This window comes from Carassius auratus, chromosome 41 (assembly GCF_003368295.1).
Source record: "Carassius auratus strain Wakin chromosome 41, ASM336829v1, whole genome shotgun sequence".
In the NCBI taxonomy this organism is placed as follows: domain Eukaryota; kingdom Metazoa; phylum Chordata; class Actinopteri; order Cypriniformes; family Cyprinidae; genus Carassius; species Carassius auratus.
Window position 1 is genome coordinate 9617289 of NC_039283.1, and position 288358 is coordinate 9905646.

General features: G+C 37.9%; 2 protein-coding genes across 2 annotated transcripts; one reads left to right on the forward strand and one right to left on the reverse strand.

Annotated features, from left to right (window-relative positions):
* Window positions 1-60397: 60397 nt before the first annotated feature.
* Window positions 60398-62977, forward strand: LOC113059499 (uncharacterized). The gene is made up of 4 exons (XM_026228023.1): window positions 60398-61198; window positions 61795-61933; window positions 62036-62709; window positions 62798-62977. Exons 1-4 carry the CDS (start codon window positions 60398-60400, stop codon window positions 62918-62920), a joined length of 1737 nt encoding a protein of 578 aa, XP_026083808.1. The 3' UTR covers window positions 62921-62977.
* A 47607-nt stretch (window positions 62978-110584) lies between these two features.
* Window positions 110585-230497, reverse strand: LOC113060046 (glutamate receptor ionotropic, kainate 3-like). Its single transcript, XM_026228838.1, has 16 exons — window positions 230398-230497; window positions 171773-171946; window positions 170566-170823; window positions 169142-169323; window positions 166172-166225; window positions 158856-159026; window positions 155220-155363; window positions 152725-152832; window positions 149988-150101; window positions 143449-143652; window positions 131336-131559; window positions 127156-127274; window positions 122820-123037; window positions 119281-119506; window positions 116400-116650; window positions 110585-115126 (listed from the first exon to the last, which is right to left on the reverse strand). Exons 1-16 carry the CDS (start codon window positions 230495-230497, stop codon window positions 114698-114700), a joined length of 2976 nt encoding a protein of 991 aa, XP_026084623.1. The 3' UTR covers window positions 110585-114697.
* Window positions 230498-288358: the final 57861 nt, after the last annotated feature.

A 288358-nucleotide genomic window follows, 5' to 3' on the forward strand; every position in this document is an offset into this window, starting at 1 on the left:
ACTATACCAGATATCAGTAAATATGAATGTAGATACTGTAAAACATCTGACTTGCAAAATATTCTCTCAACAAATGTAAGTAGCATAAATGTAGTGTGAACTGAACACTAGTAACCTAAACATGTTGCTAATAAAAAAATTATTTAGTTTGCCTTATGTGACCTCTCTTAGCAGGTGAACCTTATTCTGTGTGATCTATTAGCTTGTTTCCTCATGGGGACCAAAAAATAAATAAAAATAACAATAATAATCATAAATCACAATATTGCAGAAAAAAAAAAAAATATATATAGCCTATATATATATATATATATATATATATATATATATATATATATATATATATATATACACACACACACACACACACATACATATATACACACACTTTTATATACAGCATATAATATATATAAATGATGATGCCGATGTTAACACTCTGTAGTATTTACATCATAACATAAAAACAACTTGACAATAGTCAAGCTTATCCTTAAAAATAAATAAGTAAATACAATGAGCGAAAAAGCAAGTTAAAATCAAGAGGTTTTGCCCTTCTTGATAAAAAATTAAGCTTCTAAACAAAGTTAATTCAGCAACATCTGTAAACTATGCAAAACATGTCACGACGCCAATCAATATAAACACAAAATGAGTTCTCCAACAATACAACTCATAAACAAGGCTACCTTACACCCATACACCCTGGGTATCGATTCAGATGTTCCAGATCGATTCGATTTCGATTCTCGATTCGATTTTCTATTACAGCTGTAATCGGGCCTTAAAGGTTAAGCCCGGCAGATTTCATTCCGAGCCCAACAGAAAGTACATTTTGATTGACAGCTTTTTAAAAGACTGAACCCGTTTACGGCCCGACATTCAGATGTGCGCATACATACACAGCTCTTTTGCCTTTTGTCAAGAATGAGTGATTTATACATGTTTTAACATAATTTATACATGACTAACGTAATAGGCCACTTGGAAGTTTGAACAAAGAAATAAAGTTAGTCCTCTGTAACATTGTAACATCTCAGGACTCTATAAATAGCCATATAGGCTCATTTAGCATATAAATAGGCCAACGCTTTCTTAAAAAAAATAATTAAGATAAAATCTAAATTAAGATGGGTATTTGGCAATAGCGAAATTAACTAAAACAAAGGCTCTGCCGGATTTGCTTCGCTATAGCAGCTGACATAATTAAAGAATAACGCCAACATTAGCTTATATACCCTACTCTGTCTACATTATGCATTTAAGACTCAATTCATATATTATTATTATTTGAAAAACATTTACTCAACAAGATTAGACTACGTGTTTTTGTGGAGGGAAATGATTGAAGTACAAGTCTCGCGGGGCCGCACGCACATTACGTCACCAATACAAACCAACCTGATTTATAATATTATAGCCTAAATATTATGATATCTAATCGATTAGATTCATTGAAATAAATAAATTATTCTACTACACCTGATTCTGTCGGGAGCTGAACAATTTTGTGAAATTCGGCTCGATGTAGTAACAGCACAAGTTGCGATTGTAACGCCTGTGTTATACTTTCCGCATAAACGATCCGGACGCAGACTTCTTCCATTTATACTTCCGAAAGCGCACGCTGATGATCCGCTCTGCAACAAACATGTGAACAAACAATTGCCCAGAATCACTCAGAGCCACATCACTGTCTTTATATTATTTATTGACGGATTGCACAAGTTCGATTGGCAATAGGCTTCTTCACACTACCTGCACATGTGCAATTGTGCTGTTGAAGACTACTGACCATACGCACCTGTCCGCGCGGTCGTCTCCGATGGCGATTTTTACGTCACGCCTACCTAGCGGTCTATAGCGGACTCGCGGACGCAGAAAGTATAAGAGGCTTTAAGATGCAGTCCGCAAGACGCGCGGCATTGCAGAAAATGTGCGTTCACAAATGTAGCCTGTGTTGATCCAAATATGGAAAGCACTTTTGAATTTAATAATATGAGGTTCTCTCCAGAGATGTTTTGCCACATTTCTTCAATTAAGGATGATTGATGCGTAGTATATGGTGTTTCCATTTGCTTCTCTTCTTCAAGTGAGTTGCAAAAGTTTTGTGTTTGTGTGTGTGTGTGTGTGTGTGTTCAGCATATGGTGAGCCGCATTTGAATTCGTGACGGGCCGCGGGTTGAGAACCACTGCTTTAAACTGAATGAATGAATGACAGGTTCGTTGGTAACATCGCACAAGGCACAAGAGGGTGACATCTAGTGGAGAAGATTTGTAATTAGATTAACGCTTATCTTGCGTTCAATGTCTTCGGAAATAAATATGGGAAAAAAAACGATTCATGGCCTTTGAGAATCGATTTTGAATCGACCACATTTAAAAAAACGATTAATCGAAAATCAATTTTTTTTGACCCAGCCCTAAGTAGCACACACCTGCTTCGTACCAAATTAATGAGTGTGTGTTTGTGTGTGTGCCACAACACTGTGCATCCATTTATAATACACCCATACCCTAAGGGAAATGTATTGTCATACCACCCCTTATTTACTGTCATTCTTAAATTCAGAATTATTTTCATTATTTTTTCCCCACAGCTAATTAGCATTTGTTGATCATCACAGTTTTTGTGATATGTTTGTTTTGGGTATAAGTAATATTATGTTGATTCTTTACCACCAATGGCATTTTTGAAGTGAAATGTCCAGTAAGTGGCGCTAAAAGTTTTAATTTTTTCCGGAAATTGAGGAATGTGAATGTAACAATTATTGATTGTTGTACATATTCTGGTACCTTGGCAATGAAAAATGAAAGTGGTTCTGAAAAGTATAATGCTCATCAAATATCACAATAAACCCTACACAAAACCTTACCAATACTCTTATCAAATCAAACTTGAGAAAGATAGAAAGACAGAATAAAAGGCATTTTCTGAAGCAAACATGTTGTCACGATTGTCAGCTGGAGTGCCCATGAACTTCATTAGAAGGCACTCCACTCTAGACTCACACAGGTACAGACTCCATTTCCCATAATCCCGTGCTTAGGGCTAATCACCACCTGGTGTTCCCCATTACCACTACCCTATATATACTGTGTTTGGACTCTCAGTCTGGGGTGAAGTCTTGTTTAGTTCTGTCTAGCATTTCCGAGCAGTGTCCCTGTTTTTGTTCCTTCTGTGTCTGATGTTGGATTGTTTATACCGACTCTGATTCTCTGCTGCCTGCCCCGACCTCTGCTTGTTACTGTTACTGATTTCTGATATCCCTGACATACCTGATGCCTTTCCTGATCACTGCCTGTTAGGGCTGCACGATTATGACAAAAATCATAATTGTCGATTATTCCCTTGAAATTGTAATTGCGATTATATATTACGATTAGCACAATTTAGATTGAATAATTTTTTTAATAGCTTTATGCCATTGTTTGAAGCCACTGCATGCCATATTGTTATATCAAAATAAACCAGCGGAAAACACTCTTCCTGAAAAACTTTTTTTTAGCCTCAAATATCATATATATATATATATATATATATATATATATATATATATATATATATATATATATATATAATTATACTTATTTTATTTTTTTATTTTTTCTGAGAAACCAAACCAAAGTAAATATATGCATGGTATTATGTTATATTAAAACAAAGAAATTCAAACAATTGGGAAAAAAACCCTTAAGATAATCTGTAGAGAGAACAACAACATATCTTATGCACACAGAATGATGTAAGTGAACTTTTTTTTTTTGTGTAATTGTGCCTTTAAACGATTACATAATTGTGTCATCTGTAATTGTAATTGCGATTACAAATTCGATTAATTGTGCAGCCCTACTGCCTGTCCGAACATTCTTATAAAAAAGGTCTGCATATGGATCCGAACGTGTCTGACTCCTCGTAACACATGCCATCTTAACTTGCTTGTAGTTATTGAACTATTTTAACATGACTGGTGTTTCATTGTTCTCACATCCAAACATGCCAGATCACAAAGCTGAACAAGTGAGCTACCAAGCAAGATTACTACATTAAAAAGTCATACACACGGAGCTAGTTATGTGATGCAAATGTGAAAGTGTATTTGTTTACAAATAATGCATTTTAAAACTATTTTGAAGTCATAACACTCATGCGAAAACAAGCACCTGTAATCATAATTTGAGTGTAAAGAAATAAAAGTTGTCAATTTAACCTGGAAACTGCAGTTAATTGTTTGTACAAGTGTGTTTCTTGAAAAGACGTTGTGAATTTGTAAGAAAGTTAGGACTTTTTTATATAATACATATTAACAATATAGACTGAAGAGAATAGAAGGGAATTAAGGGAAATGAGGATAGAAGAGCTTAAGTGAACTAAGCAATTTAGTAAATAAAATAAAAAAATAAGAAGAATTGAAAACTAGCAACAATTAATAATAATAATAATAATAATAATAATAATAATAATAATAATAAATCTATCCACAGTCTGGTTATTGGTATCTGCAACCAACATGTGGTCCTTGCGTTTAACTTGAATAATGCATCGTCTCTCTTCTCAGATTTAGTCAAGAGGATTTCATAACTTTAACTGAGGTTGTGTTTTTAAATCACTGCTGTTTACTATATGGCAACATGCATATTTTCTTATAAATGGATGCAGATGATGTTCAAGAGACCACTGAATGACTGCATTCAGAAGGAGGGAAAAAGATTATTAAATAAAGAGCAATCAGTTCTGCATATTGTTGAGTTAGAGCGAGCTGGACCTTTGTGGGATTAATTGCCAGGCCTCCTGCCTTCTGGGCCATTTGTCTGGAGGATAATTGCCCTCTAACTTTCCCATCGTTCACCTTGCAGCTGCACAACTCCCTGTGCAGAATGAGAAACTACTGCAAAGTGTATGTGTGCATCCACCTGCACAGTGCAGGAGTTAGTCCATTCATCACACCACATTAAAGCTGCTCCTCTGGTGGTCGTTGCTGTGGGGTCTTCTGAAAGCCATACATTGCCTGTCATGTGTACTTTTTGTTAGCTGGAACATAATTTGTTAATTACCCAGCGCAGCCTGTCAATGTAGGCCATATATCACTGGCCTCAGGTGTAAACACCATACGGTCTGATATAGTGAAAGATAACCTTTCACCTGTCTCCTCTTCAAGGGTAAACCAGCCACCCTCTAACTAGTATTTATGCATAATAATAATAATAATAATAAATACTACTGAATACTATAATAATAATAATTTTTACAATATTTTGTAGAGATACATTTGTAGATAAATCTTGATGCCTTGGTTCTGTCCAAAAGGCTGCATATGTACTTAAAGGATCTATTTGAAGCTTGAAAATGAACTTCATTTCCAAACCTACTTCTCAACTCACTTGTCTGACAGATTGCCTTCGTTTATGCAACAATGTTCTCATTAGGGCAACTGTTCTTCATTTGTGTAAACTTGGACCTTCTACACGCACGTGGTGTTTAATTTATAATACTATAATACAACTAATTTAGAATATTCATTCAGAAAGACATATATTTTGTGTTATTAGTCTTTCAAAACAGACTCATCTATTCATAAATTATTATATGTCTCCACCTGCAATTAAATGGTTCAGTGACAAAACAATGTTATACCCTATATTGATTATATAAATATATTTATCATATTTTGTTTAGACTATCTAAATGAAATGCATTATAAAGGTAAAGTAACATAAACCAGTGATCATTTATTGATTGGTTTCACTGGCTTGAGTTTAATCTAATCTAAATAAATGCTTTGATGTTCTCATGGTTGATATGTAAGTTAAAAATGGAAAACTCTGACCCTTGAGCTTCATTTCCCTAGTTTAGCTCTAGCCCTTGCCAAACACAACAGAAAAGTCTAACCAAAGTCTTAAAAATGTACTTGAAAATTGTTTGATTATTGTTGAAGGTAATCTTTACAGGAAGATCAATCTCGATGGCCAGAGTTGCCTAATCTTTGATGTATAATGGCACCTTGATTCTTCCAGAACTATCTTCATTGCACATCATGAAAAAAATGGTGATCTATGCAATGCAATTGCAAGTCCATCTACATAGTCCATCTACGACACAATATGTTCTTATGGGGCGGTCACACTGCACTTTTCTCTCCATTGACTTCCATTCATACGCATGCGAATGCGTCAGACCGGAAACGCAAGCTTATGCGAAAAATTTTGCATTTCGCTGCATTCCAAAGTTCAAGTTTGGTGAATTCTGACCTGTGAATTCGCATCACGTGAAGATGTGGGACCAGTAGAAGATCGATACATCACTGCGTGACCTCTCTGTACAGAAATTCAAAAATGAAGGAAGCGCTATATAACTTTAGCTGTAGAGCAGCGTCCTATTTTATATAATACATTTTTATAAGATTATACATTGTACGCTGCATTTAAAATCTCATCATTGGAGAATGCTATAAATCAGTCAGATAATGGTTGGATAAATCAATGCAGCCTTGTAAAACTGTATTCATAACCTGTTTCCAATAGCTTTACACGCTTGTATGGCCACCCTTGACACTTAAGCATTACAATCTGCTATTTGCATCCATAGAAGAATGGTATCTCCTTGATAATAATGTGTGTGCAAGCACTTGCAGCACCTGACTGAGTAGCATTATCTTTCTAAAACTGAAGAAATAAAAAGTATGTAGTTCCAGGACATCATTATATAGTCCAAGATGTTTTTTTTTTTTTTTTTTGTTAACTGAAACTCTTGCCTTTTTGCTGAATCAGGTCTTTGACCCTAACTTGGTCGGGAGCAGGTTTTCTCAGATTAATTAATTAATGCTGCAAAAAAAAAAAAAAAGCATTTATTAGTGAGTGTTTTGGAATCTGAATTAAGTGCATTTACCTAGAAGAATAATATTAAAGCAAATGGAAAAATTATTATTTGTCTTACCCCACTGGCAGATAATTGGCAAAATAAGAAAAATACACGTAAAAGACCAAAATACCTCATGTCATTCTTCTTATGCAGAAAATGCATATTGATTCAAGAATCATTAGATATTTTGACTGGAAACAAGAATACAAAAATACTAAGTTAGTGCAGGTATTTTCATTCATTGCACATATTTTGATCATGCAGACACTTTCTTAAACTGATATAGTATAAGATATAGACTTATACTATATCTTACACACCTCTTATACTGAATCATGTAGATGAGGATACTTCATTAATTTGTAGGGAGTTACATTTAGAGGTGCATCTCAGTAAATTAGAATGTTGTGGAAAAGTTCATTTATTTTAATTCAACTCAAATTGGGAAACTCGTGTATTAAATAATTATAGTGCACACAGACTTAAGTCGTTTAAGTCTTTGGTTCTTTAAATTGTGATGATTTTGGCTCTCATTTAACAAAAATCCCACCAATTTACTATCTCAACAAATTTGAATATGGCGACATGCCAATCAGCTAATCAACTAAAAACACCTGCAAAGGTTTCCTGAGCCTTCAAAATGGTCTCTCAGTTTGGTTCACTAGGATCCACAATCATGGTTAAGACTGCTGATCTGACAGGTGTCCAGAAGACAATCATTGACACCCTTCACAAGGAGGGTAAAGCCACAAGCATTCATTGCCAAAGAAGCTGACTGTTCACAGAGTGCTGTATCCAAGCATGTTAACAGAAAGTTGAGTGTAAGGAAAAAGTGTAGAGGAAAAAGAGAACTGCAGCCTTATGAGGATTGTCAAGCAAAATCGACTGAGGCTGGGGTCAAGGCATATAAACGTGTGAAGGAATTTGGCTACAGTTGTCATATTCCTCTTGTTAATCCACTCCTGAACCACAGACAACGTCAGAGTCGTCTTACCTGGATTAAGCAGAAGAAGAATTGGACTGTTGACCAGTTTTGTATTTCATTTGGAAACCAAGGTCCTAGAGTCTGGAGGAAGGGTGGAGAAGCTCATAGCCCAAGTTATTTGAAGTCCAGTGTTAAGTTTCCAGAGTCTGTGCTGATTTGAGGTGAAATGTCATCTGCTGGTGTTGGTCCAATCTTTTTTTTTTCAAAACCAAAGTCACTGCCACAAACTGATCACCTGTTTTGAACTATAACTACTTCAGTTTGTGTGCACTGAATTTATTTAATACACGAGTTTCACAATTTGAGTTGAATTACTGAAATTAATGTTTCCACAACATTGTAATTTATTGAGGTGCACCTGTACACCAGTAGATTATTATTTAGAATTATTATTATTATTTAGTTATTTATTAGTAAGTAAGTAAAGTTGCTGTATGCAGAGCAGTAAGGAAAGTGGGTCTCGCTATCACACACTTATAATATTTGTGTAGTTTACTGAGCACAAACCCACTGAAAAATGAAGCTGATTACCATATGGAATGGAAGGATGTCAGATGGAAGGGTAAATTGAAATATACGCCTTAACCACCTCCACAGCTGTTAAATGTATTTGGTCATCTTTAATCCTACAAATATAAATGCAACAGTTATTATTTTTGCTGTTGGATTTTAGTATTCTTCCAATATATGGCATTGTGGTGATTTCTTCATCTGTTCATCATTATTTTTGCAAGCCTTCTTGCTGGTGGCTGAGTAAAAGTCAGATGTTAATTTAATATACTCTAATTAATAAATGCAACAGTTTGAATTAGAACACATTTATTTATGTGAAAAGAGCATTAGACTATGTGGAAAAAAGCTTCTGCACCTTGAAATAGACTATGAATTATAGTTATGTCAAATGCTTGTAAAGTCATGAAGCCTACATTCATGAAACTTTGATACTCAAAGCTTAACTGTGATTGAATTATGTTTTTATATTTTATTTAAGCTGCTTCTTTTTATTCGTTTATTTATTTATTGCATCTAGGATACCATGAAAATTAATATTACCTAAATAATGTACCATTCTGCCACTTTTTAGCCTTTGATATCATAACAGTTGTAGCATCTGCTTAGGATCATTGATGATCGTTTGGGCTTTACCTCTTAGAGGCCTTTTTAGCCTTTTGACATTTGCATATAAATTACAGGCATGGCCCCACATTCTACATTTATATGGGTGCTACATTGCCAGTTGTTCCCCCCACTATCAAGGAGATGATATACAGATAAACTTTCTTGTCTCCCCATCAAACTTCAAACACATTCCAATGTCCTGAGAGATAGTCACCCTCAGTACCTGGCACCAAATGTCTGATGGCCAGCGAACTACCTCCATGCTCACAATACACATAATACACACACATAAACACATATTCTTAATTTAGACTGTAATTAATCAGTTACAAATGTATCTGGTATATGCATGTGTTGTTTTTTTTATGTTTCCCTATTATATAAGTCTAGTTACCACTCGTTATTTGTATTAGTTAAGATATTAATGCTTATGTTCAGGTGTATGCTTGTATCTCTGGTTTAATATGTTTTACATGTTTCTTTCTTAGTATCAAAATGATCTCTTTATTCCTCAAACAATGTAATTGTAAACTGCACCATACTATTTGTACTATATTCTGGGTAAAACTGCAATAATTCTCTAGTAATGACCAAACGTCCAGCAGCAGACAGTGAGATGATCATAGCCTACATTTGATCAGTTTAGCCTTCTCAACTCATCATGACTTGCCTAAAATAAAATAAAATGTAGATATAAAACAGTTCAATATCACAATGCTAGTTAAAACAGAGGTGTTAATTATAGGACCTAAAAACTCTGCATGTAATTACCTAGAACACTGTCTAAGACTTGATGGTTGCTCTGTCAATTCTTCATCATCAGTTAGGAACCTAGGTGTGCTATTTGATAGCAATTTTTCCTTAGAAAGCCACGTGTCACATTTTTCCTTCTCAAAAAATATCTAAATTACGGCCTATTCTGCAATGTCAAATGCAGAAATGTTAATCCATGCATTTATGACCTCAAGGTTAGATTATTGAAATGCTTTATTGGGTGGTTGTTCTGCATGCTTAGTAAACAAACCACAGCTAGTCCAAAATGCAGCAGCAAGAGTTCTTACTAGAACCAGGAAGTATGACCATATTAGCCCGGTCCTGTCAAAACTGCACTGACTCCCTATCAAACATCGTATAGATTTTAAAATATTGCTTATTACTTATAAAGCCCTGAATGGTTTAGCACCTCAGTATTTGAATGAGCTCCTGTTACATTATAATCCTCAAAACTCAGGCAATTCGATAATATGTAGAATATCAAAATCAACTCTGGACGGCAGATATTTTTCCTGTTTGGCACCTAAAGTCTGGAATAACCTACCTAACATTGTTCCGGAGGCAGACACACTCTTGCAGTTTAAATCTAGATTAAAGACCCATCTCTTTAACCTGGCTTACACTTAACATACTAATATGCTTTTAATATCCAAATCCGTTAAAGGATTTTTAGGCTGCATTAATTAGGTAAACTGGAACCAGGAACACTTCCCATAATACCCGATGTACTTGCTGCATCATTAGAAGAATGGCATCTACGCTAATATTAGTCTGTTTTCTTTGCCGCTGTCACCTCTGGCTTGCTTAGTTGGGGTCACTTCATTTACAGCGATATCATTGACTTGATTGCAAATAAATGCACAGACACTATATAAACTGAAGAGATGACATCACCTAATTCAATGATGAACTGCCTTTAACTGTCATTTTGCATTATTGACACACTGTTTTCCTTATGGATGTTGTTCAGTTGCTTTGACGCATTGTATTTTGTTTAAAGCGCTATATAAATAAAGGTGACTTGACTTGACTTGACTTAAACATTTAACCTAGATTAATGTGCGCTGTTAGGCGCATATATCCAAATACTTTTGCAAAGAGTGGAAGCTAAGTGCTCTGCATAACATGGAGGTGCCAGCGTGGTCAATTGCATTTTTTAACATTAGAAGCAATTTAAAATAGCCTACGCAGTAATTTTTGCTCATAAAGGTAAGAGTAATACATCATCTTTCAGAACTTTAAAAGATGTACTTGCATGTGTAGGCTACACTCACAATATCAACCAAATGTTGTGCTTTTATAAAATAAAGAAAGCAAACATGTTGCGCTTTGTTCCTCACGGACATGACAAATATATCTATAGAAAGCTTTAATTTACTAGGCTACTTGAAAATGAAATAATTCTAATTGAAAACAAAAACTCTTTCATAATGTAATCCGCAAAGATGCATTTCTATCTAAAGGTGCGTCCAATGAGTAGATGGCGAGTCAGGATCGGCAACTTCATCTTTGCGACACTAACTAGTTTATCAGTAAATAATTTAAATATGTCCTTACTATTTCCCCAGACACATTAATGGTAATTATTTTTGCAAGTTTTTACACTTGAAATTAATACCAAGTTAAGTGAACATAATAGTTTAAGTACATTAAATAAGCACTAAGTTTGGTGAACTGAGTCGTTTTTTGGTGAAAACCGTCGAGTTAAATAAACTTAAATATGTAGTTTTGGGAGACTCCATTACTCAATTAAATTGAGGCAACGAGTTTACTCAATGAATTTAGTTCAGTCAACTTATTAGGGTTTTCAGTGTTTAATATTAGTCAACTTTTAATAATAAGATTTAAGATAGAAATGTTAAATGACATACAGCTATATCCAGTGATGAAAAAAAATCAAATATGGTCATTTTGAGATAGAGAGAAAGAGAGAGAGAGACAGAGATAGAGATGTGTAAATTATCTGTGTCTTGTCTCTCTCTACAAATAATGAAGTGATTTTGCCCCCTTGTTGTTGAAAAATATAATGTAGCGATTCAGTATCGATTAATAAAAGTCGCGTGGCAGCACTGACAAGTTTATGAGCTTCTGAATGTTTCTTTTTGCACAGCGCGATCTCAGGTCTGTGTGTGTGTGTGTGTGTGTGTGTGAGTGCGTGCGTGCACACATGCATCAATTAAAGCAGTGCATTAACTGTGGTTAAACTGAACTGTTTTATTGCATTGGCCTTGTCACACAAACACACACACACATAAACACAAATGCCACACTTTTTGCATCTCTTTCCTCTACAGCCCTGAATGTCAGAGACAGATCCCCTGCGAAGACCTCATCACCTCGAAAACCATCGGCACAAGACCACGGGAATCAGACAAGTCCTCTGCACCTGTATTTCATCCTGGAATTAAACCATGCTAGTTTTGTCTGGCAAGAGGATAACAGACCTCCAACTCAGCCTGGTTTCTCCCAAGGTTGTTTCTCCATTTCTGTCACCCATGGGGTTTTGGTTCCTTGCCACGGTCGCCTTTGGATTGCTTAATTGGAAACACTTGACTGATTACACAGATGCTATTGGAAGAGAGCTGAACTGAATGATGATATCACTGAATCATCAATGAACTGACTTTAGCTGGAAAAAATACTGTCATTGTGTTCTCACATTATTGACAAACTAGTTTCCTAGCAGACACTGTAAAGCTGCTTTGACACAATCAGTATTGTATAAAGCAATATATAAATAAAGGTGACTTGACTTCATAATTTATTCAGTTTGTATTTGTATGTGTCATATATCATAAAACAAGTGGAGCAGTGTGATTGAGGGTTAACCTTATTTTATTGTGGAAAATGTCTACATTAACCGTCATATTTGTTTGCTGTGGATTAATTTATTACTTGCTGTTGTGGATTAATTGTATTGTGTGCTGTGGACGGAGGAATGAGCCGTGTGCTGAAGCGGATGGGTTGTCGCTGATCTTCTTGCCCCTCTGTGTTGTTGCTGACTGGATTTCCTGCACTCTGGTACAGCTGAATCTCGGACTCTGCCGTGTCAATGCTCACGAACCCCCGATTGAAGGGAAGTGATTCTTTTTTTCCCCCACACTGATGCAAAGGTGTCAGATCTGGGGGAGCCGACGGCAGAGTAGCAGACACGATAGTATTGCTGATGTGTCCACTTGAAGCATAAGAAAGGAAAGTTGTTATTCCAGTCACCAGTTTTGTCAATTGTCGGCTACGTGCAAACTACCCATTGATTTTTACGATTTTCCACTGACAGATGCAGGGCGGCGCTGTGGAAATCTTGGTTGAGCACCTGCCCCTTTGCCCTTTGCCCTTTGGTGCCCAAAGTGCCCTTTTGTCAAAGCAAAATTTCCTCAAATTTTTTTTTTTTTTTTTTTTTTTTGTCATAACGTTTGCTTTTGTGAATGCCTGCTCATGCCCAACCTAAATATTAGTAAAAATTTGAATAATAATTTAGCCGTCAATAAGATGACCAACATGATGACCTTTGACCTGACGACGACGACCTCCTCATTCGTCACACCGCACGCGCATTTTTTAATTGTCAGAGGATATTTTCAACACCGCGGAAGCTGGTAAGTGGTGTTTCATTCTCAGCGAAGTGATTTTGATATTTATTTACTTATTATTATTTTACAAGAACGACGTGATGTGAGAAAATGCAGATATGTTGTTTATATTGCGGTGTGTAGCCTGTAGTGTAGAGTAACGTTAGCGTGCTGTTTGAGGGAGAAACGTTTCACAGGCATTGAGGGGCAGAGGCGTCATGCCCCTTCAAAGATTTCTGAGCCAAGTTGATTTTAAATGTAGCTTCCAAACGACCAAAAAAAAAAAAAAAGCAGAATAATATTTTTTTATATATTTGATATAATCACACTGTTGTGATTAGATCGTTCAGTGCACAGCATCAGCTGCTAAATTCAAATCTGTGTTCGCTGGCTGGCGCTGAGCCAGAGACGTTCGTACAACGCTTCATGATAACCAATCAACGGTTCTGTTGCGCGAATACAATGGCCAATCGGAGACGTGCAGAATAGTCATCATGAAACGCAGTGTTTTTGTTCACTTGCTCGCTGACTGAATTATTTAGCGAATTCTTTCTTCAGAGAGAGAGAGAGAGAGAGCAAAAACAAAAAAAAATCCTGATGTGCATAATGTAATATAAAGTGCTTCAGTGATTTTAATGGGAGTTTTTGAGAGTGCCTGAACTCTGGCTAGACTGAATGAAAATGTTATTTGATATTGTAAATGTTCTTAACTCTCTGTAAAATGAAAGTGTTAAAATAAGTAACTTACAATATTGTTATTAAAATTTACATTAAATACAAATTCAGTCGTATTAAAAATATTTTATGGCATGATATGGCACTTTAGTAAAAAAGTCGGGGTTTTATGTGTAGTTAATAGATTACACTACCTTTCCATTTATTGATCAAATAACAATCTATAAAGGTGCAAAACGCGTTTACTTACATGTTTGAGAATCGAGATATTTCCTGATATATTAAGCATGTTTGGAATTCTGGAATTCCTTGTTCATCACTTCAGCTACATTGACTTCACGGACTCCACTCACCACGGACACCATCGCCCATCAAAGTCCCTGTGTTGCCATCTCTCCTGCTGCTTATTTGTCTTGTCATTTCATGTACATCTGACTTTATCTGGCGGGCAGCTCTATTAAAAGAGATATTAACTTGCAATTGCATCCAGTCTTCTTTTCCGTGACAAAAACACAATTTGAGATGTATAGTGTCTTTCTCTCTGTTTTGGTGTGGCTGGGAATCTAAATTATTTCAAATGTATAGATTTTTTTATTTTACATATGTATTGTACAAGGTTTTTTTTGTTTTTTTTGGTTTAAACCTTTATGTTTTATGAGTCAGTATCCCCTTATTTGAGGTTGTGGTTGTCCCGACATTACTCAGTACACAGAGTTAAATGTAATCATCTTATTGTATTAACATTTATTATTACTGTTTTAATAAGAATTTTCTAATCACGAAATGTCCCTGAGCTGGGATACATAAGAACTGTCTATTAAAAGCTAGTGGCTCCGAAATATATAATATACAGTATTTAAATAAATGTTGTAATCATAATAAAAGTATAATTTTACCAGTTGTAAAATGCATATTCACTCACCTAAAGGATTATTTGGAACACCATACTAATACTGTGTTTGACCCCCTTTCGCCTTCAGAACTGCCTTAATTCTACGTGGCATTGATTCAACAAGGTGCTGAAAGCATTGTTTAGAAATGTTGGTCCATAATGATAGGATAGCATCTTGCAGTTGATGGAGATTTGTGGGATGGACATCCAGGGCTCGAAGCTCCCGTTCCACCAAATCCCAAAGATGCTCTATTGGGCTGAGATCTGGTGACTGTGAGGGCCATTTTAGTACAGTGAACTCATTGTCATGTTTAAGAAACCAATTTGAAATGATTCGAGCTTTGTGACAGGGTGCATTATCCTGATGGAAGTAGCCATTAGAGGATGGGTACATGTGGTCATAAAAGGATAGACATGGTCAGAAACAATGCTCAGGTAGGCCATGGCATTTAAACATTTAAAACATCCTCCACACCATTACATCACCACCACCAGCCTGTACACTGGTAACAAGGCATGATGGATCCATGTTCTCATTCGGTTAACACCAAATTCTGACTCTACCATCTCAACAGAAATCAAGACTCATCAGACCAGGCAACATTTTTCCAGTCTTCAACTGTCCAATTTTGGTGAGCTCGTGCAAATTGTAGCCTCTTTTTCCTATTTGTAGTGTAGATGAGTGGTACCCGGTGGGGTCTTCTGCTGTTGTAGCCTATCTGCCTCAAGGTTGTGCGTGTTGTGGCTTCACAAATGCTTTGCTGCATACCTTGGTTGTAACGAGTGGTTATTTCAGTCAAAGTTGCTCTTCTATCAGCTTGAATCAGTCGGCCCATTCTCCTCAGACTTCTAGCATCAACAAGGCATTTTCACCCACAGGACTGCCACATACTGGATGTTTTTCCCTTTTCACACCATTCTTTGTAAACCCTAGAAATGGTTGTGTGTGAAAATCCCAGTAACTGAGCAGATTGTGAAGTACTCAGAGTGGCCCATCTGGCACCAACAACCATGCCACGCTCAAAATTGCTTAAATCACCTTTCTTTCCCATTCTGACATTCAGTTTGGAGTTCAGGAGGTTGTCTTGACCAGGACCACACACCTAAATGCACTGAAGCAACTGCCATGTGATTGGTTGATTAGATAATTGCATTAATGAGAAATTGAACAGGTGTTCCTAATAATCCTTTAGGTGAGTGTATGTTCAGTGACAACTATAGCCCTATTCGGACGGGACTAGTTTTACAGGGGGTCATTAGAGAAATCTGCGTTTCACAGACGTACTTGGTGATTTTAATCCCGTCCGAATCTGCCACGTCTGTGTTTTTTAATTAAGCAAATTACCTTCCGTTTTTCAGCAAACTCAGTGATCCTCTGAGAAAACTAATCCCGTCCGAATGCGAATGTCTCTGATTGCCATACCTGCCAAGTTTTGGATTTGAAAATAAGGGAAATTTTCCAGCGCCCATTGCGAGCAGTCCCACCACCCCAACAAAGCTCCAGTATCCCTTACATTTTAAGACAGGTGTTATAGCCCAAAATAAAACACTAAAGGGTATATATGAAGAGCATTTATTTAAAGGCTTATTTGCATATTTTCTGTTAATTTAACATTGCTTGTCTTTACATTTACATTTTATTTTAATTCCACACATTCTTTTCATTTCATATTGCTTTTCTTTAACAGTTTTTCTTTTCATTTCACATAACTTTTCTTTTACTCTTTTAGTGAGTTGTTGTACCAATTTGTTGCAGACTTTGCATTCTTTAAAAAAGTAAATTCGCTGTCCCATTTATCACGGTATTTACACATGGGTTTTGGTTTTTTGGCAGGTGTGCCTTCACTCTCTATTGTAGCATCCATCATCCGTCTGTTTTTTCTTTTGTTGTTGTTGTTTTTCCCACGTTATAACTCATGTCATCTGACCTCACACACCCCTCGTGACAGGCTACTACAGGTGGGAGTTATCGCGAGACTAGTGACAGAGCTCAGATTGGGAATGTTTTTATTATTATTATTTTATTAATAACGCAGGTAAAATAAATAAATAAATAAAAATACGGGAGATTTACGGGAAAATACTAATACGGGAGGACGGCGGGAAAGAAGGGTAAAATACGTGACTTTCCCGGCCAAAACGGGATACTTGACAGGTATGGTGATTGCCGGTGATATTTTATTTCCCAACGCGTTTCCTTTTGTGTTTTGGCCAACGTGAATTACCGTAGATGTTCTTACCGCACAGATGTTTGATAGATTTGCTTAGCGGCAAATAAATAATAATAAAAAAAATAATACAAATAATAAAATCAAGAGCAAGATCGCGTAAACTGTTAATACCGGCTATTGTAATATCAGCATCAGGTAAGATTACTCACGATCATTTATGTACTCAGTTACAAAATGTTTGAATTACATTTAATAAAAAAAAAAAAAGGAAAACAAGTTAAACTAAAGGAACCACACATTAACATGATTTTGTTATACTAGCCATTTAGTATTTATTGTGTAATAATACTAAGGCGATCATTCTGAATGAATGCAATGCACGCATACAGAGCGCGTGATCTCTGTGACGCCCAAATGCACAAATCAGACCCTCCCACCTCTGTAATAAACACGGCGATACTAGTCCCGTCCGAATTGGTACATGAAAATCACAGACGTCAGGTGGTAAGAATCGAAACTCAAACGTAGTTTAGAAAACTAGTCCCGTCCGAATAGTGCTTAAGAAAAAAAAAAGATGTAAAACCATAGACATAGCAGTTTTAAGTGTTCTCAAGTAATTGTACTAACTTCTGAGTAAAGCCAAGCCCTCTTCCGGTTTTATCCGAATGCACATACGTATACAAATAATTTGGAGATTATTACAGATATTGGCTCCACTGCACACCCCTAGAAAACGACAGTTTAAACTGGTCTTTTTTTGCCACCTTCTTTGTGATTTGAAGTCCTCAGATGCCCCCGGGTCTTTGGACCCATTGTTTAGCTTTTTGTGAAAAGCACTTCATCCCCGTTGTGAGGTTTAGCATCTTTTGCTGACAATGCTGTCAAAGAAACCTGCCCTCTCATTCACACTCTCCATCTCTGAAGACACTCCAGGCACCAATTTAAACAGCAGCCTTTAAGTGCCTATACCTACAGTAGCTGCAGATGACAGCCTTAGAGAGGACTGGGGCTTACAAACACTGAATGCCCATTCGTGGTCTGCTTCCTGCTTCCTGATTATTGAACTAACCACAAATCAGTCTTTTGTCTGTATGTACATCTGAATGCAAGTATTTGTATACTATAGGTGCCGGCTATTATTTCTTACCATGCACCATTTCAGTTGAATCTCAGAAATGGGCCTGAGCTTTCAGCCATGTGATGTTCGGTCTTATTCTGCAGCTATATTTGTGTCTTGAGAAATCACTGGACTCTTTGACAGCTTTGTAAACAGAGTTGGGAGATTGGTTTGTACCTTTTTTTATCCAATCAGAAAACACACTGTCTGTGAATCACTTTGCACATTTGGCTTTGCCGACATCAGGTTGTCTGACTGGTCTTGAAAAAAAAAGTGCCCTATATATTCAAAGGTCCACTTTCTTTGACATGGAAATTTACTCTGGCTAATTTCTTGTGTTCAGCTGCATGTAAAAACATGAAGAGACTGGAAAGCTGTTTTTCATTTACATTATTACAATACCTTTCTCCCCATCCTGGCACAAACGGCTCAATTAGTTCCAGGTTTGATGTTTAATGAAGGCTGCTTTCCGAAAAACGAAATGTTATGTGATTGGTTAGCTGTCCTAGTGCGTTGTGTTAACACAGCGTTTCAGTACTACCCAACCCTTTGCCAAACAGCATGTTCCTCTGTCTGCTCCGGTTTAGTTAAAGATGGTGTCAATATGACATATCAGTGTGAGCCGGATTAAGACCCAGAGAATATTGAACAAGAGGGTCATGCGGAACCTTTGCAAGCATGGTTATTGCAAGATATATACAGTATTACAGTGGTAACGTTATAGTGGGGTGTTTTTGCAAAAGATCCTTCAAACTGAGACAGGTTTGATGTTACTTGATGACGTGACAGCCAAGATGTAGCCTTACTTAGTTTATTTTGTTTGTTTTTAATTCACTTTGCTTCCCTTACTAACTTATTTACTTCTAATTGATTTGTAACTCAATGCTTACTTTGCTTGAGTGGCCACTACTGGCAGGATACTTGCAGTGGGGTTAACTGGAATATCCTAAACCCATGATCACTTGGAATCTGCAATGGAGCTGATTTATTTTTTATTTTTTTGTTGTTGTTGAATTTGTTTGATTTCCCATTATATACAGGTGCATCTCTATACATTAGAATGTCATGGAAAAGTTAATTTGTTTCAATATGCAGAAAAATGCAGAATAAATAACTAAACTACAGTGTTACCTCAAATAACTGTATAACTGTAAAATAAAGAAAAAGTATAATGTGGATAAATATCAAAATATGTGCCATAGGGTTGGGTGATATGGACAAAAAAAAAAAAAAAAAAAATCTGATTTACGATTGAAATCATTTTTTTTTTCCACCTACTTAAACTCAATATTCAGATGGCAAAGAAATTGTTCAAAAAAATGTTTAATTTAATTTTGTTTTGATTTTCCTTTCTGGGATTTGATCTGGTTTTCCCCCTTGGGGTTAAAGGGCAATCAGAAACAAGAAGCCAAAAAGACAAGGTGGCAGGCCCTGCCATTGTAAACAGTCAAAACGTTACATAACATAAAATCCAACATAACATTCTTATCATACTGGATACAGTTTGTAAATGTTTATAAGACTGCCAGATGTCTTCACTATTTTTTTTTTTTTTTGTTTGTTTGTTTTAATTTTTCTTGGGAGCCCCACTGGTAGGGCAGAGTCAATCAGAGAGCCACTATTACCACAACGTATCAAAAGTATCATCTAGCCACAAATAGCATGTCTTTTTATTAATCTGTCATCCCAGATATGCAATGCAATACAAAAGGGGCTATCACTCTTTATCATTTACCAGTCAAATTTATAACTGAGACAAGATGATAAAAAAAAAAAAACAGAAAGCTCTCGGACTAAATCTAATATATATATATATATATATATATATATATATATATATATACCTTCATAATTGTGATTTAATATGATTCTTATTAGTTAAACTGACCTCTTGCTGCATTTTCCTTTGAGTCATTCATACCAAAATGTATGTGTCACGGAGTGACTGTGACGGGGGGCGGAACCAAAAATGAGGAAGATTAGTTCCGAGAGAGAGAGAGAGAGAGAGAGAGAGAGAGAGAGAGAGAGAGAGAGAGAGAGAGAGAGAGTTTATGGTGTACTGTGGAGCTTGGGCAAAGAGAGATACACACACAGGGCTGAGTATACGAATATCTTTATTGGAGCATTGTGTTCAGATGCATTGTGTGATGAGAAGTTAACACACATCGAAGATGTGCTAGGATTGCAGGAAAGAGATCGTGCTGCCAGTTGTGTCGAATTTCGGTTCTCTGGAAGAGAAGTGGAAAGATCCAGTGTTAATGAAAGTGTGAGTACACTGAAATATTCATCAAGTCAACAGTTATTTTGCAAGTGTGGAATATCCATATACCTCTTGTGAGTTGTGACCAGTGTGAGCAGCCCCACCGTAATAGGATTGGTGGGTGAGCCGGGACCAGCAAAAAAAGGAGTCTGGTGCCTTGTCGTGGCTGTGACGTTTCCTCTGGCCGTCTGCTGCATCGGTGCCCCCAACGTCCAGGAACTAATCCCCGGTCCTATGTGGTTTTGACCCTAATTCACTGTCAGTGTGTGGAATGCAGTGGGTGAGTCCTTTTCTTTGCTGTGTGTACACTTGAAGTCTCTAGTGTTGTGCTGTGTCATGTCGTCAGTAATCACCCTCTAGGCTGGGAGAGAAAACCCTGTGGAGAAGAACGTGCACCGGTGTTGCGAGACGACCGTCTTTTATATACATGCCCGCTCGTGGCTTTGAACCCCTACTCCACCGAGTGGTGACGTGTCAACAATAGCAAGTAAGGAACAGCGTGCATATTGTGGGGGACGACGACTGAGAGAAGTGTTGGCTGCTATACGAACATCCAGCTGTGTAGCCCTTGTGTATGAATACCTGTTTGTGAAGTGCTTTCAGAGGTTCGCCCCTGTCTAGATCTCTGGTCCGTTGTCTGGAAGAGAGGAGAGGGAAGCATTAGAGTCATTCCTGAGGTACATACCCGATGGCACAAACCTACCTGAAGTCACCCAGCATGGTGGCACCAGCTGAGGCCGTGGAAGGCCCAACGTGCAGCAACTTCAATCTGTACTCTTGTCTACTCTTGGTCAAATTCGAGAGGTGGTGTGTCCTTCTCCATATATTCAATGAAGCAAAGTAAATTTGTGAAGGAACTCTGTCTGTTACCAGTCCTACAGATCTGAGCTTGAGGCTCTGAGTCGTCGTGGGAGAGTTTCCACGGTTGGAGGTGACAGTGTTGAGTGTTGGTCTGGAAGTCTGCCCCGGTGAGGAAGACCACAGTCGTCGTGACATATACACCCTCTCTAGACCCCCGAGCTGAAAAGGGCTAAAGCCTGACGTCCACCTCTTCGAGGGTCTGTGAGTTGTATCCATTCAGTATTGTCATTGTATACCCACCTGTATGCCCAAAGTCAAACTCCAGTTGCCCTTTGTATACTCTACTGTGCGCCCACAGCTAAGAGCCAGCATATTGTCCTTGTATACTTACTTTTATGCCCAGAGTCAAGCTTTAGTTGCCCTTGTATACTCACCTGTACGTCCAAAGTAAAGACCCAGTTGTCCTTCTGCATACTTACTTGTACGCCCCGAGTGAAATACCAGTGCATCGCCCTTGCAAACTCCATCCGTAGGGTTTACCTGGACGAAAATCGAAGCTAAGGATTGTGTATCTTTCCTTCATACTTACCTATACACCAAAGGCCAAGACTCCAATATATTCACCTACATACTTACCTGTGGACCTTTTAGGCGGTTCCAACCGCAGACCCAGAATCTCGTGGTGAACGGCGTTAGGTACGCACTCTACTCAATTCATTAGAATTACTTGCCTTCTTTACTTTGCGTGCAGGGACTGGAAGGGCCCCAATGACGGTTCTCCTGAAGGAGAATCACAAGGGCACTACTGCGAAAAACCCTGTTGAGTCACGTGAGGGAAAGGACACAAATTGCCTACAGGCTTACCTGAGAGTCCCCGTGACAGAGTCAGAAGCGACTCGGACCTATACTCTTTGGCCCCGAGAGTGGATTTTAGATTTCCTTTTCCCTTCCCTTCACACCTTTTTAGATAATTTAAATAAAGTTTGTTTTAATCATACTCACTCTCTCTCGTGTTTCTGGTCAGTGGGGTGTTCTTGGGACCTCCTCGAGGTGGAAACTAGGGAGGGGCGAGACTCACGACATCTGTGGTCCGCTCCGACCTGTGACATATGCTTACATTGGACCACTCTACCATATCAGATCAGATGTACCACTTGCACTGGCTGACATGAATTCATCAGGTTTCTTTTGTTTTATTATGTCAAATTATGACTTTTCTATCTTACTCCATGGGTGATGACATTAAGCTGATCAGAATTTAGTCATTGGATGGCCACTAAGATGCTTTTCAGGTGTCTCACACAAAGCAGTGCGTATCCAGTGAGAGCCCTTCACCTGTTGGAGCCTGCCCAGAAATCTGCACAATTGGAAGTGACAAGATTCATCAAAAGAGGCAAGAAAGACCGATAGAAGTTGTCACTAAAGACAGAAGATTATCCATGATGGAAAGACAAGTCAAGCTAAAAAGGCCTGGACCGATTCAATGAACTATGCACATGGGTTGTTCCCAACTAGACAGGTGAATCTCTTAAACCTGTTCATCCACCTGCTGAATTCGAGCTACATGCACCTGTTGAGAATGGTGTACACAAAGGCCTTTCTCAAGGCCACTACAAATACTACATCACAAGGACTACAAGTGCCTGACAAGTGACCCCTATGAGAATCATCTGTATTCATGTCATGTGGTCAAAGGGCGGACTGTAAGAATTACAGAAACCTCAGACACTTTGATCTTCTGAGACATACTAAGGACACACAGTGCATTAACATACAGACATCTGTTCCCACATCTCACTGAGAGAAAATGCAGGAAACGCCTTTTTCACATATGCAACAGTTCCTTCTCATCCCATTCCTTCCCTTCACATAGCTCACTCAGAATGGTCAATAGTAGATTATAATGGTCTATATTAATGCAAGTGATATTTACAGTCATGTTTGGTCTCATTTGAATTGTCTCAGTGCAACGGGTACAATAGTCTCAGTCTTACAAAAGTAGATTAAAAGATAATTCATTTCCTAAGAATTAAGAGATATTTTGCCTACAGTAATGGGAGGGAGTGCCCCTTCCCAGGATCCTCCATGTAAATTCTGTTCCCATTGAGGTGTAAACTACCCTGGTCTGGGACCTGACTTAATGCAAATTCCAATTGTTAGTTTCTGTCTTCATCTCGGGGGATGTTTGTCTTGGTCTGAGGTATTTAAACGATTGCAGCAAAAGGATCAGGGCCTTCTGTAGCTGGAATGAGCCCATAGCATGAAGTGTGTCGACACACTTCATACTATGTATTTTTCTAAGAGTCAGGTATGCATCTTTTACTATTAGATTCATCTTTGAGAATTTGATGTCTTGTATTGATTTGATATCTATAAATTGGCTATGTAATTGGCATAATCCTTACCTGACTGATAATAAATTGTTACATTTGATTTACTCTGACTTACTCTGAAATTATTTTCTCAAGTAGATTAAGTGAAGGCTATGTTTTCGCAAATCTGCGTCCAGGGTTAAGTGCATACTAAAACTCAAGACTAGATGGAGCATAGGGCACACAAGGTGAGGTTTTAGATTTCTGGCTAAACCGCTTGACTTTAGTTAAGTTGTACTCAGTTGCGTTAACTATGGGGGTCTAGTAAAAGTACTGGTCATAACCGCTGGTTATTGTCTCAGCTTTAATTAAGTTGTACGGAGTTATATAATTGTCGGGGGCTAGACAGATAGTGCTAGCAGAACCGCTGATTATTGTTTTGAGCTTTAACTAAGTTGTACATGGGTAGCTTAGGGGGACTTAACGGATTAGTCATAACCTCTGACTACTGTTGAGACTGGCGAGTTTGTGATCGTGGAGCACCCTGAGCGACATAGATTCATAATGAACGAGTAAAATTAAGTAAAGAGTCAAATTAGAATAATCAAATGTCAGAAGAATAACAATTATAATTACAGACCAACAAAGGACCAATTTGCCTTTCAATCTAAATTCGAGGTCATACCAAAATGGAGTCAGATTAGATAATAAAATGGAGTCAGATTAGATAATAAAATGGAGTCAGATTTGAGTTTAACCTAAATTGAATAACTCTACGCGCTGAAAGACCGAACACGCAGGAAACCTTCATCCAGCACCGGATACCTTCCTTGGGCCGAGTGCCTGGACCTTACGGCCATAGCTCAGCAGCTCCATCTAGTCATGACATTGGAGGAAACAACAAAAACCTGACAGGGATCTAACAGTGTTCTGTTTTTGTTTTTCTATTTTCTCCTCCCTTGGTTCCTAGGTCAGGCACCTGCATCCCGCAGAGGTTTTCTTGGCCCACTCAGATGCCAGCTCACTTGCTTCTTCTCATCTCCGTTCGATGAATTCCAAGTGGCTGCGCTGTTGAGCGCCTTTTGCCAGGTGTTTATTGCAAGCACAATTTAGTGGCCCATTGTTTCTGTTGGACAATTTCTCCTAATTCCCCAGCTGTTATTTTATTCGCTTTGAGGGAGTTCCTTTTTCGGACTTGTTAAAAATAAAAAGTAAATGGGTCTCTTGCTGAAGCCTTTATCTGTGTCTGTGTTGTGTAGCTGACAAGATGATGCCAACCCCTCAATTCATCATCAGTTCATCATCTCTTTGATTATGTCTTTAATTGATTTTTCCATACATTTCTGCCATATGCACATTAACCGAGTCACCACTGATAAGCTACTACTAAATATTGTAGAAAGTATATTTTCTGTAAAATTCTGTAAAGATTTAGCTGCCTCTCCCCTACTCATCATCGGCCCCTCGCTGCCCTTCACCAGGCTCCCGACAGGAGTGGGTGTGTGAGAGAGGAGGGGCGTTGGATGAGCCAGGGCTGGCGGCGTGTGATGGGGCACACCTGATGTAAATGGAGCCTCATCATCGCCTCTGTTAAAAAGCCCAATGCGCCTCTCCTCGAGAGACAGGTCTCTTCCCTGTGCATACACACTGGTGTCCTCGTGGGTCCAGGAAGGCTGTGTTGAGGGACTCCCACACCACCAGAGATGTGAGCTGCTGGACCCGCGGTCCGGACAAGAACCGCACCCATCTAAATGACCATCAAGCCAGGATGCGAGGCTGTCAATCCCCATCAAGCGCCTCGGCCAGTGAGGAGGATGAAGTTGCCTGAAGAAGCCGCGACCCTTCGTGCCCCTGACCCACAGAGGGGAGCACGTGCAGCCACTGGACTCCGCCCCTTACCTGGACCCTTCCTCCATGAACACTGCCTGACCCACATGAACCCCACAGCACGACGAGGACACCAAAGTCCCTGTTATTGTGGACACTCTCCTCATTTGGCGACTTTTATTTCCCTGTTTATTTTTTATTTTTTCTGTTAATAAAGGCCTCTCCGAGGCCTGACACCATGTCCACTGTGTCTGTTGTTTGCTCCTTCCTGTATATATATATATATATATATATATATATATATATATATATATATATATATATATATATATATTGTCACTGGGTGAAATGTCGTGGTGAAGTTCCCTCTCCTTGGGTGCCGTCGGATCCTGTGAACAAGGAAACCAAGCATTAACTTTGCATGGAGATTCCTTTCAACTCCTCTAGATTGCTTCTTCTCCTTGCTTTTATGGCCTGCGGGAACGATCTACAGGTTTGCCAATCATCACGCACAGTTGTTGTGATTGCTTAATCAGTGTGGAAGTGGCGTTTCCAGGGTGAAACTGATCTGGAACCGGGATACTTGCCAAATTTGCACCCCCCAGGCTTCGTCCTGGTCCTGTGGGGAAACACACAACTTGCTGTGGAGGTATTATAGGAGGGGAATTTGATGTTACCTGCCAGACCTGTCCAACCGGACCAGTCCCGGGAGAGTCCATCCTCATTCCCGTGATCTGCCCCGGCCCGATGTTGTACCTGGAAGCAAAAGTCCTCGATTGGCGAGGAACCACTGAGTCAACCGGGCATTCTTGTCTTTCGCCTTGGAATTCCATTGTAGTGGCGCATGGTCTGTGACAAAGGTGAACCAGTGGCCCAGGACTACCCATTTTATAGCCATACCTGATATCTGCGTCTTGTTGACGGGATGTGGTAACTTCTTCACTGCCTCGACCTTCTTGTCCTGGGGCATGAGGCTGCTTCCAATTTTGTAACCCAGGTACTTTGCTTTGGTGAGGCCAAGGTGGTACAGTAACGCCAGCCCACCGGAGCTCCGTCAACACCCACCATAGACGTTTTAGGTGAGTCTCCCAGCACCTTGAGTGTAGGATGTCATTATCCAGGTAAGCCACGGCGTAGGCTTGAAAGGGCCGGAGCAAGATGTCCATCAACTGCTGGAATGTGGCTGGTGCCCCGTATAGGCCAAAGGGTAGGACCCAGTAATGCCAGTGACCAGGGACTCAAGTTCCGTCTTCTGGGTTGCTGACAGCTGTGGATCTATGTCCACTACTGGAGGGACAGTGTGGGCAAGTGCGACGAGTTGCTCGGGCCAGGGGAACCCACTTCTTGAACAAGTTAACATGCTTAATTTGCTCTGTTTGTTGGCGACTGGGTTGCTGCACACGGTACGTAACCGGTCAACAAACAAATTGAGGTAGACAGAAAATGAAAAACCTCTCGCTGTCTGTTGCTAAGTAGGCTGTTCTTGGGCTGAGTGGTTCTCGACATTTTTGCCATGGCCCATTCCAGTCCTGGGGGTGAGGAGAAGCTTCTCAAACCCCTGCCAGTCCCATCCTCGATGGCCCAGGTCCCGGGCTCTGCTGAAATCCAAACCGTTTGGGCCAGCACATAGCGGGTGTCTCCATGCACACACATAAGTGGCAGCTGTGACTTCTTTTCGGGCCATGGTTTTACCAGGGTAGGTTGCACCAGGGTGACTGAACTGCCAGAATTCAACAAGGCTTGCTTTACCATCTGGCTGGGACCTGGGGAAGGTCCTTCTTGATGCAGGATGCACCCAGCCATCCATGCTCAGGCTGTCAGTCCTGGGGATTCATATATTTACACACTCACTGGTCACTTTATTAAGTTCAATTGCTTGGTAACACAAATTGCTAATCAGCTTATCACATGGCAGCAACTCTGGGATTTAGGGTTTAGGATCATCTTTAGGGTTTACAGAGAATGGTCCAAGAAAGAGAAAATATCCAGTAAGCGGCAGTTGTGTGGATGAAAATGCCTTTTTGATGTCAGAGGAGAATGGGCAGACTGGTTAGAGAAGATTGAAAGGCAACAACAAATTAATTTATTGCCACTTTTATTAGGTTTAGATATGAGGAGGTTATTGGGGAAAGAGAGAGAGAATTAAACTAAACCATTAAACCTGAATCATCCACAAGGGCACGACAGTGCCGCCACTCAGTACCATGGGTCCAACCACAATTTAAATTTTCAGTTATTGCTTGGGCAAAAAAAAAAAAAAGTATCTTGTCGGTATGCTACATAAGCCCTGAAGAGATGTGTGTGTGTGTGTTTTGGGGGGAGTATTTTTGAATCTTCTCCCTAAGCAATGTATCCATAATTTTCAGCATAGCAACACATTTGCATTTTTTTTGTTCCTGTAATATTTATTGATCATTTATTTATTTACTTATTTGTCTTTAAATTTTTTATCATTTAAAACCACAAATGTATATATTTAATTATGATTGTTATGATGTCTTCTTAGATCTTGTTGCATAATAAATTGTGATTTGTCTTCCTTGTACATAAGGAACATAATTTAACATTTAATTTACGCAACAACTTACCTCATAATATTGATTTACTTTCTTGCAAGTACAGCATTTTCTTTCAGGAATAATGGAAAACTAAGTTAGGTGATACAGCTTGTTGAGATCCAGTTAATAATTGAACAATTAAAGATCTTTTTCTCAATGGACACATACATTCCTTATGTACCAGGTTAAAAATAAAAAAGAAACCCACACGCGCACACAGCTGAAACAAATATTGCTTCATTATTACAAGTTAATTACAGAAATTAGCATCAGTAGAAAAAAAAAGTAATCTTCAGCCCAGCTGCTTCCGTCTTGATTGAATTTACTGCTTCCTTCCATCTCAAGTATCTTTAGTCTAATTAGCCATTTGTAACTGAGTTTTAAGCTCCCATGCTAAACCAAACCACCATCACCAGTTACCATGGCAACTATACATTTGTAAACCCCTAAGAATCTCTCTTCCCTTTTCAGAAAGTCAATCAAGCATGATCCTTCAAGTCAACACCCTACAAGCTTTTCGATCAGGCATCAATGTTTAATCACATACAGTATGCTCCATCTCTGAATGGTCTGAGTCCTTCCTGCCATCTGAATTAGCAGCCCTCCTGTGTTAATACATATTCAGTCTCACCACAGCTTGAATGCACTTGGAAGTTTTGAGAAACTGCAAGAGCAGGGTTGTTTGTGCTGGAGAAACGATATATATATATATTAGTCCTCAAATCTGATTGGCTGAGAGGAGTGTCATATTCAAACTGTATCAGAACTCCAACCGTTTCTACGTTTGTATCACTCCACTTGCAGTGTTTATCACAGGTCGTGTAATGGCTGTTTTTGAGTCACAGATAGGGATGTAATGATTCATTCATCTCATGATGCGATACAATTCACAATTTTTAAAACAAAAACGGAATTCCCTAACTTTAGTTTAGTGAAACTAAATCTGTACATGAAACATCTGCTCGAAACAAACACCACAGACGGACTGAATGAGATGCAGATTCACTCTCTGACAGTAGGTGGAGCTTATGAAATGGCAACGATTCAGCATTTCCTTAGCTACCACTGTAAATAAAACATCTGTGCTTATAGACACTACATCAAATATGCGTTACACAGAGATGAGATGAACAGAAAATACCATCCAAACTTATCTGAAGACAATCAGTTGTCCTCGAAGATACATTCATATAAACTCCCACCCCCAAATGTTTCACGATTTATTTAACATCACAGCCGATATGAATCATCACATCGCTACATCCGTATTGAAAATATGTTATATATAGATATGCAAGATATATAGTAATATTTAAACAGGAATGGATCACATAGGAGTGTCAAATAAATACCAAAATCAAATGACACTTTAAACTTTTTATTATTATTATTATTATTATTATTATTTTTATTTATTTTTTGCAGATTGATCATCAGCAACCCACATATCATTGATAACTATTTATGTCTTCTCAAACTTTATGTAACTGCAATGTCCATTATACGGGCTGCACAACAAACTCTTCTGCAAACTGAAATAACTGGCATCATATTAGTACTGAAAGCAACAGTATTTTTTGTAAAATAACATTTGATTCCTTCATGGATGAATGCCCTTTGTATATTATTGAAAGCGTGCTTTTTTTGACATCCTCATTAGCCATGTTTGGCCAGTTTGATAGGGTTTTTCAATGTCCAAAACTGACAGTCAGAATCACATACCCACTGGTGCCAGGAAACTAAAATAATTGGCAAATAAAAGCTTTGCATATCTGTTACATACTGTTTTGGTTGTTGTTGAGACAGCAAATCATGAAGTGATTTGAGGAAAAGCCTCCTGCTGGTATCTTTTTATATGGTAAAACAAAGTACAAAAGCTTGTGTTCTAATGTTGCAATCTAATGTTTTCAAGCACATTAAAACTTATTTATGAAGCTGTTCATTCCATTTCTTGTGTGCAATGTAAAACATTCACACAACCAGATAGGAATGTTTCCAATTAAAGATGCTATCAGAACAGAGCGGGCGAAAGTTGAGTACAGCTGGTCACATAGACAGCTCCTTCTTGATCATCAAAGACGACAAAATGTATGCATACCTCATCCTCATCGCTTATCAAACACAAAGGAGGATCACTGTCTTTTATGAGCTAACCAAGCGTTTAAAACTGTTAGTGAGTGAGGTTTCATTTTCAGACAAGGTGCACACACCAAAGAGACAAAAGGAGAGAGTAGTCTTTCATGTTCTAACTGATGTTGAAATTGGGCATTTTATACACACCATGTGAATTCATTACCATCCCACAACACTATCCTAATACAGAAGGCATGTACATATAATAAGAGGGGGTGTGATGGGTATGAATGGTATATTTTCTTTTATATTTTTATAAACAAGGCTTTGTTTAGTAGTAGTTCAATTTCTGAAGATGTACAAAAAGTGCACTTTGGCACTGTAAGGTGTGGTGAAACATCTAATATCTAACCATTAAAAAAAAAAAAAAAAACTTTGGAATACCACCAGGTTTTGTTGTCTACATTATCTTCCATTGTCAAATCAAACATACGAGGTGAGCAGATGGTTGAGTAATTTATAGCATTATAACATATGCAAATAAGCACTGGAAAAAATCTGGTAAAAGGTCTGTTTTCTGTCCAGTATCTTCTCTTTTGCCATCTGCTATATTTGAGCTCAGGTTGCCCTCGTTCTGAGTAATAAATGTAAATGTAGCCTTCTTATTTAGTTCTTTATTTAGAATTCCTTATTCAATACTCAGGCACTGCTTGAGCGGCAGTAAAAAAATATATATATTTTTTTTTTTCTGGTGCGCCCAATAACAAAGATAACACATCAGCAGCGTCAATGCAGCGTCATGAACATTCTCATAACAGATCCGGATAGAAGACAATGCTGAATAAAGTCGTAATTTTTGGACCAAAATGTATTTTGGATGCTTCAACAAATTCTAACTGACCCTCTGATGTCACATGATATTTTTATTACCTTTCTGGACATGGACAGTATACCGTACATACATTTTCAAAGGAAGGACAGAAAGCTCTCGGACTCAATCTAAAATATCTAAAACTGTGTTCTGAAGATGAATGGAGGTCTTAAGGGTCATTAATGGCATCATTTTAATATTTGGGTGAACTAACCCTTGAACAACTTTTTAAGCATAGACCTGAAGATTAAATTTAACTTCATTAAACTTAACTGAAATCTTGAATGCTTTGGAGCACAGACTTGGGTTTGGTGTTGTTTTAAAAACAAGACACTTACCAAAAAAAAAAAAGCATGAAAAAATTTACATTTTTTGTAAAATGTATACTTTCCAAAACATGTTTTACTATAAAACTATAAAATCAAAGCTGCAAATCTAATGTTGTGTTCCAAATTTGAGGTTGGTATCACAAAAAAAGATTTTTTTTTTTTTTTTTTTTAAATAAATAAATACAAATTCCGTGAGATTTTGTTTAGGTGCAGTACCAAACTTGAAATTACCGTACTATTCATTTCCAATGTGGTCATTTTTGATTGTGAACAGGCTGTTTGACTATTTTATTTATTTATTTTCCAGCTCACATAGCTCACAAAACATTAGCATAAAGGACATTTCTGTGGGAATAGGTTGTTACTGAAAGCTTGCTAAATGGCGAGAAACTTTATATGTATTATTACAAACTGACTGTAAAAGGCAGGGTTTAGTCGAACACAACAGTCTGGTGTAGTTTAATTTCTTAACACTCTAATGACTGGTGAATTAAATCAGAGTCCTGGTTTCAGAAGAGTTCAGAAGGTACACTGCTAGCCTCCAGAAAACCATATCGATAAGCTGTTGTCCAGACATTGGAGTCTGGATTAGTTCAGGCTTAAATGCAAGCATTAGCAGTCAATTGACAAATAAAGCGCTAACAAGATTGCAATCATAGAGTCTCAGACTGACAGCCTTGATAATCTGCCAGTCCATTTCCACACTGCTTCCTGTAATCTGACTTCACACAATACTTCTGAGAGTTTCTTTTTTTATTGCTCCCCACATCCCTGATCAAGTAAAAGCTTAATTATGACTAATGAATTATCTCCAAAGCTCCACAGTAAACACTATCAACAACAATCACACCAATTTTGAGAAGGAAAGAGCCATCAGATGAGAAACACAAGCAGCAGAGAGGAGATAAATTAATATTTAAGGATGATTTCCAGCCATGTCATGCCTTTGATAAGCCCTGTACAGTCTGCTGAGCCTAAAGGAGTGAGGCCAAGATGGTTTGTGGCTTTTTTGCTCCATGAAACAGCACTGAGAAAAGACGCATATTTTTTTTTTCAGGGCTACTAAACAGTTCAAAGCAGCATTTATGAACAGTCCAACTGGGTGATGCTTAAGCAAACATTTGCAACACAGAACGCTTTGAAAAGTGCGTTTTTTATATATATATATATATATATATATATATATATATATATATATATATATATATATATATATATAATTGTTTATTCCTGGCTAGATTAAAATGTTCTGTATGTTTTACTAAAATGTGTGTTGCTCACCAACAGCAATAACTTTTCATTCCCATTCCATCTGGTTTTGTGAAGCCATTTTGAGACTCTTTCAAAACCTTTTTATTTGTTTTTCATTTACATAACAACTGCATTTTGAAAGCATGAAAATGCAAACTTTTGAAAGAGCACAGGCACCTGGTGTTTCTTTACAAAGTGGGATCACCAACTACTGGCCTGGCATTCATAATAAAGCATTTCTAGTAATTTTCTTAGATCGTTTTGACAGTGTTATAGAAAAGCAAAGGAAAAACATTAGTCTTTAGCACATTGTTGCATTTGCATAATGCCCACCTATATTCTGTGTTGGCCGGCAGCGAATAACATGACCCCAGCCTTAAACATTCTAGCTTGTAGTGATCTTTTTTTTATTTTATTTTTTTTATTGTTTTTTTTTAACACATTCAGTGTTAACCATCATGACAAATATATATATATATATATATATATATATATATATATATATATATATATATAATATTTGGATGACCGGAGGGGGGGGGGGGGGTGGGGTAGAGTGCAGTCTCGAGGGTACCCCCGGCCTGCGAGGGGCGATGGGGGTATGTGACGAGTGGGGCGGGGCCGAGAGACGTGGGAACGAGGAGTGAAGCCAGGTGTAGTGATTGGAGATGAGCTACACCTGTGACCCACCACTGGTCTCGAGTCCCACGTAGGAGATGGAAGGATATAAAACTGGAGCGACGACCATGAAGGACGAGAGAGGACCAGGCCTGGGCCATTATTTTATGTTTTGCTTTTTATTTGCGCGCATCAGTCGTCCGTGAGGGGCTGATGCACTGTTTTGTGTTAATTTGGAATTATTAAAATGATTTTGATTGTGCGCTGGTTCCCACCTCCTTCTTCCCGATGAATATGGAGATTTTATTATTACACCAATATTGCTGTCACACCGTGGCAAAAGAATGAGCAACTCAGACTCGGGAAATGACTACTGATATCTACTAGTCGATTTTTTTATTTAAAAAAAAAATACTACTTGTGGTTCATGCTACTGTAAATGAAAAGACATTACATTTTTTTTTTTTTTTTATCAATAAACACTTATTAATTCATAGCCGAATGCAACAATTACATATGTAAATTGTCAAAACTTTATAATTATGACATTACATATTTACATTTTCATGTAACAGCCAGTATTTGTGTCTGTAACAATCACAACATTTTTAGTATCTATATTCGGATACAACGTTGATAAGACCGTTATGGCTATGGTTATGTTATGGTTATGTGCTTAATCCATTCATTCGAATCATATCGTAGCCTAAGGTTTAAATCATTTCCTTTTAAACATAAACAAATAATAGAATGTTTATGATGTATTATTATAGGTGATATTATTCTTGCAAAGCTATGATTTCTGAGAAATGCACGGAGAGACAACAGCAATGCTGTGTTTGATTTGCGCTCTTTTAATCCATAAGGTTTACATTCATTCACTTCACACTCGTGACTTTAGAGGTCTATGTATAATATTGCACTGATCCCCTGGCTCAACTGTTATCTGGCAAACACCGGACTGTCCCAGCTTCAGCCGAGTATTCAGGCACAATTATTCCTTGTCCGTTATTAATTTTTGAAGCCATTATCCGTGCCATTCTGAATAAGGAATTCGGCTTCAGGCACACCCCTAATTATTACATTACATATTTTAATTTTACATTCAACATAGATAAGGTCATAGAAAGTAACAGCTACACGCAATTTTGTAATCCTAAAATTTACGTCGTACTTGCAAACTCTTTATGCATTATGGTTAATGCATGCTCGACTAGAGAATTGTTTCCGACAGTGCCGACTAGTGGTTCACTCGACTACTTGACTAGTCTATGCAAGCCCTACTGCATAGGCTCGTCTGTGGGGCAGTCATGGAATGAACAAACAACTCAAACCCGAAGACTCGAGAGGTGAACTTATAATTTCTGTTTCATTTAAAGAACCAATAGGATGTTGCTTATGCTTTGATCAATGCAAAATGAACAAATTCTTTTCTTGAGACAAATCCATGTTCCTGAGTCATATTAAAGATTTGTTCATGAACGACAGATCACTAGTAGCTTGTTCGTGTAGTTAGTATCATGTCGAGAAGATGGTGTGTCCTACACTGTGAAAGTATATTTGTTTTATTTTTACTACTGAAAGATGAGGCTGAAAATAATGTTTAAATGTTTCCCATTGTACCACAGCAGTACAACTCTATTCTTTTTGTCTGTGTGTGTGTGTGTGTGTGTGTGTGTGTGTGTTCCCGTCATTTTACTAATGACTTCTCTAATATCGGGAAGTGCAATACATGATTCACAAAACACGTGTTCTTGAAAGATGGCTCAGTAAGTTTATTTGGACCAGCTGGTTCCACTAAATCACAACCTGTAAGTATGATAAATAATAGATGTTTATATTTTTTATTGAGCATTTAAAATGCAGAACTGTGGGGGGTTTTTCTTCTATACACGCTGTACACGACAGACCAACAATGCCAGACTGGGCTATCTGACCAATCAGATCAGAGCAAGCTCACAGAAAGGAGGGGTTTAGTAAGGCTGAATCTTAGAACTGCTTTAAATAATTGTTTGAGAATCATTTGAAAAATGAAGTGATATTAAAAGCATATTTTGAGAAAACGACACGGTTTTATGACCTTGCATGCATGTAAACCTAATATGAGAGAATCCCAAAACCTTAAAAAATAAGTAATAATATGGAAACTTTAAAGCACAACAAAATATTATTCAAATATAATTATTATTTATTATCATAACTGTTATGATTAACAGTTATTATTCTCCATATATATATATATATAGCAGTTATTATTCTACATGGACACATTGCAACTAGGTGTTTAGTTGAGTAATAACATTATTTTTTACTTTTATCATATATTTTTAAAAGTTTATAACTTAAAATTTAAAACTTTAATTTTCTTAAAGTTAAATAAGATCCACCCAAAGGTAGAAATAAGCACAAGTAACTTCACACATACCACATATTTTTACACTATTATCCCACAATGCACAATGCAACGTGACTCTTGTGTATTTTACAGTAATGCCACAGTAACAATGAGATAAAATTACTTATCCTATGATGACTTCACAGTAATAATCTGAATACAGTATTTTAATGTTAGAAAATACTGTTAAATCTTGTAAAATCCTGACAACATGAACTTGGTCCTGAAGATTGTCTCAAGAAATATTGCATAGAGAGAAGTTAAAGTTTATTTTTGGCATGTCTGTCAAAACGTATCAATATTAGCTTGATGTATGAATAGGCCACCTATGTGTGTGTGTGTGTGTGTGTGTGTGTGTGTGTTGTGAATCAAATTATTAACCAACTGAAACCACATCATATAAAAATCACACATATGATGACCTTCAGAAATGTGAAGAAACTCCTTAAGTTATGGAATGTATTATGGTAATTATTACCTGCAGGCACAGGCTCCCTGAGAATACTTTTATCAGCATTAGAAAGATGTAAGAAAAAATGTATGTGCATCCACACATGAAAATGTGCATGTGCTATTACCAGTGACTGATATGAATACACATACAAACACATACTTTGTGTGTGTTTTATTTTTAATTTTTAATTTATTTATTTTTATAATAATTGTCATATTTGGTACATGCTTCTGCTTCTACTTGAAATGCTGAGAACATCAGTATTATTACAGGACTGAAGGAGAGTGTAAAAAGAGTACACTTGTCACCTGAGGCGTGAACAATAGGAAAACTCTTTTCCATGCAAGTGAGGGGGCTGAATCCTTTCCATGAATAATCTTCTCACTTCACTAGTATCTAGAAATGTTCCATCACATACCACCTTGAGGATGTATAGCTAACAAAACCATTTATAAGCGAGAAGCAGTGCTTTTTCCTTAATGTTGCTCATTATTATATAAAAACCCAACTGTAATTCAATATTATTAATACTTACTAATATTCAGTGATGTGGCAATGCATAAAGTGGGTTGAAAATGTCCTTAAAAAGGGTTAATTAATGTTATTTATTATAAATGCAGTAACATTAACCTTTGTTTCAATATTTCAACCTATAATTCAATATTCTATAAAGCTGATTTGTAAATGTCTTTACATAAAAGTGCTTACATTTTGGAGCTGTTAATATGCATATTGTATGCAAAACAAATAACATTTTATGCTGAAAAAAAACAAAAAACAAACAAACAAAATACATTGATATTCACTTAAAAATAAAAAATCACTCAGAAACAGCTAGTCAGTTTTTCAAATAATTACAAAGAAATAGTAATGCCTTAAGTTAAACATGAAAATAAGATGTAAAACGTCTGAAATAGTATTTTCTTGTAAAACTTACTTTGTACAATTAGATACTATATATATATATATATATATACACACAATCACACACACACACACACACACACACCATCTTGTACTATAAATGTTCTGGTACTTTGATTTTTGATTTCTTGATTTTTAATAAAACACCTATTGTCACGTACCGTGATGCAAGGAACGACGAGAGAGAACCAAGTGCAGGTATGTAAGTTTAATAGGGGTAAACCAATCGGGGTAAACAGTCCAGACAGGGGTCGAAACCAAAACATCAATCCACATAAACAAGACACGAACACAAGGCAAGACAAAGGCAAGACAAGGACAAGAGTTGACGGACCTGTAAGACGCAAAGACATTAGACAAGGACTCCGTAACACAGACTAAGACAGACTGGGTATTTATACACAGAAGGATAATGAGGAAACAGGAGACAGTTGGGGAAACAATCAATTACACAACAAGGAGGAAGGTGACCAAATAAGGGAACAGGAAGTGATCTGGTGACAGACACCGTGAGAAAGGAGGACATCTAGTGGAACCCCAGGGAACACAACCCAGACACTGTGACAGTACACTCCCTCTACGGAGCGGCTCCCAGACGCTCCAAGACAAGACACAACACAGAGACCAGGAGGGAGGCGGACAGGTGGAGGCTCAGGGGGAGGGACGGAGGGTCGGAAAAGAAAAACATGGGGAATAAACACCAGAAATGTAACATAAAACAGGGAGAACCAGGAGGGAGGCGGAACGGAGGAGGTTCAGGGGGAGGGATGGAGGGCCAGACAAACTAAGGGGAACATCACAGAACTCAAAAACACAAAACAGAAGTCCATAAAGGGCATGTTGAGGGTGGAGCAGAGGACCACCACAGCCATGTGGTCAAGGCCAGAGCCCTCCAGGGCGGAGCGGAAGACCACCACAGCCTAGTGGTCAAAGTCAGAGCCCTCCAGGGCGGAGCGGAAGACCACCACGGCCTTGTGGTCAAAGTCAGAGCCCTCCAGGGCGGAGCGGAAGACCACCACAGCTTTGTGGTCAAAGTCAGAGCCCTCCAGGGCGGAGCGGAAGACCACCACAGTCTTGTGGTCAAGGCCAGAGCCCTCCAGGGCGGAGCGGAAGACCACCACGGCCTTGTGGTCAAAGCCAGAACCCTCCAGGGCGGAGCGGATGACCACCACGTCCTCGTGGTCGTCAGAGTCTCCCAGGGTGGAGCAGATAACCAACACGCCCCTGTGGTTGAGACAGGAGTCCCCCAGAACGGAGCAGCAGACCACCCAGTGACTTGACTTGGCTCTAGAGGGTCATCGGTGACTGGTCCTGGCTCTGGAAGTTCCACGGTGACTGGTCCTGGCTCTGGAAGGTCCACAAACGCCTGACTCGACTCTGGAGGGTCCACCGGAACCTGACCCGACTCCGGAGAGTCCACCGGTACCTGACCCGACTCCGGAGAGTCCACCGGTACCTGACCCGACTCCGGAGAGTCCACCGGTACCTGACCTGACTCCGGAGAGTCCACCTGTACCTGACCCGACTCTGGACTGTCTGTGAAGACCTGAGACACCTTGGGTTCGGGCACTGTCTCTGGAACGGTCTCGGGCACCGCCTCGGTCAAGGCATCGGGAACGGCCTCGGACACTGCATCGGGAATGGCCTCGGACACCGCCTCGGTAACGGCCTCCGGAACCGCCTCGGGCACCGCCTCGACATCGGGCACCGCCTCAGCCTCCGGAACAGCCTCGGTCACCGCCTCGGCGTCGGGCACCACCTCGGTCTCCGGAACAGCATCGGGCACGGCCTCGGCCTCCGGTACAGCATCGGGCACCGCTTCGGTCTCCGGTACAGCATCGGGCACCGCCTTGGTCTCCGGAACAGCATCGGGCACTGCCTCGGGCACCACCTCGGGCACCGCCTCGGGCACCGCCTCGGGGATGGCAGCGATCCGCTCAGGAATGTCCTCCTGGACGACAGCGTCCCGCTTGGGAACGTCCTCCTGGACGGCAGCGGCCCGCTCGGGAATGTCCTCCTGGACGGCAGCGGCCCACTCGGGAACATTCTCCAGGTTTTGAGGAACGGTAGACACCCGTCTCCTCGTCCTCCGTCCTCTATGATGGCGAGTCGGTGGCACCTGGACTGGCAACTCAGGCGTTGAGTCGGCCATCTTGTGCTGTGGCACTGGGCTGGCGACCATCTTGTGCTGTGGCTCTAAGCTGGCAGCCATCTTGTGCTGTGGTGCTAGGCTGGCGGCCATCTTGTGTTGTGGCGTTAGGCTGGCGGCCATCTTGGGCTGTGGCGCTAGGCTGGTGGCCATCTTGTGCTGTGGTGCTAGGCTGGCGGCCATCTTGTGTTGTGGCGTTAGGCTGGCGGCCATCTTGGGCTGTGGCGCTAGGCTGGTGGCCATCTTGTGCTGTGGTGCTAGGCTGGCGGCCATCTTGTGCTGTGGTGCTAGGCTGGCGGCCATCTTGTGTTGTGGTGCTGGGCTGACGACCACCCCGCCGGAAGAGACAGGAGTGGCTGGGGCATCCCACCGACACCGATACTGCAGGTAGCGCACGAATTCCCAGAATTCCAGTGTCTCTAATTGCGCCATCTCATCCAGAGACACTGGATCATCCAGCCCATCATTAAAATAGTCCTTAAGGGCCGCATCGTTATAGCCCATGCCCTCGGCCAGGGACCAGAACACCTGAGCCAGGGCACCCACTTCATTGCCCTCTTGGCGGAGGGCGGTCAACCTCAGATACTTGACTCGCCTCTCCGCCATCTTGGCTGGAGGACGGAAAAACGACATATCGCTGGTTCTCGTGTTGACGGAGTCCTTCTGTCACGTACCGTGATGCAAGGAACGACGAGAGAGAACCAAGTGCAGGTATGTAAGTTTAATAGGGGTAATCCAATCGGGGTAAACAGTCCAGGCAGGGGTCGAAACCAAAACATCAATCCACATAAACAAGACACGAACACAAGGCAAGGCAAGTCAAGGCAAGGCAAGGCAAGGCAAGACAAGACCAAGACCAAGACCAAGACCAAGACCAAGACAAGAGCAAGACAAGAGCAAGACAAGAGCAAGACAAGAGCAAGACAAGAGCAAGACAAGAGCAAGACAAGAGCAAGACAAGAGCAAGAGTTGACGGACCTGTAAGACGCAAAGACATTAGACAAGGACTCCGTAACACAGACTAAGACAGACTGGGTATTTATACACAGAAGGATAATGAGGAAACAGGAGACAGGTGGGGAAACAATCAATTACACAACAAGGAGGAAGGTGACCAAATAAGGGAACAGGAAGTGATCTGGTGACAGACACCGTGAGAAAGGAGGACATCTAGTGGAACCCCAGGGAACACAACCCAGACACTGTGACACCTATTCCCTGTTTGCACAGCACCAAAGGTTTTTCTTTTTTTTGGTTTTTTTGTTTGTTTGTTTGTTTTTTTTTTGGTCAAAAGTGATTTAAAGGCAACAAAAGAATGTATCAGATTAACACACGGCTTTTGTGTCACATAAAAACATTCTTAGGAGATATGGTGCTCCAGGTCATGGATGTGGGTTAAGTTCCTACAAAAAAAAACTCATACAAATCCCCTGAAATACAGAGAGCAATAACAGCAGCACTGGTTTGACCTTAAAACCTTGTACGATTCTAATGACCAGAGCCAGGCGCCCTCAGATGGAATGGCCTATGAACTTCAGTAACCAGAATATTTCAGATGGTATTTTCTATTGAGCTGTTCAGGCAGGTAACTAGGGAATAGGTTTGGGTTCAAAATAGGGTCAGGAAATGGAAGTAAAGAAGAGATTAAAAATGTGAAAAGATTCAATTTTATACAAACGATACACGATACAAAAAGTGAAGGAATGACAGTATCTTTCAAGGGGTCATATTATGCCCTTTTTACAATATGATAAGTCTCAGGTGTAGGCTACACAGAATGTGTCTGTGAAATCTGAACTCGAAATACATTTATGTCCAAACAAATACATTTATGTCTCCAAAATCCTTTCAATTTCAGTTATCAGTAAAACATAATAATAATAATAATCAGTGGGATACCCCTGAACTAGAAATTATATCTAGAAAATGCTAGAGCCCTACACTACTTGTCTCTCACGGTATTAAAGTCATCAGCTCAGCACCAGATTCAGTCACAATGCAGAGCTTCCACTTGAGGTGTGCATGTCAGAGGTCATCAACTGCACTGATGCTTAGTGTTTTCAGTATCGCAACTGAGAGCCTTCTTCAGATGTCCGTCAGGCTCAGAGATTTCATGATGTCTGTTGCTGACAAAGATGAAAAATGTGCTTAATAGTAGCTGACAAGCTCCATACTGTATGTACTATCAGTCTTCAGTCAAGGTCTTCCAATACAATAGTCACATTTGCAATTATGGTGTTAATTGATAGGAGAGATAAAAAAAAAAAGAAAAAAAAAAAAAACTAAATTCTCTGTGGATTATTAAAAAAAAAACAAGAAAAAAAAAACAAAAACAAAAAAACTTTGACTTACATTAAAACATAGACAGTAGCAATGTTGTGTCCAAGACTCTGGGATTTTAGATTGTACATTTGGTTTATCGTCTAAAACAGTACGAGGTAAGCTGTTTTAATTAACAATGTTGTTCTACAAACTCTGTGAAAATTGTTCATTTAAGTTTATTTGACACCGCTGCTTTCAATGTGAATTGTGTTTTGTAAAATAATTACATAGGTTTATTATTTTTGCTCAAGACCTAAATCAAAAAGATTGCCTATATTTCTCTGGATGGCATTCCAGGTTAATCCAGGTCATGGTCTGACATTCATATTACAATTTTATAATATCTGCACATAAGACAAGCAGAACTCTGTTAAGCTTAATTATTGTGGTGCATCTGCAATGCATATTTTCTATATACAGATGTGAATTTTTCATCTCAAATTATCATAAAACAACACTTTTCAGGGATGATAGCTCATAGTTATTAGTTGTCTATTTCTTTCCTAAAAAAGAAAAGAAAAAACAAACAAACAAACAAAAAATTCATAATTTAGTTAAAGTGATGTGATGTGTAACCAAGTATGGCTAATATGCCTAATGCATATTCAGTGTTAATGAAAATAACGTATATTTTAATTGACCTCCACTGTTGATAAATATACATTAATTAAATAGTGGTGTTGCATTAATTCAGTAATAGTGGTGCACAATTAAGTGTATCTGTAGAAATATGTCAGTCCCCATGAGAACTGAATGAACTCAGGACCTTTACATTTCCCCATCATGTTGACCTTCAGTCCTTGAGTTTCAGTGCTTTAGTCTGGCCCTCTGCTTGCTCAATTAAATATATTACTTGGGTTAATTTGAAAATATTTGTCTTTTCTGAGATACATTATGAGCTCATTATACAGCAGAACAATGTCGATAGTCCAGAATCCATAGTTACTAGACCCAGGAAGAAATGTGGCGGAATCTGAAGCCCAATGCAATATCTCACTTCATAACAACATGAAGATCTAAGAGTATCTATATATCCTTAATACAACTTTAGAATATGAGAACACATAGATCAATTTCAACATCTGTCTATTCACAGAACATACTCAAGACTGAAAGAAAAATTTAAACAAAAAATAAATCTATGGGCCAAGAGCCAAGACATTGCACCTGGATAAACTTTACAATATACACTGCTTTAAACAAGTGTTTTTTCTTTTCTTTTTCTTTTTACATTTTATAGATAAAAGTTACTATAAAGTATATCCAATATTATGACTCCTGTCCATGGAAATTCTGTTTTTGAGTGACCATGGAAAGCCATTTCTGCAATTAATAAATCAATAAATCAATCCAAACTTTTTTGAACAAAAAGGCCTGCAGGTCCCCGACCCTCTTAACAGTGGATTGCAATGCAGTGAGGAGCACTGTATTTAGTGAAAGAAATTTAAGCTCTTAAGGCTGTCAGGACCAAGGGGAGATCCCAAGAGAGTACCAAGTGAGGGCGCAGAGGGTTCAGCCTCTTTGCCCCCCTAAGGAACCTGATGACCAGGTCTTGCTTCCCAACAGACTTGCCGTCTACTGCATCGTGATGTGAGGCAATAGCGGCAGCATACATTTTGAGGGTACGGGGTCTTCCTGGTGGAAAGAACATCAATCCATGAATAGGTTCCACTTCAGCGTGTTGGCATGACTCATAGAGGGCACTCTAGCTGAAGTGAGGGCATTTACTACTGCTGGAGGTAAACGACCTAGAACCTCTGCATCCCATCCGGAGATCATACGTGGAGATTCCAAAGGTCTGAACGTGAAGCCTACGCTGAAGCAGTCCCATATGAAGCAATCCGAGTGGCATGACAGCAGCAGCAGATGCCATATGCCCCAGAAGTTGATTGAGTCCAACTCGACACCGAGAAAATCTTCTGCACTGGGGAGAGTTAGCTTTTTTTTCCAGTTGACCCGAAGCCCCAACTGGCTGAGGTGGCTGAGTACCACGTCCCTGTTTTCCCTATGTGTTAACATCCTGAACAGGAGCTTGTGAAAAGCCGGTTCAGAACGTGCAGGTCCAGAAATGGCTTTAACCCACTGCCTTTCTTGGGTACAATGAAGTATGGGCTATAAAACCCGACTTCATATTGGCTGGAGGGACTGGCTCTATTGCGTCCTTCAGCAGTAGGACCGCAATTTCTGCTCACAAGACAGGAGCATCTTTGTCCAGTACAGAGGTGAACCAGATGCCCCTGAACTTGGGAGGACGGTGGGTGAACTGAATCGCATAGCCGAGTCTGACGGGTCTCGTGAGCCAGCAAGACAGTGTGAGGAGCTCTAGCCAGGACCCCAAAGCCTGAACAAGTGGAACTAGGGGAACCATCAAAGTACCGTTTCTCGACCCGGCCCTACTCTGGGGGGAGGAGCAGTGCCCTCACCATCTCCTGAAGAGCAGGTTCCTGAGACTCTGGGTCGGCCAATTGCCCTGGTGCTTTATGGGCTGAGTCGGGGCAGAGACTGGCTGCACCACTTTCCTGGTGCCAGCTCTGTGCCCCAGCCCGTGTGAAGGCTGGTGCTGAGGCCGGGCTGGAGTGGAGGCAGCAGGAGGGCACCCTCGATGATGAGCAGGCAGAGGGGCTGCAGCCTGGGTGACGGCAGCAGCGGGCCGCTGGGGCAGGATGTGTTCGATCACCTCCAACTGCTTCTGCATGGCGGAGAACTGTTGGACGAAGATCTCCACCGCATTGCCAAAGAGGCCAGCCTGGGAGATCGGAGAGTCCAAAAAGCGGTGCTTGTCAGACTCCCTCACATCTGCCAGGGTAAGCCAAAGGTGGCGCTCCTAGACCATTAGCATGGACATCGTCTGACCCAGGTACCGCACCATGACTTTCATAACCTGTAGGGCAAGGTCTGTCGAAGTGTGCTGCTCCTGCATAACACCTGAATTCACTTCGAGATGGTTAGACCTTGGTTCATTTGTTTATACACTTCAAGCATTGCTTCCCTCAACGTGAAGGGATATCTGGGCGGTTCTCGCAGTAGTTTAACAGTGGTCCCCTTTCCAGGAAGAGTCACGTTTGTGTAAGCTACTCTGAATTCGGAGTTCTCCTCTCATATTAGACTGCGTTCTCTGTTTTTCCCCAGAGCGCTCCACCATTAGTTCCACAAATCGAGTTGATATTCTTAAAACATATTTTTGAGATACATCATTCCATCTGTGAGCTGCTCGTTCAGAGTGCCACGAGAACCCCTCCCTAGAACACTTTTTGCAAAAATCCATATTATGGTAAGTGTGCACGTGAAGTATTTGCACACTTTCTGAAATCCACACAGTGGTAAGTTCGCACGCTAGTGCTCTGTGTTCTTTCTAAAAATCCTTTATGGTAAGGGCTTTGCGCGGTTGCTACGTGCCCTTTCTTGAGTTGGTGAAAAGCCCTGTTCATCTTGGGCACCACTCCATTTATGTATCTTTGAATACCTATCTAAGCAGGGTATTGCTACCAGGGATCTGTTGAGACAGCTCCTTCAGCAAACTTGTGCGAGAGCAAGCGGTAGCCCCTGTGTGACAGGCAAGACCTTGTATAAATTTCTTTATACAAGAAATTTATACAAGTTTCTTAGCAGTATCCCTTTAAAGGAATCCTTACTGATTCCAAGCCTTTAAGCTCTACCCTGGGCAGAGGCCCTAACAAATAAACTGGCTATGCAGCTTAGGCCTTTGGCCGTAAGGGATAATGTCACAGACAGCAGTCTAAACGTCCCAGGGGCAACTCCCATGGAAATGGTAGAGTTGGTACTTAGTGTTTGCCATGATTCTGGCCTGCACTCCCCTCAGTTCGAAGTTCCCTCGAAAGGGAACTGTCTCAGGTTACGTATGTAACCATACTGTCTCAGGTTATGTATGTAACCATAGTTCCCTGAGTTGGGAACGAGACACTGTGTCCTCTAGCTGCCTGCCATGCTTCGGACGCAAGCTTCAGACGAAGAAGATAAATGATGTGCTCTCCGGTCACTCATTTATAGTCGCGCCGGTAGTGACATCAGAGGCTGTCGCCGCGTTGGTGTTTTTTCAAAGTATGCTTCAGACACGGGTTACGACGAGGTGTTCCCCAAAGTGACAAAGAGGACACAGTGTTCCCCAAAGTGACTAAGAGGACGCATTGTCTCGTTCCCTACTCAGGGAACTATGATTACATACGTAACCTGAGACAGTTTCAGAAGCTTCTAAAGCATCATCAAATAATGTCCTGAAGAATCTGGAAGACAGGCTCCATTGACTGATACTGTATAAACACAAACCAGCAGGAGATACTTGACCAAAATCACCTTCTTTGTTCAGACAAAGGCTTGAACAGAATGGAGGCAAGTCATTAATGACTGAATTTATATGTTTAGATGACTTGACCCTTTAAAACCCCAAATAGAAAATGTATGCAGGCATTAATATTATAGTAGCACCTTGAAGAAAAAAGCTTTAAGAAATAAGCAGCTTTATTGAGCATTGACTACAAAGATTGATCCAGAAACCTTCTGCTGACCAATCCAGTTCACTACACCACAGAAATAATGAAGCTATATCAAATTAACATGCAATTGTAAAAATGTGAAATTAAATTCAGCAATAAATAGAATGCTGACAACATGATATAAATCGTTTTTTACTCTGTGTAAATGTTTTCCAGGTAGTCATGCTCATGGTAAGCAGCACACAGATGTTTGGAGCAGACACAGCAGCAGTCATATTGTCCCGCACATGTTCTCCTTCTCTTGTTCAGGGTTGTATGGTTCAGGGTCTTCATCATGGTCTTCCTCATCCTCTCTATGCACTCAGACAAGGACTCGATGTCCCTCTCTCATCATGATCAGATTCAGCCTGACTGCAGCAGTGAGGGACCTGATGGAAGGATGTTGGTTCACAGTCTGTAAACATTCAAAAACAGAATAGTGTTTGAAAACAGTTTTGTTTCATCTGTTGTTGACTTGTATTTATTTATTGTGATGGTTACTTTTATTATTTTACTTGTTTATTCAGTAAATAAAATATAGCCTAATTGTTTCATTAACACATGCATTATTTCATTACTTGACTGAATATTTAGATGTCTTAATCTTGGCTGCATTTGTCTAGTGTGAAGTCATTCATAGATATGAAAAAAAATTACAATTTGTTTGTTTTACAAAATATATATATATATAATTCTTAGTCACCATTTATGATTATTATTGTTTATAAGTGTTGAGGTGGGCTAGATATGCTTCCTGTGATAATCTTAATTTTTAAGTAGTGATACTTACATTTTTCAAGTGTAAAATCTACAGTCTTCTCCAAAGGCGAGATCTTCAAACAGCTGATCGACGTCTCCTTTGTTCAGATATTACAAATACTGCAAACGCTGAGGAAAGCCGTACTAGGTAGGGTTGTGAAGTTACTGATGCAATGATGTGTTTAACCTTTAAGGATTAAACTGAGGGTCATTTCAATAGAGTTAAAATATAAAAACTACGCAAAATGTATTGGTTAAACTACAATAACAATAAAAGGGCATCTGTGTATTCAACAATACCACAAAATGAGCAAATTGCATCAACATCAAAATATTTAGATGGTATATATTCAACTTGTCGCAGTCAGTCATAGAGACTCTTTCACCTAGATATCACACTATAGAGACTGTGTCTGTTCCCCGAACTAGAAAATACAAAAAACGTCCAAACCAAGTTAAGGCTAACAATTTAATTGAGGTTCAACAAATAAAAAACAAATGCAATATGGATAAACAAATGATAAAGCTTGGCTTATTGAATATCAGATCCATTTCTAGGAAAACACTTTTTGTAAATAATATGATAACTGATCATAATATAGATGTGCTCTGTTTGACAGAAACTTGGCTAAAACCTGATGATTACATTATTTTAAATGAGTCCACCCCCCAAGATTACTGTTATAAACATGAGCCGCATCTAAAAGGCAGAGGGGGAGGAGTTGCTTCAATTTATAACAACGTTTTCAGGATTTCTCAGAGGGCAGGCTTCAAGTATAACTCGTTTGAAGTAATGGTGCTTCATATAACATTATCCAGAGAAACCAATGTTAATTATAAATCCCGTTATGTTTGTACTGGCTACTGTATACAGGCCACCAGGGCATCATACAGACTTTATTAAAGAGTTTGGTGATTTTACATCCGAGTTAGTTCTGGCTGCAGATAAAGTTTTAATAGTTGGTGATTTCAATATCCATGTCGATAATGAAAAAGATGCATTGGGATCAGCATTTATAGATATTTTGAACTCTATTGGTGTTAGACAACATGTTTCAGGACCTACTCATTGTCGAAATCATACTCTAGATTTAATACTGTCACATGGAATTGATGTTGATAGTGTTGAAATTATTCAGCCAAGTCATGATATCTCAGATCATTATTTAGTTCTGTGCAAACTTCATATAGCCAAAATTGTAAATTCTACTTCTTGTTACAAGTATTGAAGAACCATCACTTCTACCACAAAAGACTGCTTTTTAAGTTATCTTCCTGATGTATCCAAATTCCTTAGCATATCCAAAACCTCAGAACAACTTGATGATGTAACAGAAACTATGGACTCTCTCTTTTCTAGCACTTTAAATACAGTTGCTCCTTTACGCTTAAGGAAGGTTAAGGAAAACAGTTTGACACCATGGTATAATGAGCATACTCGCACCCTAAAGAGAGCAGCCTGAAAAATGGAGCGCAGCTGGAGGAAAACAAAACTAAAGGTATTTCGTATTGCTTGGCGGGAAAGTAGCATATCCTACAGAAAAGCATTAAAACTGCTAGATCTGATTATTTTTCTTCTCTTTTAGAAGAAAACAAACATAACCCCAGGTATTTATTCAATACAGTGGCTAAATTAACGAAAAATAAAGCCTCAACAAGTGTTGACATTTCCCAACACCACAACAGTAATGACTTTATGAACTACTTTACTTCTAAAATCGATACTATTAGAGATAAAATTGCAACCATTCTGCCGTCAGCTACAGTATCACATCAGACAGTGCACTATAGACCCCCTGAGGAACAGTTCCACTCATTCTCTACTATAGGAGAGGAAGAATTCTATAAACTTGTTAAATAATCTAAACCAACATGTATGTTAGACCCTATACCATCTAAGCTCCTAAAAGAGGTGCTTCCAGAAGTCATAGGTCCTCTTCTGACTATTATTAATTCCTCATTGTCATTAGGATATGTCCACAAAACTTTCAAACTGGCTGTTATTAAGCCTCTCACTTCATCTACAGCGATATCTTTGACTTGATTGCAAATAAATGCACAGACACTATTTAAACTGAACAGAGATGACATAACTGAATTCAATGATGAACTGCCTTTAACTATCATTTTGCATTACTGAGACACTGTTTTCCAAATGAATTGTTGTTCAGTGCTTTGACGGAATGTATTTTGTTTAAAGCACTATATAAATAAAGGTGATTGATTGATTGATGTGTTACATTTGACAGCTACAGTCAAGGAAAATGAAAGAAAAACTCTGTAGTTAAAATATTTAATATTCACAAATTTAGTAAGCCAACTCAAGAAGTTATGTGGGTTTCTTAGAATAAATTCAAGCAGGATAAATGTCAAGCCAAATGAGCCTGTGATTATATTTTCTGATTAAGAAACCGTTGCGTTTCATGAATTATTTTCTTTATTTTAGTAAAACATGAGGCACTGTATAATTTTACTCCCACTATTTATGTTTTATAACTAATACAAGAAAAAAACCTGCCCACAATTTAGCTAAATCATTGAAAATGAAAAGAATGGGTGGATTAACCCTCTAGGCGCCATGGTCGAGTTTACTCGACAAGATGTAGCACTGAATAAAACGGCCGATTTTGTCAAATAGGGTGTAAAATTTAGTTCGAGCTCCCCTCCACTAGATGGCAGACATGTCATATTTCATCTCCGCCTCAAAAAAACGTCCTGCTTCTATACAAAATCTTCGAGCTAGAGCGCATTGAATGAGTGTGAACAAAAGCGGAGCGAGTGTGAGAGTGAGCCATTTTATCAGACCAATATTGTCAACGTCAGCGAGTATTTGCATTAGATTATTATTATTACTATTATTATTATTATTATTATTAACATTATTATTATTATCTAATGGCATCAATAATGCTTACCCAATTCAATAATGAAATGTTGGGACTTCTGTTCGCGGACCCTGATTCTGAAGGAGAATATCTGCCTTCAGAAGATGACTGTGATTCTGACAGTGAAAGTGTAGCCCTACACCAAGCACAAATGGTGAATCCTTTGCCCAATGTAGATGGTCCTTTGCCCAATGTCAGTGGTGGGAACAACTTTTCCCGGGGTCGGAGTGTTCAAAGCGAAGTTTCGGGGAACGAGGCGGGAGATTTTTACTGCGCTAGACATGTCTAACACCACTTGGTATGTTATACGATTTCGAAGTATTCACAGGACAGTTAGGGGGCAATGTGGAGGCAGGGTGGGGAGTCGCAATGACAAAGACAGTAGTCAGAGCTGTGCACACTCGGAGCGCGTGTGAGGCAGATCTGGCCACGCTGCTTGTAGAAGGAGCAGAGGTGGTGTGACACGGGGCAGAGGGGCTATTATGCATAGTCTATCGCAAGCTGATGGTTATGCAGGCTTTGAGTACTTGGACAGTGAGGATGAGTACCAAAGTTGGATCACGCCCTTTGATCAGCCAATTTGATATCTGGGGGAACGAGAACTCTCCAATGTCAATTTGCCCCTAGATTTTCTATCACTTTCTCTCTGATGATTTCTGGAATGTACTTGTAAATGAGACAAATCACTATGCCCATCAGTTTTTAGCCTCCCATCAACTCCATCCACACTCCAGATTTCATCAATGGCCTGACATAACTGTCAGTGAAATTAAAGCCTTCTTTTCTCTCCATTTGAGTATGGGTTTGGTAGAGAAGTCAGAGTTGGAGGATTATTGGGCTGAATATTGGCCAACAGCAACACCTGGATTTGGCAAGGTGATGTCCAGGAATAGATTTTAGATGATTTTGTCTTTCCTTCACTTCAACAATAATGAAGAGTTTGTTGACAGGGGTCAGCCAGTCATCAATTTGGTTATCCCCCGGTTTTCAGCAATGTATGGTCCATCTAAGCAGCTGTCATGGATGAAATGATCATTGCGTTCAAAGGGAAATCAACCCTAAAAATGTAAAAAAAAAAATAAAAATAAAAAATAAAAAAAATAATATATATATATATATATATATATATATATATATATATATATATATATATATATATATATATATATATATATATACATATATATATATATATATATATATATATATATATATATATGGCTACAAAGTATTTGTTCTGAGTGAAGCCAAGTCAGGCTATGTGCTACAGTGGTCCATGTACACTGGACAAAGTAGGCCTAATTCAAGTGATTTTGGTGCACCTTATTGTCCGTGAGCTGATGGCCCTGTACACAGGGAAAGGGCATGAGGTGTACATGGACAGCTATTACACCTCGCCAGCCATAGTAGATGAGCTGGCAAGCAATGATTCGGGTTTGTGTAGGACTGTCAGCAGTAAGAGGAAAGGGATGCCAAAGGGCCTCAGGTGTGAACAGTTACCGTTGAGCAAAGGAGATTACAGTCTTCATGAGGAAGGGGAAAATTCTAGCTTGTGTGTGGCATGATACAAAGCGCTTCACAATGCTCTCTACACTGCTTTCCAACACATAATAAATAATAAAATAAAGAATAAAACAATCACTTTAGTTGTGCAGAGATTAATTTCCTTTTTTTAAATTAAGAGACTTTTTTTTCCTTCGGTTCCATTTTACAATTGTTATATAAAATAATAATATCCCTCAAAATGTAAGTGTGTAAAGATCTTAATTCATTTACAGTCCTGTAAAACCAATAATGCCTACTTTGTAATTAAATCACAAATGTTAGTAACACTTCAGCTGATGTTGGATTAGGGTACACTTTATGATAAGGTTCACAAATTCCCTCAATAAATACTTTGTTAGTAGATAAATCATGCTAATAAAATGTCTACAAACATGAATAACATATCAGTTGATGATGATATGGTTTTATCAGCAGTGTTGGGGAGTAACTAGTTAAATTGTAACGGCGTTATGAAATTTTATTACAAAATAAATGTAACTATAATCAGTTACAGTTATTAAGAAAAAATGTGTAATTAAATTACCGTTACTTATGAAAATGCTAACTATTACAAAGGGGATTACATTTGAATATTTACACACATCCACAACTTGCACTGACTACTGAGATATAATAATAATAATAATAATAATAATAATTCCTTACATTTATATAGCGCTTTTCTAGGCACTCAAAGCACTTAACATTGTCAGGGGGTATCTCCTCATCCACCACCAGTGTGCAGCATCCACCTGGATGATGCGACGGCAGCCATAGTGCGCCAGAACGCCCACCACACACCAGCTTACTGATGGAGAGGAGACAGAGTGATAAGGCCAATCAGCAGATATGGGGATTGTTAGGAGGCCATGATGGTCAGAGGCCAATGGGCAAATTGAGCCAGGATACAGAGGTCACACCTCTACTCTTTTCAAAAGACATCCTGGGATTTTTAATGACCACAGAGAGTCAGGACAGCAGTTTAACATCTCATCCGAAGGACAGGGCTTGTTAACAGTATAGTGTCCCCATCACTATGGGCTAGGACCCACACAGACCACAGGGTGAGCACCCCCTGCTGGCTTCACTATCACCTCTTCCAGCAGCAACCTAGTTTTCCCAGAAGGTCTCCCATCCAGGTACTGACCAGGCTCAGCCCTGCTTAGCTTCAGTGGGAAATATACCATAATTCTTGCGATGCGGAAAACATTGGTTCGAAACATTTATTTGCCACATTTTGGACGAATAAATCAAAAGTAGGTCAGTACACCTGAATCAAAAAGTGAAACTGAGACTTTGACAATTCAAAAATTCATAAAGAGATCATAAAACAAATCCATATGAATTGAGCAGTTTGGTCAATTTTTTCTAAAGCGACTCAATCGCTTTGTATTATGAACAGATTTAATTTAGGTTTTTATTCACATATAAACATTCATCAACTTGCACATTAGTTGTGGTAAATAGAAGCTCAAGCATGTTTGTTTGACATGTGAGAATCAATGAGATTCATTCTCCTGTTATGCAGCACGTTTGAGCTTGTTTTTGGGCATCAAGCAGGTTCAGTTGACCTTCCGTTTATGTTCGCTGATCAATGTTTATATGCTTAAATCTGTTCATCATACTTTCGAACATCAAACTTATTAAAGCAAAGTCCCAGTTGCGTTGCTGTTTATGAAAGGACAGAAATCTTTCAGAATTTATCAAAAAGATCTTCATTTGTGTTCCAAAGATGAACGAAAGTCTTACAGGTGTGGAACAACATGAGGGTAAGTAATTAATGACAGAATATACATTTTTGATTTAAGAACTCTTTAAGAACATTACTTAATACAACTTACAACATAAAAAAGTAGACTAAACCCAAGCATGAGATGCTGTTTATTGCTCTTGTAAAACCTGTAAAAAAATCATTTTTACGTAAATTTGCAGTGTTCTCAGTCGACTGAATGAAATGGCTAATTTTATAACAAAAAATCTAGTAAAATAACTATCAATTGTATGAAATCAGAAAATTATATTATCCATTTCTATGTTGGTTATCAAAACATTAGGTATTCCCAAGCACACACTAAATAAAACACTTTAACCTTTCCTTTATTCTATTACAGTAATAAAGAGCTAAATTTCTACACCTATTTAAGAACATTACTTAATACAACTTACCACGTGAAAAAACCAAGCTAAAGCCCAAGCATTGGATATGGTTTAATGAGCTCTTGTAAAAACCTGTAAAATAAAAAAATATATATTTACATATATTTGCAGTGTTCTTGAATTTACTTGTAAAGATGTTTCGTGTCGTGCGCATGGTTTTATACATCTGAAAATGTATGGCGTATGCAAAATCTAGCTTTTGTGCCTGCATAAAATTTTAGGATTAAATCTACAGAGAGTTTTTATAAATGAGACCCCAGCACTTTTAGAGTTTCATCTCCCTATCTGATGTGAGCAGAAGTATTGAAACTCACAGGTCTTTTTTAACTATTCAGCTGTGTCCTGTTGTATTAATTCTTCAGATATTAAAAGCAGGGAATGTGTCTTATCAGTTATATCCAGTACTTCTGCATTCTAAGTCTTGCATTTGACGATAACACACACAAACCAGGATGAAGACGAGGAAGCCGACTCTGAAAGAAGAGCAAGCAATTTAGATGCTAAAAGAAAAGAGAAAGTCAATTAGAACTATACGAAAATCAAAAAGCATGGAGAAATCAAGAGCTTGGAAACTACAGGCAACATCAGCAACCAATGATGACCTGATCAGCTGAGAAAAAAAAAAAAACAGTTAGTTGAGGACAGACAAATAATAAAAGCTGTGAAAATGAACCCTAAAATACATGTCTGTGTCACAGTGTCTGGTCTGTGTTTCCCTGGGTGTCCACTAGTGGTCTCACCCCCCCATAGTGCCCCCACTGCAGGCACTACATTTCCCACATAGCCTTTGTCCCATTCAACACTGTTAATTGTACACCTGTTAATTGCACTCAGCTGTCCCCACTTTCATCGATATCACCTGTCCATAGCTGTGTCCAAATTCAGGGTCTACATCCTTCGGAGGACTCATTTGAAGGATGTTACGTCACAGCGCCGCGACGAAGGCTGTCCAAATTCATAGGATCCTTCAAATGCGGCCCACAAATGCGTCCTCCTTTTCCCCGAATTGGAAGGATGGGTGTGGTGGATCCTTTCGCGTCCTACCTATCCCATAATTCTTTTCGGCAGGACGAAGCGAGCGGTAGCGGAGTGGGGGAGGAGTATTATTTTCAATGTTTTTTAAAAACTGGCTTTTCATATATATTCATATATAAATATATATTTTCAGTGGTTTTCTAGTTAGGCATTTTGTTTTAACGTTAAGCATTTTTTTTTTTTTACATTTGTAGGTGTATGTAAAAAAAAAAAAAAAGTTTACTTTCGTAAACTAGCTTCTTCCTTACTGCTTGTGTGAATATCCCTTACACACAGCTTATTTGTTAGTGATTGAAGCTGTTTTTAACGCTTCAAGGACGAAAGAGCAGACAGAAGTGTTTATAAAGCTCCGGGGAGAGAACGATGAGCTCTTCACCCGCGTCTTGCTTAGCGCTGTCACGGTTGCTAGGCGACAGGATATGAGCAACGGTTAAGGGAGGGAACTGAAAGAAGGGTAGGCTGTCCAAATTCACAAACACCGACTTCCGGTTTTTGCGGTCGTCGGAGGACCCATCCTCCTTCAACCGGGTAGGAAGGATCCTAAGGAGGATGCAGACCCTGAATTTGAACACAGCTCAAATAAAAAACGGTCTGTTTCTTTCAGTTTCACGGAGTCCTTGTTTTCTGTCACCCGGCTTTCTTGTGTTCCCTTGTGGTTTTCATGTTTCTTGTTTTTTTTTTCAGTATTCAAGAAAACTAACAAATTAGAAAGCACTTCATATTGGATCAGGACAATAACCCAAAACACCCTGCCAGTTCAGTCAAGGACTTTATCAGGGCAAAGAAATGTAAAGTCTTAGATTGTCCAAATCAATCAGATTTAAATCTGACACCAGCTGAAGAGGAGACTAAAGACAGAAACTCTCCAAAACAAGCAACAGTTGGAATTGGCTGCATTAAAGGCTGGGAAAAATCATTTCAAAGCATAAGATCAAGAGTCTGGTGATATCTATGGTTTGCAGACTCACTGCTCTGATTGCATGCAAGGGATCTGCAACTAAATGTTAGCTTTTAATTTGTTTACATCTGCCCTAAATTCAACTTTTCCAATACTTATGCTCACATCATATAGTGGGATGAACTCTAAAAGTGCTTTCCTTTTTATTTTGTAAAACATGTATGTGTCTAAAGACCTAATAATAAAATGTGACATTCTGTAGTTTTGCCGCATTTTAACCTTTTAATCATATTTGTAAATGTCTTGACTCCACGGCAGAGAACTGTTCCAATTCTTAAGGAGGGTACTGTATACTGTGATGCCGTGTGTCCTAGAGCGCCAAGACAAAAACATTAAAATACATTATAAACAAGGCATTTGTCACATCCAGTGGTGACATAATTGTAATGACAATATGTCAATAGCAGTTCTCAATTCCAGTCCTCGTGCCCCCCTGCTCTGCATATTTTGCATGTCTCTCTTTGCTTATTCAGATAATCAGCTCGTTAGAGCTCCATAAATAAATGGTTGTATTTGCGCTGGGCAATGCCTTCACACATGGACAAGTGTGACATCATATACCTCTGTAAATAAAAACGATTAAGATTCACGTCTCGCACACCTCAATGCACTTTGAATGGAACATAGGATATGCCATGATTCCAGTTTGAAGTGAACTACTGGGATGTCCACTTAGCAGGGCACTTACATTTGAATAAAACAAACATCTGAAGCGGTAAGAGAAACATACAAAATGTGTTGAGCAGGGGTGCGTGAGGACTGGAATTGAGAACCACTGACTTATACTGTCTTTTTAAGCATTTCGTTGCATAGCACCACGTCAGTGGCAAACCCTTTAAATATGTAAACATACTTACAGTCTGTGAGTCAGAACAGCCAACACTGTAGTCTACTCTCCCAGGATCAGGAAACAGTCCTCCATAAAATGAACTGCACATTTGATTTGAACTGTTCTGAAACAGTGTTTTAAATACAACTCAACCACTGATTTGTAGTTGTGTCCTCTTTTGGAAGACCAAACAAAGTAGTTTTTCTTTCACAAGGATACACACTGGTCTCCCCAATATGGCGGTGGCAACAGCAAGAATATAAGTTACGACTTCTTTCTTTGCGTGAAAATTTGGGCGACGTTATACAGATCTTCTCACATTGTGACATAGACGTGGGGGGTGGGGTGGGAGGGGGTGTTAGAATGAGCTGTTTTAGGAGGGCGTGGTTGACTCTTAAATTTCATAAAGAATATGTCTTTGCATTTGATGCTTTAGTCTTTGCAACTTTACTGATCGTCTTAATGCACCAAGAGCTTGTAACACTCCAAAGAGAAAGGAAAGATTTAAATCCCATCAGGAGACCCCTTTAATGCATTATTTACAATACTTACAATTATCTACAATGCTTTACAACCATTTATTATTCAGGATTACTCTTTTTTTTGTAATAGTATATGTGTTTGTTTACTAAGATTAGGTAATGCTGAACAAATGCGTTGTTAATTGTTAGTTCATTTTAACTAATGCATTAACTAACGTTAACTAATACAACTTTAGTATAATGTGTTACCAACAAACCATTAATCATTACTTTTGCCTCAAACTCCTAATTTGCTACTTATTAATAGTTAGTAAGGCAGTTGTTAAGTTTAGGTATTGGCTAGGACTAAGGGTGTAGAATACGTGCTTTATAAGTACTAATAAACAGTCAATATGTAAACAAGCATGCTAATAAGAATCTAGTTAATAGTGGGAATTGGTCCCTATAATAAAGTGTTAACTTATAATAATAAAGAATAATAAATGCACAGAGAATATTCACAAGTGTTCATGTGCATACACATGCATAACACACTCAAACTGCCATATGGACATTCTATATGCATTCCATCTTATGTACCAACTTGGAGTGTGGGCATCCACTGGCAAAAACATTAACTGGCCCACTGAATATTAATCAGTATTTACATAGTGTAACAATAATACATTCTGTTTTTCCACATTTCCCGCATTGTCACGTAAAATCACATTTACTGTCCTGCAACAGATCTATAACAAGGTGGTTATCCTAGCGTAGAATAATAAAATAATAATTACTAAATTAAATCAGCTAAATTTAACGAAAACAATACATTACAAATGATTGCATTAAAAAAAAAAAAAAACATAAAAAAACATTAAGTTCAAAACAGCACTATTTTGCCAATGTACATATGTACATATGTCAATAAAAAAACAAACAAAACAAAAAACAAAACAAAAATCAGATAGCTATTTGGCTTAAAAGCAGGAGTGTTTTTCAGTAAACAATACTCAGTGCTGGATGAAGTTGTTTTAGTTTACACAGTATTCAGTGGTTCAGTAAATCTGTATCAGTCAGGTCAAGGTACCTCGTTTAGTGGTCTTTTAGCACCCCCGTGTTCCTGTTTGGTATCACCTTGTGCATTTTTTTATTTATTTTATTGGTTAAAAATGATCTGAAATCAATATTTGAGCAAGTACATAACCAGCCAGTGTTCAAAACTGTTGCCTTAAAGCTAAGTAGTAACTGAAATGCTGTTAGTTAAAAAAAAGCAAGGGTTGATCTATGAATTTCCACCAGTGTGTCCTTGATCAAGATACTTAACCTCAGGTTACTCAAGGAGGACTGAGCCTGTTATACTGTAAGTGGACCAGAAATCCACTTCAACAATTACTACTTCATCTACGACACTTGAGCCTCAACCACTATGACTTTACTGCACCACCAAGCCGCCTGAGCACCATGCAATCCCTTACACTTCACTTACATTTACAGTTACAGTAGGTGCCACATACAGTCCTCTTTTGAGTGCTTAAATCCTTATTTGTACACACATAGTTTGGTTATTTGCTGAAGTGACAACCACATTCTACAACTCAATTCACTCCCGAAAAACAAGGCAGTGACAACCGCATAGCATTATATTCTTGCAGTGCACAGAACTGAACTCAAAAAATAGTATATTTTTGTCTGTCGGTAGTAGTACCATAAGTCTCACCTGAGGTCTAGTGCTTAAAGCAGCAGCTTAACAAGCATAAACAAGCTTGCATCTGTTGAAAACAGATTACTAACAATTGCAAGACAATAATACAGCCGTCAGTAGGCTCGGTCTCAGATGGCAAGCTCACAGACCACCCACAGTCCATGCACTGACCATCTGATTTACACTGCAAACAAAAATGCCAGTTTTTCAAGCTGTTGCAATGATCATTTGTGATAAAGAGCTACAATTAAACAAATAAAAAATGGTAACATTTAAATGAACTAGTTTTATTCAAGTATAACTAGTTTTATTCAAATAAAACTTGTAAAAAATGTATCAACTTAAATACATTCATATTTACCAGTGTGGGTTAAAATAGTTGTTTAATGGAACAATTCCAGGTTACAAAATTTACAGTCGAGTATATTCATTGGGTATGGCAGTTTGGCAGTTTAGTCCAAGTTTTGTAAGATATTAAAGGTTTTGTTTGTATGCAGATAGTAGAAAACAATGTATAGCCAAAAGCAGAATTGTAATTTTTTCTTCCTTTAGTTAGATCTCTGTGTGAAATAGTCTGTACCTAATTGCATTTGGACCGACAATAATTTGGATTTAATTAATTAATTCATTAATTCATATTAATCTGTAACAAGCAAATGTATTTTCCCCACTGGACTTTTTTTTTTTTTCAGAAAAGTCATAAATATGGAGCTAGTTTTGGGACTCAAACATCAGAATGTAGTAGTTTGCAAATCATATGCTGCTAAACATGTTTGCAGGTCATAACATGCACAGGTCATCCTTGCCCTAAGGTTATATCATAGTCAGCTGGATCCGGTCCATATCCAGACCAGATGTTGGACCTGCACCCTGAAACGACCACAGCCCTTAATGACCACGACAATTGAACATCACGACTTGACAGTCATTGGCACAGATTCTGAGCAAAAGCCATGAGAACAGACAAGTCCTCTGCATAGATCCCTATGGCCAGCAATGAACGTTACAACCCAGGAGCTGCTAGGACCACAATGCAGTTTTATCATGCTTACAGTAACTGTTACGCCTGGCTAAATGGCAGCCCTGCTGGACAGAATACAACTTCTCTTCCAACCAAATACCAGCATGACATATCTTGATCTTCAAGCAGGAGAAGCTGGATGAATTTTTTTCAGTCCAGAATCTGACTAGTGATGCAGCCTGAATTCATAACCACACCATTGTTGTTCATTTAACCAGAGGAGAGCTGAGCCAACTACACTTGGTTTCTCCCAAGGTTTTTTTTTTTTTTTTTTTTTTTTTTAGATAGATTTCAGGGCTGTTTTTATCATGCAATGCAAATGTGTTTTGTGTGATATATTGTTTTTATGTAAATGTATAGTATAATAAAGTGATAGATAATGACAGTTCTTGTCATGTTTGGTCAAGGCACTGCCCCATACTGATTGCAACAAAATGCACAAGCAGCTTACTGTTGCCATGGTTACCTCCTCAGAAAAATAAGACCTCTGTTCGTTAGCATCTAGGCTATTTGGCATCAGGTGAAATGATGAGCTCTGACCAACTTGTAATTTAACTTTTATGGTTACTAAAATGATTGGAATGTCATGTCCACTGTCTGATCACCCCGTTCTTGTGTGTGTGTGTGTGTGTTTCTGTATATGTCTGCATTTCGTGCGCACATGGTGTTTTGTTTTGGTTTTGATCGCTCGTCTTGCACCTATCTTTGGCGTTCCTCCCTCCCCCTCATTATCACAGTTTCCGTTTCTCATGGTTTGCCCTCGCTCACCTGAATTCAATGTCTGTTCATCTCTTGCTCTATTTATTCCCGTCTGTCGCGCCTATCGGTGCCAGATCGTTGTTCGGCAACAATCCCCGTGTATCCACTTTGTCTGATCCTGTCAAGCCGTGTTCTGTCGTGCCTCTGTTTGCTGCTATTGGTTTGTTTTGTTTTTCTTTTTCCCCCCTCCCTCATTTCCTAGACCGGGCACCGGCATTTCCCAGAAGAGTTTTTGCACGGTCGCTGGCTCGCTCGTGGCTTCCTCCCCTCTCCGCTATCATCGCGGCCGCGCCGTTGAGCGCCCCCTGCCGGGTGTTTTTGCAAGGACATTTGAAGTCTCTTTTTCTGTTGGACATTTTTCCTAATTTCCCGGCCTGTTTTTGTTCATTGGAGGAAGTTTTTTCTTTTGAAGTTTTTGAATAAATTGGTCCTGCACCGTAACCTGCATCTGTGTCCAGTTGTGTTCCTGACAGAACGATCTGGCCAAGATGGACACAGCAGGTACAGACTCTGTCAGAACCGCAGTCACCCAGCAGGGTGTTCTTTTGGGCCAACACGAAGCCAGACTCACGAATACCACAAGGGAGATGGAGTTCTTAGCCAACCAAGTGGCTGAGTTGACCAACCGGATCCAAGAGCTGCAACGAGAGGCTCCTCAGGGTGGTGCAGTTCACCATCTTTCTCACCATGAGCCTGAGCCCCGATGCAATAACCCACCACCCTATGATGGGGACCCCAATTCCTGCCGGGCCTTCTTGTCCCAGTGTTCTGTGGTGTTTGCCTTGCAGCCACGCACATACGCACTTGAGATGTCCAAAGTGGCTTTTGTTTTGACTCTTCTGACCGGCAAGGCCAGAGACTGGGGAACCTCCGTCTGGGAGACCAAAGCTCCCTGTTGTGCTTCTTTTAAAGATTTCCGCCAGGAGATGGAGAGACTGTTCGACCACTCTGCAAGAGGTCAGGAAGCGGCTGACCAGCTAGCACGGCTCCGTCAGGCGGGTCGCTCAGTGACGGACTATGCCATTCATTTTAAGACTCTTGCAGCGACCTGCGACTGGAATGAGGGGGCCTGTCGAGCTATGTTCCGTGCTGGGCTAGAGGATGACATCCAGGATGAGCTGGCCACTCAGGACCTGCCACGTGACTTTGACGATCTGGTTAACATGGCGTTGCGCATCGAGGGTCGCCTTCACCGCCGTCGTCAGCGCCTGGCAGTTCGTGCACCCTGGAGGACTGAGGAGTCGTCATCTGTCTCCCCCACAGAAACCACTGAGCCTGAGCCTATGCAGGTGGGGCGCCTTCGGCTCACTCCTCAACAAAAGCAGCAACGCCTCGCCCTAGGACTATGTCTGTATTGCGGCAAATCAGGTCACTTCGCAGTGGGCTGTCCACTAAAAGTCAAGGCTCACCAGTAAAGAGGGGGATCCTGGTGAGCGCTACCCCTTTATTACATCCCCCCTCCTCTCGCACTCTCCTTCCTGTCTCTATTCAGTTTGGTGGTGTCCTTAACTCCTGTACAGCACTGGTTGACTCGGGAGCTGAGGGCAACTTTATGGACCTCTCTCTAGCCACCCGTTGGGGAATTCCTTCCATTCCTCTTCCCAAACCTATTCCTGCCCGTTCATTGAATGGCACTTTAATAACCACTGTCTCATATGCCACTCCCCCTGTTAATCTTATAGTCTCGGGCAATCACCGGGAGGTGACCACGCTGTACCTTCTTGAATCCCCGAGTGCTCCCATAGTTCTGGGGCACCCGTGGTTGGTGCAACATGGCCCTCACGTGGATTGGTCCAACAACTCTGTCCTGTCTTGGAGTAAGTTTTGTCTTGCGTCTTGTCTGGGTGCTGCCTCTTTTCCTGTGTCTGTGTGTCCTGTCTTGCAGGTGGAGGCTGCTGATTTGAAGGGGTTCCCGGTGGAGTACCTGTGCCAGGTGTTTAGTAAGTCCCGGGCCACCTCCTTACCTCCACATCGCCCTTATGACTGTGCCATCGAGCTCCTCCCAGGCACTTCTCCGCCCAAGGGTCACTTGTTTTCCCTTTCAGGCCCTGAAAGAGAGGCCATGGACAAATATATTAATGAATCCCTCAAAGCCGGTCTCATCCGACCCTCTTCATCTCCTGCAGGTGCTGGGTTCTTCTTTGTCAAGAAGAAGGACGGCTCCTTGCGTCCTTGTATAGATTATCGAGGCCTGAATGACATCACTATTAAAAACAGGTACCCCTTGCCTCTAATGTCATCTGCCTTTGAGTTATTGCAGGGAGCCAAGGTCTTCACCAAGCTAGACCTTCGGAATGCCTATCACCTTATTCGCATACGTGAGGGGGATGAGTGGAAGACAGCTTTCAACACACCTACGGGACACTTTGAGTACCGGGTCCTACCATTCGGTCTGACCAATGCCCCAGCTGTCTTCCAGGCCCTGGTTAATGACGTGTTGAGAGACATGGTGAATCGCTTTGTCTTCGTGTATCTTGATGATATCTTGATATTCTCCCCATCTCTGCAGGTACACACTCAGCATGTTCGCCAGGTGTTACAACGGCTGCTGGAGAACCAGCTCTATGTTAAGGCGGAGAAGTGCGTCTTCCATGCCCAGTCGGTTCCGTTCCTGGGGTTCGTTGTTTCTGCGGGGGAGATCAAAGCCGACCCCTGTAAGGTAAGGGCCGTTGCCGAGTGGCCAGCTCCTGACTCTCGTAAAGCTCTGCAGCGGTTCCTGGGGTTTGCCAACTTCTATCGGCGGTTCATCCGGAACTTTGGTCAGATTGCTGCACCTTTAACGGCACTCACCTCTCCCAAGGTACCGTTCAAGTGGAATACTGGGGCACAGGAGGCCTTTGATAGATTAAAGTCCCGTTTTATCTCTGCTCCTGTCTTGTCTATTGCAGACCCTGAACGGCAATTCATTGTTGAGGTGGATGCCTCCGATGTCGGAGTGGGCGCGGTCCTATCTCAGCGGTCGCACGAGGATGGAAAGGTGCACCCCTGCGCCTTCTTCTCCCACCGCCTGAGTCCCCCAGAACGGAATTACGACATAGGTAATCGGGAGTTGTTGGCGGTCAGGCTGGCTTTGGGGGAGTGGCGTCACTGGTTGGAGGGCGCGGCTCAGCCCTTCCTGGTCTGGACGGATCACAAGAACCTCGAGTATGTCCATTCGGCCAGGAGGCTGACCTCTCGACAGGCTCGCTGGGCCCTCTTCTTTGGCCGGTTCAATTTCTCACTGTCTTACAGGCCCGGGTCAAAGAATGTTAAGCCCGATGCTCTTTCTCGTCTCTTCGAGGCTCCTGGGGGAGGGGAGTCAGCAGACACTATCTTGCCCAAAGGGGTGGTGGTGGCATCCCTCTCTTGGGACATCGAGAGACGAGTAGAGGAGGCCCTACTTAAGGGGCCTGTGCCGAAGGGGTGCCCAGCGGGTAATCTGTTTGTTCCCACCAAGTTGCGCTCTGAAGTCATCCAGTGGGGTCACTCATCCAGGCTAGTCTGTCATCCAGGAGTCCGGAGGTCGCTGGCTGCCATCCGTCAGCGATTCTGGTGGCCATCCATGGCCAAGGATGTCAGGCAGTTCGTGGCTGCCTGCTCGGTGTGCGCTCAGAACAAGACTTCCAACGCGCCTCCCGTTGGTCTGCTCCACCCATTGCCCATCCCTTCCCGCCCCTGGTCACATTTGGCCCTTGATTTTGTCACTGGCCTTCCGGAATCCAAGGGTAACACCGTCATTCTTACGGTGGTGGACCGTTTCTCTAAGGCGGCCCATTTCATTCCCCTTCCCAAGCTCCCCTCAGCCAAAGAGACTGCTCAGGTGATGGTTGATCATGTATTCCGGATTCATGGTCTTCCGGTCAACGTGGTCTCTGATAGGGGTCCCCAGTTTGTCTCTCGGTTTTGGAAGGAATTCTGTCGGCAGATCGGGGCCTCTACGAGTCTGTCTTCAGGATTCCATCCCCAGACCAACGGGCAGTCCGAGCGGGCAAACCAGGATTTGGAACGTTCTCTTCGCTGCCTGGCATCCCACAATCCCGGCTCCTGGTGTCAACAGCTGTCCTGGGTAGAATACGCCCATAACTCCCTTCCTGTTTCTGCCACAGGTATGTCCCCATTCCAGTGTTCTGTCGGTTATCAACCTCCCTTGTTTCCCACACAGGAACCCGAGGCTGCGGTCCCGTCTGCTTTGGCCTTTGTCCGACGGTGTCGCCGCACCTGGAAGAGGGCCAAGGCGGCCTTGGCCCAGGCTAATAGGCGGACTAAAGCAGCGGCCGACCGTCACCGAACTCCTGCTCCCCGCTATGTGTGTGGTCAAAGGGTATGGCTCTCTACCAAGGACCTGCCTCTCAGGGTAGCCTCACGCAAGTTGGCACCCAGGTTCATTGGCCCATACCGGATCACGAAGGTCCTGAGTCCGGCGGCGGTGCAGCTCAAGCTCCCTAACACGCTTGGTCGGGTGCACCCTGTTTTCAATGTTTCCAGGGTTAAACCTGTGTTCTATTCCCCTCTTGTTCCATCTGCCCCAACCCCCCCTCCCCCCCGTCTAGTGGATGGCTCCCCGGTCTATACGGTGCGGAGGTTGCTAGATGTCCGACGTAGGGGTCGGGGCTTTCAATATCTTGTGGACTGGGAGGGCTATGGCCCAGAGGAGAGGAGCTGGGTTCCGGCCCGGGACATCTTGGATCGGACACTTGTCGAGGACTTCTACCGGCGACGAGGTGAGCCCCTTCCTGCGGCGCCTGGTGGCGTCCGTCGGAGGGGGGGTACTGTCATGTCCACTGTCTGATCACCCCGTTCTTGTGTGTGTGTGTGTGTGTTTCTGTATATGTCTGCATTTCGTGCGCACATGGTGTTTTGTTTTGGTTTTGATCGCTCGTCTTGCACCTATCTTTGGCGTTCCTCCCTCCCCCTCATTATCACAGTTTCCGTTTCTCATGGTTTGCCCTCGCTCACCTGAATTCAATGTCTGTTCATCTCTTGCTCTATTTATTCCCGTCTGTCGCGCCTATCGGTGCCAGATCGTTGTTCGGCAACAATCCCCGTGTATCCACTTTGTCTGATCCTGTCAAGCCGTGTTCTGTCGTGCCTCTGTTTGCTGCTATTGGTTTGTTTTGTTTTTCTTTTTCCCCCCTCCCTCATTTCCTAGACCGGGCACCGGCATTTCCCAGAAGAGTTTTTGCACGGTCGCTGGCTCGCTCGTGGCTTCCTCCCCTCTCCGCTATCATCGCGGCCGCGCCGTTGAGCGCCCCCTGCCGGGTGTTTTTGCAAGGACATTTGAAGTCTCTTTTTCTGTTGGACATTTTTCCTAATTTCCCGGCCTGTTTTTGTTCATTGGAGGAAGTTTTTTCTTTTGAAGTTTTTGAATAAATTGGTCCTGCACCGTAACCTGCATCTGTGTCCAGTTGTGTTCCTGACATGGAAAGATACTGTAAATTTAGTTTTTAGGCAAAACTAATATAATCAAGGCTTATCTGTCATATAATTAGAAGCTTAAAGACCATTGCCAGAATCAGATTATCATTAGAAAAAAGCAATTTTGAATGAATCTGTCTTATATTGTAGCTGGGATACCATCAACAAACGCCCTCACAAACTAACAATGCTGTAGTTTTTCTCTGCATTTTAAACAGTTATTTTCTGGAGTGGGCAGGCGATGGAATTAGTTCTACAGAGACTGGAACTTTACCTGTACTTTATACCCAGAGAAGAAGTATAGGAAGGAAGCATGGTGATAGATAAACATATGTTCCATTAAATGCAGAAGAGAGGAATAAGAAGGTTTATGGAAATACTGCAGACGGGAGAAAACATTACAGACTTTCAAGTTTTAATTTCTTCTGATAATTACAGCTAGATTCCTTCAACAACTCTTTGGTCCTATCAGATAACTTCACAAAAGACTAAAAGACCACATTTAAATATTTTCAGAAATATTTTTTTATGCTCTTTTTTTTTTTGACAAGTACTGTATATGATCACAGTTTGAAAGACAATCAAGTTTTGCAGAATTATTCAGTTGTTTTCACATACTTTAGTCTGTTTACTTGGCTTCTTAAGAAACATCTTGGTTACGTACGTAACCCTCGTTCCCTGATGGAGGGAATATAGACATTATGTCGAAAGACATATGGGGTTTCACTTGGGAGGCCAATTGGGAGTTTAAAGGGTTAGTTCACCCAATAATCAAAATTATGTAATTAATAACTCACCCTCATGTGGTTCCAAATCCGTGAGACCTTCGTTTATCTTCGTTTATCTTCCATTGAAGCTGTGTGTACGGTCTACTGTCCATGTCCAGAATGGTAAGAAAAACATCTTTAAAGTAGTCCATGAGACATCAGAGCGTCAGAACTTTTTGAAGCATCGAAAATACATTTTGTTCCAAAAATAGCAAAAACTATGACTTTATTCAGCATTGTCCTTCTCTTCCGTGTCTGTTGTGAGAAAGTTCAAAACACAGCAGTTTGTGATATCTCTGATGTACTCTGAGCTTCTAGCCCGGTGCCCTGAAGTGAAGGACCAGCAGGAAATGACTGCACTAACTGCACTTGAGGATAGAGTAGAGACGGACACCGTGTAAAGCAGTGCACCCCGCTCTTCCCCAGTAGGGTCCACCCTCAGCAGTCCTGGATGTTGATTGTCAGGACCGCTTTGTCGAAGGCTTCCTGGACTGAAGCATGACCCTCAGATCAGGCCTTGTCTTGGTTGCCTCCGGATTATAGCACCACTGACCAAGGCCCTTTTGAGGGGAAGCATGAGAGGCAATGCTCACTTTTTGCACCTCTTTGTATGAGGAGCTGGTACATGGCAAGGGCTGCTCCTGTCTTGCAGCCCCAAGAGCTAGAGAACGGCAAAGGAATGCTGCCGCCTGTTTATGAGCCTCCTGGTATCTGTCGACGACAGAATTTGATGGTGTTTCCGAACGGACCAGAAAGCGCGAGCAGCACAAACATAAATATCTCTTCGCTGTTTCCAAAGCTGCAATGGACCACCCAATCTCATTGGTGGCATGGAGGGCTAAATCAGTGGTTCTCCTGAGTTCTGATACATTTTCCTCTTTAACTGCCTCGCCTTCATCTAGCTCTTTGAGCAAGTCAGCCTGGTATGCCTGACCTGATACCGCGTACCCTATGCCCACCAGGGTTGAAGTGGTTTGCAGCAGTGGGGAGACCGATAGCTTGTACAGACCTGTTCTACCTGGGGCATCAATCTGTAACCACATTCATCTAACCCCGCCACATTGCCATAATAATCAGAGGCGGGGATGAATAAGCGGGCTGAAAATGGTTTAGCCCACAATCTTGACACCTCGGTTTGGAGATCGGGGGAAAAAAGGCAGGCACCAGCGTGGAGATGTTGGCCAAGATCATAAAAACCTGCCGTCTGCTTCCCAGGGTGAAGTAGCGCTGAAGCATGCTTCCAATCCCAGAGAGGGCGCTGGATCTGGCAGGTGATGAAGAAGGTAGGGACTTGTCCATCTCCATTCCCTCTACCAGATCCTGGATAATATATATATATATATAATGCTCAAATTAACAATTAACAGAGTTTATTTGAAGGTATCTTAAATAAAATCAACCAATTTAAACATTTATAGCAAGAAGAAATGTTTATTGAATGCAAAATGAGCGTATTAGAATGATTACTGAAGGATCAGACACCGAATTTGTTATTATTATTATTTTACTAATGTTTTATTTTTACTATTGAGCACATGGATGAGATCAAGAGGATTTTTTTAGTGCTCCAGATGGTCATTCCAGTTATGCCTTGGTATATTAATAGGCATATCATTAAATCACAGGTTGACTCAACAGAGATATCTAATCTAAGAACAGAAGCATGCAAAGCTTTGTTAGGCAATAATAGAGATACTGTTGTTTACAACAAAGAGAGCTGCATGTGCAAGTCACTCATAACAAGCACTAGCCATCTGGCATGTCTAACTCCATAAAAAACAAAGATCCCTCCTTCTCCCTAAAAGATGCTGGGACTATAAATGTTTGTTCCCCTTCAATAATGATCTAAGTGAGTAAGTCACTTCTATTCTTTATAAGCAACCTGGAGTTGAGATATATACAATAGTTGTCAAATATGTGTCTTAAATATGTAATGAGGTTAGAGGCGAACCTACAACCGGTGGCATTCTCCCAACGGGAAGAGAGACATATGGCATGAAGATGGAGTAACGTGTTTACCCGTGTAAGTAATCCCACAGGATCAGTAATGGCACTAACAAATTAATCGGTGATGTCACAGCCCTACAGGTACTGAAAAAACATGCATGCACAGAAAAAAATGGGGTGTTAATATCTCAGAGTAAAGTTATTTTAACCCAGAAAGAGTATTTTCAAAATTATGGGGAGTAAATTTGCTCTATCGGTGGAGTTAAAAGTGAATGTAAAAATATGAAGAAACGCAGTGACAATTTCAACTCTATAGCAGTGATGAATACCCGCCACTCTTCTGTGCTTCTCATTCGGTTGGCACACATTTCGGTGGAGGAAGATTGAGAAGGAGCAACTCTATTGCTAGGTGAGTATCCTGTGCTGTCCACACCAAAACGCTATTTTTTTTTTTACTTTACATAATTTTAAAAGTGTGCTGATATTAGTTGAGGTCATATTAGAAGTTATAGCAATCCGTATCGGTAACGTAACTGTGTTTCTTTATGTGTTGCAATATTTTGACGAATGAAGTTTGTCGTAATGATTTATGCTTAAAATAACGTTAACTCGGTCAATATAACAACAAAAGATTTAATACAGTTAATAGCTATTCTTAGCCAACGTATTTTTTAGCTTCCCAGGCAACGTATCTAGGTTTATATATAAAGTTACTGGTAATGTTAGCATGCTTCTGATAGTTAATGTTAGTCTCATTAAACGATAACTTAGATCACTGATTGCGTGACGTGTTTGTTTAACATGGCTTAACAATTTTAAACTGGTTACGGTTTGAACTAAAATAGCTAATGAGCTACCTAACTTTGGCCTTTGGCATAGTTATTTGGTAGCTAATGGGACACTAGCCTAATTTGCTGCAGAAAATATATATTACGTTATATTTAACCAGCACAACCTTGTCTTCTTCAGTCGCCATTTGTAACTGCAGTGTAACATCTAAATAATGCATAGTGCATGAGAGAAATTAATAGGTAACTCTTAGTTGAACCAGCCCTAAATTATGATTTTGAATACATATTTTCTTTGTTAACAGGGGCAAAATGCTGTTGCGTGTTCAATTTGGGGAAGAGCAGAAATACGTGAAGGTGTCTGAGCTGACATTCGATGCTTTCTTGAAAGAAGGTGGGTACATTAGGTTAAAGCTATAGCCTATATATCACGCAAGGACAAAATAATACAGCTTTATCCAACTATGTCATAATATATAGTTAGGTCATTATTCAATTGTGTTGTGCTTTATATTTTCATTTGCATATAATTGGCTGCAGATACTTGTCTTGCTCCATTTAGGGAATACATGAGGCAAACTTAAATATGAACTTGGTTTCTTGTGAGAAGGGAATGCATGGTTTTTTATTATTATTCTTTTTTTTAAACAGCGTGTGTAAAATTCAACATACCAGAAAGCAGGCAGCCAGACATTAAGGTGTATGACCAGTCAGACACAGAAGTTGACACAGAGGTTTTTGAAGAAATAGTGAAGGAGTCTAGCCTGACTACGTCAGACTTCCTACTTCCGCTCAATTTCAAAGTGAAGTAGCAGAGTCTGGTATTACCAGGCTAGAAGGAGTCACCTGGAACTCTGAGAATCATGCTGGGCAATGGAGGACTTGGTATTCATCCAGACAATTCGCAAATAAGTTTATTTAGTTTAAAGGCCAAAATGAGAACATTTATTGTCTTAAAACACCTATGACATTTTCTTGTAATATGTTTCTATATTTTGTACCAATTTCATAATGAACAGGTGCCTCTCAATCATCATCAGGCTCGGGTACATCTGATGACACCTTCATCCTGAAATTCACAATGTGTGACCCTGTTGAAGAAGAAGCCAAAAGCGGTAAGTGGTGGAAATTGCTAAGTCCAAGTTGCTTATATTGTTAAGTCCAATCTGAATGTTGTTTCACCATGGGAAGTGTTCTTTAGATAACAATTTTTTCCATCATTATTACATATGGATTTATAATAATGGAAAGCACATTTTATTCCATCTATAGTTGATTGAAAAAATCTTAACATCAAAGCCTGGTGGTGAACACATTATGCATGAGTATGTAATTTGAGTGTAATGTTAACTTTGAATTCATATGCTAGGACATCCCCCCCAAAAGTGTTTTCACAAAGGTAAGTTACAATTACTCTCCGTAAATTTTAACTAGCATGACATGGCAAGATAATGAGCTTAAGTTACCAATGTAATAAAGCATAACGTTAATCAGTTTTAAATGTTGTACATCTAGGCTACATTGCAATTTATTTGGTGAATGTGTTTGCAGGCAAACCTTCCTATGAATTGTTGGAGTGTGATCCTGCTTTGATTACAGGAATAAAGTAGTTTAAAATATATTAAAATAGAAAAGTCATTTTAAATTATATTTAACAATATTACTGTTTTCATTAGTATTTTTTTATCAAAGAAATGCAGTCTTGGTGAGCAGAAGATGCATCTTTTTAAAAAAAACATTTAAAAATCTCGCTGACCCCAAACTTTTGAACGGTAGTGTATGTTGCCCCCTGTGTATAGCTAATCTGGATTCCTTAGGAATAGAGGTTGTGATATGACATGATTTCTTTATATTGTTACTGTCAGACACTACACCTGCATCTGAGATGGAAGGTCCTGTGAATCCACCTCCATCACCGGACACTATCCACACCCCTCATGAGACTGAGCTGAAGACTTTGCTGGATAATAATTGTGGTTGTGTGCTGTGCTTTGACCAATGTGTCCAAGTATTGTTGTGAAGGCGTCATGTTAGAATCATACACCATGCTCACATCTAATATGTAAAATGTTTTTTTTTGTTTTCTAAAAAAAGATTTTGTAATGTCTCTTCTCACATGTAATGTTTTTTTAGCCATGTCTGTAAATAAAATACACAAAGATTGAATTAAATTATGCCTCCTTTATCTGTATTAAGGAAGAATTTTGGTTGCAAACACAACCTTACCTTGACCAGTCGCTCTGCTCGTAAGGATCGAGTCCTTTGATTCTCTTTATTTTCTCGTCATATCTCATCTTTGCATTAGGATTTAGTTTTAGGCAGTATGGTCCGACAATGTTTTCTTTAACCCGCTGCATTTTGTAGGATTATATTCTGTTTTTCACGCTAATTTTTCATTATTTTCATGCCAGAACACTAGCCTCCTATGCCAGACCATGTTAACTGGACAAACATACCCATAATTCTTTGCGTTCTGATGACGTTGCCGCCCAGTTGGCGCTCACATGTGTTAGCGATCTCTATAGGACCAGTACACTGATCAAGTGTTCACTCATCAGTATTGACCAGTATGTCAGCAAAACAGCTTACCACAATTATCTCTTCATTATACACTTACAAACAGCAAATCTAATAACAACAACTAACATACTGTCATGTTTAAAAAGTATTAGGATAGTTGATGGCTGGATAATTGTGCTTAGGGCTCCAAAAGACTATTTGAGAAGTTGTACAAAGATGAACCTAACAGACTGTGCTCTAATTATTACTGACAGAAAGTCCTTTAAAATGTCAGCCCCCCTTAAAGCCATTGTATTATTTTCACATCGGAATCGATGATACTATGATAATAGGCTTCCGTTGAAACAAACTTATTAAAATAATGGCACAAGTTTTTTTTGGTTGTTTTTTTTTTGGGGGGGGGGTGCATCTACACTCATATGCAATCACGCAATGGCTCAGTAAGGTGAACTATATAATGAATACAATAATTTGATTAATTATTTACATTAATTTTTTTGTCTTATAGTATTGTGTTCAGTTTTGTGTGTGTGTGTGTGTGTGCGTGAAAGAGAGAGAGAGGGTGTTATAGAAGGCAAATGTGAAACATTTATGATATATGAATATCATATGAAACTGATCGATTGATTCCTTTCTTCTTAGCACTAGAAAGTACAATGATATGAAGTTTCTGCACATAATAATAATAACATAATTTCCATAATGTTATCCTGATCACATCACCCATGGCCAAAGCACATATTCAATGTGAACCTAGTAAACCATGTTTGTTCACTGTTAAATCTGTGAAGGAAACAAAGACACCATCTTTGAATTCACAGCGTTTGAAAGAAAATATTAATATTTGCTGGATCTTGCACCTCCAAGTCAAGTCAACTTTAATTATATAGCGCTCTAAACAAAACAGATTGTGTCAAAGCAACTGAACTACATTAATTAGGAAAACAATGTGTCAATAATGCAAAATGAGAGCTAAAGGTTGTTCATCATTGAATTCAGTGATGTCATCATTCAGCTCAGCTCAGTTTAAATAGTATCTGTGCAATAATTTGCAAATTTGTCAACGATATCACTGTGAATCAAGTGTCCCCAACTAAGCAGACCAGAAGCAACAGTGGCAAGGAACCAAAACTCCATCGGTGAAAGAATGGAGAAAATACAGATGTCATGTCTTATTGCCCTGATTAATTGTTCATTGTCGTGTGACAGTTTTGTTTTTTGTTTTTCTGGATTTATGGTAATAACCACCTAAAATGATAGCTGTTGCCATTCACATGTCAAAACCATGATGCCAAAGGCCAAATCACACTTCTAGACAGATGAACAATAAAACAGCTAAAACTGTATTTTCAGTAAACTCTCACAAGCAAATGTGAACTGTCATACACATAAAAGACTGATTAAAAAAACATAAAAAAATCTTTCTCACCCCAAACTTTTGAACAGTATAGAGCAGCTGTTGTCTGAGCTCCTTGAAATATGTTGTTATTCCCTGAAAACTATCCCCTCTGCTATGCATCCATAACTATTACACTGCAATATAAAAATAAGAAGCCACTTAGTTTTGTGTCATTCAAACACATGATCAACGAGCAAACTGAAGACCAACGCAGCTTTAGGCAGGATGTTTTTTTTTCCGCTTTTGAGCCACTTCATCAGATCATATTACACTTCTGGATAGATGGACAATAAAACAGCTGAAGCAATATTTTATATAATTTCAGCCGTATAGTATCTTCCATCAAGGGCAGGGTCACACAATTCTGCAGAAACATTATCCGCCTAAAACTGCCATGATTAACATTGATATTAACCATTCAAAATCCTGACTTTAGAATAAAAGAATGATAAAAAAAGATAGGGAATAAATCTCTTGAGAATGGAGGCATTGCGTTGGGCAGCAATGAAGCACGTCTGAGTGTGCAAGTTATCAGCAACCAACATCAGGCAGTTCCCTGCAGATATCAGCACATTATCACAGCTTCCACACACATTCTTCATCACAACAGACGCAGAAATCCATTACTTGATGTCAGTCTTCTTGCAACACACACACACACACATACCCTTCCCTTATCATCCATTTGAATTTTGTGCTCCCTCTCATTTCTCTTTTTCCTTTTTTTTATACAGTTATAACCTTTTTAGAGATACAGCTAAGACCATTATATCTCATGTAAACCATTCACTGCTTATACTCATTTCAGCTGTGTGGGTGTAAAAATAAATGAAAGAAAAATCCCCACATATCACATCACATGCTTATCAAAAGCTTTAAATATGTGTTGGGCTTCGTTTTAGTAACTGCTCTGACAAGTGCAGTATTTCAGTTTGACGGCTGATATTTACTCAAGCAGCATTTCCAGCAATGTTGAATTGTGCTTGCATATTATATGTAGAGGAAATTATAGTGTGGTGCTGGCATGTCATTGAGTGTAGCATCTTCAGGTTTTGTATAACCTACAACTAAAATGTAAAAACCTGTGACGAAAATACCTTTTTTTCACTTTAAAAAGGTAATGTCTACAGTCACTTCCTCTCCAAAGACTAGTGTCTGCAAGAAATACTTCTGTGATAAATTATTATTCCAGTTTGTAGTTTGTAGTTACTTCTGTTTAGTCAGTTCCATTATCATGGACTATTAGTTTTTTGTTCATTTTTTACACCGCTATTTAGTTGCCATGGTAATTAATTTACTCTGCACAGGTGTTTGTCATTTTATCCTCATTTGTACAGTATTTATGCTACTGTTACCACCATTAGTTATATTGTTTGTGTATACAGTCTATTTTGAGATACTTGTTTCATTATACCTTGTTTTATTTTTATTATCATCATTGTCTTCTTTGGAGTTTGAGACAGTTCTTTTTTTTTTTTTTTTGGTGTGAGAGAAATAAAAAAGATATTGTATTTCTATTTTAACATTAATACCAAACACCAATGTGGTTTCTTAATCATGTCAATGGAACTCAGTCAACAATTATTATTGTTTATTTTTAAAGATTCCAAATAAATCAATTATATATAAAAGATTATATATAGAAGATTATTCCTCAATAACAAAATATAATTTGGCAACAGTATTCATTGATAAAGTCCGGATATGCTAATACTAGTTTTGTAGAGTGTGAGAGTTAAAAATGTGAAATGTATGAGGAAAATAAATAAATAAATAAATAAATAAAATAAAAACCTTTGGGAGGTTGTCACCACAACTGCTGTCTATTCATACTCTGAGACAGACTATTTTTGTTTATAGAGAAATCAATAGCACTTGAGTTATCAAGTCCAGTGTGCTTGGAGAAGAGGTTGAGGGTGAACAGTTGTAAAAATCGATCTGAAGTTATTGCCTTATTGAGTAGATGCTGTAAATAGCAGCATTATGATGTTGAGTACTGCTGAAGCTATCAGGAGGACAAAAGGAGGGCAGACAGCACCCGTTCTCTCAAACACAGACACATTTTTACATGACCGTCTCTATCCTTTCCTCCAATTTGCACCTTTGCTCAAAGTCAAAAACATATGTTTAGTACAAATGCACAGTGAGCTAGGAAGAAAATGTAAAATGACTAATCACAGTACATTTATCTGTATTACATTCGGACAGTGCTCTAATCTGACTTCTAATGCTAAAAGGCAAGATTGGATAAACCTGCTCCAACACACCTGTCTTTAATTACTGAGTGTTGCTGAAGATCTTAGTGAGCTGCTTCAGTTGTGTTTGATTGAGCTTGGAGCTGAACTTAGCAAGAAAATAAGCCCTGCTTAAGGCAAAAATCAATCTTAAATAATAAAAAAAAATATTATAAAAGCCTGTAATTGCTAGTACACATACTGTCCAAGACTGAGTCATCTGAGGCTGAGACTATGAAGTGGTTTATGATTTATAAAATGTCAACCCATGCTCATTGTAAAAACATGTCTATGGTGATGTTTCTGCAATCTTGTGGAACAATTTTATCAAAACAGTTAAACATGAATGTGGCAAACTTTTATTATGTTGGTTGTTCTATGTATCATGGTAGTTGAGAAATGAAATGTCCAGTAAGTGGACATTTGCTGAAGGAACTGTTATTTTAGTTTTTGTGTATATTTTAGTGTTTCATAATACTCATAACTGAGTGCTTCACTTTGCAATGCTGTACCAGTTGTGATACCGAGCTAAGTTACTTTGTTAAATGTTTCGGTTATGTATGTAACCTTCATTCCCTGAAGGAGGGAATGTAGACGTTACGTCATAAAAAGGCTGACGAATGGGATCTCACCCAAGAGCCCAATCACTTTCGAGTGGTTACAAAATGCAGAGTACCTTGATCTGCGTAATTTGCATCGCAAGCTCCGCCCCCAGAGAGCAGGTATATAAAGGCAGCGCGAGCAACTCGCACTCAAGTCTATGATGAGGAGCCGAGTCCAGAGTCCGATGTGGCAAGGGGATGTAACGTTCTGTAACGTAAATGAACAAGTTCACCACCTGATCCCTAAAAGGAGTGGTGTGAACTTTGGGCACGGACCCAGGCCGGGGTAAAGTGAGAGTTGGCCGGCCTGAATTCCAGGCATGCTTCGCCAACTGAAAATGCCTGCAGGTCCCCGACCCTCTTCACCGAAGCCAAAGCCAAAGCCGTCAGGAGCGCAGTTTTCAATGATAGAAACTTTAGCTCTACTGAGAGCAAGGGTTTGAAGGGAGCCCTCTGGAGTGCCGCTAGAACCACTGCGAGGTCCCAAGAGGGGACTTGCTGATGGGCACAGCGGATTGAGCCTCCTGGCCCCACTCAGGAACCTGATGATCAGATCATGCTTCCCAAGATACTTACCTTCAACAGGGTCATGGTGAGCCAAAATGGCAGCCACATAGACTTCAGGATGGAAGGAGACAACCTACGTTCCAACCCTTCCCGAAGAAAGGAAAGCATTGACCCGATCAGGCATTTCCAGGGGTCCTCACAACGTGAGGAACTCCAAGTGATGAAAAGGTTCCACTTCAAAGCATAGGCGTGTCTAGTATCTGAGGTGGCAAGGTACCCAAATCTTCCATGACCCGTCCAGAACCCACACATGTAGGTTCCAAAGATCAGGACGTGGGTGCCAGAGGGTGCCCCGTCTCTGAGAAAGAAGGTCTTTCCCTAAGAGGACTTGGCCAGGGAGGGTCTGTTGCGAGGAGTACAAGTTCAGGGAATCAGGTCCTAATGTGGACCTGCTCCTCGTTCTCCTTGATCTTGCACAACGTCTGTGCAGTGAAGGCGGAAGAAGCACCAGAACGGTTTCAGGCAGTTAAAGGTGCCTTCCATAAACTGGTCACTTCGTGGTGCACTTCCGGAAAGAAAGGAACCACCGGGGGGTGCTGGTGATCAGCAGGAGCAGCCCCCAGGAACCAATCATCCAGCCTCCAGCGCTCGGAACAGGGTGGAGGATTCCACTCAAGCCCGATGCTCTAGCTGCCCGGGAAATCATGGGTGTCAGCTCAGGATCAGACTCTGGTAATGCTGGCACTCCCTAGGGAGGCAACGCAGCCGAATCCTCATCTGCCTTAGGACTCAAGCCCGCGTTGTGATGCGGCTATCGACATAAGATCTTCCTCCTGAGCCCTGAATGAGATGTCAGGAGCCTGAGAGGGTCCAGCAAACTCATCCTGAAACTCAATTGGCTGCAGCGTTTGTTAGGGGGGTGTGGCCCGAGGAGCCTGGCTCATCTGGGAAGCCCACACGGTAAGCCTCAGATCACCCTGGCCACTAGCCGAAGTAGCCCTCTTACAAGAAGTGGAGCTAGAACGGGGTGTGGCAGAGGGGACTCTATACCTTTTAAGATAATCGAGTCTCGATCTTAACGCCGAGATGGTCATGTCCCCGCAATGAGAACATGAGTCATCCACAAACGTCATCTCTTTCTGACATAACGTAGAACTTGACCGACTGAAAGGGATCAATCCATACATATGGAGCTGGTTATATGATGTAAACATGTATTACAATGTATTAAAGTGTCATGAAATCCCAGACTACTTTTTCTGAGATTTTAGCAGAGATGTTTGTGTTGCACATCACAGAAGACAAAAAAACGGGTTAATTTTGAGCTTTTTTGAGCTATTTTCATCTTGCACAATTTTCAGCCTACAATGAAACTGTCTGAACACGTAGTTGTCTTTGTTGTCTGTCTCCCCTCTTCCCCCTCCACTCTTCGGCACACCACTTCCAATTTTTTAGCAATTTTTAAAACTGCGGTGAGAACTACCCAGTCCTGAAATGGGGTTTCATGACCATTTAATTTACAAAACATGCAGTACATCAGAAGTGTTTAAGATCAAAACATAATACTGTGCAAGGAACCATGCAAAAATATGGCTGTAACAATTGTCAATATGCCCCTTTAATCAAAATCTGAGTAAAAAGGAATAGAAGTTATTGGTGTTTATCTGTCTATAGTGTTCATTTCAGCTGGAAACTGAAGTGAATTGTGTGTGTGTATATACATATATATGTAGGTTTTTCGAGTTTTGCAGAAATGTAAGTAGAGGCATATTTTTCCAAAGAGCATATTGTAGGTTTAAAAATAGTGATACTATTTTTGCCCGGGAAATCACGGGTGTCAGCTCAGGATCAGACTCTGGTAATGCAGACGTCACTTCCTGTTTGTTGTTGACGGCTGTACTGCGTTTGAGCTCCGTCACTATATTCTTTTCACTGACTATTTTTTACTTAAAAATCAATTTTATACATCATCGTTTCCGTTTATATAACGCGTGAATATAACCTCTATTGTATTCTACAACAAAAACAATCAGAGCGCCTCGCTATCACTAGTTTTATTTTGATCTCCCGGGTCCGCTATTAGCTTTTAGCCAGTTAGCATCAGCAAGCGTGGTTGCTGCTGACTGCGCTTACATTGCTAATACTCTATTCACACACATTACCACTGCTGTACTCACTGTTACTTGCTTTAATGGCGGATGAATGTCTCCACTCTGTGCAGCTCGAGCTCGAGGCCGTGGGGAAGCAGATTCGCGACCTGGAGGTGAGGCAGGCCGAGATGAGAGAGCGGAGAGCCGCGCTGGAATCATCCCGGGCTGACGCTCACAAGTCCGGGGTAAGTATACAGCGTGCTGTTAACAGTCCCACCACGTCTACTCCGTGTGTTTCTCTGCGCAGGCCCGGTGTACCCAGGACGCGATCTTCCCAGATGTCCTTCACTGCGACGCCGGGACACCACGGACCCTGGGTGCATCCACAGCGGAGGACGCGAGCTGGGTCCCGGGCGACGACTTCTCCCCCTCCTGCCTTCGAGATCTCCATCCAGAACCGCTTCGATCCCCTCCGCGAGACAGGACACGACGCTGTGATCATCGGAGACTCCATCGTCCGACACGTAAGTGCTACGTTAGCCGAAGGTAAAGTGCACACTCATTGTTTGCCTGGTGCTCGTGTTCTCGATGTTTCTGCACAGATACCCGCGATCCTGAAGGACCGCGAGAGCCCCAGAGCGGTCGTGCTTCACGCCGGGGTTAACGACACCACGCTGCGGCAGACGGAGACGCTGAAGAGGGACTTCAGGAGCCTGATCGAGACGGTTCACAGCACGACGCCCGCAGCGACGATCATCGTGTCAGGACCACTGCCCACGTATCGACGAGGACACGAAAGGTTCAGTAGACTTTTTGCTTTAAATGAATGGTTGTTGTCATGGTGTAAAGAACAGAAACTGCTATTTGTTAATAACTGGAATCTTTTCTGGGAGCGTCCTAGACTGTTTCGCGCTGATGGATTACACCCCAGCAGATTTGGAGCGGAGCTTCTCTCCGACAACATCTCCAGGACACTTCGCTCCATGTGACTAGTAAGACAATTCTCAAATAACCATTATGATGAGTTTTGTTCCAACCGCTTAAATGCTAAAAGTACTTGCGCTGTAAAACCTATTAAGACTGTGTCTGTTCCCCGAATAGTAAGGTCAAAATATAAATATAAATATAATGTAGGATCTAGAAAAAATCTTATTGTAATTAAACCAGAAAAATGTAAAGTAAATGAACAAAAACTATTTTAAAAGTTTGGGCTCATAAATATTAGATCACTCACACCAAAAGCAGTTATTGTAAATGAAATAATCACAGATAATAGTTTTGATTTACTCTGCTTGACTGAAACCTGGCTAAAACCAAATTATTATTTTGGTCTAAATGAGTCTACTCCACCAAACTACTGTTATAAGCATGAGCCCCGTCAGACTGGTCGTGGCGGGGGTGTTGCAACAATATATAGTGATATTCTCAATGTTACCCAGAAAACAGGATGCAGGTTTAACTCTTTTGAAATACTTCTGCTAAATGTTACTCTGTCAGACATGCAAAAGAAATCTAATGTATCTCTTGCTCTGGCTACTGTGTATAGACCACCAGGGCCGTATACAGAATTCCTAAAATAATTTGCAGATTTCCTCTCAGACCTTCTAGTTACAGTTGATAAGGCGCTAATCATGGGAGATTTTAATATTCACGTTGATAATGCAAATGATACATTAGGACTTGCGTTTACTGACCTAATAAACTTCTTTGGAGTCAAGCAAAATGTCACCGGGCCCACTCATCGTTTTAATCATACACTAGATTTAATTATATCGCATGGAATCGATCTTACTGCTATAGATATTGTACCTCAAAGTGATGATATTACAGACCATTTCCTTGTATCGTGCATGCTGCGTATAACTGATATTAACTATATGTCTCAGCGTTACCATCTGGGCAGAACTATTGTTCCAGCCACCAAAGAAAGATTCGCAAATAACCTGCCTGATCTATCTCAACTGCTATTTGTACCCAAAAATACACATGAATTAGACGAAATTACTGACAACATGGGCACTATTTTCTCTAATACATTAGAAACTGTTGCCCCAATCAAATTGAAAAAAGTTAGAGAAAAACGTACTGTACCATGGTATAACAGTAATACTCACTCTCTCAAGAAAGTACCTCGTAGTCTTGAACGCAAATGGAGAAAAACTAACTTAGAAGTTTGTAGAATTGCATGGAAAAACAGTATGTCCAGCTATAGACAGGCTCTAAAAACTGCTAGGGCAGAGCATATACACAAACTCATTGAAAATAACCAAAACAATCCAAGGTTTTTATTTAGCACAGTGGCTAAGTTAACAAATTACCAGACGCCACCTGATTCAAATATTCCACCAACGTTAAATAGTAATGACTTTATGAATTTCTTCACTGATAAAATAGATAACATTAGAAATACAATAGCGAATGTAGATTCTACAACATCTAACACTTCAGTTTCATCCATCGCACCCAAAGATAAACTGCAATGCTTTACAACCATAGGACAGGAAGAGCTAAATAAACTTATCACTGTATCTAAACCAACAACATGTTTATTAGATCCTGTACCCACTAAATTACTGAAAGAGCTGTTACCTGTAGCCGAAGAACCGCTTCTCAATATCATAAACTCGTCGTTATCTTTAGGACACGTCCCAAAACCATTAAAGCTGGCGGTTATCAAGCCTCTTATTAAGAAACCAAAACTAGATCCTAGTGTACTGGCAAATTATAGGCCTATTTCAAATCTTCCATTTATGTCAAAAATTTTAGAAAAAGTTGTGTCTGCTCAATTGAGCACCTTCCTGCATAAAAATGATCTGTATGAAGAATTTCAGTCAGGTTTTAGGCCCCACCATAGCACAGAAACTGCACTTGTTAAAATTACAAATGACCTGCTCCTTGCGTCAGACCAAGGCTGCATCTCATTTCTAGTCTTACTTGATCTTAGTGCTGCGTTCGACACCATAGATCATGACATACTCATAGATCGATTACAAAACTATACAGGTATTCAAGGGCAGGCTCAAAGATGGTTTAGATCCTACCTGTCCGATTGCTACCATTTTGTTTACTTAAATGGGGAGTCATCTCATTTATCATCAGTAAAATATGGAGTGCCACAAGGATCCGTCCTAGGTCCCCTTCTATTTTCAATATATATGTTGCCCCTTGGTAATATTATTAGAAAATACGGAATTAGCTTCCACTGTTATGCTGATGATACTCAGCTATATATTTCAACGAGACCAGATGAAACTTCCCAATTATCTAAGCTAACAGAGTGTGTTAAAAATGTAAAAGATTGGATGACACACAATTTTCTCCAATTAAATTCGGATAAGACAGAGATACTAATTATTGGACCAAAAAACCCTACACAGAATCTTGTAGATTACAATCTGCAACTAGACGGATGTACTGTAACTTCCTCTACAGTCAGAAATCTGGGTGTTATATTAGACAGCAATTTGTCTTTTGAAAATCATATTTCCAATGTTACAAAAACTGCATTCTTTCATCTTAGAAACATTGCCAAGCTACAAAACATGTTATCTGTTTCTGATGCAGAAAAGCTAGTTCATGCATTCATGACCTCTAGACTGGACTATTGTAATGCACTTCTAGGTGGTTGTCCTGCTTCGTCAATAAACAAGCTACAGGTAGTCCAAAATGCAGCAGCTAGAGTCCTTACGAGGTCAAGGAAATATGATCATATTACCCCAATTTTACAGTCTCTGCACTGGCTACCTATTAAGTTCCGTATCAGTTACAAATTATCATTACTTACCTATAAGGCCCTAAATGGTTTAGCTCCAGCGTACCTAACTAGCCTTCTACCACGTTACAACCCATCACGCACCCTAAGGTCACAAAAAGCTGGACTTTTGGTAGTTCCTAGGATAGCAAAGTCCACTAAAGGAGGTAGAGCTTTCTCACATTTGGCTCCCAAACTCTGGAATAGCCTTCCTGATAATGTTCGGGGTTCAGACAGACTCTCTCTGTTTAAATCTAGATTAAAAACACATCTCTTTCGCCAAGCATTCGAATAATGTATCTTTTTAATTGTGAGTGTAGTTGCATCTGATCAAAGGTGCATTTTTATTCATTAGCTTGGGTTAAACTAATTTTACTTTGTTGGATCAGCAGCTATGCTAATGATGTCTGTATTTTGTTTCTATGTTTCGCCACGGGATTTACATCCCGTGGTAACTAGGATTTACACAAGCTCCAGTCTGGATCCAGAACACCTGAGAAGAGATGATGCTGACCCTCAGAGGACCTCAGATGATGCTAACCCTGAATCAACAAACAGAACTAACAATTATTGCTAAATGTGTGACTGAATCATATAATAACTTAATTATTAATATTGATAGTTCATCGTCTAGCTGACTACGTCTTTTATTATTATTATTGTCACAGTGTGACAAATGGCATGTGGAACTTATTCCCGCTGAAGCAGTGTTCCCGGGGGAACGCTTTGAGTGTAACCCTGTTCCCAGGCCTGTGTGTGCGTTTGTTGCTGTGACAACCCCAAATGATGGATTGGCAACAGGTGTGGGGGATTTACTCAGAGTTTGCGTGAGGCCTCATCAACAGTGGAGAGGATAAAAAGCAAGAGAGAGAGGTGGTGCGTGTGGTTTTTCTCCCTTGTGAAAAGTCGTTTTATTGGGTGGTAATAGTTACTGGAGGACGGGTGAATGAAGAGGACAGTGTTGCTTGATGAGGGATTCGAGAACAACAGCAGGAGCGTGGATTACCCTGTTTGCATTGGAGAGGAGCTGAGTAACTGAGAACTGAGTCTTGTAATTGCACACGTTTGACACTGAATTGGATGTGGTTTGGAGTGTTTGGATCACGATCATAAATATCACTGAGTGGATTGTATTGATTCATTACCGATCTCTTACCTCTCCCTCCTCTATAAATGGTGATGTGAACTCTGCCTGTGACTGTGAAGAAAAACATCTCAGAACATCCTCAGTGGCAGTGAGGATTGCGCCCTCCCCCTTCCCTTCGGACAGAAACCCGAATGTGAGTGCTGGCTTTAAATTGCACGTCGTGAAGTGAGTTTGCAGTGGCTAAAATTGATGTTTTCCCCCACAATATATGTTTGAAGTGGAATTGTCGTGTGTGTGTGTAAGCTACATTCCTGTTTGCCATGCACTCTCTATGTGTCATGAGGGCTGACTGTCAATAGTAAGAGTCCTGCGACACTGATTTGTTCCAACTGTTTGGATGTTGAGGATTTATCATCTGGGATGTGAATTAACCCCTCTGTTGTGCTAATAGGAGAAGAGATGCCCTGTTGAAATATTTACTATCTGCCTCAGAAAAGCTCTGTGCAACCTGTTGACTTCGAGTCTGCTGTATCCCTGCCATTCAACTGTATGGTGAGAGGTGTTCGCTCCTTCCAATACATGTGAATTGTATACTTGCCTGAAACATCCATTCTGTCTGTCTCAGAAGAAGCCCCATTCAGCCTGTTGACTTCGAGTCTGCTGTATCCCTGCCATTCAACTGTATGGTGAGAAGTGTTCGCTCCTTCCAATGCATGTGAACTGTATACTTGCCTGAAACATCCATTCTGTCTGTCTCAGAAGAAGCCCATATTCAGCCTGTTGACTTCGAGTCTGCTGTATCCCTGCCATTCAACTGTATGGAGAGAAGTGTTCGTTCCTTCCACTGCCTGTGAACTGTATACTTGCCTGAAACATCCATTCTGTCCGTCTCAGAAGGAGCCCCATTCGGCCTGTTGACTTCGAGTCTGCTGTATCCCTGCTATTCGTCTGTATTGTGAGAAGTGTTCGTTCCTTCCAATGCATGTGAACTGTATACTTGCCTGAAACATCCATTCTGTCTGTCTCAGAAGAAGCCCCATTCAGCCTGTTGACTTCGAGTCTGCTGTATCCCTGCTATTCGTCTGTATTGTGAGAAGTGTTCGTTCCTTCCAATGCATGTGAACTGTATACTTGCCTGAAACATCCATTCTGTCTGTCTCAGAAGAAGCCCCATTCAGCCTGTTGACTTCGAGTCTGCTGTATCCCTGCCATTCAACTGTATGGTGAGAAGTGTTCGCTCCTTCCAATGCATGTGAACTGTATACTTGCCTGAAACATCCATTCTGTCTGTCTCAGAAGAAGCCCATATTCAGCCTGTTGACTTCGAGTCTGCTGTATCCCTGCTATTCGTCTGTATTGTGAGAAGTGTTCGTTCCTTCCAATGCATGTGAACTGTATACTTGCCTGAAACATCCATTCTGTCTGTCTCAGAAGAAGCCCCATTCAGCCTGTTGACTTCGAGTCTGCTGTATCCCTGCCATTCAACTGTATGGTGAGAAGTGTTCGCTCCTTCCAATGCATGTGAACTGTATACTTGCCTGAAACATCCATTCTGTCTGTCTCAGAAGAAGCCCCATTCAGCCTGTTGACTTCGAGTCTGCTGTATCCCTGCTATTCATCCGTATTGTGAGAAGTGTTCGTTCCTTCCAACGCATGTGAACTGTATACTTTGTCTGAAGCATCCATTCTGTCTGTTTCAGTAGAAACCCTGCACAGCCTGTTGACTTAGAGTTTGTTGCATCCTTGTGGCCCACCTGTGCTGAGAGAGGTGACTGTCCTTTGTCACGAACGTGAGATGGGCACGCTTTGTCTGGAATATCCACTCTGACGGTGTCAGGAGAAGCCACCTTACTGTAAGACCGTGCACCTGCCGTATACGTACTTGACTGATATCATTCACCTCAAATTCCGTACCTGTGGAAGAAGGAAGGAAGGCTGGAATTACATACTTACCGGAGGAGACTTACCGGACTCCTCACTTGCCAAACACATCCCCACCTCAAGGCTGTGTATCTGCCGTGTACGGACCTGACCGATATCCATCCGTCCCAAATTCTGCATCTGTGAAGAAGGGAAGGGAGTTTGGAAGTATTTAATTACCAGAGGAGACTTACCAGACTGCGGGCTTGCCGATTGTATTCCCACCTGTGAAATACCTACTTGACCACCCATCTGTCCATCTATTGCGGGGCCCGCACAGAGGAAGAGGGCGGGAGAGTCCCCGGTCGCTGCATTGTTTACCTTCAAGCCCTGAGGGTAACAAAGAAGATTTTAGGTTAGGATTCCCAATTTGCTTTTACTTCAAAATAAAACTTGTTAAATTTATTCTCTGTCTCCGACTCTTCCCTCTGATACGCTCCTCGAGGTGGTCCTGGTTTAGGGGTGGGCGCAGTCCAGCTTGGCCCTCCTGACCTGTGACATTATTTTATTTTTTTCTAAAATCCTGTCAAATGTGCACAAACTACTAGCTACTACTTAATATTGTAGAAACATAATTTTCTGTAAAGTTGCTTTGTAACGATTTGTTTTGTAAAAAGCGCTAAACAAATAAACTTGAATTGAATACTACAACTCTGATGTACACCGGTAAATAGCTTGGATGGCTTACTACATTATGTGTATGTTTGTGTGGAATTCTCAGGTGACAGATTTTGAAGTGCAGTACGAGGATCTGAAACCTCATTTGAAATACTGTTTTATGAATTTCCTCCATCTGTTGTACAGCTTTGAATAATGAGTCCAAGAAACATCTGTCTAAGTTGGGAGTGTCACAGATGGTTCTCAGTCAGAGGGTCACTCTCACAATAGGAACAGGACACAATGTCCCTGGGGCCTGTGTGGAGGGAAGCTATTTGGCAATAGAATTAATCTAAAGTCACAGTCAGGCATTGATTAGCTCTTATAGGTAGATATAACACTATATGTCTCTAGATCATACTGACTCTTATCAAAAGACACTGATAGTGACAATAGACAATGAACAATAGGCAGTTCTTAAAGTGTTCTACTCAAATGACGAATGGAAAGAGTGAGAGAAGTTGGCAGGGGCATAAACGGGTAATGACAAGCACTCTGGGGTTATTTTCTATCTCAACTTATTCACAAGTAAAGCGACCATTGGGACCTGGCAAGAGCAGCTGCACCTGTGTCACATAGTCGTCATTTCCAACTAGAAACTGGACATGGACCCAAAGAGTTAAGGATGAAAGAACAGCAAGAGAGAGAGAGAGAGAGAGAGAGAGAGAGAGAGAGAGAAAGTCTGAGAGATAGAATGACATGCTGGGGTCAAAATGGTCCAGAATGTCCCCAGTTGGTGTTCTGGGACTTTATTGTATAGTTCTCTCTAATGAATGGCAGATCTAAGAAGACAACAAATTTGCCACCCATTTCAAACAATGCATGACATTAAAATAACGCAATAAAAAATAACTAAATAACAGAAATTTTAAAATACAAATATCTGTTGTACAGTTAACAAAAAGGGTCCCACTTTATATTAGGTGGCCTTAACTACTATGTCCTTACATAAAAAAAGAAATGCAATGTACTCACTGTGTTCATATTGTATTGTAAAACACTTTTGCTGCTATTGAGGTGGGATAGGGTAAGGTTAGGGAGAGGGTTGGAGGTATGGGTAAGTTTAGGGGTGGGTTAAGGTGTAAAATATGGGTCAGCAGTGTAATTATAAATGTAATTAAAGAAATTAAATACAGATGTAATTACATGTAGTTTTATATATATATAAGTACAATGTAAAAACATGTATGTACACAATAAGTACATTGTACTAAATGATTAATTAAAATGTAAGTACATAGTAGTTAAGGCCACTTAACATAAAGTGGGTCCACAAAAAGACACATAATAAAATAAAATAAAATAAGATAATCAAATAGAATGTATCACATGCTTTTCTGGGAATGTCCTGTTACTTTGTTTCACTATAAATTATATGGTAATTCATTATTTATACATGCAAAATAATAATAATAATAATAATAATAATACAAAGGAAAGACAGTATTTTACAACAAAATTACATGTGATGTTAAACTATTTAGTTTTTTTAATGTATAGGTTAAGACATGTTACCAATCAGAAGGCTTTACCCTGTTGCATTTTTTTTTTCTTTTGAAAAAAAATAAAATAAAAAATAAAAATAATTACTACTGACCAGCACATACAAGTTATTTATTGATTGTTGTTTTATTTAGCATATATTTCATTTAATTTTTATTTAGCATATATTAAATTTTTTCATTAGAATCACCACCATGTTTTGAGGTTTGTCCATTTGACAAGTTTGTCCAAATTGTGAATTTCATCCCTAAAAATTACAGGACAACCAGAAATACAAGCTACACTCAAGACTGCGGAAGAACAACAACTTGAGTTAAAAGTCATACATCTAAAGGAAAGGAAACCCTTTTATCGATGAGCCCGACTGTGTCCATAGGAACACCATATGGCAACGGCTGATAAAAACTGAAATAGCAGGTGAACTATCAAAACTCTTTCATGATGCATCAAACGCCCCCATACATGGATGGCTGCAGCACTGTAACGATGACTACATACTGGAGTGTTTGACTGCATATCTCACTTATCAATGACGAGTGTTCATGCGATAACTTTCTCAACTTTTGGCTGCCTTTGAACTTGTAAGACAGTATAACATGACATGTAAGTAGTGTGTGTGTTGTTATGACCCACTCAATATTATAGTGTGTGTGTGTGTGTGTGTGTGTATATATCTATATCTATATATATATATATATATATATTGTCACGGGAGGAGCACAAGACAGACACAGTGGGCGTGGCATCAGGCCTCGGAGAGGCTTTTATTAACAGAAATCATAAAACAAAGGGAATAAAAGTGGCCAAAAGGGGAAAAGTGTCCAAAATAACAGGGAATCTGGTGTCCTCGTCGTGCTGCGGGATTTGTGTAGGTCGGGCAGTGTTCATCAAGGAAGGGTCCAGGCAAGGGGCGGAGTCCGGCGGCCGCACGCGCTCCCCTCCTTGGTCCGGGGCGCGAGGGGCGGCGGCTTCTCCTAGCGGCCGCGTCTCCTAGCGGCCGCGTCTCTCTCATTGGCCGCGGCGCTGGTAGGGGATGGACGGCCCGGCATCCTGGCCCGTCGGCCGTGTATACGGGTGCGGTTCCCATCCGGATCGCGGGTCCGGCAGCTCACGTCTTGGTGGCGCGGGAGTCCCTCAACGCACCCTTCCTGGACCCACGAGGACACCAGTGTGCATGCACGGGGAAGAGACCGGTCTCCTGAGGAGAGGCGCGTTGGGCTTTTAAACAGCGGCGGTAATGAGGCTCCACTTCCTTCAGGTGTGCCCCATCACACGCCGCCAGCCCTGACTCGTCCAGCGCCCCTCCTCTCACACACCCACTCCAGTCGGGAGCCTGGTGAAGGGCGGCGATTTAGGACGGGGTGCCGGTGATAATCAGGGAGGAGGCAGCTGACTCGTCACATTCCCCCTCCCAAGCGACATCCCCGTCATCAGGGCGCCGCCCACACGGGAGTGCTACCATCCTCAACCAGGCTCCAAACGGTCGGAGTGGGCGGGGCTTCCTCTCCGGGCGGTCCTCCCTCTCGCAGCGCACCAGAACAGGGACAGAGAAACCGGGTTTTAGTGACAGTCTCAACCAACCACAGGGTAAAATGACAATGGAAAAGTCACTTACCCCTTGTGTGGCTGGGAGGCTGTCCCCAGTTTTCCTCCGTCCCAGTCTGGGTTCTCACGAACGTTTGCAAGCGAGAGGGAGTGACGTCACCAGACGTTTCCCAACTGCGCTGTCTAGGCTCCGCCTTGCCCGCATTCTCCACCAGTGTCACGAGAGGAGCACAAGACAGACACAGTGGGCGTGGCGTCAGGCCTCGGAGAGGCTTTTATTAACAGAAATCATAAAACAAAGGGAATAAAAGTGGCCAAAAGGGGGAAAGTGTCCAAAATAACAGGGAATCTGGTGTCCTCGTCGTGCTGCGGGATTTGTGTAGGTCGGGCAGTGTTCATCAAGGAAGGGTCCAGGCAAGGGGCGGAGTCCGGCGGCCGCACGCGCTCCCCTCCTTGGTCCGGGGCGCGAGGGGCGGCGGCTTCTCCTAGCGGCCGCGTCTCTCTCGTTGGCCGCGGCGCTGGTAGGGGATGGACGGCCCGGCATCCTGGCCCGTCGGCCGTGTATACGGGTGCGGTTCCCATCCGGATCGCGGGTCCGGCAGCTCACGTCTTGGTGGCGCGGGAGTCCCTCAACGCACCCTTCCTGGACCCACGAGGACACCAGTGTGCATGCACGGGGAAGAGACCGGTCTCCTGAGGAGAGGCGCGTTGGGCTTTTAAACAGCGGCGGTAATGAGGCTCCACTTCCTTCAGGTGTGCTCCATCACACGCCGCCAGCCCTGACTCGTCCAGCGCCCCTCCTCTCACACACCCACTCCAGTCGGGAGCCTGGTGAAGGGCGGCGATTTAGGACGGGGTGCCGGTGATAATCAGGGAGGAGGCAGCTGACTCGTCACAATATATATATATATTATAAATATAAAACACATATAATCAATTTGTAATGAATACTAGAGGCCATAAAACATCATCAACTATTTATTTTCACACAAATCATGATAACAGTGGTAGGCTATCAATTAAAAAAGACTTGCAGAATCAATTTAAATCAATTATATTTTAATACTCCTTAGGACTAAATTTACCAATTTTTAGTGTATAAAAGTATACTTTTAAGTATAAAAGTAATAAACTTTGAGTACACAACTAAAATGTAAGTATAGTTGTACTGCAACTATAGTTTTTAGCATTTTTAGTAGACTTAAAAGTATAGTCTCAGTAAACTATTAGTTCAGTAGATTTAAAGTGCAAGTATACTTGTATGTCCCTATTTAGGTTTTTTTTTTTTTGTTTATATTTTGTTATATGAATTGGCTATCTGAACATACAAACTAACAATAAAAAGAAAGAACAGGGAATCTGCTTGTAAACAAAAACATCTTATTCTAGTTTCATGCATTACATTTACATTTATCTGACGTTTTTATCCAAAGCAACTTACAATTGCTATATATGTCAGAGGTCGCATGCCTCTGGAACAACTAGGGGTTAAGTGTCTTGCTAAGGAAAACACATTGGTGTCACACAGTGGATCTCTCACACCAAAGACATGCGTCTTATCCACTAAAAATAAAGAAATCAATAAACAATATTTTAAACAAAAAAAGACTGATTTCAATTTCAGAATGATAATCAAAATATACATGGAGTTGATCAACACCCCAAAGCTTGACAGTCATCACCTCTTCATGGGTCGACATTTTATTCCATAAGGTTTTACACAGTTTTGATGCTGTTTTATGTCTGATCCTGTAATCATCTTTTGTTTTGGTCATGTAACCCAGATTCATGAAACCGCGGGCGCAGTTTTGTAACTTCTTAGAGAAAATTAAGTCGTTATAACAAGAAAACGTCTTTGGTTATGTCGAGAAAACGAGAAAATTAAGTCATCGACTTTCGTTATATTGAGATAATAAGAAAGTTAAGTTGTTATAATGAGAAAACAGGAAGGAAAAAAATTATAATGCATCGCCACTTAGAACTTCCGTAGAATATAAAGAAAGACACAGAGAAAATAAAATTGAAAGAAAATATAATTCTTTAATAATCATATTACTAATATTAAAATTGCTGTGGCAAAATTCATCCAATTATAGTTGGAATACGCACTGCAGGTGTACATTGTCCATTTGAGTGAGTTCAGCCGTGACGCTGACTCTGCCCACTGGAGGCAAAAAAAAGAGATTGACAGAGAAGAAATAGAGAAATTGGTGTAGGAATACAATTTAATAATTTCATTAAAAAATATATTTTTTTTCCTTTTTTTTTGTGAAAAAATTAAATTAAATTTCCACAAGTACTGAATAAAGTAGATGAGTTATTTGGAGCTAAAATACTGATCAGTTGTCAAGTTGTAAAGAAGCTTACCTGCTGTGTTCATCCAAAGCGTCAAGCTGAAGTTAATGTAGTCATCACTGTAAAAGTTTGTGGTGTAAAAGATTTTCAAACTACTGTTAATTCAGAGGAATCAGTGAGTTACAGATTTATTTTTGTACATATGATGAATCAAAATTTTGTTGTAAATCCATGCATGTAAAATGAAGTTATGGTCTATTCTGTAAATTAATTAACATTAATCTCTCTGTAAGAAAGTGCATACTGTTGACAGAGTTATATAAGGTTTGTGCAGGCTAGTTTTGTTGTATGAATTGAAATTTGGATTTTCTGCTGTGAGTTATGTGCCTGGTGTGGATGCATCAAGCCGCATGGAAGAAAGAGATGATGAGCCACCCATAGACTCAGTCTTGAACCTTCAACCTTTCATCTTCTCATCCATTCGTATTTTCTTTTGATGGATTCTTTCCTTTTAAACTCTGAACTCTTTTTTCAAATTCCCTTGAAAGGAATTCCTTGACAAGAAGGTTTATCTGGTGTATCTAATGTTTGCACTTTTCAAGGTAACTTGTGAATGATTAATCAATTTTGTGTATTGACTTTTGGTTGAAATCTTAATCTGAATTTGTGTTTTTAAAACCAAATGGTTTAAAATGCAGTAAAGCAGAAAATAGGGTCTTAAAATGGAAACCAATTTTATTAGTCTACAATAAATAGCCATACTTAAATTAGAGAAGATAAGAGTTACAAACCAAAATAAAAAATTTCACAAAGAATTGTGAGGGATCAACTATCAAAGTGGTTTTATTGTCACTTTCCATTTTCAAACAGAACTTATGGTTGACTGTATTTTACTTAATTTTTCCTGTAATAGTTGACATTTCATGTGATTCATCTTATCAACATTCATTTATTGTTTATTGTTTAATGTTCATTACCTCAATTCTTTAATCATTTGCAAAAAAGCTAAATTATCGTTTCACACATTTGACATCATAGGCGGGTGACTGCTTGGGAACGAAGCACAAAGTCAACTCTCGATGGAGCTGACTGCCCGCATAGCGAGTGTTTTGTTACTGCCTTGCTTCACTCTTAGAGGGCTGTCTTTGAGGAGGGAGCCTTCAGTAACATTTCTCGCCGTGCCAGTCCTTGAGTAAGAGCATGTGTTTACCTCTCTTCCTCTGAGGAGGTTCAGGCATTCAGCAGGGGCTGCTGGGCGGGAACAGTCCCAACCTACCGTGTTCAAACTCATCATTCTGGGAGCGTCACTTCTCATACTCTGCAGAGTCTAGAGTCAGAGTGGCGCTCCCAGGCCGAAGTCTTCTAGAAGAAGCGGTTTTCAGACCATCATTCTCGCTGGATATTCTTTGTTGTAAACATCCTGATGTCAAAGGCCTAGGACTCTCAAAGGCCAGCTCCCTCTTGGGAAGAGCAGTGTACACCGCATTACACAGTGCCCGTCTCTCCTCAGTGCCTTCAGGAGATCAACTTGCCAGTGTTCCAGGGCGCAGCAGTCTCTGGTGAGCGCTTCTCTCAGTTACCTCCCAGAAACGTAGCGGTACTAATAGGATCGCTACCTCTACGGAGGTCTATAGAGCAGATAGTACAGCCATCCCCTGCCAGTCCACCACTTCAGGGCACCGAGGTAGCTGCTCTAGGCACATAAGAGGCCAGTCTCATGAGACTGGTTCCCTTAGGAGGTTATATGGCAGTGCGGGAGCCCCTGTCAAGTGTGCTTCATTGGGACCTGCCCTGAGCATGCTCTGGTCTAGTCTTCCTAGTAAACGACGTGGGTCTGAGGGCCATCATTGTCAAGGTCCCATTTTATGCTTTTTTTTGAAGCTTTGATTGTGTTTACAGTGTGCAATATAACATGTGTTCATGTTTCGCGTGTAAAAAAAACACAGTATTTTTCACACAATTAACCTATCTGTATACCGCTGTTTTCACTGTCATAAAAATGGGCTGATGACTTCCTCGTCTATAAAGTCCCTCCTTCAGAAATACGTAACGAGTTCTGATTGGGCCAGCGGTTCCTGTGTTGTGATTCGACAGCAGCTTACAGCACACTGCCCTCCTGCAAACACTAGTTTTGGAGTAGTTTTGAGAAGCAAGTGGGCAGGAGCGTGTGCTGGAGATGTATTTATAGTCACAGGAGCGTTTTTACTGTGAGATGCTGTAAGGGAAACAGGTCAATTTAGCTCAAAGGGAATCATTTAAGATTTTAAAGGGAATTTGAACAGAATCACTGTTTCACGGCTGTTCACGGAGACGCGCCTGCGGTTCAGTGAATGAGCCGTTTAACATCAAATCTGCGCTGGATACTACTATCCAAACTATAGTGAAAACACTATCAATTAGCACAGTAACAAGATCGGCAGTTTAAGACATTAACTTGTAAGCACAAAACACAAGATACTTCTCTTTTCAATATGAATAAGGCTTTATTAGATAAATCTAAGACATATAAACTAATCTAACACATAAACGCACGCACACACACATTCACACAAGTTGCAGGAAGGTCGAAAGTTAGGGAAAGATGAGTTTAAGAGAATGGAAATATGGAATCCCAAGTTAAAGCAATACGTTAAATTGCATAGACATGAACAACCATCAATCACTTAATTAGCCCTTGCATTGAGTTCCTCAATGTGACTAAAATTATATTAGATACACCAGCACAACAAATATCTGGGGATACGTTGCCTTAGTTTCCTGTAAAAGGGACTCCCGTTGAAAGGGGTATCCCGGTGTCGCTGATTGGCTGGAAGTTCAGTAGTGGCTGAAGTGACGTCTTGGGAAGCCCGTGGTTGTTGGGCGTTGGCTGAAAGTGCAGAGTCGTGTGCGCTGGTCGAAGTTGAATGGGCATCCGAGGTCAGGCGTCAGAGACTCGACGTTACAAAACTTAACTCAGAACACGAAACTCTCAAACGGAAAAGAAAAGAAATAAAGTTTGACGAGACTAGGTTTTGTTCCTTCTCATTGTGGCATAGTAGCAGCAGGCAGGCACGCTGGAACCGCACTCAAAGAACAATGATGACTAACCGCATGGCTAGATGCTACAAGCTAAAGCTAGGTAGCAAAGCTACAAGCTAAAAGCTAAGAGCAGGCATGACTAATAGCATGACTGATAGCACGAGCAAGGCTGGAACTAAAAGCAGACTAAAAACAAGGCATTACTGATAGCACAAGCAATGCTAGAACTAAAAGCAGAATAAAAGCAAAATTTCATGGGGTCCAAAGTATTTAAAACTTCCTTGTTGGCCACCCCTCAAATGTTGCCTTGACCAATCAGATATGGTCTTGAGTCTGGGGTATCATAAATCATTTGTTTATCTTACCAAGCATGTGGTTCTTGCCTCACAGGGTCTAATTTTGGACATGATTCCTATAACATGATTATGATATATTTTACAAATAAATGATTGTCAGGACAATATCAAGCAAGAAAATTTGATTATGTCAATACTAGACATGACTATGTATCCTATAGTTATCAAAAGACATACACAATAAGTGATTATACATGATAGTCAAATGTGTGGGTTACACATAAATGAATATGGAGTTAAGCAATGGAACGATTCATTTACAAGTCTTTTTGAGTTCATTCTGGTCCATATATAATGTATAAAAAGTAGTTTCTTTGCCATTCTCTGGCAAAGGGACTTTTCTGTGAAGACAAAGGTTTAAAGCCCTTCCCCCTTAGGAATTTCAGTCTGGTTTCACTTGATGGGGGAAGTCAGTGCAAGTATTTAACATGATCTCCTGGGTTTACATGTGATGTCCAGCGTTGCATTTCAATCACGAACAATAAATTTGACAATCTCTTCTTCGAATTAAAATTGTTAATAATTGTTCTATTGGTGTTAATGTTGAAAGCTGTTGTGTGAACAAGTTGGTTGGTTGGTTATCTTGCTTGGTTCTTGTGGCACTAGAACTGATTTATGACTTCCTGAGGAGTTCGACTCTCATTTCAATGCACACAGCTCTGATAGACTCTTTGATTTGTCTGGTTCGACTCATTTCTGCTACAATGCGCATGAAAATCGCATTCGTTTTTTTTTTGCACTGCCCTAACACCTAGTTAAAAGCTAAACAGCGTTGGCCTTTGTGTAATAAGTTACAGAAACTGTTAAACGCACCAACTTAAATAATAAAATACACTTACCGGTTGTGGTCCATAAACAATGCCTTCTCCAGACAAAGAGGGAACTGCTCCATCTTTCAAGAATAATATTTGTGCGAATCCGGCATTAAACTGATTGAGATTGAGGAAGCTGTCCTCAGCAAAATGTGCTGCACATAGTTTTACATGTGGATTATAATTTTCTGGAACCAAAAAGTTAAACATAAATTGTAACCATTAATCTCCAAGTATAGCATCCCTGTGAAGCCCAAACAAAGATGATTGGACTCAGAGATGAAAATAACAGTGTTTCAAACGACATGGCGACAAACAGAAACGCAGCTCTTCCTTCTTCTCCATTGGATTGCAACAAGGCCACGCCCCCTTTTTGTGCATTCATGTGGGCGGAGGTTAATCAAAAAACTGTTTTAGTGACGTCATTACTGCAGGAACTAGAGGGATGTAGTCCAAACAGGTCGATTTTTTGTAGGCGAATTCTGTTACATCAAATATCTCGCTTGGCATTGAACTTTGAGCTTTAGAATTTTACAGATATTATTTATACTCTAACAACAACATTACACACTAACTAAAGTTTAAAACATGGAATCACAAAGAAGGGGACCTTTAATACGAAACTTCAGCTATGAGAGTCCTGATGCTGTGGCTCAGGACCTCAGAGGGTAGGCCCCTCTGGAGAAGAGTGGTATCCACCACATTACACGGTACCCATCTCTCCCTTAGTGCCCTCAGGACATCAGTCTGCCAGCCCTGCCTGTGTTCCAGGGTGCAGCGGTCTCCGGCGAGCGCTTCTCTCAGTTACTGCCTGGAAATGTGGCGTTACTAAGGGGCTCACAACCTCCATGGAGGTCTCTAGAGCTGCTAATATGGCTGTACCCTGCCGGTCCACCACACTGTAAAAAAAAAAAAATTGCTGCAAAAACGTAAAAAAGTGAGTCAACCTTATGCAATAAGACTTTTGCATTGTCTCAATGTATTTTAAATAATTACACATATTAATGATACAATGTTCAGCCAACTTACACTTGCTTGTTTTTGCAATTCTGATTTTCATATTTTCCCAATTAAGATTTTTGTTTTACACCAACTACTGTTGTTCAGTTAATTAGCTTTTTTTATGTTCTGTGGATGAAGAATTTTCAATTGGCAAAATTATTAAGCATGTTAGCCAACTAACACTTGCTTGTTTACACAACTGATTTTTAAATTTTCCTAATAATGATATTTATGTCACCGCAATTGCTGTTGTTCAGTTAATTAGCTTTTTTATGTTTTGTGGATGAGAAAGGTTCAATTGGCAAAATAAAGACAGGTCATAAAACATTTACTTTATCGTTTATTTCAATTAGAAATAAGATGCTGCACAAGCACAAACTCGGTTCACAATATTTAACTTTTTTTTTAAATTCTGAATGGTGTCAAAAGTGTACTTAAGAGCTTGAGGATAGGACATGTTTAATGCAAACAGAAGGCCAAAAAGGTATGCAAGAGCAGTAGAAATATCTGGGAGATCTTTCAAAACGATGACCTGCTCCAACACAACAGCGATGTTTACAACCTTGGGTGATGTCGCCTGGGTGTCATCTTCCAAAACACACAGAATGGCAATAGACACTCCTTTTGCCCCATCTTCGGTGTCCTGTCATGACGTCAAAGTACAGCGAGAGCACAAAGCAGACGGTTCTAGAATCAGTATTAATGTACAGCGTACATCTATGACTCGACTACCACTAACGGTCACTGGCCACAGACTGGATAACATTATTATAAAAATCTGGTTTAACATTATGAAAAATATCTTTACATTAGTTAATACTGAGTGCAACCACCTTAAATATCACAATAGCGCCACATTGATACTTAACCTGGATTAACAATAGCCTAACACAAAGCCTTCAATTAACTTTGGACATTTTTTGCTGAAACCCTATTTTAATTACCTATGCTAATATAACAGTGTAAGTTAACGTTAATATATAATTTGCTTCGAGGTCCTGATTGGATTGCTTTATTGATTCCGAATCACTGGTTCATATTAAATTGCAACATATTTAACGTTACATCTCATTTTAAATTTCAAAGATAAATAATAGTATAAATATTAGTATATGCCAACATTATAACTTAGCCTATCATTTTAAGATGAAAATGATTAATACCTGCCACAATAAGTCTTTATGAAAGCTATGCATCCACTGCGCAAACATATTTGCATCACTGACAGACTTTGTTTGTAAAAAAAAAGAAGAAAAACAACTCATGTCCACTTTTCATTTCAAGTGCCTAAAATTAATTAACGTTAATTACTCACCTGAAACCTGTTTCTCCCCGATCCAAGTCCAAAATGGCAGCAAGAAAACGTGACGATGCTGATAATGAGAAGTGAAACCCCGTAGATGCATGCGCGTGCAATTCAATTTAAAAATGTTTGTTCATTCAACTTGGTTAATGATGTTGCTATAAATAACATTTTGCAAAATATTGTTGGACTAACATGCATTTTTACATAGACTCACAATATTGACAATTCATATTATCTGTAACAAAAAAAAAAAACTGTTTGCTGAACAAAGGGTCGTTTTATTTTTTACAGTGCACTTCTATATATATATATATATATATATATATATACATGTATCATCTCAGCTGTATGGCAACACTATCCTATAAACTGCATGGTTTATGCATAAATAGAAAATAACATTGAATTTGCACATTGCATTTTAATTAATTCATAAACATTGTCCTGCAAACTATTTAAAATTAATAGACTGACACAGCATAACATGTAGCATAAAAGTGGTTTAAACAAATCTAATAAAACTGTTGAATTCATAAATTTAGCCATTTTATTTTATTTTTTTATTTTTAATTTTTTTCAGGAAGCACTTCATAATGACATTCACTCACATGAGTGTTTCTTTCTGAGCAGCTGTTTGGGGTTATTGATGAACTCATTAGAATTCTGCCTGCAGCACATGCTGTGCAACAGCAAAACTTACAGCACTAACCGTCACCCCAACCCAGTCAACCACCTCACTTGTGAGCTAGATTTTCAGGTTCAAATCAATTCTACAAGGAGAGAATCTACAGGGTCAGCTGATCCACGGTCCCAAAACAGAGGCTTCTGTGCACACAATGTTTAATTACCTTTCCCTGCCTCTCATCTGACATTTTTACATTGCAGTCTTAGCCTCATGCTGACAAGTATCTTGTAAATGAATTCTCTCGTTTAAGGACCTCCTGACACAGAATGATTTTAACTGAGTATGTTTATTGGACCTGATATTTTCATTTGTATTACATAAAAAAGTAGATTAACTGTAGAAACATATTTACTTATTTGGTTAACATTTCAAGGGCACAGAATTCAAAGTCAGCAAGAAATACAAATGTATCCTATTTACAGTACTTTGTTATGTTCCTGGTATTATTTTGAATTGTAAATATTTTTTTTCCTTATAATTTTTCAGCAATGAAAAGACCTGTTCTACCTCTAATACAACACTATACGTGTTTGGTTTATTTGATGAAAAATACAGTAAACAGTAATATTTTGAAAATATTACTACCATTTAAACAACTATTATATTTTTTATATATATAAAATGTGTGTGTGTATATATATATATATATATATATATATATATATATATATATATATATATATATATATATATATTGTGATACTATAAATCTGTGATAAAACAACAATTATTTATGTTTTAATTAATGTGTCATCTAACACTAATCATAAGAGAAGAACAAGCTTAACAAAACTACTGTTGGTAAGTCCTCAAGTGAACATAATATTTGTTTGCAAGCAAATATAAAAAAAAAAGAAAAAGCAAAAAGAATACGAATGTGTATAGTTTGTGTATGCATTAAAAGCCATGTTTCTGTTTGTTGTACTGTGTAATTGCTTTGAATCATTTAAAATATTCTAAGAAACATGTTCAACGTTCTGTTTTCTAGCAAAAATAAATACAGGAAGAAATGAAGACATATAAGAAACTAGCTACAGACATGCCAGATTCCGTTGTCTCATTGTTATATGAGCCTTATAGTTGCGCATGTATAATGAAGTCAAGTAAATGAGGTGTCTATCGTGTTTATGGTGTCGTCTGTTTTTTGATGGATTCCCACGTTAGGATGCCATATGGAGAGTATAAATTATACAGCTAGCTATTTCTTAGAGAAGACAAGGTATATGGGTTGATCATTACATTTTAATTGGAAACAGTAAAACAGCTCGGCAGTGATCATGACAGCAGTGCACTTTTCATTGGACATTTATAGGCCTTGACATAAAAGACTGAAATCTGAATACCAATGACACATTCATAACATTAGTTGATGTCTATGGTACCCGAATCACAAACAGTATTATAATCAATACAGCAGTCTTAACAGTATAACTGCATCTTTTTACTTCACTATGAATGTGTTAGCACATTGAGCCTGATAAAACTTGATAAACAATTCAATTTTGCAAGCAGTCATTTAGTGGATGCTTTTATCCAAAGTGACTTCCAGCACACTTGTTATAGGGTCAGTCCCCTTGGAATGAAATGGGGTTAAGTGTCTTTCTCAGATTAAAGGGCACATGCATAATATCCTATGACTCACTTCTTGCTAGGAACAAACCTGCTAGCTTCTGGGATTTTCATCCTGAGCTTTATGCTTGGCTCCACAACAGTATTTGCTTTTTCTTTCTTTTTGTTTTCTGTTTTTAATCCTGAAACATATATAATAGATAAACTGTAGGCAACAAAAATGTACACATAATTGTATGACACATTATTTTGACAGTCTTTAAGGCAACACTGATTTTATCCCAAATCCAATCTTAAAATACAATGCACTCACCAAGGTCACATATTTAATACAGACTTATCACACATAACAACAACAACAAATCTGTGTGATATGTACATTGTGTGATATGTTTTTTTAAGTTTATTTTAGTAGTATTGAGATGGCAATGTCAAACTCTTTTTGAATTAACTGTGCATTGAGTCTCTCATGCACGTCTCACCAGACATAGTATCTTTGTGGTGCACAGAGTTTCTGTCTATCAAACATGTTTCAAATCACTTACTAATGAGGTTCTGTTAAGGACAAGGTTGCTATCTTAGAAGGTGGCTTTTTATGACGGTAGACAGAAAGACAGCTCACTGGCTCACTGACATGTTGTGATTATTCTGAGCTACAGTATAATACTAGGGATCTCACAGACCTGTGAATAGAATAAAACCAAAGCTTTTCATGAGGATAACTTACATACAGTATGGACATGAATCACCTTGGGAATGTAGAAATCATGTACCTTTTTACTTATATGTTAGTTTATAATAAGTCTCTCAAAAGAAAGACTGTCAATAATATTGCTCTGACAACATGAAACCACCTGGAACTTGATTTAATTCTAGTTCCTTTTAAAGTGAAATTTTCGGTTTTTGGGACATTGGAGTGAAATGTTATTATAACATCCAGCAACAAGCACAGGGAGAGAACATCGCTGCCAAACAGCATTTTGGAGGCAGAATTAATTGATCTGAACTACTACAGTCTCCGTGAGATAGCAGCCATCGCTGCCAGCACCACCAAACTGTCACTTCCTTATTGAATATTTATGAGGGCTTCACACGACAAACGTTTGCCTTGTTGTATTTCCCATTTCAGGATGCTCTGCACTGTGTCACACTCTTTTCAGTTTGTAAGAATGACATTTTTGATATTCAAGGAGCTTGTAGGAAGTGACAGAAAACTTGAGTCAGCAGAGAAGAGCTTTGTCATTTTACAGCTAAAATTGTCCTTCACACCTCATAAAGTTACTCTTTACACTGCAGGTCCTTCTGAAAATGAGAAAGGACTGTAGCATCCCTGTCTTTTGAAAGAGACACAGCTATTTGTGATGTTCTGGTGACGTTTGGTGAAACAAGGCCTTAATGCTGGAGCTGGTGGACCAAGGACACGGGTGTCCAATCCTGCTACTGGAGGGCCATCATCCTGCAGAATGTAGGTCCGACCCTAATTAAACACACCTGCACCAGCTAATTATGGGCTTCCAAATTAATTACTAAAAGACTATGTTGGTGACTATATTAGATCCAACAGTAATGTTACACCACACAATTGCAAGTTTTTATTATTTGGTCAGTATATCCTATTGTGAAGGTTACGATTTGATTAAAAAAAAATACCTATGTGCTGCAGTTCAGAGTATGAATTTAATGTATTAAGAAACATTAGATGCCATTTTCCTTTATCTTGCCTCTGTATAATGAATTTAGTGTTTACACTGGTAATCAAGGAAAGAATGAATAACTGCTGTTCCTTAAGCGCCACCTGCTTACAGAGAGTGAATTACATTTACATTTATTCATTTAGCAGACACTTTTTTCCAAAGCGACCTACAGATGAGGACAGTGGAAACAATCAAAAACAACAAAAAGAGCAATGATATATAAGTGCTATAACAAGTCTCAGTTAACTTAACATAGTACACGTAGCAAGGGCTTTTAAATAATATAATAAATAAAAAGAAAACAGAGAGAATAAAAAAAAGAATAGAACAAGCTAGTGTTAGAGGTCTTTACACACACACACACACACACACACACACACACATACAATTGCATAATAAATGAAAAGAAAATAGAATACAAAGGCTCTCCGGATTGAGTTGGGGAGGTCATTCCACCAGGAGGGAACATTTAATTTAAAAGTCCGTTAAAGTGACTTTGTGAATTAGCATTTCCATTCGGCCCATCTGCTGTTTGGTATATTTTATGTACTGTAGCCTAATTTAACAAAGATAAAGACAGACCACTCTGTTTTTGCTTCATGTTTTGAAAACATACAGTCTATTTTTTTTTTATTTTTTTTTTATTTTTTATCAAAATATAGGCTATTAAAGCAACTTACCATACTTTTCCTATACTTAATTTTATTATTATTATTATTATTATTATTTTTATTCAGTCTTTTGCTAAATGAAAAACATAAAAAATCAGTACTTGATTCGTCCATAAAAAAGTAAAGATCAGATCGCTAAATTTATGAATGTCTGAAATAAAGAAATTCTGATTTAAATGTTAGTATTGTAGCTGCCTTTGGACAATACCATTCTCTAATTTAAATGGCTAGCTGAATTAATGTCAGTTTGTTTATTCATTTATTGTGCAACTGTCTTATTCATTTCATATGTAATTTGCTTTATTTCATAAAGCTAAGCATTCGCTGTGTGAATGATTGGTGGTGGAATTGGCTGCGGTGCAAGGGTCACCAGCTAAAATCTTGCCTAGGACGCCAAACTGGTCAGGGCTGGCCCTGTTCATCCAGTAAGTAGAAGAAAGAGATCAGTTGAATATATCATCTGAACTGAGGCACTGCAGCAATCTGTCACAACACATCAAAGAGCCACACAAAATGTATTTTCTGGTTGAATTTCTTAAAAAAAAAAAAAAAAAAAAAAAAAATGTTTCATACCAAAAGTAACCTGGTCTGTCTTTTCTGTCGGTGCATTGTCAGTATCCTCTTTGGCAGGTCTTTGCGAAAGGTCAGTTGCACATTTTGAAGTGTGACTTAAGTATCCCAACACATGCCCAAGTGTCTAATCTAAATATTTAAGTCTGTCTTACAGTGGATTATCAAAGAAAAATTGGTCTTCTCACCTAAAATGACTTCAGGTCCATAGCTATAGCTACATTACCTTGATAAAGTTCCTTTCCCAAACTTGAAAATCAATTGCTGGTCTTCCAGGTTTCTTGGAAATCTAAAGAATAGCTGTAGGCATTCAGCAACCTTGGAAGAGACATACAAGTATTTTTTTTCCTCCTCAGGAAAGAAGGAAGGAAGGGAGATTTTGGAAGTTTGCATTTGATGAAGAGCCTCTTCATAATCCTGCAGCACTGTCATAGGAAACACACTGAACACAAGGCTGACAATAACCTCTGTAAATCAAGACTGAATCTGATTTGTTGTTTAAACTTAAATTGCCATCGAATCCACAACAGTTACAGTGAATATAAGTCTCACTTGTACACAAACTCTGATAAAGCAAAACTTTTAACTGATAAAATGACATCCAGAATTCTTGGAAAAAATCTGTTTTAATTCTCAGCATAACAAACAAAATGTCTCAGAGGTGATGTTCTTTGGGTTCATTCAAACTTGATATGATTGCCAATGATGGCCATCACACATCAGACTGATTTGAAGATGGTTGAAGCTCATGGTTGACTATGTTATCTTGGAAGTGTATACATAAATTCCACAACCAATTAACATCATTCCCAGCTTTCTATGATGCATAATGTTCCTAATGGTCTCAAAAAATTAATTAATAAATGGATGTTCTCAGTTAGGAGGCTATTGAATAAATTTTGTAAAAGTTGATGGTATGAGATGTCATCATTTCAGTTTTAGTGTCATTTATCCAAACATTTTACAAACATCAGTTCAAAGATTTAACAGTTAAAAAATATTTTGAAGTGAATGTCCAAAAACAACCAGATATAACGAAACAAAACCTGTTTCCTCATTTCATTTCATAATGAAAGTAAATGGGATCTGGTGTCTTTTGGACCCTGTTGATTTTCACTGTATGGACAGAAAAAGAAAAGAAAAGAAAACGCATTCTTCAAAATATATTCTTTTGTGTTCTGCAGACAATAAATCAAGCAATCAATTAAAGAAAAAAGCCTGCCATGACTGGTTGTGTAATTGCATCTATGTATTTTTTTTTACCATATACAGTATATATATATATATATATATATATATATATATATATATATATATATATATATATATATATATATATTAGGGCCGAGACTCGATTAAAAAAATTAATCTAATTAATTAGAGGCTTTGTAATTAATTAATCGAAATTAATCGCATTTTAATCGCATATAAATATTTGACCTGAGAACAGTGAGAAGTAATTTTTTTTCACATGGATTTATAGAATACCATTGAATAATGACTGAATACATAAGCTTAAGCAACAAAATATTGTTTATTTTTGTTCAACCAAGTCTAGCAGACCAGTGCAATTTTTGACATGAAGTGTATCAATAACATATTTAGAAACAATTTAGAAATATTACATTTCAGAAATTCAGGTAGCTTATAGGTGCTGGAACCTTCTGTAAAGTGTTTTTTCTTTTTTTTTTTTAAGTAAAACACAATACTGTCAATTACATTCAGAACATTGGAAACCCTGACTATTAGAAAACATCTCTCTGTTGTTTCAGAGGCCATAACATACTAAGTCCAACTCTCAATAACCTTGGCCAAAACAATAAAGAGTTCAACATAAACTGTTGCACCAACAAAATAATACATAGTTCAACATAAGTGTAAAGTCCACGCTAGCTGCTATATGTTTTGCGTTTAGGTGATACTTGAGGCTCGATGTGCTGCGGTGATATGCGAACGCTAGTTGGTGCTTCAGTATAATCGGTCCAGCCGAAACTCATCCAGTGAGAAACGTTCCGCGGTGCAAAAATAAGGTATTAAAAATGCGGGAATTTTTTTTCTGTAATTAATTAATCTTAGTTAACGCGTTATTTTTTATGTAATTAATTAATCTCAATTAACGCGTTAAAGTCCCGGCCCTAATATATATATATATATATATATATATATATATATATATATATATATAAATATATATACATATATATATATATATATATATATATATATATATATATATATATATATATATATATATATATACACACTGTATATGGTATAAGACATCTGAGAATTGACTGAAAATTGCAATGACAGTCTCTGTATATAGCTCAAGCTATATTCAAACTCAAAAAGTTTTGAAGTCAACACTAACACTAACAAACATATTTTATTAAGAAAAACTGCTGCTCTACACTATATTGGGACAAAAGAGTTATTGTTGCTGGCTCTGAGGATTCTTGTAGTGAGGGTAGCATAGGCAGCCCTGCTGGGAACAATATCCCCGTTTCAGTCACCTTCTGCGCCAAGGTGAAGACCTCTATCAGAGCAAACCTCCTGCTCTGCTTCAGTGCAACTGCACCTTTCACCCAGGATTCCACAGAGATGTAGAGAGCAGTGGCTTAACTCATAACAGGTCAGTGATGCATGGCTGCTCAGCTGCAGCAGTACTCTGCAGAGACATGGACCAGACCAAGGTCACACGCAAGTTAAGGTCATGCAGAGAATCTGATGGTCTTTCTTGAATATGATAGGCATCCCAGAAAAAAAAAATCTATCTATCTCTTTTTCTGCTCTTCTTGTGGCCTTTTCTTTCCCCGAGGGATTAATTGATAGTGAAGAGTTCATAAATTTTGCCATTATGAGGGAGTTTCTCTTAACTCATTATTCACTCACAGACCCTGCACTGCATGTCCCAGAGCTCCCTGAAATGTTTGGTGAGACGTCTGAAATCTCCTCACAGTCAAGGTTAAATTCACTCCAGCTGTCTTTCAGCTGCCCCGTTTTATTACTGGCAACTTGAAGGTAAATTAACAAGAGTAAATCTTCATTCATGCTCATGTGAGACAGAAAAGCCTACATGTCTGGGTTACTGATGCATGCAGAACAACAAACAGCATGGGCTTTGTAAGAAGATCAAAGGCTGGTTTAACCAAAAATCCGTCTGTCTGTCTGTCCGACAAATTTAGGTCATAAAAACTTTATGGGTACATTGTTTTGAAATGTTCCTTAAATGTTGACATTCAGTTTTCATGTTATTTTATTGTTATTTAAAGGTTTCAAAAATATTTCTTACAGAGTTCTACTACCTTTATTGTCACCCAAAATAAAACATTATTTGAGCGTTTATTTTTAAAAATCTAAAATGTTGACATGTCTGGTTTACTTTTGTGATTATAACATTATTTAAAGGTTCCTAAAACGTCTTACAATGTTTACAAAGTAAAATGTTATTTGAACATTAGTTTATCATTTATCTACCAGGATATGTTACCAATTCTATACTAAAGTTAATATCAGAATTTAGAGTTTGTTTCAGTGTTGTTTAGTCAATCAGCACAGTGATTGACAAAATAACTAATGAAATCTTTAGAAACTGCTATGGTGTGGAGCTAGCTCTCAACTGAATTGTGGGGATATCATTTGATTACATGTATATTTACTTGTATTCCTTATTTGTAAGTTGTTTTGGATAAAAACATTTTCTAAATTAATAAATGCAAATAAATCAGACACTTTCACTCAGCAATCCCAGTAAAATACCACAAAATGACATTTGACCATATTAAATGTACATTTTAAATTTGTAATTAGACTATATAATCCATTTGATATGTCCCGCCCTAACTTCCTGTTTCAGTGGAAATGACATCAACACATTAAAATATGTTGTGCTTTTTAGAGGTACTTTAAAGGTAATTTGCCAGTAAAAGTTGTGTGTGTGAAAGCGGTTATTTAAAAAAAAAAAAAAAAAAAAAAAAGCAAAAAATTTCCATTGAGCTTCACAACAAAATTTTCATACAGGTTTGAGTAAATGAAGAAAACATTTATGAAGCATACCTTTAAATGTTCTCGTGGTCATAAATATATGCTTTAGATCTTCCTTTTCCACTACGATGCATCAGAACATTCCAAGAACATTGAGTCTTTCCTCGAACACTACACAAACGTGGGCTTTAGCGATTCACACTAGCTTTGGTGTTTTTTGAAGTGAGAGTGAGAGTGAAATGCTCTCGTAGTATGAGTCTCTTTATCTGAGAGCTGCTGACGCTCACTTCAAAGAGCGCTCCTGCTACAGGAAAATTAAAACACGCCGCACATGCCAAAGTTCTCCAAAACACTCCTGTCTATGTTCAACGCGGCCGACGATAAGACACAAACTGACCTTCTTTCACTATTCCACTGCAGACGAAGCAGAACATAGACAAAAAGTGGACAAATATGAATAAACACCAACAAACAAAACATAGGATTTGTAAAAGTTGATTTCATTTTATGTTATTTTTGTTTCATATAATTTTGTAAAACAGCAATGTTCACATTGTTTCTTCATTCTTTTTTTTTTATATATATAAAATAGATGTTTATGCTCCGTAAATAGGATTGATTGATGTAATATCCAAGGTAAATGTTCAATGTAATGCAATTCTTACAGATAGAAATTAATACTTAATGGTATTTCATCAGCTAGATATGAAGGCATGTGTGATAAATATGGTCTTCACTCTGTGTTGCTGCAAACAATACTAAGTCATTAACTACAATGAATGTGTCACTGTGTAAATATGTGATTTAATCTAATTTAATAATAATTTTGTAATCTACCACCATGTATTTTCCAACATCCTTAAAGTGCTACACACAAGGTTACAACTCGAGGAAAGGAACAGTTCACACAAAAATTTATTTTCTGGCATTATTTAATAACCTTTTGCAAGAAAAGCTAAACAATGACATTGTCAGTTAAAAAAATAAAAAAAATAAATAAATAAAAAAATCAAATGAAACACCGAGTCAGTTTGTTTCACTTCTCATGAGAGAGTTGGTGGAATTCATGTTTGTGTGGAAGATTGAGAGATAATTTTGAAAATGATCAAAATTTAAACATCTACAAAGCAGAATGAAATACTTCTCCTGCTGCAAAAGCTCGAGAAAGCAGCTGGAAGACTATATACGGTAAATGCTGTATGATTATATCAAAGCTGAATTTATTTAGTTAATAATTGATATAAGTTCACAACAAATTTAATGAGCCAGTAAGATGAAAATTCTAAGCTTCCTATCACTGTTTATAAGTCCTGTACAATAGTTTTAAATCCATCCAAGGTTAAAAAACATTGTCATTTTGTCAAAATATCATTTTAAAATTACCTAAATTCTCAGAGATCCCCAAACGGTTCGCGCGAAGCTGTTCAAAAGATTCAGTTTCCTTAAACCCCACCTTTCGGTAGCATACTGTGTTCTGATTGGTCAACTGACATAGTCAGGTTTGATTGGTTGTTCCGCACACACCTCCACGGTAAACAATGCGTTAGCATCTTTTTGGGGTGAATTATGTCTTACTCCTTTCATCGCGAAGCAAACAGTAAAATAAAAAACTTGAAGAGTCTCGCTGCTTTTTCTTCTGTGTGGGTGTATTCAAGCCGCGCGCTTCAGTTTGAATCTGAATAGCGCGTTCAGCGCGGGGGCGTGGTCACCATAGATATAATGAAGGGAGACGTGAAAAACGGACATCGCGTTGTTTTCATATGGATTACTTTATCACATAATATCTGTTCGGCAGCACTTGTTTAGTTTTAAAGAAGACATGACAAGCTTTCTATAGATATCTCTCTCATGTCTCTTCGTTGAGTATTCACGGAGTTACACTTCATTTTAATGATGTGTTTGTAAATGAAGATCAGCACAGAGAAAGGCTGCAGACAGCACACATACTGATAAGACGCTAGGGAGAAAACAAACACATAACTTGATAATCATACTTCGCGTTGTCATTCGGAGATGCTCGTTGGTCTAAATAAAGTTGGTAATGAACCCTCTTTTATGGCCAAACGCTTTGAAAATCCCACCTTGTACTCACCGAGATTAGAAAAGCAGTCATCAGTGAAATGTTGTGAACACAACAAAAGGGATTTGTTGTACTGCTCTGGTATTGTGGTAAAAATTAATTTTAGCCATTGGTTCTTTTGATCTTCATTCTTTGGCAGTGAAAATAAAACACACTTGCCTTTAAAATTAAAAACACACTGTCTCCTCGACATGATGCTATCACACCAACCAGAGCGTCTGTGTGGGGGGGTGGGGCAGTTCAAAGTTCCGTTTCTCCCAAGACGGTAGGCGGAGATTATTATACAAAGTGTTCCTAGGGACGTACATAGAGATGGGTAAAAGATTTGAGCGATTCAGAGTCGACTCCTTACTTTAGAAGCCAATAACTTTATAAATCGTGTACTTTTTGGTTTAATTACTTTGCACATTGTTTAAACTGATGGACAGCTACATCATACACTGTAATACAGGTAATTTTTGATTTCCCATCTGTGTGGCTCTTTAATTAAAAGAAAACATGTAAGCATAGTCATTTTAAATTCTAAAGATTTTATTTATATTACAAATATTTAAAATGCATAAATTATTTCAAATAAAAGTTTCATATTAATTCAAATTTCAAATTTGATCATGTGCAATGCATTAAGAGTAAAACAAAATAATATATAATTCTTAATAAAAGAAATAAACATAATGAACAATTAGCAGCAAAAACAAGTACAATAGGCCTCAAATTATGCATAACTATTTGTCAAAGTTAAAGGGGTCATATGATGCAATTTTAAGTTTTCATTTCTCTTTGGAGTGTTATAAATGGTTCATGAATAGATGAGATCCCTAAAGTTGCAAAGATTAGAAGTCTCAAACACAAAGAGATGATTGATCCAGTATCCAATAACCAATATCCAATAACATTTTACCACGTACATGTTCAATGTGATGCATGTGAGATATTCTACAAAAAATGTGAGATATTCTTTATACAAGTTAAGAATCGTTCTCAACCCTCCTAAAAATGCCTCGTTTAAACACGCCCCCACATGTCTACATCACGATGTTGGAATATTTGCATAACACCACCCAAAAGTCCACACAAAGAAAGAGGGCATTAAAATTACAGTAGTAATTTTGATTCTCGTGTTCCCTCCGGCACCATGTTGTGGAGACGCTGTTTCATTGTGAAAGAGAAACTACTTTGTTTGGCCTTCCAAAAGAGGACGCAACTAGAAATTAGTGGTTAAGTTGTATTTACAACACTGTTCCAGAAAAGTTCATCCCAAATATTCAGATATGTGCTGCACATTTTGTGGAGGACTGTTTCCTGATCCTGGGAGAGAAGACTACAAGCCGGCTGGTCTGACTCATAGTCTGTAAGTACATTTACACATGTAAAGGATTTGCCACTGATGATTCAAATGTGAGTTTTGAGCAGTGTACAGTAACTGTTAGAGCTTGTTGTTTGTCATTTCTCCGATCACAAATGCAGACATGGTTTTATGTTTATGAGACACGATGCAATGCAACGAGTAAAAACACAGTAGGCCTTTAAGTCATTATAAACCATAATTGTGTCCCCACTGGATGCAACAAATGACTCGTTTGTAATGGGTTTTATTGTTTTTGTCTTTTTCGTGCCAGTGTTCTGACCGGGATACACATTACAGTATGGCAAGGGGTGTAACATTTCTGTCACACACATGAGGCATTCGGCCAATCACAATGCATTGGATAGCTGGCCAATCAAAGCACACCTCACTTTTCCGAACGATGAGCTTTGTAAAAAAAAAAAAGAAAAAAAAAAAAAAAAAACACATTTCAAAAAGGCAGGGCATAGAAAAGAAACAATAATGTACAGTGCAATGTGTTTTTTTTTTTTTTTTTACCCTTAACCTCATAAACACATTTCATTAGACCAAAATAATAAAATAAAATTGGCAACATCATATGACCCCTTTAACATAAGTTACAAAATAAAAACTCTGAAGTTACATGATAACTCAGAATTAAATTTGAGTGATTATTGATTCATACAGTAATTAGTTCATAGATTATGGTAAATTAATATGCAGAATGGAGAGTGAGATTTTAAAGCCGAAAAAATTGCATTTCAGTCTGTTCCTCACAAAATGAGATTATGTTATGTTGTGTGGTGGAAAACTCTGTATAAACATTCTCTATTTGTGTTCCACTGAAAACACATTTTGAACAACATGAAGTAAATAATAACAAGTTTTTGGTTAACTATTCCTTTTTTGTCTTTCTTTATTATTTTATGATATAACTTCCTTTAAGGGGTTTGTTTTGTAATTTTATTTAGACAATCTGTTAAAGAAACAATTTAGTGACAAAGAATCGTACTATGACACGTATATTCTTGGAATAATAGCTTTTTTGAGAAAAGACTGAGTGAACCAATAATTAAATAAGCCAAATATCCATGATGAGTGTTCATGGAAAATGCTAAAAATGACACGGAACTGGTCATCATATTCTTTGAATATGCTGTTATATGTCTTATTTATATACATCTGATATGAGTACATTATGTTGCAGAAAACCTGGAGGCCTCACATACATGACTCAGATTCCCTATCAACTCCTTCTATGAATGGAACTGAATGTGCTGGAATTAGGGCCCGTTTTAGAAGTTTCTCAAGAGTAGATCCTATATTACAATATGCATGTACCACACTCGATACAGCATTGCACAAATTGTCAAGAAGAGAAAAACTGAGGGGGAAAAAAAATACAGGTAGAAATCATTGATATTCAGCAAAATACAGTAATTTTCTGGTCATCTAATATGTACCCTAACTTTGCAAGAGAGTGTTAAAATTACACAGAATTTGAATAACATATACAATGAGCTCTCACCAAAGAAACATTGAGTCACATGAAGTTATTCTAATTGATACATAATTCACCATAAAAACACAAAATGTTTTTTAGTTTTTTTCCTTTGTTTTTCGACACTGTCCGTTAGATTGACCTCACGGAGGTCTTTCATTGGTCAAGCTGCCGTGGGCAGGTGGGTAGCAGGGTAGCAGTAGGTGCAAGACTCTTAGCACCTACACCTCATCATGAGAACGTTTAGTAGCTTAATAGGGTTTCCACTACCTATGAGAACTGTCACTAAATGCTTTTCTGAAAATTTGCCATGTTCAGAGAAGAGAGGGTCTAGTGCGGTACATCTGTATTGCAGTTTTGATGTTCAACACGCTTGTGTTGCATTTTAGTGTAGCCGTCTCTGCATTTGTTCACTCTCTTTATTCTGTGAAGACTCAAATATGCAAATGTGAAAGCAACTACCTTCTTACACCGGACGTTCGACCATCTGAAATCTTAACATCAAGTTCAGACACATGAGGAGAACAGTCCTGCAGAATTTGAGAATAGTGAGAATGCTTCGAAATGAAATACACCTAAATGATGGCGTTAAAATGTAACCCATTTCAACATGGATCAACCCAAAGCTTCTGATGATTTTTGAATAATATTATGGATAAAAAGTGTACAAAACAAATATATTCAGTTAGAATAAGAAATCAGTGCATTTACTTCAAATTAACTTTCCTTTAGGCCGATTCACCTGTATTCTGTCATTGCTTATTGACCCTTATGTCATTCAACGGTATTATTTTCCTTTTTCTGTGAAACCCAAAATGAGGTTTTAGCGAGAGTTACTCTTTTCGATGCAACAAAAGTGGGATATTATTCATACTGCTAGACTCCATATATAACAATAAATGCACCATTAAAACTATCACTAAAGATGTAATAATCATTCGAAATGTTCGAAACAATAGGGAAGAAGATATCATTGGAATCATTTTTACACATTTTTTTTTTCCTAGTTGATGAATTCTAAAAACATTGACAGCCAGTCAGATCCACTCGACTAAGGAAGCTTTCACACTGGCACTTTTAGTGCACACCTGGGCTCATTATACGTCAGAGTTTTGTTTGTGTGGAAATTGTGAATGCTGATTTCTGAACTCAGGTGCGCACGTGTGAACCATACTTGAGTCTGCCTAAAAAGGGTGATCTGGGGTATTTTAGATGTGAACTCACTTCTAATGTGAACGCAATCATACTAAATCATGGAAGTGAGTTGCTACGCATAAATTGGTCATTCAAATAACTGTATTTATGGGTTTACTCGCTTTCATGAGACAATTCATTTCGCATTTATATAATCTTTTTTTTTTGTATTACAGCCATGAAGAATAAATGTATGTTTCATTCTGTGTTGGTGCTTTGGAAACAAATCAAAATTTTCAAATTCTGAAGTACAAAAATTATTTTTTCATTTTGCTGTCTTCTGCATAGTTGTTACCTACCATCAGAGGTAAACAGCTATCACTCTGATGATGCAAACGTACTGTGTTTCAGAGCCAAAAACTACCATGTGAACACAATCCAGCAGAAGCAGGGGGAGGGAGATCAACTGGAGTCTCGACCAAGCAATCAAATCAAGTGTGAAAGCACCCTAAAGGGATTGAGCATTTAAAGTGACAGACGACGAAACTGCTAAACCGTTGGGATGAACACTAATATAGTTATTGTCGTAGTTGTCATTATTGGTGTAAACAGGCCTTAAAATTTGTCTTTACTTGAACATGTTATACAACTACATTTATCCTGCTATTACATAATAGCTATAGAAATATGCCAAAATGTGAAATTCATTATTCTAGATAATCTTCTCCGTCAGGGCAGAGACAAGGTTTGACGTCTCTTCTTGAACTAATTGATAATTAAAAGATGCTTTTTATCCCTTTTTAAACTTGGCAGTATAAATCACCACCAGCTTTTATTGTATGAAAAAAAAAAATACAGGTTTTGGATCTACGTGTTGGTGATTTTCATTTTTTCATTTTCAAGCAAATTTATTGAGTTTGTTTTTAGTAATTTTGTTATAAACCTCATACAACAAGAATGAAAGCCGGAATAATAACATACAATAATATCAAACATCCAGATGTTTTCTGATTTAATGTTTTGACAAAAAGGCCAGACCCTTTAGAAATGTTTTACTTCAAACTAGTTGACACTGAAAGTTCTCAATGCAGATGCAAACGGAAAAAGCCGCTGTAATCATAGCTGACTTGTCGAACAGATACACACGAGAGACATTCTGCCTCATGTACATCCTAAAACGGTTTTGTTTCCTTTGTATTAGCTCTCCATCATACAGCATGCTCTGTGTTTGTGTCGAATCCTCTGTATGTACTGTGTGAAGTGTGTATTCTTGTTTCGAGGGCTGTGATTCTCAGGAATAACTCATTTAACAAACAGAGCCAAGGCAACGTGTCACTCGCTCTCTTGTCTGTATGGGAAGCTGCATTTCAAGTGTCTAAATCCATTTGGACGACAGATCTTTAGCAACTGTTGTGTTTATCCGTAATTACCATTAGATCTCACTGTGTAAAAAAAAAGAAGAAAAAACATCTGCTGGCAATGTATGAAGCACGAATAAATCAAAATGGCTGGGAGTCTTGCTCAAAACTGCCGTACAGAATTGTTGTTAATTTTACAATTTGTTTAGGTGGCTCGAATGAAATCAACCCTGTTTGTTTGTGCATTTCCGTGAGCGAAGGATGCCGCTCCACCTTCCAGCCTTCGGAAACTTGCATTCTATGGGATTTTTCACTATTCTAGCTAGTCACACGGGCTGCTGCAGTACATCATTTTAAATTAAACTGTTCCTACGGTCCGCCGCATCGCATCCAGAGAGATGTCGCTTCTTTGTTGCATCCCCACCAAAATGCCGCAGCATTTTAATGAAATCAAAAGATAAATTGTCAGAACTCTTCGAAATCAACTATAAATGATACTCTAAGAAAACTACTTCCATTTATTTCTGTCCGTAGTTTAATTTATTGCCGTGCTCAAAAAAAGCCTCTTTTCAACATTTTTACTTTGTTCCGATGAGAAACATATATTTTCGTTTGATCGGGGGGCTCCTTCGAGTCAGATCGTTAGCTTAGCTTTTGAGTGTCGTTTGTAAACATCAGATTCGGGTGCGGATAGTTTCGCAGATGTGGCTCGCTCTCACAGGAACGATACTGATCGGCCTCCTTCTCGCAATGGCATGGTGGGATACATTGGTTTGAGGATGTGGTCACTTCCTGGTTTGCTGCTACCACCACCGTTCTGACTGGCCATTTGGTGTCGGATGTCTCTGCGGTTGATGGTGAATGCCGTAATCATCTCGGAGCCGTAGTTCCTGTTCTCCGGCACGGCGCCGGGGACGTGCCTCAGATGGCCGTCGCCCAGGCAAGTCATGGAAACACGGGCGTCATCGCGGTTTTGCAGCTCATGTTGTCCTTTCCTGGCAGGTGATGGTCGTTGAAAGAGTGCATGTTGATCACTGCGTCTGTCTTCATCAAGGCTGGCGGCTGGTGGTGTAGCTTGTGTTTCACTCGTCTCTCGCATGTGAACGACAGTTTGATCTCTTCTATCACCGCACTGCAGAAAGACCTCTTGATGGAAAAAAAGAGACAGGGTGGGGGGAGGACAAAGAGGGAAGAGGAAGTAAGTACGTTCACGTCCATTAGCTAAAAGAGCCATTTTGGAGAATGCTAACCATAGGGACGAATGCTAGAAGTAACTGAGTGTGTCAGTATATTACATTTCAGTTTTTTTTTTTTTTTTTTAAGCCATGATTTTTAAAGACGTGTTTTATGCTTGCCAAGGCTGCATTTAATTGATTAAAAATATAGAATAAAATAGTGAAATATTATTAGAATTTTAAATAGCTGTTTTCTATTCTAATGTATTTTAACATGTAATTTATTCTGGTGATGCAAAACTACATGTTCAGACTTCAGTATAACAAGATACCTCAGAAATCATTGTAATATGCTGGTTTAGTGGTCAAGAAGCTATTATAATTTTTGAATGTTGAAGACAGTGTTAATTAATATTTTTGTTCATTTTTAGGATACTTTGATGAAAAAAAGAGAAAAAAAAACTGACACAAGTTTTCTATTGTATTCTATGTGTTGTTCTTTTATACAATTTAAACATTTTAGTTTATTTTGACCAGAAAAATCTTTTGATATTTTTGTGTTACCTTTTACATAATTCAGTCTTCAGTGTTTTGTTTTGTTTTTTTACAAAAAAACAAAAATGCTATAGCTGCTTCTAAATCAGTGAGACCAAAAACAATCCTTAAAATAACTTCCGACATGTGGGGAAAAGAAACACAATGTCCCAGTTCAATAGAGAATATAATTCATTTTGAGGTGAGATGTGTGCTTTTACACTCAAATACATGATCAAAGTGGTTTAAATGTCAACCTCCAACACTGGCATCTTATCTGTGAAATGTGTCTACATAAAAAGGAAGTGATTTGCGATTTGCTTGCTATGCTTTTTGATGTGTGATCGTTTCTTCATCTCTTTTCTCAAATACCATATCCATTCTGTGATGTTATCAGGTGTGAGCGAACACTCAGCTTTAGTGAGCATGCAGAACGTCTTCATTTCAGAATGTCTCAAAACTGTGACTCTGCACGTGTAATGGTACATGTAATGCTAGGCATGCACTAGGGTCTTGTGAGTAGTTGCTAGGATGTTTTAAGGAGTTGCTAGGGTATTGCAGGAGGATACTGGGAGGTTTGATGTGTAGTTCTACATAGCTGGAAGAGCATTACAGTTGCTGGGATGAAAGTCTAAATGGCACTAATAATTGCTCTTTTCTTTCTTAGCCGTGCATCACATTATAAAGTCGACTTCCAATTAATCTCACCTGTTCACGCTCTGCATTTTTTCGCAGTTTATAGATGAACTCTCCTATCGCCACAAACACTGACAGCACCAGACCAGACGCCAACACAATGAAGATGCCGCCAAGATTCTGGATGCCCATGGGACCCGTTTCATACCGCTCGTCTTCCAGACAGCTGCTGCCGCTCCACCACTTCTCTTTGAGCATATGAAGACGTCCATCTTCCAGTATACCGAGGATGGCGATTGTAATTTTATCCCTGTATGGCGAGCCTGAAAGAAATTCATTAATAGATGAGAATCTTTCTTGGAAACTTGAATACAAAGAAGAGTAAGAAATGTTTCTTCTTCTTCTTAGTTTTACTAAAAACAGACATTTAATTATTAATCTAACTATCTAATAAGACTGACAAATCTGCAAGGAAAAACAACAACAATATATATATATATATATACAATTTGTATTTTTTTTTTTTTTTCGATACAAGCATTGCACTTGTATAATGGACTGTGAAATTCTATATACAACATGAGGAAGAAAAAATCTTAATAGATTTTACATTCTGACAGCGACTCCACACTTGAAAGGAGCTGCATTTCAACATAGCATTATATACACTCAAACACACAAAGTGTAACCCACTCCATTTCACACTTTTTTTTTTTTTTTTATAAGTACTGTGTAAATTTGCAGACAGAGAAGGCTTTAAGGATGTAAAATTATTTCAGAGCCCTCAACACTGCAAATTATGCAGTGTTCAAGTTTTATGAATCCAGCAAAGGGGTCAGTATGTAATGTTTACATCTGCTATTGGTCTCTTCGCTATATTTACAGGCCAGATTAATAAAGCTTGAATTTTGATTGACATGCATATGAATGGATGTGAATAGAGCAAAAGTCTCCTGTGACCACAGTCACCGTGATTTTGCCAAGTAAGACATGTTCCTGGATCAACATCTTTTGATGATCCTGGATCAATATTATTATGCAAAAATATAGATTTAACCCAATCCCTACCCCTAAACCTAACCCTACCCATAATGTATTCCTAAAATCAAAGAAATTATAGCTGATTAACAAGGATGTAGACATAACTAACCCTGAATGTAAGCCTAAAACAGATATTTCATGAAAAGTTATATCTCAATTATGATTGGTTGATTGGAATGTTGTTCCAGGATCAACAACATGTTGTTCTTGGTGAAATCACGCTCGCCCTGTGAGCACAGCTTCAACTACGTAATGTGTAAAGCATGGAAACAATCCACTTGTTTACAACAAACGTGAATTTATGTATTAATTATATTTTTAATTATTTAAATCAGTCTGGATATTACATCTCAATTCGTGTAAAAAAAAAAAAAAAAAACATAAAAATGCCTTCCAAATAATAAGCATAATTATCCAAACGAAGGGTGATTTTGCTATAATGCTAGTTTCAGATTTTATATCTGACTGAATATTTAAAGGGGTCATGAAATGAGAAACCAAATTTGCCTCTTTTGGAATATAAGAGGTCTTTGTACCATTAAAACGTCCTGCAAGTTTCATAGCTTGAGACATCCTCCCCATTATAAGCGAGCCATTTATTTAATCAAGCTCTAAATACAGCTCGTTCTGGATCCATGGTAAGAAGTGACGTCACGGGGCGAAGTGACGTTCCAACCATTTGCATATGACCGCCTCCAGCACAAGACAACTACGCTCATTTCGGATCGTTGTCGAGCCGCGCGCCTCACAAGTGTTCAGTTGAAGGACAGCGAGTGGGTCTGTGTACAGGAAAATTACAATGCCATGCAGATGTGCTGTTCCTGGCTGTGGACAAACAACATCTTTGAATACGCTGCCGAAAGATCCTGACGTCAGGGAAAATGTAGAATTGTCATTTAAGGGTATTTACAATATTACTTTTAATCACTGGCTAATATAAACACATTTGTATAAGAGAATCTTGAAAATATGTGGCCTTTCTAGTAGGCCTACATGTAATAGAAGATTAAAAATGTTGCCTTATCAATGCTGCATCTTCATATATGGCCTGTGCATGCATTTTTGTCCGTGGTACACCCCATCATTGCATTGAAATTAGGTAAATAATGTTAAATTGTTAGCATATTAAGCTATAGAATAATTATGCAACAATAATCCGTTTTCAAGTGTCTCGGGTTACAATTTTTTTATTAATTCAAAATTGTTTCACTTTCCATGTGGACACGGGCTGATCCAGTCTTCGTTGTTGTGGTGATGGTTCATTTTCCTCTGATTCCTCATATGATTCCGGCTCAAACATATAAGGTTTTATCATTGCAAGAGCCATCGCTTCGAATGCATCACTCGCTACTAAACAGTTACGCTCAATCTGCAAATGTTCCGTCAAATGTCGTTAGCCAATTATAACAGTGGGCGTTAACACTGAACTCTTAAAGGGGAAACAACCCAAAAACAGACTGTTTGAATCAAAGGATGAGAAACAGGGTGGGAAAATGTCATAATTCACTGCATTTTAAAAGTTTTTTTTTTTTTACTATAGTAATACTATAATTGCACCTAGGGGACCATAATAATAAAATAAAAAAAACCATGTCATGACCCCTTTAAGAGAAATTAGGTTCAACACACACACGTTTGTATATGTGGATTACGGGAAATCTCCATAGGTGTAACTGTATTTTCCACCTCTCATAAACCATGTTCACTTTGTAATACTTATGTTACTATACACATTTGTGTTCTCATAAACCATATAAACCTGTAAAGACACACACACCCATGCAATATTTCCTAATTGTGTAATGTAGAAAGTAGAAAGTGCAGTCAAAGGTTTCAATAAAACCATTTTACAACAGCTTATAGTGTGCATCATCCAGTCAGAGTAAGAACTGTGTTATAATGGTGGTTTTACCTTTCGGGGTGCCGATGCCGTAACCTTTGCTGTCGATGATGCTGCCAACTTGCGTGAGATTGCAGTTTATGCGTGTCACATACTCAATGGTCGTTGACTCCATTAGAAGAGCGTAGTCTGACTTTAGCACTCTCTGAATCCCATCTTCAATGGACTTGACGAACGATGTGCTCTGCCGGCTACTCATGAAAGCCCACATCTTCTCAAATGTAGACACTCTTGATTTCTGAAGAAGAGAAGTATTTATTTATTTATTTTTGTACGTTTTTAATCTAAAGCAGCAACTTTTCTTATTATTTGGAAATCACCCTGTATGGTGGTCAGTAAAATATATATCTACCTGGTCTCATGGCATAAATGTACCTGGGGGCACTTTATCGCGAGACGCAAAACATGTACCAATAAGAACATAACACTGCAGTTTCCAAAATAAATGAACACTAGAGGCAGTAAAACTCGGACGCCTTTTAATAAAACGTCATTTCCGTACTTGAAGAATATTATGTTATGACTTCAAAACTATTTTAATATGCTGGGAGATTTGAAAACTGATGCTTTTGAATGTTGGCATCCCACATACCCAGCTTCATATCATATCTATAGGTTTTCATATGGGGTAGGTTCGTTCGGTAGCTCACGGAGTACGGAGACGTACTTGAGAGGTGAGAAACTCCGGTTAGAATCCCGTGTAACTAGGGTTTGACAAACAGTTCAAATCTGCATAAAAGGAAGTTTAAATGTCATGTTTGCATCAACAAATGCATTTTTATATGAGTTTTGCATTTGTGAACATTATCGGGTAGGTTTAGGGTAGGGTTTGTGTATGGGGGTTTGGTGTATGAGGTATATTTCCAACATGATAGACCATTGATGTTTAGCGACAGTCCCCGGATATTTGAATTCTGAACCACCACAATAAGTACCTGAAACATGATAAAAACACAGCAATACCTACCTATATCAAGCAAATTGAAGCTGTGTTTTAACCAACTGGATTGAAACTTTAATAAATGGGATAATGGAATAAATAATGGAATAAATGTGCTGCTTTGGATAAAAGTGTCTATTAAATGTTGGCTGATCAAGCAGAAACAAATTTATTTGTCCTTTTTTTATATGTGCAAATAACCAGCATTTGCCAAACTAAAGCTGCATGCTAATTTTTTATCCATGTATACAATTGCATACTGTTATGTCATTTCAGAAGAATCTATGAATACATGTTTATCTGGTAATGATTTAAACAGAAATGCCAGCCTCACTGCATAACATGCATCTTTTCACAGTATGGTGACCGGGTTTTGCCATTTTCCAAAAAAGATAATCACACAGTTACAAGCATAACATATGGTAGAAAAGCATACTGTACATGCACGAGATCCTCAAACACCTCAAAATTCAGCATTTTCCCTGTCCCAAGTCTTGGCTCCATTACAGTGACATTCTCCAGATTCACACTACAGTGTGCTGGTGTTAGTGTTATTCTCTTAACCTTGAGCACCTGTTATTGTTCCTTCCCCTTCAAATGCTATTTTCCCTGGTGTCTCTCAATATAATTGAAAGTGGCTGGGAATTGGCTTCAATGTTGGACTGCACAAGAATGAATAAGCAACCGGAGTGATACAGCTGACACTTCCTAGATTAAACAGTCACTGTGTATGCTGGATTATGGCCATTATAATGCTGCCTTCACCACAGCTCTGATTGTTTTGCTGTACATAGCGTGGCTGACTCAAAATGAACATAATGCATACCTACTGATTGCTTTGCAGTATATACTGCCAATTATATTTTTTAATTTATTATGTGAAGCAGTGCGGGTGGGTTGTTATACGCATCATGGCATTTGGTAAATTTCATAATTGGTCAATTTGATTATTGGTAATATCATTAATAATAAAAAGCATTTGCTGAAGCAATCATGCAATTTTAGCTTGCTTCTATGAGTTGTTGAGCTGTTAAACCATTACTCTGTTTAACAGACTTATAAATGAACGCGCTACATCACAAATGCAACATAGTAACGGATGGGCTAACGACAAAGTTTCTGACATCAGACAATCCATACATATGGAGCTGGTTATGTAATGCAAACATCAAAATGCATATGTTTACAAATTAAGTACTATGGTATTTCTTTATCAATAATATCCCCCTGTATTAATAATTTGTGTGAAAAGTCATTCTGTCCTGCAAAATAATATCATATACTATGAACAATACACTATCTGCAGAAATTGTAGTATGCTTTTCTGAACATTGAGTCTCCTTATAAAGAAATATATTTTGATTAAGAGGTGGAACCAGTTGTGGGTGTGTGTAGTTTTCTATCTCAGGATAATGAAACTTTAACGGCACTCCGTTTAAATGGAATTTCATGATTTTTTTTTTTTCTTTTTTCTTTTTTTTTTTAAAGGAAGTCATGTTAGAAACCATAGCTAATCATGGATAATTGCTCAATTCCATGAAACATTTAAAATGACCCAAGAAAATGAAAATGAAGTGTGAGTGCTCCTTGATTACGCTGATAAAATGTTAAATTAACATTTGAGATTCCAGGTCTGCTCGCTGTAATACCACATCTGAATTTTCAGAAAACCAGCTAAATTAACTGAAGGTATTCAGAAAATGTGGCCTTATATTTTAATTGCAATCATCTCTTTTTGTAATCTTCATTTCTAATGCTGCAATCATATACTTCAGGAGAGAAAAAGTATGCATGATCAAAGTAACTGCACACTAAATGTCAAAGCCATATGCAATCACATTCATTATATACATACACTGTTTCTTTATAATAATAATAATAATAATAATAATAAAGAATTGATAGAATGATTAAAGAATGATTGAATTTTGATCTGAAGCATAATAACTATGCTAATGTATGTTTTGGGACATGGTTATTTATGGAAAATGTATATGGAAATACTACAACATCAGCAAAAGCAGCCTATATTTTGAAAGAATGTATGAATATGCAATCACAGGTTTAAAAACACCTCGATTTTCTGTCACTCAGAAACCTGGTATACTTTTTTTTCTCTGCTCGGCACTACACCATCTGAGAGCGAAAACTCAAAGCCCTGAAAAAGTAAAACCCTGCAGGCAAAAGTTGAAACTTTGGAATAAAAAAAAATATAAAATAAAAATCATTATGAAGGAAAACTTCTAACATGGACGAGAAGTGAGAGCATGGGAGAATCTGCTTTTACAGTGGGAATTAAGATCTAACTTGAAAATCTTTAAAAAATATTTTGTGGGATTGTATTGATTCTCTCTCTCTCTCTCTCTCTCTGCACAGTTCAAGAACAGGAAAGTTGCTCCTTTTTTGAAAAGTTAACTGAAGCTGTCTTTCAAAAATCTTCTGTTAACATTCTGCAGTTGTTCTCAACACCGGTGACAAAAAGCCATGTGTCAAGCTTCAAGAATTAAATAACACATCAAATATATCACACAGTGATCATGACTTTAGTGAACTGCCATTGTGATTTGTCAAAGTTAAACACATCCATCATTCTCATTTCAAAGGGTTGTACCTTAAAGAAGGACATGGTTGCTCCATCTTTGACTACGCCGTACTCTATTTTGGTCTGTTTGGCCAGGTCATCGGCTGAGTCCACGGTCGAATCCATCCTCTCCACAGTGAGGAAAGCGGCCAGATTCGCTGTGTAGGAGGAGATGATGATGAGGGTGAAGAACCACCAGATTCCTCCGATGATTCGGGTAGAGAGAGCTTTAGGCATCAGTTCTGAACCTAAACAGGAATTAAATGCATCAGCAACTTATGACATAAGAATAAATAATTTTTGTTTAAAAAAAAACATATTAATAAAATAAAAATAAAGTGTATAAGATTGTTGCTTGTCAGTGGTCCTGTGACATATATATTTTTAATTACATATATTCCATACACACACACACACACCCAATGATTGTTAATATATTACATATGATGTTTCTATTATAAAAAACTTTTACATTGCTTCACAGCATTTATATTTCAAAAATAAATATTCATTTGAAATATTTATTGAGTAACAAATCAGCATATTATTCTGATTTCTGAAGATCATGTGACACTCAAGAATGGAGGAATGATGATGAAAATACAGCTTTATATCACAAATGCATTACATTGTCAAAAAAATAATATATATATATATATATTTTTTTTTTTTTTGACAATGTATTGTATTTGTGATGTAAAGCTGTATTTTATAGTAATGTTTTATATATATATATATATATATATATATATATATATATATATATATATATATATATATATATATATATATATATAACATTACTGTATTTTGATCAAATAAATGCAGCCTTGTAGAGCATAAGAAACTTCTTTCAAAAACATTAAAATATCATAGAGATTCAATTTCTAAATGGCAGAGTGCATAAAAAAATGAATGAATAAATGAATGAATACATAAATAAACTCACTATAGAAATGTGTGTGGGGGGGTATTATAAGAATTTTTTTTTGTACTTTTGATCGATTCTAAGTCCTCATGCAGCTCATCTCATATACACAAAGAGTCAAACCAAACAAACAGATGATGGACAAACAGAAGAGTTCCTTCAGGATCGGAGTCAGTGAACAGTGCAATGAAAGGTTAGGAAACTGCAAACCCCTGAGTGTCTTTCACACAAACACACACACTAACTAGCACACACACACGTTCACACATACATGAACACACACCCCTTTACCTTCACCTTCATTCAATTCTGGATTGGCTAAAACACAGTTGACAAGCTATTTTTTATTATTATTTTTACTTTTTAAAATACAGTCTTTATACCACATCATACCGGCTATTGTGAGAGAGGGTCTTTGGTTTGTGGTCTTGCTGTTTTGGATGTTCCATTATCACGTTTCAGTGTGCAAGCTATTAAGAAAACGCTGATGTCATGACAAACAACCAGCTAACAGATTTTACAGCATAACGCTGAAGCTAAACATCTGCTTATCGCTGTGTAAAAGTAGGGAAGGCAAAGTTGCTAAACTGTGGCCGTCTGTGGCTTATTCTCTATGGGTTTGCTTCACAGCGATATTAATTATGATGACCTGCTTTTCCCTGCCCTGCTATTTCTTTCACAAGCTCTGAAACGCATCAGCCTAGTTCGAAGTTAGAGCATTTCCCAATGAGAATAATTATCTGCACTTAACATTCCCACCTTCTTCTTGTAAAGAAGAAAGACACAGTGCAGCTCGGCGCCGGAGGCTAGTATTCAATATTCAGCCTGCTACCCTTTTCACAGTCAGTGTGCTCCAAAGCAATAATGTTTTAAACAATAGCATTAAAGAATTAAAGATGTTTAAAATTAGGGAAACTGAGCAAACTGATAAAGCCCAGCAGTCATCTAATTAACATTTTTGCAATAAGTCAATGGTAAACAGAGATGCTCCTGCTGAAAGAAACCAGCCTTAAAGGGTTAGTGGTTTAAGCTTGTTTAGTTGATCAGCCATAAACCTCTCTAAAACTAGCCAACCACTTTTGTTTGTGTTTTTTTTTTTTTTTTTTTCAGAAGCTACTTGGAAATCCGGACCATTTGTCATGTAATAATCTGCAGTTTGCAGAATGAAACATCCGTTTTTGTTGAGTAGGCCATGTCTAACCTGAATAATTTTTGGACAGAGATGAAAAATGAGCTTTTATGCTTTTATCAGTTCAGCTGCACTGCTGTGTGCTAGCATGAAGGAGCTTTCTGTCTGACAGGACATGTTTGAAAAATGGCATTGCATAAAAGAATTAAGACAACAACTTCCTGGTATTTTCTGACAAGTGAAAACATTTATTTTGTATTCGTGCCATTTTTTTTAGTGTCTGGTTTTATCCGTTCTCATTTTCTATTTTATGTTTTCTTGCTCTAGATGAAACAATACTGGATTTACTTCTTGGATTATCCTTTTCAGACAATAATTGTATTATTCATTAAGCTATCAACTTTGTCTCAAATGTTTCTCCTAAAATTTCTTAGGAAATTTACAATTACAAAATAGACAATTGGCAGACCAGACAGATTTTAAAATAAAATAAAATAAAATAATACACAGTCTGACAGGTGAAATAACTTATATCAATTGCTTGCAGAATAAGCCTCAGCACAGAGCCAAAGAAAATAGTTAAAATAGTATTAGAAGAAATAATATTTGCGATAGAGTGTCATTTATTTTGGTGTTGTGTTGAGATAGGGAAAAAAATGGATTAAGGTTGGAAATTGATTGTTATTGAAACCAGTTCCATTAAAAGACTAAAATAGTAGAACCAAATGATTTTGATTCTGTCAGTGATTGCTAAAAGCTTGCATTTTCAATGCATATCGAACAGCATCCTGAAATAATTCATTCAAGTGTTCCTTGTCAATATTTAGCGGTGGTGTCGCTTCTGAATCTATAGAGCCGCTGCAATGAGTTGTGAGCCTGTAATCTTAAAGATGCAGCAAGCGTTTTCTGAGAAATGCTGTTGAAAGTAGATCAGACCGAGCACCAATCACACTTCTAGCCAATCACCTGTAAGGAGCATGTCCACTCATGATGGGGCAGATGCCTGTGTTACATATCATGTTCATGAATTTAGGGGAGGAGCTATTTAAAAAAAAAAGGTGTGATCCTTTTGGGTGGGGGCGTGTTTATTTTGGTGATTTTAAATGTCAACAGAAAAAAAATCTAACTCCACCATAATGAGAGAGAAAAACTGAACACCAAAGAAATTTTGTTGGATTATTACAGTTTTAACTTTTAGACCTGAGGTAATGTATCCATTATTGTTCATTATTATTTCAGTAATGCAAAAATGATATTCAAACTCACATTTGACCCTTTCAACATTAAATAAAGCCCATAATCGATACCTGAGTTCATCATCATCATCATGGATTTTATATTGTTAGAGACATAACGTCGCATAAATAGAAAAGTTTCTAAAATAGAATCTGCTTGTCGCTTGTCACCTATCTCTATATCATCTGGTTAGGACAAAAACTCTGAATAACATAGAAAAGCTAACTTTTATCACGCCATGGCACAGCATTGCGAGATTCACTCACTCAGTGAGGTGTTACTATTTTATATATTAACATCAGGACTGTTTGAAATGATCAGATTCTACACAGAACATAACCAGCAGGTTTTAATCTGGTTAAAAATTCTGTGACTTGATGTAGGTCATGCTAACATGTGTTGCAACAGCAAGGCAGCTGTAGTTTTCAGAGTCTGCTTTTGCTGGAGTAGACTGCTGGTCAAACGTCTACGAGAAGTGGATCTTTCAGAGTTTAACTGCTCGTTTCTGTCTCCTCCCCTGACAGTAACTGCTTACTCTCATCTATATTCGAAGCAAAGTCACTGGCATCTCAAACGAGCCTATTAATTTCCTCGTGATCTCCTTGTGTCGCTCTGAAGCTGCACGCCAGCTATGGTGCATGAATGAAACACTGCATTGAGACAAGCAATAAAGAAAAACAATGTATAGATTTTGGATCAACTGGCCAGACGGAGATGGGATGAACCACAGAGACACCCCATTGTGCATTTGCTATGATAGAGACAGTCTTCTGTCGACTTTCATCCTAACCTCAAACTCACAATCGTGAAGGTCTCTGATGGCAGCTGAGTGTCAGGAAACAAACGCTGCTGTTATTTCTCTAACCTGACAGTGTGTATGACAGATGTTTGACACCCCTCATCTTCGCCTCACTGACAAGCAAGATGACTACTTCCTCCTCCTGTCAGAAAAGTCTGAACTCAACATGGTTTTGACAGGTAAAGGGTGGAAGAAGCTGTTGTCAGTTTTTTTTTTTTTTGGCTTGTTTGCCGTCTTTGGAAAGTGCGTTGTGTTTGCAGTAGAAGCACTGTACCTTGCTGCATGAGGGAGCCCACGCCGAACCAGAAGCTGTTGAGAAGGGTGAAGTTGTTTTCTACCACATCGGAGCCTGGGTTACACGGATGGGCATCATACCACTCGTACGGGCTGAACCTGCAGCAAAAACAAGAGAGAGTTCTCAAACTCGACCTCTATATTTAAAGATGAAGTGTTTTTCTCTACCAACGACGACAAACAGAACTGCAAAAATAATGCTTCACCAAATGTGGAAAGTTCCACATCTAGGGACCAAAATCATAGAGGGCTCTTCTGACTCATACAGAACTACTCAGGACATGTAAAAAGTCACTTAGTGGCGCTGTAGTAACTGCACAGTACTGTGCTAATAGCAGCTCAGAACACTTTAGCAACCATACACATCAACCAAACATTGTGCAAAAACTATTTACTGGTACATTTTCTATATAACAAAAAACAACAACAACAAAAAACTTGAAATAGTCCCTTGTGCAAAAGAGTGAATATTGCACAAAAAAAATAAAAATAAATAAATATTGTGCCACTTAAATGCATGCTATTTGCATTTAAATGTAAATTATAATTTAACTTTACATTACATTTTTATGACTCACTTAAGTAGGACTTAAGTAAATATATCTATGTAATATCAGAATTCCTTCTACTGTCTTTGAAATGTTGTTGAAGTGAAACTAAATATATATTTACTAGGGGTGTAACGGTTCACAAAATTCACGGTTCGGTTCGATACGATACACTGATGTCACGGTTCGGTTCGGTTCGGTTCGATACGTTTTAGATACAGCAAAATGTAAAAACATCTCAACTTTTCAGAATGCCGCAAGCGCACCGCGGGTCATGTGACAAGAACTAACCAATCAGCTTCATCCTTTCCCGTAACAACGTTGAGAGCTCAGCCAAGATGAAGGATCAGCTGATCATAGTTGTATATGGATTGCAATTTTGAAATAAATTTAGTAGCAGCGCTACTGCAAGCGATTTTTAGAGCTGCAAATCCATTTATCCTTCGCTGAAATTTCCGCGTCTCATGGAGAGAGCACGTCATTGTTGCTTAGCAAAGACAGACGCCTCATGAGCGCTTCTGCCGAGCGCTTTGGAAAGGAGGAGAAAGACGCGCTTAGCGTTTTCCATGCGTTTTTAGGAGCGATATGTGAACGGCCCCTAAAGCGCTCGCTCACTCAGCACGCGCTGAAGGCTCGTTGCAAAATGTCGAATGCCTTTAACAGACCAGAAATATAAGATCCTAAAATAACCAACAGGTCTGGTGTTTGGGTTGGATTCCCTGTAAGCTATAGTGTCTAAATGCTGCAGGGATAGTTTGCTGCGTGCATGTTTCTCCTTTTTTTCGTCTTTTCCCAGATAGTACTGACGCATATATCCCAGATATTACCGCTGGTGTTTTTTTTTTTTTTTTTTTTTATTCCCGCTGGTGTATTCTGTCATGTTGCAGATGCGACATACCGTTGTTTTTTTATCCACCACTCTCTTGCCATCACCATTATAGCTTAAAGGGAATCCAAAGTGCACCCAAACACCAGACCTGTTGGTTATTGGAGGATCTTCTCATTTCTAGTCTGTTAAACGCATTGGCTATTTTGCAACGAGCCTTCAGCGCGTACTTAGTGAGCGAGCGCCTGCTGAGTAGCCTAACATAAACATATAAGATGGTGTTTTTTTCTTCTTCGGGAGTGTCAGGGGCGTTGCCTGTTACGTTGTTTGGGTTATTGGGCTACCTTGTTGAACGCATATCATTATATTTCTCTCTCTCTCTTTTTTTTTTTTTTTCAAATATAATTAATTACTCCAACGAACCGTTCGGTATACATAATGCGTACCGCGTACCGAACCGAAAGCGTCGTACCGAACGGTTCAATACGAATACGCGTATCGTTACACCCCTAATATTTACCAGTAAAATGTACTTAATGCAGTTTTTATTGAAGCTTGCATGCCATTTATTTACATATATCTGTAATTAATCATTTGTAATGAGTTGCAATTTAGTACAATTCAAATATAAATAGCACACTGCAGTTAAAATTATTATCCAGTACTTCACATGTGCTTTAGTCGTTTAGTCAAAATAAATGTACTTATATACAGCTTGACAATAGATTATTAAAACATGATAAAAAAAAAGTAGTAAGTATATATAAGGAATATCTTTTAATTTGACATTGCAAAGTGCACTTTTTAAAAGTATGTAAATAAACAATCATAAACTTGCACTTTCTTTTAGTAAATAAAGTGTTCTGTTTAGGTAATATTATTAGCAAGTAATCCCCCCCCCCCCTTTTTTATAAACTTGTTAAAGTACACTACAAGGGTACTGTCAGTACAATTAAGAGCACTGCTTTTTCATAATGGTAGTCATTAGTGCATGTTGTAAAAGTTTCATATTGTGAGATTTGCTAATACACACTCATACGTTACTAGCACAAAAAGACTTCTAACTTCTAATCATGAACTCTCCGTATTAGAAAAACACTTTACTTTAGACTAGACTTAACAATCATGCCAAAGACGTTCATAACCCCGGGGAAACGGATTACAGATTGGCCACTTCAGGGTATTTTGTTGAAATCAAAGCAAGTAAGTGTGATGAGAGTGCACATCTTGGCTCTTTTCAACAGCTTGTTAAACTGTAATGTAATTAACTCTGGACACTCCCAGCAACTGCAGATGTCTGTCATTTCCCTTATAACACCTGTCCTTTAACATCTACAGTACTAGGAATGTCTAAAAACAGATGCTTCAAGAGATGAGAGACACAGGTATTGCCAAGGGACTTATTAGCAGAGCATAAGCACCGTAGCTGGAAACTCGCAGAAGACACGATGTAGGATTACATTTATCTATGTGCATGTTTTTACTCACTTCCTGTTTCAAAAATAAATAAATAAATAATAATAATAATAATAAGTTAAAAGCATTTATGTCAACATTAGATGTTAAATCCTGTATTGTTTTACATATAATTGTTCTATACAATGTTCAGTGTAATTACTTCAGAAAATTACAGAAATATTAAGTGTAGTTCCTTGCTTTACTTTTAAAGTGAATATTTATTAAATTCATTATTATTATAAATAAAGCTACACTGTTTTTCATGCCATCTGATGTTCTTTCACTTTTTATATATTGCTATGAATTGAAATAAAGAGGAAAAACATTTATAATTTGTATTTTGTGATAAAATTGACAGAATTAGAAAGCTGAGCTGTGTTATTTTAAAAGCATCAAGATTACTGGGTGGTTGGCAAGCTACAAATAATGAGTGGAAGACGTTAAGTTTTATGTCCAATCATTGGAATTTTCACAAAGAAAAGAGTATAATTTAATGAATTGGTTCACATAAATACAGCGATCTAATCATTAAAATCTTGAATAAAAAACAATATTGTAAGAAACATTAACGTAATATTTAGACTTTATTCAAAAAATATTTTGACTTCATTCTCGTAATTTCAACTGTATTTTTTTTATATTAACTTTAATCTTTTAATCTTAGATTTTTATTTATTTATTATTACTAATATATATATATATATATATATATATATATATATATATATATATATATATATATATATACATTTCATATATGTATTTTGTATATATATATATGTGGCACTAAAATGCCGTTGTTGCAAACAATTGATGTTACAGTTTTTTTTTCTTTTTTTTTAGGTTCAAATAAATTTTTCTGAGTCATTTTTGGCAATGACTTTAAATGCATTAATATGACCACTCCATGTCATCTGAAATTGGACTCAGATTTTTGCATTTTCTAGTTTGTGATTGATTCTTACCTGTGAAAATGTTGCTGCCATTATGTAAGGATCCTGTTTTGGGTTTAATGTGTATTGTGCACCTGAAGTGCATGTGTGCTATTCAGTTGTCACATCTTTCAGGTTGGTTTTTAAGATTATTATTATCAGTATATTTTTTTTTTTTTTTTTTTTTAATGACAACAAAAAAATACCAGCAAGTCTCTTTGATATTCTAGTCCCTATGTATGGTTCGGTCCCTTGCCTTAGCAAACACTACTAATAAGACAATACTGTTTGCCCTTTGATGCTTTACTGAGTGAATTCAAGGCAAACATCGAAAGGTACCGTGAAGGTTAATAGTCCCAGGTGCACAAGACACAGGAACAATTGGTTGTTGCTCACCTGGCAATGACGAAGAGCACACAGCTGACTCCCAGGTAGGCCAACAGGATGTAGACCCAAATATCAGGTGTCATTGGGTTCAGGAAGGAGAAGAAGCCAGAGTTGGTGCTGTTGGGTCTACGGTACAGGATGCTGATCCCAGTATTCAAGAAAGGTTTCGAAAAGTCAATCGCTTTCTCCCGCATAAAGGTGATTGTGAGAGGAGCCACAGCAAGATCAGCCCTCTAGTGGACAGGAAACAAAAATTTTGTGTTCAGAAACATTAAAGGGACAGTATAATCCGTAATATTCTTTGAAAAGCAACATGAAACTAAACTGACAACCCAATTTACTTCTCTAATGCAATGTATTTTTTAATTAAACAAGATATTTAACAATAAAGATATGTTATGTATGATTATCCATCAGAAATGTAATGCATCATCAACCCATATATTGAGCATTTCACCACAGGCTTTGGTCCCTGCATGTTTCACAACACCTTCAAAGTGAAAAGTCCAGTCAGTGCCACCAAAATTAAGTTCAGTTTTATCAAAAACACATCAACATGAATCTGGCGATGTTGTATTTTTTTTGCTTGTTGTATACATCACGTCAGTTTGTAAATGACCTGATCAGTGGCCACAATGGAGATTATTGCTTTATCGCATTTAAAAATAACATACCATCAGTGCTGTGTAGATTACAAACTTCAGTACATTACTGATTACAAATTACAAATTACATGACAATAACATTGTCAGGATCCCAGTCTATGTTCCCCTGTCTTGGTTTTGTGGACTGTTATTTTGAAATGTTCTTGTTCCCCTTTGTTTCTGTGTTCCCTTGTTCCTTTGCCCATCTTGTTAGTTTCAAATATAATTGATTAGCTCCTCTTTCCTTGTTACCTCATTATCCTGTCAGTATATAACTCAGTCTCACACCACCATTCACTGCCGAGTATTGTTTAGCCCATGATGTCTTGTTGCCTGCCTTGTCTTGCCTTCGTGTTTTGTTTCGGATTGTTTATCTGGTTTTGATTCTTGCTTTTGTATTTCTAGATTTACCCTTTGGATTACCCTGTCTGGATACTGTTCACTACTCGAAGTACCACACTTGCCCTAAGATTATTCTTGTGTCTTGCCCTCTATATACCTGTTTGCCATTGTTTCGACCCTGCCTGTTATGTCCACGTCTCTCACCAATAAAAGCTTGCACATGGATCCGCACGTCTCACATCTCTTCAGATCAAACTTTACAATAATAGCTAGTTACATAATCTGGATTACTAATCTGGATTACAGATTTTAGGTAATGAAGTCTAACTACTTTTTAATTACTTTTTGATCACACTCACATAGACTCCAATGGGATTATTGTGCACAAAAGAGAGTGTGTGTGTGTGTGAGAGAGAGAGAGAGAGAGAGAACACTACACTCAAAATTATTAATCCAACACTTTTTTTTACCCCCACTTTTCATGAGGTGAGCTCAAAGATCTAAGATTTTTTCTATCTACACAAAAGGCTTATTTCTCTCAAATATTGTTCACAAATATGTCTAAATCTGTGTTTGTGAGCACTTGTCCTTTGCGGATATAATCCATCTGTAATATCTTGAGGTTAGGGCAAGACACGGTAGACGGTGGCTTGAATAACTCAAACAGGTTTACTGGGAACAGCCGCAAAACAACAGCAGATACACACACACAGCTCTGCAGCTCACTTCCAAGCTTTCTGATTATCGACCTGACTGCAGTTCATCATCGTAACCAACTTGAGTGAGCAAATGCTCGCATTCGATGGTGCCTGGCACTTTGGAGAGGTGTTCTTTTCATGGATGAATCCCAGTTTTCACTGTACAGGGCAGATGGCAGACAGCGTGTATAGCGTTGTGTGGGTAAGCACTTTGCTGATGTCAATGTTGTGGATCGAGTGGCTCATGGTGGCAGTGGGATTATGGTATGGGCATTAGTATGTTATGGACATTGAACATGGTGCATTTTACTGATGGCATTTTGAATGCACAGCAATACCATGACGAGATCCTGAGGCTCATTGTGCCATTCACCCACGACCATCACCCCATGTTGCAGCATAATAGTGCACGGTCCCTTGTTGCAAGGATCTGTACATAATTGCTGGAACCTGAAAACATCTAAAATGAAATTCAAAACTTGCTCTCATCTGAAAAGAGGACTTTGAACCAATGGCAACAGTCCATTTCTTCTCCTTAGCCCACGTAAGACACCTCTGATGTTGTCTGTGGTTCAGGAGTGGCGGCTTAACAAGATGAATACGACAACTGTAGCCAAATTTCTTGACACGTCTGTGTGTGGAGGCTCTTGATGCCTTGACCCCAGCCTCAGTGCATTCCTTGTGAAGTTCTCTTAAATTCTTGAATACAGTTTGCTTGGCAATCCTCATAAGGCTGCGGTTCTCTCGGTTGTGCATCTTTTTCTTCCACACTTTTTCCTTCCACTCAACTTTCTGTTAACATGCTTTGATACAGCACTCTGCGAACAGCCAGCTTATTGGCAATTAATTTTTGTGACTTATAATCCTTGTGAAGGGTATCAATGATTGTCAGAGACCATTTTGAAGGCTCAAGAAACCTTTGCAGGTGTTTTAAGATGATTAGCTGATTGGCATGTCATCATATTCTAATTTCTTGAGATCGTAAATTAGTGGGTTTTTGTTAAATGTGAGCCAAAATCAAGAACAAAAGACTTAAGCTACTTCGGTCTGTGCGCGTTGCTTTTATTTAATACAAGTGTTTCCCAATTTGAGTTGAATTACTGAAATAAATGAACTTCCTCCCTGAACTTTTTAATTTTCCTCGTCATTCTAATTTATTGAGAAGCGCCTGTATATTCAACTAGCATATTTCATTCGTTGTTTTTAAACATCATGAAATGCATAAACGGCACTTAAATTACTGCATGAATAATTTGCTGCCATTGTGTGAATGATAGGTAATCATGGAATACATAAAAAAGTAACCAATTTAAATATGTAATAAAATCTAATTGCACACACTTAATTTGTGGAATCTGATTACGTAATCCAGATTACACGTAACCAATTACTAGCCAAAACTGCGTACCATCTACACTAAACCCTATCCTTAACCGAATTGATAGTGTTAACAAAAGAAAACCTTAAAAATACATACATATATATATATATATATATATATATATATATATATTTGCCAAAGCAACCGTAGCATTTGAGCTTTCTTTAACAGGTCATTGAGCTGTTTTATGATGTCTTGTGTTTCACAGGAGTCATACCAAAGTGCTCCACAACATATGTACAATGCCGTACCAGATGGGCTACCGAGCAAGCTTTCTATGTCAAAAAAGCCTTAAATTTGGAGCTGGTTACATAATGCAGACATGAAAATTTATTCGTTTTCTAATCATGCCGATGGCAAAAGTGTTTTGAGGTCAACTCAAAAAGCCCTAATTGATTCATAAATTATGTGAAAATAATAAAATATGACCTTTTGGTGACATTAGTTTTTATTTTAAATGGAAACTGCAGGAAATAACATTTTGGATTTTTTTTTTTTTTTTTTTTTTTGCCAAACAACAATACTAACAATAGTAATAATAATAATACTTTAAAAGCACATACACAAGTTTGTAGTCATTGTAGTCGTGGAAGTCTAATTTTGTTCCGAAACGCAACAAATACACCTTTGGTTTTCCTCAATAATGTGAATTTCCAATAACGTATGAAATAAAATCAGACTTAAGAATGTGTATTAAGAACGTAAATAGAGACCATTTCAGTTTCAGATTGGCACAGTTGGCATGCTTCAAAAGGCACAGCACATAATCACTGAATTTACCAACTACTACAAATTGAACATGATGATTGTTCAATTTGAAGAAAAACTATTAAAATAGATTAAGTTCATTAATTGAAAATAAATTGTTTGTTATTATTAAAGAAGATATCAAAGATCTGTGCCGATGTTGAGGCAATCGAAGGTTGAAACAGAGCAATTGCTACACATATATCATTGTAACATAATTGTTACCTGAAATATAAATATATAAATATAAAAAATGTCTCTCTTGAAAGATGTATAGATATGACAGCGTACAAACCATCCTATCACACTCTATGACACAGGCAACTTCACACCCCAGAGGCTCAAAGTCAGAATTGCCAAGGTGACTCAACTGTTGAAACAAGTGGCCTAGTTTCTTCGCTGTCTGCTATGTCTGCTATTACATTCCCTCCCTCTCTTTGAATCGCAAGAGCAGGGAGGTGTTCACTCGCTGATATCTGGCTGCATATTTAGAAGGTCACCATTTACATCGCCTTACCCTGCTTCCTTCTCTCCAGGGTTGGACAGGAGGTTAATGAAACCAGCTGCTTGGTGCACGCTTCACTGCATCCTTCCCCCTAACATGATGAAACTTGTGAAGGGGTTCAGACTCAGTTTTACAAAATACTGCAGTCCAACCATTATGGACTGAAGCATTTCCATTAGATGTCCTTTCCTCCTTTCACAAGAAGACTGCCGTTACATTTCCTTGGCTTTCTGTGACATTTCATTGCTTTGTCATGTCCTGTACTGCCTGCCTTTTTATTGTTCTGTGTGTTTTTTTTTTTTTTTTAAAGGCTCTTTCTTTTGGACAATGGTTATGAAAAGAGCCACAGTTCTGACTGACATACCTGAGTGCCTGTATAGTACAGCATGTGGGTAACAAGGGAAAAAGAGTATGTATGTATGTGTGTGTGTGTGTGTGTGTGTGTGTGTGTGTATGTGTGTGTAAAAGTAACACTTTTATTCAGAAACCCAAACTGAGCAAAAATACACAATTTGGTGCAGTTGTTGATATGTGTATGGCTAAAAGAAATAATAATAATAACTATTATTATTATTATTATTATTATTATTATTATTATTATTATTATTATTATATCATAAATAAATAAATAAATAAACTTTTTTGTCATAGGAATTGTTATTCTCTAATGATTAAACTGACACACAAGGGTTAAAGAAAATGCACATAAATAGCTTCCATATCTTAGAAATATGAAACTTAAATGCTTAGTTTTATGTTTAAAACTGTAGTATTTATTTATTTATTTATTTTTTGTGGTGGCAAAACATATAATGTGATGCAGTGTAATTATGATTGGGAGATTCATAAATCATTCTTATTCAACATATACCAACTGTTTTACAACAGTTTAAAACATTGTCCATCCAATCAGTTTTTTTAACTAATAAAAACAAATCAGTTTGCATTAGTGAAAGGTAATTACACCAAAGCCAGAGCCAGAATTGAGATACAATGTCAATTTTCACTCATGGACAATGGACATGTCAATATCATCTGTGATAACACTTTAAGGACTTTGCCTTTGCTTGTCAGGTTGTAATGAGAATGATAAAGCTCGGCAAAGTGCTCATGACTGAAATGCAATAAAAGGCCCTACATAGTCTAAGTCAAAGTTAGTACAGTGAGACAATGAGCCAGCCCTGGTACATAACCTTCTGGCTTATCCACCAAGCAAAGATTAATTACTATAACAGGAAGAAATGATGTGCTGTAGCAGCCATTAACACTAGCATAGCTGGATGATTAATGAGACCATCGATTATAACCAAATCAAGTATAATTAGCATAATTTAATGCCTTTACCACCGTGACCTTTAGCTTTGGAGAGGGATTTGTGGCCACTTTTGAAAAAGAGGAGTAAAATAAACTGTGATGTCCTACTTGACACAACAGCCCTTATGACTTTAATTAATATCCAGTTGAGTATATAAGAAGCACCTTTTCCCCTTTAGCATTGCAGCTACTCTCCATGAAATAAATAAATAAATAGATAAATAAATAAATAGATAAATAAGACAAAAAAAAAGAAATATTTAAAGCCCTTTTATTTATTTTGACATCATGTATTTCATGAGTCTCCTGGAAAGCATCTCCTATCTAACTCCGAAGAGTGATCCATAATCTCCCAGAAATATGTCACTGCCATTGCAGCAGTCATAACACTTTTTCAATTTGATCCTATAGTATTTATCAGCAACTTATTGTAGATAAATGTTTTTCTGATTTGCTGACATGTTTGAATTGTGAAAATTGTTTGCTCGAATCTGTAATCCAGTAAATATAAATAATATCTAAACATCTTTAAAACAACATGATTATTTTAATTATCTTGTACAATTTTGCTTATACAACATTTTGTTATGAAAGGTTGCAAAGGAACTGTCCTTACTGAATGACAAACATTGGGCACATGATCGCTTATTTAGAATCAAGGTTATTATTGTTAACTATTACTGAAATTAACAACACTGGTTTTACATTTCTTGCTGCATGTTTTGCTTTAGTCTCAATGAGAAATGTCCAGTGAGTGGTTCTAAAACACGTTCACTATGTGACTGTGGCCACATTATTATTAGATTTGTACAGGCAAGTATTACGGCAGTCTCAGAATTTAAGTGTCCGTGGATTGTCACTGAAAGGTTTATAGTCTATCGTGCTGGAAAAAACAAACCCCCTACACCAAAACCAACACTAAACCTGCCTGATAATGTTAACAAATGCAAAAGTGATACATATTTCAGGTAGCAGGGCTCTGCTTCCTCCCATTTTTATAGAGTTTTTACAGAGACGGTCCCACTTAGGTTCATTTCTATTATGCTACGCTGTATCCCCTGATTTCAGAGTTTTTTTCAAGCAGGCAGTTTCCCTATTTCTCATACTTTGGGCCATCTCCTCTGCATAAGGGTTTCAAGTAGATGGCCTTTTGGTTTTACAAATATACATGCTTGAGGACTGCTTCCAGCTTGGCTGGTTGGGATGTCCCTCCTTTTTATTAGTTTGGGTGGGTTTCCCCATTCCTACATGTACATCTACTCCTTTGTGCTCTCGCATCAGGTGGAAAAGCATGGACCATGGCATGGTGTAGTGGGTTTTTTGTTCACCAAAACGGGGATGCAGTGCAAGTTCCTTGAAGGGAACATCTCAGGTTGTGCATGTTGCCAGGGTTCCCCGAGATACACTATGACCCCTTGCCATGCCTAGGGCTCTGGGGAATATTCAGCCTTGCCCTGAGAAAATTGCTAAAATATGACAGCTGTGTTCCAGCTCAGTGACTCCTCCCCTTATTAGGGTATTTTAGAAGTAGTCTCATTGAGACCCACGCCCAGACAGTGTGTCTCCCCAGATGAAGTTTTAATTAGATAGCCCGATCTCTGTGGTCTTGGCAATCTTCAGTTAGGACCTTTGGAGCATAGCTATCTGAGGATAGCTGTTTTCTAGCCCGATGCCTACTCCCTTTACTAGGGTTTTTTAAGAAGTGGTCCCCTTGAACCCCTATCTAGACTGTTCTACCACCCTGTGTTTCCAACTAGGTAGATTCTATCTGAGGTCCTTGTATCATCAGGCTAAGGTGTTGCTCACATAACATAGCTATCTGAGGGTAGCTGTGTTCATACCTTGTTGTGGATGTCCCCATTTCATCTGAAACTGTGTTCCCCATTCCTGTGACCAACCCTTGGCATCAGTGGCCTGGCCCTTTCCAGATGAAAGGTTAGGTGTATGTCTGTCACTTTCTTGGTGCTCTTTCACCAAATGGACAGGGATGCAGTGCTGCATGGCATAGTTTGCATTTCACTCACTAAGTGTTCGCTAGAGGATCCAGAGCAAGTTCCTTAAAAGCGGAACATCTTGGGTTGCGCATGTAACCATGGTTCCCCGAGAAGGAATGAGATGTTGCGTCCTCTCACCATGGCTTCAGGCCGGCAGTTTCATGTTTCATTATCTCTCTAGGAACTATGGTTACAATCATAACCAGAGACATTTCACAGGATTCATTCCAGAGCGCTTCACCTCACAAATGCAACGATGCATCACACTTGACTACTGCACCAGAAAATCCATACATATGAAGCTGTATATGTGATGTAAGGTGGATTTATTTATTTTGTGTGTGTGTGTGTGTGCGTGTGTGTGTGTGTGTGTGTGTGAATTTCTCCTGTGCATTTAAATACAAATAATTCATGCAATTATGAGTGAATGAGACCCAGTTATTTTTGTCAGTGGGATGCCTATAACTGAAATTTAGATTTTGTTTTGTGAAAGTTGGGATTCTATTGTTATGTCTCACACATATCTGATTATACTTAACTTCAAGGGGCTTGGTGACCTACAAAGACAAATTAAGATGTCTGACTTATTTTGATAAACCTACACAAGTACATGCCATTAAATAGATGTACTAGGGCAAAGGCATTTGATAATTCAGTTATGAAACAAAGATTTATGTGAGCACGCAGGGTGACAGTAAAAATGTATCACCCTATGATTTAGTGGCACTTTATCAGCCAAAAACAACCCTGTACTAATCTGCTGTTGCTTGTTGTCTTCTTTAAATCTATGAGCCCTCGATTGATGACTCTACACGTGCATGTCACGGGCAGTAATAACACACACTCATCGTGTAAAGAACAATGCCAAAGTAATGAAAATTCTGTAAGAGCTAATAAAAAATACTGATGAAAATAAATTGAGCTGATAAATAACTTTGACAAGAGCCATTAATAACAGCCTCTCAGTTCCCCGTGAACTCACAAAAAGGGCTCGCGAGCAACTGGGTCCTTGTCTATAACTGAAAATAGCCCATGTTTCCTGCAGCTTATGTTGACGTACGAATGGCGAGGCAATTGGTAAAGCCATTCTTAATTCATGGAAATAACTTCAAAATCTCATTCCAATTTAAAAAAAAATCTTAAACTGTTTTCATGAAAGGCTCAAGCTGCCAACTTTTGGGTAGAATCGGTTGAGAAATCACAGAGTCCATAAATCCATCTTCAGAGATAAGGCTTTGAGTTTACTCACATGAAAACACTCTATCTAGCTCAGCCTCATGTGGCAGGCTGAGGTCAGGTCCCAGAGCTTGTTTCTTAGTTTGCTTTTCAGGTCTGCTGATTCCAGATCAGCTTATCTATATAGACAGCAGCAAGAGGGGCACTCAGCCGCAAAATGAGTGCTCCTAAAAATACACACCGCACCTTCGATACTGTGCAGGCCATCTGATAAATCTCAAGAATACTATACACTCAAATCCTTCGCATTGAACCCGAGGCTTAAAACATCCGATGAGAAACTAAAACTGGTCAAATTCTTCTGAGAAGTATTTATAGAAAAGCAATGATTAAAAACACCATGATATCCCAAGCAGAGAGCTAGAGTTTGGTAGTGATAACTATTATAAGAGAGCCTGTTTATTATATTTAGCATGTTCATAAATGACTGCCTAGTCCATTTGTATTCACCGTATTAGTTTATAAATCTAGTGCAAAAAAAAAAAAAAAAAAAAAAATTATGTGTATCTGGTATTAACTGCAATTGTAGAATGAGCCAGCAAATAGTTTACACATGTATTTAGTGCTGTCCACTTGTAATCAAATAATCACAAACAGATACCAGATTAACGTAGAAAACATAGAAATGGAGAAAATTGGGTCTTTATCTCTCAAACAAGCGGCTGCTCTCAAGGCGCGCACTATAAGAATTGCATTGTCTTGTTTCTCTCTTCTTCAGTTAGTCTATCCCTAAAGGGATTTTACTAAATAGTAAGCCAGCCTTCGTTCTGTTTGTTTATTCGGCAAAACAAGATGACTTCTTCAATTACAGATTCATTAATAAAACTTACAATAAGGTTTTAATAGGTGATGCATTAAACAACATTGACTAACAATGAGGAATGCATTTGCTACAGTGTTTATTCATCTTTGTTAACATTAATTAATAAAAATACAACATTAACACTTTATTTTAAGGACCAATTCTCACTTTTAACTGGCATGTACATTACTAGCATATTACCTGTTTATTAGTTCTTACAAAGCACATACACTGTATCAAGGCGATAGTTTCAAAAATGAAAATTACCCAATTGTCTACTCACCCTCAAGCCATTCTAGGCATATATGACTTTCTTCTGACAATCTGAGTTCTATAAAAAATGTACTTTGCTTTTCCAAGCTGTTTAATGGCAGTCAGCGGGTGTTGCAGTTCATCAGTCCAAAAGAAATGAAATAAAGTGAATCCATCCATAATAAAAAGTTTGTTTTTGTTAATTCTGGATGTCCATATTGTGTCTCTTCTCCACTCTACACTCATTAGGCTACTCTGTCTGACCATGTAACTGCATCAACAGGTCTTCATTATGCGAGGAAGTAAAGGGTTTGAGGCCACAGTCCTAAAAACACAGGCCCATCTACAACCCTGTTGAATGTTTACTGAATAATTACCTCATGCATACAAAACTGCCTCAATAAGATGTCAATGAGATGTGGTTTACCTTAAATGCATAGATTAATTTGATATACAAAGTTTTAGAGGAAGTTGTTAAAGTTAATAGATGTATGTGTCCATTACCATTCAAAAGTTCTGATTAATTTATTTTATTTATGTATTTACTTTTTTGAAATAATTTCACGATGCTCAACAAGGCTACACACACACAATTATTATAATTTTTAAAATATATTTTACAATTAATTTACTCCTATGATAGCAAAGCTGAATTTCCAGCATCATTACACTTTGTGTCAGTGATCTTTCTGAAATCATTATAATATGCTGATTCGGAAGTTGAAACTGGTTGTGCTGCTTAATATTTTCATTTTATTTTATTGAAATATAATAAAATGAAATCTTACTAAATAGAAATGTACTTCCACTTAGACACACACATACCCCTTCTCCATTTTTGACTCTTCCAGCCATAATCCCTTCGTTCCCATCAAGGTGACTGCAAACGGGCCAGATCTGGCCAAAGCACAAGAAAGATTAAGTGCCGCTGCAGTAAGTCACCTATGCCAACCCTTCAAGCACCTCGCCATTGACAGTGTATGACATTATTATTTCAGCATAAAAAAGTTAAAATAATTGCAATTTCATCATTATCAGTAGCTTATCCATATAACTCCAAAATTGATTTACCAAACATCGCAATGTTTCAACCAGTCAGGTTTTCATCAGGCACAAAGTGTTGCACTGTTTGGTAAATACATTTTTGGAACTGTGATTCTGGTGTAAAGAATTTTATAATAAGTATTTGTTTATTATTATTATTATTATTTTATTTATTAGTTTTTATTTATTTTTATGTCGTACACCTTTTTGGGGACAGAAAAGCAGTATTTTCTCATTCTCCCTAATTGTGTAACACTGTGGTTTTGTGTGTGTAGATATCATTTAATGCTTAACCCTGCACCCCACTTCATTTGTTGGGGTTGAAGTCTGAATTAGCCTCAAGCCTCCATAATTTTCACATTGCAGTATCTCAGATTTCAAGGAGCAATGTCAATTATTTTATGCGTTCTTACATTTCATTAAAGCTGACATGATATTATGTACTTCCACTTGGACACACACATACCCCTTCTCCATTTTTGACTCTTCCAGCCATTATCCCTTCGTTCCCATCAAGGTGACTGCAATCGGGCCAGATCTGGCCAAAGCACAAGAAAGATTAAGTGCCGCTGCAGTAAGTCACCTATCCCAACCCTTCAAGCACCTCGCCATTGACTCCCACCATATGACTTCCTCCACTAAATGCCACTTAAGCTATTACAGCTCTCCAGCCTCGGGGATCTGGTGACCTCAGAGGGTGAGGACAGCAAAAGGGCGATGGGATGGGAAGCCAGCACAGCAGCACCCTTTCCTGTGACAGGGCTTACACCCCCAGCCTGACAGCACTGAGACTTGAGAGAATGGGCTGGGGGTTCAATGAGGGGAAACAGCTTTCAGCATTGTCTAGTTCTGCTGACTCTGTAGAGGCGTTTAAACGTGTATTTGCTGTGGCAGCATTTGCTGCCGTGTCTTTGTGGTGTGTCAATGCGATCCAGGTGTGTTCTGTCACCTTTGCAGCACGTCTTTTTGTGAGAGGAAGCAGTATTGGAACGAGCAACATGTTCGGTTAACTGCATTATTGTGTCATCTTGGCATTTTGTCATCAGAAAACCAGCAGAAAGGCTTTATTAAAGTGAAAGGCATAATTAGAGTTGCAGGTACTGGTAAATCTGACTCAGCAGGTTAACTTAACCGCTATGATGCTGTGCAGTGTGAAAACTTACGTGTTCCATGAGTTCCTTTATCATCCCATTCCACTGGCCTTTATCATCTTGAAACCCATACTTTCCATCCGGCACCAGGTGGATCTCGTAGGAAAAGCCAAGAATGCTGGCCAACTCCTTAAGCAGGTCAATACAGAAGCCCTCAAAGCGGTCATTGCCGACGAGTGCCTTGTCAGACTTCTTAAGCATGACATATGGCTCCTCCTGTATAAATACAAAATATCCAATGAGAAGCATCTTCAAATGAGCTGAGGTTTCTCATTGAGTTAACTGCACACACACCTCACTGAGTACAGGTAATTCCAACTGATAACTGGCTCAGATTCAATGGCAAATGATCATTATTTTTATTACTATTATATGTATTTTTTTTTTTTTTGCATAACCATGTCACAAAATGTTTTCACATAGCTTATGTTAAAACTGTACCAAGCAATTTCGGTGCCACTAACAGCACCAAATAAAATTGCAGACTGTTTGTTTGAATGGCCTGAGATAACAATGGTTCACCAAATGATTAATGTATTGGGAAAGATTTCCTCACACCATTTTGAAGCATTTCTGTTTTGCACCCCAAGTTGCATAAAATGTAAAAGTTAAAGTACAGTGTAAATCAGTGTAACAATTACATAAAATTGCATTTTGAATAATTTCTCAGCATTAGATGTCAAGATTCGTTGGGATACTTTAGGAAGCATCGGCGAAAATTCATTATGCATTCCAATGTCTCGACTATCCCACCTTGACATTATTTTACTCCAATGGATCATGAAAATCTCTACAGGTCATTATTTTGTCTTGCCTTCTGCATTCCCTCACAGTGAAGAAAGCTGTGCTATACATGAAAGACCCCAAGATGATCCTGGGATTGGCTCATGCACGAGTGCTGGCATGAGGTACTCAAATGTTGGCTAGAAAGCGGAAGAAAGAGAGAAAGCACAGCCACATAGAGACATTGGTCCTGAGGGCCTCTCAAAACTGACCCACTGTCCTGTTGGGCCGAGCGATAAGCCTATATTACCACATTGATAAGCCTATATTACCCTGGAATGTTTTACGAATAAAACATGTCGGCACACATCTTAACATGTATATCCCAATCCACAATATAAGGCCTGATGGAAAGAAAGTTTCAGGAAAAACAGTCACATTGGCCAGGCCAGCTGTCATCACCAGCGCTAGAAACATTTCTATCATCTGTATCCATGGAATTCTTTCCTAAATCCTGGCTATAATAATCTCAATTGCAGAGGGCTTGAGAAATGGCTTCTCAGTGTAGGAACCAACCCAGGCTCACTGAAAATATGTGCTTGTGGCGACATTTCTGCAACACTGTTATTATGTACCGTATTGCATGTTTCATGGCAGTTTCAAAGTGAAATTTCCAGTGAGTGGCGCTAAAATGCACATTCAATACTTGACCATAGCCACATATTTATTACATTGGTGCAATGTTGTGGTGTTATTATTACGCTGCTTCAGGTACATATTGTGGCAGTTCAGAATTCAAATGTCCAGTGAGTGTCACTAAAAGTTTAACGCTCCACTGTGTTGGAGAATAACAATCCCCCTACACCAAACCCAACCGTAAAAATACCCAATAGTGTTAGCAAATGCAAAAGTCTTATAAAAACACATTTGCTGGTGCAACCATGATATTGTAACTTTTTTTTCTCTGTGGGTTTGAGCTTTTGTAGGTTCACAGGATTCTTACCAGAGCGCTTCACCTCTCAAGCACAATGCTGTATCGTATGAGCTACCGAGCAAACCTTAGTTAGAAGTTAGAAGACCCATACAAAAGAAGCTGTGCATGTGATGCTAATGTTCAAAAGTATTCGTTTTCAAAATGTACAGAATCCTGAAATTGTTTTGCAGTCATAGCATAAAATTGTGCAAGGAATTGTGCTTTCTTAATCAAAACTGGCCTGTACGTAATTTCTGTGAGAAGAATAATTGTTGTCATATTCACGACCTCTAGTGTTCAATTTACCTGGAAACTGCAGTGATTCATACGTATAGTTTTATTTTTATTTTTTATTTTTTTGTAGAAATGTAGATAGAGGCATTCATTTCCAATGAGCCTGTGTAGGTAGAAACTGTACTAGATCTCTCTATCTCCTTGCTGTTGAGCCTGAACCTGGTTCTGCAACATCTGAAATTGTTAAGTGTGTTCCCATACTGCAGAGGTCACTACCTAAAGTAGTCGTCTTATGCCACATACGATTGTTATTCCCTTTAAGTGTACTGAAAAGACATCTGATGGGTCCGCTGCCAAAATCGTCCAGAAAATATATTTTAAATTGCTAATTGTTCCACCTAATCTATGGATGAGCTCCCATCACAACATTGAAATACTGTTATTACAGCACCATGAAAGTATCCCAGCTTGAAATGCGCTTGTTCAAATTGCGGTACTTTAGTTTCCCATCTACGAACAGATGGTTTAGTGTTACAGTTTAATCAGACATTAAAACTCGACTGAGTGGGTGCAACTGGGATTCTTCTGTACAATAGTCTATGTACCTAGACATCTAAGAATTCCCCAAGCCAACACAGGGCTTTATATCTATTGTATTAGTCCTTGGACACCAGTCTTAAGATCTCCAATGTTAATGACCAACCAACATTGCCCTATATGTTCACTCATGCTCATCTATCAACATTTGATGGCTATTGAGCATGACTAATAACACACTTATCATCAAATTGTTCAAGTTGAGCTTGTTGGAATTGTGTGAACACACTTTATGACCTACTGGATCTACCAAGCAGACAGGGACTAAATGTGGAATAAGAAGGAAACAGCAATAATCAAAGAAAACATTCACTTGAGTGAACAACTTTCCTTACACTAGCAACAGAAAAGAAGTACAGTACATACAGTATATTTTCTGAATTATTATTATTATTAATATATTTATTTTTTTAAGCAAGTGACAGTGAGAATGACATCTGCTTAAAGTTGAGGACTTATTGAGGTGGAAATTCAATGTATAAGTCCTCGAGAAATCAGATCCCTTGACCTGTGACATCTTCCGTAATGGAGACAAATAAAGATGTTTTAATGAAGCATTATGTCAGCAGCAGTAGTTATACAGTTAGTCCAGGACTGCTCTGTTTATTGCTGGTGGTGCTTCTGATCAAACTCCCTCAAGGTGACCTTCACTACGTGTTTCATCAAACATTCTGTGACATCCTTCTAGCCCTGACAGCATTCCATTTTAGCCAGAAAAGACAACACCAAATGGCACAATTCGAGCTTGACAGAAAATACAAAGTATTCTGTTGGCAGCTGAAAACAGGACTAGCGCACCTGTCATGCATGTTCATCCTTGAACTGAATTGGAGAATCAGTTCCATTGTAATTCTACGCCCTGTCCAGACTTCTTAATAGAAGCAGATGTTTTAGAGTGTTGTGAACAATATCTGAAGTGGGATCTGTCAAGATTTGAGATCTGTGCGCTCTGAAAATGTAAACTGTTAACAAATTATTTATTTGAGAGACCAGGACTGAGGCCTTTGTCAGCACTCTCAACATTGTTAATTGTGAGTCAATTACATGAATAGTTCCATTACACAAATAGAGACCTGATTTAAATTAAGTGTCTCTACTTAAATGTATTTAAATTTAAACTAATGTTTTGATACAATGCACTTATTTTGTACAAATACATGATTTTACATTATATTTAAAAATACAATCCTGTAATTCAATTTGGAATTATTTTCTGTAGTTACATCTGCAATGATCCTACCCCTACACCTTCATCCTAAACTATAGTAAAAAGAGTTTTGCAATTCAATATGATCACACTAACAAATTTGGAATAAACGTTTTCATTTTGTCCCAAAATAAATACGATATAAGAAATATTATGCTACATGCAAGTGTCATAAATTGCTGACATGCAACAGATCTAATCCTGTGATTTATATGTTTTTCATTTAAAATATTATTAAATTTTTTAAGGCTAAAATGGATGTATTTTTTGATGTCCTGATGAAACCATGAGACATGGATTGAATGGACGTAGAATGAAACAAAACTTTATACAAGCTTGTCCAATTATCTTGATCAAAAAAGTTTGTGTGGCCGGAAAAAATAAATAATTAAATTAATAAATCATCTATAACAGTTACCATCTGTTCTAAGCCTCCAATCTGTAAAATTCCCTAAGGTTCGTTGGCAAATCAAAGTCAGTGTTTTTTCTTTCTTTTCTTTTTGCAATACCTTCTCCCTCTTTTCCTGTATGAACTGTAACAGGAAGCAGTCAGTTTGAATGAGGTATGAAACAAAATACAGTATTTAATCAAAGTAAAGATGCCTTTAAAATTTGGGCAATTATACCAGACAAAAGTTGGGATTCTTATTCGTCAGCTGATGCAATAATATGATCATATTATATTCTAAGGTCCACAAATTAGACTTTGGCAATCCCAGCACCGGTTTGCATTATTTCTGAAGGAAGTTGTTGTCCAAGAAGCTTTTGGATGTTGGTACACTGTAAATTCTATCTGCCATAATTGCTATGTGTGATGTGCTATTATTCATTTGTATTGCAAATTGTAGTAGCCCTTATTTAATATCTATGTTTAATGCCTAAAAAAATGGTTTCTATCTTCAGATAACAAAACCCATGACCACTGCTTGGTACTAAAAACAATAACTGATTATATCCTATCAAGAACTTAACACATAATAATAGCCTTTCAGTTCATTCAACATTTAATGACAGTGTTTATCCCTGTTGATAACTTCTGCCTGTCCAAAAAAAGTCCCCAGAGGCCGTTGTCAGTACCACAAAATCCTGAAACATTCCTGTGACAGTGTTTAATGATTTATTTTAAGACATGTAATTTGTGCTATTATCTGGCAAATGATATTGCATGAAGCAAAATTTCACCCAGCATGCATCTGCTTGTAACAGTAATAAGTTAAGGTTAGTCCAGTAAATCTCTAAAAATATCCTATGGAGATAAATCAATCTGGAATGGGTCAGTGGCATTATCCAGTAAGTTGATTCATTGAATTGTTTTTAAGGTACCTGTGCAACGGTTAAATATTGAAGTTCATTACTTATTTTTAAGGATGTCAGTCACAATTTTCAAAAGAATTGTATCATATGCGGACTGATTAATCAATTTAACTGCAATTAAAAGTAAAACTTAATTTACAATGCCCTTTTTAATATTGCATTACCTTATTACAATAATAACATATGCAATTATGCAGACCAAATAAATAAATAAATAAAAATAAAAAAGTGATGTAGAAATTTTCACTAAATTTAAATTAATGGAAATGGAAATTTTAATTTGATGAATTAAACATGAAATTATGAAGTAGAAAACACAATTTTCTTTTAAAATAACTTCAATAATCTTCAATCATTCTATTGAATTATATATATATATATATATATATATATATATATATATATATATATATATATATATATATATATATTATGACAGTGCATGCATACTCAATTGTGTCACTGATACCTTTTATTTTTCTTCAGCGTTTTGCACCATAAGATTACATATTTTGACATATGTGTGCTCTGTTCCATTCTGCTGCATGAATGTATCCTGTGTGATCAGTTTTTACTATGTGGCCTGCTTTTATAAGAGTAGTTATGTCAGGTCCACTATCGTCAATGTAACTTACGATTAGCATACATTTTAGGTTGGGGAATGCTTCTATTCTGGGCAAACACTCGGTAGGACTCAACCTGTGAACAGCACATGCCCTTTTTTACTTTGCACTCCTAAGAGTCATTTAAAAAAAAAAATGTATTTGATTTATGATTGCTAATACACTTAATTTTATATATATATATAGGATTGTGAGGGAAGAGCTCTGGCACAATTCAAAAAATTTTAGGGAAAGGTTAGTTAATAAGAGGCTTCAAGAGACCCAAATCCTGGTCCTCCACAGTATCAAGTTTTATCAGGTATACAGATACATGTTGGATATGCTAATTTCTTATAATTCCTATTCTGACTGGAATTGTATTATGTAGTAGCAAGTCTTGATACTTGCTCTGCCGCAATAGCAGCAGTGTAGCAGATCTGTTCCTCAAAGACCAAACACATTAACATCACCATGTATCTTACAGTGATAAACTTGTCATGGCAGAATTCCTTTAACTCTAGTTTTATTTCCAAATTCAAATGGCCAAAATGTGTTGAGAGTCGGTACTATCTCCAAATCAAAATAGTTATTCTGCTTACTAAAGCAGTCAGAATAGATGGCTCAAACTATGTTTTTAAACAGGGGAAGACATCTTGTGTTGTTGATTCAGCCTGGGCAATTTATTTTAAAGACTGACACACTGAAAGGGACAAAGCTATTTGGCATTTCTGTGAGAGGAAATGAGAATACGGAGCATGTGAATTTTGTTACTTGAAAAGCAGCCCATAAGCTGTCCTGAAACCAGGTAAAGCACACTCAAAAAGAAAGTGAAATTTGAAAAAAAAAACATAGAATGATAAAGAGCACTCTCCTTCACACACACGCATCTCAATGACCTTACCAGGATGGTGGTGACGACTAGAGAGCGATTGGAAAGCGAGTCAGTGATGTTCATGCCGTTCTGCCTGGGGACCTCTGTGATGTTCAGCCCCCCAGATGCACTCCACTTCCCCACCTAAAAAAATATCAATTTTATGTAGTCAGTGCATGTTTCACTTAACTGTGTGACCCACCCACATCGCAATAGCCCATCTGACTGCATTAGCAGCCCTGTGCTGAGCTCATCCAGAAGCATTAGTTGATTGGCTCTTCTGTTTTCATGCCAATAGGTCTGTACTTGGGCTCATGAGTAGCTAGGCCCTTGCATACTCTCTGAATACATTAACATAGAGGAAGGGCAATTTCAATTCAATTTTGCAAACACAAAATATTGAACAAAGGAAAAGGCAGAACTTATGGTATGATTTAGAATCTGCTAACATTGTGAAGGTGTTATTTATTTATTTATTGTTTGTGATTAAAAATTCCTGTTCCAGCTTAATATGTAGCATCAACTATAAACAAGACATTTGTTAGTTCATTTCTATGTTGAAAAAAATAAATGAACAAATTATAAATTACAGGGCACGTACTTGTGTTCTGGTATGAATTGCATATGGACAACTTTTACAACTATGTGTTAATTTAGTTTTGCATGGCTAATAGCTAATAACTAAATGTTTGAGGCTATGTTAGATTGCATTCTTGCAAAGTGTTTTTGGCCTTTCAAATGAACCATCCTTCGACAAGAAAAAATAATAATTTTATATATTTATTGTAACAGAGTTGTGTCCTGATATGTCACAAAAACAGGAGCACACACACACACACACACACACACACACACACACACACACACACACACACTATATGTTGTACAAACACACAGCAAACATTTACACAGTAAAATGCAGACAGCAGTTGCAATAGCTGTACTGTGAATATTGCCTCTAATATCAGCAAATCTGGGGAAATTAAGCTAGTTTGCACAAACATTCTTCTGCAGCGAGAAAAAAAGGAATTCCTGCATATTGTTCAGTCACTCCTCAACAAATCTTTAATGCAAATGGCCTCATAGCTGTCTGTATCCATCTCTGTCTGAGGTCGTGTGCCACTGCCCCCTCCTGCAACACTACAACTGTACTCAAATGCATAAAGCAACAAGAGTGGCACATCTCCTCAATCACCCGATAACACCACTCACCTGATGCAGAGCCTAACAAATGCATATGGCTTGACACATGTATTAGTTACAGATTGGCTAAATTCTAGGTGATGCACATTTCAGATGATATGCTACGCCACTTAATAGGATGAGGTTCTATAATTGCAAATTGACTGCAACTAACTAAATTCATTAAAAGTCATTATCACGACATGGCACAATTATTTATTCACATTGCTGACAGTACACTTTCTTGGCCTTCTCAAAATGAACAGATCCATCATACTTATTCCAGTCTAAAATGCAGATTAATATCCTTTGTATTTATTTTATTATTATTATTTTTTGTAGCTACTTATAGAACCATTAAATATGTGGTCTACTAAGAGAAATATGTGAATGTTACTGCGAATTGCATTATAGTTCTCTACAGGAACTATGGGTTTTATCATTTTGTGTGTGTTTGTGCTACCGAATTCGAGCCTGTGATATTTTTAAGCTGTTTTTTAGTGAAACGATCATGGTTGGGGTTGCCAGATGTCATACACCTAAATCCCCTAATCAGAGTACTTTTTTGTTTCTCTCTTAAAAAAAAAAAAAAAGAAAAAAAAAGAAATAATAATAATTATATATATATATATATATGGCATTCGCTCTCTCTACATTATGGAAAAATACGCCGATGAGCTGAAAATACAGGCAAACGTGTAAGCTGAAGTTTAGCTATATTTACTGAGATATTCTGCTCAATTAAAAATGTAATACAGAAAGTCTGTTTGCTTTCACACATTTATCCTGAATGTTTCATTGTAATTTATTAATTAAATATTAATTTGGTAATTACATTTGTCACAAACCTTTGCATGCTTTCATGGTTGCAGTTGCTAGATGTGTTTAAACCTCTCTCTCTCTCTCTCTCTCTATCTCGCTCTCTCTCTCTCTCTGGCAGATATACTAACAACATTTTATTATAATAAAATTACAGAAATCATCTTCAAATATTGTCTACATTATGACATTCAAACTTCAAAAAAAGAAAAATAATTTAGTGCATATTTACATACCTCATGACTGCACAAAAGCATGCTATGTGTAACTTCAGCCAGTCATTAATGAAGGTTTGTAATTAACAGTACTTTGTACACTAATCCAATTTGCTTTATGATCCACTAACTTATGCTTATGTTTAAACACCTCATTTGCTTCCTTGTTAGGAGGTAAATTAAACGTAAGACACAGATTGCTCTTCATTTTCACAGCAATGGGGACCAAACGAGACGACGTACAAGAGGTTTCAGAATGCTACACTGTGAAATCAGAAGGTTATTTGAGGGGAGAAACAATCCTTTGCAATGACTCATATTTGTTCTTTTGCAGCATGAATGTTTCTGCCATAATCGACTATGCAAAACAACAGTGAGTTGTTTAACATGCAAGCATTAGCGGAAGAAAACAGCTTTTGATCATTTTATCCCTCCTCCTGTGCAAAAAAGCACGGAGACATAGCAAAAGCATTATTAGCCTATATGTGTTTTGTTTGGGAGTTGTTATGTCTGATTTGAGACAGTTGTTTTGTATTTGTGTGGTGGTTTACCTTTTGGAGGCCATCTTCCTTAAGACTCACAATGTCAAGATCAAAGTCGGTGCGCAGACCTGTGGTTTTGTTGAAGCACAGCCGTCCTGTCAGGCCATCCCAGTGAGACTTGAAAGAGCAGAGAGAGATGTTCAACAATTTAAACACACCAGGGTTGTGCAATATTCAGAATTTAACTTAGAATGCTATTTCAGTCCAAATTAAATCCCAATTTAAATTTAATTTCAAACAACAAAGAAGACAGAACTGGAGTATTATATATATATATATATATATATATATATATATATATATATATATATATATATATATATATATATATATATAGATAGATAGATAGATAGATAGATAGATAGAACCATTTGTTGTGTGACTGTTGAATTTTAGTTCAGTACAGTGTTATATTATTATCACTGATACACAATTAAAATTTCAAAAATATTTGATATTTGCTCATTTTTATATATTTTCCATTTTCAAGGAAATGTTGCAATGACAACCAGTGAAAATAAGATTCTCTTTAATTCAAAATCCAATTCAACATACTGCATACTACTGTAGTATTCAACATACTACTGTTCCAATCCATTCAAATTCACATTCATGAATTGAAATGGAGTCAGTTCTTCAATTCTCGTCCATGACGGGCAAACATACTTGTGCTTACATACCTTACCCCCTAATACACTTCCTCATAAGCGCACACACACAGCTTCTATTTCCTTTTTAATTACATTTTATGTCCCAGCGCCTCAAATACATCTTCCCCCAAGACCTCTGTCCTAATTAACGACCATCTCACTTGCAACAATCTCTAGAGACACAGAAAAAATTACATTGCAACTCCTCCTCTCCATTCCTCTCTCGGCCTCTAAGCAAAAAGCTCCTCCCCTGAAAAACACACACTGATCTCAAGCTCTCTCCATAACCTCTTCCAAATGAAACACCTCCGTTCTTGTTCAGGAGACATTTCACAAAAACGTGTGTTCTCTGCTATGCCAAAGAGAGACAATGCTCTCCACGCCAACTCCACGGCCCTCATTTTGCTCTTCTCTCATACACGCCGCTCCACAGAGCTGTGTTCAACAACTCTAATCTGCCTATTATGAGTCCCAATCAAAGTCTCTCTTGTGAGCTGAAATAAGAGCTGATTATGATGAGCACATTTGCGTGCGAAGCACACGGTGATGAGAAAGTGGGACACTGTGAGTTTAGTAGTGCAGGGCCAGATGAGAACGAATGCAAACTTTCTGCAATCAGCTTATCTACTGCACTTAAATGAGGCAATTAAAATGGATGGTGAATGGTAATAGTTTATCAGGTAAGATTCACCATTAAAACCAAAGATAGCCTCTGAATAATGATGTGGAATGTATCAGTTGTAAAGGTATTTACTAATGTATAATTGGTAAAGGTATTTGGACATTTAGGTCACGATTAGAAGTATAGGCATGTCACTGATAACAAAACTATCAGAGTGAGTGTTATTTATTTCACAGAAAGATACCAAAGGTACCTCACATATATAGTGTACTATTTATCATTATTATTATTATTTTATTAAATTTATTTTAAAGAAATTTAGACAGCATGTTGAACTTTTATTTTGACATTGAAGAGAACTGAGCACACAATGCTACGTTCTCATCTGCTTTCTGCATTCGCCAATCGCCAATAATGTATTTCATTTAAACAAGTCTTATATTATATAATAAACATTTAACCTTAAAAACTGCAATTATGATATCCTCTGAAATGTGCATTTGTAGGCTGCATAAACATGAGTGTACTCGTTGTGTAATATTCGGACCATTCAAATTGACAGGAGAGTTGTGCTTTATATATATATATATATATATATATATATATATATATATATATATATATATACATATATATATATATATATATATATATATATATATATATATATATATATATATATATATATATATATATATATATATATATAAATTATTGAAAACCTTTCAACACTAATTTCAAACTATACTGGGCTATATGCAGTTTGCTTCTATGTTGCATTCATATCAAAACAAAAGCTTGATATTCTCTGTATAACTTAAGAATATAACCCTAACAAACTTAATTACATTATAAAGGGCTTACCAGTCAATTACAAACAATAGAAATGTCATGTTTTTTTTGTGTGCTTGTGCTATCTTTCTTTAAAATGGAAATTAAAATATTGAAAAGTATTGAAAATACTTAGATATTGGTACAAAATATTCACTAAAAAAATTTTGCAACCATCGCTAAAGTGTGCAGATATTTTTTGAGGGTCAACGTATACAACAATGCAGTTTAAATCACAAATAAAAAGAAAACCACTTAAAATGAGCTTCAACAGGCATCAATGACAAGTGTTCAGCAGAGAAGCTGATACTCTGTTATTTAAACAATATCTTATATATCTTATCTTTTCTCTGGAGAGCAGAAGTGTTTGTGACAGCAGTGCCACGAGCGATTGTCATTACCTCTTTAATGAAACTCATGAAGCGTCCTCCGAACCTCCAGGGTTTGTGGCGATGACACTGCAATGAGTTGACAGTCATCTGCGGCGCATGCTGGTAAGAAACCGACACAATGTGGACTGCGTCGTACGTCAGAGCAGCATCTGTCTGAAATAAATACGGGGGGCGATATGTTAGCTGAAAGGATCCGACAAGCGGGAGGAGTGTTAGAGCTGACCAGTTGACAACCTTGTCAAACAGCAAACTAGGCCACTGCTCAGCACCATTAGCACAGCTGAATCAAAATGTTAAAAGAAGAGAAGTCTTCACCATTTGATTCAAGTCTTATGCTAGGAGACAGTGTGTATGAATAAATGGTTTGTTGTTCTTCAAGGAGGAGGAGGGATGGGTTCAAGGAATTAGGAAAAGTTTTCATGTTTCATGGCAAAATTGTCATGTCATTGTTGTGTGGCAAAACTTCCATGGTTCATACTTATTGTTTTAATAAGTTGCTAACAATCAAGTGCCTCATTTAGATGTATTGCTCTTTTTTTTTTACTACTATTTTTAGTGATGCATCGTTGTTCTTTAACTGAACAATGCTACAAATATAAATGTCTAATAATAAAAAAAGAATAACTGTAGAAGAATAATTGTTTGACAACTAATTGTTTCTATCTTTGTACAGTAAATCATACAAAATTCAGTGCATTGCTTGCTTACACATGGGTTTGACATTGCATTGCTTCAAACTGTGACCATATGGTAATGCCTGTCTTTGTGCTGTTTTGATGACATTTCATTAGCTCAAAAGTTGACCCTACTCTCTTTGATTTTGCACTGCTATTTTGACGAGAAACATCAAATGACAAATGCTCCAAAAGTGGAACGAAACCGCGGTATGTTTGCAGACTGATCTCGATCACGCAATCCAGTGAGGAGCATTTGAATACAGCACAGGATTCTCTGTTACAAAACCCAGATGTCTTGGTGATTTTAAGCTAGATGAAACAGTACTGATGTTGAAAACACCAAATTCTTCAAAATGGTAGCACCAAACCCTGATTAGATTATTTGTCCTTTATTATTAATTTATGTTCCCTCCACCAGTTCTATCTAATCAGGTGTTGGTGCTACCATTTTGAAGAATTTGGCGGCAACTTTACCTCTCATATGTTTCTTTGGAGTCCTAAATTTGATGGACAAAGATAAGGGAATCTATCTGCATGGTCCATCAAGCAAGTACAGCACAAGAGAAAGAGATTTTAGTCTTCCAACCATTTCAGCATCTGTAAACACTGTGACTGGAGTTAATCTCTTTCCATAATCTTTGCATGACCAAGTCATACTTCTGTGCCAAATCCAAGCACAAGTTCCCATTGAGACACACTCAGTCTACAGCGAACAGGCTACAGCTAAACATGAGGATTGTCAGACACTGCATCCTTAAGTCTGTTCTCTCTCCATTTTCATAACACTGTTTTCCAGTCTGCTGTAAAGTCAAATACTGCCAAACATTTCTCAAAACTGAACGAAAATGCTGAACACCTTAACATGGAAGATTCAGAAAAAAAATAAAAAAGGCATAAGGATGCCCTAAATCAGAATATATTTCAAGAAGAACTATGAAAATGTACCTTCGATGCCTTAAACACACCTCCACAGTAAGAAAATAAACTCCGTTCTTAAATAAATGAATTACTCCAATTAAGATACTAAATGAGCCACTGACTATTTAATCCCTAATCAAAATTAGTTTGTAATATTTAAGTAATCCCCCCCAAAAATAGGTTTGATATATAAAGGTGTGTTTGATTGGGTATGAAGCTAAACTCGGCAGGACAGCACCCCTTTAAGACTTTTATGAACTGCACATGTTTTTATTATAGAGTTTAAACTAAATTCTGCAGGATTAGGTGATCCTCCGAGACTGGATTTATCCATCCCTGTTTCCAAGTGTCTGCAAACTAGCTGCAAAGAATATTTTAAAAAGAGTGGGCAATGTATTCCCCTACATGACAGGCTAAAAAGTTTTATTTTACAGATTGAAATATGGGCATGATATAGCTTCACGAACTCCAGGAGAAATGCTCGGAGCAGCATAAAACCCTGTACCTCACAAATCTGACCAAGGTTTTTGATCCCCCCAAGCTCAGCTCATCAAAGAACTTGAACATCTACTGTGGCTTTCAGCAAGGATGTATCTGGTCCCTCTTCAGTCAGTTTCTTTCTCAGCTCCTAAAACATTCCCTCTAACATATACCAGGGTTGTCCAATCTTTCTCTTGGAAGGTCACTGTCCTGCAGAGTTTAGCTCATACTGCAATTAAAAACACACAAGATCCAGGTAATGAAGTCCTTCAGAATTACTAAATAAAAAAATAAAAAAATAAAATAAAAATAAAAATATATAATAAAATGTACTCGTGTGGCCAACCAGGAGATGGATTGTTCACCCGAGCAAGAACCAAAGTATTCAATATAGACAAAAACATGTAATTTTCCAGCTCTGCTATTGTCACCAGCCATAGAGCAACTGGATTGATTTTGTCTGCAACGACTTCAGACAATAATTATTTCAATTAATAAAAAGTAAGAAAAAAAAAACTGGTATACAATCCACTTGCCCAAACTGTAACACATCCTACTGTAACAATCTTCTGGAGAGATGAGGGCTTGTTCAGGCAATGTGAGCTACTCTAGATCAAGCATGTCCGCAGGAAGATGTGTTCACTGAGATGTCCTTTATATCGACCTTGCCATAGGCTTCTTGTAACCAGGCAAAATGTTGTTGTGATTTGAGAGCTGTGGGTAAAAAGAGTGTTGCGAACACTAGACCAGATGGAAAAGTACATTTATTCAATAGCTGAGCTGACTAAACTGAGTGATTGAAATGAACTGTATTCAAACATTCAACACAGAGATGGATGTGGTAGAAACTATATGCCTCACATCAGTCTTGTTAGCTGTTCCAAATACAATAATGCCATCTAAGATGCATATGCTAGGGTTTTCAACGTTACACAAAAGACAAAGTACACCTTGATATTTATGAAACAAAAAGTCAATTTAAAGGAAATGGTAGCACTGAAAGCATGTGTGTGTGTGTGTGTGTGTGTGTGTGTGTGTGTGTGTGTGTGTGTGTGGTTGTATGATAACAGTACTCCTCTAAATTAAAATAATCAGAAATTCTACAGAATGGCGTAAGAGTATTTGAACTACTGGGAAACTGATTAATAGATAATCAGAAGCCATGCAGTCGAAACCAGTCTTTACATCATGGTATTCAATAAAGGCAGCGTATAAGGCATACCATTTGGAATTATTAAATCTGACCTGCTGCAGTCTAAAGGAATCTATTACCTAGCAAAAAAGTATTTGATACTGTATTTGAGTACCACCATTATTCTCTCGACTATGGTAATTATAATTATTAGAGACACCAAATCCATCTGAAACATTTCACAGTCTTGGAATATATTAAGAAATAAATAGCTCCTTTAGAGTTTATTTTTTTAAGAGTAGAGATTAACTGAATATGTATGGCTATGGTTGGGATTGGATACAAGTGGAACCTATTCAAAGCTTATGTGCCTTTGTTTAATGTGCCATTTCTTTTTTTGATTAGCTGGTGACATTCAGAGAGAAAATGGAAGCATACCGTCATGATCCCTTCCAGGAGACCGGAGTCCGGTTTTGGGGGAATCTGCCTCTCAAGGGACCACTTTTCCACAATGGAGACAACCTGAGGATTGTCCACGTTTAGGATGCGGAAGCCAGTCATATTGACACCACAAAAGCGGTACGGCTCCAGGTTTATGGCCATGAGATCCTAAAGGAAAGAGAGAGAAAAGGATCTCATTTAACCAGCCTGAATTGAGCTTCATTGTTGCTGGGTGAGAGGCTTCTTGTTTCTTTGTCCCTGATAAAAGCAGGAGAAAAAAGAAGATAGACAGAGCAAAAATAAAAGAGATAAAAGGATAATACTGTGCTTTCCAGGCCGCCTGGGTACAGCCAGATGAAGCATAGTGGGACGTACACCTCTGTGCCAGCATGTATGATATCATAGACAGTGAGCCAGGAGTCATTCGCACAATAGCTGATTGAAACAGTTATTTCCTCTGTAATCCGGTCTCCATTACTTCCATCCAGCCAATTGAACCGTAAACACTTCACACCGCTCTGAATGCCGACCTGACACTAAAAATGTATCACTATTCTTGGCATTCAATGATTTTAACAGTGTGGATTCTTCAAAAAAAAGGATTTCACACATTTCATATTCTCAATGCAGTGTTGTGGAACGAAGAATACTCTGAAAATGAAATTGCTTGGGTGGAAAATAGCATTAAGATTAAGTGTAAATTAATCAAGATCTTTTTGTCTTACGAGGTCAAAGCAAAAGGCACAGACACCTAACAAGGGGTTCTGTAAATCTGAAAATGAATGGCAAAATGAGCAAGACAGTGTTCATTGAAAGAGCTTCCTATAATGTGCTGAGGCTAATTAACACTCTAGAACAATACCAACACACTCCCACACTACGCATGCTATTGTCTGGAGTGTTATTCTGAGAACAGTCGGACGGTTTCTTGTACCATCCTACATATTGCCAAACATGTTGGGAAGGTGGGGGCGGTGAAGAAATGTGGTAGAACTTAATGGACTATTTCATTAACACCCTGTGGGGTTAGAAATGTTCAGAGAGAAACATGAAAAACACATGCACAAATGGCTGGCCCCAAGAAACAGCTCTTTTTGAACGATGGCATAAATGATTTCTTGTTAAATGTAGACGCTATGATGGAAGTCTGTTTTATGGCTTCTTTCCATTTTAATGTTTTACTGTATCAATGTGGCATAAGCGTATACATGTTGATTGATGCTCAAATGCTTAGAATGCAGTGGATTCCTAGTTGGATTATTGTAAATGCATACTAGGGGTGTAATGGTACACGTATTTGTAGCGAAAATGTTCTTTCGGTTCAGTACGCATGCGTACCAAACAAATACAGCATTGTTTTAATCACTGCATGAAATAAACTTCATTGGAAACTTCAAGTTTTATATATTGTTACTTTTGATAGGAAAAAAAGTCTCATCTTTCAAATTAGTTCCTTTTTTTCTTGGAAATTCAAACAATAAATGCTGTTTTGATGCCCTTTTATGTGGCACGACAGATCACTGTATAAATGCCACAGTTCAAACAGCAGCACGATCGCCTCTTCCTCTCGCCTTATTCCGAGAAATATACATGTATGAACATTTCATGCATCAAGTAATCAATCGCTCATTCATTGTTTCAAGCACAGAAAGATGACAATAAAACAGCTTGTAAACAAAATGCCACATTCATTTAGCTCAGTCAGGTCATTATCAGTGTCCACAGCTCATTAGTTCTCTATAAATAAAGTCTAGAGAAGCACATTTTGTAAAATATTAGACTATATACTCATTATATTTTACTTTACCTGTTAGTGATGTCTTAATCATTTAATGTTTAAATAAATCTGTTATGAAATGAATTATGAGAGGCACTGTGTAAATGAATATGTTTCAACAACAAATGTATTTTTTTTTATATATATAATTTAGAAGAAAAAGGAAAATTGAAAAAAGAAGAGCTCGCAGAGCAGAAAAAAAAAAAAAAAAACCGGTGTCATCGTCCACACAGATTTTAGGTTAGTTTGATTATTAACCGGATATACAGTATATTGTTTTTGTGTTTAAATAAACTATATTAATTCAAGGGTTGGGAGATAATCCTGTAGAAATACATAAATCATTGACTGAAGCGAGTCTTGATTTATAGGCTAAGCTTATAATGTAAACACGTTTTGTGTTCAACAGAATTAGGAATCTCATACAGGTTTTTTACTGAATCACTTGTACACTTGTATACAGTGCAGACTATTCAGGATATTTGTACATTTTATTTATACAGTATAATATTTATTATAAGTGTTTTAAGTTTTAAAAGTAGGCCAATTTTGTATGATCTTAGTTCTGTTTTAGCCTAATTTGTGACTGTTGACTTCAGTAAGTTTATTTTTACTTTGGCTAGTATTATTATTATTATTATTAAATTATGTATATCTTATTATGTGAGATTGAAATTGGGAACAAAATTAAGAAATTTAGAATCTTGATATGGGATAAAGTTCCTAATTAAAGCTCTATATATAAATCATTATTGTGGTGGGGGCCCTGTAGTCACAGCCCCAGTGCCCAGTGCGGTCTTAATGTAAAAGGGTTTATATTTTAGAGCATAAGCTCAGGGAAGTTTTTATGACCATTGTTTTTTTTTTTTTTTTCGTTATAAATGAGTTCATTTAAAGAAAGAGCAATTTGTTTAGTAAACCACTTCAATAAATAAATAAATAAATAAAATCTCCCGCTGTACCAAAACTGTACTGGCATTAAAACTGTCATTTTTGTGTACCTAATATATATATATATATATATATATATATATATATATATATATATATATATATATATATATATATACTGTCACACACCTGGACTCATTTAGTGTGTTTTTGCCCGTGACCCAGTTTCTGTCTTTCCGTGTTTGATTAGTTCCCAGGTGTGTCCATTATCTTCCTCATGTGTTCCATGTCCCTGTTAATTTAATGATTCCATCCACCTGTGTTTCCCCAATTCTCTGTTGTACTTAAGCCTTGTCCTTTCAGTTCTGTGTTGTCGGGTCTTCATTACCATTTGCTACTTACGTGTGTCTACCTCTGTGCTCCATGTTGGATATCCCCTGTGTTGGATATATTAAAAACCTTATTCCGTTTATCCTCTACTCCGTATTCCTTCAGGCAGCGTAAAACCGTGACAGAAGACCCGACCTCAAAAGAGAAAATAGAAAACTGCGTGTTTTTTCCCTCCGTTTTGTTTTTGTGTTTTCAAAGTCTTTTTGTTTCTTAGTGTCTATGGATCCCCTCTATCGTCCCGAATTCCTCATCCTCCTGCTGAAGCAGGAAGGACGTTCTCTCGAGGACCATACCAAACAGTTTTTCCTATTAGCTAATGCCACCAGCTACCCGGACGGCGCGCTCTGCACCTTCTACAACACCAGCCTGAACTCCAAATGCAGAGCGTTGTCGTCCGAAGATGGTCCTCGAGAGGATTTCGCCGCATACGTGGAGTGGACTCTGGCGAGAAATGGGTCGCCTCTCACCGTCTGCCCCATAGAGGACCTCGCCAGCCCCACTCCCGACCCAGAGACCAGCCAGCCACCATCACGCCGCACGGAGCCAGAGCCCACCGCAGCCGCAGAGCCCGAGCCATCCACTGACAGGGAGCCGGAACTCGAGAGCGCGACTGACCAGGTGTGTGAGCCGGCAACACCGTGCATCGTGGGAGTCCTCGTGGAGATCGAGGGCGTGGAGGAAAGCCCTGCCCACACTCCTGCGACTGAGGGTGAGCTGTATACAGTCTCTGAAGGTCATAAGGAGCAAGCTCTGGATCTGATGGACTGGTCTATGGAGGTAATCCCTAATTTTCCTGTTTCCCCGCTGGTTCCGTCCAGCCCTGATTCCCCTGTATACCCTCTCAGTCTCCCACTCCTACCTCCTCCAGTCATTTCCTCTGCTCCATTTCCGCTGGTTCCGCCCAGCCCTGAGTTTTGTTTCTCCGCTGGTTACGCCCAGCCCTGAGTTTTCTGTTTCTCCGCTGGTTACGCCCAGCCCTGAGTTTTCTGTTTCTCCGCTGGTTCCGCCCAGCCCTGAATTTCCTGTATCTCCGCTGGCTCCGCCCAGCTCAGAATCTTCTGTTTCTCCGCTGGCTCCGCCCAGCTCTGAATCTTCTGTGTCTCCGCTGGTTCCGCCCAGCCCTGAATCTTCTGTTTCTCCGCTGGTTCCGCCCAGCCCTGAATCTTCTGTGTCTCCGCTGGTTCCGCCCAGCTCTGAATCTTCTGTGTCTCCGCTGGTTCCGCCCAGCCCTGAATCTTCTGTGTCTCCTGTATTCCCTCCCAGCCTCCCTCTCCCGCCTCCTCCCAAACCTGCTGGTCCCTCTACTCCTCTTTCGCTGGTTCCGTCCAGTCCTGATCCTCCTGTCCTTCCTCCCATCCTTCTCCTCTCTCCTCCTCCTAGACCAGCCAGTTCCTCGTCATCCCTGCTGGTGCCAGCCAGTCCCGCAGCTCACCCTCAGTCCGCGCCATCGGGGCGCGGTGGTTCGCCGCTGGACTGCCAGTCTCCATCTCCGCCTTGGCGTGTTAAGGCCCTGTCTCCGCCTCCAGCCTCCGAGCCCTGGACTCCTCCTCGGTCCTTCGACCCAGCGGCTCCGCCTTGGCTCTTAGCTCCCTCGTCTCCACCGTGGCCTGTCATCCCACCTGCTCCACCGGGCTCCCTCGTCCCTCCGGCTCCACCTTGGTCAGTCGTCGACCATCCGCCGCCTCGGGACTTCACTCCTCTGGTTCCACCTCATCACTCCATCCCTCCGGCTCTGTCAGGCTCCTCCTTCCCTCCGGTTCCACCTCCATCCTCGGTCACTCCGGCTCCACAGCGGTCTGCCGAGACCCCGCCTCCACCTTGGTCGCCTGAGCCTTCAGCTCCACCTAGGCCCTCCGGATCCTCGTCGTCACCCTGGCTCTGCGGCTGTGCTGCTCCATCTTGGGCTCCTCACCCACCGGTGCAGTCTCCGCCTGTCGGCCCCCTGGTGTTGTCGACCCTTCCTTCACCATGGCTCCTCCCGCCGTCGACTCCACCTTGGATCTCAGTCCTGGCTGGTCTCTGGTGGACCATCTGGCTCCTCCTGCTCCTGTCTCCTCCCTGGCTCCTTCCTCCGTCTCCTCCCTGGCTCCTCCTTCTGTGGTCCCTGTCTGCTGGCCCCCTCCTGGGAGTCCGTCCTCCACCGGAACCTCCTCCCAAGTTCCCACCCACGCCTCCCCCTGTTGTTTCTACGGTGCGAGGACGCACCTACCGGGAGGGGGGAGTACTGTCACACACCTGGACTCATTTAGTGTGTTTTTGCCCGTGACCCAGTTTCTGTCTTTCCGTGTTTGATTAGTTCCCAGGTGTGTCCATTATCTTCCTCATGTGTTCCATGTCCCTGTTAATTTAATGATTCCATCCACCTGTGTTTCCCCAATTCTCTGTTGTACTTAAGCCTTGTCCTTTCAGTTCTGTGTTGTCGGGTCTTCATTACCATTTGCTACTTACGTGTGTCTACCTCTGTGCTCCATGTTGGATATCCCCTGTGTTGGATACATTAAAAACCTTATTCCGTTTATCCTCTACTCCGTATTCCTTCAGGCAGCGTAAAACCGTGACACATACATAATCATAACAGAAATAGCTACATTGCTTATTTTATTGTCTTACATGTCTGAGCATGTAAATCTGATATCAGTCACTCACACCAAAAATTACGCTTGGTTGCTTTAATTTAATTTAATTTAATTTAATTATTCGTTTATTAATAATAATAATATTTATTTTCTCTTTTTTTGCAGCTATTTACGCTAAGTATAAATAAGCAACCTGGTTGCCAAAAAGCCAGTTTCACTAACTTTGCCTACTATTGCTTAGATATTTTGCCTTCAGTAAACAGTATATTACTTATATTTACACTTTGAATGACATCTGTGACCATTTGCATTTTGTGTGAACAACATGTAATTGTTACACTTTAGTTTTGGGGCCAATTCTCACTATTAATTAATTATTAACTATGACTTTTGCCTCAATGAACTCCTTACTTTCTGGTTCTTTCTAATTAGTAAGGTAGTTGTTAATTTTAGGTATGGGGCAGGAATAAGGGATCTAAAATATGGTCATGCAGAATAAGGCATTAATATGTGCTTTATAAGTACTAATAAACAGCCAACATGCTAGTAATATGCATTCAAATAAGCATTAGTGCAAATTGGTCAATAATCTTAAGTGTTACCAATGTTATTCATACTTAATGCAAACACTCATCTGCTACTATTTTTATACTTAGTATTAATACCTAAGCTTCCTTCTTTTTTGACAAATCTACAGCTTAAAAAAAAAGAAAAAAAGAAATCCACACATAAACGTTTGCTGTTCAGTTTCTGTGCAATCGTATATACATGCACATTCTAGAACCAGATTTTATGCACAAATACCTATGTTGACAGACAATATCACATAGTGCACTCAGACAATGCGGCTCAGCAGTATGGAGTACATTAATTTACACTGTCTTCCAGTGAAATACAAGAGTTTGTCCTCGGGGTGACTGCTATGGTCGATTTATCATAATGAACAATAAATGTGTGAAAACATCATAGATCAATTTACATGGGCTAAAAAATTTAATAGTCTAATGAAAAACACACAGCTGATTAGTTTTCAGTGTGTTGGGTAGTAATCAAGCCTTTAGCAAGGATCAGTAAACCTCTCTCATAACTCAGATGCTTGACACATAAGGTGCATTTTAAAGCCACTTGAACCAAAAACCATGTAATTAAAATTGAAGCTATATACAAAACGACAACAATATTTTAATTGAAATTGAAAATTCAAAAATGAAAGCTTACTCAAAATATGAAAACTATAAATAATCCTAGAATAACCATTCTGAATACGTCTTATATGAGGCCTTCATAGTGGACAGTGAAGCAGCTCACTTGATTTAGAAACAACACCAAAATGTGTTCAAGAGAAAAAGTGTTTGCAACAGGGAGGAAATCTCCAAAAACAGTGATTTGCAATTTATACTTCTGAGCTTCAAAATCCAGAGGTAGAACACAAGTCAATCACGTTGTTGCCTTTGAAAAGGCTTTTCAAAGACGTTTTGTTGATTTGAGCTTGAGGGAAGGGCTAATGTTTTACACTGGGGTGGCGGAAACTCCATTAAGGCTGTTTTGTCAAGTGAAATTGATATTGCAGACTGGATCCAAAGCTCATCTGCAATTAAAAGCCATTCATCAAAAAATAAAGTGGGAGTAGCACAAGAACAAATGACATTCAATTTGCTGTTAGTACTGCGGTACATTACCAGAGTGGTGAAGATGTAGTGATAGTACTCTGTCATCATCCCCATCATCTGGGCCTGGAGGAAGAGGAAGGGGAGGGAGGTAGAACAAAATAATGAAAAAGGTCACTATGCCATGTCAGAGTAATTTGCAATCATTGTGGCATCCAACACAAACAATGAACAACAAATGAGATTGAATAAAATAGCGGATCTATGAAGAATTATTAAACTCTGTTGATTGATCAGTGTCTCTCTCTGATTTGCCAGTACCATACAGCAGAACAGCAAATGCAGCTAGCTTCTAATCATGATAAGGGCCCTGAATGGGATAGATGACCCAAAGAAATGAACATCCTGTCACCCTCATGCTGCTCCAAATATAACTTGTGTTCTTCTGCTGAACGCAAAAGATATCAATGTCTTTTGCAAACAATAAAAGAGAAAGGGGACGTTCAACAAAACGGTTTGTAACAACAGGAGGATGAGAATTAATTAACTATTACTGTAGGGCCCTATTTATATATTAATTGTATTTATTTATTTGTTTGTTGGATTGCATTATAATGGTTTATTTACAAACTTTTATTTTGGATGCAATTAGTTATAATTTATTTATTTTTATTGTTTATTTATTTATTTATTTATTTATGTATTTTGCCAAATTTGGCCAAATTCCATGGTATTCAGTGTTATTTGGTTCCAATTTTATGTCTGGATTACATTATTCTGTTAATATTTTCTGCACTGTGGAAATCATAAGGCCCCCTTTTCCTGAACTAAAACATAATAATTGCTTTATAAATTGGTCATGGCTACTCCCAATACATTTCCTTCAAATGTTCATACAAATGGTTACTTTTCCCTTGGTGCTCATACAGTATGTCTGCTTTAATTATGCCATCTGCCGTGAGGAAAACTCAAGGTTATGCTGAGGTCTTTCCCTCCTCTAGACCGTAATCACTCAAGTTTGTGGAAAAGTCAGAAACTGTTTCATTTCTAACAATGGGTTGCAGAAATAACCCCTTCTATGTCTGTGCCTGTACTTTCTATATCTCCCAGTCCCTCACACACACACACACACACACACACACACCCACAAGCGCAGACTGCCTTTTAAAGACTTCTGGGATTTAGTCCACAGACGCTCAGACAGACTCTGTGTCCGACTGCATTTCCTATTTCTTTTTGGCCTGAGGGGGAGTACATGCACCGACAGAAGTTCAGGAGAGGCTGACAGAGAAAAACGAGCCGCAGACAGGTTGTAGACAGGTGACCGCAGGACTAAGCTTATTAAGAGGACTCGGGCCACAGAGAATGACACAACTTTTCATAAGTTCTAATGTAAAATGAAACAGCCTACAGTTAAACCTGGGAGATACATGCAGCAGCGTCAACGCTGAATGAAATGAAGAGCAAATACTGTCTGGAGATCCTTTGAAAAACCTACAAGGTTTAAAGCAGTAGCTGCTTGGACAGTGTTTTTTGTCTTCAATATAAATAGAAAAGTATATTCAGTCTCAATTTGACCCAAGGTAGACATCCTCCATAGCAGTTGCGATGATGTCAGATGAGCTTTTGTTTTGTTGCAAGGACAAGTTTGTGAACGCATCACTTAAATCATCACTTCACATCTCTCTCTCTCTCTCTCTCTCTCTCTCTCTCTCTCTCTATATATATATATATATATATATATACATACATACATACATACATACATACATACATACATATATATATATATATATATATATATATATATATATATATATATATATATAAAGAGCGAATTCAACATTATTACGTATTTTAAATGACATAATACACTATAGGCAACATCAATGATCCTAGCTAAATATTTAATGACCTGCAAGTGGCACAGTTAGAGGCAAAGCCTTTAAATTTGTCACAGTTTAGTTTAAAGGCAGTCCTCTAAAGGCTAAAATATATATTTTGGTTTTACACACTCTAGGGTATGCATACAGTGCATCAATTTCATAATCAGTATAGTGTTTGCAGCCCGATTTTTGTAAGTACATTTGCACAACATGATAAAATACTTTGATATATCATAATTGTGACAAACTAAATAATTCTAAGATAAAGAAGCTGAAATTATGACATAAAAGTTAAAATTATGATATAAAGTCATTGTGCTAATTTATGACAAAAAATAACTGCATGTCTTAATTATGTTCACTTAATTTTCACGTCTTATTTCAAAATTATTCCTTTTTTATCTCATAATGATGACTTGAATATTCCATACTTTTAACTTATGATTTAATATTTTTAACTTTCCATAATTTCACATTTTTGCCATAATTATGACCTACTATCTCATAGTTTCAACTTTTTTTTTTTTATCTCATCATGATATAGTATCTCCCACAACTATAACTTTATAATATAAATTATACTTATAATCATACACTTAATACACTATGAAAGATCATTCTTGCGGCTGCGTACCCATGAAGTCTCCTCAAACAAATGATGCTAGAGCTACAGCAGTACAAACAACCACAAAGTGAATACATACTTTTACTGTAGTTTTCATTTTGAGCAGCTTTTTTGTCACAAAAATCAGCAACCAATCTCAAATGTTTTTTTTAACATTATGAAGCCTTTATTAGAGTGCTACATGTTTTAAACCCAATGCATATCAGCCCACACAGCCCTTCATCAGGGTGCAATTGGAAAAATTACTTAATGGATTTTTAATTTTTTATTATATTGACATATTTAAAGAAATGAAAGGAATAGTTCATCCAGATCCACACTTTTGGAGGCCACTATACATGTTCACATGTATGTGTAGCTTCATCTCCATTCTGCCTCCAGCAAAATATACAGCACATTTCATTTAAAAAGTCAGATCCAAATCTAATACAGTTTCTCTAGACCCCAACTCAAACTTCAAACAGGCTTGAATTCTGAGAGAGTGGATTGTATGATATGAGTGTGCATCACTTTCACAATGTGTGAACTCACTTGTTTGAGGATCTGGGCAGCCATTATGTGGCTGCAGTCGAAGATAATGCGAAACTCTCTGCTCCTTTTCATCTCTTTGAGCAGAGGTCTGGTGTCCGCGCTGTCCAGAGGGAGCTGTCGGATCTTCAGCCTGATGTTATACCTGGATGGAGCCATAATTAACTCCTGGAGTCTGATTAAACCTGCACAAGAAGAGTTGAGGGCCAGAGTCAATTACTTAGTATATCAGTACCAGCTCAAACCAGCCTGGGGAGATCAAACTGGTTTTTGAACATGATAGCTGATACTGATATCACTAGACACCTATATTTATATATATATATATATAATTTTTATTTTTTTTTTCTAGGAAAAGGTGCTAGTAGGTTTCTGCCAGGACATTTTATGTTAAATTCACAGATTAATTTTATATGTTTTTTTATTATAAAAAATAAATAAATAAATAATAATAATATCACAATTCTGATTTTTTTTCTTCTCATAATTGCCTGATACAAACTCGCCATTCTGAGAAATAAAGTCAGAATTGCGTGATATAAACTCGCAATTGCAAGACATAAAGTTGCAATTCTGAGATATAAAGTCAGAACTTTTTTTTCTCTTTTTTGCAATTGTGACTTTATATCTCGCAATTATGACTTTATAGCTCACAATCGTGAGTTTATATCTTGCAATTCTGTGGAAAAAAAAAAATCGCAATAACCTTTCTTTTTCTTTTTTTTCAGTGGCGAAACAGGTTTCCATACATATCAACAATATATATATATATATATATATATATATATATATATATATATGTTGGACAAAGGAGACCCCTGGAAATAAAAAAAAAGTTTGAGATCCACATCTCTAGACATTTGTACTTGCCATTGAGTTGACCAACTGATCCAGGCCAAGTTAGATCAGTCAATGACCAGAAATAACAGCTTGGACCAGTTAGAAACCATGTAAAATTTGGATGAAGAAAGATTTGGAAATTTGGGACATGACCTTCGCCAGATTCAAACACGGGTCCCTTGTGAGCAGAGCTACTAAAATTGAGCGCAAAATGCTTCCTTCTGTGCCACGGCTCTGAAAACTTGTACTATGAAGCAGACATTCAGTTTAACATGCAGTTATCTTGGTTGTATTTTTAATAATAAATATGTTTTTAATCACATATTTTGCATCCCAGATGAACTGCTTTCTATTCTTGTTCCTGTCAGAAGCAGCATTGCTCGATTACTTTGATGCAAACTGTTTCTAGTCTATTGAGTGCTGAAGACTGACAGCAACAGGAAAATTAAGAGACTTCTGCTTCTTATCACTGAAGTACAGAGTCAAAAATACACTCTTAAAGGTGACGGTCCTACTTTGGCTGCAAGGACTTCATCAAGCAGCAGAGTTTACAATGACACACTTGACATAAAGCCGTTATATCTCACCTGTGCTGTCATCGTAAACCACGGTGGCTGTCTTCCACTTGAGGAACTGCACCAGGTCTAAGATAGCGTAGCTGAGAGAAGAGTAATCCGGGTACAGGTTGGCATAAAATGTATCCCTGTTGTCCATCGGGTGGTGTTTCCATCGCACTTGAATGTGTGGCACCTCCAGGGCATTGCAGATCGACTGTACAGCATTCGATGAGGAGCTGTGAGACGGCCCAAATATGGCAACTACACCTAAAGACAGCTGGTCGCACGCTGGCGAGAGCAGACGGTGGGTCATGTGGTAAGAAATGTTACTGCATACAGAATACTCCTTTGTACGTTACACAATATCACTGTTCTTATGTTGTTTGTGTTCAGAGGTTTTGGCCTAAGAAATACATTTAGAGTTCATACGAGTCATTACTTACTGATAAAAGAGTTATAAGATACATTTGCTTAGAGGTATAGTTTATCCTTATATTTATATATATATATATATATATATATATATATATATATATATATATATTGCTGAAATTTTGCTCACCCTCAGGCTATACAAGATACAGATGACTTTGTTTTTGCATCAGAACAAATATGGAGAAATGTTTCATGTAATATTCCATCACTTGTTCACCAGTGGATCATCTGCAGTGAATGGGTGCCGTCAGAATGAGAGTACAAACAGCTGATAACACAATAGCAATAGTCCACAAGTAATCCACACCACTCCAGTCCATCAATCTTGTGGAGTGAAAAAATGCATGTTTGTCGAAACAAATCATATATATATATATATATATATATATATATACATATATAATTTTCTTTTTTTTTTTTTTTTTTTTTTTACTTCCTCTATCCATAATATTGCTTACTGCAGTGAAAGTCATATTTTATGACTTAATCGGCAGAGAAATGTGCACAGATGATTGCCTATTAAAAAACTTGCAGCATTTAATTTCATTGATGGACTGGAGTGGCGTGGATTATTGTGATGTTTTTAAGCATGTTTTTGGACACCCATTCTGACGGCACCCATTCACTGCAGAGGATCTGCTGGCGAGCAAGTGATGTAATGCTACATTTCTCTAAAGGTGTCCTGATTAACAAACTTTTCTTAAAATAATCTTGTATGATTTTCAGCACATTTTCATTTTTGGGTGAACTGTTCCATGTTGTGGTCTAAAGCCACACAGCTTCACATTCTCACGTCACTTACCTTTCCTGGAGGCCTCAAAGCTATCATAGATATTAATCCTCTGAATGTCATATGTTAACGTGGTGTTGGGCAATAATGTCCTGTTTCTGTTAATATTATTAACAGCAAATTTAAAAGCCAGTTCCTCGGAGCTGACGAGTGCCACAGGTCCATCCATTTGTTCAAAAATCCCCCCTACAAAAAAACAACAACAACAAACAAAAATAAATCAAACAAACAAGAAATCACTGATTCAAAAGAACCAAAGCTGAATCCAGAGACAAAGCCTGGCACCTCATCCAAACCTCTGGAGGTGTTTTGCATTTAGAGTTGTCGGCTAGCTCGCTTAAGCAACACGATTCGTCTGCTCAACAGAAAAAGAGTTTCAGCTCAGGCTTTTAAAGTTCAAGGCCATAATGGAGATGAGCAGAGTCAAAGAGAGAAAGAGAAAAGTAAATGGCCTCATCAAAGGTACCTTGCCTCCTTAAGGCCTGTGGGTCATCTTTCATTCCCTGATAAAAATTAAATAAAAATTGATTCATACACAGGCCTATAGCTTTTGGAAGTTTGAAAAGTTTAAAGCCACTTCGACAAATTCATTTCATAACAATCTGCTGAGATGCTCAGAAATGCATTTTACTGACAAGATTCCACCAGCAGAAGAGCTGGAGAAGTAAACTCTGTGTTTATTGACTTTACTGTGCAATAGAACCCTATAAAAACAATAAAATGATAACATCGGGAGCCCGCTGAGCAATCTTCAGCCCTTGAGGATTAATACTGTTAGACCTGCTGCGCCTTTCCAGAGTACATCAGCGATTTGACGGTCTGGAAGCCAAAGACATATGAGCAGAGAGAAATATTGGAAGGGCAAAGTTTGTTCGGTTGTACAGAATTCAATTTCACGTATTATCAGTTCATGCTGTTTGGGATTTAAAATATGATTAGCACCTTCCACAAACAGTCTACAAAATAGTCATTTAATAGTTACATCATATTTTGTGTTCAAATGATCCCCTTCCAGGCCATCTCTCTCTTATTTCACATCACTCGAATATTAATCTCACACATATAATAGTTTCACAAAGAAACAATAAATAAATGCATACAATTGGAATTAGTCCGTGTAATGCTTTAAAAAAGAACAGCAATGGGACACAAGCCCTATTCGTGGAAAGTTTTTTTAGTACATAAGCATACTAGATAAACACCATGCCAAACACAGAAGAACCCTTGGGCTTTTTTATTCTTGCATTCCTTTTCAATATTTGCAATTCTGCTTTTAGAGTTTGTAGCATCTAGATCGATGAACACTTGAATATTTAAGAATTCCTGAGTCAGACCTCAGCACAGGTCAAGAGCGGCCTGAACAGTGCTGTTATTCTCCCAGAGGAGAAGAGCTCAAGTACGAGGCTGCAGGGGAGATCACAGGCCGACAATCCAGAGAGCAACGCAGCATCCCCTGAGCCATGCACACTATTTATGACTCCAGCGCTGCTTGACTTCTGAAGGGACATGATGCATAAACTCCCTGGAAAGAGCCCCGGCGCATTAAAACAAATGAATCCTGCCATTTTGTGGGGAAATCTCATTAGAGTACATTAAGTAATTGCTGGAGTATATAGTAATTTGACTATTAAGAGGATAAAATGTGCATTGCTCGGAAGCACTAAATTAGATTTAATAAAAAGGGAGATCAGCTGCTGTGAGGAAAAAAAAAAAAAAACCTGGCTTATAGCTTTACAATGAATGCAGTTGTTTCCAGATATGCAAGCCATAAAGCAACATGCTTGTGACTCCTCCATCAGTCAACAGAGAAGAAGCTTTGTTTCCGATCAGGAGAATCTCTGTGGATAAACAGATACAAGCTAATGGCACAGGATAGTTATGCTGATGTATGGCTCTGTGCTAAATGGGCTCTTTAAAGGACTAAATGTAAACTGAGCTGTAACTTTTGATCTGAGATTTCTTGCATATCATTCTCTAACATCACTCATTTTAAGTTGATATATTAAGTCGTTTCCTGTTTTGAAACAGCTTCACAAAGGCAGCCTAATTAATCTCTTGGGTTATAGCCTGGTAGAGATAACATGTACTCATTACAGCTGCTACCTTTACTAATACAGCTGCCAATAGACAGACCTCTTTACAATCCATTAGTTTTTAAAGCATTGCAAAGTAAGGCTGTAAATAGCAACACAATTATAGAAACCTTTTGTGACAAGTCGGCTGCCTCCCCCCCAAATTATCAACGTCATCCCGTCTCTTAATCGGGCTCCCAACAGGAGTGGGTGTGTGAGAGAGGAGGGGCGCTGGAAGAGCCAGGGCTGTGACCATGTGTTGGGGAACACCTGGTGTAATTGGAGCCTCATCACTACCGCTGTTTAAATGCCGACCGTACCTCTCCTCGGGAGACTGGTCTCTTCCCCGTGCATGCACGCTGGTGTCCTCGTGGGTCCAGAATGGATGTGTAGAGGCTCCACCAGAGACGTGAGCTGCCGGACTCCTGGTCTGGGTGAGGACTGCACCTGTTACACGCCTGTCAGGTCAGGATGCCAGGCCGTTTATTCCTTTCAAGCACCGAGGGCAATGAGAAGGATGCGGACTCTGCCCCTTACCTGGAGCCTTCATTACTGAACACTACGTGCCTTTCACATACCCTGCGACGAGGACACCAGATCCCCTGTTTATTTTTAACAATTTCCCCTTTGGACAATTGTATTACCTGTTTTGGTTATTTTTCTATTAATAAAACACTCTCTGAGGCCTAATGCCACCCCACTGTGTATGTCGTTTGCTCCTCCCACTGCATTTTAGTACATGATTTGCATCATAGCTGGTGGTGAAATCGTGTTATTGAATGGATCTCGTACTCAGGGGTGCAGATACGATTTTTTTAACCTGACCAAGCTGTCCAGCAGTCCATTTTTTTTTTTTTAAGTCCATAAAAATCACAAGCTCAGTCATAGATGATAGTACAGGTGCATCTCAAAAAAATTTTAATATCATAGAAAAGGTATGTTAATTAAAAAAAGCAAACTTATTATGGATTATTCATCCATTGCATACAAACTGAAATACTTCAAGAGTTGTTATTTTTCTTTTTTATTCTGATGGTTACAACTTACAGCTTAGGAAAATTAAAAAAATTCAGTATCTCAGAAAATTAGAATATTCTATTTTGAGCTTGATGAGTTTGATTAATTTTGAAAATAAATACTGGGTACCTCTTGGGCTAGTTTAAAACATGCAACAGTTATCCAGAAGATGATTATAAAGCCACAGAAAGCCACAGAAGGTCATTGCAGAAAGGGCTGTTCACAGAGTGCTGTATCAAAATATATTCATAGAAAGTTGACTGCAAGGAAAAAGTGTGGTAGGAAAAAGGTTCACAAGCAACAGGGATGACCACAGCCTTGGGAAGACTGTCAGGAAAAGTCAATTCAAGAATTTGGGAGAGCTTCACAAGGAGTGGACTGAAGCCAGAATCAGCGCATCAAGGCCAGCCTGATTGGCCAGCCAACTCACCTGACCTGAACCTCACAGAGAATCTATGGGGTACTGTGAAGAGCAAGATAAGTAACAAACAATACAGAGGAGCTGAAGACTGCTGTCTAAGCCAGGGGTTCCCAAACTTTTTAGCCCGCGACCCCATGATAAATGCGCTGCTGCCCCGCAACCCCCCCCCCCCCCCCAAAAAAAAAACACCTCTCGTCGCGTGAAATGTACAGCAAATCGATTTTATGCCCAGTGTCAAAGCACACGAAGTTATATTTTATTGTTCTGCGTGCAAAATCAGTGTTACAATTCTGCATGAGCTGCTCGATATCCACCTGTTCTCTCTCGGAAAGTAACTGTGCAGCTATGTTGGGTTGAACTCGTTCATTATTCTGCCATCAGGAACCAGTCGAGTAAGTCTGAGCTGCTCACACGCGTGCTCACACCCGTGCACACACACACACACACACACTCATGCTAATCCGCTAGATGTGTCACTTTATGCTTTCCATGGTGACGCGTCATTGCTTGTCACGTGACATACCGCAGCAACAACAGAGCTGAATGAATGATCTGCTTTTGTCATTTTTCCTTTTTTATTCAAAATATTAACAAATTTGTTAGATATGGCATGAAATAGCTGATATTCCGATTGTCAAATATATGCAAGTGGAAGTGTTTTGTTGTTTAAACACCTTTATAACGATCGCGTTAGTTGAGCTGTATGCGCGATGGGCGCCGCCATCTTAGTTTGTGCCGCAGACGCAGTTCAGAGAATCAGATCTGTTGGATTTACAACACGTGAATTCATCCACTTCTCCCGAAATACATAAAAGTAAGTGGCTGGTGAACTGGGAGAATAATGGAGTAAACTTTAAAGTTACTTACACAATGTGTATCTGATATGAATAAAATGTGTCTAATTATAATGAAAAAGATTATTATTGCCTCTTCCTTTGACATCAGTGTGTATTTTACAAACTCTAAATGTATTGTTTTTTCTAGTACTTATATGTCTGAAACCTAAAATAAACATTATGTGGTTGAAAACACTGAAAAGTGATGACAAGTGTGATGACAGCTCTGAGCGCACTTGTCTCTGGCTCAGCGCCAGCCAACTCGCGAGAGCACATTTGAATTTCACGTCATGCACTGACCGGTGTGGTCGTACACTCCAGGTACTAGCCTAGACTGTGATCGTACGTGCGATGCGAAAGAGTTAAATTAATGATCGTACGTGCGATGCGAAAGAGTTAAATTAATTGAAACAAAAATATATAAAGCATATATCGAAATCATCTCGCGACCCCTGCGCCGGGGTCCCGCGACCCACCGTGGGGTCGCGACCCCTACTTTGGGAACCACTGGTCTAAGCAACCTGGGCTTCAATAATGCCTCAGCAGTGCCACAGACTGATCACCTCCATGCCATGCTGTATTGAAGCAGTAATTCCTGCAAAAGGAGCCCCAACCAAGTATTGAGTGCATAATTAAACCCGCTTTGGAGATCTTTGAACATTTATGTTTTGTAAAAAAAAATTTTGATTGATCTTTGAAAATATTCAATTTTTTTGAGATGCTTAATTATTATTGTTATTTTTCTAAACTGCAAGTGGTAACCATCAGAATTAAAACAAAAAACTTTCAGTTTGTGTGCAATGAATCTAGAATATAAGAAAGTTTGCTTTTTTAAATGAAGTGACCAAAATAAAGAACTTTTCCATGATATTCAATTTTTTTGAGATGCACGTGTATATGATCATTATGGTTACCGCTAAAGCCACAATTGAGGCATCTACCAGCTCCTCATAGGACCCTGGGGTCAGGAATCACAGCACATACTGTACACAAACAGAGAACATAAACATCAGTGGCAGGACCATTGTCATGTGTGATTATTAACATTGAACAGCGTGTAGTGATTGGTGGGTATAAATTAATGGTTAGATTATTATTGTGCTTCAGCCTGCGTCTGCCCTGACCCGGTTCTTTAGCACCAAAACAAACACACCCATACCCCAACAGGACCTGCTACAGTGGCCGAGAGAGCTAAACGCGCTGCAAATGAGAAAAAAACACCTGCAAATTAAGATAACATCTTCATCAGTTTGACAACACGTGCTGCAAATACTCACAATACCATCAAATAAAGAAATGTGCTGCAAAAACATAGATCACATCAGATATATTTAAGGGAACCGTAAAGTGACAAATATGGCTCGAACATAATTTATCAATGTTTGCTCTGAAAATATGTTTGTTTATTTTAACATCCTGATCACATGATTCTTTATTTGATTTGATTTTTTTGTTGTTGTTTTTTGTGTGGATATTATTGGCCAAAATAAGCTGACTAAATACACATTTGATCATTTCAGTTACACGTTGATAATTACTGTAACTGTGAACGGTTATGTAAGCTGGCTAACTTTTACAACTTACCTTACAAAAACTAACCAATGAATTAATACATTGATTATATAAAAAAGCAAACAAATGGTTACTGTAATCATGCAAAAATTAACCATGGATTTACTACTCTAACCGTAGTTTAACCATGTTATTTATACAGCTGTGGTTATACAAATGTTAATCAATACGAAAAAAAAAGGTAAATTTTCGTTTTGTTGGGGTAATTTTGTTTTTGTTGAGTATTTGCAGCTCGTTTCTGTATTTGTTTGTGTTGTGAGGTTTTGAAGCTTGTTTTTGTATTTTTGTTGTGTTTGAGTATTTGCAGCACAAAGATGCTTTCTTAATTTGTTGGTGCTTTTTATATTTGAATGTGTTTTGTGAAGTTGCAGCGCGTTGAGCTCTCTCGGCCACCGTGCTTCGCCCCTATTTTGAAATTTTCACCCCACAAGTGAAGTGAAGACACGAGCATATTCAAACAAAAGCCAACATGGATAACATGGTTGTGTGAAACAAGGAAAAATCAATGTTACTCACCTATCAAAAAGAAACAACACTACCTCGGGATCTGATTTGAGCCCTTCCCAATCCTAGAGTTTCTCTCCACCATTTGAAAGCTGCTCCGATATTTGCATGGGTCCTGCCTCTTACCTGATTATAACCCTTCTTTTTAATGTTTTTTTTTTTTTTCTCTGATATTTTCCTCTTTTTTTTATCTGCCATATCTCTCAATCTACAGTCGATCTACTAATATGCTAATTTTGAATAAAAGCATCTACTAAATGACTAAATGTAAATGTAATATGTGTCCTGTGTCTCCACTCTTCTTGCTATCAGGACAAGATACGCCCCCGTACTGCTGATTGGCTACAAGTGTGTTTTGGGATTTTGTCAGACACTGCTGTCAAAAGTGTGTTTCAAAAATCATTTAGTACATGCTTAAGGAGCGGCGGGCAGGTTCTCCACTACTTAGACTAATGTACATAGCTGAAACCCTGATTAATCCTCTGTTTACCTATAGAGCCTTTCATTGAGACAGTGAGGGGGACGGATGGGTTACTATGAATCTGGGTAAGGTCTGAAGCTGAGTCGTCACTGCTTTGACAACCATGTGTCCCTGAAGGGATATTTTATAAGGATTCCTGACAGCAACAACAACAACAAAAATAGATAAAAAATAAATAAATAGCAGTTTAATGCTTAAAAAAAGTTATCCTTTCTCTTTGGAGTTTTACAAGCTGTTCATGCATAGATAAGATCCCTAAAGTTCTCAAAACCCAAAGAGATATTATATTGAAAAGTTAAGATTCATCCACGCCCTCCTAAAACGCCTCGTTTAAACATGCCCCCACATGTCAACGTTACTGTGTTGGAAAATTTGCATAACACTGCCCAGATGTTCACGCAAAGAAAAAAGGTGTAACTTTAATTCTCTCTGAAATATTGTTGCTGCCGCCATGCCATGGAGACGCTGTGTTTCATTGCAAAAGCTAAAATTGGACACAACTAGAAATCAGTGGTTAAGTTGTATTTACAACATTGTTCCAGAACGGTTCAACCCAAATATTTATGTGTGTTCAATGCATTTTATGGAGGACTCTTTCATGGACCTACAATGAAGCTGTTCTAAGTCACAGCCTGTAAGTATGTTTTTATATTTAATAATTTGCCACTGATGATTCAAATGCAAGTTTTGAGCAGTGTAGAGTGGTGCTTGTTGTTTGTCATTTCTCTTATCACAAATGCAGACATGGTCGCGGTGTGATGCAATGCAGCACGTAAAAAGACTGGCTGCTTAAATGCCTCGTTTGAAATGGGTTTTATTGGTTATGTCTCGTAGCAGTACACAGCATCACAGTATGGTAAGGGATGTTACATTTCTATCTCATGCTTGAGGTATTCGGCCAATCACAACGGACTGGATAGGTGTCCAATCAATATTTGTAACAATACACTACTGTTCAAAAGTTTGTGTCTGTATTGTATTGTATTTTTTAAGTGATAATAAAGACTTATATTGTTAGAAAATATTTATATATTTAAACTAAATCTGTATTTTTTTACTTTATTCATCAAATAATCCTGAAAAAAAAAAAACATTACCACAGTTTCCAAAATAAATAAAAAGAAGAAGAAAAGCAGTTTCCAACATTGAAAACTAATCAACATATTGGAATGATTTCTGAAGGATCATGTTCAATTGAATTGAATTGAACTGAATTGAACTGAATTGAATTGAAGGATCATGTGACACTGAAGACAGGAGTATTGATGCTGAAAATTCAGCTGTATTTTTTCTGTATTTCAGATCAAATAATGCAGCCTTGATAAATTTATTTAAAACACATTACAAATCTTAATGATCCCAAACTTGGATTTATATTATTATTATTATTATTATTATTATTACTATTATTTATTTATGCTTTTGTACTATATATATATATATATATATATATATATATATATATATATATATATATATATATATATATATATATATTCTCTGTAGTTCAAAACAAAAGGAAAAATATCAGCATCTGCTACATCTGCTATAATAATAATAATAATATAAATTAGGAAAAATAGAAAAAAGTTTGATCTTGGTTTGCATTGCACAACATCAAAAAGATCAGGGCCTTCCTATCAGAGCATGTTACACAACTTTTTGTCCAGGCCCTTGTCATTTCAAGGCTGGAACACTACAGTGCTCTTCTGACTGGACTTCCATCTTGGGTAATCAGACCTCTTCAAATGATCATTAATTGCAGCGACAAGACTAATCATCAATGAGCCCAAAAGGACCCACATCACACCCCTCTTTATCGCCCTGCACTGGTTAGCGTTTGCGGCTTGCATCAAGATCAAGACACTGATGCTTGCATATAGAACAGTCACAGGCTCAACACCTGCCTACTTCCATTCACTCTTACAAATCTACATCCCTTTCAGAATTCTGACATCTGAGTGAGTGATGCCTTGTGATGCCATCACAGAGAGGCACAAAATCAATTTCCAGCCAGTTTCATTCACTGTTCCTGGCTGCTATATATAAATAAGTATTGCAATTACACCCATAAGCCCCATGGAAAAATTGGTTATCCAATTGTTATGACATTTCTGTTAACTTATTAACTTTAATCTGTTAAGCAGTACAGTAAATAATGTTGTAATGTTAATTTACTCAATGAAAGGTATCCTAGAGTGTAACTGAGAAAATATAGAAAAAAAAAAAGAATAACAGAACATTCATTCTGTTTTCCCCTTACCATACTGTATGGATTTGCATAACATTACAACTCCAAAAAAATCCATTGACACTCAAAGCAAGTTTACAGCCGTAGGTCAAGTGACACGACCCTGCAGTCCGGTGGCTCTATCGGTGCCTTGTACCCAAATATACTGTACCAGTCTGAACGCTTACACACTCACCACACACAGCCAAGCACAGCTCAGCCAAAAGTCCAACAATGAGACAATATCATTATGTTTTGGATGAATGTCTGCATGAAGGCTGAGCTTTTCTAGAGGGAGCTCTTTTGTAGCACAACACTCCCCTGGTCGCTTTCCCAGCATGCCTGTGAATAGCTGCGCTGCTCCCTGGAAGCTGAAGGTACTCTGCCACACAATGGCAGAGGAGAAAGCAACAGACAATAGACCGCACTAAACAATTACGGCAAACAACCAGCATTGTGCACAACACTGACCAATTAAGTAAGCTGTATTGCCCTGTTATCCCCTTCCATCTGACAATTCCCCAAAGAAAACAAGAGGAGAACTCGCCGTCTGTCTCAAATGAACTCAAATGAGTGCAGAAGTATTACAGCGGGAGAAACAGACATAATCTATTCCTTAAACTCAACGTACTGACTCTCAGATTATAGAACAAATTGACAGGTTTCTTGCATATTTTTACTTACAAATGCAATATAAAGCTCCTAAAGTAGAGAATGAGAGGAGGACTGTTTATAAGCTTTGTTCAACAGACTCTGGCTTCTGTTTCTTATTTTGTCAATGTCTTTTTGCTTCTGGACTTTGGCTGGTATATAATTGAATAATTTATTCTGTATTATTTGCAAATTAACTACATTTCATTTATTTATTTCCTAATTGCAGTTGACTTCTGTTTTATTATACCTTCTAACCCCCCCCCCCATATATATATATATATATATATATATATATATATATACATATACATATGAAGAGTTTAGTTCTAAAACGCGATGAACGCCATTTAAAAAATAAAAATTAAATTAGTTTCCACCAAAATCAGTATTGTATCTGGTTAATATTGAAAAGACGATATTTGCCGAATTATTAGGTCATGTTTTCTCCTTTTGTTTCCCAAACTAAAACAAACGCCAGTCTCCCTTCTCTGCACAATGTGATATATCGGCTCAACCAATCACAGTGCACCATTCCACACAGTCAAGATTTGAATGGGGGCGCTTGAAATACACCCACATCCTAATTTTCCTCATCTACTTGGTACTTTGTGATCAACAAACAAAGACTGTATGATAAATCACATGTGATTGTTTTGCGCATCTCATAAATAAAAAAGGTTCTGTAATTAATAGTACTATTAAATCTCCTTCACGTGCTTTCAGATGGGGCGTTATTTAATACACAGAGCCGGAGATTGATACTATGCAATATTGTGTTTATTAGATGAAACATATTTGATTATGAACGCGATATAGCGTAGTTTGTCAGTTTTATTGATTTTATTAATGACATTAATAATAAATTAATTTAACATAACAAAGATGAATGCACTTTTAGGGTGCACTTTTACAAGGTGACCCGTTGAATTAATTTTGGGAATGATGACTGATTAATGTATTTTTAGTCCATTTTAGTCCTAATCCTGTATATAAGATTAGTTTTGACCAAGTTAAGAGGCTGTCATCTGTGGATCTTGTGATTATGTTGTGTATTTTCAACAGTTTCAATATGAAAAATAACTTTCATATTGATTCAATGGATTTATTGCAGTTTGAAATTTTTTGTTGTTGTTTTTATCACTTTTTTATTTTATTATTTTTCTGATTCTAGTCTGTTTGCAGAGCATTTCAGAATACCATATAAATGACAGCAGCCAATCAAGCACAAGTTTAAGTCAACAGTGATAAAAAGGGATGAATTAAGATCTGTCCCCTCAAGCACCATCAAAGCTACCAATCTCTCATTTATTCAATATGATTAGCAGTATTAATATACGTCCCAATGTTGCAATATCTTCTCTGTCAAATAACTGTCAGGTAACAACACATTTGTAAAATGTAATTTTATGCTCAAGTGACTCGTTTTCTCGCTTCTGCAATTCATCACAGCATTTTCTCTGTTCCTCCCTCTCACACACGGCTTTTGTGTTTTTTTCCAGTCCTCTGTGGCTCGCTTGCTTTTCATATCTCTAGCATTGCAGGGAAAGTTTTTTTTTTTTTTTTTTTTACATTGCACTAATACATTAAAAAACTTGACAGGATGACAAACACAGGGTCATTAAAAAAAGTGACATATAATGTCCTCCCTCCCTTATACAAAGGAGACTGGGGCTAGTTGTAACAAGGGCTCTAACCTTTCTGTAGCAATGTGTTTGTAAAAAAAAAAAAGTGCTTTTGTATCCATCATATCACATATATCATACATAACTTATGTCATATAACAATAATAGCTGTTATAGCTGTTTGCTAAATGAGTGAACATGATAAAATCCCAATTTTACACATTAAGACAACTGTGTCCACTATATTATGAACATTTTAAGAGAAGGTTAAATGTTTGTTTCTCAGGTTGGGTCAAGTTATTACATTTATACTACATTCCTAAAAGTCATTTTATTAATTATCATATGTTTAGAAACACATAATTGTTAGTGAGACACATGGATTCAAACACATAAAAAAATAAGAAAGATATGAAGCAGCCCATTCTTTATATTTCCTTTTACAAGTAGCATTTCATACACACACACACACACACACACACACACACACACACAGATATATATATATATATATATATATATATATATATATATATATATATGTCACGCAACGCTGCTGGAAGGGACACGGAGCCGAGGAAAATCAGAAAAGTCTTTACAAACGGTAGAACAGGAGGGAGACACATGTATGGAACTGGTAGACACAACAAAACTGAACAGATATGACTAGGGTTATAAAGGCAGGATAATGAGGGCACTGAGAGGTGCGGGGAATCAATTAATGATCAAACTAAACAAGGACAGGAAACAGACCAAATAAGGAAAAACAGGAACTGACACACGTGACAACAGGTCCAGTCCTGACAACAATATATACTGTATGTATGTATGTGTGTGTGTGTGTGTGTGTGTGTGTGTTTCAAATCAGTCAAATAAACCAGAGGTTTCTACTGAAAGGTCTTACTCCATATAGAGTAACAATTCACCCTATGGGGCACATTGTCACAAAAGGTCAGCGTGTGTTCATTGTACAATATCTATTTCTCTTTTGTTTGTCTTCCTGAGTAATACCAAGTAGAAATGATCTACTGGGTTTTGTTTGTTTGTTTGTTTTTTTGTATTTTTTTTTTTTATTTGTAGCCAAGACTTTGTTAGGTGCCTTTACAAAAGACAACCTGAAGAAATGAAAAAGTCAAAAGTTTAAAAACAGAACTGCCATAATGATATTATCCTGCTACACCACAGCCCCTTCCATATCAGGAGAGCAATGCTATTGTTGAATGCAGGTGGTTCACTCTGGGTGCCAGACACCCGGTCATATTGTGACAGGTAACCTCTGCCAAACTCTGCAGAACAATGAAGGGTGCACGCCAAAAAAATAATGTACCCAAACACATACACACACACACAGAGAAAGAACCCAGAGCAGAATCTGGGCCTTGGCCTCCATATGCATTCAGAGAGAGAAAGGGAAGGTAGCACCAAGCAGGCAAAAAGCCAGACTTTTGCATTAGCAGATGCTTTAAGTACATCACCATGTTCCTGAACTCAACACTCACATCACGTAACCGTGAATACATTTTCTAGGATAAAGTCACGTTATGCTACTGATGCTGACTGGTTAATGCAGTGTTCCAGTCATGCAAAAATATACAACATACAGTCGTGGATTGACTGCTTACAAATGGTAGTCAGTCAATGATTTAAAAAAAAAAAAAAAAAATACAGTACAGACCAAAAGTTTGGAAACATTACTATTTTTCATGTTTTTGAAATAAGTTTCTTCTGCTCATCAAGCCTGCATTTATTTGATCAAAAATACAGAAAAAACAGTAATATTGTGAATATAATTACCCCAGGTGAAATGCTTATGATGTCATTTCTGGTTCAGTAGTGGCTTAGTTCTAGGAATGACAGCTGTAGCCCTTTTCCTGAAGACGTCTGAGTGTGGTGACTCCAGCTTCAGTCCACTCCTTGTGAAACTCTCCAAGTTCTTGAATCGGCTTTTCCTGACAATCTTTGTCAATGCTGTGGTCAGCCCTGTTGCTTGTGGACCTTTTCCTACCACACTGTTTCCTTCCAGTCAACTTTTAATGAATATATTTTGATACAGCACTCTGCAATGACCTTCTGAGTCTTTCCATCCTTGTGGAGGGTGTTGATGATTGTTTTCTGGACAACTGTCAAGTCATTAGTCTTTCCCATAATTGTGGTAAACTAGCCCAAGAGGTACCCAATATTTATAATCAAAATTAATCAAACTAATCAAGGTAAAAATGGAATATTCAAATTTTTTGGGATACTATTTTTTTCATATGCTGTAACTCATAACCATCAGAATTAAAAAAAAAGGAAAAAAAATATTTCAGTTTGTGTGCAGTGAATATAGAATATAACAACATTTGCTTTTTACTAAATTACAAATAAAAAAAGACCTTTTCCATGATATTCAGATTTTGTTAGGTGCACCTGTATTCACCGTTTATGTAACTCAGAGGGGACATGGATGCATAAATAGGCCTAATGTTTAGTTTTTACATTAAATGTTTAAGACTGATATTTGAAATAATTTAAAACATAAAAAAGTTGAAATGTGAAATCAAAACCGCTAGTAAGTGACTGTTAATTGAGAGTCACTGAGATTCAATCGATTCATTCAAACGACTGATACATTCAGAGACAAAGAATTTGACTGTGTTAAATGAGTGAATCACTGAATCATTTATTCAACCGATTCATTCAAAAAGCTGATTCATTCGATAAGTAAACACCTTCCATTTCTCAGAGACGCAAAACAGTGCTGTGATCTTTGTTTGAAACTATTTTTGTAAGCAAAATTAATAAAAAGTCAAACAATATTATTTCTAAAATGTACTTACTGCTTTACTGAACTATAAAATGATTATCAAATGTGTTGATGCTGATATCTGAAGAAAACAGTCACGTTACTCTTTGTGTGATATAGATTAGGTAAACTATATTAAATTATATAAATATAAAAGCATACAGAAGTATTTTTGCCATCTTAAATTTAGAATGCCTGGAATTTGGAGTTAGGGTTAGGGTTAGGGAATACATCAACGTGCGTGTACTCTGTGTGTGATTTGGTGATATAGTATACTTGATAATATCAGAACGCACATCATTACAACAACACTTACCATATTATTGCAGATGATGCTGTATCACACACCCCAGACTCGACTTGAGTGGAAAATCAAATCATTCACAGTTGTGCGCGCACTTGATTGCAAATGATCATGAGTCTAACTTGCAAACACCAGACAAGTGATTCGTCAAACCTGCTTTCCTGCAGTCTGTGTTCTTCGGACTATTTTGTAGTAAATAACGAATATACTTATGGGAAATATATCAGAGTAAAATAATTCATTTTAATTAGGAAATGTAGTGGAGTAAAGGTAAAAGTTGGCTAAAATATAAAAACTCAAGTAAAGTACAGATAGCCTACTCCTATAAAAAATGCTTAATACTGTAACAAATTATTATTACTTCATAACATTACAGCACTGATTATCAGCTACCATATAAATAAATGCATCACTCACCACAGATAGACAGATGGTAAGCAGAGCTATGAATGAAACATAGATTTCCCAGATTAATCATACAGAATTGCGCTGGGTAAGGGTCAATCAAGGTTTAATAAAGTGTATCGTAGAAAGAAAAGACCACATTAAAAACATTGTATGCAAATATTACAGCACCTCTCTCGGTGTGTCTGGTGTGAGGAGCGACAGGGGACAAATAGAATATTATTGCCAACAATGATGCAAAAATACCCCCTCACCCCCACCAAATTACATTACTACAAGATTAATGACAGTAAGATATGGAGAGACATAAATCACAAGTATGAAGTGAGAGGACACCGCGTTCTGTGTCCCTGCTATCATTTTTCTAAAGACATTTTTCTGCCAAAAAATCATTTCTGTCATCATTTACTCATCATTCCAGATCTTTTAGCCGGAACACAAAAGAACATTTTTTGAAGAGAACTCATGCTGTTCTTTTTTAATATAATTATTGTACATAAAATCCATGTCAGTCAAGTTCCAAATAGGGCAAAAACACACAATAAGCATCCAAATGAAACATAAAAAACAGCTTTTATTTATTTTTATCATGAGCTTTGTGTTAGCACTGATCGAGGAACAAACCTATAAACAGAAAGAGTATATCTCACAATTCTGAGCTATGAGAAGGAAAAAAAAAAAGGGTTAAAATAGAATTGTGAGATATAAACTCAGAATTGTGAGAAAAAAGAAAAAGACTAAATTGTGATGTCATATGAACAATATTCACTTATTCATTCATGCATCCATTCATTCACTCGTTCCTTTGCAGAATCAAACTTCGGTGTCATAGCATTATTGAGAATTTTAGCTCTCATATATGATATTCAAACTCGCATCAGGCTTCAGTCAGACCACACAAATATTATTGTCTTTGGCCATGTGCAAATAAGAACTGAGGACACAGGACAGTATGAATTGTGTGTGTGTGTGTATATATATATATATATATATATATATATATATATATATATATATATATATATATATATATATATAGCATAAGGACAACTGCTCTCTATACAATATGCTGAAAAGAGCAGCATTAATAATCTTCAAATTAAACAAACAAAGAAAATGGTGGATAAATGATGGCAGAATTTTCTCTTTGAACTTAACTGCAAGTTAATTAACTGTAAAATAAGGACAGCAACGTGAATCAGAGGTGCAAAGTGAGCAGCCGCTGCATCTCTGCGGATCAATTTTCCAAGTTGTTTTTTAAGTGTCTTACAGTTTGTCATTCTATTCAGCCGAGTATTGAAAAAAAAAAAAAACACTTGAGACACAAGCCACTGTTTAGGTTCACAGGATAGAAAAGCTTTAAAACTGAAAACAAGCCTGTGTGTGTGTGTGTGTGTGTATGGGTGTATGGGTGTCGGGGGGTGGTGGGTGGCAAGGGGAAAGACAAAGAGAGAGAAGGGGAAACTAAACATTGTGGGTGTATGTGTAAGCGTTCAGGGATTTATTGTAATAGGCCTGTAAATCGCTTAGGGGCATCATTTTCATTAAGGCAACATGAGGGGCTCTTTTAATTCCCAAGTCCTGAACCAGGAACAGCAGAAGGCCTAGACATTACCTGAGGGTCAGCCAAGATGAAAATGAATCTCCAAACCCGAGATCACTAGCCTAGGTAACCATTAAGCACTAGCAATACACAAGATAGTATAATTGTCATTGATTTTACATTTAGGGAAGCAATTAATATTTAGACAGAGTATGGCCAATGAATAACAATTCCTATTTTACAAGCAGATTTGTGACATTGTTTCCTCATTCCACTTGATTAGCAATAACCTTGCCAGTTCCTGTTTGCATTTGTAGTAAGATGCTGTAGCCATGCATCTTCTCCCAAAATGTTATAACATCCTAACCACCGGCATCATTGCTCTTCATCAATGTTAATGACATCCTTTTCACTTTTACTGTTGTGTGAAATGTGAAGGTGAAAATGTCTATAAACCTGTGCCAGCTACCGCAAAGTCCTCAGGTTCACAGTGATAAATGAAATGTTAAATGAACAGTGTGTTACTGCAGAAACTGTGCCATCATCACTTCAAGATTTGAGTTTAAAGAATAGATTCAGTATTGAAAATCAATGAACAGTCAGCACAGATATGTGAATGAACCATTGCGGTGGCACAAAGGACTTTATTATTGAGCTAACACAAATGGCCTGTCAGCTGAAGCAACTGTGGCTTGTATCTTTCGAAAAGACGAGGCGCATGCGGTCACGCAGCAGGTGATATATTGTTATTGGACAATGTAAGGCTATGTACTAGTGCACAGTATCATACTGAACACTGACTGTTATTTATTGTGAAACAAAATGAAGTATGCAGCATAAAACTTACAAACTGTATTTTTTGTAATGTTCAACACAAAACCAAATCAGAAACATAGCTGATTATGGGATCAATGAAAAGTTGCTAATTTATTTTATTTTTTTTTACCCGTTTGGATCTATTAATTTATTCAAAATAAATCACAAATGCTATTAATATCAAAGACTATAGAATACCCAAGAGGTGTCGCTCGTATAGTTTTAAATTGGGAAAAATGCAACACTCAATTTGGCCGAGCTATTGAACTAAGCCCCTCCTACTCAGTAAAAGAGCTAATCTGTAAAGCTTTGTTAATGCATACAGTGACTTCTAATCCACCAGTTCTTTAATATGTCTTTAGCTTAAGAATTAAAATCAATTTTGAATTTTGCAGGGCATAAAGTAAAAAATATTTAAAGATTTAAACTCAGAATTGCAAGAAAGCAACTTTGACTGAAATAACCACTCGTTACAACCAAGGTATGCAAGCAAAGCATTTGTGAAGCCACAACACACACAACCTTAAGGTGGATGGGCTACAACAGCAGAAGACCCGACCGGGAACCACTCATCTCCACTACAAATAGGAAAAAGAGGCTACAATTTGCACGAGATCACAGAAATTGGACATTTGAAGACTGGAAAAATGTTGCCTGGTCTGATGAGTCTCTGATGATTTCTGTTGAGACATTCAGATGGTAGAGTCAGAATTTGGCGTAAACAGAATGAGAACATGGATCCATCAAGCCTTGTTACCACTGTGCAGGCTGCTGGTGGTGGTGTAGTGGTTTGGGGGATGTTTTCTTGGCACACTTTAGGCCCTTTGGTACCAATTGGGCATCATTTAAATGCCACTGCCTACCTGAGCATTGTTTCTGACCATGTCCATCCCTTTATGACCACCATGTACTCATCTTCTGATGGCTACTACCAGCATGTCACAAAGCTCGAATCATTTCAAATTGGTTTCTTGAACATGACATCACTGTACTAAAATGGCCCCCACAGTCACCAGATCTCAACCCAATAGAGCATATTTGGGATGTGGTGGAACGAGAGCTTCATGCCCTGGATGTGCATCCCACAAATCTCCATCAACTGCAAGATGCTATCCTATCAATATGGGCCAACATTTCTAAAGAATGCTTTCAGCACCTTGTTGAATCAATGCCACGTAGAATTAAGGCAGTTCTGAAGGCGAAAGGGGGTCAAACACAGTATTAGTATGGTGTTCCTAATAATCCTTTAGGTGAGTGTGTATATATATATATATATATATATATAACATGATAGTAGTAAATCTCACTATATATATATATATATATATATATTTATATATATATATATATATATATATATATATATATATATATATATATATATATGTTTATATATATATACCCAATTAAGTGATTTTATTGCTTTTTCGTTTGTCATAGTAAATTTGTAAAATGCAGCATGTTATGGTATTCCATGTATAAATAAAAAAAAACACCATTCCACAATAAAAACTTATTCTAAGTATAAAGAATACAGCCAGACACCAAAGCAGATTTGCCTGCACACAGTACAGGGACTAATCCAACATTAACCCAGGTGAGCGAAGAGGTTACCCCGCTTTCAAGGTGCAAGAGGACAGAACTAAATTTAAAAACTGGCCTACTTATTACTAAAGAGACCATTCCCATGCAAACTTAATGCAGACAAATGGACAGAGGGTCCAGTGCATGTCATTTGGGACACCCCCGGCTAATTTCTAGGACAGGAGCTACTGAAATGGAAATTGAGCATGCCTTACTTTGATCGCTCACACAGCCCCTGGAACAAATGCAATAATGAGTGAATGACTTTGGGACCACCTTCCAGCCCGCTCTCTCTCTCCTCACAAATAGCAGAACCACTAATATATATATTACATTACATTAAATTACATTTTTTTTTTTTTTTTTTTTAAACGCTGTAATCATTTATCCTCACATTGTGTATCTTTCTTCTGTTAATCACAAAAGAAGATTCTCCGAAAAAATATGCCATCTTTAATGTAGCCATGGACTTCCATATTTGAAAAAAAAAATAGTAAAAAATAATAAGAAATAAATCAATCAATCAATCAATACTATTGAAGCAAGTGGCTACAAGAAACTCTTTCATCTACAACATTCTTCAAAATATATTATTCTATGTTTAACATGAAACAATATGGATATAACAGGGGACGCCCATACAGCCACCCTCATCATCATATGAGGGTAATACAAATAGTCCCTTGCCCTAGCTACAATATATAGTCCAACATTTAATGCTGAAATTATTTTGATATGCCTTAGTGAACGTATTTTGGACGACAACCAGAAACACCATTAGACCACTTAGAGGAGGAAAATACATTAACTTTGAATCTTATTAAAAACCTGTCCATAAAAGCATTTTATTTTACACACATGGATTAAAAAGTAGAACTAACTACTGACAATAATAGCAATAATGATAGCTGCAACAACAATAATATTGGAAGTTATAATGGGTGTTGTTCAAAGCCATCCTTGATGAATCCACTTGCAATGAAATATTACAAAACAATCCGTGATATATAATGATTGATAAAAATGGAGGAATCCAGTCCTGGCTTCGATCAATCCATCCATCTTCAAGGCTGTTCTTTTTCAAAACTTAAAGGGGTCATATGATGCGATTTCAAGTTTTCTTTTTCTTTTTGTTACAAGCTCTTGATGCATAAAGAAGATCTGTAAAATTGTAAAATAAAGTCTGAAACCCAAAGAGATATTCTTTATAAAATTTAAGACTCATCCACACCTTCCTATACGGCTCATTTAAACACGCCCCCGCATGTCTATGTCATGATGTGGTATGATTTGCATAGAAGGTGTAACCTTTTTAGCAACATCATATGATCCCTTTAAAATTCCCTTAATCTTTTGACATATAACTATAGAAGTTTTAAGTGGCCATGCATTATTATTTTCTTCTTTCTTGTTTTCTCGTTATAACGACTTAAATTTTCTCATTATCTCGACAAAGCGAAAGTTGTTTTCTTGTTATAACAACTTCATTTTCTTGTTATCTTAACAAAATGAAAGTTGTTTTCTCATTAAAACGACTTCATTTTAACGTTATCTCGACACATTGAAAGTCATTTTCTTGTTATAACGACTTAATTTTCTTGTTATCTCGACATTACGAAAGTCGTTTTCTCGTTATGACGACTTCATTTTCTCGTTATCTCGACATAACAAAAGTTGTTTTCTCATTATCACGACATGACAGTTTTTACTGATGCTATAGTAACAAACTCAACTTTGAAAAGCATCTGATGGACAACCAGCCAGGCACATCACAGATAGCCTACATTGTTAAATCCCGTCCTGCTGTATATAAACAGAACATCTCTGCTTATTAACCATCAATCATGTCCCTCAGCGAAGCACAAATAAAGATATAGGTGCAAACAGAATACAGTGATGTCAACCTTGGCTTTGATAAGCAGTTATTTTATGACACAGAATGCGTTGGTGAAACTCATGCATCTAGCAAGAACGTAATACACAAAATAATCATATTGATTCAAGCATTTAACATTTATGAATTAATTAAATGTCAGTAATGAACAATACTGCACAAATTATAGCAATCACGAGGAAAGTCCTATTCTATTCCAAATGCGTACAGTAAAGTGGATAGTATACAACACCTCATCAGTTATATCAGAGACATATTCAGTTCTATAGTGCCACCTCCTGGCACAGTTTTGTGACTTCTTAGAGAACAACTTTTGTTATGTCGAGATAACGAGAAAATTAAGTTGTTATGAGGAGAAAACAACTTTTATGTCAAGATAACGAGAAAATTAAGTCGTTATAACGAGAAAACAACTATCGTTATGTTGAGATAACGTGAAAACAAGAAGGAAAAAATTGTAATGCATGGCCGCTTAGAACTTCCATAGATAAAAAGTCATTATACTATAAAAAACATCCTGCAAGTTTTAGAACTCAAAACTATCTTGTTAGTCTAAAATTAGCCTATATTATGATTTTTTTTTTTTTTTTTTTTTTTTTTTGAAAACCTTGATAACATAAGCAAACCTCAGAGAACAGGAAAATAATTCATAAAAATAGTAATAAAAGAGTAGTTTATGACCCCTTTAAGGCTTTGTGATACAAAGGTTGTCTTGACAGTAACTGACATAATTAAAACTTACAGCTATATGTATTAAATTTCAAATCAGTTTAATTTGACTTCCCTACCCTTTTGACTGTAAATTAGGAAAAATCGATTTTGATGTTGCAATGTTGCTTGCTACCTGCCGTCGCACGATATAACGTCATATTGTCCATCCCTATTATCAACTAATCATATAAAAGGTCCGCCTGCTAAACATCAGAACCCAATTAGAGACAGGATCCGATCTATGTAAAAGTAATAATGGGAAACAAACACAATGTTTGCTATACGCTTAATGTAAGCTAAACACCGGCTCTTTTGCCATAAAATCCAATGACTTTGGAGCAGATTCTCACACATTTGTTAGAAGCAACAGTCACGCTCATTGCACATCACAAATTGTTCACTCTGTTCTTTCTGATCTCTGACATACAGCAGGCTACCAAACTGACAGCTTCAGAATCTTTGCCCTGGCCACATGCAGTGTTATATCATACTGAGGTCTAAAAAAAAAAAAACTAAATCAACATATTTTCGGTAGTTCATTTGCATATTTTCCTAAGCTTTTATTGTTTTAAGCCCAAAATGGGATTTTGCTAACTTATCTCCTTATGTATAGGGTAATAATGAAGTTAATCGCTACTCTAGCTGTAGTGAATTAAATGAAAGACACAGTTTGTAAAATAATTGAACATTTAGAGGCTTGCTGAAAACAGCTGTGCCTGAAACTATCACAGCCTGTAATCTTCATATGGCACTGAGGAACTCTGTAGGAAGTACAGGACATGAAACGTATCACAAACAACTTGCTCTTTTCTTATTATACTGTATTGTTGCAGACTGGCTAAACAATTTACAAAGCGCCCTCTCATATTTTAGCCATGCTTGTTTTGAATGAATGGAACATTGTTGAAAATATCAGTAAAAAAATACAAATAAAAAAGGCTTTAATATTGTAAATCATTTTCAAGAGCCACCCTGCAACTATAATGTTCCCTCTAACATTTATCTGGAGCTTTAACATTTGAGGTAATTCACAGCGGTGCTGCAAAAAGCAAACATTATTTGTTTTAAACAAGGGCCAATAAAATACCTGGGGTCTAGTGGGAGTAAGCAGAAAACAGGAATTGCTGGAAAACAAGAGGCCTGTTGTGGCATTTGAGAAATGGTTTGAGGGAAGGGAGGGTGAACACAACGCTGAATTGAATAATAACAGCCACATCAGCCTCAGAACTATACAGGCACACGGCTGACAAGTTCATTACTACTGGAAGTCGTCTGGCTGCAGGATTTTGATGGAACAATATTGCTGCATTTTTATCCTCTGAAATTGCTCTGTGTTCAACCACACACAAGCCACCGACACCATAGAGAAATGCAGAAAGATTTTATTTATTTTTTTCAAAATTGTAATATAGTTGAAAACAAATTCCACAACTTGGTGATGTGATGAATATGCCAGACAAATTTTTTTAGCAATTCATTTAAATTAAATTATTGACTGTAAGTGAATACATATTCAAACATTCTCAGATCATATAACCTGTTCTTATTTGTTTCTGGGAATTTCATCTTTATAAAGGGATTCAGAGCGATGCACAGCTCAGTTTTCATTTACACATGAGTATTTTATCATCTGGTGTTTTCAGTTTTCGGTTTGCAGGTTTGCAAATACTCTATCACATGACCTCCATGTCACGTATAACAGTATTTGCACCATATTCTCTTTCACATAACTGCCAAGATTTTAGATTTTTTTTTTTTTTTTTTTTTTTTACATTTTATCAGATTTGTAATGAGAGACATTTATAAGCACATTGTCAACTAAACACTTTCAGGTCTCCCTGCAGCCTGCCAAAAAAATTTGATTTTTTTTCTCTTTTTTTTTTTTGAAAAAATTTAATAATACAATTGAAGATTTATATACATATATATATATATATATATATATATATATATATATATATATATTAGATTTATTAAAAAAATAAAGATTAACTTAATACAATTATTGTAATTATCACATATTAGAATTTAAAATACAGTTTTATTATTTTAATATAAATATATTCCTTATATTATTTAAAATTTTTTTATATCTTTATATTAACTAAACTACAACAACAACAATGATAATAATTGCCGTCTTATTATTATTAAAGAGCCAGTAAGATGAAAATTCTAAGCTTCCTATCACTGTTTATAAGTCCTGTACATTAGGTTTAAATCCATCCAAGGTTAAAAAACATTGTCATTTTGTCAAAATATCATTTTAAAATTACATCAATTCTCAGAGATCCCCAAACGGTTCGCGCGAAGCTGTTCAAAAGATTCAGTTTCCTTAAACCCCACCTTTCGGTAGCATACTGTGTTCTGATTGGTCAACTAACATAGTCAGGTTTGATTGGTTGTTCCGCACACACCTCCACGGTAAACTATGTGTTAGCATCTGTTTGGGGTGAATTATGTCTTATTCCTCTCATCGCGAAGCAAACAGTAAAATAAAAAACTTGAAGAGTCTCGCTGCTTTTTCTTCTGTGTGGGTGTATTTAAGCCGCGCGCTTCAGTTTGAATCTGAATAGCGCGTTCAGCGCGGGGGCGTGGTCACATATAACGAAGGGAGACATGAAAAACAGACATAGCGTTGTTTTCATATGTATTACTTTATCACATAATATCTGTTCGGCAGCACTTGTTTAGTTTTAAAGTAGACATGTCAAGCTTTCTATAGATATCTCTCTCATGTCTCTTCGTTGAGTATTCACGGAGTTACACTTCATTTTAATGACGTGTTTTACATGACGATCAGCGCAGACAGGCTGCACACAGCACACATACTGATAAGACGCTCGGGAGAAAACAGACACATAACTTCATAATCATACTTTGCGTTGTGATTCAGAGATGCTCGTTGTTCTAAATAAATTTGGTAATGAACCCTCTTTTATGGCCAAACGCTTTGAAAATCCCGCTGTACTCACTGAGATTAGAAAAGCAGTCATCAGTGAAATGTTGTGAACACAACAGAAGGGATTTGTTGTACTGCTCTGGTATTGTAGTAAAAATGAATTTTAGCCATTGGTTCTTCTGATTTTCATTCTTTGGTAGTGAAAATAAAACAAACTTGCCTTTACAATTAAAAACACACCATCTCCTCGACAGGATGCTATCAACCGGAGCGTCTGTGTGGGGGGTGGGGGTAGGGGGGGCAGGTCAGAGTTCCGTTTCTCCCAAGACGGTAGGCGGAGATTATTATGCAAAGTGTTCCTAGTGACGTACATAGAGATGGGTAAAAGATTTGAAATCTATAACAACTCGTTTCAGCGATTCAGAGTCGACTCCTTGCTTTAGAAGCCAATAACTTTATAAATCATGTACTTGTTGGTTTAATTACTTTGCACATTGTTTACACTGATGGACAGCTACATAATACACTGTAATACAGGTAATTTTTGATTTCCCATCTGTGTGGCTCTTTAATATATAATTGACTGGGTTAAAATCAGTGTCACAGCTGAAAAGAGGTATGAGTCCAGTTTAAAATCCTACTACAAAGTCAGTACAAAAGTTTTGTTAATGATTTAAATATTAACTTAAATCATTATTAAATATTAAGGGGTTACTTCAAGAAAATATTTTATGTCAAAGGGTTCCAGCCGGCAAAAAGTCTGGGAATCCCTGCTTTAGGACATAGTCACTTATGGCGCTTTTCCACTGCATTGTACGGTTCGGTGCGGTTCACTTTTGAGGGGTTTTCCACTCGGTACACTACCTGGTACTTTTTTTTTTTTTGTATCACATCAGTTGAGGTTCCAAAACATGACGTGTAAACACAAACCAAGCCGAGCCATGCCATACTGAGCCGTACCGAGCCGAGTCATACCACGCAGTGGAAAAGTGTCATTAGTCACTCTTAGCATGAACACACATATTCTGTCCTTCTGATGACTTATATGCCAGATGAATGTTAGGCCATTTTTATTGTAGACACTGTAATATTCATCAGTAAATAAAAAAAAAAAAAAGTAAAAATTATATTCACTGCTCTTTTCAAGTGTCCAATTAAAATAACTGAATTGAAGATGAATGTAGAGATATTAAACACTGATGAGTAGCTTTAGACCAGGTTTTTATTGTATCTAAATTGGCTTTTGGTGTTAAAGTGAAAGGAAAATATTTTGGAGAACATGTTTTATGTGTGTGTGTGTGTGTGTGTGTGTGTGTGTGTGTGTATGTTTTATATATTTTTATTATTGGTTTGGTTTATATAATTGTTAGTTTCTAGTAATTAAACATTATTACTATGTTATTAATAAATTATTGCATGTAACAAGGTCAAATTAAAACTAATCAAAGGACATATCGATTCTTGCAGAAAATAATGCCAAAATGAAGTCAATTCAAAGATATTTTTATGACCGAATTGACCAATCAGCATCCAGAACAAGAACTATGTATTACTAAATGGTATCTTAAGATTCAACATATATTTTCTGTCCTCATGTCTTCCGCCATCAAAGGGCCTTATTGTTCACGCACAACAAATCAAGAGAAATGTGAAGATCTGGTCTAGGGAGCGATGAGCAGCAGGCTTGTCATTCTCCATGAACTGGCCTTGATATACCGCTGATATATAGGCTGAATGGCCACGGTATAAATTGAAGTATTCAACAAGAAAAAAAAAAAAAAACACCTCGACAAAGCCTGCTATTATGCTCAACAATCAGACCTCTTTGTTGGCTTGTGCCAGCAGAGGTTGAAATATACAGCGAATCACAAAAAAGCATCAGAAATCTATGTTTAAATCACTGATGATTAGGGTGTGCCTTGCAATTGAAATTATGAGCCATTTGGATGCCTACAATTTTCCAGCTGAATGGCAGGCGAAGTGGCACGTCGCTCGCTTTTCTCTGCGCTCTTTGTTCCAGTGCGCCGCCTGCTCTAGATTCGCTGCCTCACCTGCCTCACAACACGCGTGTCATCACTGATATTCTGCATTAGCCTTTTCAAATTGATGTTGGAGGGTATTCATGTTCTTGCGTGAGTCTCTGACGGCACCCATATTCCTACGAAGCCAATCATTTGACATGGTATATGTGTGTTTGTGTTAGTATGGGAAGTGCTGTGGGAGTGCTCAGGAGATCTCGCTTCGTCTCCACACATAAACCGGTTTGTCATGGTTTCCTTCTCAGACACTTTTCTTCAGCAGCAGTATGCATTAACAGCACAACTTGTGCTCTGGTGCAAATGTCTGACACGGTTGACACTCTTCATGTTGACGTTATGTAGTGTTTTCACAGTTATGTTCACAACCAGTTCACCGAAAACATGCCAGCATGAGATTTGGTCTGTTCAATAATTCATGTTTCAATATTTCCTTGCATACGAGTCTCTGCTGTCACAGGATATTTGTGAGGTAACGTACCTATTTTTTTTTTTTTTGGCATTACATTATTATGCTTGTTGCTGCAAACCTCAATGTCAATATTTCCGGGTGTTGCAGTGATTTGGGCGGTTATGAAATTCTAGTCTTTAAATATTTGCAAGGCACCTTTCCAAGGCAAGTGTTTTCACCTATTTTGTGTTTACTTTTTTTTCTGCCATGTATCAAAAACCTGTTTTCTTAGAAGTTTAGTAATAGCACTGCATTCTTCAATAAAGCATGCAATTTTGGTAATCATGTGTAGCATAAACTTTGTTTAATGATCTGAACAAACCCCTAAGAATGAGTAAGATTAAAAATTGATTACCTAAATAATTCACATATCCACAGTAATCCTGATCAGCTCAACATTTTTAATGCATTTTATGTACAGTACAGTATGTGGCCTAATTTGCTTTCAAAAACACGCAAATATCACAATCTTGGCCCAAACAGGAAAATTCTCTATTTTTTTCCCTTTATTTTGCAATGTCATGCAACAGTGATTGCCGTATTTTATGGTCAGTGTGTTCAGCGGCTCAATATGCAATGAAAGAGGGTCCTGAAACATCTGACCTTTAATTCTGTACTGTCTGCTACTAACTGGGATTAGTTTTGGAACGGCAGGGCTTTGCTGAGCAGAAAGCATGCTGATTTACCCTGTGTCTTGTCTATTGTGATTTATCACTGTTATGTTTAGGGCAGTTTTCTTTGTCTAGGAGCTGGTTCTGTAGGAGCTGGTGTTGCTGTAGGTTCTTGACCAGTAACACCAACATTTCATGTTTAATCAAATCAAAATATCCAACTCTTTACTGCATCACGTGACATAACCATTGCGTTCTAATTCTGAGCAGACTTATAGAAGTATTAAATAAACAATACATTGGACGTTTATTACATGTTTATAACATTATTATAACAAAGGCAGTGCTATTCAGCTCAACTGGCATGATAATGTTATTCTGCATTTTGTTGTTTGCACAGTATTATTGCTGTATTCTCAGCAGTTTCCTACAGTACTACGCTGTATTGTTTGCAGTTTTTCACTGTAAAGCAACATTAACCAAGTGACAGGTCTTTACCATAGCATTTTAGAATAGAATAGAATAGAATAGAAATATATGAAAAATATGAAAAAGCTGGTAAACATTCATTTATTTATTTCGATTTCTTCATTGGAGCAACATCTAGGTCATGTTGTGAGGAGAACTGGTATATTCATAAAATATAGAATACATTATTCTTATACACTATAAGCTTTTAAGTGGCAAAACATCTAATCAGAAGCACATTTCACTGTATATTGTACAAACACCTAAGCTCAGTGTCGTGAAACACATGAAAAAAGAATAATAATATGATCCCATGAGAGGAATTGTGGATGTTATTGCATATCTGCTAGCAGAGACATAATGACATGCATGTTCATCGCTCGATTTGCTTCTCGGGCTTTTCTGCTGAGAAGAAACTAAACAAACTGAAGCTCGCCATCTGTCTGAACGTCAGGCTCCTGAAGCTCTGAAAACAACATACGCGCTTCTCTTCCACGGGTGACAAGTGTCGGGTTTGTCAGGGACGTTTTAAGGATGGACATCATCCATTATCGGTTTCTCCTGAGAGACGTCAAGTGACAGCGGTTGATGAAATACCGTCTACACCTGGTTGGTTATTGTTTGTGTGTCGTCAAATAATTCTCAACACTCCAGTGCACTGTATTATAAAGAGGACAGTGAAAAAAAAAAAAAAAAGAAAGTCATGCTGGTAGACATCAGAAAAGATGCCACAAATTTAATGCATCTCCTAAGTTCTTCTGAGAGCAGAAGTCGAAGTCGTGACTTTATTCAATTTCAAACTTTCTGACCTCAGGAAAAGGAGGCAGGTCTGTAAACTGGCAGACATCGCTACTCTAAGATCCTCTAAGGAGAACATGACTGTCACAGCAGATTGTTCATTTTTCCTTCTGAATGAACTTCAATCCAATATATCATTATTATAGCAATGAAAAGGATAATGTTCGAATCGGATTTATGCAGAGCGGGCTGTCTAAGCACATTCAAATTGCCATTTTGCTACACGATCACGCTTTCCTTTCATTTTCCTGCAGATTTCCTGTCGGCAGCTACACATGCCACTCACTCACTCACTCACTCACTCACTCACTCACTCACATGTCCCTGGTGTGGTCTGTCACACAGCTGCATTAAAGACTTCAGCGTTAACTCTGTTACCTGCCGTCAGACTCTCCTCCATCTTGTGAAAAACACCAAACGCTAAATCTGAAAGTCAAATGTACTCGCCTCATGTAGTTTCATTAAAAACTGAGTAAGCTCTTCATGAAATGCGTATTTGTGCTAAAGACGTACTCAAAAAAAAAAAAAAAAGTATATTTATTTTGAGCCAACCCAAATCAAATCAATGTTATTATTTATCATTTACTCTCGTGAAGGAAGATGTGGGTGAACAAAAAAGACTGGCCAAAATTCTCATGGGAACGCATTAATAAAAAATGACTACAAATATATAAGTTGTGGCAATTAATTCTAAATTATGACCACAATGGTTCATGTCTTTACTTGTATCATTTCAAACCCATATATAGTTTGTATTATTATTATTATTATTATTATTGACCCATGATATCCAATCGGAACAGTTGATAGTTTGAATAAAAAGCTGATAGTTAAAAACAGTTGATTTATACTTAAAAATACTTAAAAATAAAAGTACTTTGAATGAGAGATGAACGTGAGATCAAGCTTATTTGTAATAAATATAGTTTGTAATGACTGCTATTATAATTGACATGTTTTATATTTATAAATATGAATATAGTTTTCCTACATACTCTGTTGAGAGGAATTAAAATACATTTTTACATTGTTCCTGAATTTAATAATAAGATGTTACTTATACACTGCAGCAATTTCTTTTTTTTTTCTGTCTCAACAATTCAACTTTGACCAAGTGCAATTTATGGTCAGGTGCGACATGTGCAGTATAATCTAGTCTTCAATAGCTGTACAATAGTTTTAGGAACAGTACAACATTTTTATTTAGTACTTAGTTTTTTTTTTTACTTAGTACTATAATTCACTATACATTCATATTACACAGACACACACGCACGCGCACACACACACACACACACACACATTGGAACAGGCTGGAGTAGGCAAGTGATTTCTTGAAATGCTGTCTCCATTCGGAAAAGAGCATGTGTTATTTCAGTAGTGAGGTGGTCAGTATGAATGTATTGCTCTACTCTTTGACCTGGTTGAGGATGGGGTGGTTCTGCTCTCGCACTGAGTTCATTTGTTTTCTCCATCAGTGGTTCAAAACCAGTCCACTCTCTTTTTCATTAAGGGCCTGACAGAGAAATGCTGGCAGACAACTCAAGATGTCCATCTCGGCTTAGAACATACAGACACACACAGATCGAAAACCCAGTATACAGACATGAACAGCAGCCAAACCAAACTACGACCAGTCATAGCTTATCATGTTTCTATTTGTCTGGCAAAAACATATGGAGAAGGGTTGATTATTATTATCATTATCATTATCATTATCATTATTATTATTATTGTTGTTGTTGTTGTTAAGAAATTATTTTGTTCATAAAAAAAATTTAATTTGCTGAAAAATTTACTCACCTTTAGGCCATCTTAAATGTAAATGAGTTCGTTTTTTCATTGATCTAGATTTGGAGAAAAAAAGCATTCCATCATTGGAGTTTACCAATGGAACTTCTGCAGTGAATGGGTGCCATCAGGATGAGAGTCCAAACAGCTTATCAAAACATCACAATAATCCACAAGAAATCCACACCACTCCAGTCCATCACTTAGCGTCTTGTAAAGTAAAAAAAAAAAAAAAAAAAACACCACGCATTTCTACTTTAAACTGTTGTCTTCTCGCATCAAAATGCACCACCATATTTGTTTAGAAAATATCTTCTTTTTTTTTCATTTGTAAACAGTGCCTGATCTGTGCATATTTATCTCCTGATTCAGACAAGACAGTTAATTTTTCTTTCACTGGAGGAAGTGGATAAGGGACTCTTAATGATGGATTTCTGGCTTATAAACATGCCGCTTTTAACTTCACAATACATTTACTGATGGACTGGAATGGTGTGGATTACTGATGGACTATTGTGATGTTTTCATCAACTGTTTGGACTCTCATTCTGACGGCACCCATTCACTGTTGAGAATACATTAGTGAGCGAGTGATGGAATGAGACTCCAAATCTGTTCCCATGAAGAAACAAACTCATCTACATGAGGGTAAATACATTTTCAGCAGATTTTCATTTTTGGTGAACCATTGCTTAAAGCAGTTTCTGTCATTCTTTGGTTTTACAAATAGTTTCCATAGAATCTGTATGCGCAACATATTATCAAATAATTAATTGTAATGCATTAATGTAATGTATTATAATATACCTTATAAGTTCTTATATTAAAAAAAAATCCAGTTATGATACTTTTAATTACAGCTTTAAAGGAAATAATACATTGATGTGTAATATTTTATATATTTTGAAAAAGCAACAGTTATAATGAATAATATAACTGTGCTTACAATTATTAATGAACAGATGAAAAAAGAACACATAAATATTATAATATTTTAAATGTTTTATAATTCATTATATATAGATTCGTTGAAAGTATATATATATATTTTTTTACTGTAATTTTCGTTTTATTTTGAGCTTCATTTCTAGCAGTCTGTGACAACACTAGCATTTCAATCAACACAGACACACATACACGCTGAAGATGAAAGGCCTGCAAAGATCCATATATGAATGAACCTCCCAAGCAAACAACACCACTATATCATTCCAATCAATACTCTTGTGAATCTTTTCATCCTGTATGAACAAACCACCTCTGAACTTGCAGGCCTCGTGTAGAACCACATGAAAACAGGAGACGCGTGCTGCGCCTCCTGCCTGCTGCAGAAACACCCCTTATTTAGTTGAAAGAAAGACAGACAAAGCAAGAAAGGGAGAGAAGGAGGGATGGGTTCCCTCCATCTGTCTATGCAATCTTCCGGGGGCTAATTATCCTAATCCCCGGAATCCAGGATGTAGGTTGGTGGCATGCACCACATCCCAGGACACCAGCGTTTTGCCTCCCAGTTAAATGTGAAAATTAATTACTGCCCGCCCTACTGCCGAGGGGAGTACGACCATGACAGAAGCGCTGCTCCCGCTCATCACAGGCAGCTACATGAGGGGGCAGTGTGGGTTGTGCTTCATGTGGTCAGTGCACGTCAGACCTAATAAACGTCCAAAGGTAACACAGACTGAGCAGAACACAACACTCGTTTGGGCTTGAAACTGATGCAAATAAATGACTGTAATCAGTATCACTGAACTGACTGGAGTTGAATTGTTTGAATAATCCCATTTGCTCTCTAAATCACTACTATTATGGCTTTTACTAAGCGATAGGGGCTTGTCAACATTTGTTCCAACTCTAAACTTTACCACATAACCTTTTTTGCTACAGACATATTACATACTGTGCAGCTTGTTGAAGAAAGGTACGCTATTACTTTTCAAAGCAATTGAATTTACTGGCAGATAATACAATTTGTGAAAAACATCCCATAGACTAAAATACAGAAGAAAAACTTGAGCAATATACAGACCAGTACCAATACAGGCTCTTTGGAAAAATGTGCCTATGGCGGCATTTCTAAATTATATTACATTGCTTATCAGTGAGTGGAACTAAAAGCACAATTTGTTTTTTTCAGAAACAGATAAATTGTTTCTGTGAACATTTTATTATGTATCGCCACAATTTGGAAAAGAAGTGTCTAGTGAGCGATGCTAAAAGACTAATTCTCTATTGTACTTGACAGTGTTGTAGTCGAGACCGGCTCATTCGAGTCCGAGTCCAGATCGAGTCCAGAGATGGTCGAGTCCGAGTCCAGATCGAGTTCAGAAAGGGTCGAGTCCGAGTCAAGACCGAGACCAGAGAGATTGGGTCTGAGACAAGACCTAAAGAAATCTTCAAGAGTATGTAAAATGTATGATGGAAACAATAAAGGGTAAAAGGGCCACATAGTATGTGGTGTAAAGGTAATTTTATTAGAATTATGAATTGTTACTTGTCAATATTAAGTGCTCATTTTCACATAACATCGTTGTACCACTATACACATCCACATAACCTTTCTAGTACTAGTAACATTACTGTACGATTCTATATTGTAATTCCACATAACACTTCTAGTACAAGTAACATTACTGTACCACTATACCTGTAAATGTTCAACTGTAACAGCTTTTATATAACTTTTAACCCTGAAGCTTAACTAATGACTGCTAATATCCTGAAAATGTATTGGATTATGTGCACTTTAGATGTTGTGAAGATTAGAGATGGGCATAATTACTTTTCAAAAAAAATAAGTGAGGAGACCATCCTGCTACCCAACCAAGCACGATGTGGTCTCATGATCAATCCACCCAGACTAAAAACTCTCTCTATTGGTGCAGAGGAAGCGGGGACTGACAAAAGTTACCATTTCATCACTTTCTGTAACAGCAATGGATAATCTAATGCTAATTTCACAGGATGGTGGGTTTTAATGCAGGGTAAAATACACACTAGTCAAAGTTTTTTTTAGTTACGGAGGGCATACACACAAGAGCTGACTGACTGTCCAGGAAAATTTCATGCAAAAGTGTGTATGTGCAAGGGGAAGAAAGCTGGTTGAAATGCCATATAAGTTCAATGCATTCTGTCAGACATTTTTTGGGGGGGAGATGTTTAGTGTTGAGACAGTCAGTCTGTGTCTGTATTCATTATATAATTTAATTAAACAATATTTGTTTTTTTTCTGTGACCATTTTGTCCTACTTTGTAAAAATAACACAGTTGAGAGAAATAATGTAGCAATGTGGCTTTCTGGAAAGCGGGATCACTACAGGCGGATGGGAGGAGGGTAACTTAAGGCCGGTGACACACTGGCTGCGTGGCGTCTCTGCTGCGTGCCAGAAGCGTGGTGGCTGCTTCGCGTTTTCTGTGTCTTTACACACCAGAAGCGTGTCTGATGCAGCGCTAGCGCGCTGCTTCTGCTATAGGTGACATAGAGAGAGGCCGCCGAAAAACCAGGCTCTTGCAAAACAGAGTATGTTTGACAGGTGCAATATTTGAAAATCGATAATTATTTATTTATTTTTTTAAATTACATTTATATCTGAATTTATGCCAACCTATAGACTTTCAAATATCAAAAGGTCATGAATTAATATGTATTTGTGTACATAATGACACAAGTGACATATAAACATATTTTCCTAGTTTATTTTGCCTGGAAACGCTTCCAACACGCGCGTGTTCGCGTGAAAATAGGCGTCGGTTCTATTTCTAGCATGCACGCGTTTTCCGCGCGGCTCGAGCTGCGCCTGGGATGCGCGTCTCACGCAGGCAGTCTGCAAGCTCTAACCTGTTAACATGGGAGCCGAATTAAAAACAGACACGCCACGCAGCTGAGACGCTTGCGCCATGCATCCAGTGTGTCACTGGCCTAACGTCTCACGTCAAAAGAAAATCACCAGTCATTGGATGTCTCAAACATACATCAATTTAAAGAAACATTAACATACAGTAATAATCATGAAATATTTTGATTGGGACTCGAGTGGACTCGGGCATAAGTCCGATTCCTAATATGTTTGAGTCCGAGTCAATACCGAGTCAAAATGCACACGAGTCCATGACAAGACCGAGACCGTTAAAATACGGTCTCGAGACCGAGTCCAAGACCGAGTCCGAGTCTCGAGTACTCAACACTGGTACTTGAATATATCTACCACCTTCTAGTAGTGTTCCTGTAGCTCAACTGGTAGAGCACTGCTCTAGCAAGTAAGCAAGCGCAAGATTGGGGGTTCGATTCCCTGGGAACACAAGATATGTACAAATTGATAGTCTGAATGCACTGTAAGTCGCTTTGGATAAAAGCGTCTGCTAAATGCATAAATTTATTTAATTTATTTACCTTCTCTAACCCTAAGTCTTAAGAAAATCAAACGTGAGATAAAAAAGCATTTGTTGAAGCAATTTTATCTTGTTTCTACAAGCCTCTTTTTATTAAGATTTTTTTTGTTTTATGGGAATTGTACTGAGGCATTCTATCTCAAGTACAGTGCTGGACCAGGTGAGCTATAGAGCAAGTTTACTATGTCAGAAAAGCTGGTTATGTGATACAAATGTGTATAAATCAGACAGAACATTGTGGTGCTTATGCAAGTGGTTGACATTTTACTGCTTCTAATGTTTTTAGCTAGAGACTGCAGTGGATTTTATGGATTGGTAAGTTTCTGTAGTTTTTCAAAAATGTATGTTGATGGAATATATATATATATATATATATATATATATATATATATATATATATATATATATATATACTTTTTTTTTTTTACCAATGTTGAGAACATCATAGAGCCTTTTGAATTTACCAATAAGCAACCACTCAGAATGTCCTAGACTAGAGGTCTTCAAGGATCCACTTGGATCCGTAAACCGTGTCGGGTAGGGTTTGGTATTAGTGGCCTCAGGTCTTGGGTTATTTAAAACAAAAATGCTTTTTTTCCCAAAAGGGAACCGATACCTAGTCTCTTTTAAACTATCCTGGATGCATACTTGCGTGTTTAAGTTAAGCGCATGTTAAGAGCAAAAACACATAGAAGAGGCACAAAGTTTATAAGGTCGTACACAGAAATTCATCGTACAAGTATGACATCCATCGGCAAAACCCACGAACTACATTAAATTAACAGCATTTTCATGTTCTCTTTTTTGCGAGGAGAAGCCCTTTGCCGGATATGAGGTAAATAGTGTTGCAGACAGTACTAGTGAATCCAAAATGTATTAGTCCATTTAATTTTTCTCACGTTTATCATGGTCTTATTATTTTGTGTTTGTCTTAGTTCGGGTTTATCCTGATAAAAAAAAAAAAAAAAAAAAAAAATAATAATAATAATCTTGACGTTGGGTTGGGTAAGAAGTGATTTGGATTGGGTACAGTTTTAGGGCCCAAAGACATCAGCTTGCAATGTCCTAGCAACTGTCCAGAACACCCTAGAAACCATAAGGAAATGTAGCTAATGTGCCCTGGTAACCATCTGGAACACATTTGCATTGTGAGTTTTGTAGGGGTGAGCACCACTAAATTTTCCTGAAAATGTCTAATTTATGATTTAATCGGTCATCCTACCATGTCAGTTTCTCAAATGATTTGTAGAATGAGCAATAAATGTTATTTCTGTCAAGTCTAGGTCCTTTAAGGAATAAAATGACAATCAAAATGTTATTGTGTTCAGTCATGCAACCTCCTGCATGTTGAGATACAATGCAATATCTTGTCCACAAAAGGAACATATATATATATATATATATATATATCCCCATGTGGCTCATCTAATGAGCATTTTTGTGGAACATTTGATATTTACGAAAATATCTGATATTTAAATTTTAACAAGTAGGCCAAATACACAATGAAAAAATGAAAAAAAAAAGATTTCTTCCAAATCTCTTATCCATTCCTGCATTTCTTTTCAATTTTTCTTCTCTATCAATTAAACAAACAACGCTGCGATTGTATTAGTCTCTAGCCGACAGACATGCAATCAAAAGAAAAATGGTTCTCAAACCCTGATGCTTCACGTAAGAACAGCTGCCCCCTTTTCTCACTTTAATAACAGCTTAGTAAGTCAAAGTGGATACAAATGTGAAATTGCCTCCAAAAGGAGGAGCGCTTCCTGTCAGCTCGACTTATTTTCAGCTCATGCTCTCAGCGGCCTTCTTCTCCTCCAGACATCGTTCCCTTTCCCACAACACGCAGTGCGGCCTGTCACCAACCACCCAATCAACTGTGCACCGAATCAGAGTAGGCATTTTTCCCCAGTGGTGCAATTAACCCCTAGCTGTGGGTAAGTTGCCCCCTTTGGCAGGTCTGTCCAAAAACACAGCGGCATGTTCCTAAAGAGGAAACAACTAATATCACGCTACGCCCTCTATCTTGCCTTCAGCGAGTCCCTGCCTCACATCTGTGTGTCATGTCACATCGAGAGAGATGAGCCTGATGGCTGAGCGCGTCTCGCAAAAAACAGAGGGCCTATTTTTCTGAGATTGAACGTGTCTTTTATTTAACTGCTTTGCAAAATTTAATGTCCTCTGAGTAATTGAAAGCTGTAGGGTTTTCTGTAGAAAGCTGTATTCTGCAGTGGAGAAGAGCAGGTGTTGAATAAGGTCACCTGTCAGCAGGGTCACTCTTAGCTGGGGTAGATCCGAACAGCCAGAGACAGCGGTGTGCCACGTGTGATAATGTCATTCTAGGTCAATGTCTACATGCAGTGACCATATCGTATCCGACAAGATTCCCTCCCACTGCTTCAATGCGACTTCAAAGACAACCTAAAAAAATAAACACTGACCCTTTAGTTGTTTATCTCTTTCCCTGCCAGCATTTTTTTTAAGTTGCCAGCTACCACCAGCGATTTTGATGATTTTCACTACAATTTGATGGCCTACAGTATATTTTGTTATATGACTATTTGAATATGCAATAGACCAAAACCAAGATCAAAGTCTCTACTTTTAAACAAAAGATTCCATTTTATTCTAGCTTAAAGCATTCTTTTTTTATCAACACTAGAATATAGGTAGGTTTCATAAAAATGTATCATTTTGTGCAAAAATGTGAGAAAATCTAAATTTTATCTAAAAATACATCTGGATAATATTCACTAAGATTATCAAAGCATAAATCCAGTAAATTGCTTCCATCAACACCTTACACAGCCATGTACCACTTCCTGGATCATCATTTTACTCCGTGACATTAGGCAGTTTTCATTTATATGTTGTCTATTGCTGATAATCGCATAATTTAATATATATGCATCTGTTTAAATAAGAGATCGCTAGTTTTTCTGTCCTGTTCACAGGTGTTTTTAGTTCGGGAGGTTTTGTTCTCATTCAGAAGATTTGTAATAGTGCCCCTGAGTTTATAACAGTGAAAACAATTTAATTTATTTTATGAGTTTCCTAGTAAATGTCTATGATGTTTGTTTAAAATGTTTGTTTTGATTACCTTCAAATAAGTTGCTCTGCTTCTGAAATGTTTTAGAAAATTGGTTGCACATAGCTTTATTGTCGCACCAGGTCAAAGAGCGAGGGAACAGATAGTGTATTAGTCACATTTCATTATTGCATTTAGAAATAATGTAAAACACTGGTAAATAGAACAGAATATTTACAAACATTGAACCATTCATTAGAAACAACAGTTATTATAAGAGGCAAGCCTAAACAAATGTACTTTAAGTGATATTACCATTGTGTGTGAAATGTGCTATATAAATCAACCTGGGCTTACGTACCTCTCTCATTCGGCACAAATCTAAATATGTGTGTTTTGTGCATGTTTTGTGTGCTTGACATTAATATATGTACTATTGGAAGTGTCACAGCATGTTTCAGATGATAAAAACAAGAATTGTATTCTGGAAAATGCGGCAACCAAAGCCATGTGGACTGGAAAAAAAAAATCCCTTCATTATGCAGAGCCAAATATTCTCTTAAAATGTTTCACCTGAACTTGATATTTTTGTCCTTATTAACTCACCCTTACTTTGTTCCAAACCTTTTCAATTATTATAAACCTGTATTTTCACATATATTGCATGACATCAGAAAACCAAGAGCAAATGAATTGTACAAATTCCATTTATGATATCTTTATGTGGACCTTTTTTAGTTAGGTAAAGATTAGGTCAGATGATACGGAGTAAATTATGACAAAATGTACATTTTAAGATAAACCAACCATTTATTTGCATTCAGAATGTTGTTTCATGTTTTCTTTAACACGTGCAGCCCCAGTGCTGACTATCTGCTGGATTTATTAAGGCTTAATTGTTTGACAGAAAATCACAAGGTAGTACTGCGGCATGGAGTTGATTAAGGTAACAGGTGGTGATGACCTTGGTTGACTGCGAGGACTTTTCTACACCAAAGTGAAATTAGTATTCTCCATAAGCATGCCCATGCTGAGCTGGACAGATAGAGGTGAGATCCCACCCTTAAATAGACCCATTAGGTATTTTTTCCCTGATCATTAGCTGCGTAAGTGCCTTAATTGATGCTCATCCCACAGACAGATGACTTTCTGATTAGTAAATGCCATCTTCTGCTTGCCAGGGGAACAATGATCTATTTGCTCTGTACGAGTCACAAAGGTGCCATTTCCTGGTAGTGGTCAAGTCTATTCCTGCTTATGACGTCTTGTACAGCCGAAAAGAAGCCTCATTCCTTTGAGCCTGTGGCTGAAACAATTAGAGCGGATAATGACTGGTCCTGCTCTCTGTCCATTTAGTTGCTATAGTTCAGGTTTGCTTTACAATGAGCTATCTAAATCAAGAGTACACATCTTGATTTGAAAGCAGTATACGTGTAACATTATTTGATAAACATTCTAAAAAGTCAATTTCCCAGTATCATTTAAAGGGTTGCATCTGCTCCAACAGTTTGTACCAGGAAGTGACTTAAGCCGGTCGACAGCGATGTCATTTGTGCGCGCCGTTCAACAACGAAAACAAAGAAGAACGACGTTAACACCAGTAGGATGAACGCTGTGATTGGAGCTGTGTTTTTGTTGTGTCTCACAGATTTCACAATAAAGGACATGGAATGTCGACGTATACGTACAGCGATTGAAATGACAGGAAGGAGGTATAAGAATCTCCAACGACAGCGTGTTACCTCAAATAAATCTCTCACTTCCTCTTCAAATAGCGCAAATGCAGATGAGTGAAACAAACTAGGTATAAATACTTATTTACCTAATACCTAACCGACCGACACACAGCCATGATATGCAGCCTTACTAGGATGCAGCCTTTTGATGGAGAAACAGACACTGTATGAGCTCTCAGAGGATTCCTCACAACTAAACCAAATGTGAAAAAACATTGTCGATCGAAAAATGGCACATAAAATATAATTATTAGGTGTATATTCCAAAAATGTCAAAAGCTAATCCAAATATTACTGCTAGTTGAGAAAAAAGCACTACAGGAATAGAAATAAAGTTTAATAGCAGTTTCATTGATCCTTAAAGCAAGACAGCTCAGCAGCATTCGCTTGTCCCCCATGTTTGCACTCGGGCATTCGAAATTACATTAATTACCATCTGTAGAGACAATCTCTATACTACAACAAAAAGAGCACAACAACATCTGACTGCCAGGTACACCACAAGGCATATAACACGCTAATGTATCCCATTACACCCCATTTGGCAGAATTTGTATTCTCTTTGTTGAATCCCAAAACTGCTCCAAGATTCCGCATGGACTCGGCGTAATGGTTCTGGGCTTTATTCTCTTCTTTATGAAAGATACGCGGGCAACCCTGCTGAGAGTCATTAGGAAAGCATTTACGCAGGCCTTTTTACCCTTTTTTACCCACAGACATTTGAAGTCTTGTTACCGTGGCGCTTTGAAGGTTCCACAGAGATGCTCCGCCTGTAAAAAGAGGCCTGGAGCCACTCAAACAACACACCAAAAGACCATCCAGCTCCTGGTAATATTTGTTTAAAGTAGGTATGGACTTTTGTAATACCCCGTAAAGTAGATAGGCTTTAAAAAAAAAAAAAAAAATTTGAAGAAATCCCTGGCAGCCAAGAGTTGGGCCTAAAAAAAACGTTCGTTTGGCCTGCTTTTGCAGAGCATGAAACATGAATTAGCACGCTGTGATGCTGGCGGTGTGAGGAAAAATCACAGCTTTCTCTCTTGGCTTCTCTTCTCTGGCCGCCACATTTCCATTCTGTTCTAAAATTGAATCTGCAACTGATTTGAATTCCACCACTGTATAACCTCTTATTTATTCATTGCTTTTCTCCCCCTACATACCATTAAATCTAATAATTCGTTTTCAATACTGCTACAGCACGGTCGGCCAACTCCACTTCCTGGGGCTCGTGCTCCAGCCATGAAGAGTGAAAAGAAAATGAATGAGAACACGATCAATAATGTTTTAAATACCATATTCCGTCAAAGCTTTAATTCCTAATGTCACGACTGCTCATGCAAACCCTTGCGGATATGTGCAAGTTGTAGGTTTGGCCGTTTAATTAGACAGCCTATATGGATAATTCATAATTGTAGTGAGAACAGCAGAACATGTTCTTAGACACCTGCTTCCTTAAAAATCTAACTGTACCATCTAATTAGGTTTATACTGTAACTGTGGAAAAAAAAACAAAAAAAAAAAACACACACCCGAGACAACAGAGAGTACAGTTTATACTGGGAAAAATATATCACTGGAAATGTATGTGCATTAATGCTATTATTACACCAAGATAGTCTCAAAATGTCAGGTTGACAATGCTAAGTTTTTAAGTTCTCCACAATTCAAAGGAGGTTAAAAAAGTGGATCCAAATTTACTTCATTCTCAGAATAAACAGATGATCACACAGCACAGTGAACATGACAGTAACTCCTTTTGATGTAAAAATATCTTTTCACGTACACACTAGAATGGATAATGCAAAAGCTCCCAGACTTGATCAGCATTTTCATATATATATATATATATATATATATATATATATATATATATATACAGTATATATATATATATATATATATATATATATATAGACCAAATTACAGAAACAAATGCTGCTCGTACATCATACAGATCCATTGTAAAAAATAAAAGGACAATTATAAAAAAAAACAACAGCAATACAATTTGCAATGCAAACCTCCAAAGAGGTCCATGTGCAAGCATGTTTACAATAAAGCATGTTCAGAAAATGTAAATCAAAGCACTGAAGTCAGATCTATCTTCTACTGAAATACAGAATTAGATTCCCGCTTGAAATATTGCCATGAATCAACTACTCAATCACACATAACAGCAAATCAACTGAGTTGTGCGTTCCATATTTCCAATCTAGAGAGAGCTAACTGAAATAGACATTTTATTATTTTTGTATTTGGAGTTAAAACTACATATTCAGGGTTATATTTACACATTCAGACTTACTTTCATTTTCACAATTCAAATCTGCACTGTACTGTAAAATGGCAGATCCAGTTAAATTGATTGTGACACCAGAGTTGTTTCCTGAGCAACGCCCCTTGAGGGAAGGTTATCTGGAGTGTGTACAAAAATAAAAAGATACAGTACATAGCTTGGTGTCATGAGTTTTTATGCATTTAGCTTTTATCCAAAGCAACTTACACTGCAGTCAAAGTACACACTGTACATTTCTATAACATTTTGCATTCCATGGGCATTAAACCCATGACCTTGTTGTTCCTAGCATGCTCTACTTTTTCAGCTACATATAAGGCTTTCAGGTACAATACAGAATGTTATATGGTGTACACATTTTACTTAAGGCAGCAAGCATGCTTAAAAAAAAAAAAATCATAAGGGGCGGCACATAGCATTGATTTTAAAATGGATAATTGTTCAAATCCATTTTACCATCCCTGTAATTGTATATGTATATATATATATATATATATATATATATATATATATACACTTTTTTTGCCAACTAATATAGTTAAACAACTTCAAATGAGGTTCAGTGTACAGTCAAAATGATTTCTGTATCTTTTTCTGAAATTTTATGTTTACATATACATGCAACTATAAAATTGTTTAATTAAATATGCCCTAATTTACATATATTTAAAGAAAATAAATCTGAACACTGGATGAAGCCATGTTTAAAATTAGAATTATACATTTTTAAAAGGCTTTTATCTCTTGTTTATCACTCAATAAATCAGAAAAATACTTTTAACAATTAGAATAAAAAAAGAAAAAAAAAAGGTAAGAAGAAAAAAAATTGGTTGAACATAGAAAGAAGAAAAAACATTCAGAATATGGATAGTATTGCAATTTTAAAATTTGATGCATATAAGGAGATTTCGGACTCAAACATTGTTTGTAAAAATTGTATTGCAATTAAAATCTACACATGCAACTAGATAAAGTGAATTAAAACATTTGAATGTGTATTTTGGATGTTTTCTTTCCAGTAGTATAAAAAAGGCAAGTTATAGAAGCAAAACAGTCCAAAAATCTCAGTGCCTAAGAAAAAAAAAAAAAAAAAAAAAAAAATGTTTTGCCTTCCCTTTGAATTTTCATGGAGTGGCATCAGCCAGGGTTGCTGTGTCCTGTCATGGAGGTGCATGCAGATCAACTGTCCAAAACTATTTTTCATCAGCAATGTCTTCAACCAAGACTGAAGGTCGAATCTGCTGAGTCAGGGATTTATTGACATTTAGAGAGGACTTTCTTTTTTTTTTTCTTTTTTTTTGTGAGAATGCAAACACATTTTTGAAAAAATCTAATCTCACATTCAAGAGATTAAATCACTTACAGCTGTTACTTATGATGTCCCTCCAATTATAATGCCATTCACGAATCTCCATCCATTACATGTCCTCACCCAGTCTCCACTGAGCAAACATGTTCCGCTCCTGCAAACTATTCTTCCACAGCTGTGTTCCACTTCTTATGTAGATGCAGTTTAGAGAGCAGTCAGGATTTATTCTCCTTGCCCCCTCCTCTCTTGCATTGAGACAGGTCTATCATCAACACAGACACGTAGTCCTCCACACTAGCACGTTTAATTATACAAATTCAGTATTGTCACATTGTAATCTTCTCTGAGGGGACAATAAGAAGGAAATTTTCACAGGGCAAGACAGGAAAACTAGAAAAAACGACATGCATACAAATGCATGAGCAACGTACGAACTTGATAATTGTAGAGGAAGAACCCGAGACAGACTGAAGGAAGAGAGAGCTCATCTCATCCACTCGAATTGAAAGAGAGAATGTGTAAAGAGATGCTGCTGACAAAAACATTTTGGCACAGATCCAGCAAAACATAATTCTAGTTTCTACCCAAAGGGCTACAGAGTAGACACAGAGAGTTCAGGGACGGTGAAAAAAAGTAGGACTCCATTTTCAACTGAACACGAACTTGCCTGCGGCTACAGTCACCACTTCATTTAGAAAAAGATTAGATAATAGATGGCAGCCGGTGAAATGCAATTGCACACATCAAGGGGAAGACAGTAACCTTAAAAAATTATGCATTTTACAAGATGTAGAGATTATCCTACAAAACCAAAAGCTTATTCTTCCATTTAAAAGCTAAATGGAGAAAGAACACCTACTAAAATGTGTTGCTGTTTATGGTGACAATATACAATTCGCTAATTTTGACCAGAACAAGATCATTATAAATGAAAGAGAATATGAGTTATGGTTATAAACCTTTTTTTCTTCAATTTGTGTTATTCAGCATAAAATATATCTCAAACTTTGTAAATGAATGTTTACAAGGAAGTTACAAGAAAGAATGTGAGGACAAAATAAATGTATGTCATTTTATGTTTGTAATTTATTTAGAATATATTTAATTATCCCACAACATAATTTAACATTCAGTTGCAAGTGCAGTTAAACAGTTTATTAGGAACAATCAAAGCTGACTTTCAAAGCTGACTTTTTTATTTTTGCATCATTACTCCAGTCACTATATAAAATATAATAATAATAATTATTATTATTTCTATTATTATTATTATTAATCCTGAAAAGAGCTGAGAATATTTTTGTCAGTTTTATTTTTATTTTTTATTTCTTTTTTTTTGGGGGGGGGGGGGGGGGGGCTGGGATCAATTGAAAGAACAGCATTATTTGTTACATTTGTTACAGTTAAGTCTATCTAGTAAAATGTTTACACATTATGTGAAAATTAGTACAAGTATATATATTAGAGGTCGACCGATTTATCGGTTTTACCGATTAATCGGTACCAATAGTTGATTGCTGGAACAATCGGTTATCGGCAAAAATTCATGCCGATAGTTTTCCACGTTTCGTCCCTTGCTGGTGCGGCTGATAGTTTCCCGGGTTGGGTCCATTGCTGGAGTGGCTGAGAAGGCTTTATTTTCATGATACAGTAATTTGAGTTCTTTTCTGGGTTATCAGGAGAAAATGCCTCCTAACGCCTATATGTGTTAATCGATTCCAGAGGGTTAAAATATCTTAGACTGTTGTAGTTACAGTACACCCTACATTTCCAATATTTAAAGGGTTAGTTCAGCCAAAAAGGAAATTTAAGCCATAAATTACTCACCCTGAAGTCATCCTGGGTGTATATGACTTTCTTCTTTCAGACAAATTCAGTTGGAGTTGTTTTTGAAAATTGTCTTTGATCTTTCAAGCCGTTTGATGGCACTCAGCGGGTTTTGCACTCCATCGGTCCATGAGAAGTTTAATAAAAAGCTCATCCATTTGGCTGTGAATAAACAATGGCCTCCTGTATCGAATCAATGCATTTTTTGTAAGAAAAATATCCATATTCAAAACATAATAAACACTTGAATCTATCTTGCTCTCACTCTTGTAAATGAAGCAGTTCCGGTGACGAACGTGGAAACGTGAAAAGTGGAGAGATCAAAACAAAATGTACAATAAGTACAAAAGTACAAAAAGAGGATTTGTAAAGAAGTATGTCGGAGGATTTTAATATAAACCAAGAGGAGACCTTCAAGAGGATTTCCTTTGCCTCTGTTAACAAATGCTGGTTTTCACGAGACTCACCAGCACATGTGCAAATCTGACCTCATACATCCAAAAAAAATAAACATCCAGTCTCATTTGATATATATATATATATATATATATATATATATATATATATATATATAATACAAACTACTAAAGCACAAAGAGATACAGTACCACAGTGAAATGCATGTCTGTATGGATATGTCTGTATATCCATCACAGGCACTGGTTAGATAATACTTTATGATGGATTGGAATGAAGAGGCCATTCTAAGTTCACCTTGAACAGCCAATTTTAACTAGCTTCTATGCAAACCAGATGTCCAGCATCTACTGACTATTATTACAGTCAATATTGAAAGTTTGTCTTCAAGATATGTTAACGAGATTCAGAGTGCTGTCCTGTATTTACTATTCCCTACCAGTTACCGCCCTACAGAGGAAATGCATTTCCATTTTTTCACATTGTCTGGTGTTAACTTGTTCCTCTATGTCTGGTTAATGTCTTAAATGTCCTGATGGATAGTCTAAGATTCAAGGCAATAGTAGATATCACAATGAAATGAAACTTCCATGAATACAGTCTCCCACGAGAATAATACACTAAAGAAAAGAACATTGGGTCCTTCATATAGATTAACAAAAAAATAGCTTTTTCTTCCTTTCTTTTCCACGTTCTCTTACTTTCAATCATGTCTCCAAATGAAATTATTGTGCATGCTATTAAAGATATTCTATTAAAATTGCCTTGCTAAAAAAGTCATTACAGCACCTCCATTTTTAGGACTGACCATGTGATAGTTGAGGAAAGCTGGTTTCCATATCAGTCATTGCTCAAAACCTGACAGCCAGAGAGCAAATAGCACTTATCTATTCTAGCCATACGTTCCCATAATGCTCTGCTCTGACTTTAAAACAAATCTGGCTAATGTCAGAGCAGAACATTGAGATTTCAACAACTGACCCTGAGTACATCAACTGAGTACAGTGTGCACTACACATTAATTCAAATAAAGTAACAGCAATAGTCATAGTAAAGGTTATATTAAAAGTAATAGTAGAAGTCATAAGTAAACATATGAATGTATTCCAAAAATGAATGAATGAATGAATGAATGAAACCAAAATACTTCAATAATAACATTTAAGAGATTATATTTATATTTTTTATATAATTATATTTTTTTTATTTTGCTTCTCTTATACAGACTGGGTTACATTTCCAAAAAAGCATTGCAAGCCTAAGTAGATCATATAAATCACTGGTGGAATGCTTCGGATTCATGTGAAAATGCTTATTTGAAATCCAGATGATTCACAGACATTCGTGCAAAATATAACACAAATAACATATATCAATTCCATTCCTCGCATACCACCACTCTGCATTTTCTGAATGTATCGCTTATTATTTCAGACAATTGTTCTATTCGACTATAAGTGCCATGCAAAGTGCACTTCACATGATATTTGAAGCGAGCGCATATGGTATTTTATGTCTTCTATTACTTCTATGGTAATTTTGGTAACACTTTATATTAGGGTCTCTTAACCAGTTGCTTATTAGCATGTATATTACTAGAACAATAACCATTTATTAGAACTAATTAAGCACATATTAATGCCTTATTCTACATGATCTTATTCTACCTTCTCATCTTCATCTGGATATATGCCTAAAACACTCTTCTCAATCATTCAATGAATGTTTGCTGCCATAATCAATACAAATTGCAAACAAATGTATCTTTTAAATAAAATTCAGTTTATTGCTTGTGTTTCGTTAAAACAAATTTTATGTTGCAGAAAACTATTAACTATTTTTAAGTAACGCACATGAGCCTAGTTTACATAGAAATGAGGCAGCTTTGCTCTGCAGAAAAAAGTATGAAAATAACACTTTTTACATGTATACTTGGTGCAGTGCTGTTTCAGAGCATTTAGCACCTGGTTAAACTGGATTGCAGGAAGTGCTCAATAAACTTTTGCTGGATTTCTTACAAAAAAAAAAATAATAATAATAATAATTAAAAAAAAAATGCAATAACAGTTGTACTCCAGAACAAGGAACCAAAGCAATGGTTTGAATACTGTGTGCATGAACACAGGACAGGTCATTTCTATTATGTTATTCCATTACCAACTCATCTCTTCATCTTTTCAAATGTTGTCAGGAGTCTGCTGGGTGAAACATCTATCACCCTTTGATAATCTAACATTCACAAAGGATAATTGATATACTTCAGGCTCGGCAGGGCAGCGAAAGTCTTCCAATCATGAGGACTTTGTCAGGTGTACTAGCATTACACAGCTAACACGTCAGCCAGCACTGTGAGGGCCAAGAAGCCAATCAGTCCCCAAAGGAGTGCGTTCCTTCTGAGGGGAGAACACTCTGACTTACCATCAAGACCCAGGGAAGGCAATCAGCGATTATTCCTTCTAGCTGAGACAAATCAAGCCACTCAGATTACTGGAAAATCACAGAAAAGGTACTTTCAGTATGACAGAGTGAGGACCTGATGTCACAGTGCAGAGATGCTGGGATTGACTGACTGGTTGGTACAGTAGTTTTGGTGGTTGGTAAGCTGGTTAGCTAACTCATTTATTGGCTGGCTCATTGGATGGTTGGACATTTGATTGACTAATTGGATGATTAATTAAAGCACTGATGTCACAGAATAGATATACTGTGATTGAATGACTGGTTGGTACAGTATTTTGGGTGGTTGGTGAGTTGTTTAGTTCACTCACTGATCGAGTCCTAGGATGGTCAGGCAGTTCATTGTTTGGTGTATTGACTGGCAAACTTACTGATTGATTAACTGAAGCTCTGACATCTCAGACCATAGAAACTGGGATTGATTGACTGGTTTGAAGTTCGGTTGACTTGTTAATTTAATTGGTTGAGGAGATGATATAATCCTCAAAAATGCACTTGAGTCTGTTTTTTAAACCCTACAACTGATAGCACAGACCCAAAATGGCATTAGGGCCATTGTATAAAGATTTGTAATTGGTAATCATTAGTCAAATAGAGACATTATAATCCAGCCATATGAGGCAGGGGTTGGATGAGAAGTGAACAGACCATTGTGTCCCGGTGGGGATTACATGCATTTGTACATGCTGGATAGGATTAAATTTGCAATTTGACAGGATGGGGTCTACTTTGCAGTTGAGTCGGCCACAAAAACACTTTCCATTTCAGGGAACGGGGGTGTTTTTCTCAGGACTTTTAAACGCACAGCCCTGCATCGCTGATCTTTAAGAAAGCAAGATGAGAGGGCTGAGAATAAGGACGTGGAGATTGAGGGATGAAGGAATGAGGAAAGAAAGCCACTCTATACCATCATAAGACCTCTGAAAAAGAAGTTGACGTGTTGAGAGAATTTGAAAGGGCTCAGCCTTCACCAGTTCCACTCGATCACACTGGTCAGGAAGACCCATAATTGGAGGTAATATCTTCTCAAGTCTTTCTTTTCAAGTCTGTCAGCAGCTCAAACAGATCTCGGTCTCTAATAGGCCCCATCCTGCAGACGTCCGCTGTGTGGATTCTGTCATCTTTGTAGAGTTGCAGCCACACCGGATTCTGCCCAAGCGCTAATGCCTATTTCTATGCACGTGGCCCTCCAGATGTCATTACCGGCTGGGAAAACGGCACAAAGACCCACTGATTGTCCCCTGGCCTAGACGTGCCTCCTTCTTTTCAATCACTGCTTCGTTTCATCTTGTTCAATCACAGGGTTTCATTCATCCTTTTTAAGACCCACAACCTGAAGTGAACTAATGTCAAACACAACCGATGATTTATCACTGAAACTTTAACGCGCTCGTGTGTGGATAATGACTTGTACAACTACAGACTAGAGTGCAAATGCAGACACGTACACTGCTCTGTTTTTTTTTTTTTTTTTTAAGCCAAGGGACATAAGCTACAACAAAGACAAATCGGAATATGATAAATGTGATATTTGCAACAATATGGAGCTGTGTTTGCTTACATTATAGAGATGTTTGTGTGTGGCTTTCAGTAGAAACCCTGCTTTCTGAGTCATTTGACTGTCCATGACATTTAAAACCAAATCAATTTGGGCATTTCAAAACATTGCTGTTTCTAAGCTTTATATTGGTCCAATCTTTATGCAGTACCTTTCAGACATCACATTATTGTCAAGGGCGGCTGCAAAAGTCCTTGTTTTCTTGTGTTTATTGGTAATCTTTCAGCTCCCCAGATCAGAGTTCACCTTGCTGTTCTCATCTCCTGCCTGAATGACTCTACACTACCCCTGACATTTCCTGTACTAGCTGTTGGCTTACGGTTCAGTAATGGCTTTGTGTTATTGTCTTACAAGCTAGTGCACATTGTATAGACATGCTAAGATTAAAATATTGTATCTCTAAGAGCAATAAATAATTTCAGTGTACAATTTACATGAGGTGCACCAGCAGTATTAAATATTACCTCTAAAAGTCAATTCCAGTGTTGTGATGAACCATTTATTAGGATGAATAAACTAGTGCAACCACAACAGTGCATGCCCAATTAACAACTGCCTTATCTCAAAATTATTTTTGCTGTGTAAACTGAAGAAGAATTAATATTTATTGATCTTGTTTTATTTAAAGCCAATTAATATCCATTGATTACAAAATGTGTGTTTTCATGCAAATTTCGTGATCTTAAGTTCACGTCTGATGTTGATCAATGAACAGAGTGGTAATTAATTCAGCTAATTATTCAGTTTCACCATCATTCTGTATTCAAACTCATTGTTCAACACAGTCCTTTTCCATGCAGGGGATTGGTTTTTGTTGAATCTCTACAGTGCTGGTGATCTTTTAATCTGCAGATTATTCATTTCCTACAGGCAAGAACATAAAAACTGGCTAAGTTGCACAATGAACAATAACAGACCAGAAAGTGAGACTCCAAGCAAAGGTTTTTGATTGGTTATTCTTAATAAACAAACAACACCTAAAGATGTCTATCACTGTTGCATGTACTCAATGACCACTACAAACTTTAAATTACACAAGTCTCCTCTTTCCGGCAAAAGCATGTAACTTATATAATATTCCACCTTTTCACTTCCAAAGTGCTGTTTAGGTCATCCATTTGAGATGCTATGGACTTGTGTCTCCCTTGTCCTTCACAGCCGCTATATCTGAGGTCAACACTTTCTGCTCCTGCTCCAGTCTCTCCAGCTACAAATGCATAGAGACGTATATAGAGAAAAACTGGATGGATTCATAAAAATGGCCATGTTATTAATGGTTGGTCTAGCAAACCTAGAATTTTGAACTGCACTTCACTTATGAAAGTTTTAGTCCAACTTACTTTGTAGAATTTCTCAATAAAATAATGATCTCATTGGGAATGGAACAAATCTGATGAAAAGAAAATTATTGCAGAAACACAATAGTTATATTCTCTGTTAATTGCATGCTGCCATAACCAGAAGCCTTCCACAGCACTTGTAGATTCTCAAAAGGACAAAGGAGACGTGGGAGAAAAGAGCTGTTGCTCTATTGAAATGCAAAGGCTTCTGTCATTCAGCTAAGCTCTGGTTGACCTCTGTGAGTGCCAATGGACTGATGATCACAATAACTCATGTCTTGTCTATAGATCACGGGTTAGCAGGTGAAACAGGAGCCTAATAGGATAACTAACCAAACTAAGTTTTTTTAGAGTTTCCATAAACCTCTTGAGTTGCTATTTCACCCAAGTTTTTCTATGTGTATTGTCTCTTGACCTAATAAGAGGAACCAAAGAAAAATAAAAATGCTTGTACCTCAAGTTTGTCTCAAATACTTCTCCAAAATTGATACCAGACTCAAAAGTTGTCATAAAGCGGGACACATAGCTACACAATGTGGATAGCATAGCTCAAATAATTTGGGTGGGGGTGGGGGGCATTTATGCAATTCTTGGTAACTGCAGACTTTGATGAATTGATACATCTGAGTACACTTGAGATATTTTCTTTAGATCTAGTGCTGTTTCTCAGGACCATCTAAGATAAAGATGTTAAGTCTGTATGTTCTGCATTATAAAATAATAAAAACGTACCCTGTCTGAGATTAGTTACCCAAACTTGCACCCAATAGGGTAAAAATCTAACAAAAATGTGATGTTTCAACAAAGATGTTTGTGTGTGGGAATTCATCCTACAAGTGGCTTTCTTAAATCTGCCTTATACTGATTGTTTAGCTGGGAGAAGAGACAAATCTCTCAAGAACATTTTGTCACAATCATCATCACAAATCTCATGGCTAAATAGAACCAATTGAGAAAATAAAGTAATCTCTTTAGTGAAGTTTTATTCCAACCTTGTGGAAAATGTGTGATATAATTGTATTAAGTATTTTATTAACTATTTTTACTGCATCAGATGTTTCACACAAAATGTGCACACTTAACCTTAATATATATGAGCAAAAGTATCCATTATATCTTGATTTAATCGTATTATCTTGTAGAACCAACTGAGATAATAAAGGAATCTATTTTGTGACTTTTATTTTCAACTTGGTGGGAAAAGTCTGACTCAGTTTTACTAAGATAGATAAATTGATTATTTTTTTATTGTATCACATATTTCGCACATCCAAGAAATTGATAAAGAAACATCCAAAGGGCTCCATTTCATTTCAATTTGAACTCATTACCTATTAGAAAAAAATGAGGTAATAAAGGAACCTCTTTTGTGAATTTCATTCCAACCAAATGACTAACCTACCTCCTCACAGAATGTACATTTGAATCAATATACCTTAATCATCATCGGTGCTCAGTGATGCCGAAGGAAACGGACTACTGCTGTATTTCTGCTGAAAAGGGTGATCCGTACTCTAACGTAGAGAACCAGGCATGTCGGCAGACGGATAAGGCAGCTCACATCAAACTGTAGGGAGAAAGTGAAGGTGGGGGGGGGACTTGAATGCCACACTATTTTAAAAGCAAAGGGGGAAAATGTGCTTCTTTTTATTTTGCTCCTGGCAATGCACAAAAGATGAGAGTCCTGCAACGTGGCAGGTTTTTAAATTGGGATCAAAAGGTTTGAGCTAATTAACAAACTAAATAAGAATCTCCCAAGCTTCGTCTGGTTCATACTTTCTCCTTTCAGTGCTTCTCCAAAGCAGAGTCGCAGCAGATATTCAGTCAGCACCTGAGCACGGCCCGTTCAGTCAGTTGCAGTCGCTCGCATGACTGAGAAACGGTGTGTGACGACATCTTAGCGTGTCCTTTGTTTATTCTCCATCGCTATGACCTGTGATCAAACAGGAAAAACATGGCTGGGTTTTCCCCTTTTGGATGGTTTAATTCTGTTTGACTTTCCCAGCAGCGGCCGGTTGACAGGAGTGAGTGGGAATCGGACACGTTAGACAGGGGCTCGTAATAAAGACAAATGGGTGGACATGAAATTTGATACTGTCTGCTTGTGCAAACACCCCCCCCCCCCCCCCCAAAAAAAAAGAGTAACGGAGAGAAAGAGTGAGATTGAAAGAGCGAGACGGAGAAAACAATTACATTGACAAGCTATGTATTTTTCGGAGAGCTGTCATATTTGGAAGGTCACACACATCCAGGGACAACGGCCCACCATTTCTGTTGATGAGACAGAGTACTAGTGCAATATGTGATTCTAGTCCACCCTTTCCTCTCCAAGGAGAGGTAATATTGCATGGGTGCAAGATTAGTCAGCTTATTTTTTATTATAAAAACCATATGTTCCTTTAAGACATAGTGCTGTAGAGCACACACTTTGTAGTGTGATATAAAAACACCATCTGTTCTGAGAACAGTAGAGTAAAGATCCTGGTTAAAGGGAAGACCTTGTGTGTCAGTGAATTAGTTGACTGTTGTGTGACTGCTGTAATAGTATCTCTATTTACCGCTGGTCATCTTGTTATGCACCTACAGAAAGAGCAAGGTACAGTTTACATGTAGAGTGTCAAGCCAGCATTTGATTTCCTACACAGCATTCCAAGAGTAGACCGGCACTGGGACACTTCACTGTTTGTATCACCCCGCTTATATGAATTCAGCGAGGAATGGATCTGCCTGGAGCGAGGTGTGGGGTTTTTAAAAGTGTGTGTTGTCTTTTGCTCTGTGATTCCTCACCAGTGGGGAAATAGAAAAGCGGAATAGAGTGATTACAAAAAAAGTGTTTAGTATGTGGCTTGGTGACACGCAAAGCTTTATGCTTTATCTTATTGAAGTCTTTTTGTTGGCGGAAACGAATTATAGCAAATCATTTTGGTCTGAAATGCAATCACAATCACTGAAATGCAAGTCACACAATACTTAAAAAAAAAATCCCACTCACCATCATGCTGTTGTCCTGATCATCAGCACAGCTATTATTACCTGCAGCCCTGAACAATAGCACTATGGCTTAAGTGATACTGACTAATTTCATTACTGGTTTACAAATGATGTGTAGGTTTTGTATTTTTTTTTTTTTTTTTTTTTTTTTTTTTTATGCGACCACAGTTGAAATTTGCAATGTAATGAGGATAACAAAAAATATTATCTCACATGTTGTAATGGACATCTAAATGAAATGGATTTTCCCAAAAAATAATAATAATAATAATTATTATATATATATATATATATATATATATATATATATATATATATATATATATATATATATATATATATATATATATATATATATATACATTTTTATTTTTTATTATTGTTCATTTATTTATTTTTGGAAAATCTATTTCATTTGGATGTCTATTAAAACATGTAAGATCATATTTAATATATATATATATATATATATATATATATATATATATATATATATATATATATATATATATATATATATATATATATATATATAGTAGGGTGGGACTTGACTGTGACTGGATGTAAAAAAATGATTAATAAATAAAAATAAAAACCTTTTGTATGGATGATTCATTCACATTAAGATCAATAACATGCATTTAGAGAATAAATAGTGTTAATTTCCATTTCACAAGTTTAATCAGCTGAGGCAACAATAAGTAAGTCATTTGTAAGCTGACAGAAACACTGACTCAACACTCGACTGTGTGAGTCTGGTGTTAGGCTAAATATCGGTCCAACCATTTGCAGATGGGAGAAATATGTTTTTAAGAAAACCATTTGAAAACGTAAAACCTGTCAAGTGCAATTTATTGAGAGAGAGGGAAAAAAAACAACAACAAAACTTCATCTTATCCTATTGCCAAGATTTTAAAAAGATTGTGTTACCTACATTAACATAAAATACTAGCTATTTGCCTTTTATTACAGCCTGCGTGAACTAGGTGACAGTCAAAAGTCGTTTCAGAGGCTGTAACAATTTCAAAGACATTTAAAAAGTAATATAGACTGGCATATGTATTAAGGAAGAGAATTGGGTTTATTTTGACTCAAATAAAAATGAAGCCATGAAAGATGCTTGTAAGTCACTACGGACCATCCCATATCTGCTTTTCAAATCAAAACGCCTGATTAACAATTCTTTCAGTGTGTCAAAGCCATACCCTCTCTGTACCCTCAAATTCAGATAATTATACTCCTTATAATGTATAGACTTTCAGATTAAACTTCAAATTCATGTAATGGAGATTTTCTGCTGCATTAACATGAAATCAAATCATGTTACACGATGTATGTCACTATGAATCTGTTTGAATTTTTTTGTGTGTGCGTGTGCACATAGAATTTATACAAAAATCTGCAAGTATGTGTGTGCATCGTCTGTCTTTAAGTAGACCTCAGTTTCAGAATAACAGGAGTGACAGTGATTTGAGAGGAGAGAATACGGAGCATTTGATTCAGGGTCCATGCGAACAAAACCGACATCTGCTCGCTCTCATTAATGGCACTGAAGCTAATCGGCAGGCCAGAAGTGTGCTGACTCCGTAAATGAAAGATCATGTACAACAGCTTCAGTGAAATCACACAGCTGTGTGCGTGCGTACAAACCACCTGCATTTCGTGATGTACATATATGTGTGTTTGTGTGAGACGCTGCGGTCTCCCTGCATCTCCACTACAGCAGACAACGGCGGACATCAAAGAACTTGTGCACTTGGGCTCGAACCCTTCCATCTTTCCGTGCAGTGTCACACAAACAAAAATCACAGATGCAACCATCTCTAGTCTCTGGCAGAAGAATGCTGAATAAATACGGCTGCGACAGCTTATAGATTAAATCTGCACAAATTTTGCATTTTCACTCTGCAACTGATGGCCATCTTATACTGATGCTGCAATCCTTGTTGTCAGCTTCTTTAGATTTTGTCATGCAGAACTTCACTCGCACACTTCAAGCATGTTAAGGGGACACACACTTCAGAAACTAGTATGTGCTTTTAATGTGAAGAGCATTTTTTTTTCTGCTACTACATGAGATTTGGGTTTTGCTGATCTTTAGAAAGTGAAAAATATCAGTGACAAAACTGTGTGAGATTGATTAACTGTTTATAATGAAGCACTTTAACTCTTTGGTAGATAACGCAATTGATTTTTCAATAAATCTTTCTCTGGCGCTGATTCTCTCATTTAAAGGCATTCAGTTTATTCCATTAACCGTATTCTTGAACAACAGATGAGACAGACTAAATGCACAAGCTTATCTTAATTTTTTATTTTTTTAATATACAGAATTTAAGAAGACGTGTGTGTATAAATGTATACCAGTGTGTTAGAAAAATCTCAGTCAATTGGCCCTTTCGAAAGATCATACTATGCAAGATAAATTCCTGAATATAAAGATTACAAAGAAGCAAACCTCTTGATAGTTTGTCATCATTTTCTAAGACATATGCACTACTCTGCAGTGACATTTGGATGTGGTCCAGAGCCGTTTGCCAAAACTGGAGTGGATTCTGATAGGCTGCAGCTGCCCTGAATGATATTGAAAGGCTTGAGTGACAGCGGGCGAATCCAAACTAGACTGAAAAGTCAAGCTGGGTTTTGAAAACCCATTGAGTTTGACCACAAAGGCTGTTTTTGGATCTGCAGCAATTGGATGATTGTCATGTGACGTGCAGTTTGGAGAAGCACAAAAACGTGACCCTACTGAGGTCATTTCAGACCTTAAAGCACACATGTGGAAATGCACAGTTTTCCCGTGCACTGGTGATGCATTATACAGTATATTGCTCAGCTACTGCAGGCTTGTCAGTACTGTATCAATCGGATCCCAGTTTCTGCCATGCCAAACAAACCATGCCGAGTGCTAAATCGGGTCCAAACAACACAAATCTAAATACTTTGATTTGGCTAAATCCTGCCGCTCTGCCACAAACAAACGTCGTAATCCTGTAATGAGCTACCTCATTGTCCTTTTCAAAGCACTTCCCATTTTAGTTTCATGGCAGGAGGGCAAGACAGCTAATAACACACAGGCACAGCAGAAATGCTCTTCCCCTCGACATTTACAGTGTTGCGGAGTGAGTTTGATCGACCATCTGGCCTCTGAGAAGTGCGTTGTAAAAACAGTCAAATCAATGGAGGCATGACTACTGTGGATGCCCACCATTACACAAGTCGTGTTGAGCTAGCACACGGCGAGAGGATGCACATACAGCCTGCCTCCTGCAACCTGCCTGCTCTCTTTGAACACAAGTCTGTAATGAATTTCCATTCTATGACGCTTACGATGGGGCAAACAAAACCTCACGGAGGACCGCGGGTGAACACTAAGCCCTCTGGTGGTACGAGGTTGGACTCAAATGCCTGTAGACATACCATCATGCATGCATACTTTAGTTATTTTGCTGCACAAATTCAGTGCAAAAAAATATATTACATTATATATATATATATATATATATACGTATATATATACTCCCACAAAGTCAAGCATTTTGAAAACCATATTTATAGGGTACTTTAGAAAAACCTTCTGCACACTTATAAAAAATAACACAATATGTTAATTAAGTGGTGTCTGCTTGAGAAATGTCATTGTATTATTCTTAGAAACATATTTTGTGTCAAGCCAAACATGGCTTTGTATTTTTTTTTTTTTTCTTTTTTTTTTCAGTGGAAATATTAGAGCAGCTTTTGAGAAAAAAAAATCAGTTTACACTGAAAAAAAAAAAAGATTTGAGCTGTCAAAGACTACAAATCTCAAGCACTGAGGTCACAGCCACATATTTATTACTCATATCCATGGGGGGGGGGGCATTTTATTTTTTCAGAAAAAACAAACAAACCAACAAACAAAAAAACACAAAATGCAGTTGGAGAAAAAAAAAAAAAAAACAATTATTAAGTGCCAAAGCAAAAAGGGCATTATATAAAAATGCAACTTTATCAAATGAATGTCAAACTGTAAGTATAATGGAGTAGCTGTTAATAATGTTTAAAGCACGTATTTTAACTGCATAAATGCAACGCTGTCTTTTTTTTTTTTTTTTTGTTGGGGAACTTGAAGGTTGTGCTTATACATGTTAATGTTGCATAATGACATTTAGAGCCATTTTTCTGGAAGGCATCGAACCACTTGTCAAAAGTGATCTGCTCTCAGACAAAACTGTATCGATCTTTATTGGGCTCCTGTCTCCACGCGACACACATATTTCAGCTTGTCAGACCGAGAAAATCTGTCTTTGTCATGTTGCATGAGTGCACTATTTTTGACTGTATTATCGAGAACCTTCAGTCTGGCTGCACGGTGCGTAAAGGTGAGGTTTCCAGGCAAACTTCGGCACAACGTTTCCTACATCACCTGTTAAGACTGTGAACTTATGTTTCAGGCGAATTTTACAAGAATCACCTCAATGCCATAGTTCTCTCCAGTGTCAATAATATCGTGTGCTTCAATTTTAACAATTGAAATACTATTTTAGAGTCTCCAAATGTTCACGAAATCAATGCAGCACCATCTGTTCCTAAAACGCGCGGCACGCTGATGCACGCGCAACTACATTCCCAGCGCTTAAACAGCTCCGGGGAAGATATCTATTCACATTTTCCATAGAGTTATTAAATGTAAAATGTGAACTAACAGCAGATCGAACCAAACGAACGCCAAAAGCACTTTCCACACTCATAAAAACATTAATGTGTTCAGTTAAAGAGTCGGTGTCCATTACGCACTCTCTTACCTATTCGTATGACATGGGGCATCCCGACAGAGCTGTGAATCCAGAAGAGAGACACTATAATCGCGCTCCAGTATTCCACATATTCCCTCCTGTTCTTCATGACTGAAAATCACTGGGATCAATCCAAGGAGTTCTCCAAAAAACTGCTCATCAAATTTGAAATGGCTGGGAGTCATATGAGGATTGGACTGACTGCGACAGATTTGCTATCATTGTAGTTGTTTTGAACTCGATCTCTCTGTATTAATTATCTTGGTTCATTAATTTGGGCGAGCGAGTGAATGAGTGCGCGCGCTCGGCTCTCAGACGAAGCTCCGGATCGGTGCGCGTGTCCACCTGCGAGTGCTGAGCTGCTGAAATCAGCCTGCAGGAGTCCCTGTATCCCCTCTGTATCTCCTCCTACCGCTGATACCGCAACAACCGGGCTGGAGTCCCGCGTCAGTGTGGATGGGGACTAACGCGCTTCACGTTACGCTGTTAGAATATTGCCTATTATTTGAAATGCAATAGCGCCAGGCATATGCACAGTCACTGTGATGTACGCTGTATAGCCTATACAGGTGGTTCCAAAAGTATGAGATCACGCAAAAAAAAAAAAAAAAAAAAAAAAAAATACGTAAAACGTTATGGTGTGAGTTCAAGACGAAATAATTCAGATTGTGTACTATTTCTTAGGCACTAATCAAAAGAAAACAACTTTCAATGTTTTTTTTTTTCTTCTCGTGTTTCATGTTGTTTGTCTTTTCTAGTATCCCTTTAAATGGATAGTTCACCCTCAAAAACGCTAATTCTGCCGTCATTTATAAACCCTCATGTTGTTCCAAACCTTCATGAATTTCTTTCTTCTGTTGAGCACAAACAAGATATTCGGAAGAAATTTGGTAACCAAACAGTTGCTGGTAGCCATTGACTTCCGTAGTATTTTCTTACCAATATGCATTTTGTGATATTAGTTGGTTAGTCTCATTCTAAACATTTAATCTTACGAGCAATACGAGCTTGTCACAGCATTCAAATGAAACAACAGAAAAGAAATGAGCCTGCTATAAACAAGCATGCTTTAAGTGTATGCATTTGCATTATAGTACTTACATAGTCATTACAGTGTAACATGAATACTGCAATGCAAGGTGATTCTATAGGATTTTCTTGACAATGTGAGTGAGTGAGTGAGTGAAGTGACGTGTAGCCGAATTTGTGCTTTGCATTTAAGTGCACACACACACAGTAGTGAACACACACACCGTGAACACACACCCAGAGCACCCATGTCAGCAGGGCAAATGCTAATACGGCATTTACGGCACAGATCTGTGCTTGAGTGTCCTCTCAAGTGCAGAGCGGCATGTGGAACAAATATTTGCATGGGTAGAGTGGATTTGCTTTTATTCACAACTCAACAGCTCCGGTGACGGTGTGGAGCTGAAAAAAAAGTCTTGGAATTTGAAAAAACAGCTCTTTTAACACAATGTGCTCAGTTAACTTCATTTCATAGAGTTTCATAAAGACTGGATTAAATTATGGTCTTCGTAATTGCCTCTGGTGTTCACACTTAGCGTGAAACGTTTAGCAGTGATAACATCGGCCGTGTGCCACCGGAGGCTACAGCAATATTATTACGCAAATGATCCATCTGTAAGATGCCCTAAAATACCTATTTAATATATATTAGTATCTTTCATATATGCCTTAACTAAAATGGGAACTAATATTGTGATTTAGCTTGACTTCACCCAGTCTATCTAAATGACTTATAAATTGCCTAACAGAAAGACAACACAAAAAAAGTAATTATAATAGGATACGATTAAGCTGCATCAACATAAACACTATAACAGTGAAGAATACGACTAAAATGAAACACTATAAGCCAGAGCTAAAATACATAAAGTAAAACAATGTAAAGCACAACATTTATAAATAACTCATTGTAATAATAAAAATAATCATAATAATAAATAAGTTGAACAGAAAAAAAAAAAAAAATGAAATAATCCTAAAAGTCCAGAAATAAAACTAAAAGTCCATACATGGCAAATCACACAGAGACTTCTGGGAATGCCACCTTCTCTATACTAATATATATATATGTATGTGTGTGTGTGTGCGCATGTTTCTGCCAGAGGTTGGATGGATAGGTGGATGGATGGATGAACAGATACTGTACAGGCACACACACACACACACACACATTTTATATATTGAGTTTTTTTTTTTTTTTTCTCATTATAGATACAAGCTTCCATACTTTTCTTATAATGAATGGCTAAAATGTAACAAATGAGAATTTTAAATTGAATGGATTGAAGAATTTTTTTTTTTTTTGTACAAAAAAATAAATAAAGCAGGTTTGGTTTGTATAACCCGTAATTTGTGTCCACCGTACCTATTCCTGCATTCATGTTAATTGTGATTAAGAAATAAAATAAAAAATAAACATTCTGCTGTTATGATCCATATTCCTGGTATTTACTTTATTCGCTGTCACTAGGGTTGCATGGTTTACATCTTTCAAGAAAATAAAAGGAGCTTGTCTTGTCTTATTCATTCATAGCCTACAGACAGTAAGGCCGCTACTGTGAGCTTTTGAACAGGACGATTTAAGAGTCAGTAAATATGTCTGTCAATCCCAAACACAGGCGGTGTGAACTGGACCCACAAGCTTTGTGCATAACAAAGGTATTAGACAGGCATCAACATCCTTAAAACCCAGCTAAAACTAATCAGCTTTTTCTTAGAGACAAAGATTAATTCTAGGGGACTGCCCAGTGGAATGAAGAAATACAGCAAGCCATTAAAATGATGGAGAACGATAGCAAGACTACAAGAAAAGAAGCTGTTGACAGAGAACGGCACTTACACTCTTTATTTGTTCCACTTGATCTTTGTCAGTGAGTACATTAGGCTCACATAACTGCTCATTGTGCTTATCTGTCTTACCATTTCTCATGTTTTATGTGATGCCGTCAGCCGCACGCTGCAGGTGAGTCATGAAGTTTTGGTGCCAAATACCTGCAGCCCTTCCCCCAACACTACAGACAAACCTCTGAGTAATAAAACTGAATAAGGGTATTTATTCCCATCTGTGACATGCGTAGTTCATTTTGACATGATGCATTTCAAATGGTACATGTTCAGTCTTTTATAGTGCAGAGTGCATTCACGTGGCCATCTGTTGGGAGAAACAAGATAGATCATAAGAACAGAGGTTCTCCCTTCATACAATGCCAGAGGAACATTTTACTGCAGAAGGGTTGATCTTTCATTGCTCAAGAGATTTCAAATCAAGTTTCATTTAAGTATCTGTCTTGTCACTCCTAAAATTCCTTAGGAAAATGAGACGGCTGTTGACATATAGTTCAGATACGGAGTTTGAAGGAAAAAATTGCAATACTGGCTAACTTGGGCAGAAATAATAATAAAAAAAATAAAAATAAACAAAACTTTAACAATATTTCTGGTTTTATAAGATGACGAATTGGTGCCTTGGTGGATTTATTTCCTACAAACACATAGCTTTTGCTTTACAATACATCAATAGATAGACTGGAGTTTTGTGGATTACTTGTGGTTTGTTGTGATGCTTTTATCATCTGTTGGACTCTCATTCTGACGGCACCCATTCACTACAGAGGATTCACTAGTGAACAAGTCATGTAATGCTACTGTAACAATATAAAAACTACATAATCACGGGACAAAGGAGGTGGGAACAGGCAAACATTCAAATGAAACTTTAATAATAAAATAAACACAAAACAGCATGACAGCCCCTCACTGACGACTGCCGTGCACAAACAAAACCAAAACACAAAATAAAATCCAGGCCTGGTCCTCTCTCGTCCTTCTCTGTCGTAACTCCTCTTCTTTATACTTCCGATCTTCTCCGTGGGACTCGAGACCCTGTGAGAGTGGCTAAAGTGTCGCTCATTTCCAAATCACTCCACCGGCCTCGACCCCTTCCCACGGCCCCCGCCCCCCCACCCCCCACTTATCACAGCTACCTTTCTCCAAACCTGTTCCCATGAATAAACAAACTCATCTACTTTTAGTTTTTATTTTATTTTTTGGTGTGAATTATTCCTTTATGCAAATGTAATGTACTGTGTAACTCTTTTACCAGAAAGCATTGCCTGTTGCCACTTTTCCACTGCATGGTATAGCACTTCTTTTTGGGGGGGTTTTCCACTGGGTACAGTACCTGGTACTTTTTTTAGTGCCACATCGGTTGAGGTTCCAAGTGAACCATACTGTAACCAGAATGTGAAATGTAAACTCTTCTGATCACTGACTGGCCAGAGAGAATATCTTCAACTACCTACTGAACTTGCGACACAAACACAAAAGAACTGCTAGATTTAAATCAGAACAGCCAGCGAAGGATCGAATGCAAGTGTTTTGAACTTGTTTCATTTGTTTGTTTTATTGTCTGTTGAGGAAGTACAGACGTTCCTCTGAAAAAGTTTTTCATGAGTCACGGCAGTAGTAGTCCCGCCCACTCTGAAGCAATACTAAACTGCAATGGAAATGCAAACCGTGCTTGTACCACGCAGTGGAAAAGCACCATATTATGAACTCTTAATGTAAGTTTTAAGCCAAAACCCACTTTAAAGACCCCATGTTCTGATCACATATACTGTAAAATCAATAAAATTGTGAAATGTTATTAAGACTTTAAAAGAACTACTTCCAATTTCAATATATGTTTTTATGAATGTTAATAATCTATACAAATTGTCTACAAAAATTTGGTTCTTGCTGTCACAGTTTTACACTATTTTCTTTTCTTTTTTGGTCAGATTACAGTGATATGGGGGAAAATTTACTTTCTGTTCCACTGTAAAAAAATAAAAATAAATAACCCTATATATATATATATATATATATATATATATATATATATATATATATATATATATATATATATATAGTAAATCCAAGTCTTGATTGAGGGGGGTACATGGTGACAAGATTTTTGGTGATTACAAAAAGCATCAGAAAACAACTTGAGAAGTGCTACTCTCCCAAATTCAGATATGTGAATTTGACACAGCAATTTAGGCAAACATGATGAATGAGCACGACGCTGTTGTAAAGCATATTTGATCTGAATGGAAAATGTAAAATCCATTTATCATAATTAGTGCTTTTAACTGTATAGATATTTTGAATGAGCCTTATTTATTTATGTTTAAGTTGCTGCTTACTTTCCTGAAACTATATGCAGCGGCTAGAGTTGACTGTCAATGCATATTCATGTCTCCAGACCCAGATTTGTAACTCCCTGGCACAATATAAGGGCTATCAATATGAGTTATGTATCCAATGCTCGCACATTATCAAGATTCATTGACTGCCACTTTCAGAAATGCTAAATGTACGCTGCTTTGGCAAACAATATGTTGGGTGAAGGAGCCTGGCCCCTCTGTCAGGAGGCCTGTGTCGGGACTGTCCATTACCCTGAGTGATAAATGGAACTGATCAATGATTCTGATCAGAAATTTTGGCAGACTGATGTCAGACATCACAAGAGGGAGGGACAAAAGAAGAAATATGCCATTATATGTATCATCATTTAACTCTCTTCTGTGGATGTTTCTTTCTTCAATGAAAGTGATATCCCAGAGCAGATAATATTAAACATATGCTCTGTCATATTTGTGACTACACACACACACACACACACACACACACACACACTAAATATACAGTATATATATATATATATATATATATATATATATATATATATATATATATATATATATATATATATATATATATATATATTAGGGATGCACCGAATCCAGATTTTTGGGGTTCAGCCGAATACCGAATCCACTGTTTAAGATTCGGCCGACTCCGAAACCGAATACCGAATCCTACTCGCATCCTTATTCCATTGACACAGTAGTCAGTAAAACACATGAATGAAGTAAACAATGTCCACAGAAATTTATTTTTCATTTTATTTTATTTTAACTGTAAAAAAAAAAAAAAAGAATAGGCAACATTATGCCAGGATGACAAGTGAGAAAAACTTTTTTGACAATTACCAAGCTTATGCTTGCCCAGGTAAACAACCAAAACATTTCAATAAAAGTGCAGCAATGCAAAGAAAAGTGTTTTTCTTTTCTTTTTAATAATCTGAATATGTTTGTTGACTTAACTGAAATGAATGTAATTTAACATTAACTCAATAAACATGGATAGTAGGCTGTTTAGTTTTCGTTTATAACAGTAGGATAGGCTTCGATTAGAACAGTAGCCAAATATTACGAAAAATATTACGGAAGATCAAACACATCTCCTGCATCATAATTACATTAACGTAAAACCCTCTAATCTTTCACATGAAATGAGAGTTTCATTAAAAAAAAAAAAAAACAAGACACTTTGCATTAACAGAGTGTGGGAACGAATGTCCCCAGCAGTACTGAAAAGTCTTTCACTGGGCACAGAGGTAGATTTTTGCCAGAATTGGAAATCGCTGCTGGTTTGTCTTCTACCACTGAAGAGGTCCTCTCTAAGAGGAATCAAAGGCTCACCGGAAAAAACGCTTATCTCCACGTCAGCACCCGATGTGACTGGCTGGCTCTGTATTCCTACGGTATTTAAATCGCTCAAGATTCCTTAACAGTTTAGTTTAGAGCGAACTGTCGGGCCGTGTTCCTCCTCATAACACCTTCACGCAATCAACGGCCGCGTGACATCGACCAGCGTAGCGCAAGCCTAGGGTTCGGTTCGGTGAAAAAAAACCCTAAGGTTCGGCCGAAACAGAACTCCGTCAAAAAGCCCAGTATTCGGCCGAATCCGAATCCGAATCCTGGATTCGTTGCATCCCTAATATATATATATATATATTAAAAAGTTCCACTTAGTTGACCAGACTGATCAGCAGTCATCATTTAGCTGTCTAGCAAACACAGCTGAACAGAGTGAGAATCAATTCTTGATAGGTGTCCTGAAGTTTCTGCATGAACTCCTGCCCTGTTATTGTGGGAGAGACGGCTGCACTTGTGAGTTTGTTCAGAATTGTTTGGAGAAATAGTGGAACTCATATTGAGCATACAAAAAGATTCTAGTGAAACGTTTATTTTTTCTCATTGATTTTCATTTGCTCTTTTAGAAAGAAAAATATAAAACACTTCTCCAACCCAACTGAAGATAATGTCAGAATAGAATACCTCTCCACAAGAAGTATAAAATGAGCCTTTCTCATATTTAATGTGCCTGTGAATAGAGTGTCATTCTCTGGCCTGCTTTTGAAAGAATAATTGCTTTTGTGGTGCTTGTGCTGAGCTTTGTGTGTGTCCCTCTTTCTTAAACAATATGCAGTACTTTCAGTCAACTCTAATAAAAGTTTACTTGAAATGATGTCTGAAAAGAAAGCTAGCACAATGAAAGAGTTGGCAAAAGTTTGCACTTCTTTTACGGTATCAAAAACACAAGCAGAGTTGCAAATACGTGGAATACATTATACCTTAAGGCTGTGTCAATGCATAAACATAGTGGAGAATTCTCTTTAGTTCAAAATATATTACGCAGCTCTTAATGTAATAAGCTGTGCTCAACACACACACATACATACACACACATTAATATATTTTTTTTTACATTTTGTCTCTCATATTTGAAGTGTACCTATGATGAAAATTACAGGCCTTTTTCATCTTTTTAAATGGGAGAACTTGCACAATTGGTGGCTGAATAAATACTTATTTTCCCCACTGTGTATATATATATATATATATATATATATATATATATATATATATATATATATATATATATTCTAAGAGGGAAAAAATAAAATACATGATGAAATAGCCATATGCATGACTAAACATTGCCAGTGAAGTCAAAATCATATTTAAACAGTAAATTCTTGTAAACAGTAAAGTTTTGCCCATTCTGAAAAAAAAAAAGAAATAGATGTAATGGGACATTTTATGTATATTACAAAAAAGAATATCACAAAAAAATGTATTTACTGTTACACGTAAAAAATACTGTTCCATTTTGGAATCAACTACCTCATTATTTACATTAGAAGAAGAAAAAACATAAACTGAATTTTATTAATGAAGTTAGTGAGAGTGAAATTATCTCCACTGTCTCTAAACTAAAAAGTAAATTTTCATGCGATAGTGATGGCTTAGATATGTATATTGTTAAAGACACTATACATTGCAATGTTAGACCATTAAAATATATAATTAAATTGTCTTTTAATACAGGTTTCTTCCCAGATAAAATGAAGGTGGCTAAAATGATTCCCCTTTTTAAATCTGGTGATAGGCATAGTCTCACAAATTACAGGCCTGTATCTTTAATTTCTCAATTTTCAAAAAATTCTGGAGAAGCTTTTTGTTTAAAAATTTGATTATTTTCATGAAAAAGCATTCTTTAATACATGATATTTAGTTTGGGTTTCGAAGTACCCGCTCAACAGCTGTGGCTTTGATGAAAATCACAGAGGACATTACTACAGAATTGGAGAATAAAAATCACATAGTTGGAGTTTTTATTGACCTTAAAAAGACCTTCGACACTCTTGATCATGGTATATTGATATCTAAATTACAGACATATGGAATTGGTGGTGTAGTATTAAATTTGATTATTAGTTACTTAGAAAATAGACAACAATATGTAGTATACATAGGCCATGAATCCAAGTTGGAAACAATACAGTATGGAGTCCCTCAAGGCTCTGTGCTGGGGCCTAAATTATTTACTTTATATATTAATGACCTCTGTGATGAATCAAAGATTTTATGTTTTGTTCTTTTTGCAAATGATACAATTTAAATTCAATTAAAAAAATATGAATGGAAACTATTGAACAAGAATTGGTCCTACTTCAGAAATGGTTTAATAAAAATAAACTGTTGTTAAACTTAAGTAAAACAATATTGATGTTGTTTCTGAATCAAAAATGTCCTGATAATGTCCGTTTGACTTTAAATGGAATAACAATTGAGAAAGTGTCAGAATTTAAATTCCCTTATCAAAAGCTACTCTTGATGCTGCACTCAATAGCGCTAACGAGATAATTCTTTGTTCGACCAGTTTTGAAGCACGTGTGTCAAACACGCCAAGAATTGGCTTAAATAACCTCGGTAGGTGACGTCACATATTACACGAACCTGAAGGTTATAAACAGACGGGACACGGAAACACCCTCAGGTTTCTTTGTCTTCAAGGACTGCATTGTGTGTGTATGTGTATGTTAGAGTCGAGTAAATAAGAAAATAAATAGAAAGAAAAAAAAGGGGGAAAATATAAATAAAACACTGCATTGCAGTAAAATATTAAAAGAGAAAAAAAGAGAGAATGACAGAATCAAATAAGAGATGCATGCCTCCATGGCTCATCTCAGAGGATGATCCTCACAGATTCTGTTCTGAGTGTTTGTGGGAAGAGCACGCTGTCCTCGGGCTCAAAGCCCCGTGTCTACATGCTGTCGACGTCGATTTATTAGACTATCGTTGATTCAAAGGCACGGGCTATATGATGATGCCCCAGGTGGAAGAGATGCTTGCGGGCTATCTCTCCACTGGGACTTCATCGTCCCTTATAAATCCTACGCTCCCCAACAAGCCGTGTAGAATGACATCTTCGCTGGTGGGGAAAGCTTTTCAGGCTGCGGGTCAGGCTGGTGCTGCCCTGAACACAATGGCGGTTCTGCAGGCGTACCAGGCTGACCTGCTAAAAGTCTTGAGCACAGGCGGGTCCATCGATGAAGAGGCGTTTTTAAAACTTCGCCGAGCCACAGATCTGTCTCTGCGCGTGACTAAGCAGACGGCCAATGCCTGCGGAGCATCATCTCCAGTAAAAAGAAGTCCTTAGGCTGACACGCCCAGGACCGTGAGGGTGTGCCCCCTCTGGGAGGGGCGTGTAAAATTCCAACAGATAATAAAGACTCCTTCCTGGCACCCTCCAGGGCTTGTTGTTTTATCTCCGCCACCACCGGTGTTTCGGGGAGCAGCGGCCTCCAGTGAAATGTTAAATGCTCGGTTGCCTCCTGTCATGTTTCAGGACACCAGACATCTAACATCCCCCCAACAAAATGAAGTGTCAAAATTAGTGCTCCTTTCGGAGAAGCTGGCAGCGTGGAAGCTACTGCCAAATGTCTCCCCATGGGTAGAAAGGACTGTAGAGAAAGGCTACAGGATTCAGTTATCGTCCTCCGCTTTTCAACGGCGTGGTCTCCACTTCCATGAAACCGGAACGAGCGCATTTGTTGACACAGGAATTGCAAACTCTACTGGAAAAAAGGGGCCATAGAACATGTTCCCCTGCCAGACAGACAGTCAGGCTATTACAGCCGGTATTTTCTTGTTCCCAAAAAAGATGGGGGGTTGCGTCCAATTTTATATCTTCACGGGTTGAACCGCTACCTCAGAACATACAAGTTCAAAATGCTGACAATCAAGATGATTGTGTCTCAGATCCATTCAGGCGATTGGTTCATGACTATCGAACTCAAGGATGCTTATTTTCACATCGAGATCTTGCCACAACACAGGAAGTTCCTGAGGTTCGCTTTCGGGGGCGAAGCTTACCAGTATCGGGATCTTCTATACGGCCTAGCTTTGTCACCCCGCACGTACACGAAATGTATGGATGCAGCTCTGGCTCCTCTACGACTCCAGGGAATCCGCATTTTGAATTATATAGACGACTGGTTGATTCTGGCTCAGCCTCAAGAGCTAGCATTTCGACATCGGGATGTCGTTCTAGCTCATCTCGAATCTCTGGGGTTGAGACTCAACGCCAAGAAAAGCGTTCTCTCACCAGGGCTCCCTCCACTAGAAGAATGCCCTCAAATGACATGTTTTCAAGGACTGGTGCATGACACACCATGTAGACCCAGCTCACTGCCAAATTGTTTCAGTACTGGAGTTTCTTCAAGAAAAATTGTCCTCAGGCACAGGCCCTAGTACTCTCAGAACCTATGTGGCCGCTATTTTGGCTTGCCACGTTTTGATTGACGGGGTTTCTGTGGGAAAGCACCCTCTAGTCGCCCGCTTCATACGTGGGGCTAAGCGGTTGAGGCCACCCGCTAGATCTATGGTCCCTTCATGGGATTTAGCCATAGTGCTCAAAGGGTTGGCTGCCCCCCCATTCGAACCATTAGAATCAGTGCCTGACAGGCTTCTGGTTCTAAAAATGTTTTTTTCTCATGGCCATTACCTCTCTAAAGAGAATTGGGGATTTACAGGTTTTGTCAGTCCTGCCATCCTGCTTAGATTTTGCCCATGGGCGAGTTATAGTTATTTTGCATCCTCACCCTAATTATCTTCCAAAAGTTCCTTTCTCGACCATACATCCGGTCATTCTCGAAGCCTTCTGTCCTCCGCCATTCACGACCCCGGAGCAGGAAAGATTTCACTTACTGTGTCCAGTACGTGCTCTTCAGATTTACTTCCACCTCACTAGCCAGTGGCGTAAGTCAGAGCAACTTTTCATATACCATGGGGGTTGCAACCGGGGGGCGGCTGCCACCAGGCAAACAATTTCACATTGGGTGAGGGATGCTATTGCCCTAGCCTATGAGCCGCGTGATCAAACTTCGTCTCTAGGAGTTAGGGCTCATTCAACCAGAATCCTATATTGTTCCTTTATTTGGCCATATTTTATGTATTGTTTGGAAGTATGGGGAAATTCTTATTTCACTAATTTAACGCCTTTGTTTATTTAGCAAAAAAGGGTTATAAGAATAATTAATGGAGTTGCTCCAAGAGAACATACTAAATGAGGTCAGGACTACTCAAATTGAAGGACTTGGTATCTTTACAAACTTTATTAGTTGTTCATAAAGCAAAACACTGCCTGTAACCGCATGGATTGCAAACCCTTTTTACTGTAAATAGTGAGACAAGCAGAAGAAATATTGATTTTAAATAACCTTTTGTTGGAAATACCCTCAAACAAATGTGTTTCAGTTTCTGGTGTGAAAAGGTGGAATTTTCTCGAAAATGATCTAAAATGTTGTTCAAATATTCCTCAATTTAAATATAAGTATAAACAGAAGATATTTTACTTGTATAAAGATGAATGTGAAAATTTTTAAAACTATAACAACAATGATGGTCTCGTTGTTGTTTTTGTTGTTAGATTTGTCATTATTGCATTATTGTTGTTTGTTTAGTGTTGTTTAAACAGAATTAATATAAAAAAAATAAATAAAAAAATCTGGTCTGGGTTATTTATTTATTTATTTTTTTGGCGTTGTCCTTTTCTTTCTTTTTTTGTCATCCAGCTCCTGTTCTTCTTGTCATGGAATTTATTTTTGTTGTTTGTTGGATTGTTATGGCATTTCATGTTGCATTACCATGAAAATACATAAATAAATTAAATTACATGAATTCTCTGTGTGACAGTTTTTAATTGATAATTTTGAATTGAAAAATGTATTTTTTTTTTTATTAATTCATTCATTTAATTTTACATCCTATGTTTTCATGTTGTTAAATTATTTGCTTATTGTATTATGTTGTATGATGATAATTTGTATATGCATCTTCTATTTACCTCAGCTATGCCAATATATTATTAGTCTTATGATATAATAATAGTAATAATAATAATAATAATAATAATAATAATAATAATAATAATAGTGTTGGTATTATTTAATTGAATCAAATACACTTTTTTACTATAAATTTAATTTCAATCAGTAAAATGCAATGTTACAAAAGTTGTATTTTTAATTTAATTTTATTTTATTTTATTATTATTATTATTCTTTATTTTTTTTACGTTCTGGCAACCACTTTGTAAGTGAGTAAATAAATAAACTCATCTTTTATTTTTAATTACGGAAAATAATTTGGTTTGTTTCTTTATGATACCTGAGAGAAATATGAACTCACCATGTATTAGGGGTGTAACGGTGCGCAAAAATCACAGTTCAGTATGTACCTCGGTTTTAAAGTCACGGTTCTGTTCATTTTCGGTACTGTAAGGGAAAGAAATGCAAACATTAAACTGCAGGTTGTTTTATACCTATAAACTTTACACTTTTTAAATACTTTTTAATAAAATAAATAATAAAATATAATTTATAATTAATAAAAAATAAAATAAAAAAATAAAATACTGCTGCAAAGTTCTCCACTAAATAAAATACTCTCAGTCTCAAACCAATATCATATAATAAAATATAATGAAAAATATAGATAAATAACTATGATTACAGTGCAGCATTACCAATCCCAGCTTGTAGGCCTGCTCATATTATAAAAAATATATATAACTTTTCCAAAGTGTAAAGTGCAGCACCAACAGTTCAATTTTTAGACCTGCTCAGATTTCGTTATTGCGTTGGACCGATCGGAATTAAGAGCTGTTCTGTTTAAATGTCGACGGCAGCTGCGTTTGAATTACAATCATTCTTTTCCTAGTTGTAGTGATGTTCACACTGGCATATTGCACCTGTCGAACATTTATTTTGCCGTCAATACTGTTGATGGTGTCCTTTATCAGTAGAATTTATATTTATGCTCCACATGAAGTATAGATATTATTGTTGTGAAGATAAGATTTTGGTCTGTCGGCGCCTCAGCAGCCTCCCTCTATGTCTCCTATAGTAGCAGCAGCGCCAAGCGCCGCGTCAGGCACAATTCTGGTGTGTAAAGACACAGAAAACACGAAGCAGCCGTCACGCAACTCACACGCAGCAGAAATGCCACGCTCACACCATGCAGCCAGTGTGTCACCTGCTGGAAAATCTGCAGGGCGGGATTTGAGCTGAACGCGGAGACTTCCACCACTTAATATGTTCGTTTTAAAACACGAAAAGGAACCTATGTTCCCCAAACAAAATATTGCATTCCGTCATTCGGTACACACGTGCACCGTACCGAAAGTCCTGTCCCGAAACGTTCGTTACACCCCTAGCATGTATCTGTGTGATTCACTCACCTGGACCTGGAACTGTCCGTGCTTTGAAAGAGGTCATGAGTTTTATTTTTTCAAGAAATATTGACGTTTGTGTTGTGTTTCAGAGTTTACTCCTTCAGCAGTTCAGTGTGTGCTTTAGTGCACTATACTATTGTCCCTGTGTGGCAGTTCTCTCCTGTTGTTCTAATGTCCTTGCAGCGTTAGCAGACAGACACAGATGATTAAGTGTCTATTTACTCACCTATGGTTTACGAGAGCAATGGTGCCACTTTACCCAATGCTGACAGATTAGACGTGGACTGTGGCCTCGTTTCGCAGCACTCAAGGCAAACTGATGTCTACAAGCCAGCACATGAGGAATCGTCCTAATTTTCACATTGATCATTGTGTTAGCCTCAGCGCTGGCCTTTTACAGCCAACCGCTAGAGATCGCAGAATCATCCTCACTGAGTTCAATGAGAGGCCTCAGGTTAAGAAAGATTGTTAAGGTGCAGGTTAAGAGACCAGGCTCTGTTTATTAGCAACTCTGGAATGAAACTGTAATAATGAGGCATGAATGCTCACGAGTGGTTTATTGGCTGGTCTGACGTTATTTGAACAAGTGCTGCTGTACTAGAGGATAAATCAATAGCACCAGGAGAGGAAGGAGCCCACGGCGTTGACTCAAAGGACACATTTCAACAGTGTTACAGCTACACCAACAACACTTCTATGGATTCTGAACTGTTTGGATATTAATCTGGGATAATTTTCATCATGAGGGTGTGATATCCCAGTTGATCTGAAAGACGCAGAAATCCTAAACTTTTTAAGGCCTTGATATAGTCATGATGAAGTTCTTTTTTGCTCAGTTTGAGCTGCTGAGAGGGACGTTTAGGGAGTTTATGTGCTTTGGCTATTTACTTGCACGGCAGCATTTCAGAAGCCTGAAAATGCAAACTTTAAAGAACGTGTTACATATATGTAGTAGTGTCACCGCTTTTATTTAAAAAAAACTGCTGAAACATTCTTCGAAATAGTTTTTTTTTTTTTTTTTTTTGACGACTTTAGATGATTGCAAAATAGGAAATATCCTTATTTACTTGGAAATGTGTGACATTATACAGGTAAAATGGGTTTCAGTGCTGGTTCATAGTGAATTTAAATACCAAATAGATTGGAAATGCTCCTGAAGATATTATCTAGGGAGTGTTTACTGAATGTTAATGCAATATAGGACTTTCTATAATTGTGATTTTGTTGTGTTTTGAGTGTAATTTGATGTTTAATCAAGAAGCAATGGACCTTCCAGCCTGTTTTCTTTCTGCTGTTCAACAGCTGGAGATTCAAACCCTCTCAGGCTTTACAGTCATGAAAATAGATGTGACTGCTAACAAAAGAGCAATGCAAACACTCACAAAGAAACTTAATATGGTCTGGATTTATTGATGTTACGAGCCTCCGAGAACTATCCCTGCTTATTTTTGCAGCAGCCTTATTTATTTGTTTATCTGTTTATGTATCCATTAATTTGTTCATTCATTATTGGTTTATGCAGTATGCAGTTGCACACTTATATAACGGATTTATGGAAACTAAAAGAGTGTCACTTAAAAATGAATTTCCTTAGTCAATCAATTACTGTAATCAAGTTAATAAACTGTTAATAAAGTAGTAATAAAGAATAAAATTCATAATTTATGTATATACCTTTGGGTAAATTTCTAATCAGGCAAAACAAATCACACATAATCATTATTATACTATGGATCATCCCTGCTCTGTGGGACCTTCTGAACTCTGTAACAAACAAACAAACAAAAAATATTTAAATATACATATATATATATATATATATATATATTTTTTTTTTTTTTTTTTTTATAGTGACACCTTACAGAAAGAAAGATATATTTGTTAATACTAGTAAAACGGAAATGGATTCATCTGAAAGAAGAAAGTCATATACACCTAGGTTGCCTTAAGGGCGAATAAATCACAGGCTAATTAAATTTTCTGGATGAACGAACCTTTTAAAAAAATACACAAAAAATTACAGCTTTTATTCATATATTTATACTTAGGTTTATTATAATTTATAATATAGTTCTGCATTGGTAATTTATGTTTTTCATAATGGATTAATGTGCATACAGCAAACCTTGAAATGTAACAACTGTAATGTGTGCTTTTTGGAGAGAATCTGAAAATCCATCCAGTCATGGGCACAAAAAAAAAAAAAAAAAAAAAAAACAAGGCTAGACAAGGGCACACAAATACAAACACAAAGGAAACAACACCAGACAAAGATCTATGGCAAACAAAAGGGTTTAACTAGACAGGTTAACAATGGGTGGAGCTAATCAATCACCAAGACAACTAACAAGGGGGACCCATGGAGACAAACAAGCAGGCAAAAGGCAACTTAAAACAGGATATATACTTTTTTATTATTCAACATGAAAGTCCAAAATTGAAAAATCAGTCTTATGCCGTTCCAAAGACATTAAACTTTTATCCTCACAAACATATTTTTATTAAAATAATATTTAATATTTATAATATGATGACAATCGATAGCAATAGCATATATATATATATATATATATATATATATATATATATATATATATATATATATATATATATATATATATATATATATAATAAGATTATATCTCTTAATAAACTGAATGTGTAGTGCAGCTCCAGGGGATATGTATTCACTTAACTGTGATCAGTTTTAGTATTTTAACCAATACATTAAGAATTTAAGTCATACACTGTATGATTAATTAATTGCATGAGACGAACGACCTGCATCGCAATTCACTGCTTTAGTAGTCTTGTACAAATGCACATATTGTAAATGGAGATTTTATTGCTTTGGCTTTGTGAGGTACAATTGAGAAGAAACTCACTTACTTTTTTATAGTTTTTTTTTTTAAGAGCATGAGATTCAAACCCTTCCAGGCTTTACAATCAAAAAAATTGACTTGCCTGCTATCAAAATGGCAATCTAATCATTCACATAGGAAGCCTAAAAGCAATGTGTTTATAATGAGGTTATGAACCCCTTAATACCAGGAACTGAAATTAACATTCAATGAAAAAACAGTTAATTGTCTTTGTTTCTAACCATTATCAGAAACACAAATGGAAATCCTGGCCGAGTTAATGTGTGTAAAATCTCATGGATGAACCACACTTAGAAATTTAACAAAATTAAGGTAGTTAATTAAGTATTACACTAACTAATACATGAACTAATCCATTAATACAGTGGATTAGTGCATAACATTTGCATGAAAGGACCTCTGTGTTGTATCTTCAGCTCTGTTATAATGTGCATTAACCTGCTCCATCTATGATGCAGGAGTAATTATTTCTCACAATGCTCAATATGTTCAATAGAAATACTAATTAAAAGCATGCATCACAATATTTCAGAATTCAAAGCACACACAGTCTGCAAAACTCTTAGAATAGGCTACACTTTTATAATTATTAGAAATTACTCTTTCAACTGTATAAAATCACAATATATTAAACAACTGCAACTTCCCCAAACCAGACATTTATGAGAAAGCTCTGTGCTGAGAAGTTTCACAAATGAGTATTGTTTGAAACCAATATCCAAATGTACAGTATTGTTCAAAATAATAGCAGTACAATGTGACTAACCAGAATAATCAAGGTTTTTAGTATATTTTTTATTGCTACGTGGCAAACAAGTTACCAGTAGGTTCAGTAGATTGTCAGAAAACAAACAAGACCCAGCATTCATGATATGCACGCTCTTAAGGCTGTGCAATTGGGCAATTAGTTGAAAGGGGTGTGTTCAAAAAAATAGCAGTGTCTACCTTTGACTGTACAAACTCAAAACTATTTTGTACAAAAAATTTTTTTTTCTGGGATTTAGCAATCCTGTGAATCACTAAACTAATATTTAGTTGTATGACCACAGTTTTTTAAAACTGCTTGACATCTGTGTGGCATGGAGTCAACCAACTTGTGGCACCTCTCAGCTGTTATTCCACTCCATGATTCTTTAACAACATTCCACAATTCATTCACATTTCTTGGTTTTGCTTCAGAAACAGCATTTTTGATATCACCCCACAAGTTCTCAATTGGATTAAGGTCTGGAGATTGGGCTGGCCACTCCATAACATTAATTTTGTTGGTTTGGAACCAAGACTTTGCCCGTTTACTAGTGTGTTTTGGGTCATTGTCTTGTTGAAACAACCATTTCAAGGGCATGTCCTCTTCAGCATAGGGCAACATGACCTCTTCAAGTATTTTAACATATGCAAACTGATCCATGATCCCTGGTATGCGATAAATAGGCCCAACACCATAGTAGGAGAAACATGCCCATATCATGATGCTTGCACCTCCATGCTTCACTGTCTTCACTGTGTACTGTGGCTTGAATTCAGAGTTTGGGGGTCGTCTCACAAACTGCCTGTGGCCCTTGGACCCAAAAAGAACAATTTTACTCTCATCAGTCCACAAAATGTTCCTCCATTTCTCTTTAGGCCAGTTGATGTGTTCTTTGGCAAATTGTAACCTCTTCTGCACATGCCTTTTTTTTAACAGAGGGACTTTGCGGGGGATTCTTGAAAATAGATTAGCTTCACACAGACGTCTTCTAACTGTCACAGTACTTACAGGTAACTCCAGACTGTCTTTGATCATCCTGGAGGTGATCATTGGCTGAGCCTTTGCCATTCTGGTTATTCTTCTATCCATTTTGATGGTTGTCTTCCGTTTTCTTCCACGTCTCTCTGGTTTTGCTCTCCATTTTAAGGCATTGGAGATCATTTTAGCTGAACAGCCTATCATTTTTTGCACCTCTTTATAGGTTTTCCCCTCTCTAATCAACTTTTTTAATCAAAGTACGCTGTTCTTCTGAACAATGTCTTGAACGACCCATTTTCCTCAGCTTTCAAATGCATGTTCAACAAGTGTTGGCTTCATCCTTAAATAGGGGCCACCTGATTCACACCTGTTTCTTCACAAAATTGATGACCTCAGTGATTGAATGCCACACTGCTATTTTTTTGAACACACCCCTTTCAACTAATTCAACTAATTGCCCAATTTCACAGCCTTAAGAGAGTGCATATCATGAATGCTGGGTCTCATTTGTTTTCTGAGAATCTACTGAACCTACTGGTAACTTGTTTGCCACGTAGCAATAAAAAAATATACGAAAAACCTTGATTATTCTGGTTAGTCACATTGTACTGCTATTATTTTGAACAATACTGTATGTCTGTTAATAAAAAAAGAAATAAAAGAACAACAACAACAATAATTTGTGACATTTTGACTTCCACAAACCAACCATGAAACTATGAGTTATTTGAGAGCAATTTTGCTCATGCAGGCAATCTGCAGTATTTGTTTGGTTGTTAGAATCACACACTGAATTTGGCAGACCCTCCATCTGCGAGCAATACTGACAGCGGGTATCTGATTAGCCGCATTGTCTCCTAATATCTGTCAGGCACTTCAGTGAGACTGACTTTGTTTTTATTTATACTCTGTTCGCCTGTCATTGGCTGACATAACCTGCTGCCGTCTATTTTAATATTAATTAAAGACAATATACTGTAGAACGGCAGAAAGTGTGGCTCTGTGCCAGTGTTTTGAAGTAAGACTCAATTAACCTGAATGACCCTAGGTAATACAAACAAGGCGAATTAATTACATTACATCTATTCCTCGGGAGCTTAGCAAGCTCAGAATGGCTCTTAAATACTTTAGGATGTAATCTCTCTGGTTTGATTTATACCTGCATATTTGTCAGGCCATGCAAATCATTAATGATAAAGGAGCATGAAAAATTCACATCAAAGCAGACACCACTGATGAGATGGATATTCATATTAACCATTACCAAATGCTTTATGCTTTATGTACACTATTATGTTTTAGGACTTATGAGTTATTAAGTGACACGTAAGCCCCCTTCACACAAAGTCTTTACTGGTAAATTACCGGTAAGAGATCGTGTGTGAACAAGACCTTTTCAAAAATACCTGTAAATTCATTCCGGAAATTTAGCAGCAAGGGAAGTTGTAACATTACCATTAAATTGCTGTTATGATTCTGTGTCAACGCAATAAATTTTATGGCAATTTACTAGTATTAATTAATGTGTGAAGGGGTTTTAAGTCAATACAAAATTAAATAAGGATAGTCAGAACAATTACTCAAAACCAACTACTCTACAATACCTCCTACTCTAAACATACAGTACACTACACCTAAACTATAATGTTATGGAAATTGAAAATCAAAAAATTAAGAAAAAAAAATGAATAAAAAAATCTTCCTTCAAGTCTTTGAGCTCTTTCACCCCGACTTGTGTTTCATGGGACCTGAGCACAATGCTGTACCAAGTGAACTGCAAATTTACTTTGTCACTTTTGTGTGAAAAGGATTAAATGTTGTTGGTGTTTGAATGCGTTTAGAGTTCATTTCAACAGAAAACTGCATTTAAAACGTACACTTAGAATATTTTGGTAACTGGACATTGAATGATCACCTAACACAGTGTAAAGACTGTTTACCAAAAGAAAATTTGAGATACAGCAAGCAACTTTGTACAAAGAGGCTACAAACTTTTTGTTGATTCCTAGTGATATGTTCACATTTTGTTTCCTTTGATCTTTTTTATTTTTTACCAGTAGCCAGTAATCAACTGCAATGCATCCTAGCTGCAAGCAAACCTGTAATTTATGTAGCTTTTGGCATCAGTGTAATTTGGTTAGCTACTATCAAATATATTTGTGTAAAAAAATACAGTAGAGTTTGAAAGTTTGAAAGTTTGAAGGTATTGGTGCTGGTGGTAGTGATGATGGGATGAATAATTCAGGATGCTGGAGGTAGTGGACACACACACATGCACATGCACACGAGGGAGACTTATAGACACTGGAGATCGCTGGAGAGAGGTAAGTGACGTGACGTGACGTGACGTGACATTCAGCCAAGTATGGTGACCCACTCTCAGAATTCATGCTCTGCATTTAACCCATCCGAAGTGCACACACACAGAGCAGTGAACACACACACACACACACACACACAGTGAACACACACCCAGAGCACTGGGCAGTGGTTCAGTGCCTTGCTCAAGGGCACCTAAGTCGTGGTATTGAAGGTGGAGAGAGAACTGTACATGCACTCTCCCCACCTACAATTCCTGCCGGCCCGAGACGCGAACTCACAACCCTTCGATTGGGAGTCCGACTCTCTAAGCATTAGACCACGACTTCCCTAAGTAGAGAGATCATTATTCCTTAGAGTAAGCATGCAGGTTAGACCTTGTTGCAAATGAGACCGGACGCTGACTGGGTGGGTGTGTGTGGTATTTATGTGAACTGGTGATTGCAGGTGGATGAGGAGTAGGTGGGAGTGATTAGTACTCAGGTGAGGGAGTGCGCTGTGATTGATTGGTGATGGAACCTGGCGTGTCTGTTACAGAATATATTCACTGATAAAATAGATAACATCAGAAATACAATAACAAATGTAGATTCTACAGCATCCAATACTAATACTTCAGCTTAATTTGTCACCCCAAAAGATAAACTGCAGTGCTTTACAACATGTTGATTAGATCCTGTACCCACTAAATTACTGAAAGAGTTGTTACCTTAAGTAGAAGAACTGATTTTCAATATTATTAACTCGTGATTGTCTTTAGGTCACATCCCACAACCATTCAAGCTGGGGGTTATTAAGCCTCTTATTAAGAAACTACAACTAGTTCCTAGTGAATTGGCAAATTATAGGCCCATTTCAAATTCTTCCATTTACATCTAAAATTTTTGAAAAAAAGTTGTCTGCTCAATTGTGCTCCTTCCTGCAAGATAAAATTATCTCTATGAAGATTTTCAGTCAGGTTTCAGGACCCACCATAGCACAGAAACTGCACTTGTTAAAATTACAAATGACCTGCTTCTTGCATCAGATCAAGGCTGCATCTCATTGCTAGTTTTAACTGATCTTAGTGCTGCGTTCGACACCATAGATTATGACATACTTATAGACTGATGACAAAACTATACAGGTATTCAAGGGCAGTCTAAGATGGTTTAGATCTAACCTTTCTGATCACTACCACTTTGTTTATTTAATTGGCGAGTTATCTCATTTATCACCAGTAAAATATGGAGTGCCACAAGGATCTGTCCTAGGTCCTCTGCTACTTTCAATATACATGTTACCCCTTGATAATATTATTGGAAAATAAGGGATTAGTTTTCACTGTTATGCTGATGATACTCAACTATATATCTCAAAGAGACCAGATAAAACATCTAAATGATCTACGCTTACAGACAGATGTAATGTTACTTCCGCCACAGTCAAAAATCTGGGTGTTATATTAGACAGCAACACAAGCTTCAGTCACCTGAGAAGAGATGTCAACCCCTCAGATTATCTCAAATGATGCCAACCCTGAAATTGAATACAGAACTACCAAATTTTGCTATAAGTTTGATTGCATTATATAATTGCTATTATCGTCTGTTCGATTACTTCACTTTAATTGATTTTTTCCAGTATATTTCTGCCATTTTTACAAAAAACTGATAGTGACCACTGATAAATTATTACCAAATATTGTAGAAACTTCATTTTCTTTAAAGTTGCTTTGCCATGATATGTATCAATAAAGCACTATACAAATAAACTTGAATTGAATTTGATTGAACGCACAGCATATATGGGAGTATTTTCTCCCTTTTAAAAGCTAACAATCCTATACTGCTATCCTATTGATGCACAATTGTATGGTAACTGTCTGCAGTCTGCTCATGACCCAATCAGAACAGACCTGCGACCCATTTATGGTTTGTGAATCACTGAAATAACAGAATAAATAAATCATCCAAATATATCCAATTACTTATCATAATCTCTCTTTATATTGGGTTTTTCTGTAAAACCCAAAATGATGAGCTATAATCCAGGCTTAAAGTAAAACTTGAACTAATAGATTACAGTAATACCATAACTAAAATGATTAAAGGACTAACAGAACTAATAAATTAAAGTAAAACCATAGCTAATAGATTTTGCAAGTCAGTGTGTTTACAAACTATAAATCATTGTGATTAGCTAAAGCCCCAATGTGATTAGATAAAGAAACTCACACAATTCAGTAATAGCACTGAGAATTGGACATTTTATTAATAATTAATTTTTATTATTATTATTTTTTTTATTATTATTATTTTTTTTTTAACTTTATTTGGTCAGTATAATTTCAAAAACATTCAATTATTTTAAAAAGGTGGATGGATAACTAGACAGGTATTATTATCTTTAGTATTTGATAAACAAGATATCCGTCTCAGCCTGTTAAAAGACAAAATACCAAGGACACACTATCATTCCATTTTTCAGCTGTGACGGCAGACATGCCATTGACATCTGCTGCTACAGAAAGTCTTTTAGTGATGCATGGCTCATTGTGTGTCAGGTAAAAACACTTGAGTCACAGCTGATATGACTGAAGTGTTGCCAATATGAGAGACAAGACATCTGTGTGTGACAGAAGCGCTACTGATCTTGAAAAGAATCTCATAGTGTTGACTCCATGCATCTCAGACAACAGCATCTTCCAAAGCAAAGTCCAAAAAGCAAAGCAATCATCATACTGAAAGACAATATTTATTTATTTATTTATTTTTACTTAACCTAGAAACCAAAGCTGTGAAACACAATATATATTAGACTCTTTCATCTCAAATCCAATAATAGCTTCATTAAGAATGTGTTTGTGTACTACAGCAGAACGGTAGAGCAGGTCAAAATGGCACTGATGAAGAAAACTAAAGGTTTTAAACACAACAATGCTTTCCCACAGCACTACAACAACAAAACTAAAATGTTTCAGGAGAACAGCACATTTCAGAAAACAACCCATTGCCTGCCATATTGCAACAATGCATTGGGACACACAGCACCAGCTCATAGCACAACAGTAACAAACAAAGCATGTGCAGAGTGGCACACTTACAAAGATACACAGAAATGTTACAGGCAGCAAGATGACAAAGTCTGAACCTGATAGATCATAGGAGCCAGTGAATGGAGCCAGTATATGGACATTGTGATTAGTAAACTGATCTATATCTATATTTTGTGTCAGAGAGTCATATTCATCGACAATAGACTTATAATAGAATGATAGTAAAATGAACAGAAAGTTCTGGCATTGTTTACTAGCTCTTACATTATTCCAAAAGAAAACGAATTAATGTCTTAGACACTATTTACACTGTTATGAAAGTGAATGAGGAGTTGGATTGTCTGTAAAGCTTTTAAAGTGCTAACATTTTGCTCATTTACAAGGTTATTTTTTTTTTGGGGGGGGGGGGGGGGTTGGCTGCTAGAATACATTTACACGACTTAAAAAAAAATAATAATAACAAAAACTCATAATGCTGCAGCAACTCTTTTTAACATCTGCCTGAAATGTTCTAGTTTCGGTCTATTTTAAGGAATAGTTCATCCAGAAAATTTGTTGAAAATGTATTCAACAAGCCATCTGAGACATAGATGAGTTGTTTCTTCAGATGTAGATCTTTTTTTCTTTGTTGTTGTTGTTGTTTTTTTTTACTTCAAACTGTTGCTTCTAGCTAAAATACGATTCATATGTCCATAATACTGCTTTCTCCAGTGAAAGCATTGTCTCGTATGAATCTCCGTTGGAGAGATTAACTGTTTTCAGCATGGGATTTGTGTTTTGTATAGATTGTATACATAAACAGCTCTATTACAGACTAAAGGTATGGTAAAATAAATGCACATAATTTTTTTTATTTTTGACTGTTCATCACACAAAGCCATCATACTGCTTCAGAAGAATTACAATATAATGCACAGGTCAGACTACTTTTTGTGCTTTGCACGTAAAAGAGCATGTAAAACTCCAGTCCCAATTTATTTAAACTGCATGAAAAATAAAAAATGTAAAAAAAAAGTAATTATGCAAAATGTTAATTATTGTGTTCCGCAGAGGAGATCAATTGTGTCCAGTAACATGATGGTGAGTAAATGATGATGGAATATCGATTTTTGGATGAATTATACCTTTAAGATACAGTCGCTGCCCTCATGTCACCTCAAATCACACAATTTCCACAAAGAAATATAGAGCTATCTACTATCTATAGCTCTTGTCGCCATTGATTACAAAAATTATTCACGTTTCAATTGTCTCTGGTTTTGTGCCTCCATCTCTTAAATCTGCTATTATTACTATTACTACATACATTCATAAATATTTTTCTAATAATAATTTTTATGAACAATTTCAATCTGGTTTTTCGTCCCACCATAGTACTGGGACTGCTCTTGTCAGAATAACCAATGATCTGTTGCTAGCATTTAGGTCGTATCTTTCTGGACACACTCAGAGTATTCAATTAAAAAGTTTCAGATCAAGAACATTCCCCAGGGTTCTGTTTTGGGCCCACTTCTTTTCATTATGTATATACTCCCTCTTAGTTATATTTTAAGGAAACAAGGTATTAATTTTCATTGTTATGCGGATGACACCCAACTTTATCTGTCTTGACCCTTCAATGAAGTGGAGTTTTTTTCTGAACTCTTCCCCCGACATGTGGCTTGATGCAAACCTGTTTCTGAGCTCTACAGGCAGTTGTTTTGACCTCAGTGCTCAATCTTTGCTCTGATATGCATTATCAGCTGTTAGACCTTATACTAAGGCATGTGTGCCTTTCCAAATCATGCCAATTTAATTGAATTTGCCACAGGTTAACTTCACTTAGTGTAGTAACATCTATAAGCAATACAAATGCTCCTGATCAAAATTGCAATTGTCTCAGATAGGGGTATGAATACTTATGCAATGGAATCATTTTAGTTTTTTTTTTAAATTATTATTAAATTTGCAAAGATGATAAATGGGTTTTAATACTTTCGCAAGGCACCAAAGAAAATATCAGTATACAGAACTGTGAATGTGATGAAATTTTTATACAGTAGGTTAAGTTTGATAAGTTATTTACAGATGTCCCGAGATGTGTTATGTATTGTTTAGGTTAAACATAGCCTGGGGAAAAAAGCTATTCTTATGTCTGGCCGTCTTGGTGCACAATTCTCTGTAGTGCCGGCCAGAGGGCAAAAGTACAATGAAGAACTGTTTAATATAGCTTACCATTATTTACGAAAAGTAAACTGTCAAAATAAATGTAAATCTAATGTAATGCCTCTTTTTTGGCACTTTCTGATTAAAATAAATAAATAAATAAAAAATTTAAAACAAGGGTCAATAAGACAATTATAATGTTGTGGCAATGGATGAATTCAAGATCTTCACTGTAAAAAGAAGTATTGGTATGTTTTTTTTCCATTGAACTGATTTATATAGATTGGTTCAGTGATGTTAATCACACAAGACAGGGGAACACGAGACTGGGATCGTCACAATCCCAGTCTTGTTTCCCTCTGTGATGTTTATGACTCTTATAATGTGTTTTTGTTCCCATGTTTCCCTATTATTATTATTATTTTGCATATCTGACAGTGTAACAATTAAGCATAAGTATTTCGAATGAGTTAAACCTGTATCCTGTTTTCTGGGTAACATTGAGAATATCACTATATATTGTTGCAATACCACCACCACGACCAGTCTGACGAGGCTCATGCTTATAACAGTAGTTTGGTGTAGTAGATTCATTCAGACCAATATAATTATTTGGTTTTAGCCAGGTTTCAGTCCTTCAACCTTTCGTGTTGTGTCGATATGTCAGGAGTGGTCCTGACACGATGATCGTAGCCACGGGTGTCCTGCTGCGCACCATCTCGATCGGGCTCCTGAAGACCCTCTTCAGTGTTCATAATGCGATTAATCTGCGATTATGAACGCAATATTGCATAGCTTGTCAGAGAACTATGGCTCTGTCTATTAAGTGCCACTCCATTTGAAAGCAGGTGATGGACATTCACCGCTAATCACAGAACCGGCTTTACTAACGAGACACACATGACAATCGCAAGCAACCCTCCATTTTTTTTTTTTTTTTTTTACTGCATGCTTTGTCAATAAAATGTAAGACAATGGGGTACAAAAGTTATAGAAGTTCTCAGAAAAAAACAATGGTAGCATATATGACTCACATGCTGGATCCTTGGATGACTTAGCTGCAATGATAACACTTCTATAATATTTGCAGGTGCAGGTTGGTGGAGTGGATGAGATTAAATCAAGGTGGGAGCAGAAGACAGAGTAGTATCCAACATGAGTGTTCAGATAAATCCTTACAGTGGAACAACAAGACCAGCCAAGGGAGAAATTGAGAAGTTCTAGTTTAAATAAAGCTGTAGATTAGTGTATGGCAGACAGGTGTGTTGATTGTGAAGGGTGATAACCAGGTAGGACTATGGGTGAACAGGTGTTGGAGACCTCTGGTGGTAAGCGGGAAGGAACAGAAGGGACCAGACGTAGCAAAAACAAAATTACTTTTGAAAAGTAATCAATGGAGAAATGTTGGCTTATTTAAAAAAAGCATCGACGCCTACTACTCTGAGTACTTTTATCATATGTTTATATGGAAGAAATAGTAAGGTTAATATTGTAGCATGCTGTTTTGAACTGTTTTTTGGCCATTTAATGGAGTAGCTACGGCACCAACCAAAAGAGACTAACAGCTCATGCTAACGAGTAAATGCTGATGCATGTTCTTTGGACATGAAGATATTATAAAGGAATATTTATTGCAACCAAGCTGCCCTGAGAACAACCTCATTCAAATGGATGCACTAGCTTCCTTTCCATTTTGTGCTGCATTTGCTTCTGGAGTGAACAAAACGGTGTCCCTTTTAGCAGTATTGCAAGTCTACTCAAACTTTGCCTAAATCAAGTGAAGTTTTTCCACTCACTTCTCTGTTATAGTTTCCTGCTCCACGCACTGAAGCTTGAGGCACAATTATGCAGCTGTTTCGTGTAGCTGCTTAGAAGGAACTGACGCTACAGCTACTGTGAGAGACAGAGGATTCAAATGAAGCCTCCCACAGGAGCTCAGCAAAGGCTTTGTTTCCCCCAGTAAAGATCTGTTCCCATTGCTCTCGCTGTCAGAACCGACAGAAGCGCACTCTGAAATTTTGCGAGTTTGGTGTTTGAATTCCCCAGGGGAGTGTCATCAGGAAATCTCTCTAACTCTCTCCAGCACTAATTAGCATGTGGCTCAATGTGGCATTTGGAACCCTCTGTTTTAACCTGGACTCATGGGCATCTAGTTTCAAAGAAAATTGCAGATGTTTAGAACCCTCCCTTATTTTTCTAAGCAATACTATGAAAAAAAAAAAAAAAAAAAAAAAAACGTTCCACATTCACCACAATTCACACTAGAGAGAAGTTATGTCATACAACACTGTTTTAGTTTAAATAAGTAATAAGAGATAACTGACACATATAGGTTGTACATCTAAAGACAGACATCGCCCTTAGACAACATGAAAATATTTTGTTTAAAGTAAAATTTAAAGCATTTACTTTCATAATTTGTCATTTTTTATATTCCATGCAGAGAACTGTATAACAGGTTTTATTATAAAGGAACTGATTATATCATTTAAAAGTGTTTTATATGGCTTTGTTAAAATCCAGTGTACATCCAATCTACATGTGTTGCCATTGTAAAGACTAAAGCATAAGCAAGGCACCAACAGATATAGAAGAGTTGCTGTCAAATGTCAGAAAACTGGACATTTGGCATCTGTGAATATCCATCATGTCCATCTTGCAGTGCTGCTGAACTCATAAACCAAAATAAAAGTAATTTTGAAGGCAGATCAGGCTAGTTATATTGATAAAAAATTAGAAAGACAGACAAGGAATGTCTATTAATAAATTAAACTTGTAAGTTGTGAAGTTCTCTATGGTTGTTCTTTTGCATTCAGGCTGAATATTGAGGTTTGCTGTCACTTTGCTCCAGTAGTTCTGCATTTTTTTGCACTTAAGCTTCTTAGTGTTTAAGGGTCCTTATCATTCCAATTTTTGCCCACTGTCCTTCTTTGCTCATAAATATAGCCCTGCTTTGTGTTTACAGTTATGATTGTAAAGAATGTTGTAAAGAATGTAGTCACCCATTTCACCCATAATTTTTGTACTAAACACTGCTGAAGAGTATAGTCAAAGTAAAAACAAATAAAGTATTATTTATTGTTTTTCGACTGTAGCTTACACACATGACAGTATCATTATAAAACACACACACACACACATATATATATATATATAAGGGCTGGACAGTTAATGCATTATTATCGTGTTAACTCATTAATTGATTAACACCGGCAACATTTTTATTGTGCGTTAACGCAGTTTTTTATTATTATGAAAGTCCGTTGCTCACTGGCTCTGGATACACATACAGACAAATCATGGGTCACAGGAGGGAATCCTCCCGATCAAACTATTTAAGCTAAGCATCAACATTCACAAACCTCTGTTATTTTTAACAGAAAAGAATGCAATGAGTTCATAATCATGACTTTATAAATTGGAATTAGGTAGTTTTTAAAAACATGTGAAGACAGCAGAGACACGTACTCTCTCAACACAGTGGAGTGAATCGTTTTGTTCAATTTTTTGGTTTATAATTTTGTGTCGTATGGGACGCAGCACGTCCCTCTCACAATATATTGCTTTAGAGGCTGCTGCAGATGCGGTGCGGGAGCAGGGGTGGATGCAAGGGGCTGGGGCACTGCCTCCTCGAGCAGGCTGGGGCACTGCGGCTGGCGCACGGGTGGAGGATCTGGACAAAGACACACCCGGGAAGCTCTTCTAAAGAAATTTGCTCTTTAGGAAATGCTCTTTTAGTGCTGATGCGCACAGGGGAATTGACCCAGGGCCGGGCCGAGGCATAAGCGAACTAAGCGGCTGCTTGGGGCCCCTTGGGGCCCCTTTGTTTGTTTGTTTGTTTTTTTTACAATTAAATAACTTAAACAAGTGATATAAATGAATAAATGAATTAATGAATAATGAACGAATAAATTAATAATTCAAGACAAGAAAATTCTTATTTACCGACAACTGCTGCTGTGTCTGCTAGCGTTTGAGTCATGCGCAATTGCGCATAGACACCTCGCGTGCATTTCGTGCCGGCGCGCAAGTACGCATCACTGTAATAAATGATAAAAGAATGTTTCCCTCTGGTGCCAAAAAGAGAAAGAAGAAAAGGACATAAAGGTGGCTTGATGTTGGACGTTCGAGAGTCTCAAATTTGTCTCTAAAGTTACATGCGATATTGATATAAACTTTTCTAACGTCAGTAGCATTTGAGGAGAATGACTTACAGTCATAAAAACAACTGTAATTGTTCATCTTAGTGTCATAATGCACAATTGAATATAAGGATGATATAATGAGAATGTTGTTGCTTTAAAACAGAGCTAAGCCATCAATAGCCTTTAAAATGACTTAAAATGCATTATATTAAAAAAACTATGAGGCAATAATGATTGGTTAATAATAACAGTTAAAATATATAATTTAGGCACATACAAAATAAACAATTTATCTACATGTTATTACAAATGCCTGCACAGGGAGCCAAATGCCATGTAATTGCTGCTGTTACATTTTTGCTATAGATGACACAGCCTATATAATTTCTTCAACAAAAAACGTGCATATCACAACCCTTACAAAAATAAACCATGGTTTTATCATAGTACAACTGCTTAATTTCCTTTTGCATGATTCCTTTATTCTTAAGACTATGAAATAAATTAGTCATAATAAAGTTATAGCCATAGGTAAATGTCGAGAGCTACAATTGTAATTAGTAAATAATACAATTTATTACTTTACTTTTTTATTTGATTAAAGTTCTATTTTCACCCCTATAGTAGGTGTTTTTTTGTTTGTTTTTTTCCATGATCATATTTGAGGAAGGGGGGCACAACAATACAATCCTGATGTCCCGATGTCATCAGTGACTTTGCCTCCTGAAAAGCTAGCAAGGAACAATTTTGAGGTCATTGTTGTACAATTGTCAGTGTTGAATCCTAGCTGTTCTTATGTTTGCTTTTATTATGTAAGTTTTTAACTATTTTTTGTAACATTATATTTTTTATTATATTAATGTTTGTCTATTTTGGTTTCATTTAAAAGATTGCACATTTAATGCACATTTGCATTTGGACATTTGCAAATTATTTATTTCATGTTTTGTGACGGTTCGTATTCAGAAGTTTAAGAGTAAAGTATGTTATTTAAGGATTGATTTTTATTTATTTATTTATTTTGTATTAATACATAACCTCACTGTATTCATTTATAATGTAACATTATAGCGTGACATTTGTGTCAATAATCTTGAAGCACAGGTGACTCCGCATGGTGGGAGTGGGGCCCCCAAATCAAATTCTGCTTAGGGCCCCCAAGAGGCTCGGGCTGGCACTGAATTGACCGCTTGCAATTTGACACGGGTAGTGCAGCCTGAGGTGTGCAATCCACTCGACACAGGAATGACTGCCGCTGAATCGTCGTCTCGCCAACACACAAAGCTTCCGAGAGCGAGCTGAACTCGTACTTCACAGCAGACACAGTTGAGCAGAACGATACTAACACTCGGCTCCGAAGTGAAAAGCTGGTATGCATTGCACCTGCTCCGTTCTTATATTCACGCAGTGATCAGTTGCAGCTGGATGCAATAATTGCATGCCAATGTGCATTGGCTCATTTAGTTTACACTCGAATTGGATTGGTCTATCAAAGTGATATCCCATTTTGCGTCGGTCACCGACGTGGCGAAGAGAGTGACCAACTGAAAGGGAACCATGGTTACATGCGTAACCCTGAGACATTTTACTGTTTAAAAATATTGTCCAGAATAAATTAGACTTTTTCACACTATTGTTCTGTCTACCAGCAAAATTATTGTCAAAAACATAACATTTCTTATTTTCCACAACTAAAAAGACAATGTACGCTTTTGTTACAGCTGTTGCATAGTTAAATATTATGTCTACAATTAATTGAAATATCTTGACATATTTATACACTTATTGTTTACAAATTAATTTTCATATATAGTATTTTTTTATGTTATAGTGTTTATTGAGTAAAAAAAATATATATATTTAAACAACCATGTTTTCTTTTTAAATTTACACTTGCATTGTAAACAAGCAGAGACATTCCAAAATGAAGCTTAAGTTAGGCTTAGTTATAAACTTCTTATAGATATATATATATATATATATATATATATATATATATATATATATATATATATATATATATATATATATATATATATATATATGTAACGGATATGCAGATCATGGGTTAAATCAGGCATGAAACCCTTTGTGCACCAAAAGTGCCTGGCCTGGCGCCAGCCTGGCTGGACTTGAATTATTTTACGATACCCATGCGAGTTTCAAAGGAGACCTGAAACCCCCCCCAAATTCCTCAAACACACTGGAGACAAAGGAAACCTTTCGTAAAGTTCCTTACTTTTGTAAGTCCTTATTAATATGTATTTTTAATGTTTGTGTATTGCATAAAAATGGTTAATCCTGGGTAAATGGTTAAAGTGCTGACTTATAAGTGGAAATGTTCTCCTCAGCCTAACTCTTTCTCAAATAGTCATGTGTATGTAACCCCCACCTTTGCAGGTCGTAAAACTTTACGACCACCCTGGACAACAGGAGAGGAGAGAAGCCAAATCACTGGTTTCTCTTCCCCAATGCATTCTATGGAATGTATTCATTACCTTTTTGTTTTTATGTTTTATAAATGTATTACGTATTCCTTTTTGGTACATTAGATGTTTCCCATATAAATTGGGACTATCTGCAATTTAGCAGTGTGTGTTAATCTTTAATGTGTGTAATTCTGCATTTAAAGGTACCTTCGTGTTTCTACGCGGACGTTCATTGGATGTTCCCTCGAAAAGGGGCGTGAACCATTTCAAGCTATAAGAATCGACCGAACAAGATCCGCCAGCTTCTTCTTCTCTTCTTCTCGTTCTTCGTCCTCGGACACGCTGCTCTCCTGTGCGACCAACGTTGCTTCCGCGCAGCCCCCCCTCAGCACAGGGGCTGAGAGAAAAAGCCATTTTAATGGCTCCTTTGGAAACTTTCGTTTTTGTTGTTTCTTTTCTTTTCTTTACTAAGTTTATTCGACTATTCGCCTCTCCACACAAGGAAGACGAATTCTGGAACATTGTTTGTTGAACCTTTCAAATACCGCGCGAGGACAGAACAAAGGACCACGTGCTCCACGCTCACGCCAAGATCCAGCGCAGCGTGCACGCGCATCACATGGCCTCCAGGACCACACACGCTGTTTTCAAAAGGAACAGCGCGCAAAGCTCACACGCGCGACGCCGATCTCACGCCACGCACACTGGGCCATGCAAGTATCAGTTTCTCTATGGAGATTTAAATGCTGCTTTAAATTGTTGCTATGATCTGATTGTTGTTGGCTTCCAAAAGTTACTGACTATGATTTCCATACCTGAGCTCCTTATGTGATCTCATTCTATTTTCTCTCTCTCTCTCTCTCTCTTTTATTTGGATTCCATTATGTCTTGTATAAAGTTTACTGTTTGTATTGTCGTACGCATATTTACTCTGTGTGATTTGTAGTTTGATGTATTACTAGTTGATTTATTAAAAACCCATATACTGACGATTGGCTTGGACTTCACCCCACTTACATTACGAGTCACTGAGATGTCTGATCTTTAGCTACAAGCTTTAAATTTAGAAACTAAATTTATCATAAGGATAGGATAATATTTTCATGGCCAGAGAATATTTTTCCTTGAATTATAAGTGATAACTTTATTGGAAATTGATAGTCAATCTGGTTTGCTGGACAAACCACTGTTTGATTTGCAGTAATTTACAGTAAGAGATATCACAACAATTGATATGAAGAATGGAATATTGATATATTAATGAGTAAATTACAATGCCCTGTGATTATTTATTGGTATAGGCAATTGAGCTATTTTTCATAATCAATCAAATTTAATGTAACTGTCATCTGAGATATAAATTAATCATATTCCTGATTAATTATTCAAATTCCCTATATATCATTTGAGTTAATTATTCTGTAAAACTCATTGTTGCTACAATATATATATTCAATTAAAGGGGGGGTGAAATGCTCTTTTTCACTCAATATCCTGTTAATCTTGAGTACCTATACAGTAGGACTGCATCCTTCATAACTCCAAAAAGTCTTTAGTTTTATTATATTCATAAGAGAAAGATAGTCTGTACCGATTTTTCCCGGAAAAACACGACCGGCTGGAGGCATGACGTGTGGGCGGAGCTAAAGAATCACGAGCGCCAGTAGGCTTTATCGTTGAGAGCGTTTGGAAGCTGTGACCAACCAAAACAAACCATGGCTAACAGTCAGATTCAGCGTATATTTATGATCCAGAATCAGATCCAGAGGCTGAAATTTAACAAGAGCAGCATCAGCAACGACGTCTCTATGTGGTATGTACTGAAACTGTATATATTTGCTTAGCGGTTTTGGAAAATGACTAAGTTCCACTTTGTTGTCTTTTTTTTTTTTTTAAGCTGTACATGTTGAAAGTGCAGTTTGATGACAACATCGCATGTTGTTTACTTGATGTGCTCACGCGCCGATAGCTAAGTTAACAACACTTTTACTCACCGCCTGCGGTTCCAACACACGATCGTGACCCTTTTCCGTTGGGACTGCATTATCCTTAAGAAATAAACGATGTACAAATCCGATGTGTCAAACTGGGCCTTGTTTGTAAAACAAGCATCTTCGAAATGCAGGGGAACAAACACAAACACTTGCACAACTTCGTTGATGCTCTGTAAAAATAAACTCCATCCACTGGTCCCTCAATGCTGTTTCTCTTTTGGTAATCTTTGCAGGGTTGTCTTGCCCTGGCAACCAAAAACACACTCCTTTTGTGACATTTCGCGACGCTCTTGCTCTGATCAGTGAATGTCTGTTGTGCTCTCAGTGCTCTGCTATACGGGAGCGCGCGCTCTTCCGGCAGAAGTGCCCTTAGGACCCATATAAGGAAATTCCGCTCCATCTAACCATACATGCCAACCCTCCCGATTTTTCCGGGAGACTCCCGAATTTCAAAGCCCCTCTCGAAAATCCCCCAGGCCGACCTTTCTCCCGAATTTCTCCCGATTTCCACCCGGACAACAAAATTGCTACACCATCCATCACTGGGCGCCGTTTCAGACCAAACAATAGGGACTTAGCAACAGCCTCTGGTGGAACAGCAACGCCATTCTGCCGTTATATTGCACATGCGCAAATTTAACTGCTACTTTGTGACGTTCTAATTTAACGGTCTACTACGGGAGAACAGCTGAGTGATTTGCCGGAGTCGCTTCAGCGTGAGATATTAGGTAAATAAATGTTATGGCATTTGACACTGTAATTTGCATCAGTTTATAATTGTTTGATCACAAACGATCTCATTGGAAATCCCGAGAACATCTGTATAGGTAATAAAAAAAAAAATTTATTTTACCATGATAGCACTGTAAGTCGCTTTGGATAAAAGCGTCTGCTAAATGCATTAAAAATAAATAAATCTAGAAATCTACCAGAATTGGTAGGTCACATTTTCTGACACAAAATTCATTTAAGCATTCGTTTTCCTCCATGTAATCAAGGTTAAAAGGCAAGTATTGCTTACATGGTAAATCGAGGTTTTTAGACTTATTTACATCATACAATATAAAAAACTCCTTTTCTGGCAAAAGATAGTATTTTTTTTTTTTTGTATCTCAATAAGTGAATTAATGCCGCGTTGCGCTGTCCTGTTTACCGTTGCTTTGTGATTTTTACATTCTTTGCTACGGCGGTGTGACCGCAAACTTCCGGTCGCTGTAGCCGTTCCATTCGCAGCTGTTGCTTAAAGTCCCTAATAATAAAGGTTACACCTCGAAGTCAAGCGCGGCAAATTCAGAACAGAAAAAGAATAAGAAGAAGGGGAAGAGGAAGAAAGAAGAGACATGGGGAATAAAAAGAAAAAAATATGCGTGAAAATTCCTAACTAAATGGACTGGGTTGGGTTGGGTTGGGTTGGATGTGCATAAATGGGGTTCGGTTGTGATGGGTTGTTGTTACTGTACATAATATGTAAGAATTATATTCTTCTTTATGTTTGTTATGTAACACAACCCCCCCCCCCCCACTCAGTATGCATGAAATAGCATTTCACCCCTCCTTTAATTTCAATTCAAGTTCTTGTATACATTTTTCTGAAAATTTCTGTCATTTGCACATAAACTGATCACCACTTCTAAGCTGCTACTACTAAATATCATAGAAACTTAATTTTCCATGAAGTTGCTTTGCAATGATTTGCATCGTAAAAAGCGCTATACAAATAAACTTGAATTGATTTAAATTTTATTGTATTGTAAATTGTATTGTATTGTATTATTGTATTTTAAATTGTATTGTTTGTATGTACCATGCTTTTGTTGCCTTCTTGTAATTTGAATACCTTAACTTGTTTTATCAAATGACCTTTGGTTTGTGGACACCTGTTCGAACCTTTTTAGTCATCTTGCTCTGAACCTGATCGTGACATATTTAGATGTCATATTTATTTTGTCTTTTTATAAAATGTTCTGTTGCAGCTAAATAACATGAGCAACATTCAGCAGCCTACAGAACAATTATGCCTTTTACACTTTGAAGCTTTTGCCTTTGGCTTTAACAAAAATAACACAAGCATTAAATTGTGAAATACAGATATAAAATAGGAACAATCACAGGGATTAAAATTGTCACTTGCTTTATTTCTGAACGATTCAGCCTTTCCAACGAATCATTTGAATGAATGAATCAGCAATCAAAATCAGTGTTTTTTTTGTAAAAAAAAATTTCTTTGATTAACACTAATGACAGGCAGCATGTTTATAAGGCTGCTGTCTCTTTAACACCAAACGTATGCAATTCTAATAATACTGCTATACAGGCATTTTCTTTCTAAGACAAAAATGTGTTTGTTTACAAGGATATACAGATGTAATTTTCTGCTTATTGGAAGCAGTTACGGCCCGGAACTAGCCTACCTTTTCTGCAGTGGAAATGCACAGAATGGTTTAAGAATGGACACAGGCCGGGAACCCATACTGGGGCCGTGGTTCTATGTGGTTGCGTTTCAGATGTGTGTGCAGTGCGCAAAACAGTGTACAAGTTCTTTCCCTTTCTGGTTTAAAATCACATTAAAATACAAACACTGAAATCGGAATCGAAATGCACGTGTCTTTTCCCTGACTCTTGGAAATTTGGAACCAGGTCTAAAATGGAACCAGTTCTTGATAGCCAAACCTACACTCCACTCAGGAATGCTGTTCGGCTGTATGATACTGTATGCGAGAGATACAATCACAGATTCCTCCTTCCATCCAGCTGCTCCTCAGATCCTCACTCATGCCACCAAACCCACATTTATTATTGATCGGACTTCACTTGTGGAGTGAAACTTGAGAAAATGTATTGTGGTTTCACCTGTGTTTCCTTTCTTGTTAAAGTTTAATGAGAACTGTATGAGCCGTCTGGATGCAGTGCATGCTCAGAAAGTCAACTAAATGTGCCACACACAAAGACGGATGCAAGACAGGGAAAACAGCACAACAGTGTGCATGAGGACTGCAATAAGATGCTTACTTAGCACTTTTAGTTCCATCTCTGAAAGATGGAATGGGAGATTTAGATCCTTTGGCACTGCTCAGTGCCAAACGAATCCATCTTATTCCCTGTAAGTAGGTCCATTGGCAGCTGCCATCTGCCGGTCTGTCCGCACATCCCCTCGAAAGCTTGGTTGACTACCCCACTCTTCTGCAGCAGAATACGGGGAACCTGAGCAAACATGCATAACTTTACTATGCTACACAGTAAATGTGTGAGGCTGACAATGGCTGTCTTGACATTTTCCTAACGCTGCTTCACCAGGCGTGTGAAAAAAACATTCTTGTGCATGGTCGACTGAAGATAACGTGTGCTACAAGGGCTGCCACCCCCCTAAGCAATGTTATTATCATCAGAGACAACCCTTCTCAGTGTGTCCCAGCCAGACATTGGTTTGGGCAGGACACAATGAAATGCCAAAACAGGAAAATCTGACGCTTGCAGACAGGTTGGAAGCATTTTGAAAGAATGCACTTCTAAGAAAATAAATGTAGTCTTTTATCTGTCTTGTTGTAGAAACTGCAGTTATACATTGAGCTTGTTTGCACTGTCACATGCCTATTGCTTAGTGTTGCCCATTTGAAACAAGGGTGTTGGAAAGCATGCGTGTTTAAATTTTTAGGCAGTGAACAAGAAAGCATTGCATCATATCAGACAGTGTGGAGTGTGGAAAGAGTCTGTGCATAATACTGTACAGTTGGCACAGAAAATCACGGCATGAAACAATTTATGGCTTCACGGTTAATCAAAATGAAACCAAAATTGCTGTATGGCTCAGTGTAATTATCAAATTGCAAAAGCTGCTAATCAATTTAATAAATATATGTGCTGTGTGTTTTAGATTGAAGCGTGGAACTTTGTTTGTACACATGATCCGCCAGTGTTTGCATCATACAAGAGCAATTTATTTAGCGGTAAATGCTACTCCATCTCTGCATCTGCTTTGGGTTGATTTAATGTGCATTTGGGAATGCAACACACACCAACCATCATGCCAAACTTGAAATGAGAAGTGCTTATCAATAAAAGAAAATATATATATTTTTTTATTTTATTGCCATTTTCAGTTATTTCACATTCACAGTAGTTCCAGCTGTGAAACCATTATAACATCTTGCATTTGTTGTATTTCATGCAGAATAAAAGACAGCATCAATAAAAAAGTTAAATAAAGCATAGCTGAAAAACAGACCTTTGCTGTCTCTTTTCTACTGTACAAAATGGTACAAGCACTCGGTGCCCATTATACAAAGTGGCTCATATCTTATAGCTGTTTTTACATACCGTAATTATCTGACTATTCATCCTTGTTTTTTGTTTTTTTTTACAATTTTCTCTGAAATATCTCAAAAGTTAGCTTATCGATGTTAAACATCTATACAGATTTTAGTTTTATTTGTTTTCCTCTTTTTTATATATAATCATCACAAACACGTACACACACACACACACACAAAAACAACAACAACAAAATTAAAAACTATTGGCAGTGAATGATTTTGGACATTTGTCAAATTTTTGGTCAAAGCAAATATTTTATTCCTTCTGGCACCATGAAAATTAAATATGAAACCGAGCCTCTGATATATAATTTTTGCAGTGTGGGTACAAGTGAGAAAGTTTGGGTCATGTCTAGTAACCTTCATTCTGTCAATGTTTATTTGGCATCCCACAGCAATCCAATCTTTAACCTTAACCACGGTAGCGACAAGTTTCTCAGAATGAGGCTTAACATAACATCTAGCTCCAGAAATTGGTTTAGGCTTATATCAAATATCTGAGAAGAGGAAACCAATGGACAGGAGACAAAGGGACAATTATTCATACTCTTGAGTATGGGTATAAAAAAGAACAGATTTACCCAGTTAACAGGGAACATTCTCAGAAATGTGCCGACATTATGAACAAACATTCGTACAGTAACATTTTTTTTTCCCCTAAGTTATTTAATAATGTTCTCAAAATGTTAGTGTTGTGGTGATGCAGTCAGGGAGAGAGTAGATGGCTGGATTCAGTTGCAACAGCTATTTTTGAAACTGAAAATATGTACCAAACCAGAAACTACTTTCTCATACAGAATTCAGGACACAGAATACACATCGTCGACAATAACCGACAGACTCAATCTAGAAACACAGGTTAATATATGCACAAGTAACTGAGGAACTAAAACAAGATAGAGGTGAATAACATAATCAGTGAACAAGGGAACAAATTAGAGCAGACTTAGCAACTAATGGGGCATTTAGAGTATTTGAAAATGGTACCATTATTACTGTCTCCATGTAAACTACATAAACACAAATTAGTGTAAAACTTTACAATGTGATCTCGCCAACTACTGGCCTGGGGATCATTTTGACAATGTTGTTGTATATATGCGAAAAAAAGCAAAGAAATACTTTTGTTTTTAGTACATTAATGTTGTGCAAATGTTCCCTAAAGGAAACATGAACTAAAAACAGAATTCAGGAGATGAAAACAGAAGCAAAGAAACAGAGTAAACTTTAAAACAAAAGTCCCAAGGCAAAACTAAACTGTGGAAGTGATACAAACTGTAATATATTATTCAATATATTATTAATAAACATTGTAGTTGGATTCCCATAACCCAAATTCAGAGAACATTCAAAAGTAATGTTCCTAAAAAGTTAGTAAAATGTTAAAATGGAATGTCTCCTTCACATTTGCATTACCAAGAGGGGAAAAGAAAAGAAAAGAAAAAAAAAGGATGTTTTGATTGTTCAGCCTAATGAGAATGTTAGCATAATGCTATGTTAGCTTGTTAGCTGTGTGAATCTGAAGTATTCAATGCATCTGAGTGCATCTTCTGTGCTTCCATTTCCTCACAAAATGTGTTTTCCTTCAATTTTTATGGGTCAATACGGTCAGATACAAAAATAATTTGTTAAATATTTATCATAAATATTTACAGAACATTCAACAAATTAATGAACTAAATCTACTCAATGGATACAAACAAATTTTCAGCTCCATCTGTTGAATTGTCATCAAAGTCAGATAATGTATGGCTTTGCAAAATTGGATGCAATGTCGACTGAAAAAATTACATCTCAAAAGTTTAAATCCCAAATATTTTTTGTGACAGAGCTGACACATCATGGTTGTATATATGTTAGCTGTTGATCTCTTCATGAAGCCAAAATGCAAGAACTCTCACAAAACAGAAGATCTCAGAGAAAACCTGTCCCTTCACCCATCCTAAAGTCCCCTCCTTCCCTCCTGGGCACAGTGCTCATAGAACACATTTTATAGCTGTTTGTGCTACTACATGTACACATAGACTAGTTGAGTTCATTGTTTAAAACAAATGATTGCTTTACTGTTATTTAAGTGTTGTTTGAATACTTAGGTAAAAGGTTGTAGCTGTTGTGCATACAGACCACAACAATTATTTATTTGTTTAAAATTAGAATAACTTTAACATTGGTCCAGCAATTTCAAGTTATATGTGTGACTTTGTTGAATTTGTTTGTCTCCTACGTGGAGCACCCTGCTATTTCCCATACAGCTACAGTAATCCATGTGGCTGTGATTCACAATTGCAGTATTCTTTCTGAATTGGCTTCTAATTGTTTAATTATTTAATTGGCATAATGCATTTTTATCTAACAAATAAATGCTATATTTGTTTGATTTTGAACTCTCCTGAAATCATATGTCTAGTAGATCATGTGGAGGCTGATGTTACCTCACACCTGTGTCCAGGATAGGACAGACTAAAGGCTAATGTCTGAGAGGAGCAGCAGGCACGCTAACAGAGATCTTTTTAATGCTGTCTGTCACCAACTTAGCAAGTTGCATTGAAGTGACCTAACAGACTACACTTTTTGTTCTGAGGAAGCTGTAGGCAGTCGGCTGAAAACTATAGGTCAACCTTGTGACTAAGTTCAGAATGGAGAGTTTGTGATTGTGAGATCCAAGCACGGCCAACGTGAGACTCAAATGCAACATCGGGTCCCTGATGACCGAATGACTGAAATTGATGGAATATCCAGAATAATCATATTATCTAAATGAATACATAATTGATATTTGTAATCAAATCTTAATTATAAATACAGCCTTGAATAATCACTTGGAACTGGAGTCAATTAAACACGGAGCTAGACAAAAATTGAAACTAAATCCTGATAAATTAATAAGGGAAGTAAAAGGATGGGGCCAATGTGTGGTCCTTACAATACAAAATTTATATTTGTAAAATTATCCTCTTACTTAGATGGTTTTAGGAGTAGTGAAAGTGAAGATGTTCACACTTCATTTTCTTGCTATTAACAAACCATTAACTATGACTTTTGTCATATAATAATCTTCTAAATAATGTTTATTAACAGTTAATAAGGTAGCTGTTAAGTTTATTGGGTACTGGTTAGAATATTATCTTGCATAATATATTTTGAATGTACTATGTACTGTGTTTTAAATGTACTAATAAAAAGCCAATATTTTAAAAAATAGGTATGCTAAGCAAGTTAATATAGTGAGGCCCCCATACTAAAGTGAAAATGTTGCTAAAATTTAAGAATGAATTAGTAAAAGTTTAAGAAATAATGTCATAGATTTATTTAAGAAAAGGAAATAATTTCACTAAATGTGGTCTCTATTCCAGAGCTGACGTCACATAAGCCAAAACTCCACCTGAAATAAAAGTTCTCATATGCAGTTTTATTGTTTGTCATATCAAGTTTAGCAGTTTATGCAGCTGCAATTCTGTGCAGCATAACGGCATCATTGCCCTGTGGGATCGCATTTTCTTTAGATACAAAAAGAGGAATGGTTTTGGCACCATCCTGTCAAGCAGCAATTCCTTTTTTGACTTGAATAAATTCTCACTTCATTCCCCACATTAGCCTAGACTCTGAGTGCAAACGCCCTCTCCTCTGTAACCATGGCTTGAGTTATTTGTCAGTCTGATTTACATATCTGTGCATGTGGGATACAATCTGACAACCATAAACCACACGTATCTGCCAAACGTTTCGCTTGCGGCTGGGAGCTATAAGCAGGGCTGGGTAGCAGGACTCTCTGCGTGATGTGATCTCGACATCTTCTGGATCATTGCACACATAGCCCGGATCCCCAAGACTGGGTCGAACATCTCTGTGCAAGCCCTGAATGCAGGGAAACACATGCATGTGTGCTCTCAGCATCCTGCTGAGGAAATGCAAAACCACAATCCCAGCAAATCTGGAGGGCTGATGCACATGTAAAAAAACATGCAGGCATGAGCATCAGCCGAAATCTCTCAACAATCAAAGCGATTTGCATGATATTACGCTAAATGCTTGTGCGGCATAAGTTGTCATACTTCTATGACGACGCAGCAAATGTAAAATTACAGAGTAAATGGTTCTGAAAAGAGAAAAAAAACATGGAAATCAGTCAATTGATTTAATGTAAATTTAAACAGACATGAATAACATGAATACAAAATTGACCTGTTCTGAAAACAGTGGAGACTGGTGCTAGTTGTCACACTTTTGACTCCTGGTAATATTTCTCATACTGTAGGTTTATGTTTGTTAAAATCAAATTTTACATATTGTTTATATAGACAGTATAAAGTACAACTTATAATAATAATAATAAATAATAAAAAAAAATAATAATTTAAAACATTTTTATTTGAAACATCAAGCCACAACAACTTGCCTTGACATGGCATTTATGAAAAATACCCTTTTAAAAATAAATTGTTTGACCAAAACACACACACACCCACACTTACGGAGATCAGTAAGTGTATACTATATATAAAGACATTAAAAAAATAGTAACCTTATTCAATGATATGCTTTCTTATTGTATGTTATGATTCCTCAATGTATAGATGGATGAATACATTCATCTAAAAGGCCAACATCCATCGGCATAACACATATTCATAGACACCGTACCTGCGATAACTCATATTACTAAGAAATGAATCCATAATTCCCACCAGATAACAAGTTAAATCCTCAGGCCTGAACTTTTGATATCTTGCACTGAAGAGGGATGGCTTTTGTCCTGTTTTCATCGCTGCATTCTGCACGCTGCAATAAAATATGGAAAAAAGCAGAAGAGATTACAGTACAAGAATTCCCTTTGACACTAACAGGTTCAGAGGGGCATCAGCTTCATGGGTTCAGATGTGCTGTGTCAAATCTTCAGGAGCATTCGGGCTGGAGGAGACAAGCACAACAAATTGTATACTGTGTTACATCCTAACATGATCACTCTCTGAACAAATGTTTAAGCAAAATGAAATGTTTTGATAAAAGTTTTAAGAGGTTATATAAATGTGAAGCATTTCATTGAATAATAATAATAATACATTGTACAGAAATATCATGGGAAGTTGACTTTTGCAGCATTTCAAAGCTCATTCATAAATCACTGCTTAATGTAAATCTTGAACATACTTGTAGAATGCAATATATATCCAAATTATCTAATAATAATAATAATAATAATAAAGCAGGCAGGGCGAAAACGTGCCTTCCCATCTAGGGTCTGTAGGTACTCGTCTGGCCTGTCTGGCGATGCTTATATGGCTCTGTGAAAGTGAAAAATCTACGAACTAATGCTGACCTCTCACTCTGAGTGACGAAGGTCACTGCAAGTTCTCTGGGTCGTGGTCCAGGAGCACCATCTCTGGCTGTGTCTTGTTGATATGAGGGACGTCGACAAAGAGGCCCCTTAATGCCCCTTTGTCCTGCCCATTCAGGTTTTGAGCTCACTCAACTAGAAGTGTTTCATCCCCCTGGGCACTGGCTGGTGCCGCCTCACTGACAGATATTTGTAGAGCTGCAGGCTGGACGAACCCCAACACATTTGCTAGATTCTTTAGTACACCTTTGGCATCTGGACGCGGTGGAACCACCGGTGCCAGGCCTTCAGGATGACTCCGTGAGAACCGTGGAAGGCTGGGCTCCATATTGAACCTTGAGCGGCCGGGTCATTGCTCAGCTCCCCAGCGAAAACATGGTATGCACTGCACCTGCTGCCTTGTTATACTTGCGCTGTGTTTAGCAGCAGCTTGATGTAATAAGTGCATGCCAATGTGCATTGGCCCCTTTTAGTTTACACTCGAAGTAGATTGGTCTATCGAATCGATATACTAATTTGTTGGTCACGTCTCCATTCCCTCCTTCAGGCAACGAGGGTTACCATACGTAACTTAGACATTTTTTGTAGTTCAACATAAAAGTGAAGATAAGGCCTGTTTTACAATTAAAGTATAATGTGTGTGCATGTTAACAGATGAGTGCATTCACACCAGGAGCAGGAGCATTGCTTGAGCAGCACTAAAGCAATGGTTTCGGAGCCATGTCTGTTTTTGCTGCACTGCTCACATTTAAAGTGACAGCACACTTTTGACGTACAAAATAAATATAATTTCAAGTCATGAAGACCCTAAAGAATCATACCAACTTGTGGAAAATGTAAAAAAAAAAAAAAAATCTTTTTGTTGAACCATTCCTTTTTTTCACCCTCTGATGTGCCTCTCTGTGGAGTCATTCTGGATTCTGCTTCGATATCAGTATTAACAAACCCTTGAGACAGCTAGTGAAGACAGGCCTTATTATAAAAACTGTTAAATTCAAGTAATTGCCACAGCAGATGAGCAAGAAGTTTCAAAGGGGACTTATTATATATATATATATAATGTGACGAGTCAGCTGCCTCCTCTGTGATTGTCATCGGCACCCCGTCCTAAATCGTCGCCGTTCACCAGGCTCCCTACTGCAGTGGATGTGTGAGAGGAGGGGCGCTGGACGAGTCAGGGCTAGCGGTTTACACGGCCGACGGGCCAGGTTGCCGGGCCGCCCATTCCCTGCCAGCGCCGCTGCCCCTCGCGCCCCAGACTGAAGAGGGGATCGCGTGCGGCTACGGACCCAGCCCCTTACCTGGACTCTTCCTCCATGAACACTGCCCGACCCACACGAACCCCGCAGCATGACGAGGACACCAGATTCCCAGTTGTTTTGGACACTCCCCCTTTGCCCACCTTTATCCCGTTTTATTTGATTTTCTGTTAATAAAAGCCTCTCCGAGGCCTGACGCCACTCCCACTGTGTCTGTTTGTGCTCCTCCCGTCACAATATATATGAATAATCAAGAATAATTTTTTACCAAATCTGAATGTGATTATTCTAACCATTATATTGTTTTCACAACCATTTATTATAAAATCTCTTTATAAAATCAGCCTTGTTGGATTACTAAAGGAAAGGAAGGCAAAATGATCCTGTGCCATCGCTTTTACACATGAACAAGATGATAATATCAAGCAAACTTTTATTACATTTAATATTTATTTTACCAATTTCCAGTTACTTTTTGTTTTTGATTGCTAATGACAATATCCCAAACGTAGCAGAAATACTGTAACCATAGTAGCAGCATTTCTTCTAAAAATGACAGAATTTTGTAGAAATCAGCTGAATGTAGGATTCAATGACTGTAAGAATTACTATAAGAATTGTATTCAATATATATATTATATATCTAAATCTTCATGAATCACTGTATGCGTTTATAAAATATTGCTTTATGCCGTAGGTAGGATGGCAATATCTCTCTTGATATAGGGCAATATATGTCATATTACATTTCCATATGGGATGTAAGAATGATCATCCTACTGTAGCAAGGTCTGCCCAAGTCTTGATTAGGATGGACGATCTCATCTGAATCCAATCTAGAGATCGAATCATAGTGCAAGAGAGCTCTTCCTGTGGTCTGCTGCTCAATGCTTAATTCACACTTGACACACTTTGAATCCACCAACTGCACCATATTCATTTTCTTCTGTGTCCCATTGGGGTAACTATTCAGCATGAACACCTGCATGTATCATTCTTCTAACTATATTCAGGAGTGCCCTAAGTAGCCATTTATTTGCTAGTCATTCTCCTGTCAAAGGATCCCATTCTCCATGACCGTCCCTAGGTTGTTTTTCATGATACAGTGATTTCATAGATGACTGGAATTGTCATTTTGTGCTCCATGTATTTTACTAACTCAAGTATACAGTACTGAAACAAAAAGAGCAGTTATTATGGGTGCAGTCTTACAGTCCATGGAAAGCATGGGTACTACACATCTGATATGCTGGACTAGAAAAAAAAAAGTTACATAACAGCAGTGGAAACTAATACAAGTGTGTCTACACAAGTAGAACAGAGATCAGCTTAAATGTCAAGGACCGACTGTGGTGGTTGCAGCCCAGGCTCACTGAAAAAACAAACTAAACAAAAACACCTGCCGGTCACAACATTTCTGAAAAATATAAAGTTGATTATTGCTTTATCACGTTTTATTGTGATTCGTGCTTCACGGGATTCATATCCCAGCCCTCCACATGCAAATCATGGGAAAGGAGATTTAAGGTCATACCATAACATTGTGCAAGAAATCACTGAATAATAAGTCTTTATTATCTGATCATTTGCCCCTCTAATAAGATGTGTGAAAAGGAACAAAAGTTGTTGGTGTTTTACAGTCACTAGTTTTCAGCTGGTAACTGCAGTGAAATTCATATATTTATACTTTTGAAACAAAAATGTAGGTAAAGGCGTTTGCGGAAAGGTGGATTCCACCATAATCACTGACAAGCCTTCAAAAATCTGAACCTGCAACCCACTTGCAACAAAGCACAAGCAAACAACCAATAAAATGTGGCCATTTGGTTTACCAGGTCTTGAGGCTGTCTCATAAAGTTACTGGCCAGTCTTAGCCCTACAAAGTGTTTATCCTCTCTGTTGCAGAAAGTAACGGTAAAGTGGAGCATACCACTAAGCTGTTGTATTAGCATATATTAAACCTTCTTCAGCAACAACAGTTCTCTCGAACCGTTATGTTCTTAGACACATTTAGCATACAGATTACCAGTGGTTGAGTGCTATCACTGTGGAACAGAGCAAATGTACACTAAATGTAGAATCTAATTACCATTTGTGAAGCTTTTATTACAGTGCACACACACTATGACTTCTTGAATACACTGCATGGGTTTTCAAACATCTGTCTTGCAAGAGAATGAGGTCCCATAAGACATAGTAAACCCTACATTGACAGCATTATCATTTTCTTATCCATATTCTGTTTGTGAAGAATGGGAACTTTCAGAAGCTTGTTTTCAAATCTGTAATCTATGATTGTTAACCTGATCTGACAAAAAAAATAAATAAAAAATACGAATAGCTTGACACAACCCATAGCTCTGTCTTTGGATTTGCCCACTGTCTTGTTGTTTGGATTGGACTGCCTATCTGTGTATGATTCTCTGCCTCCTATGATTACGATTCCCTGCCTACTGTTTGGATTTGTCTGCTGTGGAAGTTATTAAACTGCACATGGATTCTAACGCCGCCTCCGCGTCATTACATTTCTAGAACTGCTCTATCACTTCATGCATTTTACTTATTTTGTGAAAACTATCTTCATATCATATACAAAGAGACAGCAGTTAAAAAAAAACACCAATGTTTCAGGAGTTTATTATACAGAATATGACACATGCTTATTAGATAACTGTATTTGAGTTGATGTGTATGCTTTTATTTATTATTATTTAATTTTCACAAATTTAGAAAAGTAATCAAAAAGTACTCAAAAGTAATTAGTTACATTACTTTAATAAAGTAATTGAAAAAGTTACACTACTACTACATTTTAAACAGTGTAACTTGTAATCTGTAACCTATTACATTTACAAAGTAACCTTCCCAACACTGAGACTAGACTTGACTGTAGTCACATTTATTCACTCAGAGTTTCCACTCAGGGGGCTCGAGCCCCTGCACTTTTAATCACTGACACTAAAATGCCCTTTCTGATCCGGGATTTCTACTGAATGATTTTCTACTGGGATATTTTGTAGTATGTCCCATGTGACATGAAAAATGCTTAACACACATTATCTGAACTCTAAAACACGGGGTGTAAAAAGATAAAAATTTGGAATAGCTGACTAATTTAAAGCTTTGTATCATTTGTCAATTAGTGCAAACAATTTGTAAGACACCAGACAGGTCATGATTTATGTAACATGTTCATTTTAACAAAACAGAAGAAAGAAAGAATATCTACGTTGTATACTATGCCATACACAACTGATCCAATACAAAGCATACAGTATGTGAATTTATGTCTAAACAGAAGAAAGCCCTGTCTAGGCTCTGGCAGGTATGGGTTGAGTTGAGCCATTCATTAGTCTGATTGTTTGATGAGAAAAAATAAGAAATTTAGTTGCAATAAATGTGTTAATAATCCATACAACTGTAGCAGCGGAGGACTGTTATTCTCTCACGCAAAACTGATGAAGAACTTATGACGACACGGTTTAATCTTCGGCTGACCAATCAGCAGAAACTGGCATTTCATTCCTGCCCATGTGTAAAAATCATATATAAAAGCTGTTTATTTGTCAATTGTCTTTATTGTTGTTTGTTTATTGTAAAGTGTCCTTGAGCTCTGGAAAGGCGCTATATAAATAAAACGTATTATTATTATTATTATTATTATTATTATTATTATTATTATTATTATTATTATTATTATTATTCACCATCACCCAGCCTGACTATACTTCTCTTAATAAACATCAATTACTTGCAACTGCTTCCTGTGACAGAACGATCTGACCACCCATGAAAGCAGCGAGTAACCCATCATCGGCCTTGGAAGAGTTCCTCAGCGCCAGTGCTCAAAGGATGGACTCCCAGGAACTGAATCTTAATGACACTGGTCATGCTGTTAAGGTATTGGTGGTGCAGGTGTCCGCTCACCCAGCAACTACAGCTTCTACAAGCTCCCACTGCACCGCTCACACCGCCTGTTCCTCCCACACCACCGGAGACCCCCTCCCAGCCGGAACCACGCCTCCCCACTCCGGAGACCTACTCGGGTGAGCCGAATTTCTGTAGAGCTTTCTTAACACGATGTGATATGCATTTCTCTCTTCAACCCAGGACTTTCTCCAACGAACAAGCCAAGTTGGCATTTGTGTTGACCCTGCTCACTGGGAGGGCAGCATTATGGGGAACAGCGGTGTGGGAGAATCAAGATCCATATTGCGCCTCGTTCCAGACACTCTAGTGCTGAGAATAAACGGGTCTTTGATCAGGCCGTTGCCGGGAGAGAGGGGGCTAGGATGCTAGCTGAATTACATCAGGGAGAGAGATCCGTTTCAGACTTTTCCATCGAGTTCCGCACCCTGGCAGTGGAGTGTCGATGGAACGAGGAGGCACAGTGGGACATATATGTATGAGGCTACTATCGGGTGGGATCTCCGCAGAGAAGACCTCATAATCATCTACGCTCCTCCCAGTAAGACTAAGATGGTCAGCACAGATTCAAGATTGTCAAGCACTTCTGGACTCTGGGGCTGAAGGTAATTTCATGGACAATGCACTAGCACGCAGACTTCAAATTACCCTCAGACCCCTCACACACCACATCTCGGTTCACACCCTCAATGGACAGAGACTGCCGGTCATCTCACACATCACTGAAAACATCACCCTCATCACATCAGGCTACCACTCAGAAATCATCTCCTTCTACATCCTTGACTCTCCTCTTACACACATAGTACTCGGTCACCCCTGGCTCCTCCTGCACAACCCCAAAATAAACTGGCAATTAAATTCCATCCTTGCCTGGAGTAAGAAGTGTCATGAGTCTTGTCTAGTGTCTGCTTGTCCGTCTGTTTCTATGTCTGTGTTTCAGGAGGAGGCAGTGGATTTGTCTAACGTGCCCGCGGAGTACCTCCACCTGAAGGAAGCGTTCAGTAAGTCTCGTGCTGCTTCTCTTCCTCTGCATCATCCCTATGACTGTGCCATATATTTACTGTCAGGTAAGTCTCCACCTATAGGCAAATTATATTCACTTTCTGTCCCAGAAAGGGAGGCTATGGAGAAATATATTTCTGATTCTCTAGCTTCGAAGTTCATCCACCCTTCCTCTTCTCCAGCGGGGGCGGGGTACTTTTTTGTGGGGAAGAAAGACAGATCGCTGCTACCTTGTATTGATTAACGGGGACTGAACAACATCACAGTAAAGAATACTTACCCTTTGCCGTTGATGTCTTCAGCCTTCGAGAGGTTGCAGGGAGCGTCGATTTTCACGAAATTGGACTTACGTAATGCTTATCATTTGGTCCGCATCAGGGAGGGGGATGAATGGAAGACCACATTCAACACCCCCAGGGGGCACTTTGAATACTTGGTCGTGCCCTTTGGGCTGTCCAACTCCCCAGCGATCTTCCAGGCATACATCAACGACATGCTGCGAGATATAATCGATCAATTCAAATGTCCAACTGGACGACCTCCTCTCTCCAGGAACACGTGCAGCACGTTCGACCAGTGCTTCAGAGGTTGCTAGAGAATGGGCTTTTTGTCAAGGTGGAGAAATGCGCGTTTCATGCACAGTCTGTTCCATTTCTTGGGTATATTCGACTGAGGGAATACGCATGGATCCCAAAAAGGTTAAGGCTGTGGTAGAGTGGCCAAGTCCAGATTCCTGTAAGAGGTTTCTGGGGTTTGCCAACTTTTGCCGGTGTTTTATTCGCAACTTCAGCCAACTAGCCACACCTCTGACCGCCTTGACCTCCCCCATAACTACGTTCAGGTGGTCAGACACAGCCGAGGCTGTGCTTGCCAAACTGAAAAGGCTGCTTCGTTTCAGCCCCTATACTGATCACCCCTGATCCATCACGTCAGTTTGTGGTTGAGGTCGACGCATCGGAGGTGGGGGTAGGTGCAGTGTTATCCCAATGTTTTTCCTCAGACGACAAGGTGCACCCATGCACATTTTTCTCATATCAATTATCCCCCGCCGAACGCAATTATGATATTGGTAACCGAGAATTGTTGCCAGTCAAGATGGCATTGGAGGAATGGCGGCACTGGTTAGAAGGCTCGGGGGTTCGTTTTATAGTATGGACCGACCACAAGAATTTAGAATAAATTAGTACTGCCAAAAGGTTGAACTCCAGGCAGGCTCGGTGGGCACTTTTTTTTCGGACGTTTTGACTATACTCTATCGTACCGCCCGGGTTCCAAGAACATCAAACCGGATTCTTTTGGACGAAATCCGTCTACTCCCGAGTGTATTTTACCCAAGACATTAGTGGTCTCCACACTCACATGGGAGGTCGAATCGAAGGTCAAGACGGCCTTAGAAGGGGTAACGCCTCCGCCCGGGTGCCCACCGAATGGATTATTTGTGCTGGAGGGATTACGGTCCAACATCATCCAGTGGGGGCATTGCTCTATTGTGGCTTGTCATCCAGGAGTTAACCGTACTAAATTCTTAGTCAATTCAATTCAATTCAATTCAAGTTTATTTGTATAGCGCTTTTTACGAAACAAATCGTTACAAAGCAACTTTACAGAAAATTATGTTTCTACAATATTTAGTAGTAGCTAGTAGTTTGTGCACATTTGACAGGATTTTAGAAAAAATAAAAATAATAATAATAATAATACAAGACGTAGTCAGCTAGACGATGAACTATCAATATTATTAATTAAGTTATTATATGATTCAGTCACACATTTAGCAATAATTGTTAGTTCTGTTTGTTGATTCAGGGTTAGCATCATCTGAGGTCCTCTGAGGGTCAGCATCATCTCTTCTCAGGTGTTCTGGATCCAGACTGGAGCTTGTGTAAATCCTAGTTACCACGGGATGTAAATCCTGTGGCGAAACATAGAAACAAAATACAGACATCATTAGTAAAGCTGCTGATCCAACAAAGTAAAATTAGTTTAACCCAAGCTAATGAATAAAAAAGCACCTTTGATCAGATGCAACTACACTCACAATTTAAAAGATACATTATTCGAATGCTTGGCGAAAGAGATGTGTTTTTAATCTAGATTTAAACAGAGAGAGTGTGTCTGAACCCCGAACATTATCAGGAAGGCTATTCCAGAGTTTGGGAGCCTAATGTGTGAAAGCTCTACCTCCTTTAGAGGACTTTGCTATTCTAGGAACGACCAAAAGTCCAGCGTTTTGTGACCTTAGGGTGCGTGATGGGTTGTAACGTGGTAGAAGGCTAGTTAGGTACGCTGGAGCTAAACCATTTAGGGCCTTATAGGTAAGTAATGATAAGTAATGATACGGAACTTAATAGGTAGCCAGTGCAGAGACTAAAATTGGGGTAAAATGATCATATTTTCTTGACCTCGTAAGGACTCTAGCTGCTGCATTTTGGACTACCTGTAGCTTGTTTATTGACAAAGCAGGACAACCACCTAGAAGTGCATTACAATAGTCCAGTCTAGAGGTCATGAATGCATGAACTAGCTTTTCTGCATCAGAAACAGATAACATGTTTCGTAGCTTGGCAAGTCAAGCAACGATTCTGGTGGCCACGTATGGCTCGCGACATTCACAGTTTTGTTTTGGCTTGCTCGGTTTGTGCCACTGGTAAGACTTCCAATCGACTCCCTGATGGGTTACTTCAACTGCTGCCGGTCCCTTCGAGACCCTGGTCCCACATCGTACAAGATTTTATTACCGCCCTCCCAGGGCAACACAGTCGTTTTGAACGTGGTGGACCGGTTCTCGAAGGCGGCCCACTTTATTCCCTTGCCCAAATTACCCTCAGCCAAGGAGACAGCGTTGATCATCGTAGATCACGTCTTTTGTTTACATGGCCTCAAGACAGATGTGGTTTCTGACAGGGGACCCCACTTTGTGTCCAAATTTTGGCTTGAGTTCTGTAGATTAGTGGGAGCGACTGTAAGTCTGTCCTCGGGGTTTCATCCCCAGAGCAATGGTCAAACCGAGAGAGCCAACCAAGATTTGGAAAGGGTGTTTTAATGTTTGGTTTCCAAGAATCCTTCCTCCTGGAGCCAACAACTGTCAATGGTGGAGTACGCCCACAATACATTACCAATATCAGCTACGGGCCTATCTCCGTTTGAGTGTAGTGTAGGTTACCAGCCACCTATTTTTCCCAGTCTGGAATCCGAAGTCGCGGTCCCCTCCGTTCACACCTTTGTCCAGAGGTGTCACCGCACTTGGACTAGAGCCCGCAAGACTCTACTCCAAGTGGAGGCGCGCACCAAGGCTAAAGCTGATCGCCACCGGTCCGCCACCGTAATGTTTCTACCAAGAACATTCCTATCCGTTCTGTCTCTAATAAATTGGCTCCCAAATATATTGGCCCGTTCATTGCCACCAAGATCATTAGTCCGGTGGCAGTCCGCCTCAAACTTCCTCCAGTGTACAGGAGAATTCATGCCGCCTTTCATGTATCTAAAATATTATAAAATATTTAATTATCCAATAAATCTGCCTACCCCGGTTCCAACCCCAAGTGACAGGAACACTTTTGGACATTGGACACCACTTCACTAACCTGTTTCAGGACACTTTATCAACCCATCGTGGCCATCTGAGATTCTCTGGAACACCGAGATGAACAATGGCCACCTGAAAAACCACCCGAGGTGACGGATCTAGAAACACAGCAGGAAACGTGCTGGGATCCACAACAGACTGAGGAAAAGAGCACACAGCACTTTTCTGCCGAGCATTCTACTCGCCAATGTCCAGTCTCTGGAGAATAAGATGGATGATCTTAGTGCAAGGATGTTTCCAACGGTACATTTGGGACTGTAACATCATTTGTTTGTCTGAAACATGGCTTGTGTGTCCCGGATGCTGCTGTAATGCCATCTGATCACTTCTCTGTTGTTATGGATGGACAGGACAGCCGAGGCTGGTAAATCCAAAGGTGTAGGAGTGTGTTTTATGATTAACAATAAATGGTGTGACCCCAGCTGGCTGGTTTGTTTCCATCTATTTTTAATAAGTCTCTTGCTTCATCGATGTTTGCCACCTCCTTCAAAAAATATGTCATCATCCCTGTGCCTAAGGACAATAGACCCTATTGTCTGAATGACTATTTTCCAGTTGCCCTCACATCAATAGTCATGAAGGTCTTTGAGGGACTGGTTAAAAACTACATTTGCTCCTCCATCCCCTCTTCAGTTTGCCTATCGCCTGAACAGATCCACTGATGATGCAATCTCTCACATCTTACACTCTTCTCTCACGAACATTGACATTAGGGACGTCTCTACATATCGTGACATCACTGAATGGGTCTTCAACCCATGCCTTCGGGTGCATCATCACAAACCTCATTTTGATGCAGGCTATATAGACCACAAACAAATTGAAATCTTTGTCAAAAATATGTTTATTGAATTGATTTCAGATGAGAAAAAAAATAGGTACTGTTATACTTGTATCCACCGCTAGGTGTCAATGCAACCTACAAATGAGAGACCGTTTACTTTGCTTTCGAGGGTTGTCACTTTGAAAAAAATCCTGTTTGATTTGAGTGACAAGTGTGAATCAATTGTAAAATTGATTTTCCATGTCTAGATGCATTTTATACAGCAAATAACACCAAACATAGGTAAATCCACGGACAACAGGCAGGACGAATGTAAAGATTCAACATATTGGTAAAGACCATATATGCCATAATGCAAGACATTTACTGCAGGCTTCAAAATGGCTGTGTATATGATTAGAAATGTCAACAACAACAACAACAAAAAATCGCATACGTAGGTGATTCTAGCCCGAATCTGTATCTGTATGCATGAGACTGTCTGAATACTGGCAGAATTCACATTTCTGTTTGTCAGGAGAAACAGGCTGGATTCAATTGCGGATTTACACTGTGCTTTATTAAAGTGGATGAGACAGAGCAGATGAGTAACGTTTCACATTTTAGCTGTTGTAAAAAGAGAAACACTGTGCAGAATAATTATTTGTTGTTATGTGTGTGTGTCCGAAGCTGCAGTTGCTGTGTGACACGTGTTCCAAAAAAGAAAAGAAAAAAAGAAAACTGGATGCGCTCCGAGAGAAGGCCATTAAAATAAATTTCCTATTTTCGTTTTCGAAACTTGTGTTGGTTGCTCCAATCGATTCATGCAATAGATTTTTGAAGTTTTAGACTAGACAGGAGAAGGGATGGGAAAATATCTGGGCACAGTTTTTCCAGAAAGCAGTGTCGAGCTGTTTTAATGAAATTTTAGATGTATTATGGTGCCCGAACCTGTATAACTTTGAACAGTGACTGCGAACATTTTGTTTACTGCAGCCGCAGCCATCATTACCAAGCACAAACAGTTGACTCTGACAGTGAATGAGAGTATGAGACGAAGCAAATGCACAGACCATAGTGTGATATCCGTGTAAACATAGATGACGTCACAGGTTTTTTTTTAAAAGAAAGAACATAGTCTTCGTTTGTGTGTAGGCCTAGGCAATTTAAATATTTACAATACTTACTAAAATATAATGAATACTATTTTATTGCTTTTTTATTAGCTGTTTGAAGAATAAAAAAAAATATTGGTCGGTCTTAACGCAAATGTGCAACCGGCATGTTGGTCAGATTAAAAGCAAAAAAAGTAAATACATTTGGTCGGTCTGGTTACAGCAAACAAGAATATTTTTAAGGATGGCCTTATCGATTTTTTTTTACAACAGTTTTCTCATTATAACGTTAGCATGTTCTGCATTTCTATTTTGAGCTGTGCACGCTGAAGATGACCAGTAGAGTGACGCATTTGATAGCAAGTTTTTAACCGATGGGATTCAACTCATAATTTCATATAGAATTTAATTTGTTATTTATACAACATAATGTTAATATTAAGACTTAAAGCTATTTGCAAAAAGGGCCAGAATGCACATGAACATATCTAAGGGGCTCTGAATGTGAACTCATTTTGTGGAATTCTTCACGAAACAATGTGCAGAAACACGGCAGCTAAACTCTAAAAATTCATAGCGTTTTAGTATAATGGTGTTTTCATTATAATAGTATCTATTTAACAGTCCAAGTCATAGTTATTAATATTCTGCATTGTAGTTTGATCTGCTTGCGCTGTGCGCTGAGTATATATCACTGTAGTACTAAAATGAAGCGCCGAACTCAAAACCAAATGCAAATGCATCCATGCAAAGACTGTACCATCTGCGACAGCTGAGGAAATTCAGGGTCTCACCAGCAATCCTGAAAACTTTATTCAGGGGCCATAGAAAGTGTACTGACACAGTGTATCTCAGGGTGGTATGGGAATAGCTCCAGTCAAGACTGCAAAGCCCTGCAGAGAGTTGTGCGCTTAGCTGAGCGAATCTGCAGGACATCTACCTCAAACGCTGCAAAAGCAGAGCTGTTAAAATCATCAAGGACTCCATCTACCCCAGTAATCATCTTTTCACTTTGCTGCCATCTGGTAAGCCCTTCCGTAACCTGATGGCTAAAACCGAGAGACTTAGGAGGAGTTTTTTCCCCCAGGCCATCAGGCTCCAAAACTCAAAACCAGCCTCTTAACATCTTATCTTCATGTCTCCACTTAATATTCACTTTATCAATAAGATGTTCATAATTCACTACCTCAAATTGACATACTGAAAGTGTCAACCTGTTTGCACATTTGCCTCTTGTACATTCCTGTGTATATCTTAATATTTAAGACTACAGTATAATGCACATATGCACATTGCCTCTTGTACATCCCTGGGTATCTTAATATTTAAGAATACAGTGTACTTTCATGCACATTATTTTCTATTTTATTTTTAATTCTACAGTATACATCTTTTTTATATATTTTATTCTCATATTTCTATTGTTTACTTTTATTTAATTCTTTCATAGCTATATTAATGTATATATATATATATATATTTTTTTTTTTTTCTGTTGTATTCTTTAAAAATCGCACTGTCCATGGAGCGGACCTGACTCACATTTCGGCGGCTTCCTCTAGCGGCCGCATCTCTCTCGTTGGCCGTGGCGCTGGTAGGGGATGGATGGCCTGGCATCCTGACCCGTCGGCCGAGTAAACGGGTGCGATTCTCCTCCGAACCGCGGGTCCGGCAGCTCACGTCTCTTGTTGCGTGGGAGTCCCTCAATGCACCCTAACTTGGACCCACGGGGACACCAGCGTGCATGCACGGGGAAGAGACCGGGCCGGGCCGTCCATCCCCCTGTTATTTTATGATTTCTGTTAATAAAATCCTCTCCGAGGCCTGACGCCGCGCGCACTGTGTCTGTCTTGTGCTTGTCCCGTGACAATATACATACATATATATAGCCATTTTCTTATATATCTTCTTTCAATATTAAATAAACAAAAATAAAAAATAAATTACTGAACAAATAATACACATATTCTAACCCCCCTCATATTTTAAAACAAATAATAAAGACAAATATTAAACAACACAAATGGAAGAATCAGAATAATGTAATCAAAA

What these genes read in the sequence shown, in the direction of transcription:
- LOC113059499 (XM_026228023.1), top strand. Translation starts at nt 60,398, where the DNA reads ATGGACACAGCAGGTACAGACTCTGTCAGAACCGCAGTCACCCAGCAG. An exon ending in CTGAGCCTGAGCCTATGCAG is followed by an intron (nt 61,199 to 61,794) that starts GTGGGGCGCCTT and finishes CCTGTCTTGCAG; the next exon opens with GTGGAGGCTGCTGATTTGAA. An exon ending in CGGCACTCACCTCTCCCAAG is followed by an intron (nt 62,710 to 62,797) that starts GTACCGTTCAAG and finishes TGTCTATTGCAG; the next exon opens with ACCCTGAACGGCAATTCATT.
- LOC113060046 (XM_026228838.1), bottom strand. Translation starts at nt 230,497, where the DNA reads ATGAAGAACAGGAGGGAATATGTGGAATACTGGAGCGCGATTATAGTG. An exon ending in GCCCCATGTCATACGAATAG is followed by an intron (nt 171,947 to 230,397) that starts GTAAGAGAGTGC and finishes GTTTTTTTGTAG; the next exon opens with GGGGGATTTTTGAACAAATG. An exon ending in CGGCATCGGCACCCCGAAAG is followed by an intron (nt 116,651 to 119,280) that starts GTAAAACCACCA and finishes AATTTCTTTCAG; the next exon opens with GCTCGCCATACAGGGATAAA.